The sequence below is a fragment of the Rhinolophus sinicus genome, linkage group LG12, assembly GCF_036562045.2.
Source record: "Rhinolophus sinicus isolate RSC01 linkage group LG12, ASM3656204v1, whole genome shotgun sequence".
Lineage (NCBI taxonomy): Eukaryota > Metazoa > Chordata > Mammalia > Chiroptera > Rhinolophidae > Rhinolophus > Rhinolophus sinicus.
In genome coordinates this window covers 12,347,044-12,593,197 of record NC_133761.1, presented here as the reverse complement: position 1 = coordinate 12,593,197, position 246,154 = coordinate 12,347,044, and the positions used below count along the sequence as shown (strand labels likewise).

The following is a 246,154-nucleotide window of genomic DNA, read 5'->3' as shown; positions in this document are numbered from 1 at the left end:
AGGCCTTGGGACCTCCCCCACCCCCACCCCCAAGTGCAGGTTAATCAGGGCGGCCACAGGTGAAGTCAGAGCAGTGACAGTGACCTTTCGGCAAGAGCACTCCAGCACCCCAGCACAGGGGTCACTCTTAGGGCCCAGTTGCCTCTGCTCAGCACCCTCTTCAGCAGGCCTATCATGCGGGGTCTCTGGTCCTGCTCCCCACACAAGAATGCAGGACATGGTGAGGCCAAAAAGGAACACCGAGGGAGCCACGGATAGGGGGTTCGTGCCACTATATTGTCGCTGGCAGCTGGATTGGAGACACAGGAAACAGGAGCCACACAATTCTCAACCCTCACTGTGCCGCTTGCAGGCTCAGCCACCATCTTCTTGCTAGCCCCCCATTTTTTCTGCTAGTGTAGCCACAGCAGTTATATTAGTGGCCAATGGCTCACTGGTTACAGCTGATGGTCATGCAATCACAGTTGATGGTCATTTACTACCTGAGCCAGTACGTTTCTATGTGAGGCCGAGAGCCTGGAAACTGCTTTCTGGGGCTCTGTCCCCACATCCACCCCTACAGTCTCTCGGCTCACAATCTACACGACAAGCGTCTTCCGCGAGGGGCCCTGTGCGAGGAGCCTGGAGGTAAATGCAATATCCTGGACATAGCCAGGGTTTCTCAGGGCACCACCAGTGCTTCCGGGCACAGCCAGACTTCCTGGAATTCTTAGGGCACCACCAGTCTCCCCGGGCACAGACAGGGCCTCTTAGGGCACTGCCACTCTCTCTGGGCACAGCCAGACTTCCTGGACTCAGCCAGGGCTCTCAGGGCACTGCCACTCTCTGGGACTCTCAGGGTACTGTGCTGGAACAACAGCGGCTCACAGTCAAGGTGCTTACATATTAGCAATGGCGGCCAATCAAGACACAAAAGCAAATATCCCCCAGTTCCACTACATGGTGGTATGTTCCCAAACAGTCAAGCTGTCCGTTAAATTAGTGATGGAAGGCAATTCCCCATAGTCCATAGTAATTCGCCAGGGCTGTCCTGGGGGTGAGGGACGACCTTGACCTCACCCTCAGCTCCCATGGAGGACTCAGCAAGCATTTCCTCCTGGGACTACAAGTCCAGCGTCCGGGCAGCCTCAGCAAGTACTTCCCAGCCCACAGGGCTGCAACGACCTTCGCTTTCTCTGGCCTTTGCTGGTGGGAGAACCGTCCACATCCTCCCACCCCTCCACGGGGTTCCAGCTCTCCGGCAGCTGCTCCTCCTGGTTTTCCTGAGACTGAGTGTTCATACACACAAACTGCTCCACTGCCCTTCGGGGAGCTTTGGCCGGCACCGTACCCTGCTCGCTGCGCCATTTGTCATGCGGGGCGGCCTGCGGGGTCTCTGGTCCCGCTCCCCACATAAGAACACAGGACATGGTGAGGCCAAAAAGTAACACCCAGGGAACCATTGGTAGGGAAGTCACATCAGTGTAGTCTCGCTGGCGGCATCCGCCTCTCTGCAATCCACTCTTGCTAACTCAGCCACCATCTTCTTGCTAGCCCCCATTTTTCTGCTAGCATAGCCACAGCAGTTATATTAGTGGCCAATGGCTCACTGGTTACAGCTGACGGCCAACTAGCCACAGCTGATGCCCATCCAGTCACAGTTGACGGCCATTTACTACCTGAGCCAGCAGCTTTCTATGCGAGGCCGAGAGCCTGGAAACTGCTTTCTGGGGCTCTGTCCCCACACTCCACCCCTACTGGCTCTCGCCTCACAATCTACGCGACAAGCGTCTTCCGCGAGGGGCCCTGTGCGAGGAGCCTGGAGGTGAATGCAATATCCTAGACACAGCCAGGCTCTCTGGGCAAAGCCAGGGTTTCTCAGGGCACCACCAGTACTTCTGGGCACAGCCAGACTTCCTGGGCTTCTTAGGGTACCACCAGTCTCCCCAGACACAGCCAGGGTTTCTCAGGGCACCACCAGTGCGTCTGGGCACAGCCAGACTTCCTGGGCTCAGCCAGGGCTCTCAGGGCACTGCCACTCTCTGGGACTCTCAGGGTACCGTGCTGGAACAACAGCGGCTCACAGTCAAGGTGCTTACATATTCTCAATGGTGGCCAGTCAAGCAAATATCCGCCAGTTCCACTACATGGTGGTAAGTTCCAAGCAAACAGTCAAGAAGTCCATTAAATTAGGGATGGAAGGCAATTCCCCATAGTCCATAGTCATTCGCCAGGGCTGTCCTGGGGGTGAGGGATGACCTTGACCTCACCCTCATCTCCCATGGAGGACTCAGCAAGCATTTCCTCCTGGGACTACAAGTCCCGCATCCGGGCTGCCTCAGCAAGCACTTCCCAGCCCACAGGGCCGCAATGTCCTTCGCTTTTTCCATCTTATGCTGGTTGGGGAACCATCCACGTCTTCCCACCTCTCCACAGGGGTCCAGCTCTCCAGCAGCTGCACGGCTTTTGCTGTGCTGGTGGGAGAACCATCCACGTCTTCCCACCCCTCCACGAAGGTCCAGCTCTCTGGCAGCTGCTCCTCCTGGTCTTCCAGAGACTGAGTGTTCATACCCACAAACTGTTCCACCGCCCTTCGGAGAGCTTTGGCTGGCACCGTACCCTGCTAGCTGCGCCATTTGTCATGCAGGGTGTCATGCAGGGTCTCTGCTCCCGCTCCCTGCACAGGAACACAGGTGTCGTGCTGGGCGGCCTGCAGGGTCTCTGCTCCCGCTCCCCACATAAGAATGCAGGATATGGTGAGACCAAAAAGGAACACCACTGGAGCCACAAGTAGGGGCGTCATACCACTATATTCTCTCTGGCAGCATCCGCCTGTCTGCAATCCGCTCTTGCTAGCTCAGCCACCATCTTCTTGCTAGCCCCCATTTTCTGCTAGCGTAGCCACAGCAGTTATATTAGTGGCCAATGGCTCACTGGTTACAGCTGACGGCCAACCAGCCACAGCTGATGGCCATCCAATCACAGTTGACGATCATTTACTACCTGAGCCAGCACCTTTCTATGTGAGGCCGAGAGCCTGGAAACTGCTTTCTGGGGCCCTGTCCCCACAGGAAGTAAAGGGAAAGAGGGGAGAAATGTTGACATTCAAAACTTTGGGTTTGGGGAACAGTGTTCTTGAAGGTAGGGAGTTAGAGGTTCTAGCACAGCCTCAGGTGTGAGGGACAAAATGGAACAAAGCAAGACTGAGCATTTTAAGAAGGAGTGGGGGAAGGAAAGACAACCAGGTGCTGGCACCCTCACACACCACAGCAGCGAGGAGTGTATGCCATTGGTACAGTCATTTTGGAAAACCGGTAGTTTCCACTACAGCTGAACACGCACACACAGTCTGGCAATTCCCACTTCTCAGGATGTGGTATAGCAGGTGCCCGCCCAACAGAAACGTGTCCGTATGTTCACCAAAGGTGTGCACTGAACTGTACAGTGCTGCTCGTTATATCCTGAAACCACCCAAATGCCCATCAACAGTAGAATGGATAAGTAAATAACGGTGCATTCATCCAATGCTCTACAGCAGCCAGAATGAAAGCACTACCATTACACACAACACCATGAATGGCTTTCACCGGTGTAATGTTAAGTAAAAGAAGCCAGACACAAAAGAGTACACGTGGTATGGTTCCGTTTATAGACCATCCAAAAACCAGGCAAAACTAATCTTCGTGGTTACAAGTCTGATTAGTGGCTCACGTGGGGGACTTGATGATTGGCAGGGGTTCAAAAGGGCTGGGGGGCTGGTGATGTATGCGGATCGGGCGGGAGGGCTAGTTACACAGGTGTGTTCCATTTGTAAAAACGCATCAAGCTGTACACTTAGGATGTGTGCGATTTCCTGAAGGTACAGTATCCAATAAAATTTTTTTTTTTTAAAAAGCAGCAGCATTGTAGTAGATCTGTTCTTTGGATTTCTCAAGGAAAGACGTGAATTTGGTTGGCTGGGTTGTTTATGTGAATGCAATGCTGTGCTGAGACAGTGCTTTGTGTTCAATCAACTTCATGTAATGTTCCTCCTCTGATGTCGGGGAGACTTAGGTTTCTGAGCTTCCCTTGGGGTCAGTTGGGACCATGTGACTGAGTGCCAGCCAATAGGAGAAGGCAGAAATGACAGGCTTTCAGCCTGGCCGCTAACTAAAATCTCCTGCACAGCCCTCCATGTGCTATTTCTCCATCTGTTCACCACCTACAAAGAAGTCAGTGGAGGACACTGGGGACCTAGGAGATGATGTACCATGGAACACACACACAAAGTTTAAAATCCCTGAACTAAATGAAAGGAGACTGAGGCCCTGCATAAGGGACCAGAGCCCCTCCTTGCTCCCCACGCCCCCGCCTCACCTCCACCACCCCACCTGCCTACTCACAATTCCATTGGACTGTGATTTGAACAAGAAATGTATCTCTGCTGTGTTTTGCAATGGAGATTTAAGGTTTGTTACAGCTATTAGCCTAATCTATTGACTAATATGCAGTATGCCTTACCGAGAGGCCACTTGGGTCCTGGGTCTTCAAGAGGAACTTCTCTGTCTTGTGCATGGGAATGGAAGAGGACATTCTTAGGGAGAAATACTTTCTTAGGGGGAAATGTTGCCTTACTCCTTACATTTCCATAGAAGAGAGGGAATTTCCCAGGAAGGAAAAGTAAACAAGAAACTCATTTTTCTTCCAAGATAAAGACATGTAACTGGTGAAGAGATTAAGGAACTGAGTTTAGCCCTTGTGAAGTCTATCAGATCTCCAGAAGCCGCCTTCTCTGCTCTTCCCGGTGGTAAGACTGTAGTAAACTCCACCCTGTGCTTGCCTACCTGTGCCAATGACCAGGGGTGTCTTTCAAATTCTGGGGTCCCATTTTAGGACATCCACATGACTACACCACTATGGACTGTCTTCCAATCCAGCTCTTCCCAGTAATGAAGCTAACATTTTTATCTCTATCTAATAACTGTAATTATCTCTCAGTTGGTTCCAAGCTGAGGAGTAAAAGAGGAGAGTGATTTATTGGTTTCCTAAAGAAACAACCAAGATTAGGAAAGGAGCTGTTCTCTGTAGTAATGGCCCAGAAACAAGACAAACTTAGAAACAAAATTTTTTAACAACAGAAGCCAGGATAATTTCAAGGGATTTGTTAAGAAAAAATGAGGACAAAAAAGGACTGAAATGGGGGGCGGGGGTGGTTGAGACAACACTAGCTGGGACCCCTCTCTTCCTAACCAAAATTTTTTAAGATTTTATTGGGGAAGGGGAACAGGACTTTATTGGGGAACAGTGTGTACTTCCAGGACTTTCTTTTTCCAAGTCAAGTTGTTGTCCTTTCAATCTTAGTTGTGGAGGGTGCAGTTCAGCTCCAGGTCCAGTTACCATTGCTAGTTGCAGGGGGCGCAGCCCACCATCCCTTGCGGGAGTTGAGGAGTTAAACCAGCAACCTTGTGGTTGAGAGCCTGCACTCCAACCAACTGAGCCATCTGGCCACCGGGGAGCTGAGCAGCAGCTCCTTGACTTCATTCTAGTTGCGGAGGGCACAGCTCGCTGGCCCATGTGGGAATTGAACCGGCAGCCCCGTTGCCCAGAGCTCGGCTCTAGCCAACTGAGCCACCCGTCCTCCCTCTTCCTAACCAATGTTAGATCAGTTTCACTTTTGTCTTTTATCTATTAAGAGTTGAAATTTTAGTACAGCAAAGAGTTCTATATCTAAAAATCAGTTGAAATATCACAGGTTTAGTTAGATAATCTTTTTGGTACCCCTTGGCCTAAAGGATCTTTGAGTTTATATGAGAAACCCAAAATTCCATTTTTGTAATGTCTTGCCAATGATAGTGGTCTACAATAAAAGTAGGCAGATATTGGGATGCAGAGAGAAGCCTAGTGGTCAGCTTCTAAATTAAAGCTCTGTCAGGGAACAAGGAAGAGATGCATCCAAGTTATCTTATCTGGTGGGAACAGTGGTGCTCAACCTTTGTGTCTTGGGAAGTTTGATTGGCTCACCTGAAGAGATAACATATGATTACCAATACCGCTTGCTAGGCCAGAGATAGAGTTGAGAGTGTTCCAGGTGTGAGAGGCAGAAAAGACTACATTGATTGCATTTAAGGAATTCTGAGAAGACAGTTAGGAGCTTGTTACAGTACTTGAGGGGGTATATTAGTTTCCTGTGGCTGCTGTAACAAATCACCACAAACTTGATGGCGTAAAACAATAGAAATTTATTCTCTCACAGATCTGGAAGCCAGTTCAAAATCACAGTGTCAGAGCACACCTCCTCCAAAGTCTCTAGGGGAGCTGTTTCTTGCCTCTCCCAGCTTCTGTTGGCCTCAGGAGTTCTTTGGCCTCGTTTGTGGCCAGCCACATCGCTCCAATCTCTGCCTCCATCTTCACATCACCTTCTCCTCTGTGTGTCTGTATCTTCTCTTCTGTCAAGTATCCCATGTGCCTATTATGGGACACTTGTCATTGGATTCAGAACCCACCCAGAAAATCGAGGATGACCTTTTCATCTCAAGATCCCTAATTACATCTGCAAAGACACTTTTACCAAATAAGGTCACATTCCTTGGTTCCGGGAACGAGTACATGGATATGTTTTGGGGGAGTCACCATTCAACCCAGTATAGGGGGCAAATCAGAATTTGGGGGCTATATAATCATCAAACATTTGAAATAATAAACATAATGAAATCATCTTGATTTTTTTAGCAGCAGAATTGCCCTGCTTCCTAACCTAGTCTTGCTTTGTATTTGGTGAATACCTTTGATATGCCTTCTAAGGTGGGTAGGTCTGATGCACAGTAAGCCTTTTATTTTGCTGAGTATGGAGTTTTAGAGCCAGAGCGAGGTTGACCAAGACATTAGGGGGTCCTGGAAAAGTCACATGGGGAAAGGATGGAGAGAAAGGCAGGGGGCCAGTTCAAGAGAACTTTGGTTATAAAATGGATTCATTCCCTCAACTATTTATCTCCAGAAGCCTAAGCCAAGTTTTGTAGTAGGTAGAGATGTGATGGCGAATAGAAGGACGTGGTCCCTACTCTCAAGACGTGTGGGGAGTCACTTTCCCTATGATGGTCAATGCCAACCCTCTCTACCCTCCCCCCAAAATCTTCGGCGAAGTCTACATGCCTTGCCAATGCTCTATAGATGAGGTTGAGGGAGGCGACGCGAGGAAATACTCTCTCGTTCCTTGGTTAGAATGAGGCAAAGCTCAAGGCTCCACCAAGAGGCTACACATGGGGTTAACGTGCTAGTGGACCAGCTGGGGTATCACAGGCATTCGCCATTGACTTCCCCCTTCTTAGGGAGCAAAAGCGCTGTGGTTTGCTTTTGGAAAATTACCTCTCCCCCATTACATGGGACTGTCAGTTAAATGTTTTTCGCTGAATTCCTAGCCATGGGAGAAACACAAGGTCCAAGCTAGGCCAGTAAGACTCAGGAGTTGAATCTGAAAGACAGAGTTGCCAGCATAGACTAAAGGTGGAGCTGATTTCACCCAGCACATGTGGTAAGATCAGTTCCTACTCCCTGGATCCCTAGTACGCTATCCACGTCAGGTTTTCCAGCAGGCCCTTAGAATCTGTGAGGTATTCCATATCTTTCCCATCAATTGCCTTTGGCTGAAGTTAACCAGTCTTTTTTGGGTACCAGCAATCAAAAACCCTAAGTGAGAGAAGTGATCAGGAAACTTGCAATCCCTCCTTTCCAGTATGAGGTCTGAGCACCTCCAGCTGATGAGGGCCTGCCGTGGGGACAGAAGCATCTTACATCCTAATGGCCAGGTTTACTGCTTCTGTATCAGGAGAGCTTCCTTCAGAATCAATGGTCTCCCTTAAGCTAACAGGGCACTCACCGTGTCAGTGCCGGCCCTCAGAAGGCCAGCACACTGACAGAGAAAAGAGGGATTAAATTCAGCTGGGTCAGCTTAAGGTTGCAAATAACACATCGAGCTTCGTAGACATTTCCTAAGTGATCCTTAAGCCTTGCACCTAAATTCAACTCCGCACTCCCTGTGGGTCACTCTGGCCCCGATGACGAAAGATGACGTGGCAGGGGGTTCTCCTTCTCAATGTTATCTGCATTTGTACAGGCCATAGGGGAATTCCTCAGGGGAGAGAAAGCTAAATTTATACCTTCAATTAACCTTCCTAAATGTTCTTGCTTGCCTTCAGTCTATTCTGTGTCTCCTTTTGCCCAAATCACCCCCAAGTACCTACACCCATGAGCAGATAATTACACATTATAGATGGAAGATGCTTAGCTGCTTTTTAAAAAGTATCTTACTTTTGAATCCTTCCTGATTATCTCCAACCTCTTCTAGTATTCTCTTTCAGAGGCGTATAATTCCCTTAATGAACAACAAAAAGGCTCTTGAGAGATCAGGCCATCAGCTCTCTCCCGAAACAAGCCAAATGCCTACCCTAACTACTACCCCGTCCAAATTTCAGCTCAGTGCAGCAAACACGTAAGCACCTGTATGTGGCAGGCACTGAGCTATGTACTGGGACTACAGCTGTGGTAAGATGTCGTCGCTGTCCTCATGATGCTAACATGAGTTTCCCAAAGGTTCAGCGTTGTTACTGAGTATTCAGTTAATGCTGAAAACTTAAAGGGGGAAGGGACCTCAGAAAAGAGTCGGCAATGAATGAGGCAGTTGGCAATCGCAAGGTCAGTGTTACTCAAAAGGTAGCTTAGAACAGTGACACTGGCAATGTGCTGTCCTCTGAGGTAAGCAGATTGTTTTGACTTTTCTGGTATCTCCCTAGCACCAGGAGAGGGGTACACAGCCCTGTCCCTTCTCAGCGCCCCACCTTGTGATGAATGAAGACGGCCTGCCTAAAGCCTGGGATACAAACATGGATGGTTCACCCTCAAGAAGGCTCAGGAACGTCAGGCGTCCGCCTCCCAGTCTCCGTGGGTTCTTACATGGCAAGGGGATAAAACTAATTCCGTTGGGTTCCAGGACTCAGACCCCATAGGTGGGAGCTACAGAAAGGCCGAGAAACACACTACAATCAGATATGACTCCTAAGCCAGTGCTCAGAAGCATCTTGCTTCATTAAAATTGAAACCCAGAAATTCTGCTTCTAGGCGTGAATCCTCCAGATAACCTCCAAAATGTGAAGAGAAGTAGATACACAAATTTTTGCTGTGTCGCTATAATAGCAACAAATACCAGGCACTCGTAAATGCCCAAGAGATGACTGGTTACAGAAATTATGTCGTATCTCACAGAGGCCACAGGGTACCGAGGCAGAGGAGGGATACAGAAACTTAGGACAGACAACCGTCAAGTTGTACATTTTAATTGACAATTTTTACCAATAAAAACAATTTGTTACAAAAAGGGAATTTCTCTATACAAAATAAGGATTGTTTTCTTTCATTCATTAAGAGAATCCACTATCATGTCTTGCCTTGCCAAATCAAATCTCAAATAGCTGGCTTAGCCAAAATTACTCCAAAAAAATAGGTAATCCAGACAAGATTAATAAAATCATCAGCTTGCTAAACATGTTTAAAGAAAGAATTTAATGAACATTGTGCCTTGAACTGAAGAATTCTAAAGAATACGTGTCACAACCTTTAGAAAAACTACTGTGCTCAGGCAGTTGAGTTGCTAAGAGGGCGTATGAGAGACCCCAACTCACTCACCGGGAGAATCCTCTTCCACATACAAAGAATTCACACCCTTGTATGACTGACGACTGCACAGGCGACACCATAGGAATAATTGCTTCTAACATTTTACAAGCAAATTTTATTGTGGCCACAGGTCAACAACAGAACATATGACAGTTAAGGTTTAGATTCTCCCCACCTCCTATTTTATCATATAAATTAAATATGGAGAAAAACACACAAACTTTATTACAACTGAGGAGCTGTTTTCAAATCCCCTCTTCCTAGGATGACACACATCACTGTTTAAGAGTGGGGCAAAGAAGAGCCATCCTGCTAGCACACAATGTTTCCTGAAAAGAAACTGGATCAAAATGTTCAAAGCCTTCTTCGTTGATTAAAGTACGGCAGCCACTCAACACTGCTCCTAGCAGTCTGCTTTCGGAATAAAAACATAAAATCAGAAACTGTGTGAAACACTGCAGCCTTCCAAAAACTTTATTTGGTGACAAGCCTCGCTCTAATGGAAAAAGTCCACCTATGAGAAACGAGTGGTGGGTATTTCAGCTGGTCTGATGTACATTCGTGACTCAAAATGATAAAGACCCTCAAACACAAATGATTCTAAAGCCATTATAACCCCAAATTATGTGACTTACTTAGATGCGCTATGTTAGCTCTTAAAATATGATCTATGTACGTAGAGAGGAGCCGCACCTGCCTCACAATTACCTGAAGCACGTGGCCGAGGGGGACAGCAGGGAGGGGGAACCCAAAAACTGACAGTTTAAATAGGGTCTACGGTTCTCCCCTCCACTGTACTCACAAACATATCCACGATGAGAATGAAATGCAATCGATGCCCAGGAGCCTCCCTATGACAGCATCTCCCTGTGGCAAATGTGATTTGGGAATTTCTAGCACAACAGTCCAACTACTCGGGTACACACCAAGCCAGTAGCCCTCCCTACACACGAGATGCAAAGGGATTATGCTCACCACGGTTTAAACCCAGCCCGCGTTAGATGCAACTCCACTATAGTTTTGATCATTTAAATCAGGAAAAAAAAAATGCCTAGCAACAACTGTCATGCCTCATTAACACCAATCTACGGCCCTCACTGACTCAGTGGGGCTTTTTTTTTTTTTTTTTTTTTTTTTTTTTTTTTTAATAAAATCATCTGAAGAGGTGGCATGTGGTAGCAACTGATATCAGGTCACAGCAATTGCAAAAGCTGAGGAAAAGCTCTTCATCCGCTGCTCCTGTCTTCTCCCCTATTGTTTCAGTTCTGCCACCAAAGGGGAAAAAACGGGTGCGAACAAGTTCTCTGTGACCCAGCCTTGGCAAAAGTCAATAAATAAGACAGCTTGTCAAAGGCAGGACCATTTTAAGGGCAACCTCCTCTAGCTGCAAATTTGGGAGCTGGAAAAAGTGGGAGGGAGGCCTGTGTGTAAGAAAGAGGTACGAGTCCCTTTGACCAGGATTTGGTGACCCAACTCCAGATGCCCAGGTTGGTGTCAGCAGATCAGGACCTGCCAAAACCCATTATTCAGACAGAAGAGGAAGAAAAAAAGGACACCAAAAAAATCTAGTCAGTTCTGAAATTTGCACAGTTGACGTTTGTTCTTCGTAGCAGTAAGGACTTGAATGAGAATCATGAAACTTGAGGAACACTTACATTTTTCTTCAGGATTTAAAAAATGCTGTCTTATACTGAAAGACTACATTCAGTGTGGGTCAGGCCCCACGGTGTTTGCTAGAATTCGGTTGTCAAGCACACTCAGCGCTGGGAGAAAACTTCATCTGAGCAGACGGGCTGGTGGGCAGGCCAGAGGCCACTCCTTCACTGGTCCCCAAGTCGAAAGCCCTGTCCCCAGTTGTGTCTCCCACCTCCACCATTCTGATCAGCAGCTCGCCTCATACTAGCAGGGGGCACGCCAAACCCGGACACCCCTCCTCTCCTGCTGGGCAGCCAGCGGTACCTGTAGGGGGGGAAGGGGACAAAAAGAAAGAGAAGATGATAAAAGCACTTCCACAGTTATCAGACCATTTAGCACATCCCCCTTTCCTGGTGGCCCCCAATCTGTCACACTGAATTACATTAGTCTGTGGCCAACGGGAAGGCTGGAGGACAATGTCTTATTTGACTTGCCTTTTCAGCACTGAGCTCAGGGCCCTGGCCACAGAAGGCATTCACTTTTCAGGTTTCTTAAATTGACTTAAGTTTTCAGCTAAATTCACACTCTAAAAAAAATTATTTTTCTGACTATAAAAGTAATTAATGCAGAATAATATGGAAGCAAAAATATTATTCCCATAAATCCAATCACCAGAAAAAAGTCACATATATATATATATTATTTTGATATATCTAAATATGGATCAAAGGATACAAAATAAATTCACTTTCAAAGGACAAGTGTGCTTGAGCCCCACATGGCATCTCTGCGGTGCAGCTGGGCTCTGCATCTATGACAGGGAGCCTGGAGAAGGCGGCTCTGTGTCTTGGAGTTCTGGGTATGTTTTTAACGTTTATTCATAATCTGCCCTCCAACTGCATTCTTGCCATCTCACAGATGGTGGGAAAGTTGAAGCCCAAAAAGGTTAGCTGACTTCCCACTTCACAAATTCATAAATTAAAAGTCACAGAACAGCTAAGAAAACTTAAATAAATCCCAGGCTATGGTCTCAGTTTTTCCAACAATTTCCCTTCAATGACTATTAGTAAACTGAGACTGTGTTTATTTAATCTACTTCTCGGGTCCTAAAGTTCAAAATTTTGCTTGAAAGCAGAGACCATGATCTGACACCCCAGTTTAAACCCTTCATGGCACCAAGTGCAAACCGTGAGTGGTGACTGGCCCACAGCAAAAAGCCTGCAGAGGAGACAAAACCTTAACATACAAGTTTCCCATACACAGGGCACTGCATGTTTATAAATTCATCTCATCTTCATAACAACCCTAAGAGGTAGGCATTACTGACCCCCGATAAAAACGGGAGAATTGAAACAAGACTGAGTAAAGCTCTTCCAAAGTGACAGGATTCAAAGGTAGGCAGGCAGCCTGGCTCCGGAGTCTGCATCCTGCATCTTACCGCTGCAGGCGGGACACACACAGCGTGATGCAGGCGACAGCAGTTAGTGACTGCAGCCCTCACTCTTGATGCGTTCATGCGCCCTCCCCAAAAAGAAAGTGAACCCCTTTTTAAACAGAAAAATAACTGCATACAGGAGAGGATCTGTTTACTTTTTTAAATGTAATGCAGAATAGTGATATATCTTAGAATTCTGTAAGTCACATCTTCCCCTTTAAATAAATACAGCTGTGGCTTTTAAATCACAATGTATTTCCAAGCGCTGGTTTCTCAACATCCACGATGTTCTGGTATAATAGTATTCCTTCAAAGTATATAATATACTAGAACACTTAAAAAGGCAATGATAGGGCTGTCCCGCTTTGCTTCTTACTGTAAGACAATATGGAAGCCATCTCCACTGTTTAGACAGATAGTGAAATTAAATGCAAGTAATTAGTATAAGACCCAATTACACATAATCAACAAAAATTTATGGCAATTTCAAAGCAGTTACTGCTTTTGCAAAGAGCTACATTTTGTCATCTGAGCTTTATGCAAAATTTAACAGAAGGGCTTCCACCAACAGAGAAAGCTCAATTGGAAGGTAGGCTTCCAGCGAGTGGTAGATTTTCCCACTAGAATCTTGTATACTTGGTTGCCCACAATTAAGAAATATCTCCAAACCGCTACGTCAGAATATGGCCATTTAAAGTAAAGTAACTGTTGGCTGCCCCCCAAAGTACCAAGTTTTTTTTTAATGATGCATCTGCCATCTGACTTGATAAACCTAGATCAAAAATCCAAGCCTGCTGTCATTGCATGTCCTTTGATAATTGGAAAGCAGATTGGTCATTTGTTTTTTAAGCCTGGAGGCAACTCAAGGCTCAGAAGAGAAACAAGTTTCTTTTTATGCTCTTAAAGAAAAGAAAAAATACAACAATAATAGTGTACTTCTGTTTGTATATTGTATTTCACAATAAAAGTCTTTCAAAAACCTATCCTTAACCTATACTAGGAGGTGGGGAGTTGGGGTGAGAGGGCTACTCAAGTTTTACTGCCCTCATGGACCCCTTGGAAGAATGACAAACTGCAAAACATTAAAAGCAGCAAAATGTGAAAAGGGGTTTTTATTTTCATTTTTTAAGCTTTCAAAAGCAAGCTGTGATTGCATATTCCCAGTTGGAGACTAGGCGTGACTGTCAGGCAGGCTGTGACACCCAGGTGGTGATTTCACTGGTCCCTTCTTCCACAGCCTTTCGCTTCATGGACAGTGGTCACACTTCTTACACGCAGAAGTGTGTCAGCACCTCTTCTGGCTCGTCCGCAGCCCCAGCTTCAGGAACAAGGCTAAGAGCTCGCATTTCCTGAGTACCCACTACTGTGCTCCAACCTCACCTCCTGCCGTCCTCGGAGACGGGCCTTCCCCCCAACTTACTGACTCACAAGCTGAAGCTTAGTGGTTTTACTAAGTGACTTTCCCAGTCCCAAAACAGGTAAATAAGGGGAAAGGGTTTCCCACCCAAGTCTGTCTGAAAACCAAAGCTGTGCCCTCAGCCACTCAGCCTCCTCACTTGAGTAAACCCCAAAAGCAGACAAAGAACAAGCACATACTCACAGGGTACGGGACTATACAAACCTCAAGTCTCTCATTTTTAACTTTGAAAACTCCTATAAATATTCCCACCTATAATTTTTCTTTTCCACTTTTTTCCGCATTCCCCCTCCCCCCATTCCAGTTCAAGCCATTGTTTCTCAGTCTAGTTGTGTATGACACTGCTCCCTGGTCCATCCTGGTATTAGGAGCCCCGTGCTTCCCCAGGCTGAGGCAGGTCGCCAGTCATCGGTGGGCTGCTCACAACAGACCACACTGGCCACTGGCCTCTCATGGCAGCACACAGCAGCCCACGCCAACCTCCGGCTGCTCACGGCAGCCCAGCTCCAGGGAGAGCCGTTGTTCACAATCTTAGCTGCAGAGGGCGCAGCTCACTGGCCCATGTGGGAATCGAACTGGCGACCTGTGTTAGGAGCACGGCGCTCCAACCACCTGAGCCACCGGGCTGGCTCCCCACCTATAATATTTAGCATAAAAATGTTTTCCATTATTCACCAATGAGCTAACTTACCCCCTTTACCCTTCCTCGGCCAAGAATCTTGGGTAAAACTGATAACCCTGTTCTCCTGGCCCATCGCTACACACTTGGAGCTGCACCAGCTGCCCCACCTGCCCAGCAGAGCCGAAAAGCTCCCACGATGCCTGAATCTAGTCTCAGTGGCCCCTGGCTGGGTTCCATGAAGAAGACAGCTGTGGCTTCGATCCCTGGCTTCCAGCAACCGTGTGACCAGGGCAAGTCATTTGTTGGCTCACATTTCTTCAGACAGAGAGGTAAATCCTATTTCTCATGGAGTTCTTATCAGGATATACAAGAACACATGCAGTCAAATGACTGTTAAACAAGAGAGGGGAAAAAACACTTACAAAAACTGAGGCGTGGATAGAAAATTTCTTCCTCCCAAGTCCATTGGGTATCTGAACATTAGGAAGAAGTAAAGATGTCCAACCAGATTTCCAATGAGCTCATTGATTACCCTGCAAGGATAGAGCCAAATCAGTTTAAAGACATTCAAGCAGTAAAGTGAGATGCAGCAAGTTCTTACTGACAGCACAGGGAAGAGATCCCGCATGGCAGCCTATGTCTGGTCCCTGGGAGTCTGTGACAGCGCCACAATGAGCCCTTTTGTGGTCTGAGAGGCAAATGCATTCTGGGGGAGAAGGGAAACCAGTCCTGCTAGACCCATGGGGTCGGCGCTCAGACATCTGCCCTCGGACATCTCTTTCAAATCCCAGCCCATCCTCAAGATATTGCTTTCACTACTTTCTGCCTTAAGAGTTGGGGAACTTGCAAACTTCTGAATGCTTCCAGTCATGAATACTGTATTTGAAAACAATGGGCAAACAACGAAGGCCAGCAAGAAAAGAGAAGCATGGCAGTAAGGAAAGGAGGGGCAATAATCGCCTACTCCCCATTCCCGGAACCACTGAGCACTCTTCCTTGCCTCTGGTTTCCTTGAGTATAAGACATCACAGAGATCATTTCAGAAAGTTGACCTTCACCTTGTAATCCTGAAATAAGCATTGACCTTCTTCAGTTTTCCCATGGCTTCCACATAGGCCCCTTCAAGGTTTTATGGAGCCTTACTATTACATGTCCTTCTGTCTTCACCTGCGATGTGATTCCCAGCAGGGAAAATCAACAGTGCAACTGCTCCCAGATCTGCCCTTGTGGGTAACAGGGGAGACTTATCAAGCTCAGAACTTGTGCTCTCAACGGAGTCTGTTTGCTTGATTCATTCCTTTCTCCCTATCAATATGCAGGAGAAGTTAGGACCACACAGGGCAAATATGTCAGCTCTATTAAGAACTAGTACTATAAAATTCTATTAAAACATGAAAAATATTTTGTAGTATGAGAAATGGGAGTTCTTAGAATAGTTGCATGTTGCTGTCCTTCTCCTAAAATTCTGACTGGATGTGTTAAAGGTTTTCCTAAGTCTTAAGTTCTAATGCCAGACTAGAAATCTGACCTTGTTTGGCCAAAACTTCTGTACTATTAAACCACTTAAAAAACTACTTCCTATCTGAGAATCTGCATTTCTGTGACTGTAAGCAGTTCCCAAAGCATTCTGAAAATGCCTTAAGAATAAAAAACATAGTCACTTTATGCATAGTTCTTACAGGAGTCAGCTCAGACACAGATTACATCTATGTTTGCTCAATCTGGACAATGATCCATAAATGAATATTTATTCAAAAACACATATACGGAAGCATATTGTAACAAGGAGCTAACAACAAAAAATCATTCAATAATAAATGCGCTTAAAGCCCTATAATTTAATCAATTACATCAAAATAAAATTATTTTGTAAGTAAAAGGTTCCAATGCATCAACGTTGAGATTCTTTAAAGTTTCACAAAGATCAGAGAAGGAAGACAAAGAAGAACGGAAGTCTTCCAAGGATTAGTTTCCAATTAAATAAACCTAGTATCACTTACGAGCCTCCAATGATATAGTTGAATCCAAGGATAACCCAAGGTAAATAACAGGCCTAGGAAAGAGTAGACACAAACATGAGTAACCACACCTAAGAGAATACTGCTGCTAAGGGCTGCAATGGGTACAGACGGAGGCACTGGCAAGGGCTTTATATAAATCCCTGGGAAAGTCACTGCAAAAATGTCTCAGATCAATCTAGCATCATTCCTACTGTACTTAAAACTTCCTATCTAAAATTACACATATTCATATATTAGTAACGGGAGGGACAGAGCCCTGCTGAATTAATATTAACAAATAGCTTCAGAAAGTAGCTGAGTGTCATACAGATGATAATAAAAACATCGTCTGTATAGAATCACAGTAAGACTCTAACCAGCAAGTTGTTACCAATAAACTGAAAATACTCCATCTTTTTAGGTTCTCTGTTTACATATTTCACAAAATTATTTGAATTTTTATCTCTTTGCACATTAATGTCTTAACCTAATACTCTCCCAAACAAGATGGCTCTCAGATGAGTTCAACATGTGAAGCCCTTACCAGGTTTGAGACAGCATACGAAGAGCAAAAGGAGCTGCAAGGAACTTTACAAACAGTAAAGAGTTCTACATAAGTAAGTGGAAGGCAGAATGTGGTACGTACTAAACAAGGAACACAACATACTACAGAATCCCAAAGGGGAGATGAATTCTAGGCAGGTGACTCAGGAAATACGTTCAGGCTCAACTCAGTCTGGGACAGGGTAGGAGTTACACGAGGAGAAAAACAGAAGACGTTACAGGTGGAAACTGTGAGAAGGCACAAGAGGAAATACTTGGGGGCAAAAAAGCCAATGTTTCAGCTAAAATGTAAAATATGTAACAGGGAGTAGTAAGAACAGATTTTAAAAGGGGGTGGGTTCCACGTGAGTATCTTTCCTTCACTTTGTCTACCACACACACACACACACATACACACACACACACACACACACACACACATGCACACGCGATCATTCGGGGATGGTCCCGCAAGCCTGAGATACACAGGGAGTGGGAAGTAAGCAGTCTGTGTTGGCTGGAGAAACACAGGGGACTGAGCAAGGGAGCCGGGCCTGCGGAAGGTACACTGCTTTGCAGTGACCTCTTCTGGACGAGTCCGAAAGTACATCTCTGGGCTGAAGAGAGGGACTTCTGCCAAGGCAGACGAAAAGGACAACTTCCCGACTAGGTCCAAGTACCTTAAATCGTGTTCCAAACCAGAACGATACAATCATGTCTCTGTTCAGCTGGGCCCAGACATACAGCACGGACATGATGAGAGGAATCATCAGCAACTGTAAAAGAAGCGACATTTGAAGACGGGGCTCCAGAGGCCCTTGAAACAGGCGTCGTGTCAATCCGCCATTTTCTTACCTCCCCTCCAAATTCTCACATGACTATTCAAAAACCAAAAAGGGACTCAACTCATCAGAATGATAAATTGATCCTTTTAATTTATCCTACGATGTACACTACCAAATCCTATAATAAAATACAACCCAATTACATTATTTTAGATGGATTCAGCTCTATCAGGGTCAAGCTGTTACCTGAAAAAAAGCAGGCCTAAAGCTTCAGTTACTGTATATTCTCAATTTTTTAAAAATGTGTATCTACATACATGCATAGAAAATGCGGGATAACCGTCATTCTCAATGTTCATACATGATAAGGAAGCCAGAAATGAGTAAGAAAAGTAATGGTTTAGCTAACTCACGTAAGAGCTTCAGAATGAAACAGCTGTAATTTCAAAATAGCCCATAATTAACCACACAGCTAACGCAATTTAAACCATCAAAGGCCATTAGTAGTCATATGAAACATAAAAAGGACAAATAGATAGTTCCAACTTACCTGCATGTCCATTGCTAAGCCAGTAATCTTGGTTTGGAAAGTTAAAGATCAGACAGCAACAAAGTATTCTGCCCCGTCTTCTGAAGGAATACACTTTTCTACATTTCGGGTTGCTTACAACATCCCAGAACACAAATGTATCTAATAATCTTCATTACAAATATTCTAGTAGGCTGTACGATGACAGGGAAAGGTAGAAATTAACCGCTTTGGCACATGGCTCAGTTTGGGACCTTGCGTCCTCTTTTTGCCTTGCGCTGCATGTTAGCATGTCTCCTTCAATTAGAAGATGGAGATGCCTGGGCCCTCTGAAACCAAGAATGGTTCTACTGACCTTCAGGGCTCCACAGCACGGTTGAAATCCGAAACAATTTTTTTTTTCCTTCCCTTCAAGGAAGAGAAAGGGCACCCAACGTGCCCCATTTTCTGGCTCCGGGCCAAGTGTGGATGGAAGCTAAGCCCCAAAGCAAGTTTGAGCTCAGCAGCTCGGCACAGGGCTGGAGCCATCACGTCCCTTTGGAAATTCTCACCATCTGGAAAGGTCCGCAGCTGGAAGGTGGCTGACGGCTGTGGCTGAAACACAGCGGAGACACGCTGTGTCCTTTCCCAGACCCAGGTACTTACAGAGGGACTGAGTTACCACTTAGGACCCCAGGACTAGGACAGCAATGAAGTCAGAAGAGGATGCTGGCCATAAGTTAACTTTCTGATCAGGACCAGATTTCAAAAGCTGTCTTAGGGCCCGACTCCTTTTTGTGCTGCAGTCAAGCTGTCACCCATGAGAACACAGAGAACTGGGAACAAGAAGAGGGAACGTAATAAAACTCAACCAAATGTGGGAAAATCCTCCAGAGGCGATGGTAAGAGAATTCATCCCTCTGTATGATTTACTACAGCTTTTAAAAAGACCTTTAATTATTTTTATTAACTGCAGTAAACAAAGATGCAAAGACTGTAATTTGAAGAGTCGTACAGAACACTGTCTGTTTTCCCAAATCTGAAAAAAGGTTGGTTTATTTCTGGCCCAAAATAACAGACTGAAGGATACCACGATGCAAATCCAATTAAAGAGGAGCATGAATAAATAGTCTGCTGGCCTCCCATCAAAAGCTCCTAGAAACAAAAAATAAGCCAAATGTCAGGGTTCAGAACTTCAGAACAAAATAAATCACTGCTATGTAGAGAAACACTTCAAAACTTCGAGAGGAAGCCACCATGCGAATATTTTTAAATCACTCCTTTCAAATAAAAGTAAATTTTTAAAAATTATCTAAAACCATGTCTCAATAAAATCCCGAACTCAGTCACCTGGTAAGGCTAACCTGTGTTCTCCCAAGTGAATTCCAGTAAGTGACACGCTCTGATGACCACAAGCTAAAACAGACCCAGAGGGAGGAGAGTCGATTCCACAGCTACTGAGGTGCCACCCGTTGAAGTCCCTCACAGTCTGTGGGTCTTCCTTCGTGGTTCTCATCATGATCTGATGACATATTTGTGATTACGTGGGTAATCCCTTCTCCCTCCACTACAATATAAGTTCTGATGGGCAGGGTGGGGTGGGCAGGGGGACAGGGGGACAGCCCACCTTTTCCATAGCCTCCGACTCTGGATCCTCATACTGTATCTGGAGGTAGAATGGGAAGACCTATACCCCCTTTTGACGGATGGGAAATGGTTACATGAGCAAAGTCACAGGGCTTGTTAGAAGCAGAGTGAAATCTAATGACTAGTTTAGTGCTCTTGTCACTACACCATATACCAGGCTGTCTTACACTGGGCAGAAAAAGCAACACAGACCCAGCTCTCGCTTCTAAGAGTGAGTCCTTGTGCCTGTGGTTGGAAGACTAGAAAGAAGAGAGGCAGAGAAAAGAAACAAACGAATGTAAGGTCACTCTCGCTCAAGCAGTTACCTTCCCTCCCCACCACACCCCATCACAATTACATGACATATAGTCAATTAAAAAAAAAAATCTTAACAAGTGGCAGAAAAAACATCTATCTAAAAGAAAATGGATTTCCAGCAAAAGTCTCTCCTTGTTCCCTTTTTTCTCCCCTGGTACCTCAAGGGCACACTTCAGCTACAGTGTTAGGACACTTACTGGTAGGGGATCACTACGATGAATCAGAGCTGAAATTCTAACAAATGTTTCTGAATTGTAATAATAGTTTTGTGGTTTGGGCTTTGTGATTTCTAAGGATTCTTTCAACTGAATACTTAAAATACTGTAACCATATACACAATGGTATTTTATTATTTGGCAAGCTTCCAACGAGTAGGAATTCACAAATTAACTGGTCTCAAACTGTGGGCATCCAGTTCACATCAGAAAACTTATAAATAAGCCAACACTGCTATATACTTAATTTAGCCAGGCAGGAAAATATGCAGGTGGTAAACATTTTGTCAACATGTTATTTTGAAAACTGTGTGGTGGAGAGAAGACTGGGAGTCGATAAACCTGGGTTCCAGTCACCTCACACAGCTTTGTACACTTTGGGTCATCGTCACCTCTCCAAATCCTTGTTTGCTTGTCTGTGAAACCTTATTTAAACGGCAAGTTCTCAAAAGTTCCTCCCTATGGGGGTAACAACTGAAAAATAAAAACAAGTCAAATGTCCATCATCTGATGCCCAGAAAAACAAAGCACGATAATTCCATACAATGGATTCTTATCTGGCAATAAAAAAGAATATGTACTAATATATGCTCCACAGACAACCTTGGAAACACTGTGCTAAGTGAAAGAAGCTGGTCACAAAGACGACCTATTGTATGATTCCTTGATAAGAAATGTCCAGAACACGCTAATTTAAACAGGCAGAAAGTGGTTGCCTAGGCTGGGGGTGAAACGGGCTTGAATACAAGTGGGGAGCGGCTGCTAATGGGCACAGGGTTTCCTTCTGTGGTGATGAAATATTCTATAGTTGACTGTAGTCATGATGGTCATCTATGAATATCCACTGAACTGTACACTTTAAATGTTACGTGAATTGTATGTCAGCAAGACTGTTTTTAAAATGCCTCTCACCTCTAAAATTTCCAAATGTTCTGTGATTGGGTAGTGGGGAATAAGGGGCAACTTTTAATTAAAGCAAATGAAAACAGATCAATGCCTAATAATCCTACAGACTTATCCTAAGGTGTTACAAATTCGTTATACTACCTGACTAGGGAGTAGGGATAGGTAACTGGGTTCAAAAACTTAAGTAACCAAGAGAAGACAATTTTCAAATAAAAAGTGGTCATGGAATTATTGTAAGTTAGGTTTTAATAACCTATTATGTATTACTTTTTGATTATTTTTATGTCTTTGTATTTCAGAGGTAAATATCAAACTAGTTATGGATGAAATGCTATCATGTCTGGAACTTTGCTTCAAACAATCAGGGCTAGAAGAACAGATGTGGATTTGGATAAAATAAGACTGGCTGTGAGGAAACTGTTACAGATGAGCGGTGAAAAGGAGGTTCACACTAATGTATGTTACAGTGTGGGTGAAACCTGCAAACATTAGGCTAAACGAAAGAAGTCAGTCACAAAACGACTCATGAAATGTTCCATACAGTTAAATCCATACACACAGAAAACAGATTAGTGGCTGCCAGGGGCTGAGAGAAACGGGGCGGGGAAAGGGAGTGACTGCTTTGGGCTTTTTGGGGGGTTTTGAAAATGTCTGGAATTAGATAGTGGTGATGGCTGTACAACATGGCAAATATACTAAAGACCACTGAATTGTACCCTTTAAAATGGTTACAACAGTGAGTTTGATGTCATGTGAATTTTATCTCAATAAAAAGAGAAAAAGGTTCATTAGCCTTACTCTCTACTTCCATGCCTGAAAATTTTCCGTAATAAAAATTTAAAAAACAGGTTATGGATCACCCACACTTAATCTAGAGTTAACTACCTATTGATATAGCAGTCGGACAGTTAAGTTCATGAACTTTCCACCGTGCGTGTGTGTGTGTGTGTGTGTGTGTGTGTGTCCATTACTCTAACAACTTAATCCTCAATTAAATTATATCAAAGGGGTAAGAATGCTAAGCAAGTCAGTATCACAATCAGTCCAACTGAGAGAATGAAAACCATATATTCTGGTGGATTTAAGAATCAAGCCTGTGATATGGCGGTGAGAACTCTGTTGTCAGTCTCACCCCAGCCACGTTTATTCCTCAAATCCCGTTTTTGCTCCCTAAAGGAAAGGGTCTAGGTCCCTTCCAGTAGCAACAGAAGTCTAGGCCTGACACTTTGTATTAATATAATGATTTCTTTCTTTTTAAAAAGCACCTACTAGCAAATGCCAATTTAAGGAGAAATTATATTTGACACATAAATGCCCATCCTTCTATCCCTGCAGTTATGAGACTGATTTACAATGTTCAAACTGACAGATTTAAGGGTAGCTCAGAATTCTCTACGCTGAGCTAATAGGCAGCAGGTTTATAAAGTCTCTGAGATCAGCCAGCCTTTTCAAAAGCATTATATTCACATTTTGACACAGCAGTATCAATTTATTGCTTCTCAGTATAAGTAACTCGGAACAGCGGAACAGCGTATAAGGGATTCCAGGAAATAAATAACAGTATAAGGGGTAGTAGGAAATAAATAACAATCAGTAGGAAACTTTGTAAGAAAAAAGGTTTTTATTAAAAAGCTTATCCATAACATGGTATAGGTAGTCACGTCTGATAAACTACCATATTACTAAACCCCAGTTATATATTTTAAAGTTGCATGTTTCAATTGCAGGGAATAAGCTGGGCTTTTAATTACATAAGGCAATGTTTTTCGACCCCAATCTAGAAGACACAGACACTTCAGCCCAATTGTGCACTGAAGGGCAAGGACTGCTGTATGACAGAGAAGAGCGAGATGTCAAATTAAGTGAGAGGCACACAGCTCAGCCACTAAGGTCATGGGCAAGATGTGTAAACCTCGGTCTTACTCTGTTTTGTTTTTTTACCTATAAAATGGGGACCCTGCTACTTACACCTTATGATGATGTTGTGAGGATTAAAAATCAAATATTCTAAATGCCTGGCACACAGTCCTGGCACAGTTACCACTTACTGAACACTTACCATCATTATGCCATTTCTGTATAGATGCTAACAGACCTCAAAATTCCTCCAACACGTAAATATACAGATTAGCAAGCTGGGCAGAAACAATACTTAAAGCAACTATGGATAACATACCTGTTTCGAGTCGTGTAGAATACTGATATAAGAAATATAAGTTGACCAAATAAAGAAATCCTGTTCCCGGACCCACAGGGAAATAGAAGGTGGCGGTGATTGGCCTCCAAATCTGTCCAGATCAAAATAAACACAGCTGTTAGTTTCTCTAAGCCTGGTTAACATTTTTTTCTTTTAACTAAACAAAATTAACCCTTGAAAAACATTCTCTTCGATGATGAGAGCTACCAAAGAGACACCACCAATATCATTCAAGAAAACAACTGAAGAAAAGTTCGTATCAGTTACAATCACATCAATTTACAAATTGATGGAATACAATGACATCAAAAATAAGCAATAAATATTTCTAAACAAGTTGAAAAAAATGAGCACTATAAAAATATGTGGTTAGTCTCTACTGGGAATAGGCATTCAGTTAAGCCTGTCAAAAATGAATTACAATGACAATTTCCAACAATACAGTAATTATCTCTATTTAGGAAAATAATAATACTCGGATCACAAACCTTGTCAAAAAAATGTCATATTCAAAAGGTAGAAGTGAAATAGGAATTTTTTATCCTCCCCCGCAAAAAATGAAAGAAATTTCCACAGTGAAAAGTAAACCTCTCTCCTGATCCTCAATCTCCCAGTTTTTTTCCAGCAACAATGGATCAGTTTCTTGCATTTCTTTCAAGAAATAATAGTATGTGTTACTATTATTCATTCTATCTTATGCTGTACTGTCCTATATCTTGTTTTATTCTCTTGAAAAAATATTTTTATTGCCTTCATAGTATGTCTTTTATATGGACATCTGAATTTCATTTAAACTGTTACAATGCCACGATGAATATTCTTGAATATCCTCTTTGTACATGTACGTAGATCAATTCTGTGAGTCAATCTGCCAAATCAGACATTTGCATTTCATTTTGGTCGAGTCTGCCAAATGCCTATAAAAATGTTTAACCAATATATACTTCCTCCGAAAATGTAAATTAATGCCTGTCTTCTCTCCACACCCCCACCACTCGATGTATTTTATATTCACCAATCATGTTTTAAAAACTTTAGCATTTCCTTTCTTCATTTTTCTGCTAGATTTGCATTTCTTCATATATTATGGAAATTTCCATTTCTCACTGTTGCAAATATTTTCTAGTCTGTCACCAGACTTATGTTTTGATGGTACTTTAGCCATACTTCCACATGTGACAGTTTAATGTAGGCAAGTGTATCCACCATGTACCATGTTCACAGGAGACTTCTCCACGCCAAGAAGATAAAAGTGCTCCCAGTTTTACTGTAGCACATTCAAGGTTCACGTAAGGAGTAAGGAAGACCCAACTTATTCTAGATGGTCACTCGGTTTTCCCAATCCTATTTACAGAGTAACCCACCCTTTCTTCATTGATTTGAAAAGCTACTTTTATCACCCTTTTATATTAAGGTCTACTTTTAGACTACTCTGTTTTCAATTGAATTCCTACACCAATACCAAGCTATTTTAATTTCTAGTTTTATAGTATGTTTTCATATCTGGTAAAGTTACATAATTAAATAATTCCCCTCCCATTTCTCTTCCACATTGTCACAATTTTCTTGGCTACTCTCAATATTTTATTTTTCTAAGTGAACCAGAACCAACATCTTTATTACATCAATGTGACATTAATACAATTCCCAGCTAGGAAGAAGTCATTCCTAGCATTTACAGTTTTCCGTAGAACTATTGCTTTCTATCTCCTTATACGCAACCACCAAAGCTCAACTACCTTACTATTGGTAATATTTGAGCTTCTTGGGCTTTCCAAGTAATGAACTCTACCTATAAATAAAATTTTGTACTTTATTCCATTCTTGTCTAATTCACTGGCAAGTGCCTCCAGAACCATGTTAAGTAATAGCGGCTGAAATAGATGGGTCCCCCAGACTTTTGAAACCCCAGTACAATGCTGGCTTTTAGCTGAGAGCTATGTGCCTTATTGCACAAGCTCGAATGACAGCCACTGAATCAAGGAATTCCCAAAAGTGGGGGAGGCTGTCCAAAGAAGCAGGAGTGGACAAAAGTGAGGGAAAATTTGGTCTTGGAAAGATGAGGACAAAGTGCCAAAGAACCGTAAGAGCACAAGAAATGGACGATACGGCTAACAACTTGGGTGTGGCTGGAAGGGAGGACATTAGTGGTGGGGCCTGGCCAGACACAGAGCTGACAAGTTACATCCTCTAAGTAATATAGGTATGTGACCCTCAGAGCTTAATTCCCTGCAGAGGGAAACGCACTTTACACACCCAAAATGTGACTTTCCAAGAACTGTATATTAAACCAGTACAACAAACTTGGTTAAAATTCATTTGGCTTACTCACAATTTTACCATGGCAACAATATAGTCTAACGGAAAGAGCCCTGGAAATGACTTGAGAAGACTTAAGACTTAAGTCTTAGCTTATAAAAATGTTCATTTCTGAGCCTCAACTGCCAACTGTAAAAGGGGAATGGTATGCTAATACTTGCCTTACTTTGGCTAATGGTTTAAAAAATAAACAGTATGCTATTCTGCCCATTTCCACGCCCTGACTCAGGAGGTGGGTTTTGTAGATGAGGAAACTATGAGAAAAGGTTAAATCATCGCTAGTAAGTGGTACAGCCAGAAACTTGACTCAGCCAGCCTGACTCCAGACTTTATGATACTAAAGCCCTGTGTTTACAACGCCGCTCACAAGTGACATCATTATTATGAGGTATAATTACAATCAGTAAAACTGTTCGGTACTACTTATACTTATCATCCTGATATAATCCTGATTCTTCCTGCTTATGAAAAGCACTGGGCGTGAACCCCAGAAGCTTGGCTCTTAAGTAGCCATGGGGCCTTGGAAAGGTCTGGGTTTGGAGGTGTGTTACCCAGCACCATTTGTCCTATGAATCCGACCTTCCTTGTCTCACAGACTTTGTGAAAGGTTGGAATTAAGAGTTGATTAAAAAGGCGTTTGGTGAAAAAAAAAAACGTGTGGGTGTACGACTATTATGATCTTTTAGGAGATGCACGCTGACCTGATTTTTACAAACACACATTTTAAACTGCCCCCATATTACTGTAAGTTACTCAAGGCCTGATTTTAGAAAAGAAACCTCGGGGTTTTTTTCTGATTACATTTTTCACTAACACTGACAACACGACACTATTTTTAGCCACTGTGTGCACCTGTTCTTTGGAAATCAGTGTCTGTCAAAATACCTCACTTCTTTTCCCCCGTTCATTAAGCCTACCCTTCCGTTATGCTTGCTTTCACTGATCTAAGAGTCTTATTATTTTTGTATCACTTTAAAATCATGATTTGAAAACACCAGGAGATAGCTGTCTCTTCAGAAGGACAAAATGTTATATAGTATTTCTGAAATCCCCATTGAAGGTACCCAACTAAATCCCCTCCTTTCCTCTAACTGATATGTAAACAGTTAGGATTTAAAAAAAGGCTTTCTTTGCAGGGCTGGGAGTACTGGATGCATGTTTTTAGCCCTGGAAAGCCTTCATGGACCCCAGGACTGCAAGGCTCCCGTGCCAGAAGAAGCGGAGGGAAGCATCTCGTTTTAACCTCACAGCAATCCCAGGGCCAGAAGCATAATCACCCCACCTTTTTCATGAGGAAAGCTGCTCCCTCATTAGAGTTTAAGCAATCTCCCCAGAGTCCCTCACTTAACAAGAGCAAGAAGCCCATTTGTTCACTGCCATATTAAGACCTTCAAAAAACATACGACGTTGTTCTTTAGTTAGTAGTCCAACAACTTCGGCTGAGAGACTGTTTCGTTCAGCCATCCTTGAACTAAAATCTCCCGAACAATCTGCTACTGAGATAATTACAAATGCCATCCAGAATGTAGAGTGGGGGTTTTGTAACTATCAAAGGTTTTTCTGAAATAATACAGATTAGTTGATTTGGACTTCAAGTCTACACGAGTCACCAAGCAATTAAGGAAGAGCTCCCATGTGCCACACATGCTGATGTCAGAAACTGTCCCCCCCCCCTTTTTTTTCTGGACACACTAGGTAGGCAAGAAAAACAAATGAAAGGCACTCAACCTCAATCGAGGACTTTAAAAGAGCTATTACAAGCCATTAATTCTACTCCTAGGTGTATGCTCAACAGAAATGCATTCCGATGTTCACCAAGACATGTTCCCAGCAGCACTATATTTTCTAGCCCCGGCCAAAAACCTCCCCCAAAGGTCCACTGCCAGTAGACTGGGCAAATAAATGGTGGTCTATTCACACAAAGGAACAATCTGGGGATGAGCAACTATGACCTCATGCAACAACATGGGTGACTCTCAAAAGTAAGTTGAGAAGAGGCTCAATACTGTAGTATATACACAGATGTTAAATTATAATGTTGCACACCTGAAACTTACATTCTATAAGCCAATGTTACCTCAATAAAACAAACAAGCAGATAAACAAATAACAGGAAAAAAGAAAAGTAGAAGCAGATTTCAAATCCTGAGGCTGGAAATAGAACAAGAAAGTTTGCTACCATTCCTTCTATCGAACACTGTACTGGAAATCATAGCCAGTGGATGGATGGATGGATGGATGGATGACGGTCTAAGCTTAGAAAAGAAAAAAAAAGAAGCTAACACAAAAGAATACACATGTATGATTTCATTTATAGACTGTAAAGAAAAAAATGGCAAAAACAATCTATGGTATTAAAAGTCAAGCTAGTAGTTACTTTTGGGAGAAGCAGTGACCAGAAGGGAGCAGTAGGAACATATGGGGGTGCTGGTAGTATTCTGTTTATTGATCTGGGTGCCAGTTACATACATGTATTCAGTTTTGGAAAATTCAACAAGTTATAGATACATAACATACACACTTTTCTGCTTGTATACTCTAACTCAATAAAAAGTTAAAACAAAACTATGGTCTAACGGGAAACCTTAACTACGGATCACTGCATAACTAGTATAGACAGGACAACTACGGAAAGATTTTAAAGCTGTACTACATACCAAAAGCACTTGCCACTCAAGCTCTAATCCAAACCTTGAGGCTACTTCTATGTATGCTCAGCTTACAGACCAAGTTCAGCCACCTTCCAGCTTTGTGTGTGCTTGTCTCTCTTCCCCAATAAACTCTTTTTTTTTTTTTTCTATTAGTTTCAAGTGTACAGAACAATGTAATAGACATTTCACCCCTCACAAAGTGATAACACCCCTCCCCAAATCTACTACCCCTCTGACATCGTATATATCTATTACAATTCCATTGACTCTATTGATCTAGCAATTCCACTCTTAGGTATCTATCCAGAGAAATCCAAAACACTAATTCGAAAAAATATTATATCTGCACCCCTATGTTTATTGCAGTGCTATTCACAATAGCCAAGACATGGAAACAACCGAAATGTCCATCAGCAGACAACTAGATTAAGAAACTGTGGTACATTTACACAATGGAATAGTACACAACCATAAAGAATGAAATCTTACCATTTGCAACGATATGGATGGACCTAGAGAACATTATGCTAAGTGAAATAAGTCAGACGGAGAAAGACAAATACCACATGATCTCACTTATATGTGGAATCTAAAGAATAGAATAAATGAGCAAACTAATCAGAAACAGTCTCAGAGATATAGAAAGCACAAATTGGTAACCCAATAAACTCTTAAATCAATCTGCTAGGGTTGCTATCATGCGTTAAATGTGGTAACATAAGCAAAAGCTTGGCAAATAAAATCACCAGGCCCAATCACAGGTCTGGTTGGTGACATTTCTTATTATTCTTGAAACAAATTAGAGAAACTGAGAGTTCACATCTTCCCATTTAAGTCAGGATGCTTTTAAAGGGACAAAAAATAGGACAATAATCCAGCAGTTGCATTTCAATTTCAATTACAAATTAAAATTAGAATCTTTCTGCCCACAGAAAGAAAGCAGTAATGAGAGAATTATTGGCTAATAAATAAAAATGACATTATTTTTTAATAGATTTTTTTACCAGACTATTTACTGGGCATTTTTCTATGCCCAGTAAATGTTCTATAAACATTTTTCTATGTAATTTATATAATAGAGACAGGCAGTAAATAACATTTCCTCAATTTGAAGACACTCATTTTTGTGTTAGGATGTCTTATTCTCAATATATTCATTTAATGTAACTTCTACTTTCCTCCCCCTCCAAAAATTTGTATTAAATTGATGGGACATCTTATAATCAATGGAGTCAGAACAGAGTTAACTCAGAACAGAGTTAATGTGGCATTAAATTAGCCCCATTTTTTGGTAATGTTCTGCTGCTTGCTCTGGGTGCTGGTTATATACACGCATTCAGTAATTAAAGAATTGAGGCTCAGAAAAGATAAATAACTTGCCTACGGGCATACAACTAGTAAGGAGCTGAGCCAGGACTGCAGACCATGACTCAATTACTTGAAATCCCAACTACTCTAACAGAAAAAGAAAAAATAATTTGCTATGACTGACTGGGAAGAAGTCACCCTCAAAACTGTTTTGTTAAACATTTAACTACTCGTATGTGTTTTGGTAGATATTATGCAAAGAAGTTAAACGAGAGCTCAGAACGATCTTGAACTCACTGAGATAGAAACCAAAACTGCAGCTGTCTATAAACTGGGGTAACACTTAAACTGGGGTGACTGTGGGAGCTGAATGAGATAAAAGATGGAGAAGCACAATACAGATTTAAGAGGGTGATGTTATTTTGTCCAAAGAAATTAAATATCACTGTGGAGGAAGCCCTGGGAGACAGAATCTCAGAAACCACCAGAACAGCAAGAAACGACCTCTCTTCTAGTTCATCAGGGACCATTATCAAGACATTTCATCATCCTGAACTATTTGATTGATGGGTGTGAAGCATGAGGAACTACAAACTCTGGACAACAGAAGAATCGCCGCTCCTATGTTTCTACCTATCCAAACTAAGGAAGTAACATTTTAAACTTTGGAGTTCCAAATCAACGAGCTAATCAGAGGAAACTCATCGATAAGGAGGAAAAGTCACTTTCGTCACTTTCAACGGGAATCCACAATTCTAAATCCATGTTTTTTTAAGCTGTTAACTACCCAGCCTCTAAGGAAAAGATGAGCCTTTAGCAGAAAGCACACCACCGGCTGCTGTCCTCACACATGAGCCTCTAGATGCAAGGTTTTCCTTCAGCTGCTTCCTCCACCTGGAGGAACTTATTTGCAAATGAAAGCTAAACTTGTCCAAAATGGGTAGGAGTCACAGTAGCAAGAAGGTATAAATACTGGTCCTTTCACACCTGGGCAGTCAGTACACTGTCCTGCCTCCCCAGCAGCGTCTCCCCAGTTTCAGGATAACAAGCCCCAAGAAACAACGCTAGCAGGATGGGAAAAATCATGGAAGGTGTGACATGAACGATGACCGTTTTAACACTGTACACCTGCGGTCTGATAGAAAGGCTTTCTTATTTTACTCATCTGACTCGACGACAAGCAAGCAGGATTTCGCAAGGAGGTTCAAACAGCCCGTTTTGACCAGGTCCATCTCACAATGATTTACAAGCAGGGCTCCTCATGCATGCACCTCAGTCACCATGCCACCAGGCACAAACTGCCCAATATTCACTGAGTCAACACATATTTACCCGAGCAAGCAAGGAGAGAACAGCATGAAATTCTGGCTGCGGGCCCCAACCATACTCAAATAACCAACTGCTTAACTTCTTAAGTTAAGCCAATAGTTAACTTCTCCACTTGGATGCCTAAATAGCATCTCTAGACTGAGCATGGCCGAGACATAACTCTTTATGTTATGTTCCCCAAACCTAAGCCTCCCGAAATATTTCCAATCTGAGTACAGGGCTCCATCACCCACTGGGAGAACAATGACATCTTCTGAGTCCTGCTTCCTGCACCCATTCCATCCACCCTTCACATCCATTCAGCTGCAAGCGTGCCCACTCCAACTCCCAATCGACCCTCTTCTATCCTCACAGCCATCTTGGCCCAGAACACCATCTCTCTCACTTTCTGTCTGGATTCCTCCCTCTCCCACATCCCACGTCCATCCCACAGATCAGTCAAGGGCACCTGGGCCGTCCTTGTTTGAAGGCTCCAAAGCATGCCTGGTGACTCTGCAATCCAGTCCAAACCGCAAGGCCCTATGCGAGCAAGCCCCAGCCCTAGTTTTGCATCCTCGCTTTACTAAACCCACCCCGGCTATCTCTGCGTCCTCAGCTCCAACCCCATCCCTACAGCTGACTCTGTCCTCGCTATCCAGTCTACTTTCTGTTTCTAGCACCTGCTTCTAAGCTTACTATTCCTTCTTCCCAAAAGATTGTCCCTAGAGCCAGATCTTCCCAAAGATGGCTCCTCATCATCCAGTTTCAGTTCAGGTATCTTCTTTGAGGCTTTTCTGGAACACTCTATCAAATGATACACCCCTTAAGTCACTCTCTATCACATGCCTCTCTCATTTTCTTCATGGGCAGCTGGGACCCTTTCCAGCTTATTCACTATTGTACCTCCAATTATTTCCACGCATTCAACCCACATGTAAGTACCTGCTATGCCAGGCACTATTCTAGGAAACAAAGACAGTGGTCAGCAAGGGAAGACCTGGCTCCCACAGAGCCGTATTTTCTGAAGGGAAATGGACTAATACCAAGCAAGGGGTGATAGCAAAAACCACTAAGGGTAAGGGAGACACAGTAAAGGATGGGTACTATTTTATGTAGGGCAATCAGATAAGACCTTGCCAGTAAGATGGTAAGCCATGGTAAGGAGGTAAGCCATGGTTAGCTCCCTCAAACAGAGAAATACTATGTGCAAACAGCCCTGGCGGGAGATCAAGAGACCAAGTCAGCTGCCGGAGCAACAGCCAGGATTCCACTGTGGAGCCTAACGTGGAAGACGGAGAGTAGCAGGAGAGGAGGGCAGAGAGGGAGCAGAGGGCCTTGCAGGCCACTGAAAGGACTTGGATTTTACTCAACGAGTTGAGAAGACATTGGAAAGTTCTTGGCAGAGGACTTACAGGAGACTTGATTTATATTTTAGAAGGATCACTCCAGCTGTCTAGAGAAAAGATTGAAAGGAACAGGCTGGAATGAGAATAGCTAGCAATGGAGAATGAAAAGTGACTGTATTTGGGATATACGTCTAAAGCACACAGAATTGACTGACAGATTGTGGGCTGTGAGAAAGAGAAGTCAAGGATGATTCCATGACTGTTAGCCTGAGCTCCTGTAACAATGGAGTTTCTATTTACTTCTAGTGCAATGGGAAAAGGGTATGCAGTTTGAGACATGTGAAGTTTGAGGTGCCTATCCGTCACCCAAGTGCTAATTTCAAATAGATGGCTGGAAATCAGGAGCTAAATCTGAACTAAAAATACATGTTATTTGTATTTGAGAGTCTTCAGTTTATAGAAAGTTTTCAAAGCCATGAAGCTAGACGAGATCACCTTTCAGCTGTGGAGCATGTAAAGAAGGTCCTATAACTGATCCTTGGGGCTCATCATAACATCTAAAGGTCAGGAAGACGAAGAAGCAGCAAAGGAGACTAAGAAATAGCCAGTGAAGAAGCCAACGAGAGAGTATTATCTACAGGCCAAGTTATGTGTTGAAATTAATGTCAGCTCTTCGTATCTGACCTGCCACTGATCAAAGATTTAAATCACAGAATCCAGTGAATAAAGACAACCTCCAGAAAACTAATATTCTCTTGCCAGGAATGTAAATCTGGATTGTTTCCTTCACGCTTAAAAAAATCACAAGGCCTTCCATTTCTGGAGCAATTAACTGTGTACTCATTCCTTCGTACATACAACCACTACGTGCCAGACACTAAGTCAGGGTCTGGGAGAAATGCATATAAAGAAACTCACTCTTTGCACCTCTGACCTCAAATCACTCCAACAGGAAAAAAAAAAAAAAAACTCCACTAACACAAAAGGAACTGAACTGGATGGTTAGGTAAGTTGACAGCCTTACGCCACCCACGTGGCAGAGGTGAGAGGGCACCTACTCCAAGTAAACGCAGGCTGCTAATCACTAGTAGAATAGACTGTACAACAGATTGACGACTGTCACAGACTTCCTTTCCCACTGCCTCCTCTGAGTGCAGAGGACAGGGAGCACAATCTTAACAGCAGGACTAAATCAGTCCCTTCCCACCCGGCCAAACCCACGTCCCCACGCCTCCAGCTCTCCAGGCCCTTGCTCCAAACCCTCCGGCCGCCACCGCGCCCCCCGACCACCGGGCCCCGCCCAAAACCGCTGGAGCGGCCGCACTACAAATCCCAAGAGGCACCGCGTGTCCTCCACATGCTGGTCTACGCTACGCCACCGGACACCCGCTTGGGACCTGTAGTCTCCACTCTCGCGTCGCCGGGCAGTACCTGGAAGCGGTAGAGGAAGGCTTCGGGCCAGAGGAAGAAGTAGGCCGGGCTGATGAGGCCGAGTTTGCCCACCAAGGGCACCGCGACGGTGGCGGCGAACCAGTAGCGCGTAATGCTCGGGATACTCCTGAACCAGTCCCCGATGTCCGACATCTTCGCTTCTTAGGTGGCCAGGATGCGCCCCGCCGCCCGACTCCCCGTCCCGGGCCCCTCACGACGCGGCCGGCTCTGCGAGTGGCAGGTGTCGAGGCGGAAGCCACTCGTCGCGGTGCAGAAGGCGGAGACCGGGGGACGTGGCGCCACCGAATTCGGACCAGCGAGGGAGCGTTCGGAGGCGAAACTTCCCCTTCCGGCGTTACCGAACGACGTTGACCAGAAGTCCCGCCGCTTAAAGGGCAAGCATCGTTTTTTACCAATGGATCGACGGTCGGCGGTCTGGGGGCGGGGCGATGAGGGGCCGGGCCAGGCGGGACGGCGACACGACTGGTGGGAAACAGTGGTTGCCAGGAGCAACGGTAATACTCCAGCCAATGGCGAGGCTGAACGCCCTCCGCCGGGTTTACGCATTCAGGTGGGTCCACTCGGAGCGTGTTTAAAGGGGAAGGAGGAAAATGAGTATAGTTCCTTATTTGTCCCTTCACTTGACAATTGTTTGTTCAGGGCTTACTAAGTGCCAGCTAGGGTTCTAGACACCGGAGGTACTGCGACTATCAGAGCTGTGGTACCATCTCCTGGAGCTTATATTCTAATGGGATTAGACACATAAACAATTGAATAAGATAATTTCAGAGAGTAATAAGAAAAATATGAAAAATAAAATAGGATAATGGGGTGACAGGGGTGGAAATGTGGGAGTGTGGGGAGAAATTGCTGTTTTAAATGTGAATGGGCGGGGAGAACTCCTAGGAGGTGACGTTTGAGCTGAGCCCCCCCCACCCCCAGGCAAAGATCTGGGGAGTTTTCTATGCTGAGAAAACAGCCACTCCAACTAACGTGGAATGCTGAAGGAACTGAAAGAAGAAATTATCTTGACTAGTTCATCAGGTAGAACTAAAATGACAGGTAAATGACAATCATCTTGTTTTTGAAAGAATCTGTAAAAAGATATGGAGTAGAACTCTTCCTGTTGTTTTCAGATGTAGGTCCTACAGTTTAAGATTGATTAAGCCATCCAATAAGGACCCTTAGGAACACACCCGTAATCCACAGAGTGAGGCAGCTCTATGAAGCCAGAGGAACCTGGGACATCTCACCAAACAAGAGGATAGGAGGAAAGGTGGAGTTTTGGTAAAATGTAAATTTGCTTTGGTAGGCTCAAAGCACAGCAGGACTACATGTAAAATGGTTAACATCAAGCAATGATACCAAGCTAAATTCTAGGGGGATATATAGGGGTGTGGGGAAATAAGCACTCTCCTGAATTACTAATGAGAATATACACGTAGGTTGGTACGGCAAGCAATTTGGCAATATTTAAATGAATTGCTAGGCGTTTAAACTTTAGGTAGACTCCCACTTTATGTCTTAATTAAAATTTATTGAGCTGACAATGGTTAGTAAAATTACATAGGCTTCAAGTGTACAATTCTGTAATACATCACCTATATATCACATTGTGTTTTCACCACCCAGAATCAGTTCTCCATCCATCGCCATATATATGAACCCGTTCGCCCTCATCTACCACCCCCTTCCCTCCTTACCCGCTGGTAACCACTAAAATTGTCTGTGAGTTTTTGTTTCTTTGTTTATCTTGTTCCTTTGTTGCTTTCAGTTTTATATCCCACATATCAATGAAATCATATGGTTCTCAACTTTTTCTGTGTGAATTATTTCATTAGCATAATAATCTCAAAATCCATCCATGTTGTCACAAATGACTCTATTTCATCTTTTCTTATCCAACTTTTTTTTTTAATGCAGGAATAGTCATTGCTGCATTTTTTGAAATAAAAGATTGGAAACAGCTGAATATCTGTCACTAAACTGACTATGAACTATGGTTTATCCATACAATCAAATACTATGCAAACTTTATTAGAAAAAAATAACTTTGTGTACCCCAAAACGGAATGCTCTCTAACATAGAGCATTAAGAATAGAAGGGTACTAGTAGAATGTGTGTACTATGCTTTTACACAGCTCTATTGCACAGAAGGCACACACACAAATATACACACAGTATTTGCTTGAAACAGTGGTTACCTCTGGGAAGGGAAACTCAGGCTGGGAAGACCAGAGTAGGAAGGAGACATTTTATTGCATATCCTTTTAAATTTTGTCCCAACTGTGTGTACTATGTGTTTAAAAACTAATTTTAAAAATCCGTAGAAAGGTTTGTTCCGAAAGGAGCGGGTTCAATGTCAAACACTTTAGAAAGATTGACAACTAGAAAAGATGACCTGAACTATGTCTTTCCTGCTGTAATTGAAATATATTTCCTTTTGTTTCTCTCTCTAAAAAAAAAAAAAAAAACTTCAGAAAATTGGAGGGAGACCAACAATTAAGGGCACTGAGCTTAGGCAACAATAGCACTACTTAGTGACGCTGACAGGCCGATGACTCAAATGTCATTCTGTCACAACAGTCATACAGGAACACCATCCTAGTGGGATGCCTGCCACATAAGTGGCGTCTTTCTTCAAGAAATCCGTACACTGCAAAGAAGTAATTAATCCCCATGTTAACTAGTAGACAGTTTCGTTAGCACCATCTTGCAGATGAAGAAGCTATGGCAAGAATAATAATTTATCTGTCAAGCCTGGCAGAACCAGTCAGTTATAAGCCTGGAAAATTTTTAAGTTTTGACACACTGGACTGGGGGACAAGAAGGTAACTGAACAGCATATAAAGCATTTCCCATTTGTTATTCTGAAGCAAGTGTGTGTGTGTGTGTGTGTGTGTGTGTGTGTGTGTGTACTAAATAAAGTCACCATTTTACAGGCTGTAAAGGAATCAGTGTGAGTTTCAGTCCAGCCTCTGTCCTTTGCTGATTGTGTGACCCTGGGGAAGTTATTAACCTCTTAGCTGACTCATCCCAATGGGAAAATAGCATTACCTGCCCCCTACATCAAGGTTGTTTGTTGTTTGTTTGTTTGAATGGAGAGCCTGCTGTTTACCAAGCTCCGTGCTTGTGCTTTTCATGCACATTCACGCTAACATCCTCATTGGGAAGTACTATTTTTATGGAAACTGAGAAACAGATTAACTAACGTATTCAAGGTCACGTAACTATAAAGTGGTGTTTCAAGTCCAGGTCTGTCTGACTTGAGTCCATGTTTGAACCACTCTGCTGCGCCTCTGTGGCAAATGTAAAGGCTCTTGAAAAACTCCAAAGCGTCTCATAGGGAACTAGTTTTATTCTAGTAACCAACACCGAGTATCAGCATGTGGCAGACACTCAGTTGCATAGATAAGGACACCAGGCTACTGGACCAGAGTTCACGTAGGAAGTATTTGAAAGAAAATAATCCCTTTCCTATCAAACTTCTCTCAACAATTCTGCAAACCCAAAATCAACAAAGTAACAGTAATCCAAGCAATAATTAGTGCTATTCATCATTTATATTCTTCAACACATAGTTTACATTCATATCAGAACAATAGTGAATGATATTCATTCAAAATAAGCCTTGAGGAAGGGCTGCGAGACTCTGAAATGCCTTCCTTCTAAATCAAAGAAAAAACTAAGCTAACGTCAGTGTCAGATTGTTGCATTTAAATGCAGGATTCTCATCGGCTGGCGTTGGACCCAAGTCATCCCCCTGGTGTTGACATCCCACTAGAATTAAGACACAAACAAAACTCTCGAAGGCCTTCAGTTGGTGACACACCTGGAGAAAGGCACACTAAGGAGGAGGCTGAGCCATTGCAAAGACATGAGACCTATTCCCATCACTACCAGGAAACAGCTTATTACCCGTTTATTATAAAGGGTACAACTCAGGAAAAGCCAAATGGGAGAGATGAACAGGGCAAGGTAGGAGAGATGTGTAAAGTAAGGTTTCTTACCACCTCAAATCCGATTATAAAACATGAGGAATGTAGTTGTTTCCTCTGAAACACTATCACGTGTCTAAATTGATGAAAGTGAGTAAGAAGCAGTGCAGGGTTGGAACCCCTCCTATTGGCTGATAAGAGCCAATCGTTGAATTTTCAGAAATTTTGTGACTCGTTTATTAAACCCAGCCAATATTAAAAATTGAATTATATAAACTTAGACTCAAATAACTTATATTTTAAAGGATAGTAAATATTCAAAACAACCTTTCTTAATTATTATGCTACGTTTCACTATCATCTATGCTCTTGACATTAGTTATGTCTATTGTATCTATATATGGTGAACATACTACATAATAGTGTACTTATTGCTCGCCTCTTTACAACTCTGCCTTCAATGACATCACATTGGTAGCTCGAAATTGGCTGTAGTAGGAGGATTTACACCACAGAAATTGCCAAATGCTACAAACCAGGCTCTTTTTTTGCCAATTTTTCAGATCATTTTTTCCAGTGTCATTGAGAAATAATTGACACACATCACTATATAAGTTTACAGCCTGTAAAAGGTATATAGCATGATGGTTTACATTTTGAAATGATTATCACTATAGATTTAATTAACATCCATCATAGAAAGAAAAGAAATTTTTCCAAGTGATAAGAATTCCTAGGATTTACGCGCTTAACAATTTTCCTATATATCCCATAGCAGTGTTAACTATAGTCATCACAGTGTACATTACATCCCTAAGTACTTATAACTGGAAATTTGTACCTTTTGACCACCATACTCGAATTCCCCCTTTCCACCACCCTCCCACCTCTGGTAAACACAAATTGGATCTTTTTCTATGAGTTTGGTTTTTTGTGTGTTTTGTTAAGATTCCACATATAAGTGAGATCATAACAGTGTTTGTCTTTCTCTGTCTGACTTATTTTCACTTAGCATAAAGATAGAATTAACTCATTTTATATGACTGAATGATATTCCATTGTATATGTATATCACAACTTCTTTATCCATTCATCCATCGATGGACACTTAGGTTGTTTCCATATCTTGGTTATTGTAAGTAATGCTGCGATGAACATGGGGATACAGATATCTTTTCAAGTTACTGTTTTTGTTTCCTGTGGATATATTCCCAGAAGTGGGATTGCTGGATATAAGGTAGTTCTATTTTTAATTTTTTGAGGAGCCTCCATACTGTTTCCATAGTGGCTGCACCAATTTACAATCCCATCAACAGAGCACAAGGGTTCCCTTTTCTCCACATCCACACCAGCATTTGTTATCTCTTGTCTTTTTGATGATGGCCATTCTAACAGGCATGAGGTGATATCTCATTGTCAAACCAGGGCTTTTTATGTCCAGAGAGCCAGTTGTTACATTTGTCAGCCCATCACTGGTACTCTCCTTAGAAGTGCTTAAATAACAACAATCATAGAGTATTACACAGCCATAAAGAAGATTGAAATCTTACCATTTGCAACAATATGGATGGACCTAGAGAACATTATGCTAAGTGAAATAAGTTAAACAGAGAAAGACAAATACCCTATGATCTCACTTATGTGTGGAATCTAAAGAAAAGAATAAATGAATGAACTAATCAGAAGCAGTGTCAGAGACATAGAGGAAAAAACTGAGGGTTGCTAGATGGGAGGGGGGTGGGGATAAGGGGGAAGGTGAGGTGATTAGAAAGCACAGTCGGTAACCACAAGATTGTGACGGGGAAACGAAAGTTAATTTGGGGAATGTAATCAATAATGTTGTAAAGATTTTGTAGGGTATCGGATGGACACTTGTCTCATTAGGGAGACCACCTCAGGGACGATGTAGATACCTGATCACTGCACTGCACACCTGAAGCTGAAGCTCAACAATAATGAATGTCAACTACAATTATATACATATATAGTTATAAGAAGCGAAGTACAGCATTAGGAATAGAGACAGTGGGAATGTAATGGCTGTGTGCGATGTCAGAGCGGTAGTAGATGGGGGAGGGGAGTTATCACTGTGTGAGGGGTATAAATGATAAATATCTATTACATTGTTTTGTACACCTGAAACTAATAAAAACATAACAACAATTATAATACTTAGCAGTCACTGAGGGCTTCTACATGCCAGGCATTATTCCAAACTCTTCATGAGTCTAGGAGATCGATGCTGTTATTATCCTGATTTTACAGATGAAGAAACCAAGACACAGAGATGTTAAATACTTGCCCAAGGTTGTACTACTAGTAGGTAGTAGAGCCAATGAGCTCAGGCACTCAGGGTCCCAGGTCCTCACGTATACTGCCCCATATTTTCCAAACCATTAGTCGGGTACAAGATCTAGTAAGTACAATGTACTGATGGGGAGAATGAGGCAGAATATTTGACATTGGGACTCTGCATTCACAGTGCTCATGAGTTAAGAGGTTTTAATTTAGTGCAAAGTTCAAATAGGAATTCTAAAGGATTAAAAATAAAAAGAAAGCGAGACCAAAGAACAAACTGCAATAACAAAGCGAAAAGCGGCTAACACATACCTGGCACAGGTGGTGGTTCTATCACCTACCCCACCCCCAACATGTTCACACCTTCTTTCTTACATAGAATTCTCTGAAGGGTGAAGCAGACGGAACCAAGTCCCAGGCTACTACTTCACTAACAAAGGCACACTCTGCTAAGGTCTGTAGACGAAACAGACAAGCCATTGTGCATGCACTAGCTTACCTTTCTCTTTCCTCATATGGAAAGTTGCTTTCAGTAAGCCATCTATATAATGAAAACAACAAAAATAGTCGGGAAACGGAGGGCAGAGGGGGGATAAATAAGCAGCGGATGGAGGATTTTTAGGACAGTGAAAATACTCCGTCTGATACTATCATGATGGATACATGTCATTATACAGGTGTCCGAACCCATAGAATGTACACCACCAAGAGTGAACCCTAATGTAAACTGTGGATTTGGGGTGATTCTAATGTGTCAACGCATGTAGGTTCGTCAGTTGTTGTAGAGGTACCACTCTGGAGGGGGCTGTTACTCATGGGGGAGACTGCATGTCGGAGGACAGGAGGTAGGTGAGAAATCTCTGTATCTTCCTGTTAATTCTTCTGTGAACCTAAAACTACTCTTGAAAATAATCTTTTAAAAACTGCTTGGGAGAAATGGTTTTTATTGCTGGGTAAGGCCACATAGAAATCAGGAGGGACCGAAGAGCCCATCGAGATGGCATGAAGTTTGGCAGAGAAGGGGTCGGGTAGGGGCTGGTTTCCTGCTGGTCATCCTCAACTCTGTGGCTTCTCTCCATACGCTGCCCAGAGTGGGCACTGGAGGAAGGGTGCCATGCTGCCCTGGAATACTTTAATGGACAATAAACGCTCAGCTCAATCAGCTTGCCCTTCCTCCCTTCCAGGGATGGGAGTCATTGACTCGTGGTTTACCGGCATCCTGTCATGCTAGATGGATAGCCTGTCTTCGCAGCCCACATAGATTATTAGGAGCCTGTGATCAAGGCTAATTATTCAGTCCTGTGGGAGATATTCCCAGCATCCTCTGACGCCACGGCCCTCTTACCAGGAAGGCCTTTGGAATAAACCACTATCTGCAGAGCATAATTTTGAAGGTTTGAGCTTCCCAATTGAAGCTTTTTGAGCTGGCTTACACTGGTGTCTTCAATGGCACATTTAGATATTAATTTCTCTGGCATAAAGTTTGCAAATAATTTTTTAAAAACCAATTGCCCACAATATGGAAATTATAATTATAAAATTATATCTATGTCTATCTATCTATAAAATGCAGTTGTGGCTAAGTCAGAGGTGGCTCTAGACGGTCCTTGCTTCTCAGGACAGCTTTGGACATGATAGAAGCCAGGAATTCCATACTTTCCTCCTCTCCTGGCCACATGGAAGAGCTGTAAAGACTGAAAACTTGCAGCCACTGCCCATTCTGCCGTGCAATTAGGAGCTTCACCTTCTGGTCTCCTCCTTCCTCTAGTCTGGAGGAGGCCTTTTAGAAATCCTCGTCTATGTCAGCAGTTGCTCATAATATGTGGCATCAAGTTCAACATCTCATTTCCCCTCCTTTGGTACTGTCGCCATGTCAGCCGCAGGTGCCGAATCCTTTGATTATACATGAAACACTATCCTCGGTTACCTTCATGTATGTTTTATGAGAGCACCTTGGTGTGACTATTTATTTAAGTGACTTGGAGCCCATCCCTTTGGATTTTCTTTTTCTGTGCTGACTCACATTAAACGGGTTGGGGGAGGTGCACTGTCATAATTCACCTGCAATGGCTTCTGCCTCCTAACGCCCTCCTCACAAGGCCAAACAGCCCAGTCTTCCAGGAAATGCAAAACATTGCCTGGCTTTGCATCAGCTAGCAGCCTGAAACACGTCTCTGTTTTACTGATGAAACAGAACGCTTTCCTTTGCAATGTCAGCTTTCCTACACAAGATGTCAACACACCCTGGTCATCGAACTGTTGCCTGTTTGGACCCCTTCCATGGTGACTGATTTGGTCAATCCTTTACCACTTTTTGTCTCAAATGGAACAACAGCTCGCACCCTCTTTCTGCCTCAAGTCTCAAATTTGTTTTAGAGATCTTTCCACTGCAGTCAGAGGGAGAGTCTAGAAACCACAAGTTTCCCTAGGACCTTTAAGAATAAGATACGAACTCCTTAGAGTGGCAGACCAGGTCCTTTATATTCTGACTTTTACATATGTCTTACTCTGATTCTCCTGTCAGTCACCCATATAGTCATAATAATTATTATTATTGAGGTTTTCTAGGTGCTAAGCCCTTTACATACATAACGATTCCTTGTGCATCCTGTGCTTTAACTGCACTGAGCACTAGTTTCTAGAAGTTTCTATGTTGTTTCACAACCCCCCGCCTTCCTGCAGATGCTGTTTCCTTCCCTCACTTCTTCTACGCCTTGTAACCCCTGTTCATCCTTCTAGATTCAGCTCATGTATCACCACCTCCTGAAGCCTTCCGTGACCTTTTTTCTTCCAATTCTATCTAATTGAGAAATAAAAGGCAACGTTTCAGCTCAAGTAACCAGAGTACAGAAAGAACGGAAGGCCAGATGAGCTTCTGGGACAATTAGAAAAAGGGACATAAATGCTGCCAGAATGTTCTCTTATCATCACTGTTTCCCCTCCTTTTCAACCCTCCACCCCGCTTTTTCTGAGTTTCAGCTACCTTCTCTCAGACCAGCCATCACCACAAAGTTGGAGCTACTGCTTCTGGCAGCCCCAGTCTTTGCCACCAGAGAGGGACTGAGACTTGCTCTCCTTGGTCTCACACTTAAAAATCCCAGGAAAGAGCTCTGATGGGCTCAGCTGAATCAAGCCCCACCCCGAGTCAATGATATGACCAGTGAGGGATGGGCTAGAAGCATTTCCGTTAAACAGCTATAAAAAGGCAGTATTTTTCAGAGTGGCGGTGGAAGGGGTGTACCAGTGCTGGGCAGGCAAAACTATCCATGTGTATAGTCTATAGTCCTTCCATACCCTCCCCCAACCCCACTTTCTCTGTGCTTTAATTTTTTTAAGTGTTCTCAGTATTTTTGTTTACTAACACTCCTTTAAATGTGCAAATAAACTCTCTTTCCAAGGGGATGGAACAGAATATTGCTATAAAGTTTCCCAGAGATTTTTAACCCAGGCTAGCTATAAATTGTTTTCTGGTCCAGGCAAGGGGTCCTTGAGAAGAATTACAGAACCACACCAATCTGGTGCATGAAAGGCAGAGAAGCAGAGGAGAGGCAGAGTGAGATAATGGAGACTTAGGTCTACATTTCAGTCTTGGCTTGATAACTGTATGAGTATGGCCTTAGACAAGTGAAATAACCACTCCAACCCTTAGTTTCCTCATTTGTAGAACGGGGACACAATTACTCTGTTAGTCAGGATGGGCTACTTTATGTAGCAGTAACAAATGGCCTCCAAAACTCATTCTTTCTTTTGTGTAGAAAGCTTTCAACTCATCCTTCCAGGCCTAGATCAAATGTCACCCAATATTTTGCTGTTCAGCAAGTATTTTAAATTTCCTTCCCTTCCAAACACACTTTAGGTTTTGTATATTGCATAATTGGTCCCCATTCTCTACTCATCCCTGGGTCCATGCCTTCCACGGAAGTTTTGAATGCTGTCCCACTAGGAGCAGAATATAATTCTCTGCCCCTGGGCTCAGCCATGTCATTTACTGTGGCCAACAGGAGGTGAAAGTGATGGTGTGCCAGCTCAAGCCCAGGGGCATTGCGTGGCCGCTTGTTCACTTGCGCCATGGCTATTTCTGTGAGAACATGCCTTGGTTAGTCCGAAGGAGGATAAAAGACACTTGGAACATAGTTGAGTCGTCCCAATTGCCCTGATAAAGTCAGTCTATACACTGATGGCCAGCTGACCTCCAGACATATGAGTGAGTCCAGCCAAGACCAGTGGTGCTGCCTGGCTGATTGCAGATGCCTGAGCAATAAATGCTTCTCGCTGAATGTCACAGAGATTTGGTGGTTGCTTTTTCACAGAATTATTGCAGCTGTAGATAACTAGTACGATTGCATTTCTTGGCCCCTTGTGTTGAATGGAGCCATAGTTCTGGTAGTGAGTTGGGAATAAAAGTAATAGTGACATTTCTTGGCGGGAGCATTTAATTGTTGATGTGAGACCCTCTAGAACTCTCTTTTCCCTTGACACAGCAACCAAAAATTTTTGAAATGGTGGCTGCTCCATTAGTCTGAGTCCGCTAGACACTAAGATGAGCTGAACACCCAGCCATAAGGAGTTTGCTTAAGCCATTGAGATTTTGGAGTTGTTATTGTGGCATAACTTCATCTAACCTGACTGAATGAAGTAGGAAAGGGCATTTTAAGAAGTTTGCTAAAGGTTATTCATTACTTTCTACTTAGTGCTCTTTGAGAGGTTGCAGTGAATATATAATTGTATTTTGAGTTGTTTTCGGTTATTGTGCTAGTTTAATTTGCTTACTAATCCCTTGACCAGCATAGGGGTTTTTTGTTTGTTTGTTTGTTTTTGTTGTTTTTGGACATTATAGAGCTGGTTGCCAAGGAATTAGGAAATAGTAGAGCTGCCCTTCTTTGACTTCCAAATATCGGGATTTTTTTCCAAACAGAAAGTGTGTTCAGATATTGAGCAATCCAAATGCCCACTAAATTCCCTCTAACAAAATAGACAAAGTGGCAGTACTCCTGCTCTCTCTCCGGATTGTATATTGTCACAGCAAAAAGAAGGCATTCTTCAATGGTGAAAGTGGGGTAGGTGAGAGGGCAAGGAGAAAGGACTTTGCAAAGCAAAACCCAAAACCCCTTAGACACACACGTCTTTCCATTCCTCTGAGAATGTATTTCAAGCACATACAAGGAAGGAAACAAAGGAAGAAATCTTTGTGACCTTGACTTAGGTACAGATTTCTTAGATATGACGCCCAAAACACAATCTATAAAAGAGAACATTGATAGGTTGGTCTTCATCAACATTAATATCTTCTACTCACTGAAAGACACTGTTAAGAGACTAAAAATCAAGCCACAGACTGGCAAATAATCACAAAAGACGCTGAACACCATTTGTCCTTCCAGAAATGGAAATTAAAATCACCATGCGGTTACCACAACATTCCTAGAATGGCTATAATTACAAAGACTCATCATGGATGTGGAGTACCTGGAACTCTCTTACACTGTTGGTGGGGATGTAAATTGGCTCAACTATTTTGAAAACGTTTGACAGCTTCTTAAAAAGTTAAACCTACACCTGCCACATGGCCCAGCTGTTCCACTTCTAAGAATTTTCCTAAGAGAAATTAAAACATATGTTCATACCAAGACTTGTACAGGAATGTTCATAACAGCTTTCTTTGTAAGAGCTCAAAACTGGAAGTAACCCTAATGCTCATCAACAGGTGACTAGATAAACTAATTGTACTGTATCAATACCATGGACTATTACTCAGCAATAAAAACATGGAAATACTGATACATCCATGGCTACTCTATGTATGAGAGTCCAAACATAGCTGACTCTCAAAATAACTATGCCAAGTGAAAGAAGCCAGACCAAATTAAAGAGTACATAGTTCAAGACCCATTTATATAAATTTCTAGAAAATATTAACTAATCTAAGAGGCAGAATACAGGTCAGTGGTTGCCTATGGACTAGGTGGGATTGAGAGAGAAACAGATCGCAAAGATACCGGAGGAAATTTTTGAGGGTGATAGATATGTTCATTTTCTTGATTATGATGATGGTTTCACAGGGGTATACTTATGTCAAAACTTAAATAACACTTTAAATATGTGCAGTTTATTGAGTGTCAATTACACCTCAATAAAACTGAAAACATATATGTACAGGATGCATCAGTTATTGACTAATGATTTAGGAAGGAACTAGCAAATAGTCTACCAACTTGGGTTATGAAAATTGGTAGATTATAAGGAGTAGAAGTTTGGCAGCCACAGATGCACGTCTCTTCAGTTGCCAAGCTGACCTTCAGATTTGGCCCAACTAAATCCAAAAATAAGTGCAAAGTGGGCGTCCCGAGGACCTGTAATACGGAAGCATCCTTACCATGTACATGAACTTGAACAGGATGGTCCATGCGCTGTGACAGCTCATATAAGCTCAGCTGCAGGCAGGTTAAATCGGAGTAGTTAAGGAAATCATTCAGCAGATTTGTCTCTGCTACTGACAAAACTATTTGGTTACCTGTGTGGGATAAAAAAGTGAGGAATAACCTGTGTCTCAATTTAGGCCTCCATGAGTTTAACACCCTAAGTTTCCTAAATAACAATGCAAACATTCATATACATCGTTCATTACCATCTCAAATCTGATTAATAAAAATGAGGAATGTGGTTGTCTCTTCTGCAATAGGTTATTAAAAGTTGTCTGGTCTCTCAGAGCCACCCCTTGGTACCAATATTAAAAGTTATAAAATCAGCATTGGTAAATTTTGTGAGAGTTTCGCTTTTCTGATAGAGTTAAAGCATTTCAAATATCAGAGCCATATCATTTTTTAAAAAGTCATCTTCTGCTGTAGAAAAACATGGGGACCAAGAATGAAAAGACTAAAGATCAAATCCTGGCTATCCTACTAACATAATTTTCTTGTCTGCAAAATGGTGATAATAGACGTACCTACCTGTAATGGGTTGAATGGTGGGCTCCCAAAATATATATCCACGTCCTAATCCCCAGAACCTATGAATGTTACTTTATTTGGAAAGGGGGCTTTGCAGGTATAATTAAGTTAGGGATCCTGAAATGAGATCATCCTGGATTATCCAAGTGGGCCCTAAATCCAGCGACAGACAAGCAAAGGAAGATTTGAGACAGAAGAGGAAAAAAAGATGATGAGAAGATGGAGGCAGAGATCAGTGTGATGTGGTCACAAGTTAAGGAAGCCAGCAACCATCAGAAGCTGGAAAGGAAAGGAATGGAATCTCCCCTAGGGCCTCTGGAAGGAGCGACCCTGCCAGCACCTTGATTTCAGACTCTGGCCTTCTTTACTGTGAAAGAATAAATTTCTGTCATCTTAGTCACTAAATGTATCGTAACTTATTAACGTCATTCTCAGGAAACCAATACACTCCCTCCTAGAGCTCTAAACATGAGAATAATAGTACTAATGACCTTGTAAGTTTGCTATGAGGTATTAAATAAATTAAATGAGTTAATATTTTCAAAAGCACTTAAAAGAGTGCTCGATGCCTAGTAAGCACTATATAAATGTTAAGTAAATTTCACACACACACACACACACACACACACACACACACACACACACAAATCTACCTCTGATGTCAATGCAACTGGTTGTTGATGACATTGCTTTTCTGGTCTATGACTGATGTACTGGACACTATAATGATGGAGCCTCTTGTTAGATTACCGAATTGAAAAGGAATCATGACGATGGTGAAAAGGACAAGAAGAGTGGACTCTATAAAGTTTCTTTTGAGTCCGAATATTCTCTGACAAGAGACCCTTCAATTCTCAATGTATTTGGGTACTTGCTTCTCTATTAGTTGTCTCTACAACCCCTTAATCCCTAAACTCAATGTAAAACAAACTGTAGGGACCACAGGAGAATACCACTTTTACTGCCTCCAATGGGAGCCTAAAACCCCGCGAGGGCCCCGGAATGCAGAATTCCCTAGCCTATTCCTCGCGCCCCCTTTCCACCTGCAGAAAACTACGATTCCCAGAAGGCTTGGGGTCCCAGGGAGAGGCCTACAGAAGGGGGAGGAGTCTAAGGTCGTTGGCCGATTCCATCGTCCAAAGCGGGAGGGGTTGCCTGAGCGGAGTTTAGGAGGAAACCGCCTTCCGATTGGTTGTAAATACAAAGGTGGGCGTGGTGCGTGCGGTTGGTACTGTCGGCAGGGCATCCTAGCGACGGTGGCTGGCGCTCAAATTTCCCGGGCCGGGAACGTGTATCTGCCCGGAAGTCGCTGGGACGGTTGTCAGCAGGCGGGTGGCGGCTGCGAGTGGGCTTCGACATGCAGAGCACAGACTTAGGCAACAAGGAGAGCGGCAAGATGTGGCACCGCAAGCCATCCCCGGCCACTCGGGACGGGTAAAGGCCGCGGCGGGAGGGCGCGGGCTGTAGAGAGGGATGGAAGCCGGTGAGGGGCGGGCCCGCGTCTTTGGAGAGGCGCTCGAGGTGCTATTGGAGACGATCGCAGGAAGGGGTACAGAGGGCCGGGTGGAGATCCAGGTCCTGGCTCTGATGCCACAGGTCCTTGGAAACGCAGGTAACCCGAGTCTCGGTGCGCTCCGGTGCCACGATCCTCAAAGACCCCGTCCCAGTCCTGGGGGGCAGGGTCTGACCAGGATTCGCGTGGAGCAGGAGGCAGGTGGTCCTCAGAAATAAGTGAGAATTTGCGCTTCTGGTGAGTTCCGGGACTCTGTCCCCTTAATAATTATTACAGCATCCCTATAGTACTCCTGGCACATAGTAGGTGCTCAGGAAATATCGGTTAACTATTGCAGCTGGAAAATAACTCAAGAGAAGGAACGGATGAGGGGGAAGGAGAACAGGCACTTCCACCCCTTTCAAATGCTGCAGTTTATCCATCCTTAAATCGTTGGACGTATTCAGGCAAGCATGCGTTCATCTGGGATGTGCCAAGCTTCTAAGCACGGGGAGAACAGTAGTGGAACAAAACAAACTTTTGGTTCCCTGGAGTTTCCATATTAGCGTGTATAGGGCGGGGTAAGCAGGATTTACACTTTACAGTGCAGGACGGCTTAGATAGGCCAACGCTACTGCTGCTGCTGCTTTTTCTTATAGACTTGGTTTTAAGGACAGGTTCAGGTTTACAGCAAAATTGAGCTTAAGTTACGTAGATTTCCCATATACCCCCTGCCCTCACACATACATAGCCTCCCCATTATCATCCCCCACCAGAAGGGTACGTTTGTTGCAACTGATGAACCTACATTGACATTGACACATCATTATCACCCAAAGTCCACAGTTTACATTAGGATTCACTCTTGATGTTGTTCATTCTATGGATTTGGACAAATACATAACAATAATGTATCCACCACGACAGTACCATACAAAGTAGTTTCACTGACCTATAAATCCTCCCTCCCCAACCCTTTTTTCATTCTGTTCCCAGATACCTGTCCTGTTCAAGGTTCAGCCTCTATGTGAATTTAATGAAAGCCTTTGCCCCAGAGTAGTGCCATCTTGGTTCCAGTTGCTGCACACAGATTGATCTTATTGCTTCCAATTGCCTAGGATTTCGTGGACTTTGCTGCATCACTTGAGTTCATGTTCTAATGTGTTTCTTGTTACAGTAATTTTTCTGTTGATCTGTGTTTGCTCCTCAATAAATTGACAGATTTTTAAGTGCCAACTATGCATGCCCAAAGCATGGTGCTAGTCTCTCTGCTAGCACCTTGTTTGGTTACTGGTTGTAGTCAGTCCCCTAACAGTGCTGCTGTCCCATCAACTCCACTGAATAAAATTTTTGTCTAGAGTTGCGATTCTTCGATAGGGATTTTTCTTTTCACATTTGGAGTTTATATAACCCGACTTCCGATGTTCCGTAAATAGTCTAAACGTTATGGCCAACCCACAATAACTCTCTTCCTTGCAGTTATAAAATATCTAGATATGCATGCAAGATTCCAGAAATGAAAGAAACAAGTTCTTGTGCAGATATCCTTACTTGCTCTTTCACTAAGACATACCTTTCTTTTTGTTCATTAAAACCCATCGTTATGATGTTGGGAAAGCAAGGAGCACTGACTGTGGAGTCAGATAGACTTTAAGTTGAAATAAATGTCCATTTACTAGCTCTGTAACCTTGGGCAAATCAATCCCTAAGACTGTAAGTGAAGATAACCACACCTCCCAGACAGAGTTGCCATAGGGTGTTAGGAAGACTTTAAAATACTGTCTCATGCATCCTGGGGTCCAGTAAATATTTGATGTTTTTATTATGTTTAAGGACGGAGGAACTCTGTCAGGCAACCTGTGAACAATTGAAAGGCAATTCTAAAATAAATACGTGTGTGATTTATATGAAAAATCAGAAGGGCAGAATGTTGCTATTGTTATTACATCTAGATAGTAGGGTTATAATCAGTTTTATTTGTGTATTAATGGTTTTCTGTATTTTCCATATTTTCAACAATGATCATATAAATTTGTAATCATAATACATAATAAATGTTATCCAAAAAAGACTGGAGGGAAAAGTCGATTGGTCTGCCTCATTACCAGGGAACATTTTTATGTTATTACTTGTCATTTCAGTGAATTTATTCCTCCTCTCTCACCTTTGGGGACGTCAAAAACAAAACAAAACAAAAAAAACCAGAGCTGGACAGTAGTTAAAGTGGTAAAAACAGATTTTATTCAGGACTATCGCAGTAGGTAAAAGGAGCTGAAATTAAACTCAGTTCAGTGTAGAACTGGGCTTAATTTCGAATACAGCCTGGGCAAGTGGGAATTTATAGCCAGAGAGGAGGGTGGGTGTCAGTGAAAGGAACAGTATTAAGAGGAAACATCTGGGGTAAGGGAGTTCTGGCTAAACCAACCTAACAGGATTCTTGCCGAAGACAGGCCAGTGTGATGACCTAAGAGATGAGCATGAGCAACGTGATCACATATAGAAGATAATCAAGTATTGAGAGCAGGGGATTCTGGTTAAACTGACAGAGCAGGGTTCTTGCTAAAATTAGATTTTATAAGGAATGGGGCCTAGGAGAGGTGCAGGAGCCTGACTAAAGTTTGGTCAAGCAATGAATCTTTGTCAGGTACTAGATAAAAATGAGCATTATAAGAATTTCGCCGTTTCACCCAATGAGTTGGAAAAGCCTTGTTTAGATAAACCGAAGAAAATGTGTAATATACTTAATTAAATTTAGTATTTTTTAATGAAGTGATAATGAGGAAGATGGATGTTTTTCATATTCAAATTAAAAAATTCACAAAAAGTCAATTAAGATAAAAATTTTCATGATTTGAAAACTATTGTTACAATAAAGAATGGGGTTATTCTGGTCTTCGTGACCCAAATATACACACCTATATTATTTTAAGGAGTTAGTTATTTTGTGCTGCAAGTTTTATAGCACCCTTTTTTCAGCAGATACATGATCTTCAAAAAACACAAAAAAATTAGTCGCTTTAGACAAATACAGCTGAAAATAAAACTTATGTACACTTTCACTTTGGAACACTATCACAGAAACAAAATCTCATTAGAATATGTTAAAATTGGGAGATTTAATTGAAATTTTCCTGATCATGGTAGCTGTGATTTGTATCAAACTCAGTACTTCACACTAATTACATCGTTGTGTAATTGTGTGTGGCTATTGCTTCATGTAACAATTTAACAACTACTCAATCAGAAGTACATTCTCTTATATCCTATTGTATATCACTTGGTCACAGCTTATAAATCTGTTCATATATATGTATATTTCTTTAATGTCTGTATCACTAAACTGAAAGCTCCTTGCGGGCAGGACCCATGTCCATCAATTACTCTTGGTTCCTGGCTTGTTCAGTGTCTGACACATAGTAAGTTTTCAGATATTTGACGAATAAATGAACAGTAGCTACTTTGATAATGAAAAACTTTCTGAACTGTTTTCAGAAATTGTAGGATTGCTTCTAGGAGAGAAGAAAGAGCAGCAGCAGTAGGGGAGGGAAGAAAGGGTAGGCAAAATAATTCCAAAATTAGGGAAGTATACTGTAAAAGCCGTAGTTTGTATAATAACAAGTAATGCCTGACGGAATTTAATGTGTTTGTTTTGTTTTGTTTTTTATAGAATTATAGTGAACATCATTCATACCACTTCCGATTATCTTCCCAAAGTTTTGCGATTTTTGAATGTGGCTTTTGATAGCTCAGGTGATTGTTTAATTGCTGGGGACCATCAAGGAAATATCTATGTTTTTGACTTGTCTGGGAACAGGTGAGTGATACTTTTAATACTTAACCTTATTTAATGTTATTAATTCACTCACTGACTATTTTAGTCCCTGCTACTATTCATAGCAAGGTTTAAGTTCTTACTATATTTCAGATACCTTGTAAAAAACTGTCATAAGTGCTGATGGAAGAAAGTGGGAAAGGATAAAAAGATAATATGGTTAGAGTTTTTTAGAGAATGAAAGTTCTGGTTTTAACCGTATCTCTAGTAGCTTTTTTTTCCTTAAATTAAAAAAAATTATTATTGCTAGTTTATCAGTTAATGTCTGGTACTTCAGTAGGCAATTTAGAAAGAACACAGTTTCTTTGTACAATATCGTCAGAGTATACTAGATCTAGGAATCTTAAAGTACTGATGCTCATGCTTCTTCGCCTTCTCCTCTTCCTTTGCTGAACAATTTAGTACAAAAGCGATCAAGTGAGACCGATCAGGTAGGCACCTGTGCAGTGGGGTTAGGTGGGAGAGACCTGTGTCCACCCAGCCAGAAAGTCAGAAGGTGTCTGCAGGGGGAGGGACGGAGCGACCATGGGAAAGATGGGGCTTTGATCAAATGAGTAAATATATTGAGGATAGTGGGAGCCGGGTTCCTGTTAGAAAGGGGAGTTATAGATACAGAAAGGGAGAAAACTAGAATGAACCCTGTGGTACCAGATTGCAGTTGGATGTATCTGTGTGAACTTCTGGTTTTGCGTGTGCATAGACCGCCATAGAAATAAGTAGAGATATGTGTATAAGAGAGTGAAAGAATTATATATATACATATTTCCTAGCTTTGTCCAGTCACAGGACCTGGGAGCAGCAATACCCAGTGCCTGGTTCTTTTCTAAATACCACTCTCCACTAAAAGGAATCAGGGATTCTTGCAGAAATGGCCACTTTCAGGATGGAGGCAGGGAAAGCACACGATGAGCTGTAAACATTTTGTGGCCAGAAAGAAGGAATTGTTCAAAGAATGATGAGGATGTTTCCCAAGGACATAAAAGTCAGCTTGGAGGCGCTCCCTCTGGCTACACTGGAGACAATTTGAGTATCAGAATAAATAATGATAATAATGGGTCATATCCATTGAATAAAACAGAAACCCATGCTGCAATCAACAAACAGTTTAATGAGAGCGAATATTTGCGTGGTCACAAAGTACCTCCCCACAAAATACGTATTAATTACAGAAGAAGAAAGAGTAATTTTACAGCGAAGAAGCTGGGCCAACACCACCTTATCCAATGACTATAGTTAAAGTCACCAGTAGTGGGACAAATCAGAACTTCTGTGCCTCCTGATAAGATGCAGTGGAAAGCCCACGGTGTCATTTCTGTGATATTCTTGCCAAGGACATGTAATCTGAATCTAAACAGTGGAATCGTCAGACAAAGCTAATTTAAGGGCATTGTATAACAAAGCTGGCCTGTAATCTTCCAAAGAGTCAAGGTCATGAAAGTTATGGGAAGACTGAAGAACTATTCCCGGCTGAGGGAGGCTAGACACATGACAAGTAAAGGCATGAATCTAGACTGATCCTTTTGCTCTAAAGGACATTCTTGGGATAACTGGCACAATTGAAAATTTTCTGATTTTGATGGTTGTATTGTTACTGTCAAGGAGAATTCCGTTGTTTGTAGGGAGCGTGATCTTGGTACCTTATTCTCAAAAAGTTCAGGAAAAAAAGAGGTCATGTGTGACTTATTTATCTGTTTAACTAGGTAGAAATCTGTTAATCATGTTTCTGTCTTTACCAAAAAAGTAACGATCACAATTCTCCCACCCTTTACTTTTGCCTGACCTACCCTGCCAGTTCCCAAACTGAAATCAACACAACTCTCTTCCTTGCTGTCACTGCTAAATGAAATAAAAATAATTGTTGATTTACAGAATAATGAACTTCAACATTAATGGTGCTTCATTTGCTTATCTGTTGTTCACTTACTTCTCTGGTTCTCGAGTATTCCCAACCTTTGCCAGTTTCCTTGTCTCCTTGTGGTTGTTCACCCCTGCTCTTCCTCTGACTGCCTCGCCTCCTAATTCATGAGAAAATAGACACCTTCGAGCTTCCCTTCCTCCCCAACCACAACTTCAAATACATCTGTAAGTTCCATACCTCTTTGCCACTTTATCGTAAAAATCGGTGATCCTGCCTTCTCGTGCTAATCTGTCTTTTATAGCCAAACCCCCTCCTCACCCTCCTTTGCACCCACCAGGACTTTGCGCCATGAGTGTTCCTCTCTTTTATTTTGTCCACTGTCCTCTACAACTATTGACAGCTGAGCAGAGAGGAGTAAGTAGAGACTTGAAGTCAGGCCCATCTGATTCTAAAATCCACTATACTGGACTTCCTCAAAACGTTCATTTTTGCCTAATCCATCGGTTGCTTCAATTCTCACTTTATTAAATACTTTTGTCTTTCCCTCCTCCCTGAAATTTTTTTCTTCTGCTTCAAGGTACAATGTTTTCCGGGTTTTCTACGTCTCCGATGATTTTTTCCCTTGTTTTGCTGACTCTTCTTCCAGTGTGTACCCCTTTATGGTTGTGTTACTGTAGCATCTGGCCTTGGCCTGCTTCCTTCCACATTCCAGGTATTCGCTTTGACCGTCTCATCACCACAACCACGGGCTTCATTCAGCTGCCATGCAGCTACTGTAGGCTCGGATGTGCTCCTCCTGCCTACTGGCTGGCTTCCAGAGTGACTGTCCAGGGTGGTAGCCACCAGCCGCGTGTAGCTCTCGGGCCCTTGAACGGTGGCTAGTCCAAGTTAAGATGTATTGTTAGCATAAAATATACACTGGGTTTTGAGACTTAGTGTGGAAAAAAAAGCGTGTAAAATATCTCATTAATTTTTTAATTCGATGTTGAAATGGTAATCTTTTAGATACATATTGAATTAAAGTAAAATAGGTTATTAAGATTAATTTGACCCTTCTCTTTTTACTTTTTAAATGTGGCTTCTAGAACATTTTAAATCATACAGATGGCCTGCATTGTATTTGTTTTGGACAGCACAACTCTCAATGTTTTGCAAGGGCCTCAAACTCAACATGTTTAAAATCAGACTTATTATTTCCTACCCCCAAACTTGTTTCTCTTTTGCCCAAGCTTGAAAACGTAATTGTTTTTGTAAATTAAACTCTTAGCTCTGTGCTAAGCACTTAATGTATTTCACTACATTGAATCATCCTATAGTTAATCATACAACAACCTTGGGGCATGTCTTACCTCCAGCTTACACATGAGAAATGCCTGCTTTCTCCCTCTTCACCCCATGTTAGATGCACCTCTGACATCTGTCCTGTTTATCCTTTCCACTGTATACCCAGAACTCTAGGGAGATTCTCTAGCGTAGCTTTCTCAATGATCTATTCTTGTCCCTCTGTCCATTTGCCATTGCTGCCAGAATCCTCTTCCTGAAAGACATGTCTGATGATCGTTCTGCTGGCTTCCCACTCCGTGTAAGTAAAAGTGAAACTCCTTTACGTGGCACGTAGCACTCTTCTTCGTCTATTTTTGGCCTGTCAAAATGGGAGCTCATTTTTCTGGGTTCCTTTTCTTCATCTCTAAGGACGCCTCCAACATAACGTTTTGGCTGTTGGGAGAATTTCTGGTACTAACGCGATGATCTCTTAATAGGTTTAATCTTGTTCAGCGAACAGCACAAGCTTGCACAGCCCTGGCCTTTAATCTTCGTAGGAAGTCTGAATTCCTTGTGGCATTAGCTGATTATTCTATTAAATGTTTCGATACAGGTAAGAAGTCCTCCTATTTCTCTTTCAAAGCAGAGTAAAATATAGACTGAAATATTGCAAGGAGTTTGCCAATCTGTACAGTCTGAGGGAACAGTCTTCACAGGCCACCCCTCACTTCGGACATGAGCCATAAGTTCAGGGGTCCCAGGACTGTCCTCACGTCAGATCAGCTGGCTACAGATTCCGGGTTCTCCACAACTACCCTCAGGTTTGATAATTCACCAGGATAACTCACAAAACTCAGGAAAGCACTTTGCTTATGATTATAGTTTTCATGTAGCGAAAGGATGCAAACTAGAACCAGCCAAAGAAGAGGCGCGTAGGGCGGGATATGGGAGGCTTCCATTGTCCTCAGACATATGTCCTCCTCCCAGCATCGATGTGTGGCTGTCCACACTGAGTATCGCCCAGCCAAGACATTCCCCCAAGCCTGGTGTCCAGGGTTTCTATGGAGGCTCTGTGATGGAGGCGTGATTGCCCGTGTGGTTGAACTCACTTTCTAGCCCTCCTCTGTCAGGTTGGGCTGATATCATGTGGCCCACTTCTAATCACTCCCATGGTTGGTCTTTCTGGTACGGCCAGCCCCCACTCGGAGGTTCTCTCCTTACCTAAACCATCTGCTGTTGTCTGAGGGACCTGCCTCGAATAACAGAGACCCTCCTTTCACTGGGAAAATTCCTATGGAGAACTGAGAGTTCTGGAAGCTGAACCTCTTATTTAGAAAAAAGCTATCTCAACTGTGTTGTTTTTTTTCTTGTTATTAAAGTAATCAATATGTTATCATATTTAGAAAGCTATGTAAACAATAACAATAATAATAATAATAGTGATAGCTAACAGTGTTTACTCTCTGCCAAGTATTGTTCCATGACTTTATACATATTAATTTTAATTATCATGATAACCCTGGAGATGGATGCTGTTATTATCCCCATTTTGCAGATGAGGAAACTGAGTCATAGAAGTAAGTTGACCAAGATCGCACAGCTTATAAACAGTGGAGCCAGGATTCCTGATCTGGTGTTCTAGCTGCAGGGTCCCTGCTCTTAATCACTACTGCGCTCTCTCTGGCAAGTGAGAGAAAAAGCATTCATCCTTCAGGGATAGCCACAGACACAGTGTTTTTATAACAGGGACCTATCTTTCCGATCTGTTTTCTATGCATGTATCTTCTTCATAGTAGTCTAACAAATACACGATCATCCTATCACTTTCTTCACTGCCAAGTCCATCAGTGGATTCTATTAATAACTCTTGACCCCGCTATTACGCACTACTGAGGCTTCTGTCTCCAAGGTCATGAGTGACCTCTGATTGTTTAAGTCTTCTTTATACTTTCATCCTACTTCTCAGTAGCATTTAACACTTTGGGTCACTTTAATAGTCTTAGTTTTCATACTGTTTTCTGTCTTTTTGTTCTGCTCCCACCTTTCTGACTGCTTCTTAGTAGTCTCTCCCGGCTAATTTTAGTGGTTCCTGGACTTCTGGATTTTTGACCCAATTAAAAGGAAAAAGTAGAAGAACCCATTTTACTATTTGTCATTAGAGGGGGAAAAACCCAATATAACTTCATTACATAAAACAGGGGATTTTTTTTTTTAACATAAAGAAACTTAGACGGATATAATACTAGATTAAAAAGTAGTTCTATAAATTTAGCATTATGAAAAATTCATTACATTATCCTTATTTTTCTCATTTCACTGAAGATCAGTGAAAAATTGATTATTAACTAATGTCAGACTTTAGGCTGGTGTTTGGAAACCATTGCTCTCTCCCTGAGGGTTTATCTGTTCCTCTGTTTTTGGCCTACTTTGTATCGTAATGTTTCCCAGATTTACATCTTGCTTTCTGACTCTTTTCCTCAATTCCATCTTTCTGGAGGAAAAAATTTCTGATCATAATATTAAAGCATGCCTACCATAGAAAACTGGGAAACACAAAAATGTAAAGAGAAAATAAAAATCACTTATGGTTTTACTACCCAGTGACAATGATCATGAATGGTTTTTAGTATTTTTCCTACCAGACCGTTTTCTCTGCTTGTATGTTACACGCACGCACGCACCTCAGAATCAATTTTAAAAATCAATTTCATTATCTCTTCTTCCCACACTGCTAACTGTTCCTCCTTGTGTATTTCTTATGTCAGTTAATAGTATCACTATCTGTTCATATAACTAACCCAGAACCACTGGAGTCTTAACTCCTATTTATCTCAGTACACCCATTTGATCACCAAGCCTTTTGATTTTCTCCATCATCGCTCTTGAATTTGTTCCTTTCTCCATTGCCACATCCTTAGTTTAGATCCTCCTTATCTCCTTCCTGGATTATTACAGCAACAAATACACTAGTCATCTTTTCTCATCTCTTCCCTTTTTCCAATACATCCACCATATACTTTAAAAATGGTCTTCCTAAAACACAGACCAGATGTGGAACTCTCTACTGTGAAACTATACGTCACAAGAGAAAGCCCAAGCTCCCTAGCACCACCCTTAAGGCTGTTCTTAAACCCTTTTTTGGCCTTACCTGCTCATACCTCCATGGTACACATGTCACTAACGTGTCCCATAATGCACTTCATTAACTAGCCACAGGCTTCCATTTTTGTAGATGTTAATGGAGGTGCCTCATAACACCTGGCCATCAGTTGAATTAACTCTTGCATGATATATAGTGTTTCACCCGTATAACTATTTCACTTTTTACTACAGTCACCAAGGAGCTAATTAGCTGGATGAGAGGCCACGAATCGTCAGTATTTTCGATCTCTGTGCATGCATCAGGGAGATATGCCATCACTACTTCTTCTGATACAGCACAGCTTTGGGACTTGGATACCTTTCAGAGAAAAAGAAAGCTGAATATTCTCCAGTCTGTGGGCATACAAAAGGTCAGTGGCGGGGCCATCTTAGTCTGTTGTGTTTCTCGGGCTAGTTTCGTGGTCAGCAGGATGTGTAGATGACGTTGGAGCCAGGATGCCCTTTGTCCCACTTACCTGCGATCTCCTAACTTAGCCGCAAGCAAAGTAACGTGGCCTGAAGAGTTGAAGATGGTGCCTGTGGTTACAATTTATAACTTACTGAGTTTTGTTTTTCAACTGTTAGTATAGTGTGTAACTTCAACTTTAGCAACTTGATAGGTTTTATTTAGCTGATTGGTTTTCAGATTTTAACCCCCCAACATTTTGTTAACGAGAGCTTCAAGCATGCAGCAGATTTGTAAGAATTTCCTGTGAGAACATGTATAGCCACCATCTAGATTCTACCATTAGCAGTTCCTGTTCTAGACTTTCCTTTATGTTACTATACTAAATTATGGATCTAGCCATCTTTCTCTCCCTCTGTTCATTAATTTTTTTTTTTTTTGTATTTTAAAGTAAATTGCAGATATTAGTATACTTGTCCATGTTGCCCATAAATACTTAAACTTGCATTTAATTGACTCGTGTTCAGTATTTGTTGATGTAAAATTTATATATAATGAAATGCACAAATCTTAAGTATTCATTTGTCAAGTTTTGACAAACACGTACACCTTTGTAACCTGTGCACGCCTACTGTCTTTACCATCATCCCAGAAAGTTGCATCATGTCCCTTCCCAGGTAGGCACTACTGTGATGCTTTGCCACCAGGATTAGTCTTGTCTGTTCTAAAATTTCACATAAATAGAGCTAGTCAATAATGGTATGTGTAAAGCTATTTTCATTGAGCATAATGTTTTTTATTTTTATCCATGTTGTACGTATTGGTAGTTTGTTCCTTCTTATTACTAATGAGTATTCTATTGTATACGTGTCACTTTAAAAAAAATCCATTTCTTTTGCCTTTAAGGTTTAATTTATTTTTCTATTTGATTAGCTAAATACTGTTTTCAGGGTTGTCTGAGTCTCCTGTGTGATTAATTATTTTGCTTCAGGTTATATGATACATGCAGTATTGCTTTTAATTTCTTGGTTATTAGCATGAGCAGCTAGCAGTACATGTCAACCAAAAATTTATTTTGTAGTCTCCATGGAAATCTCAGAGTTCTTTAGTTTGCCTGTTATAATTTTAAAAAGATTAAAAAAAGATAAAAGATATAGCCTGATCATTCATCAGAGATTTAGGCCAAATGTCTTAGTAGGTTGTTTCTTCTTTAATTGCTTTAGTTCTTAAATTGAATTTTAAATTCTAAAGAAGAGAGCACTGGGAGTTGAACCCACAATGGAAACAGTTACGAAACAAGGACACAGAAACCATCTGTTCTTTTTACCATAAAGTTAAAATGAATATGCACTGGCTAGTTGCCAATTTTAACCTTGCTTGGACATGTAGACATTTTAGTTTGAAAAGTAGGACTCACATGTTAGTGATAGAATGAAATTAAGTGTAGAAAATGTCTGTCTAATATGCAGTATGTATATAAGTATATTGTTCTAAAATAATAAAACAGCATAGTTTATAAGTTACCAGCAACTTTTTCTCAAAAGACCAGCTAGTAAATGTTTTTGGTTTTGCAGGCCAGAAATGAAATTGAGGATATTATGTGTCTACTTATATCACCATCTAAAATGAAATAATTTGAAAATATAAAAACTCACCTTAGCTCCTGTGCAATACAAAAACTGGAGGTGATTTAGATGGTTGCCACTCCTGGCTTATTCTGTTGGAAATAGGAGATAATTGTAAATTAATCTTAAAGCAAAACTTTTATTCTTATCAAGTTTTTACTAAACCTAAATTTTTATTCTAGGTTCTGATTCTATATTTTAAACAGAACTTTTATAATTTTTTTTTCATGACGCATGGTGACAGATGATATGATGGGTCTCATTTCATGGTGGCTCTTTTAATCTAAAACAGTCTCCCAACATTTTTTTTCCGTAACATTAATTTTTTTTTTTTTAATTTTTTTTTTTTTTGAGAGAGAGAGAGAGACCAAGCTGCTTATCTTGAAAAAATGCCCCACATTCTGGATTTGTCTTAACTATTTCATCACTATGTCATATAATTCCTTCTCTCACCTGTATTTGTTGTAAACTAGGAAGTATAAAGGCTTGAGTAAATTCATGTTAAACATTTTTGACAAGCTATTTACTGTATGTATAAAATGGAAATAGTAATAACACCTCATGGCTGGTTTCAGGATTGACTGATAATTTGAAGGCACTCAGTAGAATGCTTGTTATATAGTAAGTGCTTGGTAAAAGTTAGCTGCAGCTGCTGCGATTTCTACTGTTGTTATCTATTATTGTTATATATTTAGCTCTGTTATGGGATTGATTCACTCAGTGCAATTAGATATCTTCTTAAAAAGCCATAATGTAACTGTTTTTTTAACTACATTAAACATATGCACAATTCCTTATTAGTAATTCAAAAACCCAAAACTTTTTAAATAAGTCACTTGGGCAAAATCTGATCTTACCTGAATTCATTTAGCTCAAAGCCTGAACTGAATTGACATGAGCTGAAATATGAATATGTTTGAGTTTGGGGTATATCACTCCAGGTCACCTAGGGGTTCCACGTAATACTACAGAATATGTATCATATTACCTTTCTCAAATCGGAAATAATTCTGAATTCTGGAGGACACCTGGTCCCAAGGGTTCCAGGTAAAGAACTGTGGCCCTTTGATTTCAAAAGGTTTTTAAAGAACCTAGCACTCCAACATCTTCCCACTGATTTTGTACCTAGCAATAGCAGTTATTAATACTAATAGTAATAGAGACCAGTTGTTGAGTACTTACTACGAGATCTGACAATTAAGTTCACGAACTCATCCTAGAAAAAGTGCTACATACCTCATTGCTGAATATCACTATGGTCACCTTGAAAGTACTCCGCTTGAGAAGCTATGCACCCATGCCAGTGCCTAGTCCGCCCTTCAAAGCAATTTTGGAACTCTCTTTCTGGAATGGCCATCAGAGCTATCGTCATATTGCCCTTCATGTCCTGAATGTCATCAACATGTCTTCCTTTCAATATTTCCTTTATCTTCAGGTAAAGAAAGAAGTCAGTGGGGGCCAGATCAGGTGAGTAGGGAGGGTGTTCCAATACAGTTATTTGCTTACTGGCTAAAAACTCCCTCACAGACAGTGCCGTGTGAGCTGGTGCATTGTCGTGATGCAAGAGCCATGAATTGTTGGCAAAAAGTTCATTTTGTCTAACTTTCTTGCAGCCTTTTCAGCACTTGCAAATAGTAAACTTGGTTAACTGTGTCCAGTTTGTACAAATTTCTAATGAATAATCCCTCTGATATCAAAAAAAGGTTAGCAACATCATTGCAACAAGTTCGTGAACTTAATGGTCAGACCTAGTATGTACGCTTTGTTATTTTTAAACTTAAATAATCCTAAAAGATAGATACTGTTATCCTCATGGTACAAATGGGGAAACTGAAGTTCGGAAACATTAAGTACTTTGCCCAGCATCTCATAGCTTGCGAGAGTTGCACTTTGAATCCAAACCTGTCTTAATTCCATTACACCCAGTGCACTGCCTCTCAGGGAAACCAGTTACTCTTCTTTATATTGGTAAATTTTTATTCTTTTGTTGATGCTTGAAGGTAGATTATTTAGCTCTTTGTTAGGGATTTTGGAATAAATCCTAGGATTTCTGATTACTGTGATTCACTATGTATCGGAAAAACTTTTATGATGGATATCAAAATGTTTTAACAAAGAGTGTGTTACTGAACTTAATTCAGTCTCTGTATACCATTCAGTCTCTGTATACACTCACTAAAACTTTTACTGAATTGTACATTTGACCTTAACTTGCTCTTGTTACTGTCCTGAACTCTTTATAAACTTGGAAAAGAGCTCACATACCTTTCAAAAATGAATTGGAAAGCATAGGCTTTTCACACTGTGTAAGGAAAAACTACAGCCCCCATCCTTGTAACTCAACCCTCTGAAAAGTACATTTTGTTAATGCTTTTGAAGTTTTTTCTAAGCATTTTATGTTTGTCAAGAGATGACACTATCTAAATAATGACATGATTCATTAGGAACAATTTTATAATCATTAAAATCTGGCAATTAAAATCACAAATCTAGTAATGAATAATCATGTAGGCAATAATCTGTGACAGCCATTCCCCTAAAATAGCAGTTGATGCTCATTAACTTTTATGCTTTTGCTTCTCCTGGTAGGAATAAACTTTATTACTTTTCCAGAAAAATATTGCTAATTATAATAAAAATCTTGTCACTTTTTTGACATCGGTTTTGAAACAATATTTTAATGCCTTCATTATAAATCATAATGTATTCATTGCAAATTCTTTCTATATGACCTTCATGCTGTAAATGTCTTCCTGAATCTTTTGGCAAAAGATCTTCCAGAGATTGTCTTTGCAAAATGAGCCAAGGACAAAAGTGAGAAGCTGGGTCAGGAAAGGGTAGTAGTTGAGTTAGCATTTTTTATTATGTCTTATTAGCCTTAATCCTGAGTAGATTGTTTTAATTAGTATGTCCCATAGGGCATTATGTATGTGTGTATTATGGGTTTGTTTTTTTAGTACCCTACATTATTGAGAAAAACAGAGTTTATGATAACAGCCTGGAGCTATTTTTACCAAAATTGTGACTTAACTATCTTCTCAAATTTTTATGGTACCATCATTAACTATTAGAAGCATTTCTTAACTGTATGTATATAATAGTAACACATATTAGATGCAAAGTCGCAGAGGTATTTTCTATAGGTGCCTTATTAACTCTGGGGAAAAGCCATGGTAGATTTGTATTGATCCTGCTTTTCCCCAGGGCAGAGTCCTTGTGGCCTGCTCTCTCTCATTAACTGCGATGATGGCCATATCCAGATTCTAAATACTCAACAGACACTCCAGTCCAGTGTTAAAGATGCTGAACACTTCACCCCTAAGTAATGCAGCATTCCAAAAGAAAACAGGCTTCCTTCTGACACTACTGAAATTGTGAAGGTGTGTGACGAGTCAGGGATCAGAATGAGAGGCCAGGAACTCTTATAGGTGCTCCAGCGACTCAGTCCCTGCTCCTCTCTTTCCAACACAGAAACAGTCGTGTGTTTTAAAAAGTAATAAAGCTTGCCAAGACACACCAGAAGAAACAATGAGAGTGTTACAGTAAGCTGTAATGCACTTGCGGAGGCTGTTCTAGATGGGAATGAATAAATCCCTAGAGATGTAACTAAGGCTCAAACCATGTGAGATGGCTCAAGCTATTTGAGGGTGTTTATTTTGAGAGGATGGGCCAGAATACTTTGTTCGTAAGGCATTGGTTTCTTCCATTTGCTCTCCTGCTTTCCTTTCCTTCCCTCCTTCCCTTTGTGTGTTTTATACAGATGACATGCAAAATTATATTTGAGGCCACTGGAACTCTCATGAGAAAATGTTGGTCAATTTTAATTAAAATTTATCAAAAGTAAACATTGTTTAGTGCTTATGTAATAAAAAATAGAAATGAGGAGAATGATATTTTCAATTTTGCTATCAATTTCAGTCTCATTTGTCCATTAAATAAATTGAATCTCTAGTAAAATGTGATCATGTATTTGTTTTGAGCTTTTTACTTTTTTATAAATATTGCTCAACAAACATTTATATACATTTATTTTTTTACTTTTAGAAGCAGATTGACTAGTTCAGAAGAGATACATGTTTTTAGGGCTGTTGAGATGTGTTGTACAATATTTTTAACCGGTTTTTAATACCAACAGCAGTGTATGACGGTGCCCTTTTCCTCTACTTTCACCAACATTTCATGTGTTTAACATTTTTCAGTAGTTTGGTTTTAATACAGTTTATATTAGCATATACTTTATAAGTATAATACATATGTCAGTATATAGTTTGTATATATGTATCTGTGGTATTTTTAAGTACATTTGATACACATAAAATGGTGTGTCATTAGTTTCATTTGAATTTTTTATAAGTTTAAATATTTTCAATTGTCACTTAGTATTTTATGAATTGCATAGTCATTGCAGTCACCTGTTTTTTATTTTTTATTCTTTTTAGCTTATGTGAAATATCAGTATTATCCCATCAAATATCGTAAATGCATTTTTTCTCTAGTTTAAGAAAAAAATAACTTTCAAAAAAGAACAGTTGGCTACTTGTATAATTTTAAATTTAAATAGGACTGTGTGATCCTTATATAAACAATAACTTTTTTTCTCACTCTTCAGGTTTTCTTTCTACCATTAAGTAATACCATCCTCAGTTGTTTTAAAGATAATTCCATCTTCGCCTGGGAGTGTGATACTCTGTTTTGCAAATATCAATTGCCGCCTCCACCTGAAAGCTCTAGCATATTATACAAAGTGTTTGCTGTGACCAGGTAATGTGTATTTTAAGACACTGAAAATTTGTAAGAAATTTAACTTCCAGTAAAATTTTCCAAATTTTCATTCAGTATTTTATTGTCATATGAGGAAAAGTTTCTTTTAAACTTAGATATGGTGTGTAGAACTTTGTGGGGGTTTTTTGTCTGCTTTTTTTTTTTATTGTGGAAAATTTCAACTATACATAAAAAATATTGAAGTACATGAAGTCCTAATTATAGCACTCTGGTTGGCTATGATCATCAACTAACAGGCTCTCCTATTTTATCTAAAATCCCAGCTCCTACTTCTCTACTACATTATCTTAAAGCAAAGCCCAAGCATATCATTTTCTCCATAAATATTTCAATGTGTGTCTCTAATGGATAAGGGTCCTTTTTGAAACATAGCCATAGTACGATTAGCACACTTTTTAAAAATTAATCTTTTGTTAATATTGCCGTATATCTAGTCATTATTCAAATTTCCCTGATCTAATTGTTTTTTATGCTTGGTTTGTTCAAATTAGGAATAAAGCAAGGTTCACACATTGTCTTGGTTATTTTGTCTCTCTATTTTTTCCTTGCAGTTTATTCGTTAAAGAACTGGTTGTTCTACAGAATGTTCTATAGTCTGGGTTTTGTTCTTTGCATCCCCATGGTGTGTTTAATGTGATCTGTTCTCATCTATCTTTCCTGTAAAATGGTTGCACCTACATTTCCTATCCATTGCAGGCTCGGTCTGATTCAGGTTTGATTTGGGGTCAAGAAGACATTATAGGTGGTTTGTGTACTTTCCTCAGGAGGAACATAGAGGCCTTTCTCTTGTGATGCTGTGGTCATTGATCATTACATAGATCCAGTATTTGTTAGAGGTTAGCAAAATGGTCCTGTTCTAATTCTGTCATCTCTTCTTCCCTTATTAATTAGAAACCTTCTATAGAAATAAACTTTCTCTCATCAACTAGTTACTTTATAGTTAGTAAAGGAAATGCAGGATAAATGCTTGATTTCCCCCTTTTTAAATCTTTTTTTTTTCCAAAATAATGAGTTGGTTTCTTGGCATCTTCCCAAAATGGCCAGTGAAGATTTTTTTTGTCTTTAATCTTTATAAACTCATGGATTTAAACATAATTGGAATGATTTAATCCATTAAAGCTGTTCTTAAAGACAAGTACGGTATGATATCACCTATATTTGGAATCTAAAAAAAGTCAAACGTGTTAAAAAATAGAGTAAAATGGTGGTTGTCTGGGGATGGGGATGGAGGGTTTGACTGGTGGTACAAACTTGTAATGAGTAGCAAATAAGCCATAGAGACCTAATGCACAGTGTAATACAGTCAGTACCACTGGACTATATCGATGTAATGTGATAAATGCTGCTTCAATACCAGTCATATTACAACATATAAATGTATCAAAGTTACACTCGATGAACCTTAAATTTATAAATTATAACATCAAATTCATCAAATCTTTTTAAAAAGTTGTTATTCTTAGTGAAGCTCTAGTTCTCTCATCATTGACCATTGGGGTCCTCTTCAAGTTGGCTTTGGACCCTTTTGATGGAACCCCAGTTGTCTGTGAAAGCTTTCATGCTTTGTGGTCTGACAAGATGTTCCAGGTTTACTTTGTACATTTTCTGTCACAAACCTGGAATTGGTCATTTCTCTAAGGAGCCCGGGGTCATTTTAGTGGGAAATGATATTTGGAGACCTAATCTGGATGCTACGGGTACTCATTGGGTTGGTCATTGTTTCCAGGCCTTTTCAGTGGGAAGAGCTAGGAAATAGGGGTTATGTCCTCTTTCTCTCATCCTTTTTGTCTGTCATCAGTAAATCCCATCAATTCTACCAAAGTATGTCTTGAATTGGTCTACTTTTTTATCCATTGCCACAGCTATTACCCTCGTCCAAGCTCCCCTAGTCTCTTTCAGACTACTGTAATAGGCCCTTTATTTGGTCTTCCTGTTTACAGTCTCATTTCTTAAAGTCAGTCTCTACAAAGCAGGTAGAGTGGTCTTTTTAGACCATTAAGTCAGTTCATGTCACTTCCCTGTTGAACTTCGTTGAAAGGCTTTCCACTGCTCTTAGAATAAAATCCAAACCGCCCACCATATCCCCTGAGGCCTTTTGTCCTCTGGCCTAGGTCCTCCCTCCCTTTCCTCATCTTATTTCCCTCCCCTTACACTGTTCCTGCTGCACTTGAGTGTGGCTTCTCACTCCTCTTTATAACTACCTCATTCCTTCCTCAGTGCTTTTGTACTGGCCGTCAGTACTGACCAGCATGGAATTCTTCCTCCAAATCATCCCCCGACTGGTCCATTGACACCACTTAGCTGGCAGATCTTTCTCCTTTCCCAGCCCCATAACACCACCTCATTTTATAGTTCTTTATAAAACTTATCAGCTGAGATCAAGTTCATTTATTTGTTTGCTTTTCTCTAGACTAAAAATCCTGTAAGAGCAGGGATCTTCCATGTCTGATTCCCCGCTTTGTCCCTGGCACCTGGAATGAAACCTGGCTTATAGTGGACACTTTACAAGTCTGGTGAATGAATGATCAACAACCAAAGACTAATCAGTACAGCTTATTCTTTTTGTATCTTATAACATAAAGTAGCTTTCTCTGAGTAGGAAAGAAGTTTGGGCTTTTTGGTTTTTTACATAGCAATGCTGTACCAATTCAATATAGTCATATGTGAAATGTAGAAAGCTGGATAGTGGTAAGTGACTTTGAGGTTGTGTGATAAAATCTAAATGCTACTCAGAAACCCCCAATCCAGCCATCAAACAAATATTTGTTAAGCTGGTGTCTTAGCACATTAAGTGAAAAATAACATACTCTAAACCTGAGCTTTCCTATATGATTGTCATTGGGTACGTGGGACCATTTAAATTAATAACAATTAAATAAAATTAAGAATTAATTTCCTTAGAAGCACTGGCCACATTTAAGTTCTCAATCACATGTGGCTAATAGTGACTATCGAACAGCGTAAATAGAGAATATTTCCATGCTCGTATTGGATCATACTGGACAGTGTTGCTATAATCACTTCAGCTGGTCTTACTTTCTCACGTTTTTGTTCTATAGAGATGGTCGAATCCTGGCCGCTGGAGGCAAATCAAATCATCTTCATTTGTGGTGCTTGGAAGCTAAGCAGCTATTTAGAATTATCCAGATGCCGACTAAAGTTCGAGCCATTCGCTACCTAGAATTTCTTCCCGACAGTTTTGATGCGGGTTCGAACCAGGTTAGTTACGTAAAGGCAGGACATTCTGCCTGTTGAGAAGATCATATCAATTTCTAAACCATAATAGCTCTGTCATTTAACGTGCACCCCGATTGTTACAAGGATTTCAAATTGCTTATATGTTATTTTTGTGAAGAGTCTAAAATTGGGGGAAAAAAATTTAATCTTAGGTTCTATATGTCAATATACCCTTTTTCTAAAGTCAGTATACTTTAAATGTGTGTCATACTTCATGGTTTACAGAATGCTTGAGCATGTTGTTTTTCATTTGATCCTTTCTTTGCGTATGGGCGAGGAAGGTCTTCTCACCATTCTGCAGATTATGACACTCAGGCGTAGAAACGTCGAATGACTTTTCAGTACTCCTTTTAAATGTAAGGATTAAAGGTGGGACTGCACCAAAAATTTTCTCACTTTGTTGTACTGTGTTTGATCTACCGTAACTGCTACCTATGAAACATGCTTTCTTTGTATCTTGCCTTAGTTTACAAAGTGCTTCTCCCATCTGCCCCCACACACACCCTTTTTTTCAATAGTTAAGTACAATCAGACCTCAACTTTTTAATTTTAAATTGGCTATTTATGATCTTTTACTTTAACAAATTTTATATACATGTTTTATATATACATATATATATATAGTGTATGTGTATCATATCTATTTTAACTTAAGTTTTATTAATAGATAATACCTTCTCATTGTTGAAAACAAAAAATACATAAAGGCAAACAGTGAAATCTCTTTACGCCTCTCCCGTTTGCCCAGTATTCACATTGCATAACCACTGTTGTGATACATAGTCTTATGTTTATTCCACGTTTTCATACAGCTTTGCACCTTGCTTTTCTTCACTTAATTTACCTTGAAGATAGTACTATGTCGCTATAGAACTTCATGTTTTACACCTGCATAGTATTCCATAGCTTTTTAACTAGTCCTTTACTATGGGGCACTTAACCTGTTTTTAGTCCTTTTCCATTACAAATAATGCTGCGCTGAATAACTTTTTACGTACATCCCTTCTGTAGGATAAAATCCCAGAATTCAAATAGTTGTTACCAGGGTTATATGCATCTGTAATTTTGTTAGATCTTGCCAAATTGCCCTTCAGAGAGGTTGCTTCAACTGTAAATGAGGGGGTTTCCTACAACCTGATCAACAGAATAATGTGCTTTTTAGATTGTCACATTCAAACTGCCTCCAGCTACCTCCAGACTAGTCTTTCATATAACATGTGACATCAGCATTTCAAGCAGTCACACGGGAGCACCAGCCACTGGCTTTGGGGAAAGAACCTGTGCGTACACAAGATAGCAGATGGGTTTATTTGCTTAATCTCTTTTAGGACACTTTTAATTTTGCAAATTATATGAGCTCAAATTACTTTTTCACTAATTAATTCCTCTTACCCCTCCACTATCCTTGTAACTCCCAGACTTTTTCTCACTACCCCTCTAATGTTAGTTACAATAGCTGAGAGCAGGGGACAATGGGGACCCTCACTGAGTCACAGGTTTTTGTGGGGACAGCAGGATGGATGTTAGTTCTGATCAAACTGGGGGGACGCTGAAGGAATACAAATCCTCCACCCACCTCTATTCTGACAGCCGGTGTAGAGGTCAAAGTTAAGGACTGTCTAATTATCTCTATTCCCTTTGTGGGGATTAGTGGAGATGTGGTCTGCCCGTGGGAAGGGAGGATTCTTAGGTGACCTTTCCGTAGTTCCCCAGGATGGGCTCCTTGATGGTTCTGGTTAAGGCCAGGCTTATCTGGACCTGCACAGGGCAAATCTCCATGAGCCATAATTAGGGATTTCAAAATACGTAATGGCTCTCTGTGAATATTGTATGTGTGTGTGGTGTGACTTGCAGACATTTGACTTTTAAATGTGTGTTTAGGAACTCATAATGTTTTTCTCTACTCTTAGGTTCTTGGAGTGCTAAGTCAAGATGGTATTATGAGATTTATCAATGTACAGACTTGTAAACTTCTCTTTGAAATTGGGAGCCTTGATGAAGGAATTAGCTCATCAGTAATTAGCCCACATGGACGGTACATTGCCTCTATTATGGAAAACGGAAGTCTGAACATATATTCAGTTCAGGCTTTAACGCAAGAAATAAATAAGGTATCTTATCAAGTAAATAACATCTTTTATAAATGATTTACATGCTGTATCATCAAATCTTTATGCTACGATCTTCTGACTCCCTTGGACCTTATCCATTTTTCTGGATATATTTTTTTGCTCTTACTCCCAACACCCTGTCTCCAAGTTGATGTCTCCCACTTGTCCTCCATTCTTAAACATCTGCCTTCCTAAGGGGCATCTGTTTGGTGTCCCTATCCCATTCAGGGAGCCCCTCATAATCTGCTTTCCGAAAGAGGCCATCAGTTCCAGTTCGTCCATTTCTGTCTCACTCTTTCTTCCCATCTTCCGGGCTAGAAACCTTGGACCCCTCTGTCCCTATTCTTTTATTTCCTACATCTGGTCAATATTAAGTCAAGTGATTTTTCAAGTTTGAAATATGTACTGTTTGCTGCCGGTTCTCCGTCCATCTTAGCCCTCCTTTTATTGGTCCGCATTAACTGCTCTTGAATAACAGTAATTTAAACAAGTATCCCAAACCTCGGTGCCTGCCCCCGCCCATCAATCCATCCTTTATATAACATTTTCTAAAACAACACTTTCATCATCATTTCTGTGCTGCATTAGTGGCTTCCTTTCTTTCGCCCATTGCAGTAAGTCCAGACTCTTCCGCCTGGTCTCGGAGGCCTCTCTAATCTCGTCTCCTCCACCTGTCTATACTTGTAACTTCCCTCCTTGTCCCCCATAGATACCATTCTCATCTCTGTATCTGTTATCTACATTATTTATTTCATCTAAAATAGACTTGTCACTCCTCTTCTGCGGTTATCTAACATTTCCCCAGCTCGTTGCCAAGTCTGATTGCCTAGTGCAGCCTTTTCAGGTCTGGAATTGGCTATCGTGGAGACACGGTAATTGTATCGTGGAATTGTCTCGTGGAGGGATCTGGTGAGTACTTAGTCTAACTGTTTTGTCTTACAGAGAAAGAAGCTAATGCCCCAGCCTAACCACACAGCTCAGATGTTCTATTCATGTCATCTTTTTACTGTGCCTGCTCCTTTCTGTCTTTTTCATCTTTTTTTTTAATTAGACAAGTAATAAATGTCTTATCACAGAGAAAAATCAAGATACAGAGAAGCAGATAGATAAAAAAGAATCACTCACAATCTCACTGTTCTCAGGTGATTCTGAACTATATACGTTCTCAGTCTTTCTTCTATGTGTATACCGTCTATCCTCATTATTCACAGATTTGTATTTGTGAATCTACCTGCTTGTAAAAGTGAATCTGTAACTCAGAAGGCGGTACCCATTGCATATCCACCTACATTCACATGTGATGTGCAGAGCAGCAAAAAATTTGGAGTTACCCAACACGCCGGTTCCCGGCTAAGGTCAAACAAGACAACACTGCCCTATTTCAGCTCTCATATTATTAACCGTTTCCTTTCTGTGGTGTATTGAGTGCCGCATTTTTCACATTTTTGTGCTTTTTGTTGGTGGTTTTGATCCTTGAAATAGCTTCCAAGCATAGTGCTGTCTAGGCGTCCTCTGCACAGAAAGCGGTGAAAGATAAAGTTGTTGAGGCACAAGTTATGAAGCTGTGCGTATCAGTGCAATGTTAACAAATCAATAGTACATATTATGTAAGTGTCTTTAAACAGAAACACGCAAAACAAGGGTATATATTGATTGCTTGACAAAAATGGCGTGACCAGAGAGGCTCACAGGGTCCTAACTGTACCTTCCCCGGGAGCGACAGTTCAGTGCTCGTTTACTCCGTGTTTGCAGTGACCCCAGAACACAACTGCTGCCAATGACGAGAATCTGCTGTGTGTGTGCCTGCGTTTTCCTGAAGCCTATGCAATTGTACTCTTCTGTGGTGTAAGCTTAAAAATTTTAGCAATACATTATTATTTGCTCCTAATGAAAGAGGTTTTGGCCTACCTGAATTTTATGAGAGCTAGGAAAATGTTACCAATAGAAGCGGGGAGAGGGCTGAGAAACACTAAGATAGGAGTGATTTATTGACTCCCTCTCCGCTGTTTAAATGTTCGGCAAATTGACCAGAGAAGCAAGCTTATAACAGAAGTGGGATCATCTCTTTTTTGGGGGACATGACCAGCACCACCAGTGTCTACGGCTGTCCCAGGCCCACACCAATGCCCAGGTCCATAGTCTCTACAAAACTCATCTTACGTGTACCCCATGCGTTCAAGTCCTGCTTTCTTGCTACTGGAGAATTTCTGGTACTAAGACAGTAAGCTAATTCCCACGTGTGTGTTGAAGTTTTGACACTACGAAGGTGTGACAATTTAGGTCATATCTCAGGCTCTAACTTTTGGGAGATTATGTTTCGTGGAAGAGCATGGGCTCAGGCAGTAAAAGAGCAACACTAGAATAGAAATTTTAATAAAGATTTAGAAGAATGGACTGAGGTTAGAGAGAAGACAGTTCAAGGATATTGAAGATGGGCAATATTCAGAAGACAGACCACTGTTAATTTCATTTCATAGGTAAAGAATTGAAAAATTAAATCATAGAATAAGTGGTCATTGTACTATTTTTTTGGTCCTATTTTTTGGTACTATTCTGTATTATCCTTATAATCTTTCTAGGTGTGAATAAATAACAGTGTATCCTAGAAAAACACTATTTTTAAAACTTTATAAGTTAAAACTTTAAATACTTTTCATACTAACTTAAAAACATAAAAATGCAATATCTATGCCATGTATATATCACATTACCTACTCTACACATTTCACAATGTTAGGTATTCATACACACCGCAGTTGACGATAGGGAATACTTATGTGGTCTCCTGTAGTGGACTGCAGGTTTCAAAAGCAGAAGTCCTGAACCTCTGAAGGCAGCAGGAGAAAAATTTTGTTTGAAACCTCAAAGTAGTCTTTTAGTAGTCTGTAGTATATATATATATATATATATATAACCACAAAGAATCAAGATGTTTTCTTTGCTCTACTTATTTCTATTGGGGGTGAGAGGGGAGGAGGTCAAAAAGTTTGGTTTCTGCTTCAAACAGCTTTCCTGAAGAGCGGTGATTTGCTTTCATTATATGTCACGGCAAAACACTCTTGTGGATTTCATGACAGTTTGAATTCAAGGCAATGTGTGTAATATGTGTCCTTCTGAAATCTAATGTGTTCATTTGGACATCTGGGGTATTCCTTGTGTCCTTGTTCTCATATGAGAGGAATTGTCACGTTAGCTTCAAAAAATTTTTTTCTTTTTACTCACACATTCACTTTGTCTTTGATTTGGGTCTAGGCTAATTACTAAGGAAACATTCAAATATTTGAAAACAAATGGTTTCAAATATTTAAATACCCTTTGAAAGTCATTGTAATCACATTTAGAACTCAGAAAGCCTGAGATACCTTATCTGCTCATTTCCTTTGCACAAGGAAGATCTTTTAATTTCAAAGAGAGTATTGTTTGTGGAGAAAATGTTTCAGTGAATCATTTTACCTTAAATTGGAGTTGTTGGGGTTTATCATTCTGTTCGTTAGGCCCCATAAAAATGAGGGTTTGGAATCTAAGCTGTGCCATCTGAACTGTCTCTTAAGCCTTGGACACAGTAAGGGACTAACAGCCATTTCTATGCAACTTAAAAAAACGTAATCAAGGATAGAGTGGCAGGGGGCCCAGGCTTCCCGAGGAAAGCCATCTGGCATTTGCCCTCAGAGAAATTTCACTTGAGCCCGAAGAATACTAAGGTGCTTGTCTCAGCATGCTAGAGGGCTCTGTGTGTAACTGTGCCTTCTCTGCAGGTTTTCACCAGGCCTCTAACTTTATCATGCAAGTGCAAACACTGGTTGGTATCCTATGATTGAAGGCCTGCTTTCGTGGAATAATTAAATTCTATTTGTTAAAAAAAAAAGAAAAAGAAAAAAGAATTCTATTTGTTGTTGTGAGTCGTGTATCTTTATTGTGTTCTTCAAAGGAATTTGGCAGGAATTTACTTTGATTCATTAGCCAACAAGGAAACATTCTTGGATATTTTGTTTACCCATTTTGCCTGAAGAATAATTATATACAGAGGGTGCCAAAAAAATGTATACACATTTTAAGAAAGGAAAACTGTATTAAAATTGTAATACTCAATATATACCGATAACAAAAGATGAACACAAGTCACGTTTGACGTCTGCAATTACAAGAGGTGCTCAAAGTGGTTACCAACAGCGTCCAGACACTTCTGATGATGACGAACTACTGCTTGAGCAATGCTGACCAACGTGTCCACTTGTATACATTTTTTAGGCAACTCTGGTATATCAAGGCATGTTATTAAATTGATCAAGACAAATATTGTAAATCATATATTAACAGGTCTGTTTTCCAAGGATAGCTACTAAATTGGGTTTTTTTTCACCCCATTTAGCCACCTCCTCCTTTAGTGAAGGTGATTGAAGATTTGCCAAAGAGTAAACTGACTTCTGGTGACCTGAAGATGAAAGTAACATCAGGAAGAGTACAGCGGCCAGCAAAGTCAAGGGAAAACCAAATACAAACTAGAATATTAAAACAAGACCTGACTGGCCATTTTGAAAACAAAGAGGTAAGAATCGATTATGATTAAACGTTGGTTTGTTGGGACTCTTCTGTAGACAAGTCTCATGCTTTCTAGGCCATCATCACTCTTCCCTCTCTTCGGAATTAGAGGGAAGTTATGTGAAGAGAAGAAAGTTGTAACTGAAATTAGCATACGCTTCTTAAACGTTTTAATATAAAAATATAAAACTAGTACATGTGCATGGTTTTTTAAAAAGTCAAACAGTATAGAATTGCTCTGTCCAACGTGCTATTCACTAGCTACATGTGGCTGATGAGGACCTGAGACGTGGCCAGTTGTTCGTGTGAAATGCGCATCCGATACTGAAAACTTAGTATGAATATGAGAATGTAAAATAGCTTATTAATTAATAATTTTATGTTGATTATATGTTGAAATGATAATGTTTTCATTACATTGGGTTAAATAAAATATATTAGTAAGCTTAATTTTACCTGCTGCTTTCTACTTTTTTAATGTGGTTCCTAGAAAACGTAATTACTCTTGTGGCTTGCATCATCTGCTAGGCAATGCTAGCACAGAAGATTATAAGGAGAAAAAAATTAAAGCATACTTTTCTTCTTCCCTGTTCCCTAGCCCACTCTTCGTCTCACTCCCCAGAGATAACCATTGTTAATAGTTGTTGATAACCCTTCAGAAGTTTTCTGTGCATATATATACACATATATATATGAATATATTTTTATTTTTTTCCATCAATGTAATACTTGAGCACTGTTCAATAACCCGCTTTTAATCATTTAACAGATTGAATATCTGTTTATATTAATGCATACAGTGCTACACCATTTTAAAAAATATTTGCATATATTGTATTTATGGCTATACATTAATTTACCTAACTAATGCTCTGCTGACTGGCATTTAGGTTATATTGTCAGTCTTCTGTTAAATACAGTCTGTGACGCAATGGATATCCTTGTGCAATTACCTTTGAACATTTGCACAAATGTATTTGTAGAAGTAGTATTTTTAAGTCGGAGTGTGTGCGTACAAATTTTGATATAGTAGCCACACTATTTTTCAGAAAGAGTATACCAGTTCAACTTTTTGCCTTGTTTGAGAGGCTGTTACCCTGTGTTTGTGTGAGAGATTCATTCAAGAAAAACTTAGAAGCAACCAAAATGTCCAATAGTAGGTAACTAGTCGTATAAATATGGTAGAACTATACACCAGAAATAGAAGAATGTTTAAGAGGAAAAGGAAATAATTCTGGTATGTTAAACATAAAAGCAAGCTGCAAGAACTATGTACTTGGATATCAATTTGATTTAAAAAGGATATAAGTACCTATGTATTCGTTTTGAAAATCCCATAAGAAAGACTAAAATGCTAATGGTAGTTACATTTGAGTAGTTCTTTGGGGTGGCAGGGGGAAAGAGAAGGGAGTCCAATGATGTAGAAATATTTCTTACTGTGTGTTGTGTTCTAAAATTGGAAAGCCACCGTGGACTAGATTATCGTTTCAGTTTTATGATTATGTCACTGATATTTTTTTCTTTATAGAATGAATTATCAGATGGCTTAAACAAAAAGCGTTTACAAATCTTATTAAAAGGCTATGGTGAATATCCAACAAAATACAGGTAAACTTTAAATTCTTTCATGTTAAATCAATTTTAACCCCCCAGATTTTTCTTGGTTAAAATTATATCTTCATTTCAGAATGTTCATCTGGCGCTCTCTGCTCCAACTGCCTGAAAATCATACGGCATTTAGTAGCCTGATCGATAAGGGGATTCATGTGGCATTTCTCAACCTACAGAAGAAATACCCCATCAAAAGTAGGAAACTACTCAGAGTATTACAGAGGTATGTTCAGTATATTGCAGCAATGTGTATCATACACAAATGGGAAAATAGCAGAGAATTTTGTAGGAGAGACTCGGCAGACACTATCTTAACAAAGTACTCAAATGTAAAATCACCAGTGATAAAACATCAATACAAAGCACATCACTTTTGTGGTGTTCTTGCCAAAAATTTATAATCTCCGTCTAATCGTGAGAAAACATCAGACAAACCCAAACAGAGGGACAATCTCTAAAGTAACTCTGGTATTCCTCAAAAATAACATCTAAGAGCCTGAGGAACTCTGACATTGGAAGAAACTATGGTGATATAACAAGTAAATGCAGTGTTGCATCCTGGATTGGTGAAATGAAAAAATGACATTAGTGAAAACAAGGGTAAAATCTGAATAAAGTATAATTTAGTTAATAGCACTGTTCCAATGTTAACTTCTTAGTATTGACAATTGTACTACATTTGTACAAGATGTTACGTTAACAGAGTAATTTGAGTAAAAGGTATAGAAAACCTCTACTATTTTTGTAGCTTTTGTAAGTTACAAAACAAAAAGTCAGAAAAAAGAAGGAAATCTTAAAAATATTAAAAGTAAATGTGGGAGAATTATAATTCCAGAGTAAGGCATGACAAATTCCTTTCTAAGCTTGACATATCCAGAAGAGACTGATATGAATTAAAATCTCCATACATAAATATTTAAATAGAAAAGAAATCTCTATATGTAAAACAATTCCCAAAACAGAAACATATGTAAAACTAAGGAAATATATGCAAAACATACGACAAATAAAAGACTGATTTCTTTAACATATGAAGTGGTAGGCGCAACTAAGCATGAAAAGGACCAACCAATAAAAAAATCATAAAAGGATTGAACATATAGTTCATAGCAGTAGAAATGGTTCTTAAATATGAAAAGATGCTTAACTTCCCTCATAATAAAAGAAATGCCAACTCAGACTACCTTGAAAGATATACGTATATTTAAAAAGTATATGGAAATATCATTTCTCACCTAGATTAAAGGTTCAAAAAGAAGGTTGATGATAAAATATGTTGGCACGAGTGAGGAAATAGGCATCCCTCTGACTGCTGCTAATGGGCAGTGTAAATGGACACCACTGCTGTGAGAACAACTTGGTGCTGGCTACAGAAATTACTAATGCACATGGCCTTTGACTCAGCAATTCCACTTCTAGGAATTTATCTAGCTCTATATTCCAACATGAAGAATGAGGTACATACAATGACGCTAAGTGTAGCATTGTTTATTAAAGATTGGAAACAACTTAAATGCCCAGTAGGGCCAAGTTAAAGAAATTAAGGTGTATCTATACAAAGTTACCTTGTGGATCTGTAAAATACCATGAAGTAACTCCACATAGACTGATGTGAACTCTTTCCAAGATACTATTAAGTTAAAAATGCAAGATGCAGAACAGTGTTTATAATATACCACCATTTGTGATTTTTTTTAAAAAGGATTTATACTTTCAGCAGCAGTTCTGGGGAGGTGAGCTAGGTGATAGGAGTAGGAGGGAAAACTTTCATCAAATACACCTTTTGTATCAAACTTTTTATCATGTGAATGTACTGTTTATTCAAATAAATTTTAATAGTAAACTGTTTTCTGGTCTTTATTTCCTTGTTTTATTTACAGAACCCTATCTGCATTAGCTCACTGGTCTGCCATCTTTAGTGACACACCGTATCTTCCACTCTTAGCATTTCCATTTGTAAAATTATTCCAGAACAACCAACTCATCTGTTTTGAAGTTGTCGCTACTCTCATAAGTAAGTAAATAAGCATTAAATAATGCAACCAAGAGTGGATCCTTGTACATTTTCCTTCTGTCTTTGCACCCTTGCAACATTTAACAAAAATTCCAGTGTGAAACAATCAGATAGAGAGCAAAAATGGACAGTTTGGACATTGATACATAATCCTTTTTATTTACAAGGAAATTTGAATAGTTGCATCTTAGAAGAAGATACTGTTATAGGCTAGATTTTGTTAGTAAGAAGGAAGCAGATGCTTTACTGACAAAGCCAGTTATTCATTGGATTGTAGTAAGTGTGTAAAGCATTTAGCACACAACGCCTGTCATGGCAAGTACCGGCTACTTCAAGGCTGCTTTTTATTTTTATAATCATACTACTTTAATGTGTTATTTACACTTCCCTTATTTTTATAAACTTTACAAACATTTTATTGACTGTACTATTCCATAATGTGTATGTACTAGTTTAATCTATTCTTGGACGTTTAGGTTGTTTCTAATTTGTACCTATAAAAAGTAACAATGTTATAACTACCTTCACATGCAGATATTTATAATAATTTATTTGGGGTACATTCCCAGAATTGGTATTATTAGTTCCTAAAATATGAATATTCTGATTGATTCCCCAAAAAGGTTGTACTAGTTTGCCCTGACAATAACACTAAGAGTTATAAAAGGAAAAGAAACAACCCAACCACAAAGTGCCCTGTAGCTAGGATCAGGAATGCTTTGGAAATGTTTGTTTGTTTAACTATTTGTTTGTTTCTCATTGACTGCTCTGAAGAAATTGGCAAATTTCTATTAAACTAAAATACTATATTAACATGGAATTTAAAAGGGTTATCTAGAATTTAAAAACTTGTATTTTTTCTTCTTTATTAATGGGCATGTGGGGGACATGAAGAGTGGATACGTTTAAGAATTGCAAAGTCCTTTGATAATATAGAAAGGTAAAGATACATTTTCCATTTTTTCCTTCATAGTCAATTGGTGTCAACACTGGTTTGAATATTTTCCTAATCCTCCCATCAATATTCTAAGTATGATAGAAAATGTTTTGGCATTTCATGACAAGGAACTGCTACAACACTTCAGAGAACATGATATAACATCCCAGGTAAGAAGAATCATGCTTTTAGAATAACGACTTATTTTGGAAGCTGACATTAGTTCTGGTATAAATTGAACAGTATTTTCTTGAAGGAGTATGATAAAAAAAAATAATAATAATAATAATGTAAAAACAAACAAAAATACAACCATTGTGTTTTTAACAGTATTGCATTCTTTTTTCCTCATTAACTGCTTTCCTGAAAGTCTAAAGAAGGGTCCAAATCAAGTTTCATAATCATGTTTTTAACATAATGGTTTTTGTAGCTAAACCAAACATAAGACAGTATGAGCAATAATAACTCTGCTACGACTTTTCCCTAGAAACCTAATAAATTTTTTCTCCTTTATTTCAGGTATATGCATGGCCCCTTCTTGAAACTGTGTTCTCAGAAGTACTGACGAGAGAGGAGTGGCTAAAATTGTTTGACAATGTCTTTTCCAACCACCCTTCCTTCCTCCTGCTGACCGTCGTGGCCTACAACATATGTTCTAGAGCTCCTTTGCTCAACTGTAGTCTTAAAGATGATTTCGAGGTAAATATCCTTGTTCCAATGTAGTGGTCCTCAAAGTTCCTTTGTTTCAATTGAAAAATCCATTTCTGTATGGAGTACCTGTTGTATGTCGGCTACTGGCGCTAAGAGGTACGAATGTAGTAGAAACAGTTATACCCCATCCGTGCCCTTGCATGGTTTGTAGACAATTCCGTAAGCAATTACAGTTGACTGTTAGTCTTAAAAATCATAGCTTCAGAAAAGAATCTTGATAATATTGGAGTTTTGTCTTTATAGGATGTTTAACAATTAGGTAGTTGTTTATTCTGTGCATGATCTTAGCAGTGACCCACCTGGTCTGTGATAATCTGGATGCTTATTACACATGTTCAATGGTAACAGAATTTTGAGACTTAGTGGGAAAGTGACTGAAAAAGCATTAGAGGTGGTTTTTAAAAGGAGAGATTTTTTTGGTAGATAGGATGAATTAAGTTGGATTTTTTGTTTGTTGCTTATTTTGTGGTTCCTCTCAAATTAAACTTTATTTTTACTTCATGCTCATCAGATAGATGATATATATATCTTGCGTTATATATACTATAATAGGTATACATATTAGAATTAATATATATGCATATTAGAACTTGGATCTGCCAGCAGAGCAAGATAACGTTGAAACATTTCAGATATTTTTTAAAAATCAAGCTAATTTATTTTCAAAGGCTAATTTATTTTTAATTTATTTATTTTGGATTTTGAAGGGAAAAAAATCCAAATAGAAGAATTTGTTCCATTGTTGAGAAGCATTCTTCTGCTATTATAAAGGAAGCCTTCGTTTTGAGTTAAAAATTTAAAAGTGTTATTTCAAAAGTTTATAATACAGTGCGAAATTTTTTTACATTTTGAAAATAGGAAATTGGATCTTCATTTGAAAACTTGGGCTAAGAAAAGCTTCAGTAAATTTGAAAAAATCTCTTGAGGATAAATGCACATTTACATTTTTCAACTCCTGTTTTAATTCTATCTGTAACTGCTTTGTTAGGTAGATCTCGATTTAAACACAAAGTTTTCTTACAGTATTTTTTTCACCATCGGAATAACCTGGATATAAGTGCTGTGATTAGAGAAGCTTATCATCTCATGGACACCACGCCTGCTGATATTCATCCAGACAACATGCTCGATGTTTTTGTGGCACTGACACAAGGACAATATCCAGTATTTAATCAATATCCGAAGTTTATTGTGGACTATCAGACACAGGAACGAGAGAGAATAAGGAATGATGAATTGGATTACTTAAGAGAGAGGTAATCATGGAATAGTTGTTCTTCGGTAGAAACAAAATCTGTTGTAAATATAAACAAGTTTTTATGAAAAATCTATGTAAATTTTTAAGTATTTGTGTAAAATCAGAGTTTGAAGACTGGAAATGTCTTTAAAGAGACTTAATTCTTACATACAGAAGTGAAACAATGATATACTAGTCAGATATACATTTTGTGTTTTGGTTGGTTGTTCTGGGACTTAAATTACTCAATTTTCCTGTTTGCATGGTCATATAACAATAAATGTTATCTACTTAAGGCAGACAGTTGAAAATATGCAAGCTGAAGTAGACCAGCAAAGAGTGGAAGATGAAGCTTGGTATCAGAAACAAGAACTGCTTCGGAAAGCTGAAGAAACAAGGAGAGAAATGCTCTTACAAGAGGAGGAGAAGATGATACAACAAAGACAGAGGTATGTTTTATCATTTTCAGAAACATCTGAACGTACGAGTTAGTTGAATTTTTATTTTTTTATTTTTTTATTTTTTATGATAGGAACAACACTATATATAGTATTACCCAGATGTGGAATATCCACCAAACAAATATTTAAGTTAATATAAAGAAATTTGTATATATACCACTTTTCAAAAGATTGGGGTATAGAAAATTGGGGTATAGAAAATTGGGGTATAGATTGGGGTATAGTAAAATGTCATTCTAAAGCTATGCTGAATATGATGTAACTTTGCACTGATTATTCAGAAGTAACACAAGATGTAATGTACCGTGGAGGACATTAGTAGAAACATTATTGTACAGTGGGCAGAAATGCTATGTAATACGACTACAGTGCTGCATAAATCACTTTTAGTGGAGCATAATTTTTTAAATTGTGTTTCAAACATATCTGTGTGACCTGAAAATTGAAACATAAAACAATTATCTCATTATACATTTCCTACTTTGGAGGACAGTGGAAGAAGTATTAAATGCTTATTCAAAAAGTATGCTAATGTTCTCTAGGTGCATCCATATAACTGCAAATGGTTAAGATTTCAGTCTTTTTTTATGGCCAAGTAATACTCCATTGTATAACTATACCAGTTTCTCAATCCAGTCATCTACCAATGGGCATTTCGGTTGTTTCCATGTCTTGGCTATTGTGAATAGCGCTGCAATAAACATAGAGGTGCAGATATTTTTTCTAATTAGCATTTTGGATTTCTCTGGATAGATACCTAACAGTGGAATTGCTGGGTCATAAGGTAGTTCCATTCCCAGTTTTTTGAGATAGGGTATCAATGGACACTTGTCTTATTAGGGAGTCCACTTCATGGATGATGTAGATGCCTGACCACTGCACGGTATATCTGAGGCTAAAGCTGAATAATACCAAATTTCAACTATAATTTAATATATATATATATATATAATATATGTATATATATATAGTCACAGGATATATATATATATATATGTATATATATATAGTCACAGGATATGAAATACAGCACAGGGAACAGAGTCAATGGAACTGTAACAGCTATATACAATGTAAGAGGGGTAGTAGATTGGGGGAGGGGGTTATCACTTTGTGAGGGGTGAAATGTCTAACTATTACATTGTTTTGTACTCCTGAAACTAATATAATAAAAAAAAGTATGCTAATAAGGTAAAATGTTTAAATTAATTAAGATTAAGAAATGAGCATGCAGACTAAGCCTAATTTTGGGGAAACATACTTCTCTATGTGTTTATTGATTCTTATTCTTGGGTGGGACTTTGTGAAACAGATTTCTAGTATAGGTTAAAAATTATAGATGATGTCCCCAATAAACTTTAATTAAAAAAAAATTATAGATGATGTACTACAGAATTATACACTTGAAACCCATGTACCATGTTTCCCCAAAAATAAGACCTAGCCGGACTATCAAATCTAATGCATCTTTTGGAGCAAAAATTAATATAAGACTCGGTATTATATTACATTATATCCGATCTTATATTGAAATAAGATTGGGTGTTATATTATATTATACCCGCTCTTATATTACATTAAAATAAGACCGGGTATTGTATTATATTGTATTGTATTGTATTGTATTGTATTATATTATATTATATTATATTATATTATATATTATATTATATTATATTTTATATTATATTATATTATATATTATATTATATTATATTATATTATATTATATTATATTATATTATACCTGGTCTTATATTAAAATAAGACCGGGTCATATTAATTTTTGCTCCAAAAGACGCATTAGAGCTGATGGTCCGGCTAGGTCTTATTTTCAGGGAAACACAGTAATTTTACTAACCATTGTCACCCCAATAAATTTTAATTTAAAAAGAAAATAATTAAAAGGAAGGTTAATCATATTTTTACTAAACCTTAATATAGTCTCATTTATATTTGGTTTGAAAAATGTAATAAAGTTATTTTATCCAGGAAATAAAAAAGAATTGCTGTACTGACCCATTAGCCTTCTACTAAAATTCTAAAAGAATAAGCATACATAATCTTTGGTAATGTTGGAGCATTTTTGGCATTGTTCCTTCAGATGAAGGATATCAATTTTATTGAGGTGTTCTGCATAGTGAACCTGTTAAGAACTTTTCAATGTCAAAAGGAGAGCCAATAGCATGTGGACCACTTGTCATTTTCCTAAGTGTAGACTGGTTTTGTAATTGGGCAGCTTTCATTTATATATTATAAATACAGCTGTGTTATAATGGCACCAGTTAAATTGGAAAAGTGGACTGAAATAGGTGGCAGGCCTTTCACTGTTTTGAAACATAATGTTTTTCCTTTTAAATTTACATTGGGCAGAGTTTTTATTTGTTCCTCTTGGTGTGTTTTGTATTTAAGACTAGCTGCTGTGAAAAGGGAGCTAAAAGCAAAGGAAATGCACTTACAAGAAGCTGCAAGAAGGCGTTTTCTGAAGCTTCAGCAAGATCAACGTGAAATGGAACTAAGAAGACTGGAGGATGAAATTGAGAGAAAGGTTTATTATTCTTACCTTAGTGCTCGTATATTATCGCCATTTATTTTCACTTAAATGGAATGAGCACCTTCAAGTTTAATATTACTCCTAGAGTTTACAGTCAATGCTAAATAGCCCCTTTAATTTTATTTACTTTTTCCATTGGCTGTTCTTACTCTCTTTTGTATTTCATAAAGGGTTAAATATTTTAGAAATGCCAGGAAAATTAGTCAAGTTGACTAATGTCTTTGGTGATTATTTCTCTAAAAACAGAAGTACTAATTAACCACTAAGTTAATTGTGAAATAGGGGAAATACTCTTCTTCAATATAAAAATTTATACGTGGCCAATATAAACATTTTTCCCTTATGAAATATATGGAGTTAAAAATGGGCCGCCTTTACTCTTCTCTCATTTTATCCCAAGAGATAAACTATTTAAAAAATGGTCATATATGGTTTTATAGTATTCCATTGCATGAATATGTCATAGTTTATTTAACTAATCCTTTCCTGTTTGACACTTACATTGTTTGCAGTAGTTTTGCAATCCAAAATAGTGCTGGGTTGTACATTCTCAATACACATCTTTTGAGTACGTGCACATATATTTTTGCTAAAGTAAATCCCAAGGTATGCCAAATTGTCCTCCAAAAAAGAACCCATTTAAGCTCTTTTAAGTGTATGAAAGAACCCATACCCTAGTCGATTTGGGGTGCATTCATCTTAGTATTCACCAATCTGATAGGTGAAAAATGGTATATTTTAATTTGTTCTTTGTTGTTGTTTTTTTTGCTGTGAGGTGAAATATCTCTTCAGTTATTTGTCTTCCATTTGTAGATGAAATGTAAATTGCATGTCTAGATCATTTGTCCATTTCCTATCAAATTAGTCGTCGTCTTATCAATTTACATGGGCTGCTGGTATCATTTGGGGCAGCAGTGTCCAATAGAAAAAGGATGTGAGCCACATGAGGAATTTTAAGTTTTCTAACAGCCACATTAAGAAAGTAAGAAGAATAAGTGAAATTAATTTTTGTAACATTTTATTTAACTCAATATATTTGCAAACAATAGTTTTAATATGTAATTGGTATAAAGATATGGTTGATGTTTTGCCTTTTATTTATACTAAATCTCTGAAATCTAGTAGTCAGTTTATATTTACAGCACACCCTCACTTTGAACTAATCACCTTTTCAGGGCTCAACAGGCACATGTGGCTAGTGGTTGGCACACAGGATAGGGCTGGGGCATTAACCCTTTTGTCTGTTATAAATGTTTTCTTCTGGTCTGTGTTGCTTGTCTCTTAAGAATATCTATAATGTCCTTTTTTTTAAATCATGCAAAATATTTTAATTTTTGGATAAGCAACTGTATTAGCTTTTTATGACTTCTCGGTTTTTGTGTCATGTTTAGAAAGACCTTCCCATTCTAAGTTTATATTACCACTTATGCATATTTTCTTCTAGTTTTATATTTTTCTGTTGTTTTTTAAATCTTTGATGTATCTCAAGGGTCCGCAAAGTACAGTGCACCGACACATCTGGCCTGCCACCTATTTTGCCACCTATTTTGTGAGGCTTGTGAGTTAGCATGGTTTTAACATATTAAATGGTTTAAAACATCAAAGAATATTTCATGACGTGAAACTTATATCAAATTTCTAAAACAATGAAATTCAAGTTTGTGTCCATAAATACAGTTTTACTGGAATAGTCACACCCGTTTATTTACACACTGTGTATTTCTGCTTCTGCACTGATGGCAGAGGTGAATGTTGTGGTAGAAACGATGACCCACAAAGCCTAATATATTACTATGATCCTGTACAGAAAAAGTTACTCAGCCCCTAATGTCCACAAATGGAATGTAATGAATGAGATAGGGACCAAGCTTACTTCCTTGCAAAGGCAGGTCAGTTGTCCCAAGACCACTGTTAAATTCCCAGACGTACATCATCTCTTCGATTGCTTTGTCTGTTCCTGAGAAGTATCCCACTGTTTGACTGGCAGCTTTGTCATATTTTACCAACTAGGAGGCCTAATTCCCACTATTAGTCTGCCTTTTCAGAGTTTTCTTCAGGATTCTCAAATGTTCATCATTTCAAATGGACTTTGAAAATTCTCTCTCTCTCTCTCTCTCTCTCTCTCTCTCTCTCTCAATCCCCCTCTACCTCCATCCTATTGGAATTTTTATTAGGATTGCATTGACTTTATAGACTAATTTAGGGAGTTTCATACATTTTAAAGTGTTAATGCATCTGTTTTAGAACTCTATTCTCTTTTTATAGCATGAGTGTACTTTTTTGTTTAAAGCCAATTAATTTTAAATTGGTTCTGTAAATCTGTGATTCCTTTTAATTATCTCATCTAGTAAATGAGGTTGATAATTCATTATTCTAGAAAAGTATGTGTTCTTCTCTAAAAGTAGTACAGGTTTAGAACTCTGACCTCTATTCCAAACCCCTTTGAGATAGTGAAAGGCAATTTTTTGGTCAAAGAACCCTGTAAAGTCCTTTCAGTGGTGTGATATGGCCTCTGCCCACCCTTCCAGCCTCCTATCCTTCCATCTCTTATTCTGACAGTGAGCTTTGACCCTGCAGAATTGCAAAAGCTTCTCTACTCACAGTTCAGGTATGAGCAGGAAAAACTGTTTGAGTCCAAAGTGACACATACAAGTGATTGCAGACGTCTGTTAGCAGCCAGCAAAGGTGATTGATCTGTTTTTGCTCTGGCACATCGCTGTTTGTGTCTCTGAAAATGCAGAAGCAAAAGAGCTTTTGTCATTGGGATTCCTGAAAAGCATCATTTGTTATGCCAAGCCTCTCCTCCACCGATTGGCATTATTACTACTCTTGCTTTATAAACTCAAGTATCACCCCCACCTCTGAGCTGGCTGCTTTCCCAATGACCTTCTTCATTGAGTGGAACTGCTTGCCAGTCCGTGGTTTTTTGCTCCTTGGGTGTATGTCCTTCTTGCACATCCCCCTGTAGTTAGTCCCCTTATTACACTTTGCTTCTCCTATTGTAGGTATCTGACGGTGTGCTCTTACCTTGACAATGTCTAACACATTGCCTTGTGAATGCAAGTAGTAATACAGAGGTCAGATGGCTGATGGGTTATAGTTTGTTTTTTTCTCAAACACATATCTGTGTTATTTTAACTCCTAAAAAAATGGAGACTTTAGGCAGCCGAATATTGAAGACAGTTCCGAAGATTGTTCTATCTAAAGAATGCCTTATCCAAACCCTCTAGTGTGGAGGAGTGAAAAGCTTCCAAGTAATCAAATTTTGGAGAAAGGTGAACTTTAAATAAGTCCAAACAGGGCATATACAGGTTAAACTTGGAGTTACTACTTGCCAAGCCAACTCTATAAAAGTATAGAAGCTTAATCAAAAAGAACATTAAATGAATGTTATATTTAATTAGATTAAACATTCTATATTTTCATCCACTGCAAATTTAAATTGCTCAAGTTTTTCCAACTCATAATATTGGCTAATGCAATATGGTAAGAACTACCATCTGTCCTCCCATTCTGGGTAGATGAGCATATGGTAATTGTGCTTTTTTTTTTTTTTTTTTTTAGAAAATTAAGCTAACTATAACTCAGACTTTAGTCCTAGACTCCACAGTGAATGCTAACACATTGTCAATTACTCTGATTTCAAAAACTCAATACCTATTATTTTAAATACAATACGTTTTGTGGGTTGTTCAGATTACAAGATTACTACATCTATTAAACAAAAATTATTTTGTAAATTCTTGTTGGTATTCACAGTTTGTTGCTTGGCCCTAGGTACATATGAGAGATCAAGAAATGGCTACCGCAGTCAAAGACCTAGAAATGAGACATCTGGAGCTCGAATCACAAAAACGACTTTATGAGAAGGTATAAATCAGCTATTTTCAATATGAGAAAAGCAGGGTTTGTACAAACTCTTTTTAGACTATATTTACTCGTGGTTATTGAATGTTCATTTTATTTGTTTTTTTAAGCAGAAAATTGTGTCATCCAGGATTATAAGGGAGACAAAATGTCTGAATATACAGTCATTTTTGTGTTCTAGCATTATTATTATATAGACCTGTGATTTTTTAATTAAAAAATGATTTTTTTAACAGAATCTTACTAGAAATCAAGAAACTGCTGCAAAAGAAATGAGAGAAGATGCCGACGCCTATAGACGAAAAGTGAATCTTGAAGAACACACGTTTCATAGACTGATAGAAACGGATCAAACTCAGAACCAAAAAACCCAGAAGGTAAAAATACAGTAAATTGAGTGTATACATAAAGAGGGAAATTTCCATCTGTCATCGTTTTAAAAGAAGGAATTCAAAATCGAACTCCATAAAGTTGAGTTAACCCGCTTCTTTGCTGCATTATCACAGTTCCTAGAATCTCACATCATTATATTTACAGGTTACTTACTTCATTGACAGCCATACACATGTCTTTTATACTCTGAGAATTTTAAGACTTAAAAGAAAATACAAAGGAAGTAGTAATTTTATAAATTTTAGTATCTACTTGTTATGTCTCAGAAATTGTCACTGAGTAGACTAGTTCCAATGCATTAATTGGAACTGGCATATAAGCCAGCATTTTCAAAGTGTATTCTGTGAAATATTAGTAACTATTTTTCAATAGAATGGGAGATGACAAATAAGTGTTGGAAATGCTGTGTTAAAGTTAGGTTTTTTTTTCATGCCAAATTTGAGGATATGGTACATTGCGCATCTTCAAGAAAAATTCCCAAACCTATTTTACAGAATTTCTTGTGGAGAAATTCTGTCTTAAATGAATTGAAATGGAACTTGAGACCTTCGAGAAAGATCTTTCTCTATTAACCCCTAAACAGAATGAAGCAGGCCTGTGGCAGGGCCTGGCCCTGGTCCACAAGCCAGGAAAGGTGTGCGGGTTCCCTTCCTCCTGTTCTGCAACAGTTCCATGGCTGATACCCCAGATTATCCCACCTTTTTTGTTTCCTGAAAGACTTGTGCTGTCTATAAGAGTGTGCTCTTCTGACTCCTTTTCAAAAGGTTGAAATGTGGAAATTGTTTAATCCCACCTGTCCCTTAGTCTAGAAGTTCTCAGCCATGGCTATCCATTCAAATCACCTGAAGAGCTGTCTGAAAGTACCAATATCCAGCCGCCCCAGAGATCGAAGTAATTGACTTGTGGTGGGGCCTGGACATCAGTTTGTTTTAGACACTGAGGCGATTCTCATACGCACCCAGGGTTACGAACAGCTGCCCTAGACACTTGGATACATAAATGGATATACCATAATTATATATAGTGTGACCTTGTTTCTGAAATTTACAATTTTTCTTAGCTAATTGAAGAAAACTTGGCAAAAGCTGAACAAGCATGTCTAAATACGGACTGGCGAATTCAAGCTTTACATAAACAAAGATGTGATGATCTACAGCGAAACGAACGTTACGAGGAAATGGCTAAACTCCTTCGGAAAAACAGACGGAAAGAAATAGAAGTATTAAATGCAATGATGGAGAAGGAAGCTAAAAAGGTAAGAATGGTGTTTTAAACTTCTTGTTATTAAGCATTTACATTTTACATAAATATTACACAATTAAATGATAAAAGCATCAAACCAAATGATCTTTTTGTTGGAAAATATCTTAAAGATGCTCTAATTTTAATAGGTATTGCTCAGAGAAGTGCAATATTTGATGCTGCCTAAAAATGACTAAGTGTCTTTCTTATTCACATGAGTGTGTCTCAACTTCTCAGCTTCCTGGATTTGTTCTGGCTGTTTGCTTAACACTTACCTAGTTCTTTATACTTACAGTATAAAAGATTTTGAGCAGTTAAGAATTACTGTAGTTGCTAGTAACAAAAACCAAAATAACAATGACTATAAGCAAGATGGAAGTTTTTCTTTTTCATGTGAAAGAAGTCTGGCGGTAGGCAGTCCAGGGCTGGTATCCTGACTCCAAGGTCATCAGGGAAACTGCCTCCTTCACCCTTTTTGCAGTACTTCTGGGTATATGTCTTTCATTTTCAAGGATGCCTTACCATCCAACATAGCTGGAGTTCTAGCCATCACATACTCAGCAGGAAGAAAGTAGGGCAGAAGGGCAAAAGGTTCCCCCTCCCAGCTTGGACAATTCCTTTTGAACTCCTTTCCAGACATCCCATGTCACATTTCTACCATCTACTGGCTGCAGAGGATGTTGGAAATGGAGTATTTTTAGCAGGGAGCATTATCATCCCAAATAAAATCAGAATTCTATTCCTAAAGAAGAACCAGAAAATGGATTTTGAGGAGACAACGTAAGGGTGTCTATCACACAGACATAACTTTTGGTTGAGCCTCCCTGGACAGCTCTGGAGCTGTGCTCTGTACACACCACTGACACTGTCGCCTTCCTTGAGGACCCTGAAGAGCTAGGGAGCGATCAGGAACTAGATAACTGGCTTTAGTTCATTCTTCTTTCTGCTGCTATATCATAATGTCTAGTCCGAAAGCTTTTCAGAATATACTTCCTTCAAGTCACTATTCCAGGTTCGTTTTCCTCCTACCCCATCCCTGGGGTATGGGGCCATGGTTACAACCCTTTCATTCAAGGACAGGGAGGGGTGGGAGTGAGGCTGAATCCCTGAGACTATTCTCCTCAGGAAAATTGTGGTGGGAGCCCACATCTTCAAGGTAAGGATTGCTGACACTGGGGCTAGACTGTGTAAACTTAGGTGTACTCTCCTTTGGGTAAAGCGGTGTATTTGACAGTAGGCTGAGAATCGTCGTAAAGGCTTTTCATGGTATGTGAAATCCTTTGTGTCTAGTGTCCTGGTTCTAAAGCTGGCTTGACTGCTCTGTAGCCTTGGCGGGTCACACAGGCTCAGTCCCCTCATCAGTAACCTGAAAAGGATGACTCTCTATGGTCCCCTCTGGCCCTAATGATTCTTTAAAATTTTTGTTACTGAATGCATATTTAATTCATTAGCTTTTCTGTAACATAAAAATTGTATGTGTGTTTGCATATACAAAAAGCTACAGCATCCTTAGAACATTGGTAAGCTTTAGGAGTTATACAGTATTTTAAATTGATTCTTTTAGTTACCCTTGGAGCTAATTTTAAGATTATTGTTTTCTTATTACCGTGTTTGCCCAAAAATAAGACCTCGCTGGACCATCAGCTCTAATGCGTCTTTTGGAGCAAAAATTAATATAAGACCCAGTATTATATTACATCATATCATATAAGACCTGCTCTAGATAACTGGGTCTTATATTAAGTTTTGCTTCAAAAGACAAATTAGAGCTGATGGTCCAGTGAGGTCTTATTTTGGGGGAAACACGGTAGGAACAAGGGCTAATAAACATTACTTGACTCCCTATAGTCGTTATGTGTACCAGAGCTGGACAAAGAATTCATTCTCTACAACATGATAACTATAGCTAACACTGCTGTGTGATATATAGGAAAGTTGTTAAGAGAGTAAATCCTAAGAGTTCTCATCACAAGGAAAACAATTTTTCCTTTTATTCGTTTTTATCCCCCTGAAAATAAGACCTAAACGGAAAATAAGACCTAACCAGAAAATAAGCCCTAGCTTGACTTTTCAGGATGACATCCCCTGAACATAAGCCCTAATTAAGAGCCCTTAATTGGGAGCACAAATTAAGACCCGGTTTTATTTTCGGGAAAACACAGTATATGAGAAGATGGATGTTAGCTGAACCCGTTGTAATCATTTCACAATATGTGTAAACCAAACCATCACGCTGTATGCCTTAAACTTATACAGTGATGTATGTCAGTTATTTCTTAATAAAACTGGAAGAAAAAAAGAACTCATTCTCTGAATTTTGTCGACTTTATTATTAAGGCATAGCATTCAAATTAAATGAAACAGTTGCCATTAATTTTTAAAAGCTAGCTTAATCCCATATGATTTGAGATTTGGAATGTAGTGAAACGAATTCTTATTTCAGTGACAGTGGGACCTATAGGTGTGCACATGGCACATAGGTCCAGAGCGATACATCAGACGTGCCTCTGCTTTAAGGTTCTTCAACGGCCTTGGGCCGAGGCAGGCTCCCAGCTCACCCGAATACCAAACAGACCCTGCGTGCCTGGAAGTATAAAAGGAAGTGGAGCAGAGGTAACAGAAGCGCTTCTTCCACTGTAAGAAGTTGCATTACCCCAATTTTGATGTGTTTTATTTTTTTCACTTATTTGTATTTAGTGGGAGGAAGCTGAAGAAAAAGACTTCCGCTTGAAATCCGAAAAGAAAGCTTCTGCTCTTTCAGATGCCTCTAGACAGTGGTTTCTAGAGAAGGAGATAAATGATGCATTAGAGCACACTGAAGGTGAGTACCCGTGAAGGCCTTTCTCTCTCCATTCATTTCATGTGGTCTGTTGTGGTGGATAAATCCTTGAGGTGTATTTTGGTACTTGTATTCAAATTATTGCTCAGCTAAAACGTAATCACTAGCCACCGTTTTTTGGTCAGAGAGTGGGGCTGAGAAGGTTAAGCTGCTAAAACCAACTCCAATCAAGAAACTGTTCTCAGCCATCCTGTAGACTTCTGTTTGATTCCATGGTTCCATAGGCCGTGGCGTCCCCTTAATGTATTAGATAGAATGCGATTTGTCTGCAGAGATACCAGTCTGCAGTAGTACCCAAAGTACTACTTCTACTTTAGTTTAATAAAAATTTCTGCTTTACCAATAGCTGGTCCTCAGAACAATAGTATATGAAAGTAGCACAAGAAAACTTAGGATGGGATCTAATCAAACATTAGGTTTTGATGCAAGGTTTATAATGACATCAACTGAAAAATCAAAATTATAATTGAAAACTCTAAAATAGAGTGCAGATACAGGGAACTTTTATATCACTATATTTTGTATTATTTCAGTCTTTTGTAATGTATATATTACTTTTTTTAATAACAGCCTTATTGATATATAATTCACACGCCATACCATTCACCTATTGAAAGTGTACAATTCAATGGTATTGTACGTTGTATCATATATTAAAAAGTATATTCAACTATGCAACCATCACCATAATCAATTTTAGAAAATTTTCAGCACCCCAAAATGAACCCTGTACTCATTTGCAGTCATTTTCCATTTCCTGTTACTGTCCCATCCCCCCCACCCCTGGCAACCACTAATCTACTTTCTGTCTCTGATTTGCCTATTCGGGAAATTTCATATAAATAGAATCGTACAGTATACAGTCCTTTGTGTTTAACTTCTTTCACCTAGCATAATGTTTTGAGGTTCATCCATGTCATAACATGGATCAGTACTTCATTTCTTTTTATTGCCAAATAATATTCCATTGTATGAATATTCCGCATTTATCCATTCATCAGTTGATGGACTTTTGGCTGGAGTCCACTTTTTTGGCTATTATAAAAATGCTACTATGTGCATTACTTTAACAATTCACAAATTTGAAAAGTAAAAATATAGGTTAGACGCTGTCATCATTTAATTATGCCTACTTTTGAAACCCCTCATTATCTCTCATACTTCAGATTTAGGTCCCAAATAGCAACCAGAGCACTTGGGGAAAGTGAGGCGTGGAATGTCCCTGTCAGCATAAATTATTTAAAATTGGTTTACAAAACATACTAACTGGAGCTGCCACTTCTCCCTAATCCTGTTACACTTACCTCTAATTTAGAAAGAAAAAAACTCTTGAGGCTTTTAGAGAATGGATGGATTTAGAAACGGAAAAGGGGACAAAACTGCAAAAGGCTGCTCTCGTCAGTAGTCTTCGTACATGTTGGCCCTTCTGCCTCCGTGCTGTCCTCCCACCCTGCTGCCGAAATTGTTTTTAACTTTCCTAAATATCACAAATAATCATCCATTTTTCAAAAGGGAAACATGTAAGGGTTTGTCATTTCCTTAATCAGGTTGTATAAATTAAACCAGAATCATTTAATCCTAAAACTAGGAGATAATCAACTACAATTAGGAAAACGGCATTTTGATTGGAGCTGCTCAGCATTGGTTTGTCTCTCAGGGCCTAGAAGGGAGGCACCGAGAGGTAGGAAACAAGAGCCGGTGCCAAGAACATACTGACACAGTGCTGCAGGCCACGGGGACCGTTAGCTGTTTGAACAGAGATAACAGTCACAACATAGCTCTTTGGGAAGATGAGTTAAACAGCCGTGGGCAGGATGGATTTAGGAGGACACATTTAGAGACAAACAACTGTGAGATCTCAGATTTGGAAGGATCTAAAGAACCGGTATCTGATGAGTGAATCATCTCTGGCAGACGGGTCAGCCAGCCTATTCCAGAATACTTACAGAGCTGGCGAGCTCATTACCTTATCCCATTTTCTGCCAGTATCTTACTTACAAGTTATTTTTTTCCTTATGTAAAGTTGAATCTGCTTTTCTTTCCTTTTTTTTTAATTCTCTCATTAGAAACTGTTCTGCGGAGCAATGCAGATTACATATAATACCTCTGCCACATAACAGCCCTTCAAATATTTGAAGATGACTCTCCTATTCCATCCCCCACACCAGTTCAAATTAGTCATTTGGTAATTAGTCAAATTGTCTTAATGACTCATTGAGCTAAAACTGAGTGAAAACCATTATTAGCTAAAGTTCTTGCATCAGGTAAAAGCAGGCATCTTCATGAGTCAGCGTGACCCATACAGTCTGGGCCTGACTCATGGAGGTTTGAACCCTGGGGATGGAAGTAGAAAGGAAAGGGACAGTTATAAGTGACATTGGAATGAAAACTCGAAAAGACCTTGGTGTCTCGTTGCATGCAAAGCTGTAGGAGTTAGGGAACAGTAAAAACACAGCTGAAGGGTGAGTATACATTTTAAAATAAGGGGAGGGATTGCTTAGAAAACAGGGAGAGGCACCAGTTAGGTGTAGAGCTCTGCTTACTAGGTGAAACGGGCCTCGCTTGCTCTGACTGGCTGTATATTGCTGTGACGAGGCCCAGCCCGGTTACGGCCAGTGGTGATGCGCCCACAGGGAAAGCTGGCCAACCACACTTAATACTCTGTCCATATAAACGTTCAGGCTCTCTCTATCCTAACATCTACATTTATGAGTTGTTTGTTTGTTGGCTTTGTGTTTTAGCTAAAGGTGTTTATAAAGTACTTTACCAAAACTTCGGCTCCGCTCTTAAAACTCTCACTCACTGTATTTTCCTTGCCTTTTCAATGGTGTCACCTTCTTCTGAGCTTTCGCAGAATCGAACAGTGAGGGGCTTTTTAGCCTTAGCAATTTTCAGGTACGAGGGGCCATTTGGAGTTAATAACGGCTTTCTACTCATGCCCAAACATCTCCTTTACTGCTTCACTTGTATAACTGTAGGGCCCAGATCACAGTATGAACAGGTCGCCTCCAGCTGCTTGCCTAGAACCTCGCCAGGAAGCGATGTTTCTGAAGTGGACGCCTCTACTTGGAGTAAGTTGATGCACAACAAAGATTTCTCCTGTTATTTTAATTAGCAATCTCTAAGCAAGAGTGTGACTTAAATTACATTTATAGCACACTGGTACCCTTTCCCCAGGGCCCTGATAAGGGAAATCCTAAAGTGCAGGCAGCGAGATTCTCAGGTTTCCAGCCAGGGTGGGGGACTGGATCAAACCTAGAGTCAAGCAAAGGAAGTTTGCTGAGTGTACTTCATTAATGCGTCTCCATTTCTTCAGCACCAGCACTGCCGCCCAAAACCTGGTCAGAGGCTGCCACAGAAGTCTGTCACTAACTCCATTAATGGTATTCATAATTGTTTTACAGCCTAGTGAAAAGAAAACCTCAGCATTCATTTTCCAGCCTATAACGTATTTGAGTTTTCTTCACTCTGTTCCGGGCTGGGCCCCCTTCAGCAGCCACTGAAAACGTGTTTGCTGTGGGCGCTGTAATGGCTTCATGCTGGTTAGCTGACTTTTGATCCCTTGACTTCACTCACAGGAGGTTTTTGTTCATTTTTGGAAGGGGTGGGATGGAAACATCTTATAGGAATGTAGTCAAGGCACCAGCCCATAAAGAAGCTAACAATTTCCCCTGTGAAGTACTTAATTTGTTTTTAAAAGGAGGGGAGAGAAGGCGCAAGAAACTGTTAGACTTTATTTCCATTGACTTTTTCAATAAGACTATCATATAGATGAAGCAGAATTTAACAAGGTCTTTTGAGTTCTTTTAGAAGAATAAATTTCTATTAATGTCCCCTAAAGACCAGCTTTATAAGAAATACACCTAATAACAAGTCATAAGAATCCAGCGTTGTGTAAAATATTTTTGCTAACTCGCACTTTTACATGCACCTATAAATTCTGTGTCAGAATAGGAATTAAACCAAAAGTCATGCGTAAGTCAAATAAAAGTACGAGATTCTCAACTGTTCTCTATTCTGACACATCAGAACTTTTTCACTAGATAATTCTAAATTTGAAAATTGACTTACGGACATTTAGCAAGTTTAGGTCATTTGGCAGCAAAACAAAAACAAAGCATAAAAGCTGTATTCCTTGTAAAATGGTTTTCAGAAATTGAAGCGGTTTGAATGAGACGTCTATTTTTAAGGTGCTTCTTTTTCAAATTCCAGTATTTACTAGCCTCTCTAAATCAATATGAAATGGCTCTTATGCTTAGATATATTGTAATATTTTCTAATCTTAATTCTAGACTCTTCCTGTGTTAGTCACTATTAAAAGCATTTAATTTATTTTTATTTAATCATTGGGAAGTAGTCATGGTGGGTACAGTATTAATTTTGTCAACTTGAGATGCCTTTTCTCATTACATTAAGCATCCTAGTGAGGAAACTTACTGTTACAAAGAACTCAAATTCTCCTTGAAGAAACTTGTTCCTAATTTAAAAGATTGTCTGTATCCTTAAATCAAAAAAGTGCTAAATAACCGAAAGCAGATAAATTATCTGATAGCATTCATTCAATTGATTAAATAAATATTTGGCTTTTTAATGGCACCTCATAGGGCCAGGCAATACGTCAGGCTTTTGTTCAAGAAATTTGGTTTTTAAAATACTCATTTCATTGTTGATTTTTATAACAATTTACCTTTAAAATAAATTCTGTGTCATTGCTAACATCAGAAAATTAAACTATAAATTTAAAATTTTGTTTTCAAGTTTCTTTAAATCAAAGAAAAATACAGTGGGACACCATGGAACAGGATCTTCTGGAGAGAGTGAGAAATCTTCGCCAGAGACTCACCACCCAGGCTCGTCACAGCTGTCAGACGCCTCATCTTTTGGCCATATAGGAGGCTGGTCACCTCGACATAGTCAGAGAGAGAGATACCTATTTCACAATCAATGACACTGATTTTTAGATTATTTATTTTAAATTCCTATAAAGATCCACCTTTTGTATAGAAAACTGGGTATAAAAATTATGTGTTCTATTTAATTCTGATGCTTTTTAGCTTGTAAATGGCTTCTTGTACTTTTCACAATAAAAAAAAAAATGAAGCTATTAAAACTTGTGTTAGGCCCTTTCAGGTTGTGAAAACCAGCATAAACCTCATTAACTAGTTAATAAGGATTTATTTTAACGATAAACTGAGAAAGAGCAGGAAACCATCTCAGCACCTATCTGACCAGGACTGAGAGAGAACTCGTCAGCGACAGGGGAGTGGCCTGAATTACAGCCCTCTGTCCCCTGAACAGTCACACCGGACATGACATCCGTGTCTTGTCTGCTTCTGACAGCACCAACCACTGTCCCCTCCTCAGGCTCTTAGGTCCACATCAGGGCTGTTTCATCATCTTGGGCAAATTACTTCTCTGAGGCCCGTTCCAAATGGAGGGTAGAAGTAGCTCCTGGACTTGATGTGAGGATGAAATAAGAAAACAGACATACAGTTCCTGGTACTGTGCCTGACATACAGTAACGTGCAATGCGGAGTAGGAATGCTTTTCTCCAGGGTCACAAAACACAGTCTTACGGTAAACCAGATATTTTCAGTAAGCAGAGTGCTCTCTTTGGCCCAACAGTCAGAGTTCTGAAATAAGATCCCATCACTGTGTGAGGCAGTGTTTCCCCAAGAGCACTTTTCCTCAGCCTGATTGTCTGTTCATTTTCAGGTAGTTGCAAACATGCCTTCATGGGTCAGGCTATGTTTGGAAACAGGAAGTCCAGGATATAAAATGCAGAGGGTATGATGGGAACTTTGCTGAACCAGAATTTGCTTGCTCACCTGAAAGTATTCAAATTCTAAATACTGTGATTCCACCATCTGGAATCAGTTGTCTATTGCCAGCTTCTGACCTCTGTCTAGTTCACCTCTTTTACTAGGATTTATACTTACTCAGATTGGTTTTGCAGCTACACACACCTCTTTTATAGTATTACAGTATTTCATTTTCACAAAGCGTTTCTGTTCATCCAGTGAGTTAATGCATTCTCTCAACCAAATGAAGTTCTTTTTATCACATTCCATTTTCTCTGAGCCTATAGTTCTGTCAATAATAATCTTGATAAAGTCACTGACTTAGCAGATTTCAGATACTGGACTGAACCGCTTTGGTTATATGTGCTTGGTTGGCATTTCAGAGGTTATCACATCTAATGAAATATGTGAAATACATTTCTGATTATCTCCTCGTGCTTTTTGACATTACAGCCTCAACCATACCCCAGTTTCTTTACAATGTAAATTCTCTGGGAACTGAATGAAGGTTGAACTTGGCTACAATTCTCCCCACACCGGCGACATTCAAAAGCTTCTCTCAAGTACTCCCTTGAGTTTGTTAAAGCAGAGCAGTTCCTAAAGCCTTTTCGTATTTCTTACATTCATAAGGTCTCCCTGGTGTGAATTGTACAGTGTTGAATAACTTTGGGGCTTTAGCTAAATCCCTCTCCACATGGACTACATTTAAGGAGTTTCTCTCCTGTGTGAATTCAGGGGTGTTGAATCAGTTATTGACTTGGGGAAAGGCCTTTTCACATACATTCATGCGGTTTTTCTCTAGTTTGCATCCTCTGATGTTGAGCAAGATTTGAGCATTTGCTACAGGCCTTTCCACAGTGACTCCATGTTCACCATTACAGCAATCATGATGGCCGCCGTAATGGCGAACCGCCAAAGGCTTCACTAATAAGTATGGGCGCATTTATCAGATTCTGGACTTAATGTGTCCAATCAGAAGACAAACCACATGATAATTTGAACAAGGAAAATTAAATGTAAAGCGTTATTAAACTATGATAGGAGAATAACTATAAAGGTGTAAAGAATTCTAAAGGGTACGTAGGACTGAGGGAAAGAAAGGGCACTTTGGAAGGGAGCTGCCTCCTCCTGACCCCCCCCCCCCCCAAGGCTCAGGTTCAAACCTTGTTGGAGAAGGAATGGTTGCAGACCACTGGATAGTGGACGGGGTCGCTGGGTTGCCTAGGTGAGAGCTGGCCCACAATCCCCAGGCCTCAGGACGCCAGTCTCGGGGGTGCAGGCAGTCCAGGGCTACTGGGTAAAAGCACAGGGAGTCAGGGCGTCGGGCCCCTGAGTGTTGTCAGGGTGGTGTGTGCACTGGCCATGTTGGGAGGGCCACAAGATTCCACCCTCTGGGGCACAGGCAAACTGAAGCTGGAAGGCAGGTGGTGCTCAGAGCGTCAGGACACTGCTACTGGACATGCCATGTCCATGTTGGGAGAACTGCAGCAAAGTCACTAAGAATGTGCGCTCTGGGCACACAGCTAGGGCAGCGCACTCCTGGGTGTCTACACACACACACACAGACAGACACACACACGGCTGATGGACCAAGAAGAAGCACACCACCACTTGGAGCTAGGAAGACACCCATGCCTCCTACCATGTCCTCCAGCACCTCCTACTGACTGCTGAACATGACGCACACAGTGAGGAGAAAGGCTTGACGCTTCCGTCCGTTACTGGGGACCAGGTACTGAAGAGTGCACTAGAGCTGAAAGGCCCTATGTTGATAACTGTCACACATGCCATTGGATGTGGCTCTGACAGTTGACTTGGTTGCGTGACAGAAATGTGGACTCAGCGTCGGCCCCTGTGTAATCAGACTGGCACGCCACCATTAACCTGATAGGATGTAGATGAACTTACTCAAAGGCTTTGGAAAGGAGGAATGTAGCCGTGGATTTATCACATGCAATCTCCTCACTCACCTCCCAACTACCTGCTCAGCCCCAAAGACACTCCCTTTGTTAAGGCACTGAGTGAAGGGAGTGTCTGAAGCCTTGAAAAGCTCTGTGGTGGCTCTGTTGGTGACGAGTGATGGTGACATGCCACTATTGTGCTCCCTGATTTCCCTGGGGATGGTGGGATTCCGTAGTAGCAGAGGCCAAAGGGCAGCATTTAACGACCAAAGACAACTATTTCCAGAAAAGGGCAGCAGAGAAGTACAAGTAGTAAGGGATTTGGGGCTATTGCTAATTGAGTACGTTGTCCCTAAGAATGAAATAGATAGACAGCCTACTAAAATGTTGCTCGCTACATATAACAGGAAAAACCATATCTGGTGGCCAAAAACCTGACTTGAGTCACCACAATGGAGAGCCATGCCTGTCACCCATTTTCCAGACTTAAACTCATTTCCAAATCCAAAGCCTCTTGAGTGAAGGGGAGGCCAGATCCTCTTAAGGAATCCCCCCAAGTCTTTCCAAATTGGACCAAGTTTGAATTACAGTGGACGCAGTGAGGCCATGAAACCAACTGCGGTTCTTTTCTGAGTACCTAAATATATAATTGAATAATTTCACAAAGAGCCAAATCTCCACACTGGCACTATGTCCCATTGAGTAAAATTCATTATGGTAGAAAGAGGCAAGTGAAAGCCTCTGAAAGGGCCTCCTTACCAAGATAGTAAAACAAAAGTACTATCACATCCCTGATGAGAGAATTAGTGCCACCATCAGAAACTTGAAAGACGAAGGGGGTGGTTAGCGCTCTCACTTCTCTGTGGAATGATTGAATTATCAGCAACTTAATCCGCGATGACTGCAACTGAGCAACGGTTTCAAATGCAGTAACAGCACAGGCCTGTCTCGTTCTATCCCAGCAGGTGCTTCAGGACCTTGAGACGCCCCCTCCAGATCCTATCACGTCCTGCCCCTTCCCAGCTCCCCGGCCCAAACTGCCCAGGATGGTGTTCAGCGCCCTCCAGCGCCTGGACTCTCATCACATGCCACCTACTTCCCACAGCCCCCCCTCCCCCCAGACACTTCCCTGGTGTCTGGTGTCAAGAATCATACCCCCTCCCAGAGCCTTTCTGTGCCAGCCCCTCCTCTGGAACCTCCATTACACGGCTGTCATGCAGGGACTCTGGTCCCGCTACCCACACAAGAACGCAGGATATGGTGCGGCCAAACGGAACCCCAAGGGAGCCACAGATAGGGGGTTCATACCAGTATTTCTCGCTGGTCCTGGGTTAGAGACAACAAGGAGCAGGAGACACACCATCCGCAAACCTGCCGTCCTTTTCTGCCAACCAACCCCTTGCTAACTGCAATCGGTGCTGGCTAGCTCATCAGGGCAGTTATATCAGTGGCTAATGGCTCACTGGTAACAGCTGACAGCCAACTAGCCACAGCTGATGGCCATCTACTACGGGAGCCAGCACCTTTCCACGTGAGGCCAGGAGCCTGGAACCTGCTCTCCGGGACTCTGCCCCCACAAGCGCCTTGCACCCAGAGGCGCTGGCAGCGCCCTCCTGGACCAGGAGGACCCAGGCTCCGGCCTAACCCTCCGCTGTGCACGTCCCCAGCGACGGCCACTGCTCAAGGGCAAGGGCAGGCCCACTGGTGGAAGGTGGGACAGCAGGGGTGCCCCTCCCGGCGACACCCCGCAGCAGCGCGGAGGCGGTGAGGGTGGGGGTCTTCCTAAGAGGCTCACCCGGCTCGCGCCCACCCGGCGCACTTGAGTCTTCCGCAGGTGTCCCCCCTTAGCGTCATACCGCGGCCCTGGGTCCCGTCTTCCGATCCGGGGCCAGAACGCCGGGAGTCGGCCGGACAATCGGGCAGAATCGGGAGATTTGGGGCCAGTTAAAACTCCACGGGTACTTTGGGAATGACAGACCGAGCCGACACAGCGGTGACTCCAGAGTGGAAGAGTACGGGTCTCCAGGTCCACAAACAAGCAAACAAAACCCCTCTTTCCCGCAGGAGTACAGGCCTACAACGAACAAAAGTATTGTGCCCCGTGTGAGGATCGAACTCACGACCTTCAGATTATGAGACTGACGCGCTACCTACTGCGCTAACGAGGCACCTACGAGGAGTGCCCGACCGTAGGGTAATGAGGCTTATACTGCGGCCCCATGCGCATGCTCAGAAAACTGCAGTTTTATTTCTATTTTTTCTGGGTCCTGCGCGAGGGCATCCAAAGTTCTCCGCCTCAGGGCCCACTCGGGAGGGCGCCCCGGCGGAACCGCCCACTCTGCTATCTGGTCCTCCTCCTGCAGATCTGTTTGTCAATCAACAAACACTGCGCCTAGCTTGCCAGCACTGTGCTGAGTAGGGGGACCCCCCGGAGTTGGATTCTTGGTGTTGTAAATTCTTATGTTTGTATAATGCTTACAAAGCATTTGCACATCTGTGATCTCAGGAAACACTTACTAGGCACCTCCTATATTCCCAGCCCAGTGCTCGGCGCTGCGTTCAGAGGGACATTCCCAGCCTCAGAGTTGGAGGGGGTGCTCAGATGCAGTGATTTGAAAACGCGCAGGTGCACACTATCCCTGCCCCACGGCAGAACCCGCTCCCGCCGGCCGAGGCCAGTCTTCTTATGGGCGTCCACGGAAACGAAACCCGGAGCCACAGCCTCAACGTCTTAGAAGACCCCCGCCACCAGTCTCCTCCACTTCCCCCAACCCTTCCCCCAACAGCTCACTGAAACGCACTCGGTGTTAAAGGAAGCTTCATGTCACTATCATAAATAGAAAACGGGTTTTTTCCCCCAGCATAATACATGTTAAAATAAATACATAACTATTAAATAAAAAATACTCGTCCATGTAACCATCTAAAATCAGCCAGACTGCCTCAAACTTACGATTTGTATATTTCGCTATATGTAAATTTTACCTTTAAAAAAAGGTAAATTAAAACTGGTTCCAGCCAATGGCAGGCAGGCATACAGAAAGGTTTGGGGAGTGTAGTGACGTCTACAAGTTTGAAGGGCTTCCAAAGGTAAAGCTGTTTGATGGGCCAACGGACCTAAGGACAGAGAGGTGGACAGATTCCGGAGCCTGCAGAGTCGTAAGATGCTAATATAGATTTAGGTGGTGGATGTATGGATATTCAGTGTACGATTCTTTCCATGTCTGTTTATCTGAAAATTTGAATTATAAAATGTTGGAAGAATTTTTTAAATCACTCAGAATTTGGGAGATAAGGTGGAATGTTAAGGGGGCAAGTGGTAATATGAGCGTGAGAAGAAGAAAATAACATCTTAAGAACAGGCACCAGGATTCCTGCAAGTTGGGGGGAGAGAACAATGGTGGATTGGGGTGAGGATCTCTCTCTACTTGGACAGAAGGCCCAGACAAGGCAAGATTGAGAGCTCCAGGACAGGTGAGGCCCGGCAGGTAGCCGACAGGCCAGGTGGGCTCCCTAGGGCATCCTCCTGTCTCCTTAGGAGGAGTAAGGATGGGGGCAGGTTGCCCTGACCTCAGACCTCGAGGATTGGGTGGAACTTCCCACCCTCACGGGCCCCAGTGGGAACCCCACGACCTCCCAATGCTCGGGAAACTCTGTCACCCACGCTCCCTGGCGGTGGGAACCCGACAGAGGGGCAGGCTGGGGATTAGGTTACCAGGGTCCCAGGCCCACCCCACAGATGCAGGAGGGCAGACAGGCGGGGCCGGAAAGGGGACCCCACACATACACACACACACACAAACACTCACAGGAATCCTTGCAGGGTCCCTGAAGCCCTGTGGACTGCAAACTTTGGGTGTCACGGCAGTTTCACCCAGATTTCCAGGCCCAAGGAGTGCTGACTGACGTGTGGATTGTCCAATAGCCCTGTGTCCCACAATTGCAAACTCGCGGGTCGAGCAGGCCCACGACTGGAAAGGTGTCCAACGGATAAACTCGCGGTTATTCCGTGTCAGGACCGCAAATAATTGGAAACAGCTCAGGTGTCATCAACAAGAAAGTGGTCACAGGAATGACTGTCCGTCCCAGCAGCAAACAAGAACAATGGACACGAAATGAGTGAAGAGAGCGGAGCAGAGCTGGGTGTGGTGTGTGCCACCATTTCTGTAAAAGGGGGGGCGGGTATATTCACATTTGCTAGTATTTGCACACTAAATCTCTAAATTAGTGTGCAGGGGCGCTGGGCCATGGGGTCTCCGCCACCCCCTCACCCCCCATGGGCTTCAGTCTGTCCCTGCTCTGGGAGGGGGAAGAAGGGAGGCGAGGTCCAAAGCCCCAGGCTCCGGCTGGGGGGTCGGGGGAGCGGGGGAGGCTGCCCCTCGGACACACTGCACTTCCCGCATGCCGTCCTCACCCCCCGTTTATGGAAGGTAGACAACTTGAGCGGAGGAGCGGTGCAAATATTCCACTAACGTGTTTCCATCTTTGAAGTGCCTCCAGTTTTCAAAGGCTTATCTGAACATGTCAGTGTAATGAAACACACACGTGCTTCCTCACTGCTCAGGTTGATTTGTGGGGGGGAATCCGCAGGTTGCTCCCTAATTGGGTCCAGAGTAAAGGGTGGTCAGTGCTACATGCCCACCAGGGTCGCAAGCGCAGAGGCTCCCGCAGGAAGTGACCCCCTGGCCTGGCTAGTAGTGACTGATGGCGGAGGACTGGTGGGCGGGCGGGGAGGGAAAGGACCTAGTGGTGCTTGCCGAGAGTGGGGGGAAATTCCCGGGAAAAGTCCTTCCCACTTTCCGGCCTTGGCACCCCAGATGTTCTCTCCACCTGCTATGCATTCTCCACCATCAAGCCCCTTTTTTTGTTATGGGGAGCTCTTCCTTGTCTTTCTTCAGCCAGGTCCAAGGTCCCCTCCTCTGCTAAAACCTGATCTCCATCTCCTGCCTTATTTGCGTCTCCTCCACCTTCCTTGGGTGAATGAAGGTGCACCTTCCTCCCCGCACATTTACTTCCGGAACAAACTGAAGGGGTCAGTGTTACCACCGCCCTTCGTGTACAGACGCGCAAACTCTAAGTAGGCGACCCGGCCAAGTTCAAACCGCGGGTAGCGGGGGAGGCAGAATTCCATCCTGAGTCACACAACTACGCTGGGCCCTTCACCATCACTCCATCTACCCCAGCAGCGTTTTCCAAAAGTGTTTCCTCATTTTGGCACCCCCTAAAATAATTTTGAAAGACATCTATGCACCTCCTTGCAAAATAAGTTGATAACCTAAACTTTCTCATTGTTAAGTTCGAACAGTGACAGAGGATGGAATATCCAGTAGATTGCATATGATGATTAAAAAATAATAATAAAACAGCATACATGCCTTCAATGAAATCGAAATATCCTATGGCTTCCATACAAACTACAATCTATTTTAAATATACATGAAGAAACTCCTCTTTAACACTTTAACACTTGTCAAGTTTACACTTATTTTCCCCAAAACTCATATTTCCACTCCACTTCTACAGAATTTTATCCTCATATAATACATATTTTATGTTTCAATACCTGTTATTGATCACCCTAACATACCTCTCACAATAAAAATATACACATAAATTGAAATTTTTTTTGTTTTCTGTGACCATAAGGCTCTGTCACCATTTTCTTTTGACATTATTTTTATTAGTACCCAATTAATGAAAACGCATAAATCTATTTATAGACGTGAAGAATAATTACTAAATGTAAAATTTTATCAAAAACAAATATCCATGAGATAAATACATCTTTTAAATCCCATTTAGTTTATGTACGCATGGCCAGCTATTACTTTTTGCTGGAATGAGATGGGGTTCAGCATTAATTCTATTCGTATTTTTCATATTTACAGACGTAAATGTTGAGAAACTTTGTTCACACGAAGAAGTAAAAAAAGATGAGAGGAATTTTGTTTCAACACTAAAACTCAATTCCTTAAACCATTTCAAACTGCAGGATTTGTTGGTACCGGGGCATCACAGTTGTTAAGAGCCAGGACTTTTCTTGTCACCCCTGACCTCTCCCTGTACTTCCATCCCACCCACAGGGCACTGCTCCATCTGCTTCGCAGGGATCACAACCAGACTCGGGGTGGCATCTGCCCTGATCACATCCCACAGCCTGTCTTTCCTCAAATAGTTATTTGCAGTCACTGCTTCATTTGGAGGGAAAGTGAGGGCGGGTGGGTTCCAGAACCCATCCTCACTGTGACTCTCGTCTCCTTTCCAGCTCTCTCTGCTTTAAAAATAAAATAACATAAATAAGAAATAGAGAGAGGGTGAAGAGCCTGGATGAGGGGAAACGTTATCAGGGAAAGAAGGAGGCCAGGGAAAAGCGCCCCATTGGGGGCGTAAGTTCACCTGTGGTACTTTGGGAGTTGGCATAGGTTTCCCAGGCCTGGCCCATTCCCAACCAGGACGTGGTCACATGGTAGGACTTGGCTGTGGGCCCACGTGTCTCATCTCATTATTCTGGCTGTAACAAGCCAGAAGCCAGGGCGCAGCCAGCTGAGCAAGTCAAGGGAGGCTGAGAGAGGCCAAGTGTAGGAAGGGAGGAGATTTTCCTCAGACACGCCCTGTGGGAAACAACCAGTGGTTCTTTTGTCATCTGTCCAGGGCAGTAGAAGGCCACATCCTCCCAGCTGCATTTTTAACTGGACGTGTGGATGGTGATGAAAGTTAGCCTGTTGTTGCTGGAAGCTTCTGAGTTGTGCTGACAGAGCACTGAGAAGGAAGGCCTCCCCCTGACAGTCCGGATGTTCCCTGAGGGGCTCGGCCCTTCTCCACACCAGGCCAGAGGAAGCCATTGCAGATGCTAATCTGACCTTGTCTGGGTCCTGCTTACCAGCTTCAATAGCTCCCACAGTCCCTGAGATAAAGGCCAAAGTCCTCATGTGCCCCCTGACACATGACCTCTTGAGGTCATCTCACCCTCGACATTCCTTGGGCAGCCATTCCCTCCTGCCTCCCCCAGCTAATTCCTACTGCACGTACCTGTCAGGACCTCAGAGAGGCCTCCTGACCCCTGGGCTAGGTCAGCCTGCCTGCTCTGGATTCCCATAGCTTTTGTTCCCCTGACCTTAATGCTGTCCCAGTTCAGTGTCACAATTTCTCATTTACTGTAGGTACCCCCACAGCACAGGCCATGCTGTAGGCTGTTCAGAGTCCATGATGGGCCCTCCAGCATTTGCTGATGAAAGGAAGCACTTCTCACACTCTACCCGTTATTGCTTGTCTTTCCTGGAAGGTAGAGACTGCAGTTGGTTCATTTCTATATTCCCCATTTGTAGTCTGATCAAAGACCTATTTCCTTGTTCCAAAGATACGAGTATACAGGTTCTGATTCCAGGAACCAAGAGGGGCTTTCCATCAACAGGATAGGGACAAACTCTAAGGTCAATTGCCCTCCTCCATACACAGGTGGAGAGGACGGTGAGGTCCTCTAGCCAGAAGAGAGGAAAGGGTTACAGCATTCACTTCTCAGACCTTCCCACTCCACCCCCTTTGACAGGTGAGACAGATGGTGGTGGGTGTGATCCCAGCAGCCCTGGGGCCCCAGGGAGCTGGGCCTATCCCTTCCAATTTCACACCTGGAACAGGACAGTGGTTTTGCCTGCAGTTCCAACAGGTGTAACGGCTGTGGCAGGGGTCACAGTGTATGTCCTGACTCCCCAGTCTTTGTGCGGACATAGAGTCATGAGACCCCGTTCTTCACAGAGGTAATGGGTATCGTGGTTCTTACCTGCCCTGGCCAGGTATCCAGGGGCTGGGCTGCTTAACCATTCATTATTTCAAATCATATCACTAAAATCTACTCCCGCACCTGTGTTATAAACGTAGCGTTTGTACCTGAAGTTGCACAACTACATTATGGCAGAGTTGCATCATTTGATTCATAATTTAAGACTTAAGAGGCTTCAACTAATTTAAGTGACAATGTGACGGCTAAAGAGGGAAAGTCTGATTACAAAGTGGCATTTACTCGGAGGTCTGGGATCCCTCCAGCACCTCACACATAAATACATAGTAGGGACTCAGTAAGTGTTTGTTGAATGAATGAATGAATGAATGATATAAAGTTTGCTATCCTGTGTCTGTGGGTCTTTTTTATTAAGAAATCTGTCCCCAATTTTCACACACAGACTCTCACCGCAGAGCAGGTCTTTTCTCATGGAATGGAAGAAGGGCGTTGGCCACAGTTAGATGATTCACCCTTACAATCTGTAAGTCACTAGAACCAAAAAGGGGTGCAAGCCAGAATCTTCTAGAGCATTGCTTTTCTCAGCAAAAAGAGTTAATCAGCAAATGTTGGCAGGGGTGGGGGACCATGTAGAAGGAATGCATCCCACTTGGTCCACAGAAGTGGCTGAAGCTGGTATTTCCACTCTCCCTTGGGGTAGGGGTTGCTGGAAGGTGACCAATTATTTCACTCAACAGGTATTTACCAAGTGCTACTGTGGGATAGCCCCTGGGATCAAAGTGGTGAACAAGACAGAATCAGTTCCTCCCTCATTGAGATATTGAGTAAACAAATACATAAGCAAGGAAATTCCATATTGTGGTAAGTGCTACAAAGGAGGTAAGAAGAGTTAAGCTGAGGCCCACAGGATGAGTTCTTTGTTGTAGACAACAGAATCCACTCTAGCTGGCTAAGCAGAAAGGTATTTATTACAGAGTATTCCAGAATTTCCAGGAGGCCCAGGGGACCACATTTAGATGCCACCGAGACATGACCAACCCAGACAGGAAGATGTGCAGCCACACCGTGGACTGTTCCAATGGAAGCCTTCCTGCTGCCACCTGTCTACCTCTGACATCATTGCTGCCTAAGCTGCTGCAGCAAAACAACCACATCCTTGGATGGAGTCTGCTGATTACTCACAAGCACCATCCAAGTCGGGAGAGGATGCTCAGACCCTGTCAGAGCCTGGGTCCCAAGCAGAGCTCTGGATTTGGGGCGGTCTGGGAAAGGAGTTTTGAGTGTCCCAGATGCCACGGAAAAGCACAGTAGAGGAAGGCTGCAGGGGGTCATGAGGGATCTGACCTGTATGTGGCCACAACACACAAGAAAATGTTCAAAATGATGACGTCTAGTGGTGTGACTGTGAGACATGTTCGCTTTTTTCTTTCATTTTAGTGTATTTTATTTTATTTACTTTTGTTTGTTTTTCTCAAGTTTTTATGACGAACATGTAATATTCACAAAACAAAAGGCAAAAGCCAATAGAGCTCTTTTTAGAAGAAAGGGACTCTGAAGAAAGGAGACAGAGTGGACTCCTATCGAGGAAGAGTGTCCCAGCCCAACTTGGAGGGATGGTCCTTCTGGTTACCCCCTCCAACCTGGTGGCCACAGAGACAAAGGGGTTCTGACCATTTGGAGACCTGTACCCAGAGCAACATAAAATTCCTAAGAATCATCTCTAGCTCAGGTGTTCCTGAGATGAGCTTTTACTCGTATATATTCCTTACTTTACCGTCTGATATCTTCAACCTTCCTGTCCCACAAGGGCAAGTCACACAGGGCAAAACTTTAGGGAGAGATCACAGATCAGCAGTTGCGAGGGGCTGGAGGTGGGGGACATGGTTGACTACATACAGGAGGGCATGGCGAGTTTTTGCAGTGCTGGAAACAGTCTGTACTTTGATCATGGCGGTGGTTACATGACTGTATGCTTTTCTCAAAACTCATAGAGCTGTACACTAATGCGGGTACATTTGATGGCATCTAAGTTACACCTTAATTTTTAAAAGCTTCTGCAAATTTGCTAGCCCCCAAATGGGAGCTCCTATGGTTGTACTGCATGTCAGAAATTGTGAGGAATGGACTGGGAATTCTAAAATAGGAAATTTGAAAGGGCAAAGAGACTTTGCCTCTGTGGGCCCCTGGGAATTTAGTTATGGTTTTGCTGGGTGCTGAGAATGGACTCATGGAAGCCAGCTGTGAGAAAGATGCTCCCACGAAAAGCAACTGTAGAAGGACCTGTGGGTGGGTGGGTGGGGTTTGGGGTACCTGGCTGGACACCCTGGCCCATTTTCGCTCCCCACACAATGGCTTCGCCTGCCAACAGAAGACAGCAGCTGCTGGAGCCCGTGCCTGCCTATGCTGAGCTGATTATATACACAGAATGGATTGATCGGTGTTGACGGGAAGCTATTTTCCTGTCTGATTAATTATGCCAACTGATTTTCAACTTAATTGCACTTTTCAGGTCACTGGGTAATGAGACTGTACAATTTTCGTGCTGCTGCAGGCCTTGATGGGGGAAGTAGGAGGAAAAGAGTGGCAACTGCTGGTTAAGGGCAAACAGGCGTCCTGTTCCTCCAGGTTCCTGGGCCCACAGCCCAGGCTCTCAGCCCTTGGCTGCCCCCCAGACAAGCTCTGGAATCCTATGTGAGTATATTCTCCCTGTGTAAGCTGGTCTCTGCCCCAGGGGCTCTTACCCATCTATTCACCAATAAGTATTGATTGAGTGAGTGTATTTGCTGTCTATTCTAAGAGGTTTCAACTAGAATCTTGGTGTCAAGGGGGCAATAGGGAAAGACAGTTTATTAGGTCTCTCCTCTTCGAGGTCCCAAGGATTGTGGGGAGGAGACAACATGGGGGCAGAGGGAGGGTTATCCAAGGTCGTGAGTTGGGTTCCTTCACTGTTCCTCAAAAGAGGAGAAGAAATTCCTTTTAAACTCTTTTTCGCTTCTTTGGACTGTGCTTTAGCAAAGAAATACTATTCCACCACTGGACTGAGCCACCTGGGCCACAGCCTCCATGGAGTTACAGATGGTTCTGGCAATCTCCTCCAGAGACGTCTGGCTCCTAGTGCACTAACTATTGGAAGGCCACCCAATCCTGGGTTTCTGGCATAGTTCTCCTAGCAGATATTGGCAAGGCCTTGCTTTTATCCCATTGGCACTCACCCTTCCCTCTCACTGCACGCACCTGTGACTCTGCCCGAAGGTTTTGTGAACAATGGGGCAGGTCAGCAGTGATGGGGAATTAAAGTGGCCCCGGGAACAGCCCTCCACCAATGACAACTGGAGGTTGGTAGATACATTCCTCAGCTTGCTCACCCATTGGCCATTGGGTAGGAATAATCTGAGATGTGTTCTCCCAGAGGTCCTGGCAGGACTGAATGCCAGATGTTCCCACAGATGTTCATACCCCCAGTGGTAACCTGCTCTTTATCAGACCTGACTGTGGCTCCCTTCCCTTCCCATCTCACTCTCCCCTCCCCAATCAGCTTCTTGGGGAATCATCTCCCAATTAGCTACTTGTGCAGTCGGCCCTCTGTATCCACGGGTTTCCCATCCGTGTGTTCTGCATCCATGAATTCAACAATCTCAGACAGATATTAAAAAAGAAAAAAGTATGTTGCTGTTGACATGTACTAACTGTGTAGTGAGGCCTATGATGGCTGCGTCTGAATTGAACATGTACAGACTTTCTTCTTGTCATTATTCCCTGAACGATGCAGGATAACAACGATTTACATAGTATTTCCATTGTATGAGGTAGTGTAAGAAATCTAGATATGATGTAAAGTATACAGGAGGATGTGAGTAGGTTACATGCAAATACTGTGCCATTGTATATAAGGGACTTGAGCATCCACAGATTTGCTATCCACAGGGGTCCTGGAACCAAGCCCCCACAGACACTGAGGGACGGCTGCGCTTGAATCCGAGTCTCAGAGTCTCTTTCTGGCAGAACACAATCAAAGACAGTCTGGACTCTAGATATTGCATTCTACTGACATAGAATTGACCATGACTTGATCCGGAAAGAAAAATGTGGCTTCTCCCTTGGGAGTTCCTATACTTCAAACACTCCTGCTGTCACCTACCCCTCCAGCAGTGAGACCGACAGAGCCCACTGGTCCAAGGGCTCAGACACAGCCACAGAGGCTTTTCAAGATGTTATTTCAATCAGCCTCTTCCCCCAGACCAGCGCTGGCCCCAGAACTGTAACCTCTCTGGGGGCTCTGTTCAAATATGACAGCGACGATCACAGTACGGGAGAGAGACAGGAGAGAAGAGCTTTTTCAGAGGATAGGGAGGTCCGGGAACTTGGGTGTTTCCAAGAGAAAGGAGGAGCACCTGGCCTGATTCCAGCTTCCCTGCTCACATGGGTGGGAAGGCAGATCTCAGGGGCAGCAGTGTCCCCCACGGGGAAATTCTGGTCTTCTCAGCAACCAGAGCTGCAGCTGAGGCGCACAGGAGGGGAACCCCAAGGCACGGGGGTGATGATGCTAAGAGAGCCTCCCTGCTTTGTAGCAAAGCCCCCAGGGTCTGGGGGAGAGTTGTGCAACAGGCAAGCTGGAAACTGGCTCACCTCGACCTCCCGCTGCTGCTGGGAGGAGAGGAAATCTCCCAGGGCTGAGTGTGCCAAGGCATGATTGAGCCAGCACCCTGGCCTGCGGGCAGGGTAGGTGTCACTCAGAGATAAGCCAACCCCTGACTACAGTTATGATCTCCGTGAAGCATTGCTCAGGACAGCAGGAAATCACTTCCTTGGAGCGGGTGCGAGGGGTGGCAGGTAGCCCTGGATGCTGGGTGCTGTCCAGGAGTGCCGGGAGCGCCACTCCTCGGTGCTGTGGCCTGCTTGCCTCTGATACCAAGAACAGTTGAAGTGCCAGCCTCCCCTCCACGACTCAGGGACAGGGCAGCATGAGCCGGTCAAGGCACATGGGCAAGATCTGGAAACGCCTGGAAGACGTCAAGAGCCAGTGGGTCCGGCCGGCCAGGACTGACTTCAGCGACAATGAGAGTGCCCGGCTGGCCACAGACGCTCTGTTGGATGGGGGGCCTGAAGCCTACTGGCAGGCACTCAGCCAGGAGGGAGAGGTGGACTTCTTGTCCTCGGTAGAAGCCCAATACATCCAGGCCCAGGCCAAGGAGCCGCCCTGTGCTCCAGAGAACCCAGGAGGGGCCGAGGCAGGAAGCAAGGGACTCGACTCCTGCTCCCTGCCATCAGGTACCTACTTCCCTGTGGCCTCAGAGGGTAGCGAGCCCACCCTGCTGCACACCTGGGCCTCGGCCGAGAAGCCCTACCTGAAGGAAAAGTCCAGTGCCACCGTGTACTTCCAGACGGACAAGCACAACAACATAAGAGACCTTATTCGCCGCTGCATCTCCCGGACCAGCCAGGTAGTGATGGCGGAGCCTGTGTCTCCTGCGCCATGGGCGGGAGGAACGGGACATGGTAGAGGAGGAAGAGTGGGGTACGTCCTGCTCTGAGGGACAGAGTCCGGATGACTGGGGCTTAAGGGGGAGTCAGGGATGTTACTCTCTGCCTTGCCCTGGGGCACTGGCTTCCTGATTCCATGTGTCGTAGTCTGGGTCCCCGCCACCACCCTCCATTCCTGGGACCTCCTACAACAGCTCTCTGCCTGGCCCTCCTCTTCCATCTTGGTCCCCAACCGTCCAGTCTCTACACGGCTGCAGACACTTTTTCTGTACTTCAACGCTAACTTGGTCCCTTCCCTGCTGCCTACACCATCTTCTGTCTGACCACCAGCTGGATTCAGGTGCCGCAGTCCCTTGTACAGACTGGTCTAAGCAGAGTGTGCAGGTCACTCAGTATTGAGTGGCAGGAGGTGGGAAAGGCACTGGAGAGGCTGTGGGCCAGGCAAAGGAGTGTGCTCTTCCCCTGGGGCAGCTGGGAGCCACGGAAGGCTCTAAGCAGGGACAGAGCCACAGCCCACTTCCACGGGTGGCCCGTGGCTGGGGATCCAGCCCCCTTGGCAGCTCTGTGGGCACAGCCCATCCCTGAGGCCTCGTGTGTGCGTGCGCACATGTAAGAGACATCACAAAGTCTGCCTGCAAAAGCCTTACAGGCAACAAAATGGGTGAAACCCATGAGGGCCTGGGACAAGAGGTTGTGGTGGGGATTTGGGCAAAGGAGACCCACCCAAAGAGCTGGCCACAGCTCAGCGCCAGCAGGGCCAATTCTTCCTACCTGCTCGGAGTGGGCAAGTCTTACTTTTAGGTGAAATCTTCTGATGTGTAAGTGTTGTGCTAAATTCCTAACACGCTGTATTGGTGACAGAAAAGACATCAGCAGGCCTGAGGGCCACACAGGCAAGAAAAGAAGCCTTGCTGATAAGTAAGGGAAGAAGAGGGACTCAGCCAGGAGATCATGTTTCACAAGCCCTAACCAGGCTTCTTTCCAGGGAGTGTCACTCACCCTTTGAGCGGCAGCTGCAACTGAGAATTTCCCGGATACCAGGGGCCCCCACCCCTCAGGAGCACATTGAACTGAATGCTCCGAGATCCTACAGCTACACACTTAGAAACAGGCCGTTGGAGCTGGGAGGGACGTTGTTCAGCGTGGAACCTGAGACCGGGGAGGCTGAGGGACTTGCCTGGGCCGTGCAGCCAGCTCCAGGCAGGGCCCACGCTCTTGCTTTCCTGCCTGGGCCCATCTGTCAGCTCCTATTGCCACCCTGTCATGGAAGCGTGAAATACGGCTCTGAAGCAGCCCAGCGACACGAAAAGCAGGCACGCCACTCCATCCATTCTTACCTTCTATTTAATTTTCCAGAACTCGGCTCCCTTTCTCCCGCCCCTTCCACACACAGCCTCGCCACTCATGCTGGCTGTTTCTGGAGCCATAAGATTTCGTGCGGTATTGAACTTGGGAGGGGATTCAGTCAAGAGACTGGGACCCCATGAAAAAACGAGCTTACATATCAGCTTGGCTTTTTTGAGTTCTTTTGAATGTAACCAAATTTGAAAATGATAGTGACGAGAGAGAGAGAGAGAGAGAGAGATCTCTACAGACGACGAAGTTCTTGCCTCGTCCCTCTGTATCTTCGGGAGGGTGGAGTGGGCACCCGTAGACCTGTGCTGAACAGCCATTTTGTGCACCTGGAGTAAGAGCAGCAGTTGACAGCAGGCAGCCACTGATGGCCTGTGACTCCAGGACATTGTGACAATTCCTGACCAAATGCCAATTATGGTGCCTGAAATTCTGTCAGTCAAGCAAGGATGGCAGAGCAGAGCAAGAGGCCTCCTTCCTTTTGGGGAGCTCCTTGCTAGAGAGCAGAGGGGAAGAGAGGAGAGGAGAGCAGAGGAGAAAAGAGGAGAGGAGAGGGGAGGGGAGGAATGGAAGGGAGAGGAGAGGAGAGCAGAAGAGGGGAGAAGGGAGGGGAGGAGGGAGGGAGGGAGGGAGGGAGGGAGGGAGGGAGGGAGGGAGGGAGGGAGGGAGGGAGGCGAACACTGGTGGGTGGCAGCCCTGGGCTTGAGCAACCCTCTGTGCCTGGAAGTATAGGGAGGGTGACTAAGGCAGGCTTCATGGAAGAGGTGAGTCTCAAAGGCTGAGTAAGAATTTGCCAGACAGAGAGATGAGGGAAAAGACTTCCAGGCCCAGGGAGTGTCAGACACAGAGCTCAGGAGGTGTGAGAGGGCTCGGGGTGTCCTGGAGGTGGGGAGACAGGGTCATCCCTCTGGTGAGACAGACCTTGTTGATGTGGAGTGAGGGTGGGGGGAAGGATCAGAGCCTAGGAGCCGCTGTGCCTTATACTTTGGGCCAAAGAGTGAGCAACGGTTCTCTGTTCTTAAATGCGCCTGGGATTTGTTTAAACCAGGTGCAGTAAGCCACACAGCCATGGCAATGACTGTCACGAAGAAAGAAGTTTTTACTCACATTCCCTAGAAGCACAAGGCACAGCATGCCAGGCAGGGCCACACAGGAAGCACCAAGGTTGGTCAGGAGGCAGAAAGGGCAAGCGGAAAGCATGGACACAAGCCTTCACTGTGATTTTGCCGGAAAGACAGGGCAGGGCAGGCCGAACAGTTTAGGACTGGCTAGTTTGAGTCATTTGGGCAGGCTCTGGGCTATCGCTGGTCCCCAGTTGTCCAGGACCTGGCCCTGGGTGATTTAGGGGAGGGGGACTATTGGCTTGGTGTGTGAGAGTTAGATGAGGGGGGTGGTTGCCTGGTTTGCATGTCAAAGGTGTGCTGATAGGGAAGGTGTTTGCTATCTCTAGGAACGTTAGCTCTGGGATGTCAAAGCATCATCAAATACGGACAACCAAAGTGTGGTTAATACATCAACCAAGTATGGCTCAGGATACTGTGCCCCTGTCAGGGGGTCTGTGAGGTCCTGACCTTGTTAACCACTCATCTGTGTGAGGCCAGATTATCTTCACACCCTTCCACCCAAACAACATAGCCCAACTGATTGCTGCAGAAGCAGACGTAAAAAGCCAGCTGCCTTCTGCCAAGCCAGACACCTCGGAGATTTGCAAAACTGTAAAACAGTATCACTCTGCTCACTACATTCTGTTGTTATTGTTGTTTTGGAAAATATAGCAACTTTTCATTAAAACCATTATTTAGGTTAACAGGTAGTAGGCTTAATATTGTTTTGAGTAACAGTATTAGTTATTTTAAAATAACTGATAAACATTTAAAAATTTCCTCAGTTTCCGTTTCTCATATGATACATATCAATAGCCACAATCCACAGAGACTGAAGCTCTCCGGAATCCTCAGTAATTTTTAAGACTGTAAAGGGGTCCTGAGACCAGAAAGTTGGAGAAGTTTAGCAGGCAAGCCCCATCTCCTCACTGGACCACCTCTACCTCTGCCCCTCTCTTTCTCTCGACAAATAATACAGATTCCTTGAAAAAAGAAAAAAAAATCTAACCAGCTTCTGGGAGGCTGGGTGGGTGGAGAGGGGCTAACAGAGGAGCCAGAAGGAAGAAGCCTCCCACTTGCTCCCCCCACCCCAGGTACCAAGGTCTGACTTTCAGGCTGAGCCCCCGCCTTGGGAGGGGCTGTTCCCCATCCCCACCACAGGCCACTGGCTCATTGAGAGGAAAGTGGGCAGGGGGACAAGGGAAGAGGGTCTAGGATCAGGACAGGGACAGCGTGAAGCCACCTGAACAGAAACTGCACAATCCCCTGCAAGGAGCTGATGAGCAGGTACCCCTCCCCACACCTGAGACCCAGGATTCCAGGGCTTTGATCCAGGGTCCCAGGTCAGGACAAAGGTCATACCTCCGACAAGGGCCTCTGAGGAAAGGACCAGACCTGGGAGAGGAATCCAGTTCCCCAGGCACGTGGGGGTCCCTGCCAGGGCACAGGGCACTCCTAACCAGTATGGGAGCCCAAGGTCCGCCAGAGTGGGGCAGCCCCAAGGACCAGTGAGGGGTCCATAGCTCACACCATCCTCCTAGATCTGTAGTAGGCTTTCAGTGGAGTTTCTTAGAGGAAGTTGCTCTCTGCTCTGGGTGTCCTGGCTGTGGCAGAGTACTGGCATATTATCACTACTCCAGATTGGGCTGTGGGGGCAGGGAGTACCAGGGGAGCACCTGGCACAGCCAGGCACAACACACACAGATGGGGTCCTGTGATTGGATGTGGGTGGTCCCCGGTGGTCTAGCCCACAGCTGCCTTTTCGAGGGCTGTTGACCACATTGCTCTGTGGTCAGCAGAGCGGTGCTGGGGGAGGGCCCGCCTGGGCCTCCTTCCTTTTCTCTGTCCACGTTCTCTGTGAGCTCTGCTCTGGGGTCCCCCAACCCGCCCAAGGCTTGACTTTCCTTCCCTGGCCCACCCCTGCCCCACACGCTGAGGAGGCGCTTTGTCCCTCAGGCGGGACCCAGTGAAAACAGACAGGTGGAAAATGGAGTCCTTTTCCTAGGCCTGGAGTAGAATGGGGTGGGGGGCATGGCTCTGCATTACGGCTTGGGGCATCTTCCTGGGTTCTACCCATGAGGCTTTTGGAAAGCTACTTAACTTCTCTGCACCTCCGGCTCCTCACCTGAGGAGGCTGGGAGACAGTGTTACGAAGTTTACAGAAGGTGAACGTTGGCTGAGAGTAAGTGCTTCGCAGATCGCAGATCGTCACTGCTGCAATTAAACTCATATGTCCAAAGCAAGCTCAAAAACGAGCATCAGTGCAGAGGGGAAGAGGAAGAGTAGAAATAGAAGCACAGCGTGGGTGATGGGGGTGCTAAGTGCCCCCCAAGAGCTGTCCCCAACATGGTTGGTGGCCCCACCAGGACCCAAATCCCATTTCCTCTCTCGCCCCCTGCCCTTCCTGAAGCAGGAGGATTTCCAGCCATGAAGGGCTCACATCCGCTGGGCAGGTAGCTAGGGATTCTCGGCCAGGATTTGAGGTTCCCACAGCATTGCCCCTGGATGGGGCTCCTCTGTCTCACTGACGCTCCAGATTCCCAGAGCCAATCTGCCAGCCTATGCTTCCAGGCCAACTTCCTTCTTGAGCAAGATGTCACGGAAAATCCCAAGATATCTCAGCCAACCCCACTCTCTGTGCTGGGGCATCTGATTGGCGTTAACAAGAACCCCACTCTTTTGTTTTTATGCCTATAGAGGTGTGGGCACTCATTTTAATCCTCTTCCGTGACCTGGATTAAAACAACATTCTTGCACGGTGTTATCCTAATATTATCCACACTTGCTTACGAGCAACGCATACAAAAATCAGAGTCGTATTTTAACTACACACTAGAATAACAACCTTTACTCTTGCACATGCTTACATTTATATTATCTGGGTTTACAGTTAGGCCCACCTTGCACGATAGCTAATGCTCTATTATTGTGCAGCGTTTTATAGGTAAAGAAACTGGGGCTCAGAGAGGCTAAGTGACTTGTGCAAAGGCACTCAGCTAGTTTCCAGTAGCACCAAGACTGGAGCCAAATTCCCTAACTCCCAGTAGACCTGGATTATCTGCTACCTCTCTGTGTTTGTTTCAAAGAAACACTGTAACAAATCATCACACCTTTGGTGATTTAAATCAACAGAACTCTATTCTTTCACAGTTCTGGAGACCAGAAGTCCAAAATTAAGATGTCACCTGGGCCATGCTCCTCTCTGAAGTCACTAGAGGAGGATCATTCCTTCTTTTCCCAGCTTCTGGTGACTCCAAGCCTTTCTTAGGTGTGGCTGCATAACTCCAGTCTCTGCTTCCACTTTCACACTGCCTTTTCCTCGTCTCTCTGTCCTCTGGGTATCTTTCATAAAGACACTTGTCATTGGATTTAGGGATAATCCAGGATAATCTCATCTTGAGAGTCTTAATGACATCTGCAAAGGTCCTTTTTCCAAATGAGGTCACATACATAGCTTCTGGTGGCTAGGATGTGGGCATATCTTTTAGGATATCATCATTCAAACTTCTACACTCTGTAAGGTAGCATGCCCAATCAGGAGACAGAAAAAGTTACTGGTCTTGAAGCAATCCAGCTGGGAGACAATCCCAGCAGGAGGCAAAATAGAACTAGACCTAGTGAGCCTGTATTTGCAAGCATCCCTTAAATCTGGACATCGGGTTATTTGCAAACCTGCCCCCCTTCTCTGTCAGTTGGTCATCTGCTCCCTAGACCTGTGTCAGGGAAAGGACTCACTGGAAAGCAACTGGGAGGCTTTACTGACCTCCTGGGGAGAGAGAATTGTCTCTTTCGTCAATACCTTAGAGAAGGAGGCATTTATTTTTCAGCAGAAAAATAAGGACCTCAGTGTTATTGGTGCTATAAGCTTAAATGTGGACACTTAATCATGTGATAACAGGGCATGGTTCTAAAGGATCACGGGTCTCAGGATTAGAACATCTTTTCTGACTGCTAGCTCAGAGTGAATAATTTATCAGCACTTCCCTCCCCTGTCCAGACACCCATATCAGCTGAGAAGAAAGTCAACTCCAAGTGGGTACCAGCTATCTCCTTCGCCTGTCTCTGTGCCCATGCTGTTGAAAAAAAAAAAAATGGCCATAGATCCCCATCAAAACATGCCTGTCAGCTTGGGCTTTGTGCCTATCTGTCTGCACACCACTTTCCCTCACTGGCAATCATAGTGGACATACTACCATTTTGTGCTGTTTTCTTTTTTCACTTAATCCATTAAATTTAAATACATATTTGCTGAGCACATATTATATTGCAAGTTTTACTATAACATTTCACCGGCTCTTATAGTTTCTATGTAACATTATAATTATCATAATAATCTACTGGTCAGTATACTACAATTTGAGTATTAAGAAGGACTCTTCATTGGGTGACAAAAAAGTCTAATTCTGCTCTGCTTCTGCTGTGTGGGAGTTTCCCCTACACCACCAAGCAATTCTCGAACACCAGCTGGGTATTCTACAACTGAACTCACACCAATGAAAGGCCAGGTTGACACCTGTGTTTCTGACCAACCAGCTATAGATTGAAGAATCTAACAACCCTCTCCTAGTTTCGATTAATTTGCTAGAGTAGCTCATAGAACTCAGCAAAATATTTTACTTACTGGATCATCTGTTTATTATAAAAGGATTGTCAGGCAGGGACTCTGGTCCCGCTCCCTGCACAAGAACGCAGACCAAAAAGGAACACCCACGGAGCCATAGATAGGGGAGTCATACCACTACAGTCTCGCTGGCGGCTGGTTTGGTGACACAGGAAGCAGGCTCCACACAATGCGCAATCCACCATCCACTTCTCTGCCAACCAACCCACCAACCGACCCCCTAGCATAACCACGGCAGTTATATTAGTGGCTAATGGCTGATTACAGCTGACGGCCAACTAGTCACAGCTGATGGCCAACTAGTCACAGTTGATGGCCATCTACTACTGGAGCCAGCGCCTTTCCACGTGAGGCCGAGAGCCTGGAAACTGCTCTCCTGGCTCTGTCTCCACAAGGATACGACTCAGGAAGAGCCAGGTGGAAAAGATTCACAGAGCAAGGAATGGGGAAAGGGTCCTGAGCTTCCATGCCCTCCCTGAGTGCACCAGTCTCTCCAAGTCTTTGCTTGTTCACCCATGTGGAAGCTCTCCAAACCCATCCTTTTGGGTTTTTATGGAGGCTTCATTACATCAGTGGTTGATTACATCATTGACTGTTGATGATTGATCCAACCTCCAGCTCCTTTCCCTTCCCGAGGGGCCAGGGGACTGAAAGTTCTAACCCTCTAATCATAGGGTTGGTTCTCTTGGCAACCAGCCCCCATCCTTAGGTTTGGTCCAAAAGCAATCTCATTAACATAACAAAAGACACTTTTTAGAAAATTCCAAGAAACCTAGACACCTAGAAAATTCCAAGGGTTTTCAGAGTTTGGTGCCAGAAACAGGACAAAGACCAAATATACATCTTTATTATAAATTACAATATCACAAAAAGTAACCCCAAATAAATTTAAGAAGAGGAACATGCATTGACACCCACAATGGAAAAGTCCATAGTAGGACTGGACTCAGGCTCAACTGAAACCAGATGTTCAAATGGTGATGCTGGCAACCTGTCTCCGCCTCTTGGCCCTGCTTCCCCCCAACCCCCCAAGGTTGGCATCACTTTCAGGCAGGCTGTCCCCACGTGGTGGCAAGATGGTTACCAGCAGCTATACTTTATAATCTACTAGCTAAGCAACCCTAGGGGAAAGAATGCCTCCTTCCCCCAAGAGTCCTGGGCTGACTCTCATTAGCATACTTTAGGTCATGTGCCCACCCTTGGGCCAATCTCCGTGGCCAGTGAGGGATACAGTGTTCTCATTGGTCTGGCACTGGTGATGTGTCCTCCCCACATCCAATCCAAGGTATGGCAGTAGCCCCCCTAGACCATGTTAATTGTGCAGAAGCAGTGATTTCTTAAAGTGAGATTGGGGTGTCATTGGTGGAAGAAGAGGAAGGCATGCTTGGCAGGCAGGAAGACATACGTCTCTCCCCTTTGCTGGATATCTAGGGTTCCCCGCTCCCTGAGTTTCTGTTATGATCGGGGATGCAGTAACTGCTGGCACATCTCAGTCTAGTCTAGTTTATATGTGGGGTCTCTACAGGGATTCTGTTAGAGGCAAGGATTCCACAGCCTAAAAGCATTTGAAAACCAGTGGCCACAGAGAGCCTTCGAGCTCCAGAAGGCTGAGACTCCTTGACATTAAATCTGTCCCTTTCCTCTGAACCTGCCCAGCCACCCCCTCTTCTTCTCTTCCCCTCTCTGCTCTCATTTTTTTTTTTTTTTTGGCTTTTCTCTCCTTCCTCCTCTGCGTTCTCCACTCCAACACTGGGCCAGAGGATTTGTGGGGGGGCTGGAAAGGAGGGGTCAGGACAGAGGCAGGGCCCTGCATGCCAGCTCTTCCTGTCCCTCCTTGAATCCTGCCCTGACAGACCCTCTGCCACCCCAGCCTTCCCCTCTAACACAGCACCAATGGGACCAGCTCTCCCAGGCCCACTGGGACTTAGGACAGTTGGCTGAAACCAGTTAGCACCTGACTCTGACTCTACTATTTGACCTCTCTGCCCTGGCCCAGGTGCTGGCCATCCTGATGGATGAGTTCACAGACGTGGAGATCTTCTGTGACATCCTAGAGGCGGCCAACAAGCGTGGAGTGTTCGTCTGTGTGCTCCTGGACCAGGGAGGTGTGACGCTCTTCCAGGAGATGTGCGACAAAGTCCAGATCTCTGACAAGCACCTCAAGGTAGGGCCCCCCAGGGAGTCCCAAGGGTATTCTGTATTAGAACAAGATAGGCTGTGCATGGTAGCCGGCGCCCCCATCTCAATGGCTCTACATAATAAAGGTGTACATCTTGTGAGCCCCCACAGTCCAGTGGAGGCCACCCCCATCTTATAGCCATGCCATAAGGAATGCACAGCCTCCCAGAGAGCAGTGAACAGGGAAACAGGGCCCAGAGGATTTCGCAGGATGTTTTTAGGGCCTGACCTGGAAGAGATTCTCATCACTTCTGCTCATTGTCCTTTGACCTCCCCTAGATGCACGGGGCTTGGGAAGTATAAAGGGCCTGTGGCTGACTGGGGAGCAACAGTCTGCTGCATCCGCCTTTCCTCCTCCCGGAGGAGCAAACCCTGTGGACGTGCTTCACCGGGCAGGACCACATCCAGAACCAGTCTGATACGTATTTAGGACTCCACAGCCCCAACAGGAAGCTCATCCTCTTAGACTTGACCGAACAACCGACTTTCTTCTTCTGGCAACGAGAAAAGGAACCCAGAGATAAGGGTTCATTCAGTCATGTCAAATGTTGGGCAGCTAATTCAAATGTCAAATGTCAAAGTATCCATAGCTTTCCTGAGCAGGCCCGGTTGAACAGCCGATGGGTGCTCCTCAGGGTTCCCTTGGTGACTCCCCTCTAGCTCAGGCAGGTCAGCGTCCAGGAGGCCCACCCTCCTCCCTTCCTCCTTGCTTTCCCCTCCACACTGACCAGCAAGCAGCGCAGTGCAGGCGCCTCCTGGCGCCACGGGTCTCCGGTCCTGTGATTACTGGGTCTGCCTGCCTTTATCTAGATCACACTTCCTCGACATGAGGCCATCGAGGCAGGTCCAGGCAGTCAGCACAGGCTTTGCCGTCATGGCTCACACCGGCGACACTGACTGTCCTGTACTCACCAAAAGGCAGTGGGATGTGGCCCTCCTGCCTTCTCAGAGCTTACGGAGAGGCTGAGCGGAGCTGTTGGAGGCTTTGCGCATCCTCTTCCCAAAGCCGGCCTAGCAACTGGCGGGCGTTCTCAGGGTCCCAGCAGTATCTGCCTTCGCCTGAGACCCCCAGGCTTCACCTGCCCTTTCATTTCTCTAGCCTTCCAGGGGATCCAGCTTGAGGGCTGGGGCAGCAGACGCTGCTGGGGAGGAAAAGGACCAACAGGGCCACCATCTGGGTTGTGGACACACCTTTTTGTAGACAGGACAATTGAGGGTCCATTGAAGTCACCACAGAGCTGCCCCCTCGGGCTGTACTGAGCCTTCCCTCTGACCAACATGAGGTCAGGGACTTATGTCACTAAAGCCACTTACAGGCAAGGCTGGGCCTGCCACTCTTCTACGGTCTATAGGAACCTAGACTGAAGGCTCTACGGGCAACAGGCCCTTGTCTGTCTTCTATTTCCCGCTTTTATAAATTCTACCATCTCCCCCTTCCCCCTTTTCTCCCATTACTCAAATAATGTCAGGACGATGAAGACAATTTAGAAAACTCAGCCAAGGAAAAAATAAAAATGGCCCATAATCCCACCAACTCCTATTCAAGTCTTGACGAACATCCTTCCAGGATTTTTCCTAAGCAAACGCGTATCTATAAATACATAATTTGTGCGTGACACCTTCACTTCCGTCTCAACAGAACATTTCCATCCGGAGTGTGGAAGCAGAGGTGTACTGTGCCAAATCCGGCAGGAAGTTCGCCGGCCAAATCCAGGAGAAGTTCATCATCTCGGACTGGAGATACGTCCTGTCTGGGTCGTACAGGTGAGCACTGGGTTTCACCTGTCGCAGGTTTGCAGTGGCTCAGGCAGGCACACCCCGCCCCACACACACACCAGCAGCTCCCAGGACACTGCTCCTCTGCACAGATCTCCGGTTTCATCTCATACACGAGGCTGGAGGCAGGACTGGCCGGGGATAAAAGGGGACACCTGAGACCTTGCTGGGAGGACTGCAGGGTAGAGAGGCACTTGCAGGTGCCTCAGTTTCCCTTGATATTGCAATAGGACATGGAATCCTCTTTTTCCCTCCTCAGCCTTCTCAGGCGTGATTATAAAGCACGCAATTTGTTTTGGGGTGTGTATGTCTGTGTGTGTGCATGCTCCATTTTATTCTTAAAATGTTTTATTATTTTCATATAACAAATTCATTGATATATCGTTCCCATGCCAGATCATTCACCCATTTAACATGTGCATGCCATTCTTTTTTAGCATGACTTTCCTCATCTGTAGTATGGGGATTGGGTGTCTTAACACAGACACCCCTCTGTGCTAAACAACACAGAAATGCATTGACTATAAAAGATTGCTAAATCTGTTTATATTGCAGTTAAGAACCTTGGCTCCTCAAAAGGCATCTTAAGGAAAGTGAAAAGTCAGATTATAAACCGGGAGCAGGTTTTCATGATGCCCTGACAGGATTAGTGTCAAGATTCACAAAGAACTCCTGTGAGTCACAATAGGGCAACAGAGCGTGGGTGAGGGATGTGGGCATGCAGTCAGCCAGGTGGAAGGACGCGCGTGTGAAAACACATGAACAGATGTGTCTGCAATAGTGATCGAGAAAAGGCAAATCCAGGCTAGAATGAGTTAGTGTCTTATACCTTTCCAACCAGCAAAGAAAACAAAGTCTGACAATACTAAGTGTTAGATTTACGGGGTCTTTTATACATTGCTATTGGGACCGCAAATCAGTGCAGTGACTTTGGAAAGAGTTTGGCATTTTCTCCTAAAGCTGAATATTCACCTAGTTTATAACCCAGTCATTCTACTCCTAATGTACTTCCAAGAAAAACTGGTTCACTGTACAGTAGAAGACAAATACAAGTACATTCGTAGCAGCACTGGTCATAAAAGAAAAATTGTGGAGGTAACCCCAATTCCTACAAAGGGGAGAGTAGATGAATAAACCATAATCGAGCCACCAGTGGAATATTATACAGCAGTTAAAAATGAATGAAGTACAGCAACAAGAGATAACATGGATAAATCTCAGCAATATATGAAGTGAAAAAATCCCCAATGGTTGTCATGTTAAAAACAACTGAAGTGAAATATTTACTTTCCAGAATACACAAAACTTTTTTTTTTTTTTTTTAAGTTATGGAGAAAGGAAACTATGGGAAGTATGACACAGGATTCAGGCTGATTATTTCCTCTAATTTGGGGATCAGGAAGAATGGGTTATGGAAGGGACCATATGGTTAGATGTCAGTTATTGTCAAGATGCCAGCTTTTTATTTTAGGTGGTGGGTTCACAGTGCTTATTAAAGTATTTAAAATAACAAAGTAAATAGCTCCATACATTCAAATGGGCCATGAATAGACAGACCAAAGACAGTGGGTCTTGAGCCAAAAATTATGATTAAGTCAATTATATGCACTTAGGGGACAAAAAAAACAATAAAATGTATTTCGTACAATGGGTGGTGATAAAATGAAGTGTAAAAGGTAGTGCAGGACGCATGGGCCTGCGCGGTGTAGGTACGGGGAACCCCTGCATGGTGCACAGGGAGGGGCGTTCCAATTCTGCAGGGACGCACCGAGGACACGGAGGTACGCAAGGGCCTTGGGGTGGGGGCGCAGGGTGCGTGGGGGCCTGAAAAGTTGCCAGGGCGGCTCTGGACCTGTTTCGTTGAGCAAAGCATGCAGTTGTTGGCCTAATTTAGCCTGGTTCCAAACAACACAGGGCTCTTGCTATCTTAGTGTAGCCGGGAGTCCCACTGACCCTGTGTCTGCTGCCTTCCCTGCCACCTGGCTGGCCCCAGGCTCAGCATCAGCTACTCAATCTGGGGCTGCATGGGTGGCTCCTGGGCGGGAGATGAAGTTTAAACAAAGCCTTTTTGTTCTTCCCACGATTGCTCCATCCCATTGCGTGTGGGCCCTGCCCTGCCTCACAGAGCGGGGAACCCGCAGGCTGGCACTGCTGTTTGGTGGCAAGGCACGCGGGGGGGATGGAAACTGAGACCCTCGGTGGGGACTGTCTCGCTCATCTCGGGTGCTGTCCCTCAGCGTGACCTGTCCCCCTCTGACCATCCTGTCCCCATTCCTCTCCATGCCTAGGTTCACATTATTAGGAGGCAGGACTCTATCCTGATGCTCTTGGTGGGTCTTCTGTGCTGTCACCAGGCATTTTCAAGGTTGTTTTTTTGGGGGAGGGAGATTCAGGGGTGGTGTGAAAAAGGGAGTTTTCCATCAGAAAGAGAGGGGAAGCTGGTGAAATCAGGGAATTATAAAAAGTAATACATAAACACCTTGAGCATTTTGTTTTCACTTACAACCTGTAAGTGGAGAGAAGAACAAGACCGCTGCTGAGGGTGTTCTCTCGTGGGTACCTAGGCAAACCACACTTACGCCTGGCACCTGTGGGCTCGCCCTGTATTCTCCTTGCCATCTCCCAAAGAACATAGGATTCTCCCTCCCCTCACACCCCTTCCGGGTCCACATGCCTGAAAACGGAGCTACACCCTTTAGATTTTCACACACAAACAGCCCCTGCCTTCCAAGGAGCAGCCACGTTTCTGCAGAGGCCTTCCCCAAGCCTGTTTGGTTAGAAGAGGCAGGTGTCCCCACATTTCACAGGTGGAGCCACTGAGCCCCCAGTGGCTAGGTAACTCATATGAGCACACAGTTGGGGACACTGGGACTCATCTGGCCCTCAGCCCTTTTGTGCTTCCTCAGGGACCATCTAAGGGGCTGTTGTCTGAGCACCAGGAGGGAACCCTGACCTGAAGCCAGGGATTCAGTCTGGCAACTTCATCATTCACCTGCAGACATTTGCGGGTCTCTGAGCTTCGCTCTGCCATCTGTGAAAGCGGGACACCAGTGTCACCCTCCAGGGGTTCTGCCAGCACAGAGTGGTGGTGGTCACATTAAACCCCTTCCTACCAGCCCTGCCGGTTGCTCCACGTCCCCCCAAGGAAGGTCGCAGAGGCCTGGAGCCACGGCCCCCAATTCCCACCCCTCACTCTCTCTCCTCCTCCCCCCAGCTTCACCTGGCTCTGCGGGCACGTCCACCGGAATATCATGTCCAAGTTCACGGGCCAGGCGGTGGAGCTGTTCGACGAGGAGTTTCGCCACCTCTACGCCTCCTCCAAGCCTGTGATGGGCCTGAAGTCCCCCAGGCTGGTCACACCCCTTCAGCCCCGAGCAAGCCGCAGCCCCTCACCCGGCCGCCTCAGTGGCAGTAGCTGCTCCCACAGTGACCACACGTCTTCTGACCCCTTCAGCAGCCCATCAACAGGAAGCAACCCCCAGAACCTGAGTCTGTCCAAGTCTTCAGGGCCCAGCAGCCCCCTAGCCCCAAACCCGCCTCTGCCTCCCAGGTTGCAGCCCTACCATGGCCTTTGGGGGGCCCTGACCCCACAGGCCCACTTCTCCCCGAGGCCCCACGATGGCCCGCCCGCTCTCTGCAGCAACCTCAACGCCTACAGGTCCACAAGGCTGCAGCTCGAGCAGCTTGGCCTGGTGCCCAGGGCAACCCACATCTGGAGGCCCTTTCTACAGGTCTCCCCCCATTTCTGAAGGGCTCCTTCTACCAGCTGCCATCTCAGGGCCAGCGCTGGGCATTTCTGGGTTCTCTGGCCCATGGAACCCACCTCAATGATTATTAGCAGCGTTGACCCTTCTTCCTTTTGAGCTAAAGGCACTGGGACATCATTGCCTGTATTTCAATGTTCCTGGGCCTGAGACCCCCACTGGTCCCTGGGTTCCCCTCTCTAATTTGACCTATGCAGCACATTCCAGAAGGTTCCAGGGAGCTGTGTGTGTGTGGGGGGGTGGAGCTAGAGGACAAAATTGTGAAAATAGAGCCCCTTTCTTCCAAAGAGCAGCCAGCACTTGAACATTCTTTGAATCTCTGTAATGTAAAAAGGCGCAGATACAGCCCATGTTTTACATATGGGTAAACTGAGGCACCAAACGACAGAGCGTTGATGAAACCAAGGTACTCCCGTTTCCCAGTGCCCAGGAGCGGTCCATTCCTCACAGATTCGGGAGAATGTGTGGGAACAGTCTGGATGTTTCTGGGAGAGGTAGGACAACTCCCCCTCTCAAAGGTGTAATACTGGGTGTCCCTGGGCCCGATGAGTTAGGGAGGAGGCCCTAGAACCTGCTGCTGTAAGTTGTGTGGGGCCCGTTGAAATTGTAGCCACCAAAGATTGGGCAAGCCAAGGCGTCTAGGGGATGGTTGGACACGGCAGCTTAACAGCTCAGGTTCTTGCTTCCAAGAGCCTTGGGCGAACCTGGCGGTGCCTGAGTCCGGGCAGGTCCCAAGGGCTTGGATTGTTGGGATCCAGCAGTCTTGAGCAACTAGGGAGGGTTCAGCATTGACCTTGCAGCCCCCAGGGCCTGCCCGCTGTCTGCAGATCCAGGCGCCTCTGTCTGGCTCACTGCCCTTGTGAAGCAGGAATGCTGAGCCCCTCATAAGCCCATCATTCCTTCCTTCTCAGATTCGCAGTGTCTCTAGGGTGGAACTAGACTCTGAGGACACAGGGTGCCTTGGGAACACACAACCCACGTGTTGAGGTCAAGACACTTCCCAGAGAAGTAACAGTTAACCAGAGACCTAAGAACAAGGGTGTGACAGCTGGGCGCAGGGAGGTGAGCCAGGCTGCTCCAACCGCAAAGAAGCAGGTGAAAAGCCCACACCCCTTCCTATTTCCATGTCCTCCTCCTGCCACCGACTCTCTCAGCAAATGTCTTCCGGTTGCCCATTTCCGTCTCTGAAGCTTTGCCTTTGCTGTGGAGGGCTGAGTCCACCGCTAGTGGCCTCTGAACCTGACAGCACGCGGCAACCCAAGACACGCTCTGTAGAGGCCATCTCCCTGCAGCCCATCCCTGTTTGTATTTGTCCCGTATTCCTGGCAAAGGCGGAGGCGTCTTTGCTTCTGTTTTCTTTTAAATTGTATTCCTGTCCTCACTTGACTTTTTCCCTCCTTAGTTCCTGAAAGTCCAACAATAACAAAAAACGCTTTGGTTCCTGAAGGTTTTTTAAAACCCCAGTCCCGATGCTGCTGTTTTCCTGCTGACCACTGGGATGAGGTTAGAATGACCCGGGCTGCAGGGCACCCTAAATTGGATCTCACAGGCTGCCAAGAAGGCTTCGGGAACGTAAAGCTTGCTGGGGTGTCAAGAACCCCAAAGGCCCGCTCTACCTCTGCCTGTGTCCGGCTCAGTCCAGGTGGAGAGGGGAGACCTGGCAGCTGGAACAAACCCTCCGGCTCCCAGTTCCCTTCTGCCATCATCTTAGGGGTTCACAAACACCGCCTTTCCTCTTCTGGGCACATTGTCCTGTGCGATCCCAGCCTGCGGGGAAGGTAGTGTGGTTTGCTATGGCCAATGGAAGGTGAGAGGAAGAGCTCAGGATCATTTCCAGGCAGGGGCTGTAAGAGCCAGGTGCAATTGGCCTCGTGGGAGCCACAACTCCAGGTGAACCACAACTCCAGGAGTCTGGGTTCCTAAGAGACTCTGGTGAGCGGGACTGCCTACTCCCACCCCACCGACCTGCAGAGAACAACTAGTATGAGCAAGAAATAAACCTTTGTTGTTTAAGCCACTGAGATTGGGGCTGTTTCTTACTGCATCACGATCCGGCCTCTGACTGATACAACCCACTGACACAAGGCTGGGCCATTCCCTTGTGGGACCGGATTTCCAAGGGCCCCCAGCCTTGGGCTCTCGTCCCAAGACACCATTTCCACCAGGAAGGTTTTACACACCTGCTGCGGGGGTGGCTGAAGGCCAAAGCACGTCCTTATCCAAGTTTGCAATCCTCCCAACCCATCTTTAGTTCAGCTTGGGCTAGAGTCACATGTGCACCTGCCACGCAGGTGGGCTCCCTGGGGGCCATCCTGAAACACACAGAGTCTCTACTACGATGGGAAACTCAACAACAGCAGTGAGGCCCCCACCATGTGCCAGGCTGAGACCTAGAGTCAGCCTTTCCTGGAGGACTCCAAAGCCAGCTGACGGCGACACCCGCGAGAACAATTGCCATGAAGAACAGAATGAAAGAAACCGTGTGATACTCATGTTAGGGGGTGCATGGAAAGGGGGTTTCACTTATGGCCAAACACACTCCCCACACCCGGGATTAGAGCTCACGTTACCCCCCTGCAGGGTTATCAGGCAGGACCAGCGGGAGGTATTGATTGCTAATGATCAACCCTGCCCCCAAGCCTCTCTCCTAGAAACTGTCTGTAGGGCTGATTCATTTGGTCCTCACTAGGCAGCGATGCGTCTCCCCATCTTCACTCCCCAAAGGCCAAGGGGTCCCTTGGAGGTGGCCGTGCACACTCCATGCTGAGTGGCTGAGATGCTTTGCTCCCACAGCAGGGACAAACATTCAGACACCCCTGGCGACCTTTATGGCGGCTCTGTCCTGCCCTCACCTACCTGGTCTCCCCGCCTCCATTCTGGTTGCTCTGCTGGCTGTCACAGGAGTGGCAGAGACGCATCTTTAAATGCTTCACTGTCTGGACTTGGTCCAAGAAGCTGTTGGACACAAAGAAACTGTCACTGACTTTCTCAGCTTCCTCCTGAAGAGCGTGTCAGAAAAACTGTTATTAGAGAACGTAAATATTACAGACGCACGTGAACAAGCAGAAACACAATCTCCTTTTCCTTGGAGTTCACAGTATTTTGACTGAGACAGACCTGTTGCTTCCCAAGATACTACTCCATGCTCTGTCCTCTGTAGGGTGTGGCGAGGGACGGTGTCCACAGGATGAGCCATGCTGAGCAGACAGAGGCCCACAGGAGGTGGCCAGAGCGCGCAAGGGGGACACAGGGCCGAGGGCAAGGGGAGGCTGGAACCCAGCCTGTAGCTGTGCTCCCGCCACTGCCCACTCACCACGTCAGGCAAATTCACACAAAGACACCTTCTAGGCTGGTGGGCTGGGCTTTGAGAACAGATTTCTAGACCTTCCCACTGAAATGGTCACTAGTAAAGAACCAACCCCCAGCTGTCTGCCCTGTTGCAGGACAGCAGACCACCGAGTCACCTCAGCTAGGCCTCCGGAGATGGCATTTCTTGATTGAGACTGTGTTCCTGCCAGCAGTCAATGGCTTGCCCAGGGGCTGCTCTTTGGGAATGGCGGTCCTCTAGTGGAAGGGCCCCAGGGCTGCTTCCTGACCTTTCTTCCAAACATCCACACGTGTGCTCTCCTCACAGGCCTGGGCAGTACAGCCTGGTGCTGAGAGGCAGACCTGCCGTGCTGTCCTGGGAACCCGCCCTGTGAGCACAGAGTGAAGACACGCCCAGGTCCTCGTTTCCCAGCTGAACTGTTCTATCCCAAGTCCTGGGAGGCCCACTGTGGCTTCCACTCCAGGGGCCTGAATTCATGTATTTGATCACCAGTTTCCCCCCGCCCCCTCCCCACCATGTGCTAGGGGCTGGACTGCCAGGGTTGGTGGGAAGAGTTGTGCCCCTAGCTCTCAGCTTATATGGCAACACCACTGAGACCCCTTGGTTGATTTCAATAACTGACCATTTGAGCTACTTGCTTCCCCCCCCCTTCCCATGTATTAAATTCCAGTACTTGTGTTTTCAATTCACCAATAAAGAGTGAGCCGACCAAACCCTAGGCCTCCACCCTCAACCCCAATAAAAGTAGTGTGGCTGCAAGTGTGCTGTGTAACTTCCAGGTCTTGTAAGTAATAAACCTGTATCTTTTCCAAGTTTTGTGGATGAAAATGGGGTGCTGTAATAAATCACAAATTCCTAACTGGGCAGGTCAGGTGGATAGTCACGCGCCAGGTCTATAACTTCTTTAGTAAAGGGCTTTGAAGCCAGCCCTGTCCATTGTTCTTGTGCATCTGGGTTAACGCACCTTTGAGATGCCAGAAGTAATATCCCCGAAGGTAACCACCCTTAAGCAAGCACATATTCTTGCAAATCAACCCCTGCCTTGTTTTCTCCCACCTTCATGGAATCTTCCTTAAATTCCATCCTTAATTCCAAATGCATAAAAGAAACTGCAAATTGCCACTCTGCTGAGTGTTTGAGATCTTGCTTCCGGGCAATTGTCGTCAGTTTTGGTTCAAATAAACTCATAAAAATTCTCTACAGATTTGGATGTCTCTTCTGGCAACAGTTTCCTGATGGTTACTGCTCAAAGTCAGCCTGCGATCATAGTAAGAACCACAAGGGCGGGTCCAGCCACTACACGGATTATTGATAGGCTGAGATCAGTACAAAATATCCCTTATCCGTAGGTCCTGGGGATTAGGATGTGGACGTCTTTGTGGGGCCATTATTTGCCTACACGTTCCAGGCATCTTATGGAGGCCGCAGGCAAGAGTGTGGCTGGGCCTAGAGAACAGGAAGGGCCTGCAATCGGGAAGCAGCAAAGCAGAGACCTGTCCCTCATCCCTTTCTGGGCATCTCTTTCATTTTCTCTCTTTCTCTGAAGACCTAGCCGTTCTGTCTGCTCCTCAGTCCACTTGGCAGCACACAGCCACCCCGGGGTTTTGACCAAGTTTCAGACACAGGAGAAGAATCTTTCCTTTCTCCGTCTCTAGGGGAGATTCTGATTGGCCCAGCTTAGGTCAGGTAAACCCTCCTTCCTCTCTCCAATCAGTTAGGGTTCCTGAGTACACACATGGCTGCCAAGTACGTACCTGTGTGGATGACAGGGAAGTTCCAAGGGATGGGGGGCCAGGTGGTCGTTAGCTCAAGGGCTGAGCAGACACAACGCTGAAGCTTTAGGTGACAAAGCCTCTCTGTGGAGGAGGGAGAAAAGGATAAAGAAGGCTGAGCCCCAAGGAGAGAAATGTGTGTCCTGCATTTCTCCTGACTGCTGTAGCGAAGTCTCCCAGTGGACACAGTTCTACTAGGAAGACGAGAGGAACCAGGCCTGGGCCCCACCTCATGAGGACCATCGGGGGCATTCAGTTCAGCTCTGGCTGGGCAGCGGAGCTCAGCGGGGCTCACAGCACTACCCCAGGCCGGGTTAGCAAGGGGACAGGGCCAGGTAGGGGGAAGGGAGCACGCATGGTCGCACCTTGGGAATCAGAGATTGCATACTTTTGTCTCATCCTCTCTGGTGTGTGTTGGCTTGTTTGTTGGTCTTTATGATTAAGACCTTGGAATGTAGTGTGTAAATTCCCTTTACAGATGAAATTTCAAAAGCACAAGAAAGCTGCTATTTAGAACAATCTTTTTTGCAAACGGTGGCCTTGGATTTGTTTCACAGAGATTGTTACCCAAGGTTTTTCTAAAATGAAGCATATCTTTGTGGAGATGTGGTATCACTCAGGCAGGCAGGGTCACCTTTGGCGCTGGCAGTGGGGCTCAGTAGGGACGAGCCAGGAGCTGCCAGCTCACCAGCCAGCTCACCAGCCTTCAGGTGGCCTCTGCCATGGCCCGGGGCTCCAGGAAGGCAGCAATGGGCAGACATCACGGCACAGTCAGCAAGGTGAGCCCAGCCATAAAGGGGCAAACCAGAGACAGTCCGAGAGCCTACGCTCTAGCAAGGAGGCCTCCCACCATGAATACTCAATTGTGATTCCAGCAAGCGTTCTGGGGAAAAACTGAAGCACAGGCACGATGACAACACTTACAGCCTGGGATCAGGACCATCTTGTCAGAGTGACCTTTGACCTAAGGTCCTCAGGAAGGGGACATTTAAGGCAGGGCTGGAAGATTGTAGGGAAGGATGTGCCAAGTGAGGGAACTGGATGGGTAAAGGGCTCAGGTGGCAGAAAGCGTGAGGAACCCAAGCACATGAGAGGAGCGCAGAGGGGGCTGGGGAGGCGGGGGCCTGGGCTGGACTGCGCAGGCCCTCTCAGGGCGCATGAGGGATTTGGGAAATCACTGAAGGGCTGAGAACGGTCTTTGATTTTTATAAGACCCCGTTGGCTACAGTATGAAGATTGCAGGGGTGTAGGAGTGTAAAGGACGAAAGACTCTCACCAGCTCAAATACCAGGCATAGACCCAACCCCCACTGCTGAGAAAGCATTGAAGACAAGTCTTTTGGTCACAAGAGGCACGACTTGTCCTTGGGTCCCAGTCCACCCACCTGGATTGCAGACAGTCCGCTCTGTCGGTCACATTCATCACCTGAGTGATTCACTCATTGACAGGAGGGTGGGGTGGCTGAGTGGCTGGCCTGAGATTTTTCTTTAAGAATCTTGCTCAGTTAATTCCCTGCACTCTCTCTGCTGGAGTGACCAAGACTCGGTGTGATGAAACCCAGGGATGCCCAGTCTTCCTTGGTGCTCTTTCCTACCCATTACTGCCGAGGCTGCTATCACTGCAGGAGGCTCGGTTCTCACCTGCACAGACAGGCCGCTGCCAGGACAGCAAGGTGGGACGGCACAAGGGTACGAGCAGCTTCATGAAGACTGACCGCTCAGGCAGTTCAGGCAGTGGGTCTGGGAGGAAAGCCAGAGGGCTGAAAGCTAGAAGCCCGGGCAAAGTTAGATGGGGCTAGGATGGAAAGGGGAAACCAAGTGAGGCTAGAGGAGAAAGAGGGCATTTCTAGACCTAGACGAACAGGAGGAAAGGGTTTTAGCTACAGAAACAGAAACAGGCAGGGTGTGCAGACTGCCTCGGTACTGATAGATCTTCGGGTATCAGCCTCATGTGCAAACAAAGATGCTGGCCAATTCATTCAGCGATTCTTTTCAACCAACATTTAATGAGACGGCAGGTATTCCGCCTTGCAGATACAAATGTGAGCAAGACAGTCCTCGTCCCTGATTTTACCAAGCTTAAAGTCTGTCATGGAAAACAAACAGGCGATTACAGAGTACTGCAGACCAACAAGGGGGTGAAATAGTGAAGAAGCACAGGGCGGGAAACCGACCACAACTTGGGGATCGAGACTTCTGGGAAGCTAAGTCGACACCTGAGAGCTGACTATGGGTGAGCCCTATGCTGGGGCAGGGGAGAGGGGCCAGACCGAGTCGCCTAAAGCTGGGAAAGCCTAAAGGTGAAATGTAAAGGTGGGGAGCAGGGAAACATGAAGCCCTAGGGAGACACAGGCTCGATGGTGAAGCCACATTTCAGTGGGGGCTCTCCTTTGAGGGCCATGGAAGCTTAGACCATAACCTCCAGGATAACCTGTCTCCATGGCAACTGTGCAATGCTTGTCACAGAACAGGAGCTCACTAAGTGCCTGGTAATGACTCAATGAATGGAGGGAGGGCAGCGGGGACCTGCGGAGGGGTTTCCATGACTTTTAATGGTTCCTCGAAATTGACACGTCTGTTAGTCATAGACGTGTCTCACATTAGAGACAAATGACTAAACTTACACTTGCTAGTCATGCTACCACGCACTCATACTAACAGCGGAGTCAAAATATAAACAAAATCAGACCTTTGTCTGCCTTGGAAGGGGCCTGGGAAAGGGTGAATGAGCAGGTGAGGTGGAAGGGAAATCCTGATGATGTCACCTTTTGGCCCAGCGCTGGAATTCTCTTCCGTCTCCTAAGAAAAACAAAATGCAAAGCTGTGTGGGACACCATTTGATGGAAGTGTGCGGTTTATGGTTAAATTCCATTTCTCCTAAGGGAGCTCTTCCATCCCAGATAATTTGAGTAAGGAAATGGCCCTTTGTGTGTGAAGGTGATGTTAAGGGTGTGATTATCATTGGTGTGGCTGAAAGGACAGAACACTCACCCTGAGAGACAGTGCTCTATGGGTCTCGTGTTTCTGTACCCCTTGTGAACCGCCCTCCGTTTCAGACTATTCTTTCAATGAGCTCTGCATGGCAAACAGCCTTAAAAAAAGAGACAGCGTCCTCTGGCACACAGATTGAGCTTGTTTACCTCCCGCTACGAAAGACTGGAGTTCCTAAGCCCAGGGTCCCCCTCCTGTCACGCACCCCACTGCATGTGCCCTTATTAGTTTGGGCCCACATGCATCACTCCCTTGGGACTTGGAGGTACAAGGAACTGATGCAAATATGCTGAAGCTGACACACTTGCTGGGCCACGAATCACAGTCGCCTGCAGCATTCATGGAACTGGCAGGCTAACGTGCTTGCCGACAGGTATGGTAAAATCTCAGCACCTTCGGACCTCGGCACGCCCTTCTGAGAAATGGTTACCATTACATTGCAACATTCTTGGTCATTCCTGGCGAATTTACCTAAACAGTGTGGCTACTTATGCTGTTGGTTATAATACAGTAACTGTTTTTTAAAAGACTATAAAATCTAAAAGGCTCTTTAATGTCCTTTCCCAACAGCGATCTTCTAAAAGGGGTAGGAGGCCTAAGATAAGTGAACGGCAAAAATCTAAAAAGAACAAAAACATCAAGACAGTGAACACAGTAGAAATAACCTGGGAGATAAGCCATTTTTATCAAACATAATCATTTTTAATTCACCGTAGTACATGATTAGTAGTGGATTCTCTCTGAAGTAAACAAGACAAGTAATACAGGGCAAGATGTTTTGTTTGTTTTTAAAAGGACTACTAAGCCAAGATGTGTATCTCTGTGTGCAACTGGTTTTCAAAGGAACAGAAGTGGTCTTTGATCTTTCCGAACCACCTGTCTTCAAATTCTTTCAAAGACGCCATCACCAAGGAGGTCAGGGGTGCACAGCCGACGCTCTTCACCTCGGTGTGAGCCTCGTCTTTTATTTTTTCTGGAGCAATATCTTCTCCCATAACCTGCAGTCAGAGGGGGAAAAACCCTGACCCAATAAAAGGGGCAGCAGACACAGGATGCAAGAATATGACCTTCGTCACTTATAAAGGATTTTATCCAAAAACAGAAATACGTTAGCAGCCAGGGGACAAGCCTGACAGTTCCGACATACTGAAAAGACGTTGGGCTGAGCAGTAGCGATCCAAGGCCCACATGGGAAAGCAGACTGTATTTCTAGTCTCATCCTTCCCTGAGTGACCACCAGATGACTGAAGTGCTAATGTGGCAGCTGTTCTATTCAGCCTACAGGGAGAGCCAAATCGACCTTCTCCTATCAAAGAGCATCTTCTGTTGGCAAGAACCACTGTGAGTGGTTCTCCCTACTGGTAAAACGACTGAAAAGCAGAGTTTGGGCAGGACAGAACTGCTCCGAGGGTGGGGAGGTGTGCACAGATTCTTCCTCTTAGAAATTCTCCAAAGAAGCCAAAGGCAGCCTTTAGAAATGTGCTTGGCCTCTCAGGGCCCAATACTGCTCCCTACTGGTCAGATCAGGCCCGGATTCTGCGCTAGTTTCTCTTTGATAAAACACCCCCAAAGTTAAGTTGCAGGAAAAGCTGGCACCTGAACCCACCAGGTGATCAGCCCACCTTTGGTAAGGACAGTGAACTCAAATTAAGCCCCAAGACACTTCATAGACCGTTTGACAGGGATGCTGTAGAAGGAATTCAAGTCACTGGGATCTGGACCAGATGATCCAAGTTTCCTGCAAACTCTGAGAGCCAATATGTTCATGAAAACTCAAATTATAATGGATTAGAAGAAGCCCTTCAAGAAACGTTTCCATTGGCTTTAAATCTTCAAAGACTATATACTGTTTGAGGCAAGAGCCAATGAGATGAGTAGCTTAACCAGGCAACTGTCAACATTTATTAAAGCTTAGTGTTTTTTATCAATTATAAGATAAAATTTTTCATATTTTAACATCTCTGAAATCAAGGTGTATCTTAAAACCACAGGCTGTCATACTATAAATAGTATCTTATTTTTCTTTTAGAGTCACATCAAATAATGATGTGTCTACAATTGATGATGTCTTAGACTCAATAAAATGTAGTGTATTAAAATCTGGACTACAACACCAAGCGTCTTTTTTTTTTAATATAAAAAAAGAGAACTGAAAAACAGTAATACTCAAACAATGCAACATTACAAAACAGGGATCGGCAGGTACACCATTCACAGGTGTCAAAAAATCTGCAAAACATTTGGCGATATAAAAATGTAAAATTTCTATAATACCAAAAAATATCATAAACTTCAGAAAATACTGTAACATATAAAAGGTTAGTAAGCTTGAGATAGAGTGCTCTTCAAAATTAATAAGAAAAACAGAATCATACAAATAGAATAATGAAGAAAAAGCACGATTAGGTATTTCACAAAATATAAATGACCAATAAATATATGAAAAAATTGTTTATCTTAATAGTAATCAAATAAATAAACATTAATACTAAAAATAGCTATTTCTACCAACCAAACTGCAGATTTCAAAAAGTAATATTTAGTTGATCAATATAAAATTGTTTTTATAGGTCAAAATGATTGAATATCAACAATTTCATATGGTTCAACCTAATATCTAGGATTAGAGAAGGAAAATCAGGATTCTCAGACACTGCTGAAAAATATGTAAATTAACCAACCTTTCTGAATGACAACTTGGAAATCTGCTTCAAGTCTTTAAAATGCTAATATACTTTAACCCAGTGATTCTATTTCTAGTAATCTAGTTTAAAAGGGAGAAATACATACCTTTACTTTTTTGCAAAGACTTATTAAAATAGGTACTATATTTGTTAAATGTTCAATATAGAGGACTTAAGTAAATAAATGATAGCTCATCAGAAGCTATAACTGGACTACTACCCAGCCATTAAAAGATATGGACTCAAATGAATATTGAAGGATATAGGGTTACGATCATAACACAGTGTTAGGTTAGGAAAAAAAAAAACACAAAGTATAAAATGAAATGTACAGTTTGATAGTTCCTCAAAAAGGTAAACAAAGAACTACCATGTGACCCAGCAATTCCATTTCCAGGCACGCACCCAAAAGAACGGAACTCAAATACATATTCGTATGCCAGTGTTCACAGCAGCCTTATTCACAAGAGCCAAAAGGTGGAAACAATGCCAGTGTCCATCAACAGATGAATGGATAAGCAAAACGTGGTGTGTATATAGTATACAGGTAAATACAACAGAATAGTATTCAGCCACAAAAAAGAATGAAGTTCTGACACATGCCACAAAACGGATGAACCTTAAAAACATAACGTTAAGTGAACTAAAAGGACAAATGCTATCATGAGTCCACTATTTGAGATATGGAGACAGGCAAATTCACAGACACAGAAAGTAGATTAGAGGTTACCTGGGGTTGGGGGGTGGAGGGGATTATTTAATGGTTACAGAGTTTCTGTTTGATGTGAGGAAAAAACTTCGGAAATAGATAATGGTGATGGTTGTACAACATTGTAAGTATAATTAATGCCACTGAACTGTACACTAAACAATGGTCAAGATGGTACATTTTAGGCTATATTTTTTTATCACAAAGAAAGAGGGGGAGGGGAACTGTGACAGAATAGAAGAGACGTAAGAGACGAAAGAACTCAATACAGCGTATGGACCTTATATGGCTCCATATTCAAATAAAACAACTATAAAGAGACAAAAGAAAAAGTATGCAATCGAAGAATATTTAAGGATAAGGGTCATGCTCACGTCACAATGTCCAATAAAATTAACAGAGGACAAAATGAAATGTGCATCATAATCCCAACGAGGGCCCAGACACTTGTCTTTTTTAAAAGCTCCATTGGTATTTCACATGCATTGTTCAAATCAGTCGAGAGATGTGCTGGGCAGGGTGAGGAGCGTGAAGATGTTTTAAGACATCTTGTAAGGATGTCTTACTTATAAGGAACTTATAAGCTAGTGGAAAAGATGACATATTCTTGTACTTTCTTTCAGGGCCCAAAGACCCATGTATTTAAGCAATCACTCTGAGCTCAGATGAGGGAGAAATTGCCACCGACCAGGATATTCAGGAAAGGCTTCCTAGAGGATGTGGAACTTCAGCTGGGTCTTTGAGGATGGGAATAGTAAGCAGGTGGAGATGGGAAAACCCACGACGAGTTTGTTAGACACGGGCAGACCAGTCTAGGGAAAGCAAAGGACTTGTGTAAGGAATTACGCAGTCGTGAGCTTGGGGTTACCCTCTGGAAGGACATCGTTATCAAGGCCTTTCACCTAGACTTCACTTCTGAGCTGATGGTGACATATTTCAGGTTTTAAGCAAGCAGGTAACACGGTCAAGGCCATGTCTGAACCCAGCAGCAACATTCAAGACAGATCTGAGGGAAGGAAGCAAGGACAGACAAGCCGGGAGGTCACAGTGAGTTACACACGAGGTGACAAGGTGGACCCTGAAGGAAGGGTGGGCTTGGTGTTTGGCTAGAGGTGAGACTAAAGAAAAAGAGGCCCACGCATAGTGAGGTTCCAGGTCTCGATAGAAGAATGACAGACGGGATCAATGGAAACAAAATAAGTCCAGAACCAAGAGGTTCTCTCCAACTTCTCTCTACAAATAGTCACTGACGGCCAAGTCTGGGGAAGGTACTCCACTCTGCTGGGCGTGGACGGAAGAAAGGCTGCAAAGGGTTTTGATGACTGGGTCCATTTTAAACATTCTGTATGTGAAGTGACAGTAAAATAATCAATAATCATGTCCTATTAATCACCCAGTAGGTAATTAATCTGCGATGTGAAACAAGTATTCCAGAGATTGGACTAGATACAGATTGGAGGGTAACCAGCCCAGAGGTGACAACTGAAACTCTGAGTGTGGTTATGATTTCTGCGGGAGAAAGGTAGAGGGAACGGAGAACCTACGTGAAACGTCAGAGAACGTCATTACTTAGGACACAGAGGAAACCAGTGGCGTCCCAAGAGGCAGAGGTATATTAAGCAACAGAGGAGAAAACCGGACTGGTGTAACCTCTCAGCCGTAAAGGGAAGCAGGAAGCAAAAGTGAGTGGTCAGTAGCTACAATGTTAGAGAAAGACGAAGGAAAACAGACTGAGGAAAGGCTACGGTAAACTTAGGAGACGTGTGGTATCTGCGTACGTCAAGGGAAAGAACCCATAGACGGGGGAAGGCCGAGAAGACTCAAAGAGAATAGACAGGCGAGTGTGAGAATAGACAGGGAGAGAGAAAAGGAGTCAAAATGGGAGCTTAGCTTGGGAAGGAAGGAAGCAGCCTGGCAATCACAGAAATGCAGCAAGTATTTCTTAGTGGCGTTAGGGCGGATATGAATAGAGAGAGGTATTCTCATGGGAAAAGTCCCTGAGCTGTCACGTTTCAATTATTATTAGGTTGGTGCCAACGTAATTGCGGTTTCGGCAATTATTTTTAACCTGCAATTACGTTGGCACCAACATAATATACACTAGAAGGAACTAGTGTGAAAAACTAGTGCCATCTTAAGACATTTCAACAGCCTATTTCTTAAAAAGCTAATAAAGTTTTAAAAAATGTAACATTAGCATTTCTCTGCAACCATCCAAGCGGTAGCAGGGTGGAGCGGACAGAAAACGGACTTGGAGCTGGATGGGTCCCAGCGCAGCTCTGACACTTCAAATCACTCCCAGTGCTACCTGTCCCACAGGCCGTTACAAGGAAGAACGGAAGGAAAATAGACAAGAGTGCTGCACAAATGCCAACCTTCTTTCACCCATTTATTCAGCACTGAAAAAAAAAAAACAATTACTGGGCACTTCTGATGTTCAAGCAGGCAGCTGCTCACAAGCCCCGACGCGTCAATGACACGGAACCCTGCCTTCCAGCGCGGCTGCAGGAGAAAGATGAGGAGGAGGCCACTTTGGGGGCTGAAGTCATCAAAAGGCACGTAAAGGAGGGAGACAGAAACCCTTCAGTGGATGAGATTTGATCATTTTTTAAAAAAATGGTATCGGAGCCAGGAAAAAGATCTACGACGCCTCGTTTCACATAAACCCTAGGGGATATACTCACCTCGGCTATGAACAGCAAAGTGTCTTCTTTGAAGCTGAACGCCTTCATTTTATCTTCAATTTCCTGCTGAGTCCTTAAGTTCCTCTCCAAAGCAAACGATGTTTGCTGAGACTGGGTGAGCTGAAGCAAAAGCCTGAAAAACAGCAGAGTCCCAATGTGCAGGCCCCACAGAAGGACAGCAGTGAGGAGGCGTGCACACGTTGCCAGGCTCAACAGAAGGTTCTCTCTCGGGCTCATCTGAGTCCCTAAAGCTTCTCACTCTGAACAAACGGCCCACATTTATACGCGAGTCGTCTTTTCTAAAATTCATAGACCAGAGCTTCTCAAAGAAATCTCCAGAGAGCAAGGCCTCAATAAGGCTTCCTGTACAAGGGAAGTGAGTGACTGAAAACATGAGTGATGTGGGGTGAAAAGCACACACCTCCCAGTCAAAGGCTCCGCCTCCAGAATCCTTGGGATGTGTCCCTTTGAAATCAGTGCCCTATGACCTTTCCCTGTCCCTGAACCCACAGCATCTTGACCTCAAGGACTCAGGAGATTCTCTGGCTCACTTCAATGACCCAAAGCAGGGCCAAATCTTGGGGACCCTCCGAGGACCACCACCCCACTAACTTCCCCATCGTGACCACAACCTGGTGTCCTCTTTCCTCCTCCGGCCTGTCCTCCCCACGTGGCTCCTTCATTGGTTTTTAAAACACTGAGTGTATAGATTTTTCCAGTTTCCCTCAGGCCTCACTGGTCCCTTCTGCTCTACCCAGGGGCACTCAGCTCTCCTGTCCACTCATGTCACGCGCTGAGAAATGTACCACGCAAGACTCTAGGCATAGGGACACACTGGTGAGCAAAACAGACAGGTTCCTACTTCACGGAATGGAAGGAGACAGAGTCCAAATAGGCAGATGATTTCAGGTAGTGCTGAGTGCTATGAAAATAAAAATCCAGGACAGGGTGGACAAAACGTGTACTGCGACGGGGCCATGGCAGAAGCCTTTGCTGCGACACCGCTCAAGCCAAGATCTAAACAATGAGGACCCCGCCGCAAGAATATCTGCGGGAAGAGGGCTTGCCAAGGGGGGAAGGGTCCTGACACAAGAACTCGCTTGAAGTGTGTGAAAATCATGAAGATCACTGTGGGAGGAACACAGCCAGGGAGAAAAAAGCTGTAGTAAACGAGGAGAAAAGGAAAGGTCGGGTCAAATCACATTAAGACCTCACAGGCCGCGGACAGAAATGTGGAATTTATGCAAGTGCAATGGGAAGTCACTGCAGAGTTTTACACAAGACTTCGACCCAGTTCACATTCACCGTTTCATTCTAACTGTTTACATTACGTTCCTGGCTTCCGGAAGCATTTACATTTGTGATCCTTTTTCTGTACTTGCTGTCTCCCCCTTCCTCCTGAAATGACTTGGAAATACAGTTTACACTCGCTCCTTCTATTTCATGTGCATTTATGCCTCGACTTTCTGCAATCTGCCTGTCGCCCCAGTGCTACTGAAATGCCTTCTCAAAGGTCACAGGTCATTTCTAGCTTTCAAATCCTCTGCTCAGAATTGATCCTACCCGACTTCTCATGGCCATCTAACTGCTGGACTCTTTCCCCAAACTCCTTCATCTCTGATTCCTTTTGAGCTCAGCTTGCATTTCCCAGTGAAAAGCTCCAGCTGGATGTCCTACAGGCCCCTGAATCCCAGCACACTAACCCCACATTCGTGACGTGCACCCCACATCTGCTCTATTCTTCCTCCCGTGTGTCTGCCCTCTCAGTGGAAGGCACCACCTCCACCCAGCCACCCACGGCACTTTGCAGAGCCGGCTGTGCCGTCTGTTCTCCCTCCTCACCCCGTCCTTCCCACACTCGGCTGGTCACCAAGTCCTGTCTAATCCATCGTGCAGTGACACCCATTTCCTGATTACCACTGCACTATCTTTCCCAGGTCGGGTCCCCGTCACCATCCACGATGACCCCACAACCCCTTCGCTGGTGTCCCTGGCTCCAAACTCCTTCTGCCAACACCTCCTCCTGGCCACCAGATCTCCCTCTTGGGGATCACAGCTCCTGGCACAGCATTTCAGCATTTAAAATCTTCAAATACTCTTCCGGTCTCAGCATGAGGACCAAACTCTTTAGGACAGTTCATGTCCTGTGCTAATATAAACAAGTACGACATTTACCAAATGCTCACCACACACTGCGCGCTACAGTGAGGGCTTCAGGTGCTGTAATTCCCACAACCCCACGAAGGAGGCACTTCCCCCCATTTCTCCCTCTGTCAAGATGAGGAAACTGGAGGTCAGAGAGTTTAGGTCATTTGTGCAACGTCAGACAGCTAGCACGTGGAGCAGTCCAGACTCTTTAGTCAATGACAACAATTTATTAGGTTCCTTAAAATCAGATCTGACCCCAAAGTCCTGCCTCCTACGTGACCATGCCACCCTGGCCCTGTGGTCTGCAGCCTACCTGCCGAGCTCCCCACACCAGCGCTGCGCTCACCACCACACTATGTGACAATGCTGCTAGGCCGCCATTTGGCCCTTGGGCTGTGCTTTCTTTATCTAGCATGGCTCTCCTCATCTGGGGACTATTCCATGGTGTCAGCAAGATGTCCTGGAAAGACCACAGGCTCTGGAGTCAAAGACCTGGGTGTGCCACTCTGGGCACGACGCTCCATTAGTTCCTCATCTCTATAGGAGGATCCCAGCATCCAGCCCAGAGTGAGGACTAAGATGAAATCATGCACACAAAGCATCTAGTACACATTTATCTATGCAGCTAACCGATGTTCCCGGAACATGCAGCAGAGGCATCGTTCCCCCTGTAAAGGCTTCCTTCTTCCTGCTACACCCACCAGCCAACGCCCGCTGGGCCTCACGGAGATCTGCTCACAAGAGTACACAGTTGCGGGCCCGCGCTGCCAGTCACTGGCTCCACGGAGATTCTCTTCAATACAGTGAGCAGTGTAAGGAAAGGCCCGCGTTTTAATGGTCGTTATGACCCAGCACCCAGCAAGTGCCTGGCATATAGGAGTCACTCCATGTACTTCTGAATTAAAGTGACACGTGCAACACTAAAGAAACACCTGAATAGTGTAAAAGCTGCCAAATAGGTATCTTTCTCAGGAAGCCTTACTGCTAATCAGCGTTTCTTGAATTCTCCTGAGTTAAAAAAGGAAAACAACAACTCTGTGTTTTGGGTATCATTTGAGACCTAAGAGAGTCTGTTTCTCTCATAAATTACAGAATTGGTCAAGTGTATTCCCCCTTTCCCTTATATACTATAGATTCAAAGTATCTGGACTCCCTGAACCATGGGAATTCTCTGTAGAATAAACACTGTTTATTCATATTATTAATGATTTAAATACAAGAGCAGATTTTCTCCTTCAGATTTCTGGGGAACACATGAGTGAAAAATTCCTTGTCTAAAATATCTCTTCCCTCTTTGTTAATGTTTTATACATTTAATTTTCTTTTCCTAATTTTAATGGTTTCTAATTTTAATTTTTTATCTTGAGTAATAATACAGGTTGTATTCTTGAGCAAATATAGTTTTGTTTCTAAATCTTACGTATTAAAAGGACACGTTCAAAGGATTCCATCTAGACCACAGGAAAAATCTCAAAAACATACACCGTGTTTCCCCAAAAATAAGACCTATCCCAAAAATAAGCCCCCGTTAAGATCGTCAGCCAGACAGACACATTTAGTATGTTATGACGATGTTCCAGAAGAAGATGACATGACTGGATTTGAATAAATGTAGATTGTTGTACATGAAAAAATAAGACATCCCCTGAAAATACGCCCTAATGTGTCTTTTGGAGCAAAAATTAATATAAGACCCAGTCTTATTTTCAGGGAAATATAAGACCCGGTCTTATTTTTAGGGAAACACGTAGGTACCAGTGTCTAGCCTAGAACTTGTTGAAACTTCAAGTTAGAAAAATAAAACCTTTACTCTGAGCTTAGTACCATATATTGTTCAATGCACTGTCCGTTTACCTGGTTCGTATAAAAGAGGCACAGGCTTTCATCTGAGTCTCTAGCAATAATGCTTCTCTCTTTTCTGCCACAGAGTTCTGAATATTATCAGGGCCTTTCTCATTCTTCTGGTTATTACCGCTGCTTGCTTCCATAGAAAACACAGAGCTCTCAGGCAACGTTTCAGGGAAACACAAAAGGCAGCCTCTTCCTGAATGTGGCAAGGAGGATCTGATACTTTTGTCACTCAAGGTGAAACTGTTCTGCTTGTAAGATGACGCAAACGGTGCTGAGAGAGCCGGCCCCAGACTCAGGTAAGCCTCTGCCAATTGGCCCCAGTTCCAAGGATGAAAAGGATGCAAAGAAATCAGTTTCTGCAGGCAGACAATGGTTCTCTCCACGTTCTGCAAACTTGAACAAATAGCAAGCTGGAGGCAGAGCACAGTGGTTAAATGGTCTGTGTTGGTCGCTTTATTTTCCTAGGGAGAAAACAAAAAGGTCGAAAACTTTAAACTGCAGAACGTTTTCCATGTAAAAATGGAGATTCCTAAAAACCCAAGTTGTGTATGTTTAAAATCAAAAGTATTTTTCAACAGCTACACAGGCAGAGTAAACGAAATATTTTTCAACAGATTAGTTTGAAACCATAAACCTAGAGAAATAAATACCACCTAGCAAAATATGCACCAGTCATTCCCAAACATCCTAATGTCAAAACAATAACATCACGTGATAGTGGCCGGACAAAGTGCAGTACCAAAACCATAAATGTCAGTTGATTTCCAATTTTTATTATAATCTTTATTGTCTTCAGCCAGACAACTGAGAGACCCAAGCCAACTTTTTATACCCTGGGCTAATGGTTCCATTTTAATATTCCAGGCTTTCTAAAACTCCACATGGTAATTTCTTGAGGATTCAAATGAACTCTATTTCCAAATTGTCCTTGGCTTAGACATCTGAAGCAGGACAGCCCCTGAAGCTCTAAGTGTCTCATGCTGCATCGTAATTGAATCCAAATGCTTTCCCTGCTCACTGTGACCAAGGCCAGTTAGTTTTGGCCAGAGGGGTTTACGTGGTTTCCTTCTGATCAGAAAATCCTTTTCAAGTCTCCTTAAGCAGAGCTACCACCTCTTGCCTAACTTGTCATATGGCAAAAGCCCTGCTGGGTTAGGAAAAACAAGCCTTCTTTTTCTAATGTAAAGGTTGTGCGGAGCAGACAGCAGACTAAAATGACCTCTCACTTGACTTTACGTGTAAGGGAAACCGGGCCTAGTACCTGGGTCAAGCTGCCAGAGAGAACTACACTCAGTAAGAAATACGAGTAAAACTACCCAGTATGCAGCCTAAAGACACTGGCAGACCAGCGAGTGAATGCCTGGGGAGGATTTTCAACAGTCGTATATTGAGTGAAAAAAGGAAGTGAGGCCCCATACAACCTACATGGCCACAATGTACATTTCCAGTGACAGGACTTCTCTGGTTTTATGACTATTATTTCGTATTCTGTCCTTCCCAACAGACCAGTAAGTGCCAAAAGTGATTTTATTCAATGCTGAAATTCTACCAGGAGTATAGTACCTTGACCATAACAGGTAAGGTTAATACCTGTTGAGTAATACATCGTCATGTCTTTTATTTTTAAGGAAAGCAGCATGTATAGATAACCTATAACAAAGGCGACCTTTCTTTTATAACCAGTCTGTAGTGCTTTATATGCTAAAAACGTTTTCATACTAAGAAAGCAAGTCTGTGCTGCGGGAGACATTGTTATATACAAACCATCATTTTGATGCAAGGGTTTTGATAGCATAACTAGTAAATAACTGGAAAGTAAATTCCACTTAAATGCGTTTGTGTGATTTTTCCAGGCTGTCGCAACTCCTTCTGTAACGTGCTGATGACGACTATTGCTAATATTTATGGAGTGCTTACCGTGAGCCAGGCACTATTCTACGTGCTTTACTCATTTAGTCCTCATGACAATGCTTTAAGACAGAGTCTATTATCATCCGAATTCTACAGATGAGGCAAATGAGTCACCACTACACCCAGTCATACTAGGAGTCACAGGATAAAGGGGACTTCAGAAGAGCGGACGCACGTTGGCTGGCTTAGGAGTCTCCCTCTAGACACTAATGAGTGATGTATGTGCGGGGTAAAGATATGGCCCATCTGTCTCCTTAGCACTGAACCCAGAACTGGGCACACGGGGGGACTGAAATAAATGTTTGCGGGGTGCATAAATGAAAAAAAGAGACATTTACTGTCAGAAAGCAGTTTCCTTCGCACAGTTCATCCCATGAGCACACAGCCACAATCAGGTGTTTAAATTATTTGTTTAAGAAATAAGTTTTATTACAAATTTTATCCAAATATCATTAAGAAGAAAGGTGAATAAAGTTCAATAGAGGCTGTGAGCATCAAATGCTCATATCCTGAGAGGCATTTCAGGACTAGTTGTCTCTTTCGTTCAATTCTGCATATTGACCTGTCTCCCTACAGAACACGAGGGGACAATAATTACTGACACAGAAAAACAGAAACGGGCCAGAGCTAATAACAAAAGATCTGCAAGTAGGGAAAAAAATTTAAAACCAAATATAAAACACAACACAGGGTCCAGGAAATAAGCAAACTGTGCAAATAGGTGGCATCCACTGAGATGACGTGAAGAGACCCAAAGGAAGGAGCGAGGCCCACTGGCCTAAGTAGCCCCTTTCCTTCCCCAAAAGGGTTCCCCAATGGGGTGCGCAGAACTTGGAGACTAGTTCTCAAAGTCCTGACGGGAGCTGAAGGTTTTCTGATTGGCCTTCCTCCTGCCTGGTGACCACCCTGAGCTACAGAGACCTGGCCCTTGCTGACTGGCAACACATCTCTCTCTGAGCCACAGAAATGGAGACTTACAAGCCAGAAGGAAGCACAGAGCTCATCCAGCCCGACACTCATCTAGCGGCCACAAGTCTAGTCAGGGAGGACAAAGCACCACAGTGACTGATGTGCAAGAGATGCTAGGGAGAGAGAGGTGATGGGGGAGCAAACAGTAACAAAGGATGGGTGACTGAAGTCTAGAACAAGGTACCCACAGGGCCGACACTGCGGTTCGTTTGCAGACCAGGGAGACTGAGAATGAACACTGTTAAATCCCACCAAGTGCACTGTTCGTGCCCATGCGCTTCCTTAATAAGGGAATCTTGTCTTCCAGCTTAAGAATCAACCCCCAGTTAGAGAGGAGAAAAAGAAAGAACAAAACACAGCTATAGCTCATGTTCTGAAGACAATGATCACCAAGGTTTCCTCTCACTGCAAGAGGCTGGGGTCCTGTGAAATGAACTCCTCAGCAAGCGAATGTAGGGATTTCTCTTAGTTAATGAGAGGAAGCACAGCTCAACTGCAGGCATATTTTTGGCTGACCTCAGGTCAACTAGATCCATAGGGTTCAAGGTCAGGGTCTTGGTGTCTCATTAATTCCCTCTGAGAAAGAAAACTGGTCACCTATAAACTAGGATTGGTCAGTTTAAGGCCAATCCTCATATAAAACTTACACAAATAACCAAAGTAAACCACAGATGCCTTAATCTGAAAACAAAAAAAAGCAGAATCTAGAACTGCAAAGAACTGTTTTAATTTATCCCTTAAAAGAGAATCTGCAAATTCCATTTAAGAAAAAAAGGACTATCAAAGCTTGGCTTACTACAGTATTTCATCATTTTTTTTGTAATTTTTTTTTTTCGGTTTACAAAAGTAATATATGTTCATTGTAGAAATTTTAAAGAATAAAATCTAAAAAAGAAAAAAAAAAATCTAAAGAAGAAAACATCACTGATAATCCTTCCACTTAGCACTTACTCCTAACGAGAGTAAAACCGTTGCAAATGAGATTTTTCAGGCAATGAAAAATTCTGAGCATAACACAGGAACAAATATTACAAGGATATGATTATGTCTCAAGCTCCAAACTGTTCATCCTAATAAAGTTCTGACACCACTGGCAATTTTCTTCTGCTTATTCAAATCCACAGATTTTGCTGCTGGCAAATTGTTGTTTTTTGCGTTGTTTTGTTTTTTTAGAAAATATTCAACCATCCTATGGAAACAAATGAAAATAAGCAATGAAACTACTCACCAAGTTTGCAGCCATCGCCAGTGCTTCTGCGTGCCTTCCCAGATGAACAAGGCACCGGGCCTGCCCTTCCTCCACGTCCCTTTTCATGGCAAAATTCGTAGGAGGTAATTTTTCAGAGATACTAGAATATTCCTGCAGTGCTTTCTGGAAATTATTTGTTAAATAGAAGAAAATGAAAATATAGGATGAAAAGGCGAAAAACATAGTAGGAAAAAAAGGATTCAGTTACAGGGATGATTTTTTTCCTAGGCAGAAGGTGATGTTATAACCGACCCTACAATGAGCTAAGGAAGACTTGAGTATTTCAGTCAGTACTATTTTTCTAAAATGCACAGAAGAAACGGCTGCAGAATATAACCACTACTACAATGGAAAACATTGCAGCATAGCAGAAAGAAAATTCTGGAGCCAAACGTTCCAGGGTTTGAATCCTGGTTTTGCCACTAACTTGCTATATAATCTTTTCATCAGCAAAATAACAACAGGACTTTGGTGAGATGAAATGAGATCTATATGTAAAGCAAGCCGGTATCTAGTTCTTAGTTCCTCCTTTTTCTTACACATTTTGGGGTGCTTTGCTCCTGTGGCACCTTGAGGTGTCTGTGCTGGAGGCTCTCACATAATGAGGAAATACAGAGCCTGTGGACACCGACCTATAAGGATCCCACAAGACCCTACATTGCAGTTACAAGGAGTGAAACAAATTACACAGAGCCTCTTAAAAAAGGACAGAAACTTGGGATTCAAAGTTACAAACACATATCAGAAGATTAAACTCATCTTCACGAACAACACACTCATAACTTAGTAGGCTGTCATTTAAATATGCTGTAACTGATAGGAGCCCGTGTCAAGCAACGCAATCTTACATACGCTGAAGTCTACCTGATACTCCTGCCGTCTGTAGGCCAGGTCCCCTTTGAATTTCTTGATTGTTAGAGCTTCACCATCATCATTGCTCCCCACCTCTTCATAAAACCACTAGAAATTGTGAAGATAGCAGAGAGAGAAGCTGTGCTCTTCCACCTCGTACTTAGAAGCAATATCCCATATATAATTGATTAAATCTCAAAAAAGACATACTTCTTTAGGATGGCACTCAGAGGAAAACATCGATGCGTGACAAATTTAAATGATGGTCCAGTTTTTATAAAAATTGTCGCAATGAATAAACATATCAATAATATGATACCTCTCAACTATTAGGTTGGTGCAAAAGTAATTGCAGTTTAAAAGGTTAAAAAAGAAAAATGGCAAAAACTGCAATTACTTTTGCACCAACCTAATGAAAAAGCACAAAAACACATATGGGTTGTTTCATGCATAGCATTTTCAATATGGGGTTGTGGTACCTGAGAACCTACATTTAACTACCACAGTTCCCAGTGGTTCTTTAGACTGACAGATGCTTTCTTGTAGAGAAATTTTACGGTGGATGGAATAGGGATTGACACCTCTGTAAGTAAAGGACATAGGGAAGAATGATCATTATAGTACTCTTACGAAAATGTTGTAAAAGCAAAAAGTAGAATCTAAGCAAAGAGGAGATAATGAGTAATTAGGCTGAAAGGAGGATTTCTGGGGGCACTGACTGCAGAATCAGTGAAGGTACATGGGAATTACTGCCGATTTTAGAGCAGGGGCATAGGTAAGGCCAGAGAGCCATAGCGCAACCTGCCAAACGCCAGGTGCAAGTCAGCTGCCGACAGCTCAGGGGATTCCTCGCGCTCTCGGGAGCAGAGTGGGCCGAGCCCACCCAGGTGGGGCTCCGGAGACGCCCGTTCCTCCTGGGGGAAGGGATAACGGGGAGGTCAGATGGGAACAGGGGCGACCGGGGAGGAGACGGGCGCTCGTGCAGGTACCCGCGAAGGACGAGGCCCAGGGGCCGGGGCGAGGCCGAGAGGCCCCGCCTTCTTACCTGCGGCTCGCAGCGCTTGGCGCGGTAGGAAACAGGCGGTCCGGTCCGCCGCTCCGGCCTCTCTTCGAACACGGAATCCTCGAACTCTCCGCCCAACAGCCAGCAATCAGTCTCCATCGCGCGCCCAAGGTGGGAGCAGAGCGAGGAGGCGGTGTCTACAGCGGCACCCACACGCGAGCCGACGCGGAAGAGGCGGGGCCGCCAAGGCCCAGAGCGCGGCATGCTGGGACTTGTAGTCCCATGCTGGGGGGACTAAACCGAGAGTTGGCCGGCTGCAGGTTGGGAGTCGTTGAGCTGGGATTTTTATCTGACTCACAAACTGACCGAACTCGGGGACAGAGTTTGACTTCTCCCTTTCAGGAGATCTACAGAGCAATCCTTACATGCACGCGTCAGAAAGCACTGGCCCCAGGGCAGCTGTTTAAAACCGGTAGGTACCATTTTTTCACCACTAACAACATTCCTGACATTGTGTTAAGCACTTTTTTTTTTTTTGCACTTTATGCCCTTTCCTTATGAAAGGCACAGTGATTCTCATTTTGCAGATTAAGATATTATGGTTTAGAGAGATTAAGTCACTTGCTTACGTGTCTAAGAGCAGGGAAACAAAAGTCAGTATTCTCCATGTCACCAGAGAAGAGATACCACCAATAAGAAGGACCAGAGTAATTCACTCATTTATAAAACAGAGAACTTAGAGATTTTCTTTGGGAGCTCCATCGGGGAGCACTAATTCTGCCTGGAGAAAACACCAAATCCCAGAACTCTAAGACTACTATTTACTAGCATTCGCATACTTTCAGGATGTTCCTTAAGACTAGAAAACAGAGACCGTTGACAAAACACCGGCCAGTATTGCACAGTATTACTGGGCCGTGTTACACAGCACTTAATAGACATGGAAGTTTTCTCTGGTTTTCCTCCTATTGGTCCTCACTCTCACCAGTTCCTCTTCCCCCATTTGTCTCCCAGGTTTCTTTCTTCAACACAATTTTCTACTCTACACACTCACTCTAGGGGAAACTAATCCACTCCCCAAGGTTTCAAAATTCATCTCTTTGCTGGTGACTCCCCAAATCAGGTATCATACCATACGTCCAACAGTCCTGGTGGAATAATATTCCTCTACCAGGACAGCCTCCAGGCATTAGCTACTGAGTGTATCCAGAGAAGGGCCATTAAAAAAAAAACAACTGTTTTCCCATCAGAGTTATTAAGAAAAATTTAGAAATTATAGAAATTATTAAGAAAATAGAAGTTATTAAGAAAAATTTAGAAATTATAGAAAAATAGAAGAAAAGGTATCCATATCACCACCCCAAAATAATGGAGTCTAAAGAAGGTAGAGATAGATGCCCGAATCCTAATATGCCCTGTCTGAACAGAAAAGTAAATACAGTATAGTGTTGAAGGTCCTCAAGCACCAGATTTGTCTGGATCCGTGATCCTGGTTCAGTTATTCACTAGCTGTGTGACCCAATTTGTGAAATGGGCATTGATTAAAACAATGTGTGTAAAGTGCCTGTCAGTGAGTAATACATGTTCATTCAAAATTCCTGTTCCAGGTGCAAAGTAAGAGCAAAACAAAGTGAGGCAGGGAGAGCATTTTCTTTTTGTAAGGCTGGTTTTGGAACTTCCACCCTCTCCTGTTCTGTGACCCCTCCAGGTCTAGCCTCCTGCTGGCCCAACAACTGAGCTAGATATTCTGCTGAAATAGTTGGGAAGCCCTGCAAGGGCAGCTATAGGGGTAAAAGAGTTGTTTGTCCTTTGAACTCAGGCTTCATGAACTCAGGGGTTTCCAGCCATTTTACCACTAAGAACACTTTCAGTTAGTTTTTGCTGAAGTTGGGGGGGATTTATGCACTAGGTACCTGTGTGTGAATGAGCATGATAGGGCCGTGAATACTGATTTTGGACTTACAAATTTTAGTGAGCAGTCAAATTTGCATATACAAAATCCGTGAATAATGAGAATTGACTGTATTTGTAAATCATGTATCTGATAAAGGTATAATATCCAGAATATACAAAGAACTCCTAAAACTGGACCAAAGAAAGGCAACCCACTTAAAAACTTGCTAAAGGACTTGAATAGACATTTCTCCAAAGAAGAATACAAATGGTCAACAACCATATACTACTCATAGACTGTGGAAAATAGTTTGATGGTTCTTCAAAAAGTTAAACATAGAATTATCATGACTCAGCAATTCTACTCCTAGATATAGACCCAAAAGAACTGAAAATAGGAACTCAGATAATTGTATGCCACATTCATTGCAGCATTTTTCTAGCCAAAAGGTAGAAATAACCCGTGTTCATCCATCCACAGATAAATAAACAAAATGTGGTACACACATAGACACACACTTACACACACACACACACACACACACACACAAATATTACTCAGACATATGAAGTTCTGATATATGCTCCATGATTGAACCTTAAAAAACATTATGCTAAATGAAAAAAGCCAGCTACAAAAGGACAGGTATTATACGATTCCACTTATTTAAGTTATCAAAAATAGGCAAATTCATAGAAACAGAAAGTAGAGTAAAGGTTACCAGGGGCTGGGGGGAGGGGACATGGAGAGTTATTGCATAACTGTTACAGAGTTTCTGTTTGGAATGATGAAAAAGTTTTGGAAATAATGATGATGGTTGCCCAACATTGTGAATTAAGGTCATTGAACTGACTTAAAAACAGATGTAATGGTAAATTTTGTTATGTATATTTTACCACATTAAAAAACAGTTAATAAAATAAGGGGGAAAGAAATCACTGAAAACTACTAATCACTGCTAACTTTTATTTCGTATTCAGGACACAATCAACTAGGAGAGCGTTCTTTTGCTCTGTCAAATAAATATATTTAAAAGCTAGCACATATGAGATCAGAATTAAGTGCCAAGTCTATAAAAGAGATGGGGGGGGGACATTACTAATAGTTATTTACAGCTATTCAAAGTTAACACATTAAAAGGGAAACAATATATATTCAACGGCTTCATACTTGTCCAATACTTGACATTTCAAATTTTGAAAACATGAAAATTATTGCCAAACAAAACTCAGACCACATTAGCAATGGTTTAAAAAAGGGAGCAATTTAATCATTATAATACAGAGTGCTTTAAGAAGTTTTTAAACATGTAAAAGAAAGAACAGTTTAGTGCATTAAATTGTTATAGTCTTTACATTGCCTCTTTTAAAAAAAGTTAACAGTAGTATGAAAAAGCCACCCATAACGCCAGCTGTCTGAGTGAAGAAATCAGCTAAATTCCAGCATTTTGGAATTACTAATAAAGCTATAGTTAAAAAATAAAAAGTTTATGAAAAGGAAAAGCAGCATGCATATTCAAGGCTTTTTCATAACATTTTCATTAGCCGACGAACATTTAGATAAAAACAAGAGCTTAATATTTATTTTTCATTAAATTAGATAAACTGGCCAAGCCCACTACATCTGGTCATTCAGAAAAGAAAAAAAAAAAGACATTTAAAAATCCAAAGCTAATGGAACTGAACATTTCTTCTAGGAAGAAAGCACATTTTGAAAAATGGTCCTACAGTCACAAAAGAAAGGGTCCTTCTCAACATGAATGAACAGCACCAGTCTTTATAAAGTTTATAAGTTAGTATGAACTTTCGGTCTCCTGATATGGCAAGAGTTAACAGTTAACACTCCCACAATTCGTAAGTGAAAAAGCTAACTTTTAACTCATTATGATCAGTTCAGAATTTCTTCTCTATTCACTGAAATTATTACACAAAGTAAAATTTCACCGAAAGATAATTCTTGAAAATTCTGATCTGACACCTGTACAACATTTCTGATTTCCATATGATTGTAAGAAAACACTAAGTATATATTTACTACATAGTTCTTTTTCACATTTTTGGTACAGTATTTCAGAGTTTCACCCTATCCAAATTCCTAATCCAGTTTCTTTTCCTTCTTCAGTATATTATCTTCAGTTTAATAAAAACTAAATTCAGCTTCTAATGAAAAAAAGTAACAAAAGCATTACAAGTAGTAATAGTGGTATCCATAAATGTATTTAATGAAAGATCCAATGATCAAGGGCAGGTGATACCACAAAATCTTATTCTTCCAATGTGTCAATAGGCTATTTTTTCCCTTACACTGAAAATGTATAAGCCCTTGCACAACTTTTAATCTTCGTACAGGACCTGACAAATAAGACAGAAGTAAATCAGGTGTTTCTTTTTTCCTGTTTCTAACAATTTTTACTCTGGAAGATGTTTGGTCACTCAAAGCTAGAATCTTAATCACATATCAAAGAATACCGACAGTAAGGCCCATCTTACTAGACATACAGTATTAAGCTGGACAAAATATGAGGACAAGCTCTAGTGGTCATTAAACCCCCTCCGAAAGTCTAAGAATCAGAATGTCTCCATTGTATCAGAATAAAAATGTACTGTATTAAAATTTGAATTTTTACAAGTTGTTTTTTAATTAGTATTCTATTTACATTGCAGGACTTCCACCAACTGCAGTAGTTTAACTTTGGCACAACATTGAGTTCCATTCCTTTTGGGCATGGGATCCTATTTTTTGAGAATGTGTATGCCCCTAAACATTTTCAGTGTCATCAAAGATTGAGCCCATTCACAGTAAATCAGAAATCTTGAGTTGAAGAATTGATTCTCCTCCAATGTTTTTAGGCAGCTGCAAAAAAAAAAAAAAAAAAAAAATACTGAAAAACTAAAATTTTAAAGAAAATCGTATTTCAGTGCTTACTACTTTTAGAATCAAAAGTGATATGAATTAGCAATGAAAACACACCCTCTATTCACTCAGTAATGCTGAAATCACTTGCCACATCTTACATAACACACTAGATTTGTATGCAATGCCTACGTATATGTTCTGCATATACCAGATGTTTATAGACATTTTCACCTATATGTAACAATTTATTAAGAAATTAGTAGTAGGAAGTATGCATTTCATTGTCTGTATTTGTAATAAACAAACTATGAAATCTAAAGGCTCATATTTTTTTTGATTTATATACAGCAGGTCCTCGAATTTACATTGATTTCTTCAACATCGTTTTAACATTGATGAGATAGTGTAGGAACTTAGCTACTGTTTATATCAATTAGCCAGTGGTAAAATCGGTTTCCTTATACATCATTTCACTTAAAGTTGCAGAACCTAAACTGGCAATGTTAAGTGAAGACTCACTGTACAAGGCTGACTTGTGCAAAAGATATATATGTACAGTAGTCCCCCCCGCCCTTATCTGCGGTTTCACTTTCTCTAATTTTAGTTAGCTATGGTCAACCACAGTCCAAAAATATTAAATGGACAATCCCAGAAATAATTCCTAAGTTTTAAATTGTATGCCATTCTGAGCAGCATGATGACATCTTGCGCCTCCTGCTACATCCCAGCTAGGATGTGAATCATCCCTCTGTCCAGAGAATCCATGCTGTACCTACTACCTGCCTATTTGTCACTTAGTAGCCTTCTGGATTATCAGACTGGTTATGAGAGAGAGAGGAAGACATCACATTCACATAACTTTTATTACCGCATATTGTCATAATTGTTCTACTTTATTATTAGCTGTTGCTGTTAATCTCTTCCTATGCCTAACTTACAAATTAAATTTTATCGTAAGCATGTTTGTATAAGAAAAAACATAGTATATATAGGGTTTGGTACTATCTGCAGTTTCAAGCATCCACTGGGGGGGTCTTGGAATGTATCCCCGAGGATAAGGGTGGACTACCGTATCTCACTTTTTGCAATAACAATTTTGGAAAGATTTTGGTTACTCTTTTTGTAAGTTAAACCATATTTAAATGAAAAAGTAACTATTTTGAGGAAACTTATGGTGAATCATTTTGTAAAATGAAGAAATATTTTGTTAAGTCAATGATAACTTGCTAATTAATGTGTTTTATAATTTTAGACTTTCGTATATTTTAAAAGCAAGGCAAGCCTGTATATATATCACAAAAGTCCATGTATAATATATGATACAATGTTTTGAAAACTGTGGCTTTATATGAATTTTCTGACCATTTTCTGACCGTAGTATCCATTAGAATATTAATATATAACGTAAGAATTACCCACACAAACTTAAAGTAAGGTCAAATTAAACTGTACAAGAAACTTCACATTATTTTTAGAAGACTGCAGTTCCCTACACAATCACTGCAGAAGTTACAACAACAACAATTCATTGTGGCAAAAAAAATTGTTGATTTAATCTTGGCTGAGTGCACATTCTTGTGTTTAGCAATAAAAAAAAAAAAAATGCCTGTTAAAAATATGTTATGCATCTGGGTCAGAAGAAACCCTGTCCTGAAGATTTGTGACACTAGGAAATGGAGGGATATGCGTCAGGATAAAGTTGTACAAACTGTTTAACTTCTAGTGACTTACAATGATACATTAGGCTCTATAACCTTGAATGAGATTTATTTGAAAGTAGGTGCATTTTTAGTTTCATCTGTTTTTCTGCCTGAAAAAAAAAGTTAATTGAAAGAAAACCTGGAAAAGGATTCCTAAGCAATAAGAATAGTCTGGTACATATTAAGTTCTCTATAAATAACTTATAACAAAATAAACAAAACCAGGGAGGAAGATGTGGGGGAATTAAGGAAATACTGCAGAAGAAGAGAGCATCAAAGGAGAGGACAGAGCAGGGATGCAAAAAGCTAAGGAAATAAGTAAATATGTTCAGATGATAATAAAGGTCTCTACCTCGTTTCCTCCCCTACAGTCTGACGACATTGCAGTGATTTCTGATAACAAGATGCTACAGATAGACATATACAAACATTTCATGACAACTGCACTGTTTTCAAAAAAAGTATAGTTTTATCCTGGAATACTCCAAAACCGACAGTAAAGAATAAAACCATGCTACTGAATTTCCAAAATATTAAGAATTGAAGTCCAAATCAGATTTCTGATTTGCAACTATAGTGAAATATTGATTAATCCAATCTATAAAAGAATGAAGACTTAAGGAATATGCCAAACCTATCAAATTTAAAGCATACTTCCTTGCATTTGTATGACTACAGAAAGTATTTTTAACCAAAGACAGTGTTTCTGCTGGTAGCAGGTTTTATATCAAAAGATGAAAAGGCATTTAAGGCAGTTTAATATTAAATCTGTTCTTTACCCTTTGATCTCTAAGACAGAAATAATTTATATCCCAGTTTTCAAAAACAGATGCCACCTAAGCAAACATATTTATATACTATAGCCTAAAACAGACCTTTGGCTTTTAATAGAAAAATACTAATAATTTTAATACATAAAACATTTTAAACTCTTAATTTAAAATCTAATAGTTTTGGGGGTAATACAATGAATAAAAATAATACCCATTTTCACCTAGTTTCCTAAAACTGAGCAATCCTCACCCCTGTGGCAAGTCTTTCCTTCGGTATACTTTTCCCCTTCTTTTTAGATTTCGTTTATGAATTCTTTCCTTAAATAGGCAAAAAATGAAGCTTTAGTGAAGGAGGGTTGCAAAAAATACATTTTAGTTATCTTTAGTATTTGTGAATTCCCCCCTGCCCACCAGTCTCCCTTCTTAGAGCATGGGTAACTTTCCCTTAAAACAAAGTGTAAATCATTTCATATAAAAAATAAGCAACATTACACTCTACATAATAAACATAACAATCATAGTAATCAGACGACACATGATAATCATGTATTTCTTGGCACCTAGTCCTCTTATTAGGTAAAAGAGAGACTATTTTAGAAAAAAAAAAGCTATCAAAAATGAAGATGAGAGATACAGGTGACTGTTCTAAATGTATGTAGTTGATGAATATACGCTCAAATTAAAAACTTACATTTCAGTCATCTGATTTAGAAAGCTTCCGCTTCACATGTCGTGGGGGTTCCCAAGTGTCACTGTCATCTGTTTCTTCTTCATCCTCTTCCTGATCATCAATAACTTCATCTTCCTCCTCGTTTTCCTCAAATAATTCTATACCTAACTCGGATCTTCGCTGTCTTTCTGCAAACCACTCTCTGACCTGCTCATAGCCCATATGTGATTTGTTAACAAGTTCATCAAGGTCTTGCTCGTTAAGAAACTTGTGCTTCAGGTAATAATCCTTAAGTATCGCAGTTCCAGTTTTAAATTTTATGAGTGACGGCCCCCTGTCCCAGTTGTTCATCCTTCTGCCTCCTCTCGGCCGCCCGCGCGGCCTTCCCCGGCCCCGGCCTTTGGGTCTCCCCCTCCCTCTTCTCCTAAGGGACGACAGACCATTCATACCACTCGAGTTGGCGCTTTGATAGTAGTAGTACCATTTTAAGTTTCCGTTTTTCCAAGCATAACGGGTGTCACCAAACCAACTAACTATGTCTGTTCTAGCAAGCCCACTTTCTTTGGCCAGTTTGTCATACTCTTCCGGCGACGGCCACTGTGTTCGGACAAATGCGCTTTTGAGCATATGCAACTGCTCGGGTGTTTTTTTACATATCTTTCCTGTACTCCCTGTCTTAGGAGCAGCAGACTCATCTCCGGGAGAAGTTTCTCCAGCTTCTTCTTTGGAACTACTTGCATTACTTTCATTGATTTCCATTTTCTCTTCCTTTAAAGCTTTTGATTTCTTCCTCTCTGTAAACCAAGCATCAATTTCCCTTCTGGTAAGTTTGGTTTGCGCTCTTAGCCTATTTAATTCTTCATCAGTAAGTACAGAGCTGTTGAGAAAACTTGCCTGAAGGGCCCGAAGCTGCTCTGCTGTCTTCTCTTTAAACTTTTGGGGAGTAAAGTCGGGAAAGGGATTCCAGGATTGTTTATGCTGTGAAGTAATGGTAGTTGGGCATTCCGTGGTTTCATCACTGGAGTCTATAATAATCGTGGTGGAGGCATCGTTGAGGTGTAAGCACTGGTTACTCTTTGAATTTCTCTGGTTGTACCTCGTGTCACTAAACCATTTTTTAATCTCTCCTTTTGTCAGGCCTGTGGTTTTCATCAGTCTGATAATCTCTGAATCATGGGGAAACTGATTTTTAAGGTAGCTAACTTTTAATTCTGCCAGTTGCTCTTTAGTCTTTTTTGCCCGAATGCCAAATGAATCAGGGTTTGCCAGTGCGGTTTCATGTTTGACAAGCTGGGGAGCTGGAACTGCTGGTGTGGCTGGTTTCGTTTCTGCAGTCGGCTGGGCAGCAGGTGCCTGACTTTTCTGTACACTGCTTTGACCTGCCACCCCTGCCACTGTCAAGGCTATAGGTGCTGTTACCGGCAAGGTGTTTGTCCCAGCTACTTGGGTAAGGACCAGGCCCGGCTGACCGACTATTTGGCATGTCTGTAAAATGGATGGTAAGCCATTACTGCCTGTGGAAATGTGTGTGGGAATAACAGTTATGGTCTGAGGTACAGTGTGTACTGTTCCGTTGAATTGCTTTCTTCTTGCCTCCTCTACTTCCTCGGGAGTCCAGCTCACACCATGTTTTAGACGTTGGGCAGAAAACCATATCTTGATCTGTTCCTCTGTATATTTTGCTTGGGCAGAAAGAACAGTAATTTCTGACATCGTTGGGTAAGGAAATTTGTTGTAGGTGTTTAGCAAAAGGGGGTTGTTGTCCAATGCAGCATTGTAGGTCGGAATGCTATTAACGGGGATTAAGACTTTGGGAATCAAATTGGAATTCTGCTGAGCTGACACAGCAGTTATCACCTGTGCTAAGCCAGGGATAACGGCTGCCGGGGTCACCACTGTGCTGGTGGTATTTGGATGTATTCTGTTGACAATGGAAGTACTGGTATGAGATTCAGAAGCTGAAGAACTTGGACTTTCCACAGTTTCTTCACGGTCTGGTTTGATTTCATTCTCTTTCTCTTCAGGAACATCCTCAGCTGAGTTATGGTGAACTGTAATCCGTTTGTTCTCCACTTTAGTTTTCATCATTTTCATGATAGGAGTTTTACTGATAGATATTCCCGAAGAAGAAGCTTCAGTAGATTCAGCTGGTTCTGAATTCTCCTCTTTCACAAAACTACCATCAAAAGTCAGATCGTTTATGGTTTGTTCAAAGATTGTCTGGTTATTTCGTTTCACCATAGTCAACTTAAAATTCTCTTCTCCTGGGTGGTATTTCAGATTATGCTCGGAAAGTGCATCATACCTTTTGGTAAGAAAATTGCATTCAACACACACATAGGAGGAATTTAGCACTACATTGGGATGTTCCGAATCCACATGAAAAGTAAACATATTTAGGTCTGGGGTTTGAAAAGTACAGTATTTACATTCATAGCCACCTTCAACTTTCTTACTTTGCTGATTGTCAGAGTCCACAGATTCATGAACTTCTTCATCACTTGAGATGCTCTCTGCTCTGGGGTTTTCTACAGGCGTAAGGACCGGAGGCCCTTCATCCAAATCTGATATCACCTCGAGGTCTGCAACCTGTTCGCTGGCAAGGACCATGCAGGGTATTGTTGATTTCCGCCTGCTGGCCATTCTGATCTTATGGGGAACGCTCAGTGGTGACTGAAGAGCATTGAGGCTTCAAACCGGTCAGTGTTCCTCATTTGAAAACAATGGCTTTTGGTTCAAGTTCATTTTTGTGCTCCACGAGTCTCATTAGCAGCTTTTTCATGGTGCAATCAAGTAAAGAGCTTATTGTTGGCAGATAAAATACTGTTGAACTGCTGAAGGTTTTGAAGCACAACTCCAGTCACCTACATTAAAATAAATTTAAAAATGTTTTTAAATGATTATGGTCTTTTAAACCAATTACAGTTATATTTCACTTATATGCAGTTGTTGGATGGCTCAGTTTATTTGGCTTTCTCAGTCAGTTCTACGTTGGAAGGGAAGTGAGGGAAAGAGTCTGCTTTGGAAAGCACACTGTTATCAGTATTGAAATGATAATCTGTTAACAAGGGAGGAACTTTAAAACTATAAAAAGCAGTTATGGATACTTAGAGGCTATGGCCATCAAGCGTATAAGAAATTCAGTCCATCAGTTATGCCCGCTTCTTCCTACTAGTCTATGTTTTCATCCCAAAAGCATGCCCAAGTATGGCAAAAACAGGAAAGATGGAATAAGAATGAGCCACGTTTTGGAAACATTATTCTGAATCATTTTCTATAATGCTACCAGAATTTACAAAACACATCTGATCACATCAGTCTCCTGACTTAAAGTGCATGATGAGGCACCAATGCTGACTGAAGGAATCACGTCCGGTCTCCTACAGCCACACATACGGTAGCTCCCTTCACAGCCCAGCCCTGACTTCCACTTCCTACCACCTCTCTCCTGACTCCTATTTCCTTATGCTTTAACCACAGCAGGAATGAGACACGCAATGCATGCCATTTCTTAGGCCAGGGCACGTGTTTGAGCACTTGGTGTGATGACCTCTCTGTCTGCCTTACAGGTCACCTTCTCCCTTTAACTTGGCCTGGCCTCCTCCCCGGTTTATTTTCTAGTCTAGTATTGACTGGAATGTATTGTAGTACAGTTACATTCCTGTCCCATAACTTATCCAAACCCCAGGTCTCCTCATTGCAGGTGTGTTTCATTCTTTTTCCTCTTCTTTTTTTAAGTAATAGCGTTCTGAGATATATAGCAAAGCTCCCGAAACTCTGGATCGGACCAAGGACCTTTATATCTTTAACCAAACGCTCTCCTAGCTGAGCTCTTGGTTGACTTCTCATTCATTTCTCTATTCCCTTTGCATACAAGAAGCCTGGAAGTAGGGACTCACTAAATGTTTATTAACTTGGACTAGAACATACAGGAAAACAGTCCTACAAAACTCAACATGCCCTAAGGGCATCACCATAGGGAACCGTAGCTGAAATTCATAAGAATGACCTTGAATCATCAAGAAAAAGTGCATTATATTCATACAAATACATTTTAATAATTTTATAAGTAAAATACTTAAAATTTTGATGCTAAATCAGTTAAAGTTGATGTAAAATGAAGTACAATTACTAAGTGGTCTCACTTATTCTCTACCACAAATTAGAACTACTCATTTACTAGCATAATCCTTGTCGTAGCTGAACTAAGGAGAAAAAGTTCACTTCAAAGATTATAAAGCAAAACCAGGTGTCTATGAGAAGATACATTGATTCTCAATAAAAGGAGAATGCCCTGCCTTTGAAGGTGGTAAGATCCCCCCTCACTGGGATTATTCAAATACATACTACATACCCATTTGATGGCTCCAAGCAACAGATGGAAAGCTGGACTAAATGCCCCTTGTTTCCTGATTTCCCCTATTATAAAATAAAGACCATCAGCTTAGTAATAAGTGTGTTAATAGTCCAAACCCCACTCTCAAAGATGGGTTATTTTTTTCTTCTATAAAATGTCTTTGATTTCTAAGGGAATATAAAGAAATCTGACATTGAAAACTGTTTAAATGTTATAAACTAATAAGCTAATGCCATTTCTCTAATTCAATTCAACAGGGACACTACTGTTTTGTTTAAGGATTAGCATATAAGTAGCTGTTTGATAATTTTTTGTCATTAGAAACAGGGAATTCCTCAAACAGCTATAAGTAATTGGAGTACCAATGAGCAGAACCCACATCTTTGACAGTGAAGGAGAACTGCTGAAAGACAGGGGACTAAGCTATTTTGTGACTGTTATTCTCCTAGAATCTCAGGTTCTATTTAATATGAGTATACTAGTAGCGAAAAGTCAAAGATAGAGGGTTCTTTCCTGAAACTACTTTTCTTGAAAGTGGTGGTTTTCAAACTTTTTATTGTAAGTCGGGGAGCCTTTTCTTCTAACAAAAATCTATGAGAAGCCCCGCTGCAAAACAGATAAAATACCTGTCTGGTTGGAGAAGTAAAGAGGCCGAATGACTTCCTGATCCCATCCCATGGATCCCACAATCCCTACTTCCACCTCCGATGGGATCCGAGATATGTTTGAAAGCCTTTGCCTTAAAAATGTAAACGCTTTCAAGACAAAATATCAGTTTCATCAAAAACCCTTCTCAGCTTGCCACTGCGGAGCCATGAAATCTTGAAAACTAGTCTAAAGTGAATTTAATGTGTCCTTTCAGGTTGTGTCACTACAGAAGGCAGGCCGGGGCACCCAGGGGTAGGACAGAGAAGCCAGGAGATAGACGAGAGCCACTTGAGGAGCTAAGAGCTCTTTATTATCCTGGCTCTCTAGCTCTTGGGCTAATCTTATCTAGCATAAAAGTAAGAATGTGCTACCAAGTTATTAATTTTATTCCTCTTCCTTATATCTCACTAACTCAGAATTGGTCAGTTCATAAGAATTTAAGCAGATATAAACAAAATTTAAAAGCTTAAATATTTTTTGCTAAAGTCATGAAAATTACAAAACATTCATATGTTATATTGCAATCTAATGACGCAGATACGCAATTGTGCTTTTTCTGCTGAAAGCATTGGTCTTGGCAATATAATTAAATTTAAATAAGCTCCTTAAAAGAGAGGCTTTTCAAAAAATTATCTTCAGTAATGTAAAAGCCTAAAAATGTGATTGCCTCAACCTCAGGTTACTTCTATACCCAACTATATAGACTCTTTCCTCTTTACTCGTAAAACTGTTGCTCACATTTTGCTAACAAAACCAGAGTCAGTATATTATTTAACATATTTCGAAAGGGATACTGAGAATTCCCCCAAAGAGCCTCAAGATTCGGTCCAATGGCTCAATTCTACTCTAATATATAGTACATAGCCTACAAGTAGACCAAAGCGCTAACAAAGACATCCTCGGCATTCTTATAATCCTAATTTGAAGGGAAGCAAGGACCTCAGTACAATCACCCTGTTTTTATGGAAGAAGAAACCCAGACCCAAATATAGTGCAAAACTACAGGTTTTGGAGTCTCCTCTGGCAGTTGGTAGTTAGATGATTGGAAAAGTTTCTCGATGTCAACTTCAGTTTTTGCACCTATAAAACCAAGATTCTACAATTCAACAATTTCATTCAACAACTATTCGTTGAATGTCAACCACATGCCAGGCACTGTTTTAGGCACTAGAGACACAGCAGTGACCAAGACAAAGTCTCCCTAGTCTGTCAGGTACTAGCAGTTGAGCAAGGAAAACAGGCAGTAAGCAATTACTTAGAATACTATGATCAATGCAATGAGAGGAAGTTACCGGGAACTACATGAGCACATTGCAGGGGCTTCTAGAAAAGAAGACTGTCCTGGAGAAATTAAGAACAGTGGTATCTACCTTAAAGGGTGATCCAATTAAAATGCTTCATACACTCTGATACACAGTAAGTAATTAATTGATGGTATTGTCCAGTCCCTGTAAAATTCTTTTGGGAGATGAAGAAATATTATTTATACTATTTTCTCTCTCAAGGAACTTAATCAGCTGACAAGACACAAATTGAATGAAAAAGCAGAAAGGGTAAAAATACAGAGTAAGAATTGCTGTGGTGTGGTTCCAATTCATCTCCTTTGTCAATAGAGTGCAGTGGGGCTGGCACAGGAAAACTGCCATACAGAAATCACTGTTAGCTGACACACATCTTGTCCTCTATTTGAAAGTCAGCTAGAAACAAAGCTCAAAATCAATCTGGGGAACCTTGCACTATTTACCTATAAAAGGGTAGGTTAGAGTTCAATTGCACAACTGAGTAGCGAAGTGGCTTTGCAATTAAAATTAAAGTGAAGTCTGCCAGTAAAGAAAAAAATATGCTCTAAATGCATCAGCACTGTAATTCAGTTAACCTTTCAGTAAAGAAATTTGTTTAAAAAAAATAACTGACCAAATCAACTGTTATACCGCTATTAAAATGATAATTTTTATATTAAAAGAGTAATTAGGAATATGCAAAATATCCACTTACTGTTGAATTTTTAAAAATCAAAACAGAATTTGAATATTAATTATAAAAACAAAGTAATTATGGGAGAATATGTATGCATGTGGACAAAGACTAGATGAGAATATAAAAAAATGAATTTTTCACATGAGATGAGTGAAATTTTTGTAGGGTATTTACAAGTTTTCTTTAATATTGTTATAACATTGCTTTAGTATAAAATACAACAAACAATAGTTTCAAGGCCTTAAGATTGCAAATAGACTAAAATATTTCTGTGGTCATTTGTCTCAAGCTGGAAACAAAGTTTACTTTCTGTTGTTAAGATAAGAACAGGTGCTACATAAAGGTTTTCTCAGAGGGAGCAGGAATCCCTGAGAATGCATAGCATTCAGGAGTGGTGCAGAGACGTTTTTGGAGCTGCTGCTCCAAGGTCTCAGAAGTCAGACTGGTTCTAAGAACACTCAAGAGCCTCCATAATCTCCATGGTGTAGATCTAGACCAAGCCAATTTCCATGGTTCTATCTGCATGCTGACTCTTCTCCTTCACGGTAGGTTGCATCTCAATGAATTCATGATTCTTAACTCATCAAAATAATTACCACAAACTTTCTGTCCAGAAAAGCATTTAATGAAAGCAAAATTTATTTCATCACAGTATAAAAATTGGGGGCAGTTTTAATAGCAGTTCTTCTTACATGGTCAGAAAGAACGTCTGTTTAGCTTTCCCCAGGGCCCAACACAGTGCCTATTAAGGCCCCAGTAAGATCTGCTGGGGAAAAAAAAAAAATCTTTAAAATATATCTGTGTTGTGTATTATAATGTACACTTTACTTCATTAAACACTCATTTATAGAGGAGCTATAAAGAACTGTGCTTGCTTTACGGTAGATTACTTTCAGTGGTAAAATCCTTACTAATAAAATTACCTTAATCATTAGAATATTAAAATATCCTTGAATAGAAAACATTCTACTTCTTAAAATACAGCGCTCAATAAATATTGACCAACATCTATAATTCTGTTGTAACAAATCAGCTTTATGTATGAACAGTGTATATCTAGATTTGTAGAGTACATAAGAATGAAACAAGAGAGACAAATTCATCCCAAGATTAGTCCTGCAATGAAATTCAGGAGAAAAGGGCATAGTTCTTGAAAGGATCGCAAATGCAAATTTGAACTTAAAATTATTATTTCTCTGTTCCATGAGAGAACTATATTTTAATGGTATAACATTTTTAAAGCGATTAAAATAAAGTTCTCAATGTAATGCACTATAAAAAGTTAGTAGATTGTTTCAATTTCTATGCTTACTGCTAGGGGGGGAAAAAAGGTCCAAAAAGTTTTATAGTTAAGCAGAGCCATAACTACACTGAATTTACAAGCCTCTATTTTTTTGGCTGTCTTATATTTCAAATTAAATGATTAACACATAGGAGTGTATTGGCCTAGCTAGCCACAAAAGTGTGTTATTTTGGTAAGATTTTATGTGAATAAAACAAACTTTGTTTTTTACACCAATTCTGGGTCAAATAAGAGCGTTTAGAAGATAACGATAATTTTTACGGATCATGTTAGCGTTGACCTAGAACCAACTAAATAAAACTGTTCTTTGGGTAGCTAAAATATGAACTGAGAATCCTTCGGAATATGTATTCATAGATATACTGAGAATTCTTTGCACTCTGTATTTTGTTTAGTTTCACTTCTCCCTCTCTGAGTCAGAGTTCTGTTTAGCCAGCTGAAAATATTTATTTTTACATGTTTGTATTCAAACTAAAAGTTACAAATCCACCAAAATCACAGACTGCCCGAAATAGTAGTAGGAACAAAGGATCAAATTAAAACAAAGGATATCCACTATGTAAAACAAATAAACAAAGATGCCCAAGAGGGTACTTTTTAAATTAAAAAACAAACAAAATCATTTTGGCCTTTACACACTTGAGACATTTTTCAAAGCTAAAATGTGAAAATATTTCAAAACAACAGTCAAGTTCTTGAAAAAAGTTAAATGAGAAATTTGACAACCCAAATTTGTACCCACGACAAATATTTTTAAAAATGACTGTAACCTAGGATCATTACCTGAGAGATAAATCTCCAGAAAATTGCCCAAGTGGTCTCAAAACAAACTTCAAGTATTAAGGTGATTACAGACAGGAATGAACGTGATGCAAGTGACAGCATCTAGGAAACTCTGGCCAAAGATAATCTAATTTCAGAAGATCCCTTTGTTAATGCTAATTAAGGCTTAAAGGTTTAGAAACTCTATCCTCTCTCCTGTTTTTTTCCACCTGAGAAAGCTGACCTTAATACTGCTGAAGATTAAAAGAAGAATCCAAGTTGGACAGATTTCTCCTGGCAAGCGCTGCCCCCAGATTTGAGGAGTGAAATGTCTTTGAAAGGTCTCTAGGACACTAACATCCTGGTTTTCTACCTTCTGCTGGCATATGTCAGTAGGTATGTAACACATTGAGTGATACAGAGACTAGCACTACTATTTGTTATTAAAGTTTTTATGATCCAAAAGTAATTTTCTGCTGAAAATAGTTTTCCCCGACTTTTCTCAAGGAGCTGTGATAAGTCTTTCACAGTTTAATGCAAGAAAGCTATTCTTGATTCCAAGTGAGATTATCACTGAGAGGCTGAAAAACCATTCATCTTCCCTCTTTATAAAATGAAGTAATTATTACCTATTTTACTCAGGATATACTCATTTTTTAAAAATGTTAAATACTTTGAAAGATAATAGTAATTAGACTGGTAATGTCAAGTTGTAAGGAAAATTTTTTTTTAAAAAAGTGAATCACCATATTAATTGTTATGTAATCTTGCTGACTACTTTCTGGAATCATCGAAAATAACAATTGGACTAAAGTATAAATATTTCAAACACTATAGGATGTAATCTAATGCTTCTTTTAAAAGCCAATAGATATCAGGTAAATAAAATATAAAAGCAATTACATAAAAATATATTCAGATATTTAAATAATGCTATGCTTAACCTAAATCAAAGTATTTTATTATTAACACCCTAATTTTATAATTATAATGAATTACTATTAGTAGACTATATATTGAAAATATATTTTCAGGAATTGTTATTGAAGCATTTTTCTGGATATAGGCAAAAGAAGAGTAGGATTGCTCGATCAGTTTCCCTACACTAAAGGTCTCCGTGTCGTGACCTTCATTTGTCTGGTTTACCACTGTTACCATAGTACCTGGTATATAGTACCTGACACATAAAGGATTTCAGCAAGTATCCAGTGAAAAATCAATTATAAATATACCTCATGGATTTACTATGAAGTGTGATGGTGTTTCCTTTGACATTAAAGCAGCCAATACTCCTATATTTTTAAAGTTTGAAAGTACATTTCTTTAAAAAGTGTTAGGAATATATCCGCTGCTTTTCAAACAAAAGGTTTTAAAACTGTAGCTAAATATAGTATCATGAGATCTAAAGTGAGCACATTCAGTATCTGAGTTTTACCTTAGCAGAACAACACACACATACCTGCCATAGCTTTCTCAGCATTCTGTCCTTTGATACTGAAGGGTGTTCCTTCAAATTAGGAGGTGTTTAGCTCAGGCCATCATTGCCAACAGGTCTCAAGTACCTATCTGCCATCTCCTATTAAAAAAAAAAAAAAAAGGAATAGCACTTTATTCTAGATATGATTCAGTCTTAGTCAGGAAACTTCAAAGTTTATGCTTTGGCTTTTTAAAAATAAATGTCATTTGGAAAACAACTTTAAAAGAATCATCTAAATGCCAAACCCAGTATTAGTAAGAAACACAAAAATTGAAAACTACACTTTAAAAAATTCTATTTATATTATGTAAAACGACCAAATCACTATTACACTATTTTCAATAAAAATGTTCAAAATGTGAATATATGCAGAATATCATAGGAAAGCTAAGATGAAGATATTGGGAATTGTAAAAAATTACTACACAAAAGTTACGAAAGATAACTTAGTTAAACTAAGAGTTGGGAAGAGGTGTTTCTATGTTTACACATAAACCTACTGATATTTGTATCCTAATTTACTATGTATTAATTGGAATGGAGTGGATTATTAATGCTGGCAACAAGTCAATACTACTTAACTAAACTAGCGGTATTCTACCCCTGAACACATCATATCTAATACAATGACTGGTGTGTAACTATTTTCGTTTTTGCAAGAAAGCTATGGTACTACCAAATGGCTTTTCAATCAGTGCACTTGGAAACATTAAATTATACAATCAAACTGACAAGCATTCTCTGAAAACTCAGATTTGTGTCCAAAAATGTGGTATATTACTCAGTTAAACCAATCAGAAGAATTTAATAAGAACTAATTGTTTCTCTTATTAAATAACAGTAAATAATGGGATTTTTTTGAAGGGTTGAGTCATTTTTGTTGTTGTTCTTTAAACCCTGAAACTCTGTACACCAGAGTGAATGAATATTAAGGAAGGTCATTTCCCCCAAAAACCGAATCCTTTGATTCCTGTTATTACTACATACAAGTTTACAAAGAGCCCTCTTAAGTAAAGAAATAATGTAAAATGCACCAATCCTTTAGTAAAATGCTTCTAGGTTAAACTAAAGCTTGGGCTGAATTGTTACACTACTTTCACGAAAAGCAAAAGAGCATTTTCTGTAGGCGCAGTGGAGCATCCTGTTATGTTTTCGGCCTGGGATTCTACAATTTCATTTCCTGGTATCTCCTTGTTCCGCCACCCCCTAGCCACCCATCTACAGGATGTGGACTAGAAGAGAAGACAACAAACAGCTGCCAAGGAGGGGAGATTATTTTCCAAAATGAATTATTAATATTACAGGAAATTCGTAACCTATTGGAATCCATTCTGAAATTGCACAGTAATTGCAAGACGTTTTACCTAAATAGGAGTCTCCTGAGAAGAGCCACTAAGACATGCAAAGGCACGAGGCAACTAGATGAGCAACAAATGAGCTCCTCAACTTCTGGATGAAACGCATACTTGCCTGATGTTATTTCAGTTCCTGATACTGGTATTATCAGGAGTAATTTAGAACACTTCTCTCTCATTCACAGTATCTTTTTAAAATTTAGGATTAAAGTGAATTGCAAAAATTACAGAAGTCATCTTAACCATTTAGATTCTATAATAAAACAAATGTGTTGTTTTGGCAGAAGATGGATTGTAAATAAAGATGAAGAGCTTGGGCTCTGGAACTAGACTGCATGGAAGTCTGGAACTAGACTTCAAATTCCAGCTCTGTCATTTACTAGCTGTGTGACCCCAGACAAGTGACTTAGCCTATCTGTGCTATAGCCCCCCCAGCTGTAAAATGGGGCTAATGATAGTACCTGTTTAATAGGGTTGCTGCGAGGATTGAAAGAAATAACACATGTAAAGTGTTTGGAATATTTCCTAGCACTTACTAAGTCCACAGCTGGATTTTACTGACTTTCATTTAAGGTATCAACTTTAAGCTATACAACAAATGAAGTCTTTGTTTAAAATTTGCTAAATATTGAAACAATATAAAATATTTTAAAAGTTCAGGCAATAATCAATTTTATTTTCCATTTCATACCCTGGAGCATATATACAGAGGGTGCCAAAAAATGTGTACACATTTTAAGGAAAACTGTATTAAAATTGTAATACGCAATATATACCACTAAGAAAAAATGAATACAAGTCATGTTTGATTTCTGCAATTAGAAGAGGTCCTCCAAGTGGTTACCGTCGGCGTCCAGACACTTCTGATGACAGTGAACTACCACTTGAGCAACGTTGACCAAAGTGTCCACTTGTGTACATTGTTTTGGCACCCTTAGTATTAAGCAATGGTAGAACACGTTGGCTTTAACAGGTAGACATTAATCAATCACAATTTACACCCCCTACCCCAAAATACACATACTTTCTCTGACCTGAGCTTCAAGATGAATCATTTATCTATGACACATTTTAAGGGGTGGATCATAGAACTAAAAAACCTCTGATATAAATAACTTGTCATAATAATGGAGAGAAGTTGTTCTCTTCTCACCATACCCCCCACTCCCAAGTACAGTCCATGCCCAGCAAAGTTTTAACAAACTTCTTTTTGACAGTAATAGAAGGTAAAAGGAAACAGACTCACATAGAAGAAAAACACAATTGTGAGTGAAATACTTAGAAACATCAGTCTTTCTATCTTCTTTCATTCTTCACAACAATCGAAAAAGAGAAAGACTTTTAGGAAGGGGAAAAAGGGAGTCAGAAATCCTATGAGAACTATAAAAATCACTAAAATTTAAGGACAAAGTTGTTATTTAAAATTATAAATATGCATAGGATATGCCTACCACTTTAATGTTTCAATTTTCTTAGATAAGCTTTGATAAGATGATTTTTTAAAAATCTAAATCTAAAAACAAAACAAAAATCCTGCATAAAAAATGAGTTACTCAATTTTGACTCCCTTGAATAAATGTCATTCTTAACCTGCTCACATATACTTCTTTTCCAAAGTATATCATCATAGTTGTTTAGGCCAATGTATATAAGACCATCTTTATACCTCTTAAATACCTTAGGGGATATTGATGATACAAACTACAAAGATTAACTATTCTTTAAGACCAAAACCTGGCAACTACATTAAAAAACAAAAAAACAAACATAAATATTTACTTTAAAAATTAACTGTGTAAAATACAGATATCCAAAATGTAAACTCAAATATGTATATATCCTGATTAATCATCTAAATCAGCAGCTTCAGTCATGCAAATCTGGTTAGTCACAGCTACAAATATATCAAAGGATATAATAAAGTATATCAGTAATATTATGGAAACATTGGCTATTATTCAAAGACTGGTATCACAGTGTTTTCCCTTCAAAGAAATGTAATTTAAATTACTTTTGAAATGATATAAGATGATTTAAAGGATTTTAATTTAGAAAAAACTTAGATGTAAAAGTGAATGTGTTATACTGGCTATTACCATAAATAGTGCAATAGATATTTCGAAACACTTCCCTGAATTTATTGAAATGATGTATGATTGGAAACCAGCTTAGGCACTGAGCTTTCAACACTGTTAATGTTCAAATAAGTAAAGTCTTTTGAGCACAAATCCACAATGCCACAATGTACATAAAAGTATGATTTCCTCAGCTACATTTGTAATCATTGTAACAATTTTAAGAGTACTTCCGTTTAAGTACAAAGCTATAATTTAAAGCAAACTAGTCCCAAATATCACATTATTGTGCCCAACTAACATTACAAGAAAGAAAATGTATAATACATCATAACATCAACTTTCAGTCTTAATGTGAAATATAATACAAAGGGGAGGAAATTTCCAAAATAAATGCAGAATATCATAGGAAAGCTAAGATGAAGATACTGGGAATTGTAAAAAATTACTACACAAAAGTTACGAAAAATAACTTAGTTAAACTAAGAGTTGGGAAGAGGTATGTGTTTCTATGTTTACACATAAACCTACTGATATTTGTATCCTAATTTACTCCTCACCTATTCTATTAAGTTCATTAATAAAATAATTATAAAACTTAATTCGCATTTATTGAAATATGAGTATCATTAAAGGTAAAAAATAATTGCTACATCATTCATGAGCTGTCCTCCAAATTCAAGGAAATAATCAACTTGCTATAAGGGAAAGACACCTACTAATGAGCGTTCCCAGCACAGGCACATTTATGTTTTCAGCCTTAGCATATTTTCAAACCATCTGGCATCAATACCACTCTGGATCACCCAGCCTAATCTGTTCAGAATTGAATATAAAACTAAAACTACATGCACTTTGGGGAAACCAAAGAACAGCACACATGTAAAATAATGTTCCAAATGTGCAGCTCGAAACTAGTTTATACTTGAAATGTGTTTTTTAAAAAATTTCTATTGAAGATGTTAAAGCTCTCTTAAAAGTAGTAGAATGGTTCAAGAAATCTGCATGAATCATAGCTGTCATCAGTTACCCAAGTCTTAATTCTTTTTTTTCTCATTTTCATCCTGATTACTAAATAAACCATTTGAAGAGGTTCTTTTACAAAAAGATTCATTGATACTTGAAATGCTATCATTTCTGTGTTGAAAGGACCCAAGAATTTACATTTTATCTTGCATAAAATTAGTCAGCTTAGCCCTAAAATGCTTCGAGTAAGGAGAGAAAAAGTGAGAGGAAAAATATTCATGACAGCCCTTTCTCATTTTATACATCCTGTTGCCGCATTATTGTCTTTGGCAGAACTCAACATTTCTTTTGCTTAAAATCAAGAGTCCAAACTGCTACTTCAGAAATTTCAAAAAAAATCTATGGATATACTAAGGCCAGTATCCCTGTTAGAACCAACTTCTGTTCATCCTCACTGTTGGCATAAAACCAAACGTCTCCAGGATAATTTTTCAAAAGCTAAGATCATTCACGTAGCACCACATAACACAAGTTAATTTAAAGCTTTCAGACAAAGACTGAGAAGCAATGACCAAGACCAACAAATCTAAAGGTGCCTTTGTGTAGGTACCTACACACATACACGCCAGGCCGTCACCATTCCTGGGGGAAAGCTGCTGCTTCCTCCCTAACTGTGAACCACTCTGTTTCCCAGTCCTGGGATTTTCCCTTTTCTGCTGCCATCCTCTTCACCTCCTTTCAAGTTACATGGCATCCCAACCTACTCACCTTACGATTTCTCGATCAATTAGCCTTTGCTTACGTCATCGCCCCCCACCCCACCCCACCCCGCCAAGATTAGCCTCTTCTCCTGTTTTTCTTTAGAGCTGGGGCGAGAGATGACAGGGCACCTCTGTGAATTCCCGCTCTGACCAATCTCTTCCCTATCTCCCTCCTCTATCCATCCCCTTTCCCGCTTCCTAATACTCCTACCCGAGTCTCTCATGGAATCCTTGCCAGCGCTTCATCCTTCACCAACCTCAGCTACGGATATTAAGGGGTACCCGTTCTTTCTCTGGGGTTTTGCTTTTTCCTTACTGTTATCCAAAGAGGGGGGAGGTGGGGGACACGCATGAAACAAAGAATTTCAAGTCTCTTGTACCAAGAACTTTGGTGGAAATACACGGGGACAGGGCATCCCTCGGGGCTCTTCTTTCCTGCCAATAAACCAGTTCCCTCTCCTGTCTCCTTCCCAGCCCTTCATTCCCCGCAAGGATGAGGCGATTGTTTCCTTTAGGCCCTAAGCTTGGAGCAGTCCCTGGTCAGCCTCCTTGTTTCCCTCCTGAAAGGGACCGATAACAATTCCATTCTCTGCAATTAACTTCACCCTAAGTCCCAGGGCTTCCTCAAACCGCAATACAGTGCTTAAGGACTCAACTCGGAGTCTTGCCCCAAAGCGGGGGCACGGTCTGGCCCCAGAGTTGGGTACAGCTTTCCCCGAATGGTTTCCCAGGGCTCCCACCCAAACGCCAGTGCGCTCAGCTCCAGCAAGAGAATCTCTCCTTACTTTCAGGGAGACTGAGTCCTCACCAGGCCACACGCCCCCCAGCAGAGCAGGGCTCCCGATGTCCCTGAGGACCCTCAACGTTACTGGGGTCCTCCATCCCTGCGGCGTCCTCCCCGCGGGAGACCCAGTCTTCACTCCCCTGAGCAACCCCAAGTTGCTCAGTCCTCCCGTAGGCAGGGGGAGGCTGAGATTTCCCCTACAGAGCCCACTCCCCAGCTCCTTCCCCGGCCGCAGAGACCCCGCAAATGCGCAGGAAGCTCAGGGTCCGCGGCCGGCGGCGATGCCCGGCCCAGGCAGGCCCGGTCCCTCCCCTTCGGACGCCCAGCGCCGGGTCCGCCCCGCCACGCGCAGCCGGGAGCACGCTCAGTCCCCCCGGGGTCTCTACCCTGGGGCCGCTCTCCTCCGTCGGGTCCGCGCGCCACTCGCTCTCCCCGGCCGCCGTGCCGGCCGAGGGCTCTGAGCTTCCGGTTCCCACCCGCAGCCCCGGTGAACCCCGGCCGACTCGTCGCCGAGCCGGCTACCTGCAGGGGCCGCCGCGCCTCTCAGCGCCCCGCCGCCGCCATCTTGCATTTCAAAGCGGCTGCACTTTTCAGGGAGTCAACTCTGACCTGTGAACCTTACACCCGGAACCGCTCGGCGGGCCAGCACACGGCCTCCGAGCTCAGCGGGCCCCGTGGAACCTGGAGGGTCGGGGTCGGGGGTGGGGGGCGAGGCGAGGCGCGCGCCCCAGCGGCCGGCTGCGGGTGTGGAGCTAGAAGTGCCGGCCGAGGCGGGGCCCGCCCGCGCGCGCGCCCTCTGCGCGCCCCCACCCCGCTGCGCGCCGGATTCTCCACTCCCGGACCCTGCTGCTCCGGTGGGGTTCGACCGGGGCCTCTATCCCCTGAACTGGAGCACCGCGGGAGGTAAGGAGCTGCCCCGCCCCGCTGTCAACAGAAGCCCCGCCTCTGTATACGGAGGCCCCGCCCCATCAACAGAAGCCCCGCCTTCTCCAAGTCTCGGAGCGGTCCCGCCCCTTGCGGGCGATAGCTCCGCCCTCTACCAACAGAAGCCTAGTCTTCACTCAGGTCTATCCTGAAGGCAGCTCCGCCTTCTGTCAGTGTGGCCCCGCCCATGGAGCGCTCCGCCTTCTTATTGTCACCGCCGGGTCTTGAGAACTGCCCCTTCTCATCGTAAGCCCCATCTCCAGGTGGCAGTTCTGTCCAAACCCCGCCCCGTTTCAACGGAAGCCCCGCCCTCTGTCAATAGAAGCCCCGCCTTCCTGAGGGCCGTCTCGATTCTAGCCCCAAATCTCACGACCTGTCAACCGTCACCCCGCCTCTTGCCTCTAGTCCTTACTCCACCACTAGTGGCAGCTCTGCCCCCTGACACCAAAAGTTCATTCAACCTCACTTCGAACCTCTGTGCAAAACGGTCCCACCCTCTGCTCCCTCTGCTCCCGGAAAGCCCACCTTTCCCCCACAGGAGTCACTCTTCTGGAGGGCTTTCTTTGCAAGCCGTGGTCCTCGAATCCGGACAGCTTCAGTGTGAACCATCCCCGCAGAGGGGGCCATCTGAGGGCCTAGGCTTTGGGGAAAACTGGATGTCATCATCGTCCCTCCCCACCTCTCTTCCCTCAACTCCCACATCATTTTTAAAATGAAGAAAAGTATAAACCAAAGCAAAGAGAAACGACTCACCCTTCAAGCTACTGTACACAGATTCACGGACCAGGACGTGAGAACTCTGGTGACTTGGTGTTCATCCCCCTCCCCTACCCCAGTCGTGGACCCTCTGTGCTTTGACAGTAGTGCTCCACTGAACTGCATTAATCCTAAAATACGCAGTTGATTAAAGTGAAAGCCTGGTTGTTGAAATCAATGCACAGCTTCTTTTCATTTGTATGTTTCATCTCAGAATACTAGGTGGAAGCAGAAGCAAGCAAAGCATAATGATTTCATAAACAGAGGTTCTCAGTTCTGCCATACTCAACGCCCTGTATTTACAACAAAAATCTAACATCATTTTACTCTCTTGGAATTAAATTCATAGCTAATGTAAACTACGCAAATAATTTCAAGAAACCAATATTCTAATAATATAAAGGTGAAAAAAGAGAAAGTTTATACTGTACTTCAAAATGCTATACTAATGTCAGCAAAAATTATAAAATGTTTTTCACTATGTAAATAAATACTGGGCACCAATATGAGAACTACAGGACACAAACTGCCGCCACAAAATTTCAATACGCCCCCTAGGGGGCAGTACTGTGCCCCCTGTAGCCTTCTCGTATTTATCTCTGAGGAAAGGAAATGCTTCAGATACAGAAATTCAATCTTTTGTTCATGCATTTAACAAGGTTTTTGAGCCCCAACGTATGCCAGGCAATGGGGGAGATGCAAAGCTGAGTCAGGCAATAGTTTTGTCTTCAAGGAGATTACAGTCTAGCAACCAAGCAAAAAACATGAACATAAAAACATCAAGTAAGGTGTAAGGTGAGCTCAAGGAGAGATACATAAAGAGACCACTTTAAGGGTATGGACGGATGAATATAAATCACATCTCTGTCTCTCTCCCTTCCCTCTCTCTCCCTCATCCTCCTTCCCTCTCCCTCTTCCTTTCTTTCTCCTTCCCTTGCTTTTTTTCTTCCTTTCTTTTCTCCCCCCTCCTTTTTCTTCTTTAGCACCAGTTTATATAGTCACCTCCTTCTCTCCATAAGCTGTCTGCCTGAGTCACTGCCCAATGCCAGCAGCCTACAGTCCTCCTAATTTAGGGCCATGCCCACAGGGCAATTCTGTCCAGGAAAACAATTTTAATAGCACAGTGCTGAGAACAGTGTCCTTAGCTGAATTGCTGCCAATTATTTGGAATCCTTGTACAAAGCAAGACTGTTACCACTCATAAAAACTGGTTGCAGACCTAAGCAATATGAATATATGTTTAGCATAGCAGATTGTGCCAGCCCACATAAATCTGTTTAGAGACCATGCTCACAGAGTAACTTGTTTTTATTAAAATAAACTCATTTGTAAAAATTGTAAATATGACTGATTTCAACAGCTGTGTGGCTCCAGAAGTAAGTTTTTAACCACGGATTGGCACATTTAAAAGAGACTAGATTTTTTTATGCATATGTTTTACAGTTTGTCATACACAGATTGGTGTGGCAAAATTTCAGTACTGTTAGAGATGAGAAGTTGTCCAGCAGGTTTCAAAAAACACAGCATTTCTGCTATTCAGAGCCTCTTCCACCTTTGGAACAGTGAAAAAAAGTATTTGTAGGAAATGAAGAGTTTTGAATCAAAAGTTCTAAGCACTGGTGCAATCTGAAGAGGAATAGGCTTCCAACAGCATTTTTTTGTAGTAGTTTCCTTGTCACTTTTCCCCCCTTTTCTACTCTTGGTGAAAAAGTATTCTAAAAAACATGATACCATGAAACAGATCAGCTGAAAAGACATCAGACTAAAACCCTTTAAACTTTTAACTATGTAGTTCAGTGAACTTGACAATTTAGCACTAGTGAAACACTCCTGCAATTCTAATGTTCCTTCAGAAGGTGAACGAAAATGTTCCTGTTAAAGCTAGCTCAGACTGAACAAACTTCAAAGTCAACTTAAGGTCATTTCCTATTCCTCTTAATGCTAGGTTTGTGAAAACAATAATGTTATTGATAATAACAGTAAAAACAAGTTAATATTGTTGGTAATGCCCTCCCCACTCCACTCCTTTTTTTCTGTATCTAGCATAAGACCACATCTAGGACTATAGGAACAGGAAAAACTGATTTCTCAGTATTTATTCAAGGAGTAACATGTTGATACACTTTTTTTAAATATCAGAGTATCATCTGGATTGCTTCATTCACTGTCCTGTACTCTATTTCCACCAAAAAGTTGGTGGCTATGTCTACACTATGTCTGCAAAAAAGGTGCCAGTGTATCTTTTTTGACCTAAAATCTTAGGATGCAAAACAGCCTAGGGGAACACCCAACTAGAAAGCAATAATAGAGTAAGAAAATGCAATGGCTTCGTTGTGTTTGAAATGCTTGGCAGAGGAGTCTAAGCAGCAGTCCTAAAACGTAAAGGTGCATGAAATTATTGGGGAATTTTATTTAAAATGTAGATTCTCAGACCCAGCTCCCTCCCAGGAGTCTAATTCAGGAGGTCTGGGATGAGGTGGTGAAATCTGCATTTGACAAACAGCTGGTGACTGTTGTGTAAGTGATCTATGTAGAATTGACTCTGAGAAATACTGATCTAGAAAAAAAGCTAATAATTGGGGGACAACGTAATGCATTCTTGTAGAACTAAAGGTTTCAAGCTATAAAAATTCAGTATCTCTAAGGAGAGATAGACATTCCTAAAACTGTCAGTTGCTTGGACGTCAACACTGAAAGAGAAATTCTACTTTTGGACCCATTGCAGACTTCCATCTTCCAGGAAACTCTGGGTACTTTAGACGTATGATCTCATTTGACCTTCCTGGTGTCTCTGTGAGGTCGTCACAGTTAACAAAATGAGCAAACCAAGGTTTGAAGTGGTTAACCTGCTCAGTTGCTCAGTAACCTGCAAGGTTTTGAACCCACCCTGACCAATCCTAACACCGAATGAAGATGCTACATAGGCTGCTTCTCAGAAGGAAAGTTTTGCATTAGCCAGGGCACAGTGCGCACAGGATTTGAGAACACTCGCTGGTGTTGGAGTCAGATGGTCTTCTGTTCACGTCCCAGATCCTCTGCATGTACAGTTGTTGCTGCCTAACAAATCCACCAAAACTTACTGGCTTCAAAGTCTAAGCAATTATTTAGCTTGGAAGCCTGTGGGTCGGCCCGGTGGTTCTGCTGATCTGGGTCAGGTTTGGCTGATCTTGGCTGGACTCGCTCACGCCTGCGTTCAGCAGGTGGGTTGTCTGGGGGCTGCCTGGTCCAGGATGGTCTCATTCACATACCTGGCAGTTGGCCGTTAGTGGATCACCCAGGACTGGCTCATCTAGGATGGTCTCACTCACACCTCCAGTGGTTGGCTGGCTATTGATCACAGGGGTGACTGGGCCCCATGTGTTCTCATCTGCCAGGAGAATAGCCTGGACTCCTTCACATGCACAGGGTTCTAAGAAATCAAGAGGCAGCATTTAAGACCTCTTCAGCCTAGCCTCGGAACCGACATACTACCATTTCTGCCACTTTGTACTGACCAAAGCAAGTCGCGGGGCCAGCTCAGATTCCACCCCTTGATGGGAGCAGCTGCAAAGCCACACTTTAAAGGATGAAGATACAGGAAGGGCAAACAGTCATGGCCATTTTTGTAACTCATTTACCACAGTAACTTTAATTAAAGGCAGGTTTCTTAGCCTCTGTTTTTACGCATTTGTAAAATGAAGGTAATATTACAATTGTTGTGCCCCATGTCAAAGGGTTGATAGTTCATCTAAAGGGTCTGGTTTATCTTAATTTCTCAGATGATGCTGATGCTACCCTCTAGGGTCTTTCCAACCGGAAAGTCTTATGTAGCTGCGTGAAGAGAGATTAAGCTGCTTTTGTCTGGTGGTCCCTCAGGGTAGGACTTTGTCCCTGATTTTCTCACTCTTGATTTCATGATGTTCCAGTTAACCCTCTCTCGTTGGGGTATTAGAAACCCACTCACGCTAGCTCAGTTAAAGAAGCCAAAGCTACTGTTTGTCCCTGCATGTCCAGCCCTCCCGTGACTCTCCTTTTCTATATATTTTTTTTTCTTTTAAGGAGGGCGCAGCTCAACAGTGGCCCATTGTGGGGACAGAGTCCCAGAGAGCAGTTTCCAGGCTCTTGGCCTCACGTGGAAAGGTAATGGTTCAGGTAGTAGCTCAGGTAGTAGATGGTCATCAGCTGTAACTAGTTGGCCATCAGCTGTTACCATTTGCCACTAATATAACTGCTGTGGCTAAGCTAGCAAGCGTGGATTGCAGATGGTGGATTGCAGATTGCAAAGAGGCGGGGATTGCAGTTAGCAAGGGAGGTTGGTTGGCAGAGAAGCGAATGGCAGGTTGCGGATCCTGTGGCTCCTGCTTCCTGTGTCTCCTGCTTCCAATCCAGCCACCAGTGAGACTATAGTGATATGACTCCTCTATCTATGGCTCCATGGGTGTTCCTTTTTGGCCTCGTCATATCCTGTGTTCTTATGTGGGGAGCGGGACCAGAGACCTCCCATGACACCCTGCATGAGACCCATGCAGGGATCTAACCAGCAACCTTGGTGTTCGTAGCACCACGCTCTAACCAACTGAGCTAACCGGCCACCCCCCATTGACTTTCCTTTTAAGACTCCTCTGGAACACGGCCCAACTGAGGGACCACAGCCCAGGAGTTCACTCTGACTGTTGAACTGTTCATTAGAACTAAATGACCTGGTTCTCAGAGTCCCGATTCCAAAATCGAAAGAGAATCAGATTGGTTCAGCACATCTTTTCTTAAAAGGTCAGCTTAGTCCAATCTGCCATGGCAGGAGGGGTGGGCAGTCTTGGGGTTGAGAAGAGCAGCTTTATGTGGGCGGCAGAGGCTGTGAGCAAGGGCAGCTCCTTCTGAAGATGGCTGGGAGCCAGCAGATACAATGATTCACTTTTCCTGGACACGGCAGCCTTCTCTAATATTTTAAATTACCTTCCCATCAAATAGTCAAATACTTAACATCAAGGACCTTATACAAATCCATCTCCTCTCTGAGCACCTCTTAATAAAGTGGAGGTAGGATGGCTATTTCTCCCATCCACTCACCAAAAACCTACCACATGCTGTGGCACAGGCATATTAGTTTGCTAGGGCTGCTGTGCAAAAGGACCACAGACTGGGTGGCTTAAGTAACAGAAATTTATTTTTCTCCCAGTTTCAGAGGCTTGTAAGTCCAAGATCAAGGTGTAGGCAGGGGTGGTTCCTTCTGAGGGCTGTAAGAGGAGGATCTGTTCCCGGTCTCTCTCCTCGACTTGTAGACGCCCATCTTCTCCCATGGGTCTTGTGTTCCCATTCCTCTTTCATACATGATTAGGAGCCATCCAAATGCCTTTGTATTAACTAAATTACCTCTGTAAAGACACTGTCTCCAAATACAATCACATCCTGAGGGGCTGGGGTTAGGACTTCCAACATCTGAATTCTGAGGGAGACACAATTCAGCCTGCGATCACACAAAAACACTCATCACTATAAACAATGTAAATGGTACCTGAGCCTATTCTTTCCGTTGCAAATTCACTGGGCTTATCTATAGTTGTTCTGCTTATCTGATTGTCCTTCTGTCCCTGAGAGCAACCAGTGACTCTCTGTGTCTGTCATTTATCAATAAGCCTTTTTTTAAAGCTCCAAGTCTGTGAAAAAGTGGTCATATTGTGTGCTTTTGGAAGGTTTTTTTAAAAAAATAAAATTGTGAAGGCATTATTTTAAATGATATATAATCAAATATTTTGTTTATACATTGTCTAAGGCAATGGTTCTCAATCTGACGACTGAGCAAAAGAACCACTTTGGTGCTTTTAACAAACATCTGTGTCCTAGCCCCACCTCCAACGTTTCTGATGATTTGCTTCAGGGTGGGATACAGGCACTATTTTTTTTTTTTTTTTAATTTTCCCAAATGATTCTAAAATGTAGTCAGTGTTGAAAACCACTGGCCTCAGATAAAGGACAGGGGAGGCGAACAACTCTTAGTAAGCACCTCTACCTACCAGGCCCTGAGGTAAGGGTTTAGCTGGATAATTGAACTTTCAAAACAACCCTATGAGTGTTAGCATTACATCCTCCATTTTGTAGACAAGGAAACTGAGGCTCAAGAAGACTGCCTTGCTCAAGTCCCCCAAGTTGTGGAGGCAAAGGTTCGGGGGCCTGGATAAAGCTGGAGGTTGGTTAGACCTTTTCCATTGTTTGTAGAAGGAATCAGCACGGAGACACATCAATTTCTGGCCACTTTTAAAAAACCAGATCTCATTCTTGGCTTCACACTGATTGGTCTTTCAGAGGCTTAACAATCATCAAGTGAAGATATGATCTGTTTGTCAAAACAGGCTACGTAGGCTGTGCTACTGTAACCAACCCAAATACCCTCAGCTTAATATGCATGTAATGATTCCTCAGGCATCAAGTTTTCTTGCAGCTCTCAGTCTTTCGGAGGCAACGCTCTACTAAATGGTGATTCAGGGATCCAGGCTGCTTCCTCTTTTTGGCTATGTTATTTGAATACATGTCTTCTAGGTTGCCAGGGCAGGGGAGAGGTTTTTCTACCACCTATTAAATGCTTCGGTTTAGAAATGATGCGTGGCACTTCTGCTTAGAGCTCTTTGATCAGCGCTAGTCACAGGAAATGTGGGGGAGCACAGGGACATTTTGGTGAGTAGTAAATGTCTCTGCCATGTTACCTTAACAAAAGGCATCCTTTTCGGAGAACACATGGAACATTGAAACCCATATTGACGCCACAGGCCCTCCTTTTCCACCATTTAGTGAGGCTTCGGTCCATCTTTCTGTGACTTGGATGACAAAGAAAGTACAGAGAAACCTAAATTCTTTACTGAGGTATGAGGCAATTTAGGTGTGCTGACATGTAATTTTACTGTATTATACATTCCTTGGAGGACAGGGACCATATCTCATTCTTATTTGTATCTTTCTTAATGCCTTGGTCCTCAGTAATATTATGTACATGTATACATAAATCCAGCAAATATTAATTGGACAAGACTGAATTAGTTCTTGCCCTCATAACTGCAATTAAAATAGTCTACTAATAACATACTAGTGTTGTGTCTCATTTTAATTATGAATTTTCAAATTGAAAATACAGATCAATTGGCGTGGACTTCTCATTAATTTATCAATTTGTAATCTACCTCCTGTTTACAAATTTCTTTTCCCGCCTGTCTCACAGCTGGATGAGAGGCACGCAGATCGCTGCCAGCAAGGCAATATAATGCTATGTTTATGTTACGCGTGTACGCAAACATTAGACACCTCCTTTCTGATCATGCAAATAAATCTTCAGACTTTTGACAACTTTTTTGAAAAATATTTGCGAAAGACAGCTGAGGGACACTATAAAAAAATTAAGAAATACATAATTTTTCAGTTTATATACATGGGGATATTTTTTCTGATCCTTTTGGCCCTTAGTTCAGCTTTCATAATTAAAATAATTACAGCTTAAAAGCAACTTTTAAATTTTTATAAAATATTTTCATCGCCAAAGGAATATAATCACTTTGTAGAAATTAAAAAAAAGAGAGAGATAAGAATCCATTCATGGTTCTCCCTTCCTAACCATTATTAGCATTTTGATATATTTCCAGATCAGCTATTTTTAAATGAAAGAAAACATGCTTAGTAGTCTCTGTTTCTTCTCCTGCAGTTATTTGGTATAAGAATATTAGAAAACTGTCATTTTGGATAGACGTTTTCATTTAGCTAGTATTTTAGTGACCATATTTCATGCAACAGCTGTGAGCTGAAGGTCCAGAAGAAACCAGGGAATTCATTTGCTTGATGGTGGTAATTTACATTTTCTCCCTAATGGGGTGGGGAAGGAGACTTCAGAAAAATTTAAGGAAGAAACAGAAAAGAGACATACGCTGTGGTCTTATATATAAAACATGTAAACTGAATGAAGAAAATAATTATACAACATAAGATTGGGGTAACTTATTTTTCTTCCTAAATAATTAAAGCAAAAGCTTGTGTCTTTAAGACCCTGCTTTTCCTAAATATTCACCAGTTAATAGCTATAATTAGGATTCATCACACGTAATCAGTTTCCAAATTATTTCATGAATACATTATCTATTGCAATGAGTCCCCCTCTCCCCCCACCATCTTGAAGCCAGTTGAAGTTTCATAATGGTCCTTTAAACACATTCTTGTAGCTCACAATGTCTGCATGTCCTGGGTACCCATGTTTGCCACTCTGTGATGCATTAAATGTTTTAGTCCCTGTATCTTTTGAATGTTTCAATCATTTTGATTCGGCATGTGCTCTGAAGGTAGTAGTATTCCAAGAGCCTCTCACTGCATGTTAAATGCTGTTCTCTGACTCCCAGCCAGAGCTTGGATGTTGGCAGGGTTGATTGCTCAAATGTAATGATTTCATTTCCAACCTTTGCATACTAAAATTTCATAGCCTAAACATGAAGCTTCCAGACTGTCCCTCTTAAAAACAGAATAAAGACATAATTTAACACTGCTACAAAATAAAGACAATCTTTGAAACTGGAAGAAATGTGAAAATAGGCTGTCACAATAAAATTAATGCTGGTTTGTGAGGTTCAATAATAGCTGAGACCTAAAAAAATTTATAGTTATCATTGGGGCATTTCATATTTTTCTACTTTTACGTTATAAAGTGAGAATCCTGGGTCCTCCCTAAAAGCAGAGTCTGAGTAAAGGATGTGAGAGTAAGGGGCTATTTGGGAGGTGACGCCAAGAAGTACAAGCAGGGAGCACAGTGAGACACGGAAGGAAGGGAGCTGATACAGAACGCAGTTCCCGGCAGGTGTTGCTCTGAGACCTCAGGCTCAACCCTAGTGGAGAACTTAGAGAAAAAAATTCAGAACACACCTCTGAGTTGTCCCACCCGAGGGGCAAGGGAGCTGGGGTATCATTCACCGACTCCCATCTATGTCTGGTTGGCAGCTATTCCTGGGATGTTAACCTCCCTTCACATCCAGCATGGGCTATCAGAAAACCCTCAGGTGGGTCACAGATGTTTGCAGGAGGTTGCCGATAGCATATATTGGAATGTTGAATGCCAAGAGCATATGAGTAGGGCACCTGTAGTGTCTGTTCAGGGGAGTTAACCGAACACATGGGTTTCGATCACACAAAATTAGTGGACTCCTGCTTCTGCCACTTATGTGTGAAACTGAGTAAATTACCTCATCTATCAATGCCTCAGTTTCTTTATTTGTAGATGAATACAAGAACCTACCTCCTAGGGTGTTTGTAAGTATTAAATAAGATACTGTGTATAAACTGCACACAAGGTACTGAACACAAGGTGAGAGAGTTCACCACATATATCAAAGAACTGGCTCAAATGCACATTAGAAACTGTGTCAGTAAATTGTGGCTTTGCTAACCTTGATGACAGACAACTCTCAGGGTGGCTGCTGGTTCACACTTTTTCCCCCCCCTTCTTCCATCTTCCCTCCCCCCGGCCCCCCACTACGGTTCAAGCCGTGGTTTCTCAATGTAGTTGTGTAGGGCTCGAGCTGCCCGCTGCTCATGCTGCCCACCACTCACGCCAGCACACGGTAGAGCCGTTGTTCACAATTTTAGCTGTAGAGGGCGCAGCTCACTGGCTCATGTGGGAATAGAACCGGTGATCTCGGCGTTAGGAGCTTCACGTCCAACCACCTCAGGCCAGGTTCACACTTTCTTATAACGGGGTTTCCTATAGCAATGTCTAAATTATATGACCTTGGCTTCTGGCCATAGCTAGAGGGCACATCATAACCAATCCAACTCTTTGTTAGGGGGAACTTTGAAATCTAAAACAGAATCACTGAACCTGGGTATCTTTATTGAGTCACATTAGTAGCAACTACTTTTAGCACTGCTGCAAGGGCTTGGAGCAGCCCAGATTCTCTCAACTGACTCTTGGTTTTCTGACCATCCATGCGGTAACTTACATCCTTCCAAAAACATGCCTTTTTTGCTAAAGTTACCCAGAGAAAATTTCTGTTGCTTACAAGTAAAAGAATCTTAACCAATAAAACTCATCTGTTCTTACTCCAACTTTTTAACTGACTGATGGTTGCTCTGTCATCCCTATATATTTTTATATATAATAAATGAAATTTATTTAATGTATTTTGTATATACTTTATTTTATATATTCAAATATATTTATGTATAAATACATTTCTTGGTATTTTGTGCTTGTTTCCAAAGCTAGTGAAAAACAAAACAAATGAAAAACCCCACGAACTCCCAGTCTTTCTAGCCATTTTACTACGTAAAGCTTTTAATTAGACGGGTTTCAACCCCATGGGCCTCCCTGTTGTTAACTTCATTATTGTCCTGATCTGGTCATTAATCTTCTGCTCTCCTTATCCCTTACCCAGTCATTAAGCCAACTGATATTTATTTGCCATCAACTATGGACCTATTATGTTGAGTGTTGAATCTACAATCATAGAACAAAACAGTTACTGACCTTAGAAAGTCTATGGTCTTGTGGTGAGACAAACATTAAATCAACATTTTAACATACACAGCTACAAATTATGAAGTGTCATGTAAGAATACTGGGGATTAAATGAGATTAAAATAGGAAACCTATTTTAGTAGGTTTAATTTAAAAAACAGATTTAATGGGGGGGGGGGGTCAGGAAAACTTCCCTAAGATGGTAATGTTTATGCTGAGAAATGAAGGAGTTAGACATGCATGGGTGGAAGGAAGAGCATTCTAAACAAAGGAAATAGCAGGTAAAAGCCCAGAGGCAGGAAGAAAAGAACTGGGAAAAGGCTAAGGGTGGCTGGAGTATTGTGGCCAGGGGGATGGGGAGATGAAGCTGAGAGGAGCCGTAATAAGGATCTGAAATGGGAAGCATTAATGAGCATGAGCAAATGCAAATGACGGTATAAGATGTGAGTTCCTTAAGAGAATATTTTGGCTACTAGGTGGAGAAGGGACGGCACGGGCAAGAGTAGAAAGCAAGACCAATTGGGAGGCTCTTGTGGCAGTACAGGCACGTGACGACAGTGGGTTGGGGAAGCTAGTGAACCAAATGGAGAGAACTGAGAGGCATTTAATCTTTCTAATCAGGACTTGGTGATGACTTGGAAGCTGAGGGAGAGGGAAGCTTTAGGTTTCTGGCTTCAGCATTTGGATGGATGGTAGTGGCAGTCACTGATAAGAGGAACTCTGGAAGAGCTGCAGGTTTCAGGGAAAGATCAAAATGTGTTGGTCTGGGGGGGCCAGTTAGCTCAGTTGGTTAGAGCGTGGTGCTGATAACACCAAGGTTGTTGGTTCGATCCCCACATGCGCCAATGTGAGCTGTGCCCTCCTTAAAAAACAAAAACAAACAAACAAGTAGTTTAGAAAAGTGATATGTCCTAGAAACATAAATCTGGGAGTAATTAATATATACAGGTAGTATTTAAAGACTTGAGAGAAGGGAGTAACACCTGGAGAAAAAGCAGAGTAAGAAGAGAGCCCAAGATCAAGCGCTGAGGAGCATGAAGATTAATGATAGAAGAAAGAGGCTATCAAAGAGGGGAAAGAAAAAGAGCAACCCTGGAATCTGGAGGGAAAACCATATACTCATATGGTTGTGTCCCAATAAGCAGGGAAAAAAAATGCTTTGAGAAAGGCATGTGCTCTATGGCGTGGAATGGTGAGTGGTCGAGTATGAAAAAGACTAAGTGCACATGTGATTCAGCAAAACGGTCGTCCCTGGTCCTCAGCAATAGTAGTTTGGAGTCATTTTGCAACCAGTTATGTCCTCTTCTAATCACGGCCTTCTCCCTGACCAAAAACCAAAACCCCAACAAAGCCAAAACCATCCTCCTTCCTTTTGCTTTGAAACTTGTCGCACTCCTACTCCAGGGTAATTCCCCTTCTTAGAAAATCAACTCAGAACCTTTTTCATCTTCTTCCTCATCTTATTCTGGTATGACAATCTCCTTCCCCCTCCTCTTCCGAGAAAGACTCACAGAAAGGGGAGAGTTGTTCTATCTCACCATCGTTACTTACAATTATAACTTCTTCAGTTCTGAAGGCCAGAAGTCCAAAACCAGCATCACTAGGCCAAAATCAAAGTGTTGGCAGGGCTGTAGCCTCTGGAGGAACTAGGGGAAAATCTGTTCCGTGCTTCTTTCAGCTCCTGTGGCTGTCTACATCTCCTTGGCTTGTTGGCTGCACAATGCCGTTCTGACTTGGTCACATTGCTTTCTCTTCTAAAATCTCATTCTGCCTCACTTTCATAGGATACAGGATTGTATTTAGGACCCACACAAATAATCCAGGATATTCCCCTATCTCAAGTACCTTAATTTAGTTACATCTGAAGGACCCTCTCCTTTTTTTGTTTTGCCACAGAAGGAAACAGTCAGATTCCAGGGATTAGGATGAAGATATTTTTCCAATGGCCACTTTTCAGCCCACCACAAAGGTTATGTGCAAAGTATGGACTATAAAGTACTTTTTCTGCCTCCCCAGCATCCCACTGTTACCTGAAAATCAAAATGTTTCTAATTGTATTCAACTCATCCCTGAAGTTGGCAACTTTTCTCTATTACTGTCAATATCCTCACCAATAACCTCAGTACTACAGTCCATACTTAGAGGGATCTCTGAGAGAACCAGTTAAAAACCAAAAAGCAAATGGGGAATATAACTCCCGATTACTTAAGAGTTGGTTGTGGATAGCGATCTTCCAAAGTACAAGCATAGTACAGAAAGGGAGAGGAAGAGTAATTTTATGAGGGAGAAATCCCAGAAACACTGCTTCTGCCAGGTGATCAAGGTCAATCAAGTCATAAATCACATACGTAATATTGATATGATCACTTTACTTCTGTGATCTTCCTCCCCAAATCCCAGTCATGAGAAAAAGACTAATTCCAATAGAGGGGCATCTTCCAAAATACTTGATTAGTAGTCCTCAAAACTGTTAAGTCATTAAAACATCCACATCCATTACTTGACTTTTTTCTGTTGAGATTTAATAGCCCTTTGTGATAGTATCTGTAGAAAAAGCATGAAGGTTTTAAATTCAGTCGTATTTACCTAATTTTACTTTTGTTGTTAGTGTTTTTGGTACCATATTTAAGAAATAATTACCAAATTCAATGTCATAAAGATTTACCCTTGTTTTCTTCTAAGAATTTTACAGTTTTAGCTCTTAAATTTAAGTCTTTGATCGATTTTGTGTTAAATTTTGTATATGGTGTGAGGTAGAGGTCCAACCTCATTCTTTCACATGTAGATATCCAGTTTTCTCAGCACCATTAGTTGAAGAGACTATTTTTTCCCTCATTGAACGGTCTTGGGACCACTGTCAAAAAATCAGTGGATATACAGATTTATTTCTAGACTCTCAATTCTATTTCATTGGTCTGTATGTCTATCCTTCATGGCAGTACCAGTTTTATCAGTGTAGATTTGTGTAAGTTTTGGAATATGGAAGCGTGAGTTTTCCAACTTTCTCTTCTTTTTCAAGATTGTTTCAGCTATTCAAGGTTCCTTGCAATTCCATTATGAATTCAGGAGTGACTTTCTCATTTTTGAAAAAAAAGCCATTGAGATTTTAATAGGTATCTCACTGAATTTATAGATTGCTTTGGGGAATATTGCTATTTTAACATTGTCTTCCAATCCATGAATAAGGATGTCTTTCTATTTGTTTAGGTTTTAATTTCTTTCAGCAACATTTTGTACTTATCAGTGTACAAGTCTTGCACCTCCTTGGTTAAATTTATTCCTAGGTGTTTTATTGTCTTAGATGCTATTATAAATAGAACTGCTTTCTTAATTTCCTTTTTGTATTGTTTATTGCTAGTGTATAGAAATACAACTGATTTTTATGTGTTGATCTATATTGCAACTTTGCTGAATTTGTTTATTAGTTTTAACAGATTTTTTGTGATTCTTTAGGATTTTCTACATAAGATTATGTCACCTGTGAATAGTTTTACTTCTTCCTTTCCAATCGGGATGCATCTAATTTCTTTTTCTTGCCTAATTACTATAGATTGACTGCACTTTTAAACAAAAATGAGAAAGAAACACTCCAGGCTTACTATTTCAGCGTAGTTTTGAAAATCTACATAGGAATGTAGACATATTACTTCCCATATCTATAGACAGCATGTCATGAAAAGGACAGGAAGCACATTAGTCTTTGTAGCTAAAAAACATACCATATAAACAATCCAGTGTCAACAGCATTATAAATTATAAACAGTAATAAAACAAATTTTTGCACTGAATTATCTTTAGGGTATTTTAAAATACTGAAGAAATAGAAACAAATTTGAGAAGCAATTTTCACCTTTAAAATGTATTACAGAAACTATACATACAAAATGAAATCCTAGTTATAAAAGATGCATTTGGTATAAGTATAATAAACTTCAACAAAATGAGTATACATATGTGTATGTGTGAACCCAGGAATATACACATACTTAAATGTTTTCCGTGACTGGCACTGCTTTATGTATTGCATAAGATAGTATCTACTAAGGTATCTGAATTACTGGTTTTTGGAAGGCTTTAAATACAATGTGCAGATAAACCCACAAAAGGCAGTTCAACTTTGAAACTGTATTAGAATCCAGAATCTCTCATATGAGATCTTTATCTCCTATTCCTTTTGAAAGATTCCAACAGAAGCTGTTTTACAAACATATTAGAAAGTATCCTTAAAAAACAACAACAACAACAACAAAAAACAAAAAACAAAATGCATGGCAGTGAATGGTTTTATTGCTTTAAGAAAAAAGAAATGTATTTTTGGTATCATTCATACAAAATTTATAATACTTATATAATTGTATATAAAAGGTATCTATAGAATATAACCTAAACACAAATTTAGAAGGATATAAACAGTTTTCAAATATAAAAACTTTGTGCTATTAAAAAGCTGTTTAACACAGTAGTTATTAACACATTTGTTGTGTGTAGAATCATAAAAGTTAACTAAAAATACTTGTTAACCCAAGTTAGAATTAGAAAAATGTTTACCTAAAAAGCATTAATTTTGAAATTCAAGTACAGAATGGTCAAGGGTCCTCCAGCAAATCATGACTTGAACACTGGCTTTTAAGTGACCAGGCAGGGGAATCTAAAGGCAGGTGGGAGATGGGCACTGAAGAAAACAAAGACAACAAAAAGGATGGCAAAGAAACATGGTTAAGTTTCTAGTCTGATACAATGAACTATTCACAGCAAGGATAAAAGTGCTTAAAACAAAAAGTGTCAATGTCACTAACTACTCTTAAGAGCCATAAAACATTAGTTATCAAATTAACTTTTTTATTAAGAGTTGGCCACACTTCAACTACTGATGTGTCATAGCATTGTTACTACAGTGCCTTGTTCAAATCCCCAGTATTTATCAGTTATCTCTGTAATTTATTTTACACGTGTACATAAATACCAAAAAACTTTAAATATTTTTATTTACTATTTTAATCTCATCCTTAAAGATGCAGGATTTCATCTTGCATCACTTATGTAGATAAGACAAAGGTGAATTAAATAGAAACGGAATATAAAGAATATATGATACCATGATATCATGATCTGGAACAACTGAAGTTTTCTACCTCTCGCTCCATTTTCTAGATAAAGGGGTAGAAAGAAAAAATATTAAGTTTCAATATGGAAAAAGCTAAAGAAACATTACTGTATTGCTATTTTTTCCCCAGTAAATACCCTTAAAGATTTATTACCTATGTATACGTCTCATAGTGAAAACAGAAACTTAGTTCAGTATTTAAGACTATCATATAAACTGATATCACTGATGGGACTTCACTGTTTAAATCCCTTTGAAATGAGTCTAAGATGTGTTCATCTTACGTTAAATTCAAATAGTTATAATGAAGGCACTGGTATGCGGATAATTATAATAATAAATAAATGCAGATATTAACATTTTATATTTTGTAGGTACTAGTATTACATATGTTATACTCTGTAGGACTACACAGTATACTTCAGTAGGTAATACTGAATACTATATATTACTAGTAAGTATATAACAGGTGCCAGTAATATTTATATTGTACTATGTATCATCCAATATCTATTTTTTTAATTTTTCCCAATATCTATTTTTAAAAGTACTCTAATGCCCATTGTAAAGCAAGATTAAAACAAACAGGTCTATCTTAAGTCTACATTAAAAGGAGCTACATATCTTCATTAATATACATACACACAAAATAAAGATTCTTCATTGTTTACTGATATTATAGTTCCACTGTTTACTAAAGAAACATAAACTAGTGGCTCAATTTAAAAAAGTGTGGAATTCAATTGTACCATAATCCATAATGCACATCTTAAACAATGGTTTTAAAAAAATTTTATAATATCAGTTAATTTCTTATATAGATTAGTTTACCTGAATAAGCATTGTTTTGTCATAGTCTCTGCGATGCTGATAAATACACTGGCTAATTACAGCATACAAATTTTCCAACTGAAAAACATTGTACTGTTGACTCTTTTTAACAACAGTCTTCAACAGATTCTAAAAGAAAACATGAGTGTTTACATAAGTGAGAGATAAATTCTCTAAGATATTTTAATTTAGAAGATTTGGGGACTTTTTAGCACATAAACCAGAGAGAGGGCAGACCAAACCATTTGTTGAGACATGGCAGGCTCTCATAGCGGCCCTAGCATCTTGCTGTAGTCAACTTTCTTACCATTCTGGTCTCTGCCCTGGGTAACTCCCAACCTAAAAACTATAGCTGAGGAGGTTGCCGATTTCAATTCTAGCCATAAGTTTCTATCGACAAAGAAATAATCTCAAACTAGATTAATAGGGAAAAAAAGCAACATTTTAACAGAGTATTTTATGGCACTGTAAGTACATCACAACTAACTCCGTTATGTGAAACAAAAAAAGTACATAAATGGTGAACTACCTCACCACTTCATGGTCCTTTTTCTTATGAAAAGGATTTTCAATCTGCTCAGTATTTTTTCTCATGACTGAAACGGACTCACTGAATTTCTATGATTCTTCAAGTCTGGCCCTACTAGGATATACCATTACCTCATAGTTAACAAAACATGCCATTATGGCTAAATAAAAACTAACTAAAATAGTTATAGGTAATGGTCATAAAAATAATGTATGAGATCCATGATGTAGACAAGTCTTGCAACTACATCAAGACACTAGCCACCTCCAACCACCGTTTTTATGAAAGTTACTCTATACCAAGCTTCTCCTTTCATAAAAGATCATTATTCATTGCACGCCAATTGATAAGATGCACTATTACAGTCTTTTGGTGGGTTATGCTACTAATCTGTGCAATGAAAGCATTACAATTTCAATTTACATACTTTTAATCGCTCATGGTCCACAACAAGTGAGGGTGTAGGCTGAGAAAGAATAGCCATAGCCTTTTCAACACTAATGAGCTGCTGTTGCTCTACTTGGGAACATCTCGCTCGAGTCATTCGCAGAACACACATTTCTAGAATGAATAATTAATGTTATTATTTGATTTACAGATATTATAATGCCTAAAATAAATATTAGGCAGATTAAATAGCAGGACATATTTACTAAGACACAAATACCAATTCTGGCTTATTGACCTTGCTGTAATATTCAGATGCTGCCACTAAACATACTCAAAAATTAAGGACATTTGAGAAGTATTTCTCAAATTGAGTATTTCAGGGAATCCTCAACAGGTTAGACTGTCTTCTACTTAGGCATAAGACCCATAGAATTTAAGAGCGGGAAGGGACCTCAATAACTAGGAGTTGCAAACAGTCATCCACAGACCAAATCTGGCCTATCGTTACAAATAGTTTTATTAGCACACAACCGTACCCATCTTACATATACGTGTCAGTGTGGCTTTCCAGCCGGGTTGAGTAGTTGTGACAGAAACTGGATGGCTAAATATTTAGTATCTGGCCCTTTACAGAAAAAGTTTGCCTATCCCTGATCTAGAACAATCCACTCACTGACAGATGAGAAAAAGGGGGACAAGAGATGAAGAGACTTCTCTAAGGTCAACACACCCGATTGTTGTAAGAGCCTGGACAAGAGTCTCCTGATATGTAAACAAGGACCTGTACCACTAAGCAGTGCGCTGTGCCACGAAATAACGATAAAGGAAAAGTAAAACAACTCTGAACCCAAACAAAGCATAAATTATATAGTCAGAGGATTAACATTTAAAATACCCACACTGGAAAGGCTATATCCTAGTCCATTCTGCTATGATTGCTCAAACACATTGAAACTCATTTCAAAGAAGTCTTTGAAGATTTACCTATAGCATATAAGCCACTAAAGAAAACCAGTGTCATTAACTTAGTCAATACCTGTTTTAGATCAAAATCAATTTTTAACCCTGTTACCATTCTTTTTGCTTTGTAAGACTAAATAAATAATGCCTGCCTTTTCCAAAGACCAAACAAATTTACTGCCAAAGGTCCAAGAAGATCCAGATGGAAGACAACTCTAAATGAAAAAACTTTGGAAGCAGCAGTATCATTAGAACATAAATAATCTTGGACTTATCCTACAATATGGATAAAGGAATGCTAGGGGTGAGTAACATTTGTTCTACATCACTCAGCAAGAATCACAGGAAACTGCCCGTCTTGCTTAAAAATGAGAAAGTATCCTGCCAGCTTTTCAAAACTGTAGAGCCAAGCACTTTGTTACATACTTTACATGAATTATTTTATTAATTCCTCAAAATATCTCATTACCCTACAACTAACCGTCCCAATTTTGCAGATGAGAAAACTGAGGCTGGTAGGTCAAGAAACTTACCCAAGGTCACAAGCTACTAAGTAGTGGACTAGGGGCTCAAATCTGATCGGACTGATGCCATAGTGTTTTTAACAACAGTGATTTACTAGCTCAAGTTATTAAGAAAATGCCATCTTTCCTAATTGACACCAGCAATATTAAAGACCAGGAAAAAGGAATAATTTGAGATGGTAATTAGTCACTTAAGAACTTTAATTAAAACATCTTTTAAAATTAGGAAGTTTAATTGAGAAAGGCTTACCTTTTGCTTCATCAGAAACATCCATTATCTGAGAGCTTAAAGCATCTCCATTGCAAGCAATCTTATCTTTCCTCAATTCTGTACACGCTGTAGTCTTCTTACATTCCTCGAGTTCATTCTCAATATTGGAAATATTTGAATTATTACTTCCCAATTCTATTTTGCCTTCAGAGGCATTCTGCTGTTTCTCATTTTCTTCCATTGAAGACTCCCCTGTGTTTCCGGTTTCATTGTGGTCTACACTTGTATCGTGATTTTCCTCTATATCTATCTCAATTTTGTCATCTGTGGTATTCTGGCTATCATCTTTTGTCTGTGAAATCTTCCTTCGTTTTGTTATGGTGCCTAAGTGCCACCTTGACTTTCTGCGGATTTTTCTCTTCAATTGAGCTTCAGAGAATTTAAAGAAACAGGAAAAAAGAACATTCAACAATTTTCTAAAGCCCAAGTAAGTGGGGGAAAAAATAATTCCTGAGCTATAAGAGGATAGTGAGTTTGAGAAACCACAGTAGTTATGAATAGATGGAATATAGAAACAAAAATACAGTGCTATAAGAAAGTAGAGAAGTGGGCAATGACCTGTCATTCTGAGTTTGAATTTAACCTTGAATAATTTTTTAAAAATCTTGTATAATTTTAAGTAAGGCAACGTATGATCTGTCTGATGTGCACATTACAAAGAACACTGTGGCAGTAGGATGAGGAATGAAATAGAGAAAGGGCAAGATTAAAAATGGCCCACACTTACTAAGTGCCTACCATATTAACGGGGACTCTTCTAAGTCCTTTACATGTACTAACTCCCTAAAATTTCACTTGAACCTGATCAGGTTTGTTACCACTGTGAACGTCACTTTACAAATGAAGAAACTAAGGTATGCCAAGATTAAACATTCTTCCTAGACTAGACACAGTATAACCAAACCGTAATATTATGTTTGGGAGATTTATCCATACTGTTAATATGTAGTTGAAGTTTAATCATTCCCACTGCTGCACAATAACCCACATTTTTTCATTCTACTGATGATGGGCATTTGGGTTGGTTGCTCCCAGTGTTGGGTTATTATGAATATTTGTTCTATGAACATTCTTGTATGTGTCTTTGATGAACATAATGTATGCAATCCTGCTGGGTATATAACTAGGAGTGGATTGCTTTAAGGGAGTCATCTTTCATGTCCTCAATTTTCATATATATATGAAAATGCATTTTCATATATATATCTATTTTTCAATTTTTTCATATATATATGTTTCAATTTTCATATATATATATTTGCTTAAAGTTGATTTGACTGAGACCATTCTGGTGGTTCCCAGCTGACTCTTCCCATTTTTATAAAAGTAGGGCGTACTCTATCTATCTCAGATCAATTACCCCAGGAGGGACAAACCTACAGTACAGTAAGGAAAGGTTCCAACCCAAGCAAAACACACACACACACACACACACACACACACAAAATTTCTGTTTAAAAGCACTGGATGTCTAATAAGGCATTGAGGAATTACGACACCAGATCTGGTAAAACAAATGAATAACTAAGAAGAGAGGCTAAGAGGCTTAGAGGCAGAGAGTTTGACATTCATGGGCTTAAAGAACAAAAAATGGAACTCAGAGCCTGCCAAGAGAGGGAGGTCTTGGGAAAACCCTCAGGCTTTGGGTTGGTACCCTGTGAAACTATACTCTAAGAATAAGGAAGACCAGGATTTATAAGAAATGAAAATCAGTTTCAAATTAAGTCAACCCACAATTAGATGAAAGTGAACTGGAATTGCAAGTGGTGTAGCATTACAAATCTGGATTTATTTCAAGAATGCAAAGTTGCCTTAATATTAACAAAATCAATGTAATTCTCTACATCAATATAAAGGAAACTGAGGAAGAAAGTAAATGGCATTAGAAGAGAGTAAAGGTTACAATTTCATAAGTAAAAATCACTCAAGCAAACTTACCAGGAGTGCTGCAAGCCACAGGAGTATTGGGCATCTTGAGCTTTTCATTCTGCTCTGGATCTGATCTTTTATCGGCAGCAGGAGTGGAATTTTGCTTTGGCATCACGTGGTAATAAGATGGAGCGTATTTGGAGGAGCTACAACCTTATAAATAGACATGTCAGACATCAAATCAAATGTCCAGATTTAAAAATTACCTGAAGGATTAATTAGAAGGACTCACATTACAGAAAAAGAAGCATCTTTTTCTGATGCCAAATAATTTTCCTACCTCTCTTCTTTCTAGATTCCTGAATTTCTTCACAAAGCTGTTCAAAGTCTTCATCAAGTTCTTCTTTAATTATTGCATAGGCAGTATCTCTTAAAGCACAGGCTCTGTGCCTAATACGACGATCTGAGAAATGAATACAGGATTTTAAATTTTCTCTTTTTAATAATTTACCAAAAATAAACTAAACATTTTGGGCTAAGACTTTAGCCATTACAATTCCTTTGTTAGTTTTACCACAATAGTAAAAGTTACTAAAACAGTGTTATTCTGTTTTTGGTGCTAATCTAATTTTCTGGACATCTGATTTAAGACGGTAGACTAATACCAAACAATTTTATTGCTATGTCCTATCCAGATCCCTTTGAAATATCAGATAAAAATATGACTCAAGCAATAGCAAGACTAAACAGCATAATGACAACAAAAACAGAAAGGAAGGCTATTAGTGTCATTAGTTAACCAGAATGTAAAAGGGATTTTGGAAGAGACAGAGAGAATGCTACTGCATGGACAGAGAAATCAAACAAAGACAGTGAAAGAGCAATCCAACACAGGAAACACTGCAAAAAAATCCTAAACTGAGTCCAAGTACTGTAGACTGAAATATGCTGAGGGAGAAGGAGGCTAGTAAGTGAATATAAGATTGACTAAATGGCTGGGTGAGTCCCTGTCATAGGGCAGCAGGCTGCAATATTCACACCCAAGTTGTTTTTGACAGCAATAGCTACAATATCAGAAGGGATATTGGAGGGGGCTTCTAACATGTTATCTGGGCCTAAAGAAAAGCAGCGCAAGCAAAGTCAAAGCTCTGGTTTCCGAAGTGCAGTAGCCTTAGAATCACCTAGGAACTTGTCAGAAATGCAAATTCTCAGGCCCTACTATACGTCTACAGAATCAGAAACCCTGGAGATGAAGCCCAGCAGTCTGTATCTGTTAACAAGTCCTTTAAGAGATTCTAATGCTTGCTAAAATTTGACCACCACTGGTCCAAAATAATTTTAGGCTGTCACCTGGACAGAAAAAGCAGCAGGCAATTGCAATGAAACAGAAAAGGTCCTCTGCCTCTAGGGTAAATGCTTCCTTCTTTCTAAAATTAAGGGGTATTCCCAGCTTGGAAGCCTGTTTCCCACTGCTTACCTCCAGAAATATGAACTACAGGGAAAAGCCTAGGGAAGGTGGGACAGAAGACTAGGAGGGCGAGACAGTGAGCTTTTTAACTGCTGAAGAGACTCAGTAGGTCCCTATGCTAATCAATCTAATTTATAAGAACTACCGATAAGAACAGCAAGCTAATGTGCTGGTGGAGAGTTTATGCAGGAAACGGATGATTAAAAATACATATTATCCACTGAAAGTGTTAAGGACACTACATCCATAAAAATAAGAATAGGAAACTAGAAAAAAGAAGCACCTGAAAAAAATAATATTTTTGGAAATGAACAAGTTTATACGAAATATGTAGGTATTTGAATACGTCATTATATATAAACAAATCTATAATTCAAAAAAATCCTGTACTTTATAAATTTTATTTATTAAAAGACTGGGTGAGGGTGGAATGGGTATATACATAGAAAAGGTCTGGAAAGACACTCCCAAACTTAGTGTCTACCTTTCAAAAAAGGAAATGGGGGACGTTGTTTTCAAAATATTATTATTAGCAAGGATTACACTGCATTACTTTTATAATAAAAATTGTAATGGTCTTAACCAAGAAAATCCTTTCAAACCTATTTTAGTGCAGAGAGTATTTATTTTTCCACTCTGAGAAAGAGCACTGATATACAAAGGAAACAAGCTAAGTTGTTATGCAATGTGGTGTCTCACTACAGGACATATTGTGTAGTAAACACAAGGATTTTGGAGTGAAAGAAACCTACATTCAGATTATGCTTTTGCCACTCCTGGCAGTATGACCTTGAGGAGCTTTTTCTAAACTTGTAATGGAAATGAGGAGGAGTTGTTGTGAGGCTTACATGGCGCGGTGGACGTAAAATGTTTATACTACAGCACCTGACAGAAACCAACCCTCACGAAGGGTCAGCAACCCCGAAGAAAACCCACGAATGCTCACCGCCAGGATCTCTATCTGGATTGTATTCTAAAGCATTGCTGCAGATTAGATCAATATCACTCAAGTAGTCTTTCACAGTCAGGTACTTGTGGAGATCAATTTTACTGATTACCGATGAAAGGTCCATTGGTTGCTTTATTACAGTGGCATAATCAGGAACCTAAAATTCAAGCAAATGACCAAATCACTAAATTAACTCTGAACATAAAACCATTTCAGTCAAGTTTCTTTGCCAGGCAATGAAGAAGAGAGAATAAGTACATAAGAGATAATGATAATGCATTAATATGAAACCTTTGACTCTATTTAAGCTGGTTTTATTTTACATTAATTCCTATTCTTGGACAACTGTATTTCAGGAATATCCTATAGCTCTTTCCTCAACCAAACACCACCCATCCTTCAATGTCAATTTAAGATCTCATTCTCCAGCTTACTCTGTGTAGGTAAGAATAATATCATGTAGCGTTAAGACAGTCTCGAATTGCTTCTAGAATGTTGAGCAGACAAAGTTAGTTGTCTATTCTCTTGCAGAAAAGGAAAACGCCTTAGATTGCTCTTAAAGACTCCATACAGTGCTTAGGACTCTATTCAGTACATTTCCACACAGAGAAAACAATGTAGACAGAGAACCACATAAACTATTCAAATATTCTCTACTTTTGAAGCATTAGAGTTTAACACATTTGATCCAAAGATTAAATTAATACCTCATCAGGGTCAACAGGTTTAGTAAATATTCTGAATCGCTTGTCAATAGCAAGCCTATGTGTAACATTTCTTAAAAAAATCCTCAGTTCTCTAAATGTGTCTTCTTCTTGTTCTTCTAGCCGTTTTACTTCTTCTGCTGTCAACGGTCTTGGCTCCGGTGGTGGTGCTACTGGGAGTGCCTCCAAAGCCTGCAAAACTTCACATAAATGGAAGATTTTAGTTACTACTCTCCCATCATTATCAAGTGTGACAAATGATTCAGTGCACACAGTAGCCAGGCTTTCAGGGGTTATTCTCCTTTCATCTACCAGGAATCAGAGGATTTCAAATACTAAATTACCATTATCCCTACACCTACACCCTCCTCCCCTAGTAATAATTGGTAACTTGTAATTTGGAATGCTAATTCCTAAGTCGTTACTCCTGTTCTATTTTAAGATCATTTTTTTTTAAGAGGCTAGTAAAACTTTTAAAATGAATTATTTCCTGGACAAGAATATTCTAAGTATTAAAAAAAGTTTTCTTTACTAGTTAATTCTTGAACTAATAAAAATTTGTGGTATGTTTCAAATATAACCAAAGTTTAATATGTGTTAAACAGATATGCACTGAGCACTCAGGATAAAAAAAGGAATATGCGTACTGCCCCAATAAGTTGGCAATCTATTATTAAGGGAGTAAGAAACATAATTATAACACTGTCATAATGTCATTATTAGTATGAAAAAAGTACAGTGGGTCATAAAGGTAGAAAATTAGTTTTGCCTAGATGTGTTAGGGAAGAAAAAATGAGTTATAATAGAAGATCAAGGAGTTCCTTAGGCAGAGATGGAGGATGGGGACAGAAGCATTACTGACGGAGAGAAAGGGCAGGAATATTTGCATGTGGCTTAAAGATAGACTGGTTTGTAAGGAAAGAGGTGAGGGAACGGGGAGAACAAGTGCCAAAAATGGGCTTGGAAAGACAGATTTGGGCGACACTATGAAAGGCCTTGTGTGCTTTAAGAACTTAAGTCTATTTAATGGGAAACATTTTTAAGCAGTAGAGGTTATCACCCTCACGACTAAGGTTGCCATTAACTGGTATCTCATTCCTACTTCCTCAAAGTTATTATATATTAACTTTGATATAGTAACTTACCTGCTTTCTTTTTTGATATAGGAGGCTTAGCAGCTTGCTTTAGAATTAAATCTTCAAAAAATTTTGTCCGTTCTTCTTTACCAGGTAACTTGACATTGAAAATTTCTCCATAATCACGGATAAATAATTCTTGCACCTTAAAAAAGAAAGTAAGTGCATTATATATATGAGGTCGAACAATTAAGTTCGCGAACTTTCCCACCATGTGCTTACATGGTGGAAAGTTCGTGAACTGTCCATCCTTCGTGTGTATGTATACACACACGCTATCTATCAATTTATTCAGTGCAACAGTATATTACACACATTTTAATGACAATCTAAATTTGTAATAAAGAAATGATCTTTAAAACAAATCTTTTACACATGATGGATTTATGTATAATACCATGTATGCAATAGATTAGGAACTAATCTTCTTTAAAACTTAAGACTCTGGTAATTGACATGGTTAATATTTTACTTACAGGGTTTTGTAGAGATCAATTAATTCACTTTCACAGCCTAAAGTGAGATATGAGAACGAGTGGTTGTTCGGTAAGCATAAAAGCCAAAAAATAACAAGTGTTGGTGAGGAGGTGGAAAGATTAGCACTTTTGTGCTGGTTGAACTATAAATTGGTGCAGCCATTAACATTCAGTTAACATTCACCGTAGAAAATAGTATAGTGGTTCCTCAAAAAGTTAAACACAGAATTACCACGTAACGCAGTATACACTGTGTTTCCCCCAAAATAAGACTGTGTCTTATATTAATTTTTGTTCCAAAAGACACATTAGGGCTTATGTTCAGGGGATGTCATCCTGAAAAATCATGCTAGGGTTTATTTTCTGGTTAGGTCTTATTTTCGGGGCAACACGGTATATCCAAAAGAAGTCATTGGGGGCCAGATCAGGTGAGTAGGGAAGGTGTTCCAATACACTTATTAGTTTACTGGCTAAAAACTCCCTCACAGATGGTGCCACATGAGCTGGTGCATTGTCATGATGCAAAAGCCATGAATTGTTGGCGAAAAGTTCAGGTTGTCTAACTTTTTCCCGCAGCCTTTTCAGCACTTCCAAATAGTAAACTTGGTTAACTGTTTGTCCAGTTGGTACAAATTCATAATGAATAATCCCTGATATCAGAAAAGGTTAGGAACATAATTGCAACACATTCGCGAACTTAATTGTCAGACCTCACCTCATATATTGTTTAGCCTAGTCACAGAACCTATCAACATTGAGGACTTACTGTATTTAATGTTAATTTCCCAGTTTATTTAACTATCAGTCGAATAATTCACAATCAACTATTAAAACAAAGCCATCAGTACATAATCTGGTCCTTGGATAACTCCTTGACCTCATTTCCTTCTACCACGCTCTTTACTCATTCTCCTCTATTCGCTCTGGCCCTCTTGCTATTTTTCCAACACACCAAACACACTTTTTTTTTTTTTGGCTCTGCCCTTGCTTTTCCTCTCCCAGGAAACTTTGTCCCTCAGATACTCAAATGGGTCAATACATTTCATTTTTCAGGTCTTGACCTTAACACTCTTTCGCACTGCTCAGCTAAATTTTTCTCCATACCAAATAAGTTAGTACTATATATTTACTTATTTTTGCTTTTCCTCCCCCTCAACTAAAATGTAAGCCTTAGGAGGATTCAAATTGTTGTCTATATTGTTCATTGCTATATTCCCAGTGCCTAGAACCATGCCTGGCACAGACTAAGCACTCAATAAATATTTTTTTAACAGAATATTTGAATTTATCTTCCTACCAATGTCCTAAAAACTACAAACCAATGTTGTCAAAGGCATGGAAAAACTTATTAAATCCATTCATTAAAGAAAACATGGACACCCACAATATGCTTTTTATATACTCTGGGAATAAAAAGGTGGGGGAAAAAAAATCCCTGAGTGCATGTACTTTACATTCTGCTAGGAGAGACAGAGTCATACAAATTAATATTTAATGGCAGGTAGTTATGAAAACAAAGCAGAGAAAGGGAAAAAAACCAGTGCTGGGCACAGGAGCTATTTCTCTAATTGAGAAACCAATCAGGGAGGCCTCTGTGAGGTGCTATTTGAGCAGAGAAGAGACCTGATAAAAATAATGGATCATGCCAGCCAACTATCTAGAAGAGTACTCCAGGCAGAAGCATGAACTTTTGTTTGTTATTGGTATTTGTCTAAATTGGCACCAACGTGAAGGACAGTAATTTGGTGCTATCTAAAATTTTTAATGTCACAGTTATTCCACTTTTAGGAATGGGTGCTAGAAACCACATAGTAATGCTCACAAGAATTAAAAACCAAGGACGCTCACTGTAGCAGTTTAATAAACTGGGAAACAACCAAAATCCTATGAACAAGGATTTGGATAAATTATGGTACATCAAGACAACAGAAAAAGCCATGTTGTTTTTAAAAGGCATGAAACTTACGTATTAAAAAATACATAAGATATATAAAGTAAATTGCACAATAGTATGCATCATATAATTCAATTTTTGTAAGAGAAAAAAATTTATAATGCAATCTCACTACAGACACACACACACACACACACACACACACACACCATCCCACTTAACAAGCACATATACCAAATAATTAACAATGGTATCGTTGATAAGAAAACTTTTCCTTATCATTTTATTCACTTCTATAGTGTTTGGAATTTGTATAAGTTCTTATTACTTTGATACAAATAACTTTCTTTTTAAAGTACAGACTTTTCCTCCCACAAATTACCTCTTCTGGCAGAGAGGAATGGGGTTTGTCAGAAGTTGCAAGTAGTAAAACTGGAGCAAATGAAGGGATATTCTGTAATAATGTGGTAAAAGTGGCTTTGAGTGTTGGTCCAACTATTTCCCACCACAAGTGGATATGAGGAACATACACTATGCTTGGTGCTGTTCTCTTAGCTTCACGGATCATCTAGTAGAGAGAAAAAAAATCACATTCAGTTAAGAGAGGCAGCCCATCAGTAATGCTAGCTTTATTTGTCTGGAACGATGTTTAACTTCCCAGAATTATCATCTAAAACCCTCAAGTTTAAAATGCTTCCCCTAATCCCATAATCTTATTGTTAAACGTGTTGTTACGTCTCATTTTTAGGAAACAATAATTGCTTCAAGCAATTAGAAAACAGCTCAAGAACTCTAGACTTTTCTGTTGTAAACAAGGTTAAATATAAAAATATAAATAAAAAACACATTTACATTTAAAAAAATCTAAATATAAAAATTATGAAAAACAGAAGCAGCAGACTGAGTACTCACTACATAGCAGTCATTGTTTTAAGTACTTTACTAAATTAATTCTTGCAACAGCCATACAAGGTAAATACTATTATCTCCATTTTGTAAATGGGGAAAATGAGGCAGAGAGCTTTAATAACTTTTTAAGGTCACTAAGATATTAACTGGTGGAAATGGGATTTAAACCCAAATTCTTTTAATGACTAAGCAATTACGCATAGTTTTATTTTGTGAACCTAAAGTTGCAAATCAGAAAGACAAAAAACAGTACAAAAACAATGAGACAAGTCTAGATTTTGTCTCTGGAAGACTGCTTTGTCTTACACCTTATTTATCTGGGCAACAATGAATTACCTGGGCACACATTTCTTCAGGAGATGTGGCACTGACTCCAAAAAGAACAGGAATGTCTAATGTATATACTGCAAATTTTTCCAAAGTATGGATGACAGCTGGTGCCAAATGAGAACTTTGCCCAAATCCTGGTTCTCCCACTATCAATATTCTTGGCCGAAAAGACATAGGTTGATAACAAGTATTTCTGAAAGAAATGAGTAATAAGCTATGCTTTAGAAAAAAACAATAGTTTACATTTTTCTCCCGAATCACTAATTATGAACTTACATAAGTCAAAAATTTGGAATATATGGTTGGTCAATCATAAAAGCATGGCTCATATGGTTTTTGGAAACACTGTCCACAGATTTTTAAGAATACTTTATACAGTGGAATTTTTACTATAGTGACAATTACAACAACAGAAGATTTTTTGATATTTTAACTTAAAAAAACAAAGCAGTCTAGTTGGCATCTTCAATCTTTTCAATGACCATCTCATTTAATTTTAGGGAATTTATACACCAAAAAATATATTCATTTGCAAGGGAAATGTACCTATTCAAATGAAGAAAATTAAGATTTTCTTTTGCCTTATTAGAAGAATTCTGAGAAAGCCCATTGTCATACACTGACGGGACATCATCATCACTGTATGCCAAGTCACTGTCCAGCAGAGGACAAGAAATATCTACAAAACAAAGAATTGTACATTAGTAACTTTTCTGGATGGCCAAATTTTTATGTAATGCTTCAATTAGCAAATCAGTAAACTTCAATGACATTTTCTAGAGAATCAAAAATATTTGTGTAGATATGAATAACAAGTACAGTAAGTCCTCACTTAACGTTGTCCATAGGTTCTGTGACTTCAGGCGAAACAATGTACAAAGAAACCGATTTTATCACAGGCTGACTGATATAAACAAGAATTTAGTGCCTACAGCATCTCATCAATGTTACAATGAAACCATGTAGAATGAATAGATGTTATTCAAAGACCTGCTGTAAATATAAAAATGCATTCCAAACTTAAAATAGATTAAATTAAAGGCAATCCATAAAGTAAATTTTCTTCAAATATCCAAGCAAAGCATGACCAAACTCCTTTCAAGAGGCTCTGTATAAAGAAACATTCCTGGGATATATAAAACATTTAGTTTTACTGATTATGAAAACTAACTTTAAATGGTCAGTCAAGTTTCATACCTGAGTCTAATGCTTTATTTGTTCTGATTTCTGCGTGTGGAAATACTCTCTGCAGAGCTTCTAAGATCTTGTGAACAGTGCTTTCCAGGAGTGGTTTCACAATGGAGGACAGTGCCTGCCCAGGTGATGTCACAGCTCTTTGGGAGGCTGGTATCATCTTTTGCATAGCTATCTCAAAATCCTTAGCTGAGATATGAATTGAAGAGAGATCCAACTGCAGTTTCTCACTGGTAGTATAGATCTGTGGGTAGCGTCGACGCAGAGCACATAAAGCAGCCTCAGAGCATATTGACTTAATATCTGCACCACAGTATCCTACTCAAGGGAAAAAAAAAGAAACAGTAAACCACCGTCCTATTAGCATGACCATGGTTTAAAAAAAATTAAAAATCACATTAACAGTATAGTAGCAAAATATTTAGGAGTAATAAGACTAAAATCTTTCTTTTACCTAGTGAATTTATATGGTGGTGATAACCATCAACAAATCAACTTTTGTAAATGAAATGTGCAAACACTAATATAGCACAGGAATCAAGAGCAAGAGTTTTAAAATCTCAGATAAGGTTCAATTTCCAATTTGTCATTTACTAGATGTGTGATCTTTGGAGAATCATTTATGTTCTGTCAGCCATTTCTACATCTGTAAGATGGGGATAATGTTACCTACTTTGCAGGACTGATGTGAGACTTACCTGAAATAATATATATACAATGCTTAACAGGATGACCAGAAAAATGCACACAGTCAGCAAAGATAGCTATTATTATTATTGTCTATTTTGCTCTCAAATCCCCCAACAGCCAATTTGTCAAATATCTCTACTTAATATCAGAGGACTTTATAGGAAGAAAACATGTCACAAATAAGAGATGAGAAACAAATATAACCTTGCATTTCTTTAAATACAACCTCGCAAGACTACAACTTGTTCCATCTTTGAAATGAATATATTTCTTTTAATGTTTAAAAAGCAGTGTTTACCAACACAGTTTTCTGCTAGTTCTTCAAGAAATATGTCCAGTGGTTTAGGATTCCAATCCCTTGTGTGAATCTTTAGAATTTCTTTTCGAGCCTACAAATAAAAACAATTTTTTTCATCTATAATAATAGTGTGCTATTCAGAGTAGAATAATTTCAATTTAATACTTTTAATTATCTAAAATGTTAAAGATATCAATACCTAAATAAATAGAAATACAAAACAGTGAAAAAAAAGATGAATTTGTAAAAGTTCAAGGAATTCATGTTAAACAGATTTATATTTATAGTACTCAAGTTCCATTTATCATAAATGTGAATGAGAGAAATTAAGTAACTACTGAACTATTGTTCATTCTGGTACATACTAAGAACTGGTTTTTTTAGAGTAGTGACAGATCTACCTGTATTTTCTTGCTTGGTTCTCAAAAGATTAAGTGGCTTTAAAAAAACATGGTGGTATTCATGAAAAAGCCAAGGCTAACAAATTGGCTAAGGACTGACTGTTCATTAGGCTATATGTTCTGAAGCAAAATAAAGCTGTATGATTAATATCCAAAGGCTGTGCTCAAATTGAAAGAATTTTAAGAGCACTTTTAGGAAGGCATTAAAAAAAAAAAAAAGAAAGAAATACCCAAGTTCTTTTCTTTAAATGAAGTAATACCTCCCTAAAAATGCATAGCTGTTAATCATAATTTTGCTTCAGAACATACAAAACTTGATCTGCAAATTTTCACTGTACCAAGACTTGTTCATGATAAAGGCAACACATTCTGTCAAAACTTGAGTGATGTTAAATTCTTACATCTTTATCAGGTAAGCTGAAAAGGAATTCTCTGTCAAAGCGACCAGGTCTTCGTAAAGCAGGATCAATAGAATCCAGCCTGTTGGTAGCACCAATGACCACAATTTCTCCTCTGCTGTCCAATCCATCCATAAGAGCTAGCAAGGTGGAAACAATAGAACTAAATTTAAAAATAAGAGAGAAAAGATTAATTGATTAAATGCTGAATATATCATTCCTTCTTTTGGTAAGAGTTAATACATTAAATGTGAATGAATTTTTTGAGAGCATCCCACTACTTTCAACAAATTAAAAACGCCTGTAAAAATACCACACTAAATGGTATGTAGAGATTAAAACCAACAGAAAACATAGATGGTCGTTTGAGTGCCACAAATGGATCCTCAAAGCCATTTCATAAAGCATCAATTCTCAAAGGAATTTGAGAGTTCTCAAACAATACACATCAAAAAATACTAGTATGTACCAGATAAACAAACACTATTTAAAAATAACAGTGTTCCACTGCATACACATTATCAAACAAAGGACCCCAAAATAAAATAGAATATACATAAAGCATAAAAACATAGGATTTTAATTACATTTTAAACTTTTGATTATGGACAGAGATTAGTGGGATGATCTCCACATCCCAGTCTCAACAATTAATAATATTCCTTTTATATGTCTTAATCTGACATCTTTAAAAAACAAAAAAAGCTTCAGACAAATCATTTAATCCATAAATAAAATATTTATGTATGTATTTCTGAGATAAGGACTTAAAAACTCCCACAATACTGACACCAATGTAAATAATTCCTTAATATCACCTAATACCCAATTTTCTCAATTTCTCAAAATACCGTTTTACATTTTATTTGTTCAAGTCAATATACACACACACTTGGTCAAACATCCCTCAAATCTGTAACAGTTCCCATCACACTCCCTCACTTTTTTTCTTCCTCCACACCATTTATTTGTTGAAGAAACTGGGTCATCTGTCTTGTAGAATTTTCTTCCCACACTGTGGACAGGACTGATAGCTTCCTGATGGGGTCATTTAACTTGTCCTCTATCATTTGTATTCCCTATAAACTGGTAGCTAGATCTAGAAGCTTACAGATGCAGGTTAAACTACTTGGGATAGCATTTCATAGGAAGATACCATGTATTTTCTATTGTATACCTCAGGAGGCGCGTACCACCAGTTTCTCACTTAAGATTGGTGGGTTGGGTTTAAATGAGGTGTTCTCAGCTTCCTCCACTCACCATAAAAACTTCACTATCGACCTTTACACCTTACTGTTTCAGCAGCCATTGATTATTGCTTAGAGCAGTGTTTCTCAACCTTGGCACAACTGACATTCGGGTCAGATAATCCTTTGCGGTGGAGCGCTGCCCTGGGCATTCTAGGGCGTCTAACAGCATCCCTGGTCTTTACCCACTAGATGCCAGTAGTGCTCCCCTCCCTACCCCAGCTGTGACAGTCAAAAATGTCTAAACATTGGTCCCCTGGGGTGCAATATCACCCCCCAGTTGAAAAGAACAGGTCTAGATTCCGTTTTTCATAAGGGGTTGCAAAATGTTGATTTTTAAATTTCCTCTGCATTTATTAACTGTGATTTTCCTACAAAGAACATCGTTACTTCATCAACTATGAAATTAACCTGAGTCATAGCCTGAATCATGGTTAAAGAACAGGAAAAAAAATACTCAATTCATTCTCTTTATCAATTTTCAAAGTAATGAGTCACTGTTTTAGCAACCTCTGGTGACCAATTAGATTTTTTTTTTAAAAAAAGACCATTAAAAACTGACTTTTTAAATGTTATTCGATGCATTTCAACCTGTTGTAGTCATTACTATTTTTGATGTTCAAATTGTCCCATCTTTGGCATATGGAAACCGCTTCGAAATTGGCTATGTCATTCTGCTATGACCCCTGTAGTCTTCGATTGCTTCCTTGCTTTCAGGCATTACAAGATGTTCCAGGCTTGTCTTGCTTATTTCCTGACTCAATTCTGAAACCCATCATCTCTCCTAAGAGCCCTAGTATTTAGAGACCACAATCCGGGTGCTAGTGGTACAAATTGCTATTGAATTGTGATGGCTTCTAGACCTTTTTAGTGTCCAGAGCTTGGAATTATTTTTTCTTTGAAAATAAAAAATTCATCATGGATTCATAATATCTTTAATTCAAAGTAAAGACTTTAGGGTTTTAATTTATTTTATATGTGCATCGTCTTCATCTTAGGCTAAAAAATGTTATTTTCTAATGCATCAACATAATTACTTGCACACCAAATTTCTCTTAAAATATATATGTATGTGTGTGTGTATATATTTGAGATGGCATATGCTTGCTAAAATAACTCTAATCCCTTTAGAACTGTTCCAAAATATAACAAGTACTCAATTACTGCAAAGTGATGTTAGTATTAAATGTTTCTCCCTATTAACACAATGAATACAGTATGGCTGATAATGAAATGTGTCATATATTAAAAGTTTGTTGATTACTGGTAGGATATGCAGACATAACTTTTTACCATAGTACTTAACATTTTAATTTACTCAGAGCAACAAATGACACTGTATAGCATCAAGGCCACCAGAATATAGTAAATATTGTCAGGGGTTAGGCAAGTCAAAATCTATCATTCACATTATGTCTCGTTCCTCTTTTATTATCATCTACAATAAAAAATAATACTGGAGTAATAAAGGCATGCAAACACTTGCTTTAGGGTATCCCAAATTAATTAAGCAATCAGATAATTCATGAGACCATTTGAAAAGAAGCTCTGAAAGACTGAAGGTGAACTGGGACTAAAAGTAATTTAGATTTAAGTTGAAGTGGCACTAAGGAAAAAGTGCTCCTTTGAGTAAGCAGCTTATCATAGGGGACATTCAATTTTGCCATCCTGAAAATGAATTTAGGCTGTCATTAGAATGTTAAACTAGCAGTCAAGCACTAAGACATATTTTGTTTGGCTCAGGCAGTGTCTTAAAAGCATCTGAATTAGTTGGCAACATTTAAAAGATAATTAACACCAAAATTTGAATATAAAATTTAAGAGAGAAAATTTATTTTTCAAGTCTGGCTCAGATTCTGCCCTTCAATAATAGGCTGAAGTTAAAAACAACTTGCTATGCTCTTATGACTGAACATTCAAGCCCCAGCCCCACTCTTAACCTTTGGCCTGCCTCAACTCACCGGCCAGTGGGCATTTAAGTTTGTATCATGAGTTCAATCTGTAACCAAGATTTTAATACTGTACTTGAGACCTGCCATCCAGAACAGGCTCACTTTTTCTTTTTCAACTATGTATTGGGGTTCTACTAACAAAAAAGAAACTACTGCTTTTTAAAGTTTCTTTCACCACTCAACTAACCATTCTATCCCTGATGAAATATCAATACAGCTCAGAATATAGGAAAAAAGGCAGACACGTCATCAAGCAAGTTTTACCTGTGAATTTGATCTTGCCTGCTTGATCGTACTGGAGCCAGACCATCAATTTCATCAAAGAAAATAATTGATGGGCGCATCTGATAAGCCTAGAAAGTAGGTCCAGTGGTTGCATGTTATCATGAAAAATTTCAAATATGTAGACTTAATATAAACCATTTAAATCCATTTTCATTCTAACTTGCTTACAGAATTTATAAATCTAAATGTAAATTCAAGAACTATGTTTTAAGGATTCAGTCTAAACTATAATAACATGTAGTTTAATTTTGTTTGCACTTTCAATTAGACATACTCAAAATACACTCTATTGACTACATAACTTAGATTTCATATAGCTATCATTATTGGGACACACAAAGAAACACCCACTGTCAACAACATAAAGACTAGAATACGACAGTGATACAGTCTTCCCTCCGTGTCAGGATGGGAAAACATTTAGCAAGATGCATAGTTAAAAAACAAGAACAACAACAACAAAACTTCCAGGAAAGTTAAAACAAAAAAATCTCAGTGAGTTCCCTAAAGAGATTTAAAAACATTTGCAGCAATATGTCTCAGTAGCTCAGAATCTATTATCTCACATGTGCTGTCAATACAATCTGGAACATGAAATTGAAAGCCACTCTAGGGCAGAACTAATCTTCTCATATTGAGACATAACTACTACTATCTCTCTAAGTATGAAACTACCACTCACTCTCTAGGTATGCAATCAAAGACTCCAAAGAACTTAGATACAACTAACTGTTCCTTTCTCTTCTTACTATAAAACTGTTCCTTATAGGTTGGTGTTATCTTCATATACAAAGGAAAATAACCTAGGAAGATTATATATTTAGTCTAATTCTTCTTAGTTTATTTCTATGAAATCTGATTAAATGCAATATTTATCTAATCCTTACATACTTACATCTACATTGATTATAGATCTAGATAGGCAAATTTTAATGTCATACCTGATCAAATAGCAATCGTAGCTGTCTTTCGGACTCTCCTACCCATTTACTCAGACAATCGGCACCTTTCCTCATAAAAAACGCTACTCTCTTATCTCCTCGACTGCACTCATTGGCAAGTGCTCTAGCAACCAGAGTTTTTCCAGTTCCAGGTGGACCATAAAACAAACAACCTCTGTGAAAGGATAAGTATTATTTTAGTAGTACATTTTTAAAAAGTAGACTATTTCAACAAAATTACAAACTAATTTCATGAATGCTCTTAATTAGTGAATAAAAAAGTAAGACAAACGAAATATTTCAATCCACAAAGCAGAACCTAAAACCTGGGAATTAGTATTGATATTACAAAATTAATATTGAAACTAAATAAAACCCTTTATTTAAAACAGTATTTTATTCATTCATTATGCTCATTATAGTACCTTTCCTTGCATAAAAGTCATGCTTAAAAAACTTGATAGTTTACTTTTGTAACAGGTCAGGGGAAAGAATAACAGATTTCATTTGCAATCTTTGGTCTAAGCCTCAGTAACAGAACACCCAAAGTTTTGCAAGAAAACATGTTGGGATTGAACAGGAGAGAAAGTAAGATAGGAGAGAGAATTTAAAGAAATAATGACGGTTGGGCAATAGAGAATAGGACAATGTAAATAATTTAAAATAAATTTTATGGCATCACTGCCATAGGGTAACCTACAACTTTTTCACATATTTCCAAAGTTATTCATTGCTCTTAGGATAGAATTATGAGAAAATGGGCTATACTCATAATTCTTAGTAGAAATGTAAAAAGGGTGTAGAAACAGAATGTGTCAGGTATTAAGATCTATTAAAGTAATACGAAATAATCAATTTCAGATCATCAAATAACTGCTCTTGGAAAGAAACACTTAAGGAAAATCCCAGAAAAACAGAAATGACATAAGAATGGTGGGGAAAAAAATCACAAGTGATAGGAGAAAATCTATTAATAACATATAAAAGAAAAAATAATAAGAAAGGGACATAATCAAATGTAGACGTAAAAAAACAAGGCAACTGGTAAGAAAACAATCATATAAACAAATGGAATAAACCACAGTGATTTTAATGTACAAAAGCCAATGCAGGAATAGATTTTAAAAACATATCTATTGAGCCAACAATCTTCTTTGTGAGACTGTATCTTAAAGAAGGAACTAAGGGTTCACACAAAGAGAAAGCAGTGAGATGTTCATGATATTGACATTTGTGATAATGAAAAGTTGGGAGAAAACTGAATAGCCAGAAACAGCAAAATCAAATAAAATTTAATACATCCACATAATGGAACATTATTCAGCTGTTACAATGGAAAGACAACATACATATGAAAACAGCAAGTTTACACAATCATGTATTTGATTTTTATGGGGGTAAATGTATGTTGTAAGGAAAGAGAAATACAGAGAAAAAACTATGGGAATTTGTTGTTGCTTCTAAGTTCACTATATTATTTTAGGTACTTCTAAGATTTCCTATAAGAAGTAAATGTTATTATTGAATATTAATATCTTCCTGATTAAAAAAATTTTACAGCTGAGTAATATTAACTGAAAAATAAATTTAAAAAAATTTTATTCACCAATGTTTAACTGTCATTGTTTTATAGTACACACTTTTATAATGCAAAAGGCAAAAAAGCGTACTAATTTAAAAAAGTTTACTTAAATCAATGAGGGAAGAAAAGGAAGATTCAGGGAGAAAAGGTGTATAAGGAAAAGGGAATCAGGGACTAGGGTTTAAAAATGGGTTAATAAGGTATAAAAACTGGAAGAAAAAGGAAGAAGATAAAAAAACAATGGTGATATAAAAAGTTCAAGAGTGGACTTCTAGTTAAACTTGACAGATTGAATACATGGTTTTACCTGTGGTCTTCCTTTTAATTTCACTAAAGTGCATAAAACAAAGTGAGTAACAAAATGAGACAGCACTTGAGGTATTCCGACAAAATTGTGCAATTTAGAATGCAGATGACTTTAGCAGACCTGAAAAATCTAAAAACCTAAAATAAAGAAGCTCCTAAAAAGAAGGCTAATTTTCAAAACCCCTTTCAGGATTGAGAGGCAATATGTATCTCAAGGAGGTGTAAAAGGTAGGGCTGCAAACAGAAGGAGGGAGTAAAACATTATTAAAGAACTTGGACACCACCCTGATCCCTTTTTGCTGCCCTGTGTAGGCATCTTGCTTGGATGGTTTACTTTCTGATAGAGGACAAGATGAAATGCTGTAGGAAGTAAGTGAAAAACTCCACACTTAACGGTGGAGACTAACCCTTGCTAAAATGGTATGCTAAAATGCTGACAGACAGGCTCATAAGCTTCAGATAGAAGACTGGAGGATGTGTCTCTGGGAAAAAAACACCCCTAGATACTGACTTTGAGGACTCGAGGACTCCTGGTGAAAGCATCAGCCCCACCACCAATCACCCTAAGGTGAGGCCTACAAGTTAACAAGCGCTACCAGTGAGCTTTACAAACATGCTTCACTCTTAAGAGAGCCAAGGATTGCTAGACACTTGGGGAGGGAAAGCCTCTAACATCAAGAGAGACCAAAACGAGAGAAAAACGTCTAGAAAGTCCAACATCCAACTGACATGAATTGAGGTTAAGAGAAAAATTGGAGTGGAAAAATTCCCAAAGAAGTGATACCAAAAAACTTTCCCAGAAATCAGACATGTTTACAGATTGCAGAGGTATAGATGGCATAATAAAGGGGGAAGGGGAAAAGACATAAAGGAAGTGTGACGTCACATGACTGTTCTCAAAATATAATAATAATAGTAATAATAATAATAAAAATAACCTCCCATACACTCTTTTTCTCAGGACATTCCTAGAATGTGCTGCATCAAAACACAGCTATAAATGAAGGTCTTCGTTGAACGCAGCACTGAAAGAAACATAAAGGAAATCCCACGAAGACGGTGATGGACAGTCCTAAGGCTTAGTTGTGTTATAAGACTAAGAGTAATCAGTCCAGAAAGAAGCTGGAGAACAAAGCCTCCAGGATATGCCTACAAACATAAGGAGCCAAAACATGATTTGATATGTTCAACTGTACTGAAAAGAACTTTATAACTCTAGTGAAGACTTTATGGATGAATTGATAAGTATAAAAAAATAAAAACAAAAGCAAAATAATAAAACTTCAGATATAACTGAGGGGGGACAAGAGGGTTGTAAGAGAGGAAATAACGTACTATATAGTTGTCATAATATACTATCTATGGTTCAGATTAAGAAATATTTACATAGTCATAAAGCAAACACTGAAAATTGATTCAACAATTTTATAGATGTATAAATGAACTATTGGGAGTATATGAGGAAGGGAAAGCGTAGGTATATGTAGAAGGTAGGAAAAGTAAAAGCCAAATAGTCACTGTCCATAGTTTGAAGTATACAGATTGTGTCTAAAATTAAAAAAATTAAAAATTATAGTATAAGCATATGTACAGCTAAAGGATTTAAAAGTAGTTGGCTCTGAAATGGAGAAAGGTAGAAGAGGGACTACTACCATTTTTTAAAAAAAGAATTATAGTACTATTTGATTTTTTTAAATTATGTACATATATTACTTTGATACAAACTTAAACTAAATTTTAAAAATAAAAGAAAAAAAGTAAAATGTATGTATGGGAGTAATATCATTCAATGTATCAAAAACCATGGACAATCATTTTTCTCAAGGATAATCAATTTTGAAACCATTTTTCATGTTACACATTAAGAAAGTAAAAATATTAAAAGCACCCAGAAACTTGCAAAAAAATGTACAAATACAGTAGGCCTGAAAAATTTCAACAGAGAAGCATTATCTTTCTGGACAATCATATAGCATAGCACAGATTTTGGCTACAATAAAATGTATAATTAAATTACCTTGGAGGTTGAATTTTGAATTTTTCAAAGACTTCTGGATAAAGTAATGGAAACACAACCATTTCTTTTAGAGCTGCAATATGATTAGACAGGCCACCAACACTATCAAATCGTACCTGGCAATGGGAGAGAAACAGTAACATTCTTAGATGTGGAGTCAAAATTAAAATGTCACTCCACCCCCAAACTACACCCAAACCCACACACAGTCAACTGAGTAATAGTGCCTTAGTTGTGGCTTGGCGATTTAAAATAAAAAAAAATAAAAAAAAAATCTGCAAAAATTTTTTTTGATTAAAAATTTTGATTAAAAAATATATGTATTTTTTTAAACTTTAAAACAAAGAACATTATTACAGCTCAAGCATACATTTCAAGACAGTACTCACTGAAGAATCTAGTTGCATTGGATCAACATCAGCAAGACTTGCTCCAATTTTCATTCGATCTTTATAAATTCCTTTTAATTCATCTTTCCGAAAATTTAGTGGGAGGCACCTATTTTAAAAATAAACAATAAATTGCATAGAAGCAAGCACAGGTACTAAACTTATGGACCTTGGATTCAGAGAGGATTTTATGAATTTGACCTCAAAGGAAAGGGAAATAAAAGCAAAAATAAATGAATGGAACTGTATGAAACTAAAAAGCTTCTGCACAGCAAAAGAAACCATGAACAAAACAGAGACAACTGACCGAATGGGAGAAGATATTTGCAAACAACACCTATGATAAGGAGCTAATATCCAAAATACATAAAGAACTTGTATAACTCAACAACAAAAAGCAAACAATTCAATTAAAATTGGGCAGAGGACCTGAACAGACAGTTCTTCCAAGAAGACATACAAACGGTCAACAGATATATAAAAAGATGCTCACCTTCACTAGCTATTAGGGAAATTCAAATCAAAACCACAATGATATACCACCTCACACCTGTTAGAATGGCTATTATCAACAAGACAAGGAATAATAAGTGTTGGAGAGGTTGGGAGAAAAAGGAATCTTCATACGCTGCTGGTGGGAATTTGGTATAGCTACTATGGAAAATAGTATGGAGGCTCCTCAAAAAATTAAGAATAAAATTACCATATGACCTAGCAATCCCCCTTCTGAGTATCTACACAAAAAATCTGAAAACATTTCTCCATAAAGACATATGTACCTCTATGTTCATTGCAGCATTATTTATGGTGGCCAAGATACAGAAACAACTAAAGTGTCCTTTGATAGATGATTGGATAAAGAAGATGTGGTACATATATACAATGGAATATTGCTTGGCCATAAGAAAAGATGAAATACTGCCATTTGTGACAACCTGGATGGATCTTGAGATAATCATGCTAAGCGAAATAAGTCAGACAGAAAAAGTTGAGAACCATATGATTTTACTGATACGTGGGATTAAAACTGAAAGTGACAAAACGAACAAGACAAACAAAGAAACAAAAAGTCATAGACACAGAGAGCAGTTTAGTGGTTACCAGAGGGTAAGGGGGAGTGAGGGGGTAGATGAGGGTAAACAGGATCACTTATATGGTGATGGATGGAGAACTGACTCTGGGTGGTGAACACACAATGCAATATATAGATGTACTACAGAAATATACACTTGAAACCTATATAATTTTACTAACCAATGTCATCCCAATAAATTTAATAGATTTTAAAAACCAAAACTATCAACTCACTTTCTCCCCCAAATGCCTTGTTAAAATATGGGCATTTTTCTTAAGAATTTAAAACAAAATTTCAGCTGCAACAATCTTAAGATTATGTATTTCAACTTTCTCATTGCCTATATAAGTTGAGAACTTAAATGTTAGAAATAGTTATATCTGAAGTTTTATTATTAAAATTATATAATCAAATGAAAACAAGTTTTCAAGATGCCACAAAACCATAAAATAATTCATGGTTGAGAATTCAGCAGCATCAGTATACATATAATGATCATTTCTAATATATATGAATCTTTACCATTTGCCAGACACTATTCTGGTTTTAGGTGCTTGAGATGTATTCCTGCATTAAATCCTCACAACAGTCTTGTGAAGTATTATTATTTCCCCAATTTTCAACAAAATCAAGACAGAAAATGTAAACTAAAATGCCCAAGGTCACAAACAAGTCAGTGGTAGATCCGGGAATCAGACCAAGCAGGGTGTCTGCAGACCTCCAGCAACTGCTAAACACCTCTCAGCAAAGTAGTCAGTTCACCAGGATTTGGATCCACATCAATCCTCTCAAGCAAGAATGAATCACTACTTTCCTAACTACTTTCAAAAAGTTATGGTACGTTACAAAGAGCATGCCTAGAAGAAGCTGCTTGTTTTATCAATGGAAAAATGAAAACTGCGTATGTTAGAGGTTAAGATACTTGTACCAGAAAGCCTAAGCAAAGAATGACTGCTGCAAATGAACACAAGCGAAGGCACCATGCTTACTCCCAGTGACAATTCTCGCTAGCCCCAAATTCCAGGAGGAATTTACACTGTGAAACCTAAGATGGACAAATTTTCAATTGTGGCTTTTTAAAGGATATTTCTTAAATAATTTTTAATAGAAATATAACTGCATAAAATTCACAGGATTAGATGCACATTTCTATGAAAGCAAAGAAAAATCCACGTAGTCTAACTATACAGCTTTTGGATGATTTAAAAGCTGTTGTTCAATAGGAATGAAATGTAAGCCAAAATGTAATTTAAAAATTCTGTTAGCCATACAAAAGAAAAAAGTAAAATTTTAATAACATATTTTATTTATCCCAATATATCCAAAATACTGTATTATCATTTCAACATGAAAAATTAATATTTTAAAAATAGAGCTATTTTATAGTCTCTTTTTTGTACTAAGTCTTTGAAATCCAAGAGTGTATTTTTTTTTTTATACAAAAACTTACAGTATATCTCAACTCAGACTAGCTACATTTCAAGTGCTTAATAGCCACACATGGCTAGCGGCAACCATTAATGTGATAAAAGAATAGAGCTTAGGATACAAAAAATGGTTGGTTTGCATGCCCCTTCAATTATTATATTCCAATTGCTTTGTCAAGCATTTGTGTCCTACTCTAAGAATATTAGAATCCAATCACTGCAGTTTTCACTCACCCACCTACATCTGCACAATGGGAATAATCCTTGCCCTATCTACTTCATATGATCATTGTGAGAATCAAATCAGTTGATTAGTTTATGTGGACTTATATTACAAGGAATTATGAAATCAGTAAACCCTTCCATTTTTCTTAAGAGTTCTAAGGAATAAGAACACATTATTGTTATTATTAAAAACAGTGTGTTTAAATAGAAAAAAATTTATTTCCTGAAATCAGTGTTTACCAAGCACCATTCTGAGCTATAAAATGGCTGCACACACAAAAAAATGTTCTAACCTAAACTAAAATGTTATTAGTTTTAACTGTAGATATTTCAAACAAGACAGCATTCTGGCTTTATACATTAACCTATTGTATAATTTCTTAAATAGTCAAGCTGTACCTATTCCCAAATAACTCAGCTCTTTCACTTTTTAAAGTAATAGCTGGTTGGGGCCGGCCTGGTGGCTCAGGCGGTTAGAGCTCCATGCTCCTAACTCCGAAGGTTGCCGGTTCAATTCCCACATGGGCCAGTGGGCACAAGGTTGCCAGTTCAATTCCTCGAGTCCCACAAGGGATGGTGGGCAGCGTCCCCAGCAACTAAGATTGAACATGGCACCTTGAGCTGAGCTGCCTCCCGGATGGCTCAGTTGGTTGGAGTGCGTCCTTTCAACCACAAGGTTGCCAGTTCAATTCCTCAAGTCCTGCAAGGGATGGTGGGCAGCGCCCCCTGCAACTAAGATTGAACACGGCACCTTGAGCTGAGCTGACGCTGAGCTCCCAGATGGCTCAGCTGGTTGGAGCGCATCCTCTCAACCACAAGGTTGCTGGTTCGACTCCCACAAGGGATGGTGGGCTGCACCCCCTGCAACTAGCAACGGCAACTGGACCTGGAGCTGAGCTGCGCCCTCCACAACTAAGACTGAAAGGACAACAACTTGACTTGGAAAAAAGGCCTGGCAGTACACACTGTTCCCCAATAAAGCCCTGTTCCCCTTCCCCAATAAAATCTAAAAAATAAAAAAAATTAAAAAATAGCTGGTAGTTATAAAAGGCATCAATACGGCACTTACCTGTTGATAGCTCTATTACGGCTCTTTTTCCTCCTCCTCTCAAAGTGCTGTTCATCTTCAGAAGAGGAGGATGAAGTAGAGTCACTACTGTGGATTGCATGCCTTCGCCTAAAGAGGAAAATTAAAATCATAATGAGGAAGGGCAGGAAAAAGAGCGTAAGATCCAAACATCAGAAATACCTAATGATCCAAAGAAGGTTTATCCTAAAATCAATACATCTGATGAACCAATGAAGTAAATTTTATTGGTTGAATCTTTTAAAAGGAATAAAAGCCTTGGATAACTGAGAGGAAGGGGAAAAAAGGTAACAGGCTGTGTCAGAGCTGACCATCAAATGTTTATTAAGAGGGGATATGGTACAGGCAGTTACTTCTTAGTCTCGATATAAATCAGTTATCTTCAAAGAGAAAGGTACGAAAAAGAGGGTATTAGAATCTTTTGGACTATAATTTAAAAAAATATTTTCAATATTATACTATATATAATTTTACATTTTAATGGTAATCACCTATTTTGAAATGTCAAATGACCTTAAAAGGAGAACATGATAATTTTTATGTAAACCAAGGGGGTTAAGAAAAGTTAAAAAAATTTTAGGAAACAGAAATAAGATGGCCTTTTATCTAGTATATCATCAACTGTAAATTCAGAACTGCCACTTAATGTGTAAATGTGGGCGAGTTACCCAACCTATATATAAGCTTCAATCTTCTCATTTAAAAAAATTAAAATACAATCAAATTCTTAGGCTGGTGGGTAGTATTAAATAAGATGTCAAGTGCTAAAATATTAAATAATTTTTTAAATCACTTCTGGCTTTGGACAGTTGCAAAAGACACACAAGGGGCAAAAAAAAGTCTGGCTGGGGAAACCTTTAATCATTCCATTGGCTTGGGTCTAGCGCTTCTCCTGAGTCACAGTGCAATCATGGTTAAGTAGGTGTTTCCAAAAATAGAAAAGGGTCACAATCTATTATCTGCATAATGTAGGTCCAGAATCCTGTACCTAAAGACTCTGAAAACAAGTTTTCCCATTATATACTTAACAGCAAAACATGACCGGAATGTCATAAAGGCAATTCATAGTCTCCATTTGTCACACTTACTATGATTATTCATGATTTCCTATAGAATTAATATATTTGACTAAGCAGTGTTGGCCCAGACACCATTAGAGATGTTTATATTGCATGTTACCTCTGTAAATACTCCTCCCCCCAAAAAATCAGAATTCTGAAACACAAATGGCCCCAACGGTTTTGGAAAAGGGGTTATGGAAACAGATACAGGTGAGAAAATAATCCTCCACTGTCCACCTACCCAAACATACTCAAGACCATTTTTGTGACCAGCCTGAAACTGAAACTGTCTAGTGTAAGTCTGAAATTTTATATGAAAGACTAACTTATTTAATATTACCATTAACACTACAGAGACTCTAACTTGTAGTCGCATAACTCACATTATTGTATGTGAATTTAGTATGCATTCAAATAAAATTAAGATTAACCTCACAATTAATAAAAGGGACTAACATTTACTAAGTGAATAAAAAAATTACTAAATGCTTTTTGTACCAGTTAGTTGGCATAGTATCTCATTTACTCTTAATTAAAACTTGGAAAAAGTACTTATTAGTAGGCTCATCTTACAGTCAGAGCCAATGGGGCTCATAGTTTAAATAACTTGCTCAAGATATCAGAATTAGTCAATGATGCTGTCAGAATTCAAACCCATATCTATCTATTCCAAAAATCCTCATTCTATACACTACACCGATGATTTCCAGTTGTTTATTTCAAAAAACTAGTCAACTTATAAGCAAAAAACAAAACTTTTGGACTGAATTAGTTTTCCACATTTGATTTGCAAATAGGGATTATTTGTAAACATTATGGTTACAATAATAAATACACGTAGCACTTAATATGTGCCAGATACTATTTTAAGTGCTTTAACTCATCTAAGTCTCACAATATTATGAGATAGGTGCTCTTATACCCTTCCTACAGATAAAAAAAAACTGAAGCACAGAGAGGTTAATTTGCCAAACATAACCAATACTGTGTTTCCCCAAAAATAAGACCAGGTCTTATATTAATTTTTGCTCCAAAAGACGCATTAGAGCTTATGTTCAGGGGATGTCATCCTGAAAAATCATGCTAGTGCTTATTTTCCAGTTAGGTCTTATTTTTCGGGGAAACATGGTAAGTGGTGGAGCCAAGCTGGCAACCTAGGCTGTCCTAGTCATGGGTCCAGGTTCTTCATAATTATTTTGTGCTGTAGAAAGGCCAGTATTCCCGTTTAAAAAAGATTCTGAATACACATACCACACTCATGTTTTCCCATTTTACTAAAAACTTGAAAACTTTGGCATGGACAAGCACTGTGAACCTAATCAGAGTGTCTAGAGTTGCCAGTCCTAGTTCCTTGACAAGGAGCACTTTGGAATCCTGGTGAAGCAATTGTGGTATTATGTTATCCTCTTGTTCAAAGGGACTAGGCTTGTTCCAGAAACTGCATAATGAAGCTAAAGAATAAACCTTAGATGACTAGAAGTTATCAACCATAAAGAAGAAAGAAAATCCTGCTCAAAGGCAGCATTCCAGAAGCTCTGCTGTGATAAGTTACCAAAAGACCCTTGGAAGATCCTGAATTGTGGTTGCAAGGTTTCTTGACCATTTGCCATGGACACCAAGGGCAATGTTCAAATGATTCTTTGGATATGTGCTTTATTTCCATGCCTCACTAGCTGAAGTAGAACATAAACTATAAATAGAAGCTGGTGTCTTCATGAAAAAGTAAAATGACTGCCATTAAGGTTGTTGGAAGAAATGAGATGTTCACACCACCGTGGCAAGAAAGTTCAAAAAAAAAAAAAAAGAGGTTTAAAGGGTTACATTCGAAAGGTTAGGTAATAATAAGTGTTAGTAAAGATGTGTGAAAACGGAAACTCATACACTGTATATGGGAATGTAAAGTGAAGCAGCAATTTGGAAAACAATCTAGCACTTCCTAGAAACATTACATATAGTTAGCATTTGACCCAGCAATTCCACTTCTAGGTATATACCCAAGAGAAATGAAAATATATGTCCACACAAAAAGGTGTACGCAAATGTTCATAGTAGCATTATTTATAATAGCCAAAAAGTAGAAACAAGCCACTGTCCATCAACTGATAAATGGATAAAGAAAATATGGTACAGGAGTACTTATACAATGAAATCTTATTTGGCAAGAAAAACGAATGAGATACTGATTCATGCTATAACATGGACGAAACCTGAAAAATGTTATACAAGTGAAAGAAGCCAGTCACAAAAGATTCCACTTATATGAAATACCCAGAATAGGCAAAACTATAAAGACAGAAAGTAGATCAGTGGTGGCTTACAGCCAGGGGATGGAGGTATTGGGGAGTTAAAATTAAAGAGTGGAGTTTCTTTTTGAGGCAAGAAAAATGTTCTACAATTGATTGTGGTGCAAGTTGCACAACTTCGTGAGTATACTAAAAGCCATTGAACTGTACACTTTAAATGGGTGAGCTATAATCTTTACGTGGATTATATCCCAATAAAGCTATTATCAAAAAGAAACTTTAAAGGCAGCTACCAAAACCAACACCAAAAGGTCATTAAGTCAAACAATGTGACTCCAGGGTACAGCTTAAATCTCGTAGTTCATACTTTAAATGTGTCAGGATTCTCTGCTAGTCTATGAAATCCAAGGGCAGGAAACCTGGGCTCATTATTTTTACATCCATAGAACTTGGCACATAGTAGTACTGAAACATTTGTTAAATAATTGGAAGGGAAAAAAATTCTACACCCAAGGAGCTATGCAACAATGTGAGACACTTTACAGAGAGTAAGAATAGACTCTGTGAACCCAACATGGGAACTCTTAACACCAAAGGGGCAAAAAAGTTCCTACCGATCCAAGATACATTGCAAGTGACGACTGTAGAAACAGTCAACAAGCATGTTACTTCAAGAAACAAAGGAGTCAAGATGGGAGAAGAAATTAAATCTCAAAGTAACTGCCACCCTCTCATTTCTGCTGGATCAGATAGGTCTGTCCTTTGAGCCAGGAAACCAAGACAGCTGTCTTGGGCCCTATGCTTGTTAGGGATTCCAGGGAACACTACACCTTACTCTCCTATTCTGAAGATCGTTACATTTCCCTATCAAAATATGGGTCTTGAACAATATTCTAAGGGGCCTATGAAAAGTACTGACAGTGTGGCCTCATTTGAAGTGCAATTTATCTTGGAGAGCCCTGACGGATTGAGTTTGCCTTCCTTATCCTCCATCCTTCTGGGTTTTAATTGTGAGAAAAGGGATGATGTAACAAGAAGTCTAGAATATACACTTGTGACTTTGGCATTCTGAAAATGAAATTACAAAACCCAGGGACACAAGTCGTATTTCATATTTTTCCCAGAAAAGAAGAATTTATCCACACCTACTAAAGTGTTGCTTTCTATGACCAAAACATGATCAGCTAGTCTGCTACTAGGAGGAGACATCTAAGAACTGTTCAAATTGCTGAAGTCTCATAGGACTTTAGTCTTACTTCTGAGCAAATTAATATTAGGAAAAAAGTACCATTTCCCACTACAGTGTCATTTTTTTTCTGCATTTTCAGTCCTCACCAAAAAGCTCTCTCATTCACGAACTACTATAATGCTACCATTACCCAGAAAGTTCCAATGCATCAGAAATCCTTTTATTACTTTGGAAAATGAGGAAATACCAAGAATTACATCTTGGGATGTACATATGACAAACACTAACTGTTGGAATGTAGAAGGGAAAGAAACCCACAAATAATCTGAACAAAGAAAATTAATTTTCCTCCTATATAAGAAACAAATTTTAAAAAACTGATCCAGAAAAGGATGGTCAAAGTCATGAGAAGTCTAAAAGCTATGTAATTTAGAATTTCGTGATGGTAGTAAAACATACCTGTGATAGTATATGAAGATAAGACCAAACTCAAACTCTAAGTTCATATAAAGATTAAATGAAAGAGACTATGTAAAACGCCTAACACCAAATCAGGAATACAGTAAACACGGAAACAAAGGTAGCGGTCTATTACTAAAGTGTGAAATAATGGAGTAAACTACCTTATCACGGTAAGTTACTGACAATTTCTATTAGTGGAAACAAAAGCAAAAACTATTCAGTGATAGTGGGGATTAGAGCACTAAAGGCATAGTTAACTCTTCCAAATATAAGATTCTAGAATTTTTATCCTAATACACCCAATTCTAAGACTCTAGATTCCTATCTTCCAAATAGCCAAAATTATGTTGTCATAAATTAATCATTATTTCAGAACCAAACCTGTTCATTCGTTTACAGTAAGGACTTCGTGGACCCCCAGGAGATAATCGGTATCTTGGTCTTGCAGGAGAAGCTGGGCCACTATAAAATATATTGGGCTTTCTCTGGTGACGAGGTTCTTAATGGAAAAGAAAAACAAAACGTTAGATGCATATGACATATAAATATGTATGAAGATAGTTTTGCTCTTCATATAAGTACTTACAAAGGTGCTGTATTGTATGAAAATACTAGTACAAATCTCCTCTAGAATATTTTACAGCTCATGTTTGAAATCATTTGCAAGGTTGCTGTTGAAAACATGTATAGATAGTACAGATACCAACCAACCAAAACATATATTGGCACAAACAGCCCTTATGATCGTACTGATGCATAACAGCTGATTATCAGCCCTGCATGTAAATGCTCTTAAGTATCGAGGCACAACTAACAAAAATCAAAAGCAGTCCTATTTATACAAACTGACAAAATAAATTAAGTAGAAATGCTGTGAAATCTAAAATAAAGAGACTTGAAATTTCAAAACAGCCCAATTATTTGCTTTGGTAAAGGCTAAAATTTAACTCTTTGGAAGAACTGACTTCTTGCACATTTAGGATAGGTTAAGAAGACAACAGTCATGAGTATTACACAAAATAAAGACATGAAAAATAATAATGGAGGAAGGACAGTAAAATCAAAGGTAATATAGTTACATAGTCTCCTAGGAAAAAAAAAAAATCCAGCCCTTACTTTCCAATGGAGCCTGGTAGTAAACAGTAGCTTTTCTCTGTCTAAGATAATATCGTTTCTGATTATCTTCTTCTCCATCTTCTTCTTCATCATCGTCTTCGTCATCTTCACCATCATCTTCATCTTCACCATCATCTTCATCTTCTTGGTCTTCACCCTCTTCAGATGATTCTACAATTAAGAAACATTTACTTTCAGGATACTCACCAAAATGTTAATGATTTTTAATATAGGGGAATTAAGAAAGAAACAGACCCTCTTTTTAAAATTATTTACTTCTAGATTGTTCAGAAAGAATCTGTAATTCTTTTACAACACTAAATATTTTTGAAAAATGGAAAGAAATTAAATGTAGTATTAAAAACATCTAGAAAAAGGAAAAAAAAGGAAGTAGAGAAACAAGTTTAAAGGCTACTGTCAGTAAGTACCAAACTAAAGTTTATGGTATTACTGTTAATTTCATTAAGATAGGTGACTACACTTAAGCTTCCAAATTAATGTAACATGTTGACAAATTTGAGTATCTCCTCACCTAGTTTTTGCCTTTTAAACTTAAATTTGACAATCCAACCCGCCCTTCTGACTCACTGAATTACACCAGGGCATAACTCAAATAAACTACTTATGATAATGTAAAACACCAAACATTTAAATTGCATTTGAGAAAACTGGTTCTCACTCAAGAAAAATTCTAATAAATTACAGTAGTAAGTCCTAAATAAAACAGCAAAACTTAACTTTAATCACTTTTTAAAGTTAAAACAGGTAGAGAGATATGTATCTGTCTATGTATTACACAAGCAAACCAGTTTTATTTCCTTTAGAATTGATTTCAAGTACCTTCCTTGACAAAATATACTATCCTTTTAAGATCTCCCCACCTCACTTTCTTCTTTCAAATGATGACCAAATTCTGATCTCCCACAAACTACAAGTGTCACAGCTTCTGAATAAAAAGGCTATGTCCTACTAAATAAAAGTACTGAAATTCAAACCCAGAAGATAGAACAAGAGAAAAGACTAACCCACACTGCCTTCTTGATTGTCAGTTGTTTCTTCATCTGTTCTTTGAATACTTTTTTGTTTTCCTCTTGTGTACATATTAAGATTCCCCTAAAAACGTTTAAATAAAAGCCATTAACATTTAGTACACTTATTTTAAAAACTCAGTAGGAATTTTGCTTCAATCTTGCTCAAATTGAATATTTATAGCTATAAACTCTTACAATTGCAGCAATGACTAATGACAGATCAAACAAATGCTGAATAAAATGATGACCAATTTAACCAAAAATAGGCAGGTACTATAGAAAAGAGGTTAAACTGAAGATTATTAAATCAACCCCTTGATGGAAGAATGTATTTACTTCTTCTGTTTCATTGAACACTCCCAAGTCTTCCAGCTCTCTCATTCGCCGTCTACGCATCTTCTTCATGTCATCCATTTTTTGAAGTACAGCTTCAGCAGTGCTTAAAAAAAATTGATACCAATATAAGCTAAAACTGTAAAATAGGACATTTTTAGAAACTTAATTTTCTTTCTATTATATTATTTGAGCGCTGAGATTTTTAAATATCTCTATTTCTTGATTTACTTGTATCAAAATATTTTTAAAATTTCCTCAAAGAATTTAAATATGCACATGCAATTATTACAAAGTCCTTTACTAATAATCATTCTCCTCTACTCTTTACACAAACTATGTGCATTAAATATTTGCTGGGTTGAAATCTATGATCTCCCCCCAACAAAAGTTTTGCCAGCTAAACCATCTTGATCTAAATAAATTTTACTTACTTTGTTATAAGTTTGTCGAATAGCACTGACTGATTCACACTACTGTAACGACTTCTAATCCTACAACTGCGGCGAACTTCAACATCACCATTCTCTTCATGCAAGTGTTCTGCAGTCTGGACGATGTTTCTAGCCCTCAATGAGTGAGTAACTGGAATCACTTTGTCTTCATAGATGTGTACATAAAAAAATGGAAAGATTTGAAATAACAGCATTTATAAAACAATTCTAAAATGAACAACTGAATAGCTATACTTCCACGTAACAAATTTAACCTTTCTTAAAAATATTAGAAAACAAAAATAATTTAACCTTTCTTACAAATATTAGAAAAATACAATTACAACACACACCTAACATATGATCCAGTCATTCCCCTCTCAAGAGAAAAGGAAAGATATATAATACAAAGACCTGTACACAAATGTTCAAAGCAGTTTTGTAATAGCCCCAAACTGGAAACAACACAAACATCAATCAAAAGATGAATAAATTGTGGGAAACAACCTAAGTGTCGGTCAATGGATTAGTGGATAGAGAAGATATGGAATACACTAAGTCCTCACTTAGTGCTGTCCACAGGTTCTGTGACTTTAAGTGAAATGACATATAATGAAATCAATTTTACAATAGGCTAACTGATATAATCAAGAGTTCAATTCCTACAATATCTCATCAATATTATGATGAAATAACATTTGAACAAAAGGACATTATTCAAGGACCATCTGTAAACACTCAATGGAATATTATGAGAAAGAAGGACATCCTGTTTTTTTGCAATAACACAGATGGATCTTGAGGGCATTATGTTAAGTAAAATAAGTCAGACAGAGAAAGAGAAATATTGTATAATATCATTTCTATGTGGAATCTAAAAAAGCTGCACTCATAGGAATAGAGACTGGAATGGTAGTTGCCAGAGGCTAAGGGGTGCAGGGATAAGGAGAGATGTTGGTCAAAGAGTACATATTTTCAGCTATGAGTTTAAGTTCTGGGGATCTACAGCATAGCAATTATAATTAATAATAATATATATTTGTGCATTGCAAAGAGGATCTTAAATGTTCTCACCACAAAAAAGAATAACTATACAACATGATGCAGATGTTAGTTATGTTAGTAATCATTTCCCAATATATGTGTATGAAATTAACTTTCTTTGTACACCTTAAATTTATACAATGTTATATGTCAATTATATCACAATAAAACTGGCAGAATAGGGGGCAAGAAATTGTGGCATATACATATAACAGAATACTACTCAGAAACAAAAAACAACATGGATGACTCAAAGTAATGATGCTACATGAAAGAAGCCAGGCAAAAAAAAATGCATACTGCGTAATTCCACTTATAAAAAACTGTAGAAAATGCAAACTAATCGATAATGACAGATCGGTGGTGTTTCAGGATTTTGGAGGGGTAGAGGGCATGGACAGGAGCTGAGGGAACCAGAAGGGACCTGCGGAAATTTTTGGGGTGTGACAGTTATCTTCAGTACCTTATTGTAGTGATAGTTACACGGCATAGACTTATGTCAAAAACCAAATGAACTGTATACTTTAAACGTGGGCAGTTTATTATATGTACCTCAATAAACCTGTAAATAAAATATTAATTACAATTTTAAAAAATTTGAAATGCCTTTAACCTTACTTACCTTCTTTACACTCTTCTTTTTTTTTAGCAGCCTGCTGTCTGGCCAATTGCCTATATGAAAAAAAATATTAAATAACTGATATAATTTGAACTCCTGTATTTCATAAAACTATAAACTAGGGCAAAAAAATTAAATCAGCTTGGAGAGTAAATACTCACAGATACGTAAAAACATAAAAAACACTGAAAATCCTGTTTGTGAAATTCAATGATATATGTATTAATTCTTAGCTAAACAAAATTAATCAAAATATCTTACTTAAAACAAATGAAAGCCTTAGCTTAGAACTAAGCATTGAGCAAAAACAAGACAAAGTGTCTTGTCCCACAGGTAGACAGTGGTCCCAAGTCCTGGAGGAAGTTATAAACAGTCCGAGTGTCCCTTAGTGACATGCTAATTTCCTTCTAAGAACATTTGCTGCTACAGTCTTTCCATGACTTTGCATTATCATTCACATGTAGAAACAGTCCCATTTGTGAATCTGACATCTCACCCATAAATTGGCAGACAGAATGTACTGAATGGGAAAGAACACTTTTCAAAACTTAAAAAAATGTACCCTCTCTTCGTCTTTTCCCCCCAAAATCCACTGAGCTAACAAAACAGTGTGTCTCATTAATTGATTTTTAGGGACTCGATTTTCCATAGTTACAGAGGCTACATCTATTAATCAACCTACGCATCAAGTTATTTGGAAGTGAGCTGGTTGTACATGTGGAATTTCAAATGTGACACTTTAAAATAAATAATTCATCTTATCCAGGATTCATTCATGTATGCTCACAGGCATCATTGATTCCTTACCTCTGTTGGAACACAGGAAAGAACTAAGAACAAAATAAAAACCTTTGAGCAATCCACCTACAGGTCAAGACCTAGTTTGTTGAAAGGCTCCTAGACTTTTCTCGTAAAGGAACCTCTCCTGCTGTACCACAGAAGTCTACACTTTTATAAACCAGGCCCTAGTAGATGGTAGGGACACAAGGGGGGTTTTCCTTTTCTTTTTGCCGACGGGGGAGGGAGCACACTTCCCCCTACAGGGGTTGGTAAACTGGTGCTTCAACATAATTAGATAATAAGTATTTTAGACTTGTGTGCCATACAGTCTCTGTCACAACTACTCAAACAACAACTCCAACACTGAAGCGGGAAAGCAGCCACAGACAGAATGAATGGGTATGGCTGTATTCCAATGAAACGATTTACAAAAACAGGTGCCTGGAGTTTTTGTCAACTCCTGCGAATCTGATGAAAGCTATAGATCTTTTCTCCCTAGAAAACTGCATATACACATACAAGTGTAAACATTACTTTAGAGGTTTCATGTGCCCCCTGAAAACTGTAACAACTAGACCCTAGTTAAGAACTCAAGGACCAAATAGAGATCCTATCCTCAAGGTACAGTTATGCAAATCTTCTCTGTTATTCTAACAGAGCCAATTTAATTGTAAACACCAATGTAGGGCCTGAAATTTTATAGCTAGTCTCTATAGGTAGCAATTTGGATGCTCCAGAATGTTTTCTTTAGATCATGAAGTAAATCTTAAAATTCTCATGGAGAATTCATGGACCACTCCCACTACCCCAAGAAGGCTTCCAGTTTCAGAAATACTACTGGGGTAGCTCAAATTGTATTTCATTGATTCTAAAAGTTGTGCATTTCCCATCCCCCCCCCATTTTAGCATCTCTGAAATTAGGATGTATCTTACAACTAATTACACATCACAGTTTTAACTTTCAGTGTTCTTTTATCTTTTTTACTGTCTTATAAAATAATGTTGTGTGTTCCAGTTAGTGCTATCTTGGACTCCATGAAATACAGTAGCAAACACTCCATAAATAATGGATGAAATAAGATACCAATTAAAAAATATTTAACAAAAGATAAAATAACTGAAAAAATAATAGTAACAAAAAACAGACTTAAAAGGGCACAACCTCATTTATCTGGAAAACCTGCTACACAAAATCAAAATCAAAATTCTATTTAAGAATGGAAGGGTTTTAGTCTTCTAAGTCATTATGAATAATTTCTTTATAAGGATTAATGTAAAAACAATTATTTTATCCAACAAATTTTATGCTAATTGGCACTTCCCCCACTTATGTTAGGCCCACCAAACTGGGGAGGGGGGGAGGAAGCGAAGGTTTTGAGCCAATTAAAGTCAGATTTAAATCTACCCTACACCAAACAAACGCAAGTTCCATGAACTACCTATCTAATTCATTGAAAGCAATCGTTTGAATATTAAAACGGAATTCATGCCACCCACCTCAGGGTTCTTGAGAAACAAAATTTAAATTTGTAAAAAGCATCTAGTCCCATTAGAGAAGTTAAAAAAAAAAAAATCATCTGACTGTGAAGACTGCACAACACACTAAAATTCACAAATGACTCAGAATTGATGAAAAACTCGATAGCAAGCAATAAAATATATAACTATTTTGAGCTTTGTATAGACTATGAAGCAAAACCAATCACAAACCAATGTTTTCAGTTGCACTCACACATATCACAAATATCTTTGAACACGATAATAAAAACAAACCTGTGTACACATTAAATTTTTAATTCAATAGCCATTTGTGGCAATTTCACTTCAAGTTGCATTTTCCAACTCTGGAATCTTAATGACCAATCAAGAACACACTTAAAAATTAAATGCAAATCCTAAATTGTTACTTTAAAACTATTTTCGGTTGGCATTTGGCCATCTTGCATTACCTTGTAAAATGCCTGCCATTAGCATGTTTCTCCGTTATTTCCATATTCTTATCAAAACTAGAATCTGAAGAATTCTGGGCATTTTTTCTCAAAGTCCTTAAAGCATGTTTCCGGTGGTAGGTTTCAACTTCCTAAGGAAAATTAAGAAAGCCATCTAAGTTTTTTAGTCAAAATCCCCAAGTTAAACACCTCCTAATAGTTTTCTCTAATTATGAGTTTGTAACAGAATCATTTTGCGTCTCCCCAAGAAATTACAATGTTTAATATCTAAAAAAAAAAAATCATTTTACAATAAATATCAGCAATGTCTATGAAATGGCTAATATAAAATTTATTGAGGTTTATAGTTCTATTTCATAAAAAGTAGGCAGTCTAGAGAGAAAAGTTTTCCACCACTGGAAAAGAAGTTATAATAGTTCATAACAGTAAGTACTCCTTTATGTTAAGGCTACAGAAATTAGAAAGACACACACACACACACACACACCACTGTCTGCCATGTAACCACTAGCAGTAATCCTTAACTGTACCATCAGAATTACAATTTTGGGATGGATGACAAAACGGAGTTATTATCTATTTCACCAGGTAATGCAACAACTAAATGTAAAAACTGTATAGGTACATTAATCAGCTGTCAAAACCATAGAGCTCTATGTAACTATTTCTGCACCACAGATACAGTTCGTGGGCTCCTTTAGGAGCTACAGAGGTGCTGTCCTAAATTATTCAGAAGTTCATACACACCTCTCTAAAATCGTATAAAGGATACTTTTACTTTAGAAGAGAAAGCAAAAGTACCTAACAACTCTGTCTCTGTTTCAGTACTACGAAAATTGATAATTTTAGAAAAACAGGCAGTGTTTAAAAAAAATAAAACTAATGCCCCCACCCCTCCCACTCCAGGCTGGCTTTACCCGGTTATTTCATTTTGTTTTATCAAGATCTTTTGCCATTTAATTTTGTCTTGGGCAGAATATTTGGTTCACAAGTAAAATAAATATATACATACCACAGTATTTGTGTAGGTACTTCATAAAATATTAAATGATGTGTATGATTTGTTACCATATTCATAAGTGTACTTATATTTAAGAATGTTAGGGGAAAACACACAGAAACTTTAGGTAGGTGTATCATTTTTAAAACAAACACCTACATCTTAGATGGGTGTAGTGTAACCTCAATTTCAACATGTACTTTTTCTTAAAACTGATCTGCCTGAGAAAGCACCTTAAAATAAGGCATCTTCTGTCATTTACCTCTCTCCCATTTTACAAAAGAAAGTCCTATCTCTCACTCTTGAATCTTACTATTGTAGACTGACTGCCTCAAGGCATTAAAAAGCCAAACAAAGCCAAAGAAACACACTAGTGTAGGTGTTAAGAAATTGAATGACTATGCGAGGCAACAAATCTTTACCTTTAAGTGGTTTCCAATTTTTTTCTTCTAAACAAAATTGAAAGGAGACTTAATTAAGCTAAAAGACCATTAAAAAAAATTTTTGGCAAATGATGTTTGGCATATAAGCCAAAAAAACTTAATGGCACTGCTAAACAAAACTCCTTTCATTACTACCTACTTATTTATATAAACAATGTTTCCCAGTGCTTAAAATTATAAAAACAATGTAACTGATACCAAACACTGTCTTCAGCAATAAGATTCATCCACAGATACATGAACTAATTAGGAGAGTAGGGGAACTTCACACATGAAATCCCAATGAGATATTACTTCCTATGTTTAATCCTTTAAATCAAAATAGATGTTTTTGTTGCTTTGATCAATTGAATATTAATAATTATGATAATACACAAAAACTATTATCTTGGAGCCCCGTGATCACAGAATGGTAGAAAATAATTTCAAATTTTGTTTTACAAATATGAAAGGATAATAAGTGACTTTAAAGCATAAAAATATGTAAGATAAAATGCTACAGGTTAAGTGGATTGGAAATGCAAATGAAAAAGAAGGTAAAATTTCTGTCTCCTAAAAGCTTGTTCATGTAGTTTTTTAATGTTCTAAAGCAGATATCAAATAACTATAGTTTTTAGATTCCAGTGGATACTTGTAAAAGTCTGATGTAATAGTTTTATTTTTTAATGTCAACATTAAAAGATGACAGAAATGATCTCCTTTATAACTATTTAAACCAATGGGGTTGGGGGAACCTTAGGCAGCAGCTTGGAAATGTACGAAAATATAGAGCTATAAGAAATTTAGGAACTCTCAGAAGAGTTTTAGTGAAGTAAGCATATTTTTTTTGGTAACAGTATTTGTCTAGGAGCGTCATATAAGAGGAAACATACAATAGTTGTCCTTTTATGGAGCCTCTATGTTTTCTCTTACATGAGGCTCCTAGACTCATCAAATTCATAGAGACAGAAAGTAGAATGGTGGCTGCCAGAAGCTGGAAGGAGAGAAGAATGGGGAGTTAGTGTTTAATGGGTACAGAGTTTCAGTTTTGGAAGTCGAAAATATTCTGGAGATGGACGGTGGTGATAGTTGCAGAACAATGTGAATGCACCTAATGCTACAGAGCTGTACACTAAAAAATGGTTAAAATGATAAATTTTATGTTATCTATACTTTATTACAATATCAAAGAAAATAAATGTCACCATATGCCTGGGTATAATAAAAAAGGTTTATATAGGCAAAAAGAAAGGAGGGGGGTCGTAAATACTGAGAAACAAGATTCCTTGAGAAACTTGGAAGATTTAATCTTATAAGTGGTATAAATGAATCTTTGATTTGCATAGTGAGTGGCATAGTTCATCCTCCCTAAATACGCATTAGGCATGAAGAAAGTCTCTTCTTAATAGTGTGGAGAAAAAAAACAAAACAGATTTTGGGGAATCACCTACATACAGGTAGATACTGGGAAATTTTAAAATATCAGTAACTTTCAAAAATATTTCTTATAAAATACATTATGCTAAGTGAAATAAGCATTCAAAGATAACCACTGTTAACCTTTTGGTGCACAAACCATTCTTTTCCTATGCAAACATATTCACAGGATTTTTAAATTGGGATAATACTAGTGATGTGTTGCAACATTTTTCTAGTAATACAAACATTTCCCCATGTCATGAAATATTCTAAAAATCTTTTTAAATGAATGAATAGTATTCCAGCTATTACATGACTCTATTTAACAAATTGCTTAATGTATCACACATTTATTATTAGGTTATCTGCAATTTTTTTTCTGTCTGTCCTAAACACCTCTAGATCAATTACCTTATGTACATCTGCTTTCCTAAGGAAACCAGCACAGTTATTAAATCATTAAAAAAAAGTCATTTTAATATAGCTAATCCAAATAATTCCAAGAGGTAAGCTCAATGCCAAATCACAAAGTAATTAACACTGGATGATAGATATGGGGACTTTCACTTTCTAGTTTTTACATTCATTTTTACAACATGTATCACCAGAAAAAAATTTCCTAAGTGAAAAACGAAGAGAAAACATACTTAATCTGAAAACTAAACCTGGAGATGATGTGTCTTCATTTACTCCTTGGCTAAAATCTACTTAAATAGAGAGCACTGGTAGTTCTTTAAAAGGTTTAAAGGAAGAAAAATATATTGTTAGATTTTGAGTCGGTTATAATCTTGCAGAATCTGTAAGTTAGTATGGGGAGCATGCAACAAAAATTTTCCCCCAAAGTAGACACAAATGTATAATAGAAATAGTCTAATATGTTTTTTCCCCACAAAAGACCAAGCTTATTAAAGCTTTAAATATAACAAAAAATATGTATGGGGGTCAGCTGGTTGAGTTAATTCAAGTATCAATTCAACAAATGAGGTTTAAATGGGATTTTTCAAATCAGTTATAATACTGACATAAATTGTATTCCTCCAGACTTAGGGCTCCTGGAAAGCTTGAACAGCAGCATAGTCTAATGCACCACGGTACACATGTATAGTTGTGATATCCCCTCCTTAGCATCATCTTTCAACAAAGGTGTGGTCAATTCCTCACCATCCACCTATTATTATTCCACAAGCTTCAACAATTTGGCTTCTACATCTACAGCCCTTTCCGTAGATCTAAAACTATCTCCCAATAGCTAAATCCAAAGGCCTCTGCTCTACCTCACTGACTTCTATGGAGTTGATCACTCCCTTCTTTCAATGCTTTGATCCTTTGGTTCACGTGATACTTTTTTGCATAATTAATCCTCTTCTCACCCTTAAAATACAGCCATTGCTCCAGATCTTCTAAAATACTTTTGTGTTTTGCTATGTTTTCTATTCACCTTCAAGGATTCAACTATCACCTCTACACAGGTGACCACTCCCAAAGATAAACATATATAGTGCTAAACTTTCAGCACACTCTGGCACATTCACTATGGTCTACTACTCACCTCTTTAGCTGGAAACAACGCAGCTTTCCCTCCCTGTATTGGAATAACTCTCAGACCCTTGCATTATTATTTGGCATTTTTCTTTCAGTTCCTTTTAGTAACATCTTAATTTAGGCTTTAGTTTTCTCTGCTTTGGTCTATTGTGATAATAGAATACTGATTCAGAGCTCAAACTAAGATAGATTACTTAGGATTGATTCTTGACATATCACTTAGGAGCTGTATAATCTTGCCCAAGTTACATAAGGTCTCTGTACCTTATGTACACATGTCTGTAATGAGGATAAAAACAAGTTACTTTATAGGGTATATATGTGTGTGTATATTTGGTACCTTGCCTGGCACATAGCAAATGCTATATAATTAATATTATATTCTTAACTGGTCTCCCAAACTCCAGATTTGTTGACTACAATCCATTTTCTAAACGCTAGCTCATCAGATCCCTGTTCTGAAAGCTGCAATTTCTAACCTAAAATCAAGGGCCAGTCAAAACAATTCCAAGTGTACCCTCTCGAATGCAGCCCAGCAGTGTCACCCAACTCCAGGTAGCAACATTCATTGCCATATGTCAAAATTTCGCTATCCAGGCTTTGTGACATTTCACTTTTCATTTTTCTGTGTTGTATTATACTTCAAGTTTAAAAAAATTTCCCATATGGTGTACGCATCAGTGTCAAGTTGGAATATCCTTCCAGACTTTTAAATATACAATTTTTTAAAAACCACAAAAATCATACCTTCTACGTACTATAGCATGTTTTATTTTACCTAACAATATACAGAATAAAAATGTACGTAAACACAACCCAAAAGTAATGTACAATCATCACCAGAAAAACTCCTTACTATCCATTCTTAAGTGAGTCTTCAGCATGAGAAACAACACTATGGTAAATGTAACGAATCAAAGAGCCTCAGACCTGTGAAAACACAGAAATACACAATGGCTAGTTTGACTCTGAAGTAAAAAGAAACCACAGAAGATGCATCCAAACTCATATATTTGGTAGGATATAAATTAAAGTTAAAGAAAGAAAAGAAAAGAAAAACAAATTTTAAAACAACAACAGAAAACTCAGAGAATCCATACAAGTCAGGGGGGGAAAAAATCCTCATGCGCAGCTTAGTGAGACCATATTCAAAATGCCGAAGTAGAATGTGATGAATAAATAGGTGACTATAGGTACCTTCAGAACTTGAAGATAAGGTCAGCCTCTGAGACGAGATGAAGAAAAATCCAAGTTAATGAGTTAGTATGAATAAATTTAACCATCTTTAAAAGTATCCTACTCTAAGAAATGCTCTGTCAATTAGTACCTTGTTTCCCCGAAAATAAGACCTAGCTGGACCATCAGCTCTAATGCGTCTTTTGGAGCAAAAATTAATATAAGACTGGGTATTATATTATACTATGTTATATTATATTATATAAGACCCGGTCTTATAGTATAGTAAAATAAAACTGGGTCTTATATTAATTTTTGCTCCAAGACGCATTAGAACTGATTGTCTGGCTAGGTTTTATTTTTGGGGAAACATGGTATGTAACTGAGGAGACTAGGAAATTAAATCAGATCCAAATATAGTCAGGGTGCTATGATTATGAAAAACATGACTGACGTAAAAAGCAAGTTATAATAGAATCAAATGTATTGAATATAAAGCTCCAAATTAGAAGATATTCCAATCACAAAGGTATGTTTCATATTTGGTGTTGGTGGGCTTTGTCAACATAAATACAACACCTCTCAGGATAATCCATTTCTTTTGATCCAATCCCATGCTAACTAAGTAACCCTCTGATTACAATTTGGTCTAGAGGATTTATAGAAGAGAGGAATACTACCTATGTCTCAAAAAGCTATAATCCCTACTGGAAATCCAGGCCTGGAAAAAAAATATCCTTTCTACCCTACAACATTCAGCTGAGTGCTAAATACTCAACCACATGCTACTGATATGGCATGTATGGCAACTCTGTATGTATATTGCTGTTAGGTCTCCTTTGCTAGACTAAGTTCCATTAGAGCAAGAACAATCAACAAACCATATCATGCACATACTATACTACATTCTAGGTTCTATTCTGGGTGCTAGGTATGCACTGCTGAACAAAAGGTCAAAATCTAACTCCCTATGGAGTTAAATTCTGATTTGGAGTGAGAAAAAAAATATTTAAAAAGTAGGAAATTATAGAATATTTAGATGGTGATAAGTGCTGGGGGAACATAAAGTAGAGTAAAGGGGCATGTCAAGGAGTGGCTTGTAATTATAAATAGAGTGGTAAGGGTAAGCATCATTGAAAAAGTGAAATTTTACTAGACTTGAAAAAGAGATTCCTAGGTTCTCCTAGGTAGAACTCAGTTCTATTGCTTACTCTAAAGGCGAATTTACTATAACAGCAAATTGTTTAAGTCTCTGTGCCTCAGTTCTCTCACCTACAAAACAAAGACAAGTCATACCTACTTCATAAGGTTATAAGAATTGAGTTAATATTTGTAAAAATCTTGGAATACATTAAGCACTATGATTTCTGAGATTTTGGGGGTTGTTTTTGTTTTTTTTTAATTAAAAAAAAATGTGAAAGGTAAAGGAATGGGTCATGCAGATACCCAGGGGAAGAGAATTCCCAACAGAGGGTAGAGCAAGTACAAAGGCCCTGGTATTCAAGGAGCAGCGAGGCCAGCGTGGTTGGAATAGACTGAGTTTTGCAAAAGGGAGAAGGGGGCCAAGGGAGGTAGGGTTGCTACCAAACTTCAAACCTTTCCCCTTTGATACGGATTTTTGAGCAGAGGCGTGCTTAACTGTTTTGACTTTTAAAAAGATCATTCTGTAAGCTATATTGAGAACTGAATGCTAAGAGAGGGGATTATTATGTATATAATGGTGGAAAACAGCGAGGGCCAGTGAAAAATCTATTTTAATAATCCAGGCAATAATGGCTTGAACCAGCATGGCAACAATGGAGGGGCTGAGAAGTGGTCAGATTCTGAACATATTTTGAAAGCAGCGCCAACAGAATTTGCTACTATGAAAGGAGAGAGGAGTCAAAGGTGACTAAGGTTTTTGACCTGAGGAACTAGAAAGACAGAGTGACCATTAACTAAAATTGTGGTCTTAATAGCTGACAATGCCTGAGTCCTAGTAATAGTTAGCTACAGTATATGCCAAGTGTTCAGATAATCTCCTTACGTGCACGATCACATCTGATTCTCACTAACCAGTATGGAAAACTTCTGTGTACTGGTAAGCTGAGATTCAAAACTAACAGTTGCTTTTAAGTACCTGTGTTACTTAACCAGTATTTCAACACATCATTACAGTCACAGAATCCAGCACTGTCCTGACGATACCAAACATTCAATAAATACTTCCTGAAGTAATCAGCTTTTCCAAAAATAGGTTAATATTAATACATCAAGTGACCGGAGTTCAGGGCAGAAGTGTCTGGCCTCCCCAGATCACCACCGACTTCTGAAGGATTGAGAAACATCCTGCAAGTCAGGAAATTGTTTTTACAATCCAGAATCACAATTTCAGGGACTGAACAGGCTCTTTCACTGCCCTCCATAGAGGAGCAACTAGTGTGGGGCATCTCAAGAAACTGACAACTCATTTCATATAGCGACCACTCCCTTAACTAAGTTTTGTCCCTCTGTCCCACCACACATACCTCTCTTGGGGTTCCATTCGGACGTCCCCACTCCTAACCTTCTCTCTGGTCCTGTCCCCCCACCTCATCCCGGCTCCCACCCCGCCTCAAACAGAACCAGACAACTTCATGCTGCCTTAATTTGACTAGTGTTGCTTTCTCCACTTCTCCAACCTTTCGTTAATGCTGTCCCCTCCACCTGAGCTTCTTTCAACATCTAAGGTGGAGAGGAGAAGGAGAAGCACTTCTTTCGAGGGCTTTACTGCCCCACCCCCTTGGAAACGTCCCCTATAGACGCCGCTCGTAACTGCAGCCTGACAGAACAGAAAGGTTTTGGAGAAAGAGAACCCACGTTCCCGGTGGCGAGCTACCCCTTCCTGGTTACCTTCCGGAGCCCGTTTCCTCACCTGTAAAATAAGTGTAACTACGCACTTTCACGGCGCTGTTACAGGGCTTGCGTGCAGAGGGTGCACATGAAATGCTGGTCTCCAAGCCTCCAGATTATGCAACCTGGTATTTATTCACTGCGCTCTCATGACGGAACCTCTCTAGATCGTCAATGGAGGTCAGGGAACCCGAATGACAATCTTTCTATCGCTGCGATAACCTAACACCTTGACTGTGCCTCCAGTTATCCGTCAGTACGTGTGTGTGGCATTCGGTCGATGCGAACCTGGGGCGGGAGCCTGAGCGACGGGTTCGGGAAGTGCGTGAGGTGGGGGGTGGGGTGGCCCCCCAAACCGAGGCTCGCCCCTCGAGTTCACTTTAGCTCCGGAGAGCTGCGGCTTCCTCTCGTGTGAAAGCAGGCAGTCCCGGGTTAGCCCTCTTCCAGTCAGTCCGATCTCGTCACCCGACCCACACCCCTCGGGGCTCCGATCTTAGGAAGCCTTCCATTTTACCCGTCCTCCACCACACTGCTCCCCCCGGCCCCCGCCCCCAACTGTCACCCCGGCCGCGCCATCCACCCTCAGGCCCCACCCGGGGAACGGGCCGCGAGCAGTCCCTCAGGCTCGGCCCACGGGGCCCGCCCCAGCCCGGTACTCACGCCCGCGGCGGCCGCGGTGACGGCAGACTGCTCAGTCGCGCGGGCCGAGCGGAGCCGCCTCCGGCCGATCTGCTCCAAGCTGAGGAACTCGTTGGACAGGTCCAGGGAGCTCGAGGCTGGGGTGGCAGAGGGGCTGTGCAGCTCCAGGCTGCTGCGGAGGACCACCATCTTCCCGGGCCCCTGGTCCCCGCGTCCGCGGCGGGAGACGGGTCCGAGTGCCGAGCTGCAGACGCTCAGCCTCTTCCGCGCTCCGAATTCTGGCGCCACAAGCTCCGCGCCAGCAGTCTCAGCGCGCGCTCCCGGAATCCATCCGCCGCCGGCCCCGCCCACACGGCGCCCCGACAGCGGCGGGCTGGAAACTTTCTTCCCATCGGTGGAGCGAAGGACTTCGGGCCGAACCTGGGAACCCGCACGCACAGGGTGGAGGCCCTGAGCGGTCGGTGGCGGGAGAACGCTGACTTCTTTTTCTTATATAGTTCCGGCTGCACTCTGCGGAGGGAGATGGAGGGTAGTGGCGCGAAGTCGCGTTTGGAATTTTGGCGCGTGGCTGTCAGAGGGGGAAGGGAGGCTCCCGCCCGCTCTGATTGGCGGCTCTGCCCCGCCCCGACACCTGCCTTCAGCTTCCCCCAGGGCAAGATGCTAGTGCTAAATGCCGAGTCCCACTGGAGACGTAAAGAGCAATTGGCCTTTGTCGGGTTTTGACTTTAATCCTTAGAGCCTCTTGCTGGTTGCTTAACCAAAACAAGTTCAAAAGAAAACAGCAGGGGAGTTAAAACCGAGTCGGTGGAATACTGTAATTAGTGCAGGTATTGTACCCAACACTGCCAAGGGTCCCACGTGTACAATCTTGAGCAAATTATTTACCTCTCCCGGTTTTAATTTCCTCATCTTTAAATGGATTGTAATAATAATACCTGATGATCTAAGATATTATACCTTAGAACCGTGTTGCACTTAGAAATGTTTGCTATTATAGAATTACAGGAAATGGCTTCTGCAAGATAACAGTAGTTACTCAACTACTTTGAAATAGGTAACATGCTGAATGATCAGAATGT

The 246,154-nt window shown here is 40.7% G+C and overlaps 6 protein-coding genes, 2 long non-coding RNA genes and 2 other non-coding genes across 26 annotated transcripts; 3 read left to right on the top strand and 7 right to left on the bottom strand.

Annotated features, from left to right (window-relative positions):
• Positions 1-9,268: 9,268 nt before the first annotated feature.
• DERL1 (derlin 1) lies at positions 9,269-34,579 on the bottom strand. The gene is made up of 8 exons (XM_019718189.2): positions 34,195-34,579; positions 23,811-23,922; positions 19,660-19,724; positions 18,612-18,638; positions 17,957-18,052; positions 16,734-16,786; positions 15,156-15,266; positions 9,269-11,583 (listed from the first exon to the last, which is right to left on the bottom strand). Exons 1-8 carry the CDS (start codon positions 34,345-34,347, stop codon positions 11,445-11,447), a joined length of 756 nt encoding a protein of 251 aa, XP_019573748.1. The 5' UTR covers positions 34,348-34,579; the 3' UTR covers positions 9,269-11,444.
• Positions 34,580-34,606: 27 nt separating this feature from the next.
• TBC1D31 (TBC1 domain family member 31) lies at positions 34,607-99,982 on the top strand. 5 transcript variants are annotated; one of them, XM_019717680.2, is made up of 22 exons: positions 34,607-34,765; positions 52,538-52,684; positions 56,321-56,436; positions 59,157-59,335; positions 65,605-65,756; positions 68,837-68,996; positions 70,925-71,125; positions 75,495-75,671; positions 77,193-77,272; positions 77,352-77,498; positions 79,156-79,289; positions 80,263-80,396; positions 80,746-80,925; positions 81,961-82,193; positions 82,471-82,623; positions 85,048-85,183; positions 88,967-89,059; positions 89,293-89,433; positions 90,510-90,704; positions 93,389-93,512; positions 96,509-96,601; positions 98,289-99,981. In XM_019717680.2, exons 1-22 carry the CDS (start codon positions 34,644-34,646, stop codon positions 98,420-98,422), a joined length of 3,231 nt encoding a protein of 1,076 aa, XP_019573239.2. In that variant the 5' UTR covers positions 34,607-34,643; the 3' UTR covers positions 98,423-99,981. The 5 variants fall into 5 exon arrangements, with proteins under 5 accessions (XP_019573239.2, XP_019573389.2, XP_019573314.2 ...); XM_019717755.2 differs by lacking the exon at positions 34,607-34,765 and adding an exon at positions 48,594-48,812 and having other exon boundaries at positions 98,289-99,980; XM_019717915.2 differs by lacking the exons at positions 34,607-34,765; positions 56,321-56,436 and adding exons at positions 48,600-48,812; positions 48,991-49,128 and having other exon boundaries at positions 98,289-99,980.
• Positions 59,284-103,458, bottom strand: LOC141567895 (uncharacterized). 2 transcript variants are annotated; one of them, XR_012490875.1, is made up of 4 exons: positions 103,028-103,458; positions 87,791-87,917; positions 61,026-61,087; positions 59,284-59,480 (listed from the first exon to the last, which is right to left on the bottom strand). It is a non-coding gene; the product is annotated as an uncharacterized LOC141567895 (long non-coding RNA). The 2 variants fall into 2 exon arrangements; XR_012490874.1 differs by lacking the exon at positions 103,028-103,458 and adding an exon at positions 102,541-102,754.
• Positions 103,328-103,400, bottom strand: TRNAM-CAU (transfer RNA methionine (anticodon CAU)). Its single transcript has one exon. It is a non-coding gene; the product is annotated as a tRNA-Met (tRNA).
• A 10,368-nt stretch (positions 103,459-113,826) lies between the features above and the next one.
• On the top strand, positions 113,827-129,520 carry FAM83A (family with sequence similarity 83 member A). The gene is made up of 4 exons (XM_019718291.2): positions 113,827-114,408; positions 123,522-123,689; positions 125,343-125,467; positions 128,694-129,520. The coding sequence occupies exons 1-4, from the start codon at positions 113,929-113,931 to the stop codon at positions 129,226-129,228; spliced, it is 1,308 nt and encodes a 435-aa protein (XP_019573850.2). The 5' UTR covers positions 113,827-113,928; the 3' UTR covers positions 129,229-129,520.
• A 2,420-nt stretch (positions 129,521-131,940) lies between these two features.
• Positions 131,941-153,629, bottom strand: LG12H8orf76 (linkage group 12 C8orf76 homolog). 5 transcript variants are annotated; one of them, XR_012490693.1, is made up of 8 exons: positions 153,436-153,629; positions 152,403-152,498; positions 151,518-151,661; positions 147,413-147,870; positions 143,411-143,543; positions 137,032-137,141; positions 134,326-134,427; positions 131,941-132,198 (listed from the first exon to the last, which is right to left on the bottom strand). XR_012490693.1 is itself a non-coding variant. In XM_074316475.1 (7 exons), the coding sequence occupies exons 1-7, from the start codon at positions 153,550-153,552 to the stop codon at positions 134,379-134,381; spliced, it is 1,107 nt and encodes a 368-aa protein (XP_074172576.1). In that variant the 5' UTR covers positions 153,553-153,629; the 3' UTR covers positions 134,311-134,378. The 5 variants fall into 5 exon arrangements, 4 of the variants coding, with proteins under 4 accessions (XP_074172576.1, XP_019574037.2, XP_074172577.1 ...); XM_074316475.1 differs by lacking the exon at positions 131,941-132,198 and having other exon boundaries at positions 134,311-134,427; XM_019718478.2 differs by lacking the exons at positions 131,941-132,198; positions 134,326-134,427; positions 137,032-137,141 and adding an exon at positions 138,014-138,331 and having other exon boundaries at positions 153,436-153,628.
• A 2,901-nt stretch (positions 153,630-156,530) lies between these two features.
• On the bottom strand, positions 156,531-178,634 carry ZHX1 (zinc fingers and homeoboxes 1). Of its 7 annotated transcripts, none has more exons than XM_074316473.1 (5): positions 178,274-178,622; positions 171,793-171,909; positions 165,641-165,705; positions 161,308-164,150; positions 156,531-158,140 (listed from the first exon to the last, which is right to left on the bottom strand). In XM_074316473.1, exon 4 carries the CDS (start codon positions 163,927-163,929, stop codon positions 161,311-161,313), a length of 2,619 nt encoding a protein of 872 aa, XP_074172574.1. In that variant the 5' UTR covers positions 163,930-164,150; positions 165,641-165,705; positions 171,793-171,909; positions 178,274-178,622; the 3' UTR covers positions 156,531-158,140; positions 161,308-161,310. The 7 variants fall into 7 exon arrangements, with proteins under 7 accessions (XP_074172574.1, XP_019574700.2, XP_074172575.1 ...); XM_019719141.2 differs by having other exon boundaries at positions 178,361-178,622; XM_074316474.1 differs by lacking the exon at positions 178,274-178,622 and adding an exon at positions 178,138-178,267.
• On the top strand, positions 178,516-202,786 carry LOC141567832 (uncharacterized). Its single transcript, XR_012490694.1, has 3 exons — positions 178,516-178,654; positions 197,865-198,005; positions 202,617-202,786. It is a non-coding gene; the product is annotated as an uncharacterized LOC141567832 (long non-coding RNA).
• Positions 183,928-184,001, bottom strand: TRNAR-ACG (transfer RNA arginine (anticodon ACG)). The gene has a single exon. It is a non-coding gene; the product is annotated as a tRNA-Arg (tRNA).
• ATAD2 (ATPase family AAA domain containing 2) lies at positions 194,157-245,584 on the bottom strand. 2 transcript variants are annotated; one of them, XM_019719294.2, is made up of 29 exons: positions 245,097-245,583; positions 236,007-236,137; positions 233,281-233,330; positions 231,615-231,780; positions 231,184-231,286; positions 230,842-230,929; positions 229,817-229,987; positions 229,082-229,199; positions 223,728-223,835; positions 219,932-220,040; positions 219,543-219,658; positions 215,638-215,812; positions 214,676-214,764; positions 211,216-211,375; positions 210,414-210,504; positions 209,429-209,743; positions 208,778-208,910; positions 208,238-208,424; positions 207,375-207,560; positions 204,632-204,767; positions 203,490-203,686; positions 202,780-202,939; positions 200,706-200,828; positions 200,435-200,578; positions 198,476-198,865; positions 196,779-196,912; positions 195,823-195,951; positions 194,983-195,034; positions 194,157-194,559 (listed from the first exon to the last, which is right to left on the bottom strand). In XM_019719294.2, exons 1-28 carry the CDS (start codon positions 245,262-245,264, stop codon positions 194,990-194,992), a joined length of 4,122 nt encoding a protein of 1,373 aa, XP_019574853.2. In that variant the 5' UTR covers positions 245,265-245,583; the 3' UTR covers positions 194,157-194,559; positions 194,983-194,989. The 2 variants fall into 2 exon arrangements, 1 of the variants encoding a protein (XP_019574853.2); XR_012490692.1 differs by lacking the exons at positions 194,157-194,559; positions 196,779-196,912 and having other exon boundaries at positions 245,097-245,584.
• Positions 245,585-246,154: the final 570 nt, after the last annotated feature.

Coding starts and splice junctions, on each gene's coding strand:
- LG12H8orf76 (XM_019718478.2), bottom strand. CDS start 153,552: ATGGAGACTGATTGCTGGCTGTTGGGCGGAGAGTTCGAGGATTCCGTG. Junction 147,871..151,517: donor TGGCGATGGCTGCAAACTTG/GTGAGTAGTTTC, acceptor TTTTCTCCCTAG/GAAAATAAAGCGACCAACAC. Junction 138,332..143,410: donor CTTTGCTGTTCATAGCCGAG/GTGAGTATATCC, acceptor CTCTGACTGCAG/GTTATGGGAGAAGATATTGC.
- DERL1 (XM_019718189.2), bottom strand. CDS start 34,347: ATGTCGGACATCGGGGACTGGTTCAGGAGTATCCCGAGCATTACGCGC. Junction 19,725..23,810: donor TTCTACACGACTCGAAACAG/GTATGTTATCCA, acceptor TTTTGTTTCTAG/GAGCTTTTGATGGGAGGCCA. Junction 15,267..16,733: donor AACTATATCATTGGAGGCTC/GTAAGTGATACT, acceptor CTATCCTTGCAG/GGTAATCAATGAGCTCATTG.
- TBC1D31 (XM_019717680.2), top strand. CDS start 34,644: ATGAGGGGCCGGGCCAGGCGGGACGGCGACACGACTGGTGGGAAACAG. Junction 65,757..68,836: donor AAAGTGTTTGCTGTGACCAG/GTAATGTGTATT, acceptor TTTGTTCTATAG/AGATGGTCGAATCCTGGCCG. Junction 82,194..82,470: donor TTGGATTACTTAAGAGAGAG/GTAATCATGGAA, acceptor TATCTACTTAAG/GCAGACAGTTGAAAATATGC.
- ATAD2 (XM_019719294.2), bottom strand. CDS start 245,264: ATGGTGGTCCTCCGCAGCAGCCTGGAGCTGCACAGCCCCTCTGCCACC. Junction 233,331..236,006: donor AATGGCAGGCATTTTACAAG/GTAATGCAAGAT, acceptor TTTTTCATATAG/GCAATTGGCCAGACAGCAGG. Junction 203,687..204,631: donor TATATCAAAAAAGAAAGCAG/GTAAGTTACTAT, acceptor ATTTATGTGAAG/TTTTGCAGGCTTTGGAGGCA.
- FAM83A (XM_019718291.2), top strand. CDS start 113,929: ATGAGCCGGTCAAGGCACATGGGCAAGATCTGGAAACGCCTGGAAGAC. Junction 114,409..123,521: donor GCATCTCCCGGACCAGCCAG/GTAGTGATGGCG, acceptor GCCCTGGCCCAG/GTGCTGGCCATCCTGATGGA. Junction 125,468..128,693: donor GTCCTGTCTGGGTCGTACAG/GTGAGCACTGGG, acceptor TCCTCCCCCCAG/CTTCACCTGGCTCTGCGGGC.
- ZHX1 (XM_019718700.2), bottom strand. CDS start 163,929: ATGGCCAGCAGGCGGAAATCAACAATACCCTGCATGGTCCTTGCCAGC.